We start from the raw sequence: 286,439 nt of genomic DNA, 5'->3' as shown, positions 1-286,439 counted from the left end.
AGTCTAACCCTAATGTAAAGACTGTCATTCGTTATCAGTTTCTCTTGCACCTACCTATGAGCTAAGTGTACTTCTATATCCTCCTCTTTTCTGAAGACGAATGCATTCCTGCACTCCGTTTTCCGCAGAAATCCACTGATGGTTGTTGATTTTGTAGTACATGTTCATGATCTTACCATTGAAACAGAGCGTGTCGGTCAAGAGGAAGATGGTTTAACAATATGGCAGGGTCTGGCTCATACAGTATGCTGCGTCATACCAGGCAGAGACTGGACAATTGCCTGTGTAAGTGCTTCATCAGCAGCGTCACACACAAGCCTGCTAATAAAGGCTGTCAGCGTTGTTCTCTGTAGTGCTACGTTTGCTGATAGGTTAATATAGTGTGGAAAAAAGAAAACGTCCCTGAAGGTACAACCCTATTGACCGTGGATGGCAGACAGTGTAGTGATATATGACAGTGTGAAGGTGCGGCCTGCTCTCCAGTCTCCATTTCCACATTATGCCCGATAAGGACATCTATCTAGGCTAAGTGCACTGACTCGAAACCTACACCCCTTTTCACTATTTGCACTTTCTTACCTTCCATCTACCTTTTCAACTGCTCTGTCATGGGCAGTTACTCCGTAGATGAATTTCCCGTTTTGCGAAACATACCCAAATGCCTCGTAATTTCATTGTGATACTTGATGATGATTTTTGTGTCGTTGATACCAAGGATGATCTAAGGCAGGGAGCACATATGATGCTACGTCACCTCAAATACCCCCCTATATGATACAATCCTATAATATGGTATTTGTATGTGATGTGTTTTTCTATGTGAATTACTTTTTTGTGATGTTCAGAGACGCTGGAAACTCAAAATAAAACGGATCTCCCAAGGAAATGGGCTTGTTGTGTGAGTATTTTTATTTTTTTTACATTTGTGAAAAAGTAGGGCCCAGAATGTAGTGACAGCGGCTGGATATGATGCAGTTTGTTTTGATTACATATTTATTGAATAATGGATCAATACCACACTGGTTCTCTATGGGAAGCCCTTAATCTGAATTGATTCTGTTCTATAGGCGCCAGCCCCCCAAAGGATTAAGTGGGAAGAAAAAAATCAATGAAAATGACAGAATGAAAAAAGGTCTCACCCTAATGCTAGACCATACTGAGCCACACAGAGTCCCTGTTGAATATTTGTAGCTCTTGTCAGTGCGGGGCATCGATAAGGAAAAGGAGAGTGTCGTCGCTCAACTGAATACCCTGAGCGACAACCCTATCTGTCGCCCTCGGTAACCAAACCTGTAAGAACGCACACCTGCCATCCTCTGCGCAGAGGTGTCACTGGTCCCATTCATCAAGCTCTGGTTTCACTGGGAAACTGGAAACCAGCGAGACCCAATGTTGACTGACACCTACAAGCAATGACATGCTGGACAAAAGGTGTCTGTCTACACATTGGCTCCACGCGGACCGGACTCTTCACCTGTTCATCCACCCGGCTCCTTGGACCCGGCTCTGTTGCTTGTCCACTTGTGGAGACAACTTGGTACCGCAGGCTGGTGAAGGAGCGTTGGCTGCAGATGGGCAGAGTCGATCAACACAGCTTAACTGGCCGTATTGACAAATTCATGAAATTTCTGTGTGGGTGTTAGAAGAGGCAAGATTTTGTGTTTGAAACAGAGCTCAAACTGACCAAAATACACCAAGAAAATCATAGGATGACAGCTATAACAGGTGGCTACCTTTATATTTCAAAAATGTATTGGCTGTGGATGTGGTGGAATTATAAGGCATCATGAGCGCATTATAAACACATTGTGAGTGCATGACCGCATGGTATAATAGACACAATGTGCAAAAAATGTAGGGGTTACAGTTAATGTATAGTTAATGACATGATATTCAATTGAATATAATTTTCTGATGTTTGTCTGCTGATTATATTGTAAGAAAACTTGATCTCTTTAAATTGTCAAGTTTCTAATCTGCTTGTAGTTAAACTACATTGCCACCAGAGGGCAGTAGCAGACAATGCTTACACAAGACATGACCTATAAATCTATGCAGAGAGGATCCAGTACAATCCTGTAAGCCCATGTGAGTCAGTGGCAATCAGAAGTATAATCCACCAGATGATCATCATAAACATCAGCTGACATGTCGTTGCCAGCTGGAAATAGGACAAATAAAGCTTTGCATTGTGACTGCTGTCCTCCCTGAACCCATGCACTCTTTATAGCTATATATATATAGGACCTCCTGATCCCATTACATCACCTCTAGATTTATAGATCAGCAAATGTGTATCTTATGGTGATAGACGATATACTGACAATGGCGTCATATCGCCCTCTCCAAGACGTGACCTAGGCCTTGACATTTCCCTCATCGCTTCAAGGATGGGTCTAGAAAATGGCAGCTGCATACTTCCAAGCCCTATCACTGTATAGACTAAACAGTGAAAGTCTGTTTGGGGAATATTCTTTAATGTTTGTTGGAGCATTTCAGGTCATTCTCATGCAGACTAGCCGGCCCCGTCCTCTAAAACCGCACGGAGATGTCGGGTTATCTCGCCTCTTGCAGCAACAGCAACAAATGAGGACAATGTCCGCTGAATAATTTATTGCTCTGTTCCTCTCTGTAATTGTAAGAGCACTGGGCGTCACGGGTTGATGTGTTCTTTGGAAGATACAACCCTGGCATCACAATGAGTCCAGACAGCTTTCAAAACTGTGCTACAACTTGACTGTACGGGAAGTAGTAGCTAGAAAATCAGTTCTGAATGTATGATGGGGAATTTATATATTTGCTAGATATGGGAGTCCGCAAGACTTAAAGTCACAATGAAATGGATTTTGAGAGCGTCTCACTTCCTTAATGTGATTGGATGTTGGGGCGGGACATAATGCGGAGGAGGGATCATTCAAAAGTGTAAACCAATGGGAGATCAGTTAGGGAGAGAAAGGCAATTTCATTTGATGGGAAGGGTGTAGAGGTGGGATTGCTTAAAAATCTGATAGTTTTATTGGTTGGTCGCCTCCTGGTACACAGTGATGTCACTACTAAAGATTTTCTGCTTTCCAGGAGGTAAAAGTATGAGATTTTGATATAAAAACACGACAAAATAATCATTTTTTTTGTGTATGATTTGATATTTAGAATGAGACGTTAAAGGGGCATTAAGCGACAGAGGACCTTTATCAACCTCTATTGGCAACCAGTAACAACATTTGCAACAACATGATAGAATGCCTCCTCTTACACAAGTCTGTGGCAGTGATAAGCAGCGGAGGCAGCTCTGATGGCACCGCGCCCGGCCTCCTCATTTCCATCACAGAGGAAGGGAGATGGCAGCTCACACGTGCGCACAGAAAGGGACGGCTTACATAATTTAATAGAGCGGCCTTCATCTAACGGCGGAGATGTTATCCTCCACTCCACTGCCAGAACAGATGAGCGTTACAGTAGAGCCTCTGGACCGCAGATGAAGTGCCGCCTCGCACCCAATTCAGATCCCATCCCCTGATACCGAGGCTATTTGCATGTCATGTAAAACGCCACGAGATTTCAGACACACCGCTGGAACATCTATCAATTTTGTTTTATTTCATATACATATAGAAAATGTTTGGCACGCTCGTCTATGACAGAGTACAGCATATATCTTTTTCATTTCGTCCGGGACATTTTCATGGCTCTTCTACTACTTACAGTGACTATTATACATTGATAAAAGGAAACCGAAAAGGCAATCTTGGCACTTCTTCACATTCGTCAGGAATCTCTTTGCTCCACGGCAAACCAAGACAAAGCAGGATCCAGGCAGGACTAGGAGTCAGTTTTGATATGTCGTTGGCACGATATGTCCGCCACACCGCTGTCTCCGATGTGTGTGTCGTCACCGCTCGTGCTTGGGCATAATGTCCCCTCTGTCCACCACCGCCACGCCGGGCCGGCTCAGCTCCTTGGGCGCCACGTCGGCGAAGAACTCGGCCACGACCGGACAGTGGTCCGACGCCACGCCGCCCCACGACCAGTTGTCCGGGATCCAGGGATTGGTGAGGCCCTCCCGCACTACCGTGCAGTGGCCTGTCGGAGGCAGGAGACACAAGGAGGTGGGTGGGGGAGTCAGCGGGGACATTTACAGACTGAGGTAAACATGCAACAAGTGAACCAGAGTATGAGCCTAGATCTAGAGAGAGCAGGGATGGATTGGTTTACACTGAAAATGCACATAGTCGGTGTCTACTAGATTGATTTATATTGGCTTTTTATGAAAGTTGGATATCTGCCAGTCAGTGTGGTCCACCTCTGATATGATGGATATGATGCAGTTTACTTGATTACATATTTATTTTACAATTAATCAATATTACACTGGTTGTCTAACCTGAACTGATTCTAATATGACCTTTTGATTGGATTCCACACAAGTATGTATGAAAATGTAGTAGCAGTCATAGAGCAGAGGTAGTAGTAGTATCCTTGGTTTCAATGGAGAGTTTTAGTGTCCCATGATGGTCTAAATGCTGTTTCAGAGGCTTTTCCACCCTGACAAGAATATAAGTTTGAGGGACACACTGCATACTTGTAGTTTTTAAACTTCTTTTGGCATGAAAATAGTCAAATTTAAAGCATTTCAACATTAGCACAATATATCGTCTATCAGCAGCCTCAATTCAAAAGTATCAGCCTTCAAAAACCTTCAAAATTACTACTACTGCACCAACCCCCCTCCCCCCCCCGAACAAACACCGACCTGAGTAGATCTTCTTGAGCGAGCGGCTGACCCAGATGTTATCCAGGCACTGGGTGCCCTGCGGCGAGCGGGTGCTGATGTTGGTGAACTGGCTGGACGGCACCAGGGCGCACAGCTTCTCCTTCCTCAGGACGTCCAGCTCCGAGCTCTGAGGCGACGAGCCGAACTCTCCCAGCACCACCAGCTCCTTCTCGCCTGCGGGCCGCAGAGGGGAAGGGGGAGAGATGAAGGGATGGATATAAACAAGAGGAAACTTTCCTCCTTCAATGAGGACAATCTGTCTCTCGCAAACACACTGTTGCAGTCCTGTGATTCAGCAGTTTCTATGGCAGAACGAGTTTTATTTACACAAGTTCAAACAAAGAAAGAGAGCATATTTGACTGTTGCACTGCTAGCAAAACCTGTTCCAACAACTTCAAACATGATATCATCCTCCAACCATAATTTTGAAATGCTGCCAAGCTGTATAGATGGTAATAAAACAACTCAACAACAAACCCTCTCTCCTTAAATATAAATGGTTTTATTGTATGAGAAGATGTCGGCCTTGATACTGGCTCGTTCCAGTCTTCCACACTGACCTTTGAGTGTTTCCTGGATGCCGGGGGAGAGGCGTTGGGACTTGGCCTCATCTGAGTTGTGGTTCTTGCCGTTGGACTCTCCTGGCTGAGCTGAGGCCCGCATGTGGATGTTCACCACCGTCAGCTCTGAGGACCCAATCTAGTGGAAAAACACCATTTGGTCAGTCTGGTCATACTGGCAATAATCATGATACCTCACAGCAACCGAACTAAACACACAGAGATATACACAGAGCTATCGGTTTGGGTTGACCAGTATCGGGATATTTTTGGATTGAATCTGCCAATAGCTGCTATTCTATAGCAATATTCATTATCTTTGAATTTGACAATTTTCATGCCAAAAAACCCCACAAATGTTCAGTGTTTCCCCCAGAATTTTATTCTTCAAGGAGGAAAAGCCTCTGAAATAGAATTTAGACCATCATGGGACACGAAAACCCTCCATTGAAACAACAACTAGAACATATTTATGCGTACTTTATGTGGAAAACTGATCAAAATGTTGCATTAGAATCAATTCAGGTTCAGGTCTTCCCATAGACAACCAGTGCAGTATTGATCAATTCTACAATAAAAAACAAACTGCATCATATCTATCATATGGACCAGACTGGACCAGATCCAATTTTGAATAAAAGGCCAATATCAATTTATCATGACTTACAGAGAAGTGAGCCAGGTAGGGTTGGGGGTAGGCGTGACTCCCGTTGCCATTGACAACAGGAGACTCCAGGACTGCAGCATCCTTCAGGTCGATACCAGACGAGCTGTCCCACAGAAAGCCGGAGTAGCTCGCTCCCTGGGAACAGAGGATCGTGGGAAATTGTGGGAGTCAGATTTTTTTTAAAAGCTGCCCTCCTTAAATGGCCCCGACGCAAACCCTAATAAATGGTTTACGACCATTTCTTGATATATATGTCACTTTATCGCATAACCACAAAAACAAAAGAGGCCTAGTTTCATACATAGAGATGTATTATAGATAAAAGTTCATCTAGCAACGACTTATTCCCAGTTATCAAATTCTATCGGTCTCTGCTCATTCTAAAAGGCTTTTTTGTAAATGCAAATACACAGTAAGATAAGAGCTTTAATGAGCCCGTGGGGAAATGGACTCACTCCAGCAGTAAATAGTGATAACACAGTGAGGAAAAACAGAATATAAGTAAGAATAGAGCAGATGGATTGTATTTAAACATAACGCAACTGAGAATGATGACGTTTCAACAACATACTAAGTAATGAAGAAATGTATGAATTAAAAGTTATATAATTATGAATTACAGCATTATGAGGGTGTGCAAAACAACAGCAGTAGAACACAGAGAAACAGAAAACTACATTCAATTCAACATTCAACAGCTGCCTCATATTCAACTAGGGATGAGACTATGCTTCTCTCACGATACGATTCAATACGCGATATGGGGTTCACGATTCAATACAACCACGATACGATGTCATAAATAAAAGTTCCATGACAACAAAGTCTGACTGTGCAGATTTATGTTTATTTCTGAGACACAGATCTTTCTAGTGATGGCATTGGCTCGCTAGAATGTAAACAACAATTTAAAAATGTCATTACAAAGTGACAATAATATAATTTGGATGGAGAGCTTGTGAAACTGTGATGGTCAAGCGTCTCATTTGTGATTACTACAGCAGAATAACATAGAGCTGATATTGCAATTCATTTTTCTGCCCCACGATACATATTGTCACACTTTTGTATTGCGATATATTGAATTTCAATATATCGTCCCATCCTTATATTTAACATAATCATTTTTTCATTCATTTTTACTATATCTGACGCTCGACTCTGACTGTAATTTAAATTTAAATAATCACCATGCATTCACAATGTGCTTATGACGCAGTATGGCGCATTATAATGCCTTGTGAGCACCACTCCGAGTAAAGTGCTGCCTGGTAATCCAATCAAAGCCAGACTCTGTTCTCCAGCAGGGCAAAATTATGGCCCCATTCCTGAGCATCCCGACAATACAGCAGGCTGATAAACTGCAGAGTCTGGTGGGATAAAAGGGGCATTGGAGGGGGGGGGGGTATTTTACGACCCCTCCTCATTATCTCAACCATCCATCTTCCGTGACCGAGAGCCGCGGCCGTGGAGACGCGCCGGACCCCGGCTCCGGGCTTATATCATAAAGGGTTCATCTGCTGGCTGCGTTTCCGCTGGGGGACGAACGGCTCTATCTGTCCCGAGGTCTCGCTGATGTTTGGGCAGACATTAGCGAGAAAGGCGGCAACCTCTTGAGGGCCGAATAAATCACCGAGGTTTTAGTTTTACTGGAGCCTCCGATGCCCTTGAAAAGCAAACAGTGTGGAGTGCATGGCCTCGCTCTATATTGATTCAAAAAAACTTGTTGGGGAAGATGGAGCTTAAAGGTTTTTTACGCTCAGTAGTAACAAGTAGGGTTCGACGGATATGGGTTTTTGAAAGCCGATACCGATATTTTAGGGCTGGACGATATGGTTGAAATCAATATCACGATAATCATAAGGATTTTTTTCGATATCGATATATATAACGATATGGCTCACATAAGCGAAATCAGGTTAAATAATCATATTAATGTTCATCATATTGAACCGAATGGTAATGGTTTGGTGTGATGTCAAACTAAACTGAAATTTTCACATAATATTCCTACCATACTTCTTCTTTTCTAAATAAAATTAGCTTGTTCTCATCAGTTCAGACTCAGAATTGTGTGTCTCGATATCCTATAATCACCATATCATCACAATATAACCCCACTGAAAGACAATAAACAATAATATTAAATTATCGTCCAGCCCTACGATATTTTTGGGTCGAAGTTGCCGATAGCTCATATTCAATATCTTTAAATGTGACCATTTTCATGAAAAATAAAAACAAATTCCCCTAGAACCCTAGAACTATTGTTGAATGTATTTCAATAATAATAAGAATCAATCAATACTACAATAAATATGTAATTAGGCAAACTAAACAAAGACAGAGCAGGTAGAGAGGGACATCATAGGCTGCCATACCTTGCTGAAGTGTCCTGTGGGTTTTTCAGACACAGCGCTCTTCCACAGCCCCCGAGGCCATTTCCACTTGCGTACGCTGGCCAGTGTGCCTTGGTTCAACTCCACACAGAACTGCAACACAACACAGAGGGAGAAATACTATCAGTCACAGTATATTGTAGTCATCAGCCTGTCAACACACACCAAGTCATGAAGACAAAATAAAAACAGCGCTATGCACAGAGAAGACATTTGTTGTTAGTTTGATTTGACACAGCAGAACGTAGTTTATTTTGGTAACAGACACTGAAATGCTGCTCATAAGGCATTATAAGCAGAATGTAGTTGTAGTTTCTCAGAGGCAGAAATAATCTCATTGGATGAATTAAACCTCAGTGGGCGGAGCCAAAGAACCAGTTTTTCTGGCTAAGCTAACGTTAGCCTGAAGCCCAGTGAAAAAGACAAGAGGTAAGAGAGGAGGAAGCTAATATCATGAAGCCTAGCACTCTGCTTCTGACTGGAAAAATGCAGTCTAGCCATAAAAAGTTATCTTGGTTTGCTAGCTAGCCTAGCTGACCTTCCAAATTTAAACTATCTTATAGCTATTTAGGTAAGCTAGTTAGCTAGCTGCTGACCTTCCAAGAATGCCATGGTCATAAATGAACAAAAAATATTTAAAATGTATATTTATATTTTGACCAGAGGCCCATCTTTGTGGTTCTGTGGCTACACCCACTGAGATTATTCCTGCCTCCAGAGCCGCTCTGCCTCAGAGAAATGTTTGTATACTAAAACCCACATATGCACATTATAACCACATTGTGAGTTGATAATTATTTGAATCAGAGCATGATATAATAAACACAATATTCAAAATATGTACAGGGTTGAATACTTAATGACATGATATTAAATTAAAAGTTATCTTCTGATGTTTGTCTGATGATTATATTGTAAGGAAGGTTTATCTCTGCTTCTAATGGCCTCTAACCTGCTTGTAATGCATCACAGCTCAGTTTAAACAGTGTCACCCTTTATTCTAACGCTCGAGGGCAGATCCAACAGTTTTTCAGGTTGTCTGCAAAAACATGTCTTACTCAGCAGTCGCTAAGAAACAACACAGAGTTCAATGAACTCAAGTGGTCCCATCTCATCTCATCTCGACGGAGGAAATGCGCTCAGAAAGAGGAAGCCTGTTCTGTCGACACCGCTGAGGGAGGACCGGGCCGGCGGTGGTGTAACGTGCCGCGGGGGGGGGGGGATAGCGCACGCTGGGCAGCTCGGTGTCAAAATGGAACGAATGGAAGCAACGGGAGCAATGTGGAAGGGGAAGAGCGGAGAGAGGAACGTGGACGCGGAGGCTCCCGATTCCCGCTCCGGCTGACCTGCCACTGGCTCTATATTTAACCACAGAGGAAGAGCCTCCCTGTGGGACGCCAGGAGAGCCAGAGGAACCCCACCTACATGCACACACACACGCACAGCCTCACTCAGAGTGGCCCATGGTGAAATCACACCAATTAACATTTTAAGTAATAACGGTGACTCAAACAAAATTAAAAAAATGAGGATTTCACAGATTATCACTTATTCTAACCTTAACCCGTAAATCCTAACTCCTTGTAGAAGTGAGGACCGGCAAAATGTCCCCACTTTGGAGGATTTCCATCTTCCTATCCTTGCGAGGACATTTGGTCCTCATAAGTATAGCAATACAAGAACACACACACACACCCATACAGCCTCACCAAGAGGGTCCCACAGTGAAATAACACCAATTACCATTGCAGCGAGGCTGAGAAATCCATCAGGTCACCTCACTGTCTCTACTGCATCTTCCTCAGGCTGCAGTGAGACGTATTGCACTACAACCACCGTGAAGCGCACTCTGCTTCCACCCGCCCACCACTGAGTAATAATAATAATAATAATAATAATAAGGCAATTTCAAACTGCCAGGAGGTTAGAAAACCCCAACAGGATTTACTTTCATCATAGTCCCCCTGGGGGCCACGGAGCCTGTACGGGATACGAGGATGAATTGCTCGCCGATAGTGCTTTGGCAAAACACAAAACGCCCTCATAATTCAACCTGCGGTGACCAAAATGCGAGCGCAGCAAGTCAAGGCCCTGGCAGGAGTCCCGGGGCCGGGGAGGAATCACCTGGCAAGAGACGGAGACTCCTACGAGCCGGTCTGGCTGCCCGGGTACTAGGACTAGGCCAGGTAGAGGAAATAACGCTCCAGTACATTTATTAAAAGAAGCACAGTCCCGTTTCTTCCACTGCCAAGGATTTAATTATCTAATTACTGTAATCAGTGTTAATCAATGGTGCAGACGGGGGCTGTAAAACCTGGTCGACATCAAGCATGTTCCAACACAGTCTGTGAGGATTTCTTTCTTCTCCGTTCCCTAATGTGTTTTACTCTCTTTTGTGGGAACACCTTGCTGAAAAACTGAAATTGGATTTTTGCACAGAAACGCAGCATGCTTCTCTTTAGAAAATGGAAAAAAACAAAAAACAAAAACCTATTGCACAATCCACAGTCATGTCTGCGGTTGATTATGGATTCACAGGCCGCCTCCTCCACTTTGAAGCCACTGGATGCAGCTTACCACAGCGCCTTCTGTTTTGTTACAGGAGATACCTTTTAGACTCACCATTGTGATTTATATTAAAAAAGAAAAAAAAATGGGTGGTCTTCTTCAACAAGGGGAAGGGAAATGGATTGTGTTATATTTATCTATAAAGGCTCCTGTACCTCACATCTCTACTGGCTTTTAAATCCAGATCACAGGACTGGTTTAGTTTAGTTCGCTAGTTGGTTTCTGGTGCTATGAACACTTTGAAATCAGAACTTCCTGCCACCCTCAATGATTTTATATCACATTTTTTTTAGGTTAGAGATTTTCTTTGTCATCATTATGGATGTTTTTTTTTGTTCTCAGGTCTCTCTTGACACAGAGATCTGGATCTCATGAGATGACCCGATTCAACAGAGGCTAGAAAAAATATCAGGTGGTACATGTGAGGCCTCTTTCAATTCCCCAGGTAAAAAAAACGGTCCCAGGATCCAGTGCCACCGTTCTGTGTGGCGTCTCCCCCCCCCCCACGTCAGGTCAAACCCCGCGGTGCCGTCTGAAACATGAGGACTCGGGATGCAAAGCGGTAAGGGTCAAGTTTTTCCGCTCCAAGAAATGTAGGCGGACACGACACTGAACAGACAGATTTTCAGAAGAGCACCAGATGATTGCCTCATGTTGCCAGCATCCACACGCACCGAAACGCTGTATATATTTCCAGCAAAGCATGGGAAAAAAAAAAAAATTAGAGGATTGGAAGCCGTTTTCCTTAAGGCAAAACTGTAGCAGATGACACAAGAAGAACAATTACAACAAGTTGTTGCACGCGTGTGTGTGAGAAGGGAAGAGGGATTGTGTGTGTGTGTGTGTGGGAGTGTGTGTGTGGGTGCGCGCGTTTGTACTCACTTCCGTGCAGAATGTTAAAGCAGGTTTTTTTTTTTTTTATGCGGTGGAGAGCTAGTCCATATCCCATGATGTGACCGTGTTACATTAATCGTTGGATCTGCGCAAAAGGCTTTCCGTTTCATAGCAACCGCCGCAAAAAAACATGGCCTTTTACAGTAGAATTAATCATCAGGCCACGCTCAACCACAAGACGACAGAGAGTTCCTTAGCTACAAAACAGAAGGAGGACAACAGTGACTAAACACACAAAAATGCCAAGTAAAGTCGCAATGAAATCTTCTCATGGACGTTTTATTACAATGATCTGGATGTTGCTAGACTAGAGATGAGACCTAAAAATACTGAAATTCTTCATTCAAATTGAAGTGATGAAAATCCACCTAAACTCAGTTAACCCACATTTCTATGCTGACATAAATGGGCATGATGTAATTCCATAGTATACATTGTAGAAAATAGTATCAGAGTGATGTAAATTGTATGGGGATAGGGTCTTTTGAGGTCAAAAAAAAAAAAATCTTAATGCTTTTCTTAAAATAACTGGTTGTTTTTATATTGGTGCTTGTTTGCCTTAAGCTGATCACTGACTGGTCATAGGTCACCCTCCTTTTTATTTACCACTACATTATTGATTCTATGGGTCTTTAGGGATTCCTCCGGGGAGCTATGTGGGGTAAGTATTACCACAGAGCCCAGCAGCAAAACACAACAACAGTCTAACTCCAGCACACACACTCTAAGTGATCAAACACAGAAAAATGTCAAGTCAAGTCAGGGCTGTGAATTCACTAAAGTCTCTGCATCTAAAATCAATTTGCAATCAAAACTTTCCAAATTCAAAATTTCTGGGGATGAAGTGGAGCAATGACTGATGACTGACAAGATATTATTTGGTCAATGTGATAAATTATTAGCTGTAGGTCACCAAACTATCAGATATGGCTTCCAAATAGACTTCTGGCAACTTTTGCTTGAGGTTTGCCCTCCATTATAATGATAAAAACCAAGATCACATTTAGATTTGATTAGATTAGATTGCACTTTATTGATCCCCTGGGGGAAATTCAGGTGCCACAGCAGTAGTTGGCGGAACAGTGCCAAGGAAGTCAAGTACAAAGGTAATCAAAAACAGGTAATAAAATAAAATAAAATAATACTCATAAGTAGTGCCGCACCTTGCCATACCCAGTTGACAGCCACGAGTCAAGTTATAGTGCAGAGAGCTTTTGTGGGGAAAAAATTACAATTAACAATGCCTTAGTGACAGGTGCGTAGGAAAATTAAAATTAAAAGAACAAAACTTCCCACACACTGTCTCATCATTTGTACTCACTTTATTCAAACAACAAATTTAATCCTGCTTCTGAAGTAAACGTAATGTCAACCTGCTCTCTTCATAGGCCACTTCACCCATATAAGTCCAGCATAGGTTAAACACCATGGTAAACATAAGCCATTCCGAGTTTCACATGAGGAGTCGGCCTCATCTGATCTTCTAATTTGACCTCATTTGACTCATGCCATGCATTTGACTCATGCCTCATTTGACTCATGCCAAGAGTATTCAGTTTTTCCCCAGAATTTTCCCCCCGGATATCTGACTTTTGATAAAAGGCCAATATCGGCTCAATATATCAGTCCAACCCTAGTTTAGACACCCACTTCTTCACATACACCCATGCCAACCCTAGGATCAAAGCACAAGACCAATCAAATCACTGGGAAAAAAATCGAAACTACCATAGACTACTAAAATATACATTATGGCAAGTTGTGTTGGGGCGAGTGGAGCGAAACATGTGACAGAAGACGAAAAGCGTTTCCCATCGGGTCTGCAGAAAGAGACATCGGAGGGAGAGGGAGATGAAAGGAGGGAGCGCGAAGGGCCGAGATGAGACAGAGCAGACGGTAAAACAGGCAGAAAATCTGTGTGGGAGGATGGCAGGAGCGATGTGGGCCACCACTTGTCCAAAAGTAACTCACCCTCCCACCACCTCCCTCCCTCCCTCTCCCTCTCTCTCTCACTTTCTCTCTGAGACACTGGTGCTGTTGACCTACTTCCCTTTCCAGGAGAGAACCAAGCTCCATTTCTCTGCCAAGGATCCATCTAGCAGCCAATATAGAAAATGACATTACATGTGTGCAAAAAAAACCTCTATGCGGGCTAAACAGGAACGCGTCATTTTGCATTAAGCCGCACGTCAATCTCCGACATTTTAGGTATCCATCCGCATGAGTGCGTTTGTGCCATCCACCTGCCTCTCTAGGCTGAGGAATACGCAGCAGGACAGTGAGGTGACCTGATTCTATGATGTCTTTTGTATGTATTAGTGGGCCATGTTTAGCTAGTTTGTTGCTACAGCTGCTGGTGTTAAGCTATCATATCCATGCAACAAAGGGTTTTCCCCCGGCCACCGTACTAACAGCCTGGTCGCACAAAATTTTGTGAAAAGAGCACGACGTCTAGTGAGAGAAATCCATTCTCCCACCAGGAAAGGATTACATCAGTGGTTCTCAACGTGGGGTCCGGGGACCACCAGGGGTCCTTGAGGGGGTTCCAGGGGATCCCCAGCAAATTGATGAATTGTTAAACTTCACCATTATTTCATTTACACAAGTTGACACAAGTTGACACAATTAGAGAATGTAGAAGAATGACTGTTTTGATCATAGTTTCTCTGTTATCTCTCTACCTGCAATACAGATAGTCATGGAATTCTAGACAAAATCATATCTGACAATAAAATGATCTTAGATTTGGGTCCGAGAGACAAAATCTCACCAAATGGGGGTCCGTGGCTCTAATGTGGACTAAATTAGCGGTCCTTAATATGAGAAAGGTTGAGAATCACTGGATTACATGAAGGAGACATGACTGGAAACAGGCAGTTTGACATTGAAATAGTGCAGTGGAGTGCAGAGGTCGGGGGTGCAGATAGGCAGATACATTTACCTTCAACTCCAACTGTCTACTGTGAGTGAAGTTTTCATTTTCAGTGAAAGTTTTTCTTATTTAACCATAACCAAAACCTTAACCTCAACCAAACTGTTTTAGTTGACTAACCTTAACCAAAGTTTTAGTTGAATAAACGTGACCCTAAACCAATTGTTTTACCTACCCGTTTACCTTAACCAAATTGTTTTAGCTGTTTTAGCTAACCTGAACCAAATCGTTTTAGCTTGTTTTTAACCTTTCCCTATCAGCACATGAATGCAACATGATAGTTATAGCTAAAAAACAAGATCGTCAAATGTAGGAAATCCCAGATACAGATCATCACCAAAATCTAGAATCCGTTGGTAACTTTTAGACCGGTGCTTCTTAATCCTGGTGCTGGAGTACCATAACCCTGCTGGTTTTCTATTTTACCTGGTAGTTAATTACATTCACCTGGTGTAATCAGGACTGAATGACTTGGGACACCGGGTGTATCAACTACCAGGTAAAATAGAAAACCAGCAGGGCTGTGGTACTCCAGCACCAGGATTGAGAAGCACTGTTTTAGACAAACGCGAAAATGTTGCATCCAGTTCCTGCTACTGTCATATAATCCCAACGTAACCTTCACATTATTTGTGTCCACAATACATCAGTTTGTGCTCTCTTCACAAAATGTGGTGAGACTGTGTTGGTACTGAACATAACACAGGAACAGAGGGGGTCTGGTGGACGAGATAGAAGCAGGCAGTGTGTTTGTATGTATCCCGATTCCCGACACCGCTGAAGAAGACACCCTCCACACATAGCAACAACTGTCATATTTATAGCAGTGAAAGCACAGGAGAGCGCTAACACAGTTCAAACCCAAATGTGAGCCTAGAAATAGAAGACATTTACACTTGGGAGAGAGGGAGAGAGAGAGTGCAACAACCGAGAGAGGAAAGCAGGGACATTTGCATAAGAGCAACAGATTAAATAAATGGGAAACATTGAGCTTTAGCTTTCTGAGTGCATTTCCTTGAGTGGTGAGTCATCTAATTTACAAGGCTGCAAATCAAAGCCCCTATCAGCACCGGCCAGTCCTCCCACTCAGCCAGACCAGTGGAAGGATCTGTCCCAGTCTAAGACCAGTAAAGTGGGGAGCTCAGACTTTACCTTGTCAAGCGCCTCCCGGTCCAGCAGGTCCTGGACTGCCAGTAACTTGATGCTGGGAGCAGAGAGAGAGATTTATTTTGACATTTTTATACACTAACAACACTGCTCATATTCATATATATATAGCACATATTTCATATTTGGCAATTCATATTTAAGGTAATAATCTGCAACATTTTAATATAAATAAATGTCTGTTTTGCTGCTGTATCACTGATTCCTATGACACAATAGTAATTCAACTGATACCCAGTTCCTATAAGCTTTTCTACTGTCCACAGCTCTTTCCTGGGAAAAATCCTCTGCTGCACAGGAAGTGATGCATTTTACGTTTCTGGTTTGTTTAGAATAAACAGAAGAAGAACTGGGTAGCTAGCATGAGCAGTGATAGCCACCATGGCTGAACAGACAAAGAAAAGAGAGCCACCTACAGAAACTTCATCAACAGCTTATATATTTTTCTTTTGTTTTTCCATGCTACATCCAATGCTACCAATTTCCCCACAGAGAATAATAAAGTTTCATCTTATATTACACAAGCCAAAACCAGGGTGGCATTACTAGGGTTATGCATTATTCTGTTACAACGTGTACAGTAATTATATACTGTCCTCTAGTCAAATGCACTGTTGACACAACAGATAAGAGAAAATAATGGGACTACCCAAACTGGATCCTCACCACAATAAACATCACATTTGCTCGGGGCAAATGCAAAATTTTTTCGAACCTGGCTACTACTGTGAGAAAATTTCACTGACTGTAAGCGGTGGACTTTGGACTGGTGTGCTATATTCCATGTGCCAACACATCATTACACAGCAGAAGAGAGGCCTTTACAGCCCAATAAACATTTATCTGTTTACTTTCAAATCGTTTTCCAGACCAACATTCAGCACAATAAAAAGCAATGAATTGCAAAGCAGCAGCCCGCCTCTCTCATGCTGCCTCCTGCTGCACAGATCAACTCTATCCCTCTGCCTTCATTTGGCTCCAGAAAGGAACTGCCTTGCAATACGATTTGCGAAACAAGTGCGTAAAAACATTCCTCAGTTGCTCATTTGGATTAACCATCTTCTAAAAATGGCCTCAGCACATGAGGCAAATCGCCTTTTGTAACAGAAAGGCAATCAAACAAGTTCCAAAAGTGCCACTAGTTAACACCCACAAGCTCTTCCAGAGAGAGGCTTAGTGCAAACCAGCCAGGAGAAAAACTGTCTCCTTGACTGAATACATGAGGCATTATGCATACACACACGCACACACACCCTACAGCCTCAGCCCAGTCTGCAGCAGGCCTACTGTATGCTAAACCATGATTCAGTGTGGTGCAACACAATGAAAGTAAGCCAGTGGCGCTGCAGTGACCTTGCTCACCTCTAACCTACTAATCCTAAATGAGAGAAAATCACATTGCATAACAGTTTTTTTTCTATTTGTGAAATGCTGCTGGTGCCGGGTGTTACACCAGCTTTGTTACTACAGAAGAGCTTTTCATCCAGACTGACACACATTCACACAGTCCGGTGCAGTTCCATGATGGTGAGGTGGCCGGTACCAGCATCATATGTATGCAATGTAATCAGGGAGCACTTGTGAAGGAGAGCGTGGAGGAGTCACCCAAGGACAACCTTGGCTGTGATGAGGCCGCTTAGAATCATAAGGTTCTGATTGACCGCTGCATTGATTCAGTTCTCCTGCATTCACGTCATACAGGAAAATACGGCAGTGACCTTTCTAATAGAAAATACTGTATCTCAGCTTTCAGATGGTAAATACTACAGAAAATACTGTTCACCTCAGCTTTGAGGTTGTACAGAACATGGACCCTGATTTCTGTGACTTCACCAACAAGGAAATACCTGTAGTCAATTGTAGGTAATTCATTTCAAATGAAAGCAACAAAAGATTTTGATCTTATACCAAGTCATTTTGTGATCAAACTACTTGCTGGATTTTTGGTTCCAGCGTCTTGATGGCTTCAAACAAGACCATGAACCCTTCCAAGTCATTGCTTGGAAAAAGTCATTCTGACAATCATTCCCATGTGACGTGATTGCAGCACTGAATCCGCTCAATGGCAAACCAATGAATGCTGATGAATGCTCGCGCAGCTTAGGGAAACATTTATTAGACCCTTGGCTGTCCACACATCTGCAGATCCCAGGGTACACAAGATCCATTTTCACCTCCAAGCCTCTCCAGCCTTCACCCAATAGTTCCGGCCTGCTGAAGAAGTATCAGCAGCTGCTTTAATTGAATCTAATTCCAGTCCCAGCGCACGGGGAAATGTGGATGTGTTAACTGTCAGGATTAAGACCTACTTTCTTAGAAGAGCAAGTGCCAAGCGTGGCTCTAGTAAGTTCCAAGTGCGCATTACACTGTGCAATGCTTACCGACCCTTCCTGTCACCATGCATTAGGGCGTCAGCTAAACGAAGGAAGAATCTGTGGACGTCAGTGCTTGCACCAGTGTGGTCAACTGACACTTGTTTGGAATTTTAGACCCGAAATATCTCCCCGTGACATTTCCGAGACCCAAATTCTGTACAAACCAGCGTCGTAAGATCGTCCAAATCACACAAGGAAATACCTAAACTCATTGGCCTTTCTAGTGTTAACTAAGGTACAGCGGGTACCTTAGCTTGGCTCATAAAAGAGGGTGAGAAGGGCATACAACGCAGATAAGAAAGCTCCAGACAAGACTAAGATAGGGTTAGATTATACAATCCACAGAATCCAGAGATAGTGGAGACTAAGCCTATGTCACAGTCATATCAGGGCCAGGGCAAACGGGCATAATTAGCTGAACGAAATCTTTACATAACAGTTCCGCAGAGGCCCTATTTACGAATGAACCGCCAGTATCAATAATCCCCATTTCAATTTTCCTACAAGTCCAGCTGTTTCTCCCGCCCCGCCCAGTTGCGTAACACCGAGAGCCGACGAGATCAGGAACGGCAACGTCGGCGTGTTCGTAATCAGCAGATCCTGTTTTCAGAACAAACAAGGGCTGCGGCCGGCAGAGACAACGCCCCTTTCCTCTCCCATAGGTGTGATCACTGCACAATGAAAGACACTGGCTGCATCACTCCTGTCCTCATCTTCCCCCATGACCTGAAGTGACCTGAGGATCAGACATGGCACATAGCAGAGAAACACTGATATTGTCCGGTCTGTGTGATATGATGGAAGTTCCTCCCTGACCACAGCTAGTGAATACGTTTTTATTATTATTATTTTATATCAGATGGCTGACAAGAGGAATCCTTCCGGTGTGGTGTGGGAGGATTGTACTCAACAGTCATTAAAACCTGCTTCACTCTGCCTTAAAGAGCTTAAAAGAATTTAATTAGTCTGGCTTTCAATGGAGAGTTTTAGAGTCCCACGATGGTCTAAATGCTGTTTCAGAGGCTTTTCCACCCTGACAAGAAGAAAAATCTGGGGGAAAACACTGCATGTTTGTCATTTTTTGAGAATTTGTTGGCATGAAAACGGTCAAATTTAAAGATAAACTATCTGTATCAACCTTCAAAAACCCATATGGATTCAACCCTTGCCACTGGTGCATAACAGGAAAAGTTGTTTACGGTTTCAAGCCTTCAGAATTTGACAGAGTGCACAGATTAACACACGTACACACGTACAAAGTCTAAAGTCAAAGTCATATAATAACGGTCACATAAGGACTCGGTGACATCTAGAGAGAGCAATGCTTCAGTGTCACCGTGACAACAGAAAGCCGTCCTTGATGTCAAGCGGACACTTTGTGATTGTGATTGTCTGGGCCGGTTATGTGCCGCCGCCGCCGCTGCAGACACAAACACAACACGATGAAGCGAAACAGACTCTCAGCATCGGTCGGATTAAAGGCAAATGCGAGGGCAGAGACGCGGTTGCGTAATCAGAAGTGGCGAGCGGAGAGATGACCTTGGATAGAAATAACGCCTCGGAGGATTTTCTGGCGCTGAATGAGAAAAAAAAAGCCTCGCCTTCCTCGTCTAAAGAGCACGCAGCGGGTCGAGGTGTGGACGGCGCTGACAGATGGAGTGCTGACAACATATCGCTGTTGTCATGTGAAAACCATGTAACTCCCAATTCTGGTGATTGTCATGCTTTAACTACAGTTGAGGGGTTTCATGGTTCCTTGGGTTATATACTGTTGCTGTCAGGTGAAATCCTTGTATCTCCAACATATCAGCTTTTCAACAGCCTTGTTTTCAGCTTGACCACCATGCATTTTGGAGTTTATCCAACGGGGTTTTGAAAGGGCCTTCATACACAAAGGCTCACAGAATTTTCTCAAGCCGCAAAGAACCTGTAATCCTTTGACTGAAATTAAAATATGAAAATCACCAAAACTGGAGGTTCAAAGTTTTTGCATGACTACAGCAATATGAAAGCATAAGCATAGATTTTGGGCGGACACAGCTATTTCACACAATTATTTCTGCCTCAAGTGCATATTACTGTGTTTTTATTCACTCTGCATTTTAGAAGCGCGGTTGAGCACATTTTGTCTTTGGTCACAAGCATTTGCAGTACAGTACAACCTTTGTAGTCCTTCTCTTAATGGTCTGAATCTCCTTTTAATGCCTTAACAGCAAGTTAGACCGCCACTTTTCATATTTTGATTAATGTTTGTCCTGTATTTCCCCTCACTCTCTCATACCTGCAGACCGTTCTCATTGAAATTTGTATCTTTTGTTTCAACCTTGCTGACGAAAATGGAGTTGCCTAGGGTTTGATCCAGAGTGTATCCCCCAAAACTGAAACGAAATCCTTTGAAATCCCCATTGGGTAGACTCAAAAATGCAGTTAAAAACAAGTGCGTTTTTCTCTGTTCCTGGAAAGCTGACATTCTGAAGATACAAGGCTTTTCAGAGGTTCAGCTGTACTGCAGTGGGAGGCGAAATAGCCTAAATCAGGTCTGTTTCAGTGGGGAAAACTGGGTTGAAAGTGCTGTATTGGCCCCAGTGACTCCTAGCTGGCAGGGCCTGCTGGGCAATGCCCCTAACTCACTGTCCACCACAATGAAATGCTGCGCCAATGGAAATTTCCACATGAGCACCCAACATCCTGCGTCAGCTCAGCACCGACCTCCCTAGCAGCACCCGTCCTCATGACCTCAGCACCCATCCTCCACCACCTCTCTCTCTCCCTCTCTCTAGATTCCTTTATTGAACCCGGCAGTCTCACTGACATCCAGATCTCTTCTTTTCCAAGACTCGAGAACAAAAAGACATTCACGAAGGAAATCCACAAACATCACAGAAAATGTGAGATTCCATTGCGTTAAAACCATGGAGAGGGAAAATAAATTCTAATTTCAAAGTGACTTGCAGTCTGTTCCATTTATAAGGTTCATAGTACCATAAAACTGTGTTGCCAAGTTCAGTATTTAAATCTAACCACGTCCTGTGATCTGGAGCCATAACTATTGGATCTGAAAGCCATGTCAAGGCTTGTAAATAAATATCATGGAATGTATTTCTCTTCTAGTCGTTGCAGACCAGCCAAACATTTGATAGAAAGTTTCTGCCCCACGATATGAATTGTCAATTTTGTATCGCGACATATTGAATTCCGATATATCGTCCCATCCCTACAAAGCACTGTGGCAAACTGCATCCAATCTCTCAGACAAAAGCACACCTTTGAGTTGACTAGGCTGCTGTACATGCCGCTCCTGTTCACCCAGGCCTTGGCGGAGGGTGTGTCTGAGGTTCAGTCGACACGGTTTTGTGTTTCTGACAGATCTGGCAGACTGTGCAGGGGTGTGATCGTGACCTTCCCTCCCTTCACTGGAAGGGATTTAAAAGGAGTGCGCAACGCTGCTGCCAACGCTCCCTTCCTGCCTCGCTCGTAATCCGGAGCCGCGGGCCGGGGAGGTCGGGTGCATAATCCCGACAGCTGCACTGGGCTTGTGTACACTGCAATCAACACGATACGGTGTTGTATCTGCAACCTCACGCATGCAAGTAAAGATGTGAACACTCTCTCTCACTTAGCCTGGGAGTGGCTGTGCCTGCAGGGAAAACTGTATTTTGTGGTAACAAAGTATTAAAGGTGCTATGTGTGGCATTTTTAATCAACGATGCGTCATTGACAAATTACGTGTGATATCTTGGTATAATTACTGAAAACAAATGAGACCATGATGGAGAGGATTGTTCGCCTCTGTCTCACACCAGTGGTATTGTTAGTGCTAGTGTTTCCCCAAATTTAGACATTTCCCATAAGCCCCGTTGCTTCCTGACCCTCCTCCCCCCTCCCTGGCATCTTTGTCTCTACTGAAGAAGAGCAACATGTTGGAAGTGTTTTTTTCCATCGGCCTTTCACTCCTTCCACCATCTGCCAGAACTCTGAAAGCTTTAACTCAGCACCCTCTTCCTGTTTTGTGCCATAAAGCAATCCAGACGATTTCCCGCCAAATCTGACCTGGTGACAACCAATGTAAAATGCAATGCTGAGGTGTGGTGTTGAGAGCTCTAAGCCAATCAGCTTCAAGCAGGGCTCTATCCAGACACCTGCAAATTTCCATTGGGTATTTGGTGACCAATAACAATGACGTCTGACCGAAGAGTTTATAAAAGCCAAATTCCCCAAAGAGGACATTGGTGGTGCTGCTGGCAAGTCTGGCACAAAAGAACTATAATGCAGCACGATAGCATAAAAATCGAATGCTGAAGCAGAGTTTCAACTCATCTACATTGTCTTATTCTGCAGCTCCAAAAAGAAGTTTGGAGAGATGTCAACTAAACCCACTGATCATCATGATTCGACGCCCTGCTGCTTTCTGCTGCTTGCATGTGGTCACGACACTTTCACTGTTTCATTTGTAAAGTGAGGAGAAATTTCAATCCCATATTGAAGCCCATTAGCTCTCAGTATCCATGGTCAGTAGTTTCTTACTAATAATAATAATGCCTTGAATTAACAGTGTTGTCAGTGGGAAATGTCTCGGAGTTTTTACCTGAACTAAACCTTAACAAATCTCTATCCATTACACCTTATCAAAAGCTTGATTCAAATAAATTAAACAACATAAATGAATGCAATCAACTAAGTGGGTGAAATCAATCTGAAACTTGCACAATAAGCTAAATTGAGCACACGCTCTAAAAACCTGTGCTCGAATTATGAAATTGTGCGCACAAAATAATGAAAACGAGGGTACGAATTTGCCAAAACGAGGAAACAATATACACTTGTGCACTCAAACGAATCAATACTCATTCACACACACTTTCTCTCTTGTGTGGTTTCAGCCGCTCGCAGCTCTCCGGAAAGTTAGGACGAGCTCCACAAACAGCAGAGGAGGATGGGATTAGACAGTAATGTGGTTAACAAGACAGCGACAACAGCAGCTGCGATCTGCGCGCCTGTCACTCAAAGACCAGGAATATCACCAGCAACTCATTATCATTTAATTGGCTTTATTGGCTGCAGCGCAAACACAGCGGGCCGTGTTATCATCTGGCAGCCAGCTCTGCTGACAACCTGGACCGAACGGAGCGGCTGAACACGAATGTCCATAAGAACCATAAGTATGTCCATAGTTCGCGCTGTTTAAATCATCAAGCATTACGTGGTTTTGTTGAGATCAGGTCCACAGCTTTGTAGTTATAGCTGCATTATGTGAATGTAAAGAACGATCTGATCTGTCAAATACACAACTCGCTTATCAATGAGGAAACGAAACCCACAGAAACCCCCGAGAGAGACGGCTCGCCGCATTCCGTGGGTGACGACGTCAATCACTCTGTCTGGTTTTCTCTCTTCCCTCTCCCACTCTGCGCTGTTCTGAGAAGCTGAGGCTGGTTCTCGGTAGGATCTGTCCCCTTTGTGTGTGGTTTCAGCCGGCCTTTCCCCTATCAGCCGCCTGTCAGCCGGGTCAGAGGTCAGCTGGAGACGCACAGCGCCACTGAAAACAAGCCCTCATGACATGACACTGGGACGAAAAACAAAAACACTCACCTCGAGTAACCTTGGGGCTTAAAGGGTTCAGTGTTTAGATTATGATGCCCACTGATATCCAGCACCATGATCCAAATCTCAAGCTCATTTTACTACTACAAACGTTTCAATGAGAAAAAACTGACTTAAGTTACACTAAGAAACTTCAATACCCAGAAATCCTGTAAGGTGACGTCAGTAAACTGCACACCTGCCTACATATCAGGCACAAGAATTCCATTTGGACAAATCGGATGAATCTGCAGTGTCTCAATTAATTGGGATGGGACACTCTTCTCTGTTGCAGCCCCACTTTGCGATTTAGACTGATACAACGGGTGTGTTTTCACATAAACATCTTGCTTAGTGCAGCTTTAAAGTTGCACACATCCGTAGTGCGAGGCACAGACGGCATTACGGGGCATGGGAACTTTGCAAAACCGAGGTTACGACAAGATCATTGCCAAACTCCATTCTCTGACAGCGGATAATTACCATGAACTGATGAGGGCATACAATTCGAGGTGATTGCAGCTACGGACAAACTGTACATAAGCAGATGGCGAGAGGAGCGGCTCCAGAAACAACCAAATGAGTCACTGTGTAAACTCTCAGGCAGAGAGAGCGGATCCCTGGAGTGCAGTCGACAGCGACGCAGCCATCCTCGGTCTGCGTTCCTCAACTTTACTCTCTGTCAGCTCAGATCTAGACCTTCACCTATATTAACCCTACTGCTGCGAGCCGGCGGGGGCTGTTTCACTTCCTCAGCCCGGTGAGGGGGGGGGGGGGGGCGACGTGGGAGGCAGACTAATGGCTGGCTGATTACCAATATCAGCAGGCCTGGGAGGCGCTTGGTGGCTGAGCTCAGTTTGCTGTGTAACCTTTGGTAAGCAGGAGTTCATTGAACTCCAGTAGCTCTCTGCCTGCGCCTGGAGGGATGCCAGCCCAGATTGTAAACTCAGCCTGGATCTTGTGATTGCTCACACGGCGGAGCTGAAGCCCTATGCAAACAGACCGTATCGCCCGCATAGCCTCTTCCTCCTCCTCATCCTCCTCCTCTTCCCAGCTTTTCCTCCACAACAGTGAACCTCCAATATCGCCATTAGGATTGTTACCTATGCTTGGGAACACAGGAAGTGGGAGGCATGACTGGAGGAAGTATTGGGGATTTACTGGGGAGGTTGTTGATTGGGAAGAGGGAAGCGGAGGGGCGGCAGAGACGGAGGAATCTGTGACCGTGCCAAAGGAGGTCCGACGCTGATTATCAAAACGCACCCTGTTAAAATGCTTTTTTTGTCATGATACTGTGGGGCTTAAGGCTTTCTATGAGTGCGCATTGGGTGTGGTGGTGCTTTATGCATAGCTCTATTAGACATGGATGGACCGAACCCTCTTGTATGAAGGGTTACTTACATCCACCAATATCACACCAAATCCATTAAAAATACTGCCAATTTAATGTGGCCTTGATTATCAGCACACTCACCTTGTAGAACATGACTTAAGACTTTTTACCAGTTGTTAAAATCTACTCTTCAATTCAGCATGCATCCAATACACCAAGCAGCACTTTTTTCAATAAAATATCAACTGGTTCAGGCTGCTTGTTACCACCCACGACAGTGTATTTTGGTGCAGAGAAAGTTACGGTAAAAACAGGTGAACCAGCTCTAAAAGTTGACATTATAATGAAATAAGCTCTGCTTGGTGTATTGGATGTATGCCGAATGGACGAGTGGATCCTAACAAGTCCTAAAAGGTCTAACGTTACATTCTAGGAGGTATGTTGGTTTTCTGATAAGCAAGAGAAACATCAAACTGACAGATTTCTGAATGGAGTTTGGCAGAACCGGCAGAACATTCTGTCCATACGAGAGAACAGAATGTATCGGGGCTAGGATGGATCATATGATGGCTCCACAGCATGGGATACTAATTTTACTGGCGGTGACAGTTGCAGACATAACACCATGCAGCAATGACCCCGCGCTCCCACCCCCACCCCCACCTCCAAGCCAACCCAGTGAATGTAACCTGGTGCCAAGGAACACTCTGGACATTCTCTACCTTGCATCATCCCAATCTTCCTCATATACATTCAATTGTGCAGTGATCCCTCAGTCTATAGTGTTGAAACTGTATCATTATTGCAAATACGCACAATCAAATTTGATCACAAATGGAAGCAGAACAAAGGCTCTTATTTCTCTAATTAGTCAATAAACCGGATGCTGAAAACACAGAGTTTATAAACACATGGCGAGCAGATTTTTTTTTTTATCCTCACAGTTTGTTGTAAAGCAAATGTGTAGAATCCCATTTAATTCATCTGATTATTCATTCACTGTGCAACCTGCCACTGAAAAGCTGCACTCACAGCTTATCTAAGTAGATTAACCTGGATTCACACAGGCCCATTTCTCCCCCTCCTATCTGCAGCAATGTTGGACACGGGGCAAAAGAACACAGTCACTTTTACTGGCTGGAACAAGGTCGTGATGCTCTGCTTTCATTCATTTTCTGTGCGAGCAAGACTGTTTTTTTTTTTTTAAACCACTCACACAATAATGGGAACTGGGATTGTGTCAGACTCAGCAAGGAGCTGTATTGACTTTAGGTTCAGATTAAAACAGGTTTGGCCTAGAAACCTGCTGGATTGATATTAGACTATTGCCTTTTGGAGCGCTTATATAAAAATGTACTTTGTGTTTTTTATGTAATTTGGATTTACAGTATATTTGGTTTTATATATTGTTTTATCTTGCTCTTTCTGTTGTGTGGTCTTGACTGTATTCTGACTTTATACAGTACATTGCAGCATGTTGTTGCTCTGCCATGATGCTGCTTTCTAGGTCAGGTCTCCCTTGATAAAGAGATTCTTAATCTCAGTGGCACTTAATGTGCTTCAATAAAGTAAAAATAAAATAAAGATAAATAGCTGTGTCATATTAAGGCCATGGCTTACTGGGCTTATGAACTGGGGTCAATTCACTGAACCCTATGGCAAAGTCCTTACATCTAATATCATTTGTCACCAAAACTTCCACACCTGCTTATTTCAACTACATTTCTGTGGACAAAGTGGATCAATGACTGATGACTGACAAGATATTTGGTCAGTGTGATAGATTATTAGACCAAATAGTTTTCAGCTTTGTTCTCCATCATAATGATAAAAACCCTTTCAAGCTCAAATCTGGCTACAGTACCTTGCCATACCCAAATGAAGCCCATGCTTCCATAATAATCAAATATAATAACAATCTGGTTGTGGATGAGTGGGTGATACTTACTCATTCTCCAGCAGGGTCATACACACCACCTCTTTGACCCCGGGGTTGTTGGCCTTGTCGCAGGAGCAGCCCTGCAGGCTCCAGGTAGCCAGCCGTACCACGGCCTTCCCGTCCCGCTGCCCGGGCGGGGGCTCCACGCTGGGCCGCACGGAGATGATCTGGGTCGGTCCTCCGGGCGGGAGGTCCAGGTCGTCGCTCCTGAGACTGAACGAGGTCGGGCTGGGGTGGGACTTAGTGGTGCAGGTCAGCCCTCCGTTGGTGTTGGTGGACGGCGCCCTGGAGCGCTCCACGAACACCTGGAAGCGGATCTTGTCCAGCAGCGAGCTGTTGATGTGGCTGACCCGCACCAGATCCTCGATGCTTTTGAACGGGCCGTGCTCCGCCCTGTAGGCCACGATGTTCTTGGCGATTTTCTCCGTGATGCCTCGGATGCTCATGAGCTGCGCCGGCGTGGCCGTGTTGATGTTCATCCCGGTGCACGACTGGTGATCCAGGTCTTTACGCAGCGAGGAAGGCGAGTGCTGGGACGAGCTGGTCCGGCTGGAGACGCATATTTCCAGTTTGATCACCTCCAGTTTCGTGGCCCCGATCCCGCTCACCAGCGCCAGGTCCTCCACCTTTTTAAACCCCCCGATGCAGTCCCGGTACTCCACGATATTCTGCGCGACGGTGCGGTTGACTCCCGGTAGAGTCATGAGTTCCTCCTCGGTGGCCGTGTTGATGTTCAGCCGCTCCTGGTTGACCAGGATGTGGCCGAAGTTGCACGCGGCGCTGAATTTGCGCTTGCTGCTGCTGAAGTCTGTCGGGTCTTTGGGGATGGAGCGGTGGCAGCCCAGACTCCCACCCATGGCTCCGGCGGGTCACCCGGGCTCGGATCAGTGTAGCGGACCGGAGCAGGCGGAGGGCCACGGCAGGGACACTACAACCCGGCTGGTGTGAAACATACCCACCGCGCAGACCGGAGACGTGGAGGTCATGCAGTTTTACGCGTACATGTATACAGATATCACACTCTTCTATGACAGGCTGATTTCATGGATAAAACGGAACGGAGACACACGCACTATAAACAGCAGTTTCCCCTCAGTCGTCGCTACATGCTGTACGGAGCCTCCACACCGGGCGGAGCGTTTCACCGACTGAGCAGCAGCAGCGTCTCCGTGCCTCTGAGTGCCAGGAGTAGGGCTGGATATTCAGGTTAAAATGTAAGCTTCGCCCCCCCAACAGGTCAGCCTCCAGCAGACTGAACACGCAGGAAAACAGCGGCGCTCTCACATCAATGAAAACCATCTGCTCTCGAGATGCGTCAAGTCAGACACATTCAGCCAGGAGAATACCGGAATGAACGCCAGTTGGTCTTCAAAATAAAAGTGTAAAATTTGTCGTTTGAAGCATACAGAATTTCAGCAATAACAATTCGGCATTTACCCCAGATCTCTTATTCATGGAAGTGTAGAAAATCCTCTGCCACAGCATTTTACATCATGGGACACTAAAACTCTCCATTGAAACCCATTGAAACCCATTGAAACCCATTGAAACAAAAATAACATTTGTTCATTGTGCGAAATCTGATCAAAATGTCACATTAGAATCAGTTCAGATTAAGGTTTTCCCATCGACAACCAGTGTAGTATTGATCAAATCTACAATAAATAAAATATGTAACCAATCAAACATCTCCATTCATGGTAATCATATCATGACTCATGTAAAGGAATTGCCAATCACAGAGGAGAAGCTTGCTTTCCGTGGCGATTTTGTTATATATTTTTATATGTTTCTTTACTTTATTTATTTGTTTATTTATTGCTATGTTGATTTTTTTATTCGCCAGCTTGCATGTTCTTTGATATTGTGTATGCTAATCCAATAAACATATTATTTAAAAATAAAATAGCATATATACACATAACATAATATTCTCACTTACTGCAATTTCTTCCTTAAAATATATAAATATATTCATTTTCATATTGGTACTTCGTATTATTCAAAAAACGTCCAGTTTGTCAGTGAGGATTTTGTTTTGAAAGCGTGACCGGAAGTTGTGCTATTTCACTCTGTCTCGCTTGACAGTGGTCTGGTTTCCCATCAGAGCAGGAGGCGTGGCTCCAGGCATGACAGCAAAATGATTTCTGTCACTGTGGAAGGAGAGCTGATTACATAAATGCAAACTTTGACACGCTATACCCAAATTTCAAACAAATTAAATTTACCTTCTGGAATGATCAATAAAGAATAATGATTCCTGGACTCCTTAAAATTATGTAGCACCAAAAGTCTGTCTACTGAAACCATGATAGCCTTTTTAATTATTCATGATCTGCCAAAATAATTGTTGTGATTTTTTTTCTATTACAGTTTGCTTATTTGTATTTGTAATGGCGTTTCTGATTGAATCTTTAGTTTTGTACTGAATAGCATTCTTTCAGAGTAGAACTGATGGATATAAACCAAGTTGTGACTTGTCTTTTCTCCAATAGTCCATACATTCTGCAGATGAAAAAATATACAGGTTATACTGGACCTGCATACAGTCAGAAGGGAATCCCCTCTGATGTGCTGTGGGCTGAGTTAGTGTGGAGCCCTTTCGAAGATTTTCTTCCAGCCACTTGAAAGCTGTAGCAGATAAAACCTAATCTCTTCCCCGCGCTCTGCCTGCTGAGAGGTGGCACTGTGGATTAAAGTCAGTGTTTCTGAGGGGACATTTTTGAAGGATTTTGCCTTTTGAAACTAGATTTTTTTTAAAAATTCAAATGTGAAATGAATAGAATAAACCTAACCAGTAGACTCAACCTGGGTAAAATACAAGACCCATGAGACATGCCCGAGGTGGTCAGAGCTTTACATAACGCGTTTCACTGTGTCCATGTAATCACCATTCTGGCTCCTTCAGCTCTAGTCCTGCCTGATTGAATTAGCATATGATTACAATTTTAGATAAGACAAACGCTGGTTTCATCCTTTGCCAACAAAGCCCGGGCTTATCCATTGATCTCCCGCTTTCTTTCTCCTGATTCCTCTGTTTAGGCGTTGAAAAAGTGTTTATTCATAGATTTGGGTGATTCTTTTGTAATAAACCCACTGGCCGCTACTGGGAAATCCAATCAGATACGGTAATTCCTTTTAATTTATTCTTTCCAAATGGAAATGAGCAACACAATCACAAAGGCATAGTCATTTACACAAGCACTATACCCACCCACTTTCCACAATTCATATTAATATCACTACATTTGGATGAATGAATATGTGCCACATTGTTGATATCAGTGGCTATGGTTCGTTTATATTATTCTCAATGGCTAGGCTACACCAGTGGTTCTCAATGTGGGGTTCAGGGAACACCAGGGAACTTTGGGGGGGTTCCAGGGGACTTTGAGAGAGTTTCAAGGGTCCTTGAGGAGGTTACAGTACCCCTCAAAGAGATTTCAGGGGTCCTTTAGGGGGTTTCAGGACTCATTGACGAGGTTTCAGGGGTCCATGAGGGTGTTCTGGGTGTTCCAGGGATCCATGGGGAGGTTTCAGGTGTCCTTGAGGGGGTTGTAGAGGTCTTTGAAGCGGTTCCAGGGGCCCTTGGACGAGTTTCAAGGGGTTTCCAGCAGACCTCAATGAGGTTTCAGGGGACCTTTAGGGGTTCCTGGGGTCCTTGAGGGGGTTTCAGGGTCCTTGAGGGAATCCCAGGTGTCTTTGAGGGGGTTCCAGGGACCCGTGAGAGAGTTCCAAGGGTTCTTGAAGGGGTTCCAGGAGTCCTCAATGAGAGTTCATGGGACCTTAAGGAAGTTTCAAGGGCTCCTTGAGGGGGTTCCAGTTGTCCGTGAGGGGGTTCCAGGAGTCCTCAATGAGGTTTCATGGGTTCTTGAAGGGCTTCCAGGAATCCTCAATGAGGTTTCATGGGACCTTAAGGAAGTTCCAGGGGTTCTTGAGGGGGTTCCAGGGGGTGGGATGCAGAAGTTTTATTATTATTATTTAATTATTTTGATCTTACCTCCCCAACTACTCCGAAGGGGAAAAGTGTCAACACAGAAAGGCAACTGAGTGCCAGGATCCACTGGCAGTAAAAAGAATAAGCCGCTGCTCACATCACACCTCTATTTACAGCCAGGGTGTCTCATGGCTCAAATACTGGACATTGCCACCTCTGTCTGAACTCAGCTCTTATGCAACAAGGATAAAGGAGAATGACCGGTGGAGGGGGGGGGGGGGGGGGTCAACAGGTACTGCTTAAGATCCAGACAAATAATCTTAGAGGCTGGATTCATAGTAGATAGCATCAACATCCCAGACAAGGGCAAATGGAAAAGAGGAATGACTGTGGAGTCTGATCTAAATCCAAATCAGCTAAGAGGATTTACATTTCACAGTGATATGAATCTGATGAACATGAACTGATGATCCAGGTTCTCTGCCCTTTAGTTGTTCTGTTCTCTGCCACTTTTCATATATTACTGACCCTGTGGTTTTTGGCAGCCAGACTTCTTGACCCCACTTGACCAGTAAAGTGAAGACTTGCGTTAGAGTATGGACCGAAGCCAGAGGTGTTGTGCAGTGACTGGTCAGGTGATTTGTATTCCTTAAAAATGTGTTTCTTGGCGGTGGGTCCTCCATTTGTCCTCGGCCTGTTTTGCTGCTCCACACGGAAATTATGGCGCGGGGAAATGTGCTTAATAAATGACAAGTAGACTAATATATCGCCTGGCAACTTCCTTGTAGAATCAATGGACTCTTGTGGTTTGAGATCACAAAAACATACGAGCGTGATCCGTGTTCATTAGGAGGAAACTAGCTAGGTGACTCTCAGTAGACTACTTTCGTTCTCTGTAATCCCACAAAATGTTTTTAAGACCGTTTGGAAATGGGAAACAATCCACAAAAAATTCAAATGATTTTGTAATTTTCTTCCCTGGTGTGAAATCGAGGCAAATGAACACATTTTTGGTTGGGACAATTTTTGGCACAACACCGGCATCCACATCTGCATCCCCTCCACGGGAACCAGCTATTTCACTCATACAGTCTCACCTCGCAGCCATTCGCTAATGAACACACAAGGAATTATGCAGCCACTCTGCCCACTCAGGCGATCGGATACACACACACACACACACACACAGCACCGCCTGGTCAAGTGATATAAAGGCATTTTTGGCCAACAGAAAGCCACTCTCCATGGTACAAACCACAGGTTGCCAAATGTTAATACAAACTAGACTGATATATGAGGCTGATATTGTCCTTTTATCTGGTGCAGTCAGTGTTGTCCACTTCCAATATGATGGATATGATGCAGTTTAATTGATTAAATATTTATTGTAGACTACACTGGCTGTCTATGGGAAGCTATTAACCTTATAATACAACATTATCCACACAAATGTGCATTGGTACCGGCCTTCAAAAAGCCGTAACAGTCAAACTCTATTAAAGACAGCGTTGAATTTTGCCCCTGACCCCCTTGTAGGCGCTCATGTCTAGGCTATAGCAGCTGATTAAGTGGCGTGTGACCCTTCTGTCTGAGAGTGTGAACACAAAGATTCACACCGAAAAGGGAAGCTATTGACGCCCACAGTGGCACATTTCCTTCACTCCTTGTCATTCTGCCCAGTGCCGGAGCCAACTCAGCCACCAGGTCACCGTCAGAGGAGCAGCTGAACAATGACGAACCGACTGGCTGTGGAAGGGGGAGATGCAGTATAGTGGAAGGAACAGGGAAGTGTGTGTGTGTGTGGGGGGGGGTTGTTTCGTAAGAACTGGGTCTGGCTGTGCGGGACCAGGCGTCGGAGGCCAAAGCAGCAACGCTTAGCAACCACTCCGCAATACAAAGAAAGAGCGGATCAGCACTTTTCACCACTCCGGAGTAAGAAAACCTGCTGCTAAATTGAGATATGCTGCCATCCTATATCCATTTGTGTACATATTAAGGGCAGTGGGTTTAGGGGCATTGGATTGTTTCCATTTTCCAGCTTCATATACTGTATGACTGTCTTGCCATGTAGGCTGACCCATAGGGTTTTAGTATACCTCTTTGTCATTGGCAGACGGTCTCTTCGCCTGGGTGACCCGGGGCTACCGTCGACCAATCAGCCGGCGGAGGGGCAGAGCCAAACCGGCCGTTAAGACTGGAGAGGCCGTGGCGTGATGCTGCAGCAGCTCTGGGTTTGTGTGCATCATATTCCACGCAGCAGCAGGGAGTCCAAAGGGCCCTGCTTTGTTTGAATAAGCCAGAGGCAATGAGAGAATTAGGGTTAGACCGATACATGGGGCTGATAATGTAGTTAAAAACTGACCTGGTTCATCTCTGATATATGATGGGTATGATCCTGTTTGATTGATTACATATTTATTTTAGAATTAATCGATACTGCACTGATTACCTATCACTGATTATCTATCAAATGCTGTTTCAGAGGCTTTTTCACACTGACAAGAATAAAATTTGGAGGAAAATACTGAATAGTTGTCATTTTTTGTCAAGAAAAGTTCAAGAAATTGAATATTAGCTATTGGCAGCTTTGATAAAAAAAAACACTGCTATTGGTATCTCTCTTTAAAAAACCCATATCTTGTTAATAACTTGCAGCTTCTCTATGGAATTATAACAGGACTTGCCCAGTGTGCTACATTAGTCTCTTACATAAACTGGCCCTACATCCATCATTTTAAAACTCATTTTTGGCAACTGGCAAATTTACAGTCACTGAATATCGGCAATATTTAAAAAAAATATATCAGTATCGGCATTCATTGGTCAAAGCCTGGAGAGAGTACAACCAACCTCCTCCCCTTTACTTCTCAAGAAAATGGTTAAAGGGAACAGCCTAATCATCAACTAAAACGTTCAATGTCATCAGTGCCAAATGGGCAGCTTTCATTTCAGGGACTCTCCAGCGTGTTCCTGATAAAGCCCTCTAATCTGAGTGCGTGTTGACAGAGGAACAGTGTGTAAAAGGTTGAAAAAGGAAGATCTGTTTTCAATAGGTGAAAGGCAAGAACACGTACTGCGCACACAGGCTGACAGTGAGTCTGTGGCTGTTTCTTGACTCAGCACTATTCAGGTTTTAAGTACATCAGGAGAAAACAGCCCAGTCAGGCTTAAAGTTCAGAGAGACAGTGATAAGCTCGATCAATTGCATGGAAAGGCCTTAAACGTGTCAACAGTGGGCAGTTTAGTGGTGCAGTGCTGCCCTCTGCTGGTAGTAAACATTATCAGAATGCAAATGCTTTCTGTTATAGTTGTTTTTGAATGTCTTAGCCTGCTCCAATTAAAGGATTTATAACTTTCAAACCCACAAGTGCCTGGATTTGGATTTTTTTTTATGCCACAAGAATATCTTTATGGTCCTATTTCCTCTCCTAATGTCTTCATGATTCAAATATTTCAGCAAAATCGTGTGTTTTATCCCATCACAATTTTATTATGTGACTTTGTACAATAAAAACAAAAAGACATTACAAAATACAGATGCAGTACGCGAACAGAGCTACATGTGATGCGAGGAAAGCCGGCTTTGGTAAAGCATGATCTCAGTTCCAGCTTTCCATCCCACCAACATCTAAACACAGGGTTTCCAAATCCTGCCCCTGGGACCCCACTGTATCTGCTGTTTATTTCTGTCACACAAAATCATTAAAAAAACAAACAAACACAAAGACTTCCTCAAAAGGAATCTATACGAGAATTTCAAATTAAAAAAAAAGTGTGCTCGTTCGTATGAACTATTGTGCGAGCATCTCTGGAGAGTTTCTTCTTATTACACTCGGCGTTGAGTGAAGTCGGGAATACATGGTCGGTTTCCAAGAGCAGGGGTGGGAAACGCTGGCTAAGATACTTGAAACGGAAATTAACACGATGTCTATAGCAGGGCCAATATATAGAAAAAAAGAAATGCACAAAAAGTAAGAAAGTGTTAAATGATTTGAAGTTAAACACTGCGGTCCGTGGCTATATAATTTAAATTACACGAGATGGAGGAGCGTAACATCTTGGGAGGGAGGGGAAAAAAAATGGGAACTGAACCGAAAGGTATATATATATAAAAAAAAAAAAAAAAAATGCCTGAGGTGAGCTTCAGCCTTATGCTGTCTGCCAATGTGCAGTAAGTGAAAGGCCTACTCCTTGGTTTGGTCATTTGGCGTTAAAAGAACAGAGCGCGCGGCATCCGACATTACCAAACTACCAGGAAGAAGAGAGTAAAGAACGACTGAACCTGTTTCCCCGTTTTCTGTGTGAATATGCTTGTTGCTTGTGAACGGTGACCCGCAAAATATGATTGTACAAACCGTCTCAATGTGTCCATGTTAGGAATCAATATGGAGATAATAGTTCTTTAAAGAGGGGGAAGGGAAAAAAGAGGGAACGGGAAGGGAGATCAAACGTAGTGGGAGTATTTTCCGGGGCGAGCCGCTCCGTGACGGCGAGTGTTAACGTCGATGCCGCCCCCTCCGGCTTTCACTTAATCACACAGTAATCTGGTCAAACGGCGGATGTTGTTGACAGACGGACTGACGATTCCAGGCTGGCAGGTTGGCAACTAGTACATTATAACACGGTGGCGGTCCTCCGAAACTATTAAAATATCTTCTTCTTTTTGTTCTTTTCCAAGGTCCTGTAAAAGAAGAAGAGCAGTCGATCAACATCCATCACATCTGCTGCCTTGTTGAAAACAGCAGCAATCTGCCTAACCTGAACGGCCTCGAGATGTCGCCGGAGTTCATTTGTATTTCCTTGCATCTCAATACTGGGAGGAATTCGTTACCACATACAGTAGCGTGTAGCAAGAACCAACTGGTCAAAAATGGGTTCTGATGATGAAACAAACCTAACAAATAGCCTTGTATGGTACAGCTTGTGGCTTTGTATGGTGCTGGGATTTCTGCCAAAACTCACTTTCAGGCCCATATTTTGTTTTGGAACAAAAACACCCACACCTAATGGAGTTTCAAGACACTCGTAACCTTCACCTACTGGCACTCACTTGCTCAGTGATGGCGGACGGTGCTATGAGCGAACCCTAACCTGACCGGTGTTGCAACACATTTCAGCTACGATAGCTAAAAAGCCTTGTTCTCAAACCAAAAAAATCAAATGACAAAGCAGAATTTTTTATTCCAGTATTTTGCACTGGAGCGATATCTCCGCTTCACTAGATGTTTCTGTTGGATCTCTGCTCTAATTAACTAGCTTACTCAACTGTGAGAATGTGACTTTATTATTTATGTCAATTACAGGCCACAGTAAACGGTGCCAGAGGAAAACTTGACCGGTATGTGGTCAAGTTTCCCTCCAAGGTTTTGAATGAGTCGTGTTCAGACTCAAGATGCAAGTAAATCGCAGCAACATCTTGAGGCCATTCAGGCTACAGTCTGGCTAAAACTGGATCGTTGCTTTCTTCAACAATAGTCCAAGAAAGCAGCTTTCTCTTATATAATACACTGAGGTGTTATTGGTTTACCTGGAGGCATCTAGCTTCTGCTGCTCCAGCAGCCTCTGCTGGGCCTCCCAGTTGGCCTTCTCCTCCTCATGTTGGCGACGCTTCTCCTCCAGCTCCCTGTGTTGGGCCTCCAGGTTCTTCTTCATCTGTTCGTGACGCCGCTGGAGCTGCAGGGACGAGGAAGCACAGTCAGAGGTTACCCATGTATGTACAAACACACACAAACAAATAAACATACGAAAACATACAACACACCCCGACTAGCTATGTGTCTTACATCAAACCTAAAAAGGATGCTCTGCCCAATCCATACAGACACACACACACACACACACACTAGGGTTCATTTGTTGACCGCACCTCAGCCTCAGAGTCTTTGAGTTTCTGGATCTTCTCCTTGACCTTCATCTCAAACACTTGTTCCATCTCCATCTCCATCTTCCTCATCTTAGCCACATGCTCCCTTCGTTCCTCCTCCATCTGGGCCAGAGGGCTCCTGGTGACACACCAACATGTTCATGTGAGAGAGAGTACATGGTGTCAGTAATGTGACATCCCAGGTCACACAAGAGCCCAGGGTGGACATTCCCTGCTAGCTTTAAGAAAAGATAGGTTTCCCTCCATTCAGAGGTGGGGCTGGATGTACAGTGGTAAGAAACAGAAAGAGCAGGACCAGGGAAGAGGAAAGATCAGGATGTGAAAGGCCCAGCAAACTACAGCAAGAGGGACACCACTGGCCTTCCTGCAATAGATGGCTTCCAGGTGACATAACCTAACACACCCTCTGGCGGCCATATTGGAGGTCCTCAGCTCTTGGGCAACAGTGACTGTGAGCATCCGATTGTGTTTCTAAATGTATAACTTGCCCGTCTCAGCAGAACTAAAGAGACATGGTTAATTTTTGTCCCGTTTTTCATTGTGAACTGAACATTTCACTGCTGATTAATCTGATTTTGTGTTTAGATAATGTTAGCTTGTTAGCTGTAAAGCTAACTGTAGTATCTGGTCAGCTAACCATCACTGTTGTTGTAAACACATCTGATTTGTGCACTAGCTAATGTATCTAGCAGAAGCTAGTGTTAGTAGTGGCTGTTAGATGCATCTTAACATGAACGTAAGCTGCTTTTCTAAATTAGCCTGCTGGCAAGTTGGCTAGGTTAATTGAGCTTTTGGAGTAGAGACTAGGGTTAGAGACCATTCACTTTTTCTTAGAATATTACTGAATGGATCTACACCCACAACAATCTTTTTCTAGGTACCTCTATTTTTCTAGCCTGGTTGTTGTATATTTAGACATTATTTGTGCACAGGCAATTCTCCAATGGACCTCCATGATGGTGCCAGATGTGGTTGTTAGAAGATTTGTGACGCAACTGCAAAGCCTCTATAGCCAAGCCAACTGTATGGTACTGATTGCCAATAAGCTTTAGAGAATGGCATTGATGGGAACTATTGGACACAGGGCATGCAAAAGCTTTTTCAAAGGACAGCATACAGTATAAGGTACGCAGTAAACTGATATTCTCTGACCAAACAGACCTACTAAATTTTAGATCATTTTACAATACCTCATTAAAAACAAATATATATATATATATAAATAATGGAGCTGCAGGTAATAATAACATAATCCTATGAGGCAGGGAAAGATGAAAAAGGTTGGAGAAAGGAACAAAAGCAGCACCTCTGGAGAGGTTACGAAGAACCGAAATGACACTTACATGCCTTCGGCTGTCTCAATTCTAAAAAACAAACAGAAACACATACACACTTAACATGCTGCCATAACCCCATGCATTAGATTAGAGCAACTGATTAGCTTGTGAGAGTTTGCTGGTGATTACTGACGGCTGTAGCCTGTGGATTAGGAGTGTGATGGCGAGGAGTCAGATGGTGCCTCGGTTAGTGCCGTCAGGGCGTCAGATTAGACAGGATTGATACTAGTGGCCAGTTAGTGGGGGTTAGCGGTGGCGGGTGTGTGGGCCAGAAAGGGATAGAAGGGTTAGGCCTGGTTTAGTGACAGCTTGCCATGTTTAATCTGAAGGTCCATGTGGGGCAGACTTTGACCTCTGAATTGCAGGGGTTCTTCCAGAGATGTTACCCAGCAGACAAACTGGTAACCCGTTTCGACCTTCCATTTACTATGAACAAACTATCAGTTGACTGTGTTAACTCTGGGCATTTCAGAAACATGACCACAACAATCCTGTGTACATTGTACTGAGGAACTCACTTGGTTAGCTGTCCTTTGTTCTTGTTGTTGTCTACGCCGTTGTAGGTGACAGCTGCAAGCTTCCTGCTACGATAGTTTTCGTAGTGAACGTTGTTGGTCACGTCCTTCAGGTCCTGCATGTGGGTTCTGGAAAATGACGTCTTGAGTTACATGTTTTGGCTTGTACTTTTCTAAATTATGAATTTGCATCCATTACAGTGTTCGGTTTTTGTAGGCTCTCCATCAGCAGAAACATCAGAAACTGGCCAATTGTACATTACATCTGCATCAAAACTACACAACCATATGGAGAAAACATTACGTAAACTGTAACATTGAATGGCCTATTTATCCATGACATCAGCTTAGTTACTATCAATCCATCTACAGTATTATTGGTGTGTTAGCCTGGTTGTTGTCTAGCTAGTTGGATAGCTAATAGCAAAAAACACAAACAAAAAAAAGTCTGTCATAAAGTTATTGAATAATGGGGATGGGCATTTTTAATTTAGTAAAATGTCAGCAAAGGGACAGTGCTTCTACTTGAGAGGGATGTTTTGATGCTCATTCCAGCCCTGCAGATCAATTGAAAAACTCTATAGAGAAGTAGCATTATTTTGCCACATTAGGCACAGATACTCAGTGCACTGGAGAGTATGTGTGTGTGTATGCATTTACCTGATGAGCATGTTCCGGAGGATTGTAAAATCGCAGTGCTCTCCATTCTCCACTGTGAAAGGAGGACAGAAACAGAGGAGTTTAGGTTTATTTCAAGACCTTTTCACTTTTCAAGGACCAGCAGATACCCTGGAACTGCACGACTGTGGAGGGCTGTAGTGCCAGAAAGCATCAGCAGGCGGCGTCAGATATTCCAGCCGCTCTCTGAGTCGCTCGTATAGCCTCACCACAGTCCCTTGAGGTTTCTGTGGACTGCTGTGGTGGAGTGACTCGCATAGCTCTTAAACGGCCTTGCCCTCACTCTCCCGCCCTCGCTCCATATTTATGCTGACATGGAGCCAAAAACATTTTTGGTATTCCAAAACTCACTCCTCATGGGCGGCAAAAGCTGGTGGCAAACCCAGTTGCATAGTAGCAGCACTACAATTCATCCAGTAGGTTGTGCAATGTTCAGCTCTTTACAGACGCACATACCTGAGGATAAAACATCCTATGAGTACATGATGTTTCACCCCCCTCAACAGGTGGCTTCTGATCTTGTAATTTGTATAATGGATAGAGACAGAGAAACTGAATCACATGAAGTAGCTGTTTAGACTAGAGATAGCCGTGATAACCACAGCTCTGGGTGCTGACTAGAAGGAAAGTGCTCCATTAGATCTAGGTTTAAGCTGGATATTCCTCACAGATATGGTACATCAGGTCCTACTTAGATCCTGGTGCAGTCTGCACTTCGTCTTTTAAAGTGTAGGATAACTCAATTCCACAGGAGGCAGTTTCTGAACGACGAGAGAAGGAGCTTAGAGCAGATATGTGTTACAGTAAATTCCTCTGAGCACAGTCACAGTTCACACTGGAGTCATCTTCATCAATGTCAGAAGAGTCAATTTTTGATGGCGTGTCTTGCAACGTTGCGACTGCAGTTTCCTGTCTCGCGCCTAAAAACATGACTCTCATATCCTGTGCTGAAGAAAATGTCTAGTATACTACTGTCTGCTCAAGTGTGTCACCGCCTTTTTTTCCTCATATCAACACAAGACTAAGATTCATTGCTTGTCATGTTTTCTTTATACTCTATTTGTGGCCTGACATTCTTTGGTCATGATGTCAGACGATAAGACATAGTGTAGCTGGCGGGAACACACACATAGTTTCAGCACAACAAGATAACAGCAGCATTTTAAATTTCAGCAGGCCACAAAGACACAGAATCTACTTTTTGTTTAGTTGGCTTGTACTCGATTCATATGCAATATAACCATTCCTCTGTTTCAATTAGGGTTGCAAAATTCCGGGAATTTTCAAAGTTGGAAACTTTCCATGGGAATTAACGGGAATTTATGGGAATCAACGGGAATTTATGGGAATAAACGGGAATAAACCAGGAATTTACGAAATTGAAGGTATGCTCTTAATAGGGAACTTAAATATAGTTGGGGAAAATATATTTTAGCATAATCCTGACTAAAACAACCAGATATCATGCAAGTACAGTTGAATATCTATGCTATTCCTCAATCACATGCACACATAGCACACTGCTTACTGCAGGGCTATTGAGACCATGCCCCCTACATGCACTGTGCATTCCTGTGCATTTTTGTTAATTTTTGAATGGGTTGGGTCGGGGGGATGAGTAATATTTAACTCAACATTCATGTTTTTGTTCTTCAATGAAAGAATTGATTGTTCAATAAAATATTAAACACTTGATAAAGTTCTACTTACAAATAAATCTGTTTTAATTGTATTATTTTGGACGGATGTCTGCTTATAACAAAACAAATATTTATGCTTGGATATGATACCTTTCCATTAAATTACCCTCAATTCCCAGTTAATTCCCATAAATTCCCATTAATTCCCATAAATTCCCATAAATTCCCATAATTCCCATGGAAAGTTTCCAATTTGGAATATTTCCAAAATTCCCCAGCTTAACTTCCCATGGAAATTTACCGGAAACTTTCCGGAAATTTACCGGAAATTTTCCACCCCTTTGCAACCCTAGTTTCAATTGAAATTAGATTGCATGGACTGGTAAGGGAAGAAAAAAAATAGTATCGCTAACGTGACACTCTTATTTGTGGGACCTGCTGCCTTTTACTCCTTTTTGGAAATCTTATATAGAATTCATGTTTTTCATGCTTGCCAGGAGGACAACCATCTCCATGTGCTCTTGAGACTGTAGTACTTTCATTAGGTCCTTGCTGAACTGTCATGTCTGAAATGTCTGTGGCAGTAACCTTTATAGGCCAGCTGATGCTCCTGCGGACACTCGTTTTCACTCCAGCTGCACTGGAAGATTGCTTTTTCCATTTCACTTTTCTCTACAATTCAAATTGCTTGTGAAAGCCTTTGGTTAGCTAGTAGAAGATTCAGTTCAAGGTCTCTGCTTTCCTAATAAGGCAAGTTGTGTCATTTTACAAGATTAGATTGTTTGATTTAGGTTTTGTATATTGTTTGTTGTAAATTTAGGCTATATTAGCAGTAACACTAGTTAAGCTGCAGTACTGAGCTATTATTGGTGATTTGTTGACTGTCTTGGCTATAGTTATCTAGTTTGTTTGTAGTAACCTAGACAGCTTGTTAGCCAAGATGCACACAGCTGGCAAGCATGGAACTGGTGCCAAGATATTTTTTTACTCACTCCTCATGATGATATCTACTGCTGAAGCATAATCTCTGTCTCGTCTAGTCTCCATAATATGTTAAAAAGACCCCGAGGGTGTGTTAGTAACAGTGCCATTCCAGACTGTGGCCGCTGGACTGACAGCAAAACAGGTAGACATGGATTGTGTTACTGCTTTACAATACCTCTAAACATAACCCCTGCTCAATAAAGCCATGGAAATGTGGAGAAGCAACACTCATTAAATAACACCCTCAGGCTTGTGTGTGTGTGAGAGAGATCCCACTTGGTCGATCAATTTACAGGCCCCGACCGGGATCTGTTGACCTCTGACCCCTCACCTTCAGCCACGCCCCAGGGGTACTGCCTCCCGCGCACTCGCTTTCCATTGACCTCGATAATGGTGTTACTACCGACCACGGCCAAGGGTAAACGATCCTGCAGAGGGGAGGGAGGGGACACAAGTGTTGCATAGCTGACCCACGGTGGCTAAAAATATACTCTAGGCTATGGGTGTACACTAACAAACACATTAACACAACACACCATAAATAAGAAGACACTGCATCTAAAAAGATACTGGACATAAATTCCTAAAGAGGGTTATAGTAGTAGTAGAGGTAGTAGTACTAATAATAATCACTGTTAGTATGGCACTCAAAACAAGTTTAAAAAGCACTTTAACGATTGAAAAAAAAAGCTAACATCAAAAGTAAATCAAGAGGACACCACAAGGATTAGAGGGAAAAAATAATAGTAAAAAACGATAGGATAAAGTCTATGAAAATAAGTTTAACAAGTGATTTCTGTGAATTTTGTTGTGGTACAAGTATGAAGAAATTGTATTTTTAAAGGGCCAAAAATTGAGTGAAGAGAGTACTTTAGGATTACAACAAATTGGCACTGCTTTTAAGGCACATATACTATGAAAGAATGCCAAGTGTAATGTAAATGCAGTGCATGATGGGACAAATAAAGCTCATGTGATAAAGTGCCCTAGATCTGCGTGAAGCACCAAAATGGGTCAATATCTGTGCGCAGGCTAGTTGGTTTGTCCTGTTCAACCACAGAGACAGTTTCACCTAAAGCTTTATGGAGGGATGTTTTAGGACTAAAAAGCACAAACCTTGATTTTCTTGACCAGCTTCATCTCCTCCTCATCGTCTGTCTCTGGGAACTCGTAGATTTTGATTTTGTGTTCCTGGATTTCTCTCATGATCTACATAGTGAGTGAGCGATGGGAGAGGAAACAGGGAAAGGCAGGGTGAAATAGAAAAGCGTGAGAGGAAATGCAATGAAGAGGCCATTTCGTTTCACCGGCCTGTTCTATCTGGGACAATCAGGTCCGTAAACATCAATAGTCACACTCAGTCAGTCAATGCACATAGGAGGAGGAATCTACCTGCTTATTCAGCATGCACACACAAATGCATGCACGCTGTCTCATTGCACATACACGGACATGTTCACAGCAACATGCAATATCTGAGAATCAATATAGTGTAGTTCATATACTAGATGGCACTAACTTTGGGTCCTAACATACAGCATTGTGAGTGAATGAACAGCAGAACAGCACGAAAAAGTAAATGGCAGACAGTAGTTTCAGTGAGGCTTCAACAGTGACAGTGAACTCAGTGAACTGAGTCGATCTGTCGATCGGTCACATTGTCTCTATTTCAGCCACAACTGCCTGAAAACTGTGGCTACTAGTGGAAAACTGGACTGGTACTTCCTTTATTTTGTTCATGCAGGGAGAGATGGACAATTAAGTGACAAATAAACTGGTCAAAGAGTTTTTTAAGGGCTTTTTAATGCTACCTGTGATTCAATTTAAGACCATTTTAACATCCAAAACAAAGAAGCAGACCTGGCAAAACCATCCTGTTTATGATAGAAGAGAAAGTTGTGAAACTATAAAACAGCAGTATAAGAAAAAGGACACCAGGAAATTAATTCCTAAGGGACATGAAGTCCAGTTGTGTGTGGTAAAGCAGATGGGATGCATATTGTACTATTAAACCTGTTCTGGATTAATGTAAGAGTGGACATGCAGTGAAACGAAACCTGTCATTGTACGGTGACCCTGTAATCAAATTAACTAACACTCCAACAATAACATTTGAACGAGTTATACAAGCCATTAAACAGAACATAACAAGAAATACAGACAGAGCCGACACACACCTGTTTCTTGAACTGTTGGCACTCCTCGGGAGTCATTGTGTCGGCTTTGGCGATGAGGGGGATAATGTTCACTTTTTCGTGTAACCGTTTCATGAACTCGATATCGAGGGGCTTCAGTCTGGAGAAGGACGCACAGAGAAAAGAGGTTTTGAGTTGCAGCAAATGTCCTCGGTTTAAGTGGGAGCTTGAGGGTCCAGGTTAAGCCGGTTGACTCGCAGCCCTGCCGCCTCTGTATGGCATGAGGTCAGTGCCAGGTTTCATGACTTGGCTGACCTGACTGGGAGCAACTGTTCAGAGTAAGTGGTATTTGAATGGGAAGGACTGTTGAAACTGCACATCTGGACGGCCAGACAGCACTGTAAATCTGAGCTGTTTGGATTCTGTATCCCTACAAATCCTCTCACGTAAATAACTGTCATTACAGTGTTTTGCTTGTTTCTGCTATTGTATGTGTGTGTTGCTGCTAGGGCATCTCAATAAGGCTCTATTTGGGCAGAGGGCCAGTATGTAGTCCAGTGTCCAGTCTAATCCAGTCTCTAAGCCAAGAATGATGCTCTGTCTGATCCATGCATACATACACACACACATATACAAAAGGGTTTCACTGATATGTATTTTTGAAGGCTGATATCAATATTTTAGGGGATTTTTTTTGGACCAATCATATCAGAGGTGGCCCACTCTGATATCTGATGTTTCATAAAAGGCCACTGTTGTCCTGATATATTGGTCTAACCCTAACACACACACACACACACACACACACACACACACAGCCCCGAGGCAGATGCTGATAATGAATGGATCCATATGGTGCCTTTCTTCTGCCATGAGAGTCAACAAGGCTGTGATCAGAAACCCACACTGGGTCACTCTGGGCCAACAGGCTCAACAGTGCTGGACTGTAAAACCACCTTTTGTTGTAGGCAACACAGAGCCGCCCAGTGTGTAAAAACAGCCAAGGCAGCTGTGTGTGTGTGTGTGTGTGTGTGAGTTTGTGTTTGCTGACCAGAGGCCAGAGCCAAGACACAGATGGGAGGAATGAGGTCTCCAGGTCAGTGAGCTCAGGACAGATTACACCAATGTTATTCCTGACTGGTAGCCTGGTAGGAGGCCACAGGCAGAGCCGGCTGGGCTTGTACAGCTTGACTCTTGGCCAGGGAGTGACGGAGCAGGCGAACGCCATGGAAACACATCAGCTGAAATGTCCTGCAGCTCTTTGGCTCATTACCTACTATGTGACAAATTCGGAGGGTTGGGCCGATCACTTCGTAGTTGGAATCGGATCCGTATCCGTATAGATGGTTTCATCCGAACGCTGCGTTTGTAAAATTCTCTGATATTCCCTGTCTACTCCTGAGAATTTATCAAATTCCTTGACTTTCCCTGTCTGGAATACACCTCTAGAAATTCTGTGATATTCCAGAAATTCCAAGACCAGTAGGATCAATAGGATACCTACCCATGTCCAGAGGGGGCGATGAAGTAGAGGCAGCAGTGCACTCTGTTGTCGGGCATCTGACGTCTGTTGACCCGGGACTCTGCGTTGAGGTAGTCCTCAAACTTACTGTCGATGTGATCGATGACGGGCTGCCAGCTAGGGATGACACATCATTACTCAATGTCAGGAACAGTGTTTCCACACAAAACATATAATACACAGTACAGTAATTCACATGAACCGGTGTCGGTAGGTTCAGCTCACCAGTTACTGTTGTCAACAGCATCACCAAACCCTGGGGTGTCAACAATGGTGAGCAGAAGCTGGACTCCCCCTTCCTTTACCAGAACCTTGGACTGCTCCACCTGCAACAACCAGGAATATAGAAGGAAATCAGTCAGGACATTTGCATGTATTTACCATATTACTGTACAATAGCGTTTTCCACAAGTGCAATTACTGACACCTTTCCAACAATTTTAATGTCAATTTTTGTTTAGAATACCAGCAATTCCCTCAAATCTAATCCCTGTATTGATGTTAGTGGCCTTGTAGCTGTACATCAGACCTACATACTGTATCACCACACTTTGGTGGCTCCAAATGACAGGTAACTGTTTGAAATTTAAGGACCTGAATACCCGGAAATCATGTAACATGATGTCAGTAAACTGCACACAGCACACTCTGGAGCGCTCGCTCACTGCTGCTTAGGAGGCATTTATTCTATTTCGCTCTTAAGTTCCGATTAGTCACTTCCTGTTCCCAGAGGTTTCCTGCCAGCAACCACACAGACACTAGAATTTCATTTGGGTGAATCTTCAGCGTCTCAGTGAGGATGAGACACACTTTTCTGCTGCAGCCCCACTTTGCAATTTAGACTGATAAAACAGTTTATTTTTTACATAATAATCTTGCCTAGTGCAGCTTAAAATAAAAAATGAAAGTAATGATTCTCTGCTCTACACTACTCATATTTATAATGGTGTGTGCTAAACACTATCAATAATGTGTGAAACTGCCCATCAATCAGATATAAAGTTGAACAATTTGTGCATTAAACCTCATGCATTGTTGTAGTTTGATGCAACTCAACACACTGTGCTTGATTAAGCAATAAGCCACTAAGGTTTCATCCATGATGTAGTTCACTGCCTACTGTATTCATCTATCCAATAACTACTGGAATCACTTCTTATATACACACTAATGCTCAATACCCAACCCCACAACTCAATTAAACTAGAAAGTAAACATACAGGTTTTGAGGTCAACAGTAAAATGCTCAATAATCCAAATGCTTATTTTGAAGGGAATTAAGATGTCAAGAATGCATGAAAAGACACCAAAATAGTGCCTGTTCATTAAAACCTTTTACCTGAGGGTAAAACCTGAATATGACCTATGACATATGACTTGATCCTCGCTGGTTACTTTTTCTCTTTAGCTGACTACCCAATATGCTTGTGTAAAAAACTGACTATATCAGAACTAGAACAGCTCTGCAAACCAATTAATCACAGCGGGCAAAAGCTAATTTGCAGCCACTGAGCATGCAATCCAAGATCTGAGCAGACCTTTGGCCACAAGATAGAAGAGAGAATGCTGCAGTAATGCAAGGATAAACCTAGTGAATAGAGCTGCCTCTGAACACATCAGGAAGGGCCAGAAGAGTTGGGCTTTAATCAGCATGGGGTCCAGGCAGCACTCGTGATCAGCAGATGAACTTCCCAACTGATTTAATCAGCAGATCTGTATCAGACCTTGCCTGCCATGCTCACATATCTGAGACTGAGACCATTTTGTATGCGTGTGTGTGAGAGTGAGTGATGAAAAACACTGCGTATGGTTGGCTAGGTCAAGCCAGGTCTGCTTAGCAGTTAGTACACAGACACTGACATTACAGCACTACCTCAATTATATTCTACCATGTAGTAACACTCTATTGCCTTTGGTTAGAGGCCAAGTGTAAACAGAAATTCTTCTTCAGTTGATGGCTTGAGATAAAAATGTAGAGTGCTGTGATTGGTTGTGTAGTAAGGTTGTATAACATTTTAAGAAAGCTGCTTGTTTCCCTGAGGAGTAGGCCACATATGAGCTTAACCTCAGCTAAACTGAGCTGTTACCTTACACTTAGGCAGCACCGCAGAATGTCCATGGTATGCTCGCTGGCTGGGGCTGGGCTGCACTCTCCACACACCACGCTCATATATCCTACACTGTCACACAGCAAGACCAGGCTCTCATAACACATCGCTACCCTCTGCAAAACTACTCGCACCGATTCAAATGCAAAAGTGAACCATAGAAAAAAGACTAACAGCGGGAGTTTGGTGGGGAGTGTCTCTTTGAAATCAGCCGGGAGAAGGACTGAGGGTTTGCTGGACTAAATGAGCCATTTCTGGCCAGATTCCTTGTTTGGGTGGTTGACACACAGCTGCTTAACCAGTGGAATCCATGCTTAACAAATGGAGGGCATGAGGCAGATTTAAATGGCAGTATGAGCAGTGCTACAGCGAGGCCAATGAAGCCACAGGCTCCATGAATTAGGAAAACTGTAAGCTGTTATTCACCTGCAGCCTCTACTGATGTCGGACCCAGAAAGGAGCTGCATTCTAAACTATTATCTAGAGAGGAAGGGTCAGGAGCTCTGGAGGGTGTTTTGAAAACACTGACGATATGCTGGAGTGTGTACTGACATGTACTTGAAGTACCAATTGCAGAAAAACAAAAAGGAGGCAGAGAGAGTGAGAATAAGTAGTGTTGAAAGTGTAAGGATGTAAAGCTATGGAAGAAACCTTATTCAATCAGTCAGTCCCCAGTGATGGAATGCATGCAGGGCTTTTATTGGCTAGCGTGACGATCTGTGTACCCTACCCCCACTCCCACCCTAACAACACCTGGCTGGTTAGCGCTGGTGGGCTGCAGGATTCCTCTGCTTTACTGTCTGTTGCTGCAGCATGGGATTCCCCAGCAAGGCCTTTATAGCAGCCCACGACCCCCATGACCTCAATCCACCACTTACTGGAATTCTTCAGAGTTACATCATGGCCTTGTTGTCTTTAAACTGACCTCTGAACTCTGAGACTGGCTACTGGTAGGTTGGGGTCAAGTTAAATTGATTTTTAATTTTTAAGACTTTTAATGACCTTTTTTAATGCCAAAGGTCTATACTGTGTGACTGGGCTGGTTTCTCATCAGGAAAAGACGAGACTGCCAAAAAACAGCAACATTTTTAACCTTTAACACTAAAATTAAGACATAAAATGCTATATTTGACAGTGTTCCAGACCTTTAAGGCTTTAGGTTTAGATAATTTAAGACATTACGACTTTTTCAAGACCTGCAGTCACCCTGCATCCAGACTGGTCATAGGTCTACAGGTCTCATGTCTTTAGGAAACTACCATTATCACAGTGCCATGTACAAGATTCACAAGGGTTTTCATCACCAGCAACCCACAAAAACACCTCTAAAATGCTGTGAAAGAGAGATGCTTTTGATGTTTGACACTAGACACAAGCAATGATGATGCAGGCTTGACAGGCTGAACAGATGAGAACATGTTGCAGTTCTGTACTAAACAAGTGTGTGAAACACTCCCTGTCTGGGATGAATTAGAGATGGTACTATAGTGTAAGTGTAAGCTGTAAACGGGTAGGACAGAGACCAGTGCTGCTGACTAGACAAAGTTGTGAAAAATCCTACAGCGTCTGTCTCTACTCCATAACAGGATGAGTCAAGCCACAGACATGCCTCTTAACGAAACAGGCCGACCACAGTCAGTGAGCTCATGGGAAGAGGAACAACACTAGACTCAGCCATGTCGCATAAGGGCTTTAACATAAGACCTCGGCACCACCGTCTACCAGTGTATGACTGTCTTTACCAATGTATGGTATTGATGCCACAATCAATTTTGCTATCTGTAATCTTGTAAGGCATAAAAGGGTATGAAGAAATGCTGGATTCCTACAGTACGATCTCACGTTTTTTAATAATGTATCAGGGGCAAAACAAACCACACACCATGTAGTCAGGACAAAATAGCGGCAATAGCAAAATCACATGATCTAACGTTTTCAGTTGCAAAAACACAGAACACTTCTGTTCAGTTTAAATCTTATGTTAACATGTTTATGCATTGCGCTCTGTATAGGCCAATATGAAAATTACATATTACGATTACCTTGGCCAAAACTATCTCAATATACAATATTATCTCGATAATTATTAATTAGTACTGCAATATGCTCAAATTACTGCAATTATAGTGTTTTACTGTCCCATCCCTAACTCTGTATACTCATGTTGCTGTCTGAAAAAGTCAGTAATCACAGTAGTCATGATAACAGAAATCGGGGCCGGTGTCATTACCATTAGTGAGGTATCGCTAAAACTACTATTCTAGAAGAACAGGTATTCAATAGAAAAACAGTTCCAATGAAACACAGCCCTGGTTGAGGGTGAGAGAGCAAATTATCTTTTATCCTTTTATCCTCTAAAATTCCATTGAAGTGGCAGTCTTGTACATAAAAAGTGAGGCATGTCTATGCAGTGGCAGCACAATTTATTTGGCTGAAACTCTGCTCAGCGCACCCGGCAGTCGTCTGGCTAATCACCAAGCCCCTGTCCTCGTATCCTCTCCACACTTACCTAGCCTTATTAACTACCAGCAACAGAGACATCTGCCCGGGCCTATCACCTCCAATAATTTAAACCCACTTTATCAGCCCGCCTGCTCATCCTGCTCTCCTCAGGCCTCCAAATGGATAGGACTGGGATTCATTACATTCAGCATTCCGCCGGGTTTCATCACATTGCTCTGGCATGACTTGGAAACTAAAGTGACCACAATTATTTGAAATGTAATTAGTCTGTGGTTCCTGGAGAGGGAGAGAGTGAGAGAAAAAGAGAAGAGCTCTCTGTTCTCCATCTTTATCGTCTCGTTCCCCTCTAGGATAAACAAGCAATACATACATTTCATTACAAGCATACATTTCAGCCCTGCAAATGCCCCACTGGGACTCTATGTTAACCAGCACAGTTTCTCATGAGGAGCCTCTAGGAATCCTCTGTAGTAAAAACATTCAGCGTGGGAGCCAACAGAAGCAGATAAACTTCAAAGTCTAATCCGCGCACACACACACACAGACACACGCACAGTCTAAATCTCATTTAAACTTTTAATAAGAGCTGAGGAGGTGTAATGGGCAGGTAAACACATTGGTAGTGGCACTGGGGTGAAGGCAGACAGAGCCCCTCACTGTGTTGCCAGGGATTACAGGGGATTTAGTGCAAAGTAGTAGATCACAGGGAACAGGTGAAGGGAAGCCCCTTTACATGCTGCTGATCTACTGTACAGCAGCCCAGACCTAACAGGTAAGTCGCCCATTAAATACAGACAGAAGGCAGAAGAGAGAGAGAAGCTGGACGGGTGTTTCTGTTGGAGCTGCTTCACACAGACAGTATCACCTTTCACACTTCAAAAAGGAGCTGGAAGACCAACTATGCAAGAGGCTCTTTGTGGAGGGAAGGAATTTTTTTTGCAGCCGTGAGCCCTGTCTGAAGGCAGCTCCTGCAACTGTGTCATTGCGATAAGGATAAAATATTTGAGAGTTCAGCGTCAGACATTCAGTGTCACTTCTGGTAACAATCTCTTTCTTGGCGCAGTGGACATTTCATAACACCTTTTAATAGCTTTGATGTTTACAAAATCCACAGCAAAAATGCCCCCTATTGATCAATTTTAAAATACTTTGGTAGACTTTTTTCTGTATCTGTACTCAACATATGTATAATGTTTTGGGACTATTGGGCACACGGTCAATGACTTATGCATAATTTTGCGATATCTGCGAAACCATGTAATGTATCAAAACACCAAATGCAATTTCGGTCCACGGATGGTTTCTGCAAAGTTTACAATTGGACCAAGGTGATGCCAAAATGTCAAAAATGTGTTGACAATATCTATCAGTCTATCAAGCCTATCATGTACCATCTCACAGGAAATTGCAAAAAAGCTGGAAAACAATAATAAACCAGCACAAAAAACGAAGAATCTTGCGGATTAACACTAATCATAACAACCTCAGCAAGCTCTCTTGTCCTCCACCAATACCAGTACAACAGATGAGGTGTTTTACTGTAAAAAAAAAAGACAACTAAACAGCCTGGTGCTGGAGTGAAGTCAGCCAGCCAAAAACCTGGTGCTCTATGCCTGAGCCACCTGCCTGCTGCCCTGGATAGGAATGCTAGCCAAATGACATGATCACCATTACAGCGCGTTTTTTTAAAACACAGAAGTTCCACTGCGGTTTCCATGGATTCTTACTTACTGGTTCACACCCTCTTGACTCATGATGACACATCTTACTGAGAAAGTTTACAGTGCGGGTAGGATTCAGGCCTAACCTGGACGTATGTGAAATCGTAATCAGTCATTGAACAGTCATGTGGGGCTGTTGTCATAAAATTCTGAGGAAGTATTCTGTCTGGGGGGAGGGGGCGCTTCTGGCAGAGCGACGCAGCAGAATGCCGATAAGCCAGCCTTGTTTTATCACTAGCTCAATCGGCACAGGAAGCTGTTTGTTGGGAGTTTTGTACAGCGCACGCGTCCGTCAGATCCTACACAACTCCCAGGCTGTTTACTACCGTCAGCGCCAGGCGTTGCCCGGCGGCTGCACTTTAAATGAGGTGTATGAGATCTGATGTCATCGAGAGGCAGAAAAATCAAACGTCAGGGCCTGTCAGCATTTGGCCGGGCTGGGGAACTCATTCAGGCAGCTGTAAGTCATGCAGGATCACATTTTCTTGCTATCTTTTAAAGGCGATGTTAGGCTCTCGGTCCAACCTGGGATCTCTGTATTAGGGTTTGCCATATATGGGTCTGATATTGGCTTTTTATTAAAAAATAGAATCTGCCAGTCAGAGTGGTCCATCTCTGGTATGATGGATATGATGCAGTTTGTTTGATTACATATTTATTGTAGAATTGATCAATACTTCACTGGTTGTCTATGGGAAGCCCTTAACCTGAACTGATTATAATGCAACATTTTGTTCAGATTGCATGCATGAATACGTAATTATCATCATCATCATCATCATCATCATGCGTTTCAATGGAGAGTTTTAGTATCCCATGGTCTAGATGCCGTTTCAGAGGCTTTTCCACCCTGACAAGAAAACAATTCTGGGGGAAATATTGAATAGCTGAAATTTTCTGGCATGAAAATGGTCAAATTTGCAGATATTGAATGTCACCACAGAATATTGGCAGCTTGAATCCAAAATATGTTTGTATCGGACTTAGAAAAAACCTATATTGGTCAAACCCTACTCTGTATTAATGATTAGCAAGAGAAGAGAAGTCCTCTCTCAACAAACAGAACCAGAGGCTATCTGAAATTGTCAAAACCTATACTAATCATTGCGATATTAAATGTCCTTGGCTCACATCAACCCCTGGCATACTCATCTCTGAGAAACACTGGCTCTTTGAGAAAAAGCAAGAAAGGAACCTGCCTCACCTAACTTGTTTTTCTGCAGATAGCCATAGTTTTTTCCATTGTTTACACTGCAGCCTTGTGGAGCAGAAAGAGTTATAAATATTGTGGTTACAGAGATGTTCATTGCCACTGAGCCATAGCCACTGGCCATCACAGCTACTCTAAACCCACTACTGTTAGCATTGGCACAGTCCTGCCTTGCTGCCAAATGGTTTACACAGACACACACACACACACACTTCAACTCCCTCACTCCAGTTGTATGCACACACACCCAACTTTCCTATTCAACGCATGACTGTAGACAGCTCCACATCAATCAATAAACACATGTACACACTAACAAACTCACGCTCTCATGTGATCATGAAAAACTCCAGTTATAGTTTCTCTCACTCACATGATCCACACTGAGATGAAGCTCCTCATGCTTGCGGCACAGCCTTATTCATTCACACAGGAGCAGAGAGAGCCCACACACATCCAGCCACCTACAGGATCAATCAATAATGTACCTAGCTTCTTCTTCCCATGTGATCCATTTGTGCTGCAGCTGAAACATCGATGTCATCGCACACCCACCTCTGCCTCATCCTCACTCTTTATCTGCCATCTGTTTTTCCTCTACAAGCCTTTTTTTTTTTTTTTACTTGTGCATTTCATCAACAAATCAATGTGACACTCCAGCCTACATAGGAGAGCTTTTGTGGGGGCTGGCAAGTCAGGATGGCCAAGCGTAGGTGGCCAGCCTGACTTCTTTCTCAGTCCAGCCCTCAGTCAGAACCAGTAGTGGAGAGTGTAGAGTCCAGCAAAATGATTTTTAAAAAGGCATTTTACTTTTTGTTATTCTATTTACTCAAGTGTTTTCCTATTAATTTTCCATAAAAATCATATCTGCTTCAGTAAGTGTCATCCACCTCTATGATGAATATGATGCAGATTGATTGATTACTTATTTATTGTAAAATTGATCAATACTAGACTGGTTGTCTATGGTAAGAATGTAACCTGAATTGATTCTAATGAGACATTTTGATCAGGTTCCACATAATTGAATATGTTTTATTATGAGGGGTGCACTGATCGATCACCCGCCAATCGTAATCAGCCAATAACCATTTTAAATTAGTCATCAGTGATCAGCCAATCACCGTTTCAACTGCCCGATCAAAAAAAAAAACCCAACTGCCAGATCAGAAAAGTGGTCAAGCGGCCAATTTGTGTCAGTCAGCATAACTTTCATATCGACGGCCTGTCGCCCATCTGGCACTGACAGCTCATTTCTGACCTTGTGTTCTGAATTTCACAGCCTGTGATTTACATTTAGAACCAGTTTGATATATTGGACAGAAGGCAGAGCCTATGCTGCTGCAATGACAAACTTTTCATTCGCTATGAGTGACAATAGGTGAGTAAGCACCTCAGTCATCAAGCACACAATAACATGTAATTACTATGTTTGGATAACACCTACATATAGGCATGGATAGGCCAGCTATGTCACACAGCCAGAAGAACAACCTGTTAAATACGGTGCTAGATTGGAATTTTACTATTCATGCACTTTGACATGATGTGTCATTGTTAGTGGAATATCTGAGAAAAATGCAGAATTTCAATTGCCGATCAGTTGGGTGATCACACTGAGAAAAAAAATCGGCAATTGTAATCGTAGTAGTTAGTAGTAGTAGTAGTAGTAGCATGGTCAAATTTAAAAATATCAAATATCTGCTATCTGCAGCTTCAAGCATTTGGTTGAACCCTACTATCACCAGCAAATCCACCACAAGCATACCGGTGATGTACCACTGGTTAGATCTTGCCTCTACATACAATTCGCTGATAATAAAATGGCAAGTCAAAAGGCAGGCAGTTATTAAGTGAGTATGAAAACATCAAACAGAAAGTAACAGTGAGCTCTTTTCAGGGCGGTATATTTCATAAACACAGTCATGCTCTTCCCCTCATCCCTCTGAGCCAGCAGAGCAGAGGTTCACCCTCAGGTCAGGTTTAATTAGTTACCCGTTAGCTGTAGCCTGACCAAGGTCTGCTACTGCTGCCAGGGGGGATTAACCGGTGAAGGATGAGCCCCGGACAAACTACAAGCAAGTTAACCGATAAGGTCTGATTTATGTCTCATGCTTTTTTTGACAATGAGTGAGAGCAGGTAGCCACAGTTCAGAGTTAAATCACTCTCAATTCTTTTACAAGTGAAAATTCAGCCTATTCCTATGATATTAGACAGTCCAGTATTTGGGAACATGAGCAACGCTCTCTCCCAAAGCTAGAAACCACATTCCTTTGCCAATGACAATCAATTAAAGACTTGGATGTTTGGTTGACTTTTTACATTAAAAAATGTGTGTCTCCATATGCCTGGGCTGTCAATGTGTCCACAAAGTGAGTTTCAAACTCACTGTCAACGGAGCAGCTAGAAATTGCCTTTTGATGAAATCATCAGGAGAGTTTTGGCTCTTTGGTTTCAGGTTTTAGAGACTTATTCAAGTTTGCAGATCAATGTGAAGTCGCCAACATCTCAGGAATACCTGAGTCTTTAGCTATATGAGCTATATCAGAGACAGTATTACATAGAGGACACAGGGCACTCTATCAGTTTTGAAAATCTGTAATGCTAAATATGGCGGCACCGATAACGACAAAGACATGCCATGAGCAAAACTGGCTAATCGACGCACCTTTGTATGCCTATCATAGAGAAAATCTGTCAATCATACTTTCGGGTTCATGCCGCATCAGAAATGTTATTTACAACAACTGAAATTGCAAGTGGGGGCCACAGCGCCCGTACAACTTTGACAATAACTTGAAATAATATTTTAATATGTCCGTGTACTGTACTGTACCTCTTAAAAGGACTTTGGCTATATCACCCCATATACAACAAATTGCAAGCAATATCATTCATTGTATTTGCAATTAGGGAAGAGAGCAACTTAATGCAGGGAAGTGCAACTACCAGACAAAATATACCACCAAAATATAATTACATTTCCTAATTTGAAATTTTATCACATCTTTGCCTTTGGCAAGCAAACTATTCTTTGTTAAAGCAGATGAACCAGTTTCATTGTCTAACACAAACACATGGGTGGCAACAGCTAGGAGGAGCAGCCTCACAAAACAAGATGTCACACAGTAACTATTTAGTTGATGGCTGTGATTCAGAGAGACACTGAACAACAAAAAAAAGGTCAGGGCACACCTGTGTTACAACAGCCTCAGGCACTGATAGTTAATCTGGCCAGTGTCACGACGAAGGTAAGTCATAGCGTTTAGCAAAGAGATAGGCCTACAACCTCAGGACAGCCAGACACAACAAATACTCTAGCAGATAAATCTTTGGCCTATTATGGGCTCAACGACAGGCAAAATACAAGGCGTATAGATTAGATTACTGACTCAAACCAACAGAAGGAGGAAATCACCCCCCCGCCCCACTCAGAGGGGCAGTGAATCGAGTGGTGAAACTACTACAGTGCGGTACAGAAAAAGAATATTACCTGTACAGTCTTTTTTATTCTGTGGGAGGGACCGGGGTATTCAGGGGAGTATAAGTCTGTCAGGAAGAGGGAGTTGATCAGAGTTGACTTCCCCAGTCCAGATTCCCCTGAAAGACAAAGAAAGAGAGAGAATGAGTGAGTGGGTTGGATTGAGAAATGCATTTCACGCCATACTTGTTTTCTAATCCCCTTTTTCATGCCAGACTGAGGCGCAACATGACACAATCTCCAGATGTTTATCGGATAGGTTTCCGACGCAGTCTCTTGCCGTTTAGCATTCTTTACATGTTCCAGATTCAATTTTTTTTTCAAGACAGGAAATCGCTCCCTTTAACCCCTTTTTTAACAGGCAAGCTTTAACACGAGACAGAGGGAGAGTCAGACGGGGTGGAAGATCTGCTCTCCCAAATTCTTTTCCTGTCTGCATTTCAGGAATCTAATCAGAGATGCATGGGAAGGGAAGGGAAGCTTTTCACTCTCAAATGAAGAAAAGCAGACATCAACAGTACATGTACTGTTTCTCTCTGTTTGCACTGTACAGCGCAAACAGAGAGGAAGATAGATTGGAAGACTGGTGCACATTCTATTGTGCTGTACGCCAAGGCCAATCATCAGAATTTAAATTTAATTATCTGCTACGACTTCAGACTTAGCAGAACAGATTGAATTTAGACTGAGGCAAAAGCTCTTCGAGGGTTTGAACTGTATCGTGTAAAGACATTAAAACTGTGACCAGAAACACTACAGCATTAAGAACATTTCATCATAGCATCATAATAATTATTATTGATAAAGCACTTTTCAAATCATAGCTACAAAGCACTTTACAAAAGGAGTATTGACAGCTTTTCATAGCAAAAGCAATTAAAGGAAGGTGAAAAAATAAAAGCCAAGAACATCAAAGTAAACCATAAAAGGGAGGTCAAACACAATTGATAGAACAATTATAGAATTACATAAAAGCAACTCTATAAAAGTGAGTTTTGAGAAGTGATTTAACAGCGATAACTATGTACCAGCCTAAACCTCAGGCTGCAATCTAGCTCATATGGGGTTAAAAGGTCTGTGATATAGCTTGGTGACAGACCCATTGCTGCCTTAACAGTGATCAATAAACTCTTAAAATCAGTTCTGAAAGTAACAGGTGACTAACATAAAGATGCTAAAAGCGGGCTGATATTAACTTTCCTTTTACATGAAACATTCCATTATAGATGACTCGACCTACAGCTCTACTTTTCATCGACAACCAGGAGGATATGAACAATCCCAGCTGGTTCCTTGTGCTGGGCAGCAGTAATCCAACATCCCCAACAGTGTGCCTAGTTAGATTGGGGTGAATGGAGGGCAATGAGGAGCTGCTGAACAAAAGGAGCAGTGTGAGAGAGGAGGCGGGCATACGCCGGCCTGGCACTGCAGCCAATGAGCCACTCCTGACCTTTACAAGTGGCCCTGGCCAACGTCGGCCCCGGCTGCCAGCAGCTCAGCAGCTCAGCCACTCAGCGCTCCGTGAATAGGGAGGGAGACGGAGAGAGATGAAGAAAACATCACACAAAAGGATCCTTCACTCAGCGCACTCTTTCAAAGTCATAAATATTTTCCAAGAGGGTAGAGCCACATTTATCTGGCAATCTCAACAGAAATGTTTCAGCGGTCATAACTGGTCTGTAATGAAAAATGGGAGCACCATCTAAATATTTCTCCATGGCTGAAAGGGAATGGAGATCTCTCATTCAGCGAAGGCTGATGGAGAATGGGGGGGGGGGGCCCGTGCAAACAGTGAGTGAAATACATGCGTCTTAAAAATGTCAGCTTGAATTAGGGAGGCTAGAAGCTGACAAGAACAGCAGGAGCAAATGGATGCAGTGACATCCAGGTCCAAATCTAGGAACCAGTGTGAGGAACGGGAAGACGTTGGAGCTCTGGGTACACAAGAACCCAGCTCATCCAACTGAGAGCTGTGGTGATGGTATTGGTAGAGTGAGTCAGGAAAATACAAGAGAGGATGCTGATCGTGGCCGGTCAGTTTGCTCATTTGCAAGATAGGAATCTGCCACACCAGTAAGCGATCATATAATGTAGTCTAAATTAGCTGTGGGGATTTGTGATGAGATGATAATTGGCCTTGAATGACAGGAGAACATTCACATTCATACTATTCTGCAAGTCATCCAACATATCAGGTTTGACCCTTTACCCACTATGTAACACTGGTTCCTAATATACAGCGTTGTGAGCGAGCGAACAGAAAAACCTCACAGAAAAGTAAATAGCATCCAATTGCTTCATTGACGCAGCAAACCGAGTCATTTGGGACTCAAAAGTCGGTCACCTGCAGTTGTACATACAGTATCTCGGTTCTGTTGATTATTCATCATTACACAATTAATTCATAAATCGGTCTTGGCCAGGAGTCCCAAAAGTAAGGATGTGTATGTTTTGGAAGCAGATCATGTTTAATTTTATAGCAAAACAGTATCACAAGAAATCATTATTTCCTAACGATCCAAGCACTGTGATCTCCAATTAACCTGTAGATTAGCTACTGGTAAAGTGGTTAGTAAGATAAGAATAAGATGATTTTTAGAGCATTAGATTTCGTTATTATAAAGAATGAAAGTTTATAAAATATCAAAGGTTTTTCTAATTATTTAAATACTCATTTTCAAGAAAAAAAATACCAAGGACAGCGCAAGAGAATGCCAAAAAACCCCCAACTAAAAGTCATTTTCCTGGGCGTTTACTTTGTTTGCAGTATATTAAGAACCAGTGTAACCGCTGTATGGGTCTATCACGTCATTCAACTCAAATACAGTAATGCTGCTGCATGCATTGGAGAAATCTATTGAATTGCATATAGGTAAATTTGAACAATGGACTGGATAGCCCATTGTTTCATACTGATGAAGGCTCCTTGACACTACATAGCTTCATTGAAATACACCTTTGGCAATTCTAAGTGGCATGCCCAGTTACTGTACAGGAGTAAATAATGAAGCCATTCGCGGTCATATAGCCGACCATACCAGTCCCAGCACCAGAGGAGGGCCACTCTTGCTGAGCCGGCCCGCCAAATCGAGGCCCGTTGGCTCGCTGGTCGGCTCACTCAGCGGCAGCACACTTCCTTTAAAGGAAATTTCCAGCAGCTGTGTAAACCGTGGGGGTTTATTCAAAGGAACTTCCCACTGCAAGCAAGAGGCTGGTGGAGGGGAAGCAGGAAAAGTTTGGCTTGCTAGAGGGAGACCGCCTCATGTTAATTCATTTGACAGTGCTTCGAATATACTGGCCGAAAAATATGCAGTTGAAATGAGAAGTGGTCTGTTCGTTTAAGTGGGGGGAATTCTGTATGTTCAATATTGTAGTCTGAAGGCGGTTATTTTCCCTCCACCGCTCTCTGTTATGAATGGGAGTTTCCCCTTCAAAAGGGGCAAACGACAGTAAAAGTTTAACAAGTCTAGAGCATGACAAAAGTGTTACATACATATCTGTTGGCAAACCCATCAATTTCCTTCAGAGGCGGCCTGTCAGAGCCAAATCCTTGACTTCTCCTAAAAGCCCTCTTGTTTATATGGGGGCATTCTTTCCAAAGGGGATACAACAGAGCACATTTAAATCTGAATCCACCAGGCCCAAACACAATGAGTTGTGGCTGCAGTGGCCAAGATCAAGGTCAGTTCCTGCCAATGTGTAAATCACTGCCAAATATTGACTTTGACCAACAAATGGCTATGGCCCACTTTCACTTGTCCACTAACAATAAAGCCTGGGAGACTTGCACCCCCCCCCCCCCTCAGCGGTACACTTTCAATCACAAACAGAAATACTTTAAATTACTTAAAATTTAGGGTTCTCATCATGGCCCTGACATAAAATTCCATTACTTTCTATTCGGAGCACTTCCATGACCAAAAATTTTTCTTCCATTCTGGTTTGTTACTGTTGGTTTTCTAAAGGGGGTGACAGTCTGGTTTCCACTCCAGTTAGGCTGAAATCCACCTTCTAATGTAATAAATGTGTGAAATGTGTTGGAAAATACATTCTGCTACATTCCTGTATAGTGGCCCATTCGTAAAATTCCCTAATATTCCCTCACTTCCCCAGAGAATTTATCAAATTCCCTGACTGTCCCTGTCTGGAATACACCTCTCTAAATTCCATGATATTCCAGAAATTCCATAACCAGTGGAACCCCTGTGTATGTGTTTTGAAACACCCTCACCACCTCTTAAACACCACACCATCTGATGCTTCATCTCCTCCAGCATGACAAACACTCGCCTTTGCCAATTACCCCGCTACTCTAATTACATGCTGCACACAAAATTGCCATATAACAGCTCTAACAGCCTCTTTCCTGAGAGTGCACAGAGGGAGGGGGGAACTCCAGGGCGTGACCACATGAATGCTGAATTCAGACAGAGGGGGGGGGGTTTGAATGCCATGGAGGTGGGCTCTCCCTCCTCCGGCCCTGGAGGCAGGTAGGCAGAGGAAGCTATGAGCCAAGGGGGCAGGAAGTGACATCACGCAGGCATTCAGGGCAACTTCCTGCCCAGGTACTTCTGGGCAAGACCTCTGCAGCGGAGAATGGAAGGGCGTTATGGGCGAGCCTCCCCCAACTCTGCTGTTCAGGCTCAGACTTTGGCAGCATGAATGGAATGACAGGAAACCTCCTCCTCCCTCCCCACAATCCAAAAGGCAGAAGTCACACACGCACGCAGTGGTAGTGTGGAGGCCCCTGCTTTCATTGCGGAATGGCAGAAATTGGTATTAAATATGGTTTCCCAGAGTCTTGCTTCACGTGCAAGTTATCCTACTCAACGAAAACCATCTCTAATGCATTTCGGCAGCCAGCTGCTAGCGCTTTCAGCCATGACGTTTCTGTGAAATTCAATATTGCTGGACACATGAACATGCACAGTATGGGTTATGGGTTCTACACGTACATGCATGACAGATGCAGATGTGTCCACATCTTTCAAGACTTCTACCAATGGAACATTTTCATACATACGTCAATGATTTAAATAATAAGCAAACCAAATGAAGGACGGTAAAACCTCTGTTTGTTTTCCTCGGATGAATGCCCCATTGTGCCTTTGCAGGAAAGAGAAAAAAGGATGTAAAAGGTGCTAAAAGAGAATTACTCACCCACAACCATCAGCGTAAACTCAAAGCCTCTCTTCACAGACTTTCTGTACACTTGGTTGGGAAGATTTGCAAAACCGACATAGCCCTCCAGGTTCTTCTGTTGCTGTGGACCAAAACCAAACATCGTTGATACTTTTCCCCAACGGCAACAAGGCAAAATAACTGAATACCAAGCAATGTGTATTTATTGTTGCAATAGGTACCACTGGCCACCAGTGAAAGTTGTGAAACTAGAATGAGCTGGATAAAAAAACAAAAGGAAATTCAAAAGCCAAAAGGAAATTCATCGTTAAGGGACATCATGTCCAACTGTGTTTGTAAACTAGATAGGATGCATATTGTACTACTAATCCTGTTCTGTATTAATCGAAGAATGAACATGTAGCGTAAAGAAACCTGTCATTACAAGGTGAGAAAATAAGATGTCTAATAACTGCATTTAAGATATTTTAATAGGCTTTAAATGTCTTAAATTCAGATAGTTTAAGACTTTTCCAGACTTAGTTTAAGACTTTTCCAGACTTTAAGGATAGCATGCACAATTTCCATCAATGGATAGGGTTTTAGTCCCCAGCTATGCAACAATATGCAAATGATTCAATTCTGACAAATGAATTTTTTTTTTTTACAGATATAAAAGAAATCGTGGATTCTAGCCTATATGCTGCACAGCCATATGAGCCAGTTATAGTGCAGCCTATGCGGCCCAGAGGCACAGCAGAGTGACGGAGGGTAGGCACAATACTCACAGCTGGTTTGGAGAGTGGGCAGGTTATCGTGGTGGCCAAAAGTGAAATGGAGAGACAGCGGTCAAAGCAGTCAAGGCAGGAACAAAACCATAGGAACAAACAGCAGAGAAAAGAATTAGTAACAAGACAGTATAAAATTGCAACGCCACAGGAATGCTACTTTACTTTATGGCAGCCTTGCTTCATTTTTGCAGACAAATTAATAATTTGACCAACATGCATGAAGACAGGAGTAATCTCTATCTAAAAGGGATTGCACCAAGACTCATTGAGACATCTGCATGAAGACATCTATAAAAGGATGAGGTATCCTTTTTCAAATAATGGAGGGCATAAAACACAGATGGACCATGAGTGTGGAGAACAGGTTTAAGGGCCATGTCTATTTTACAAGTCTCCAGTTGCCAGTTAACAGACTTGAAAGATCCAACAATATAAGTCCTTCCCTAAATATTATAGCAGCCATTATTGCGGAGTCAGCCAAGCAATGTAGATATGTTGAATTATTATTTTCTGCATGGACAGAAATTAGCTAGTTGACTTAGAATGGAATAACACCCCTAATCACAACGCAACTAATGTTAGCCTAAATCATAAGGAAGCCTGATTTAAAGAATACTTCAATGGTCATCATAGAAAGGTGGCTGTTAACACTACAGCTACATAACTACAATAACTATGGAGGAACAAAGTTGGGCCTATCTTTAACCAGTCATTTTTCACATGTGTTTATGGGAACTGTCACCAGTTAATCTGAGCGTTTAAGATGATGCATCCTCCACTCATCAGACTAGCCCCACTGTAATTACATACACACACACACACACACACACACACACACACACACACACACACATACACTTGAGACAGGCTACTGGCTATACTGGCTTACATCCCTAAGACCTCTCCCCGCGGCTTCCTGTGCTGCAGACAGCTGACAAACAGCAGACCACTGAAACATTCAGCTGAAAACGGCTGCAAAAACCTGTGATGAACTGTTAACAGGGGTGTGCTGTGTGTCAGTCATTCCTACTGTAAAATGATATACAAATGACACAAAGACACTGTACAAGTGACGGCAAGACATTTAAGTAAAACTTACGCCTACATTGCAGCAAAAATTATGTTTCTTCGCAACACAGTTTTCACAGATCCTATAAAATTCAGCCTAGGCCTGTGTTACATCTCTCAAAATTATTCTCCACTTGAACAATAAGAGTTAGAAAAGCGTCACCACCCTCAGTGCTGCTTTCTCCTGATGCTTTGTGGATAAGATGCTTGTCCCTAGGGGACGGGTGTCACGTACGCTGAGCTGGGTTGACACTTCTCAGCCAAATTGTAACCACACAAAAACAGACACAAACACACAAACAAAATGCTTCACAGACTATGTTGTTGCTCAACATGCTAAATTTGGTTCAGTTTGATAGCTGTGCAATATAAGGTGGAGTTCCATCTGCCAAGTTTTGGTTTGGCTGGAAGACAAGACGGCAAAAAGATATTTTACAACTTCCTGTCTTACTATTTGAGAAGCTTTTGAACAAAGGGAGTCAGTTGTTTTTAAGGTAACACTCTCTGAAATAGTTAGAATACCATTGTCAAGGCTGGAACAAACTTCCAGGGTTGAAGAGAAAGCCAACATCTGTGTTTTGCCTTCAACTTAACCTTCGACAGGGTGACAGTGACAAATGAAAATCATAGTTCTGCAGTCACAGACAGAAAATGCAGGTTGCACTTTGCTGTTCACTAAACTAAACGGAAAATATGTGGTGAGCTCGTCTGCTTCCGGGAAGCTGGGGTTAAAGGGAGGTTTGTCCAACTAGCCCCAAGGCAGGGCCCTGAGCCCCGAGTCTGAATGCAACAACAGAGAGGATGACGACGCTTTATGCCAAATGAAATGTCCGACCCCTCCCACGACCTTGGGAGGGCTCACACATTTCATGCATCATCCCAGACTGTTATTCTTCCAGACTTCTCTGTTGATATGACTAGGCTCCGTTCACACAGCACTCAAAGTCTCCAATTCTGATTTTTTTTTTACCTCACACGTGACATAGATCTGGTGTTTTCTAATCAAATTCAATTCTGATCCGAACCACATGGATATGTGCAACAACATCTGATCCTGAGGCATGAGACCTACATGTGACGTATTTGAATGCTAAAATTGGAATCTGTCAGCATTGCCATGACAATAAGTAAACCTTACATCATTCACCCAGTTGTCATCATTTTGGCACCACGACAACGTGGCTGAGCAGCATTAGCATGGAGGACAACAAGACGCAACAATGGAAAGCCGACTGGACTGGTATTTAGGGAGACGCCTAATTTCAGTCAAAACTTATTGGCACACAGAAACTGAAATGTGTTCAAACAGGTGAAGTGTAGAAACTAAAACAGATTTGACGTCTTTTGTTATTGTTACTCTTTGCGAGCATGAATTGGGCATGTAGACCTGCGGTGTGAATGTAGCCTTAGAGGCCTAGAATAGGCCATTGTCAAGCAATATGCACAAGACATAGCTACATAGACAAAGGATAATAATCTAACCCCCGTTTATACCTTTTGAAATGACTAGTCTCCCCCAAGGTTTTACTGTCCAGTCCCTGCTATGCTAACACCTGAACAAACTCAGAGCAGACTCAGCTGTGTCATCTCAGACTTCCCCCTGGTATTTGACTGCCATGCCAACTGACACGCTCTCTGTCTGTCTGGCCGAATGGCTGACCTGCCTATCTGTGCTATGTCATTGCACACTATGCAGCAGCATGCACAGTATCACTTGGCTCCAGTTGCAAAATACCACCAATGCTATTCCCATTACAGACTGATGTGTTTAATTACCCATTACGTCAATGCAAAGGTAAAAGAATGCAGCTTTATCTGTATTCTGGGTCTGTGTGAGCTTGTATACTTCCTCTCTTGATTTTGCTTCATATAAAGCATGTCTATCCTGAGTGATACAGGCAATTCAAACCAGAAATTACATTTTGTTATGGCAATGCCACTCCAAGGTGATTAAGTAGACTTAATCACTTGAGGTTAAGACTTAACCTGCCAGATTTTAACACCAAAATAGCTCCCTAGTCCCAAAATAACAAGATGTCAACTATACTCATAAACATCAATATACTTGTTCAGATGAACAATAAGAGAGGATAAACAATATAAAATGACACAAAATGTTAATCACAAATGTCAGTGCCTGTGTGTAATAAATGTAATAAATATGTCACACAGTCCATATTGCTGAGGTGAACATTCACACGTTTAGGACTATTGTAACTGGGATTATCACTTGCTGAGTGATTCTTCACCATACACAAACAGAATGTGGTGGAGGATAAACCCACCTAAACTCAGTTCAGACACCCTTTTATTTACAGAACAGAGATTACCCATGTTTTTAGCCTGATATAAATCCCCATGACAAAAAGGCATAATATAGTAATTACTATCACACTAATGTAATGTATATGAAGATATGGTATTTTTTTCTTTTTTTATATATATATATTGTGGTTGTTTCCCTTATGATGATCACCAACAGGAGGTCATAGTTCATCCACCTTTTTACCACATGCCATGACATGAATGCTCATGACATCAATAACGTTATCGATCCATGTGTGATTGCAAAAGAGAGAAGGATGTTTATATGGCTGTCGTTTTCATTGGAAAGGATCTACAAGCTACCAGTATCAACTTGGATGCAAAAGAATGCAAAAACAAAAATACGTTTGCTAGAAGTAGTATTGGCTAACCTGTCTGACTAGCTAGCAGGCTGGCGTGAACTTTGTAAAGTTAGCTACGTAAATAGTGCTGTCCCACTCTCAGCTAACTTTAATGACCAAAACCTGTACTAGCCCACAGGTAATCCTGTTTTCGCAGTCTACATGTAGTTTGTGTGCTGGATGTGATTATAACAGGGGATAGTTTACACATCTCTTTTAATAAGCGAGCTAACCCAGCTACTCGTTCCTGATGAAAAACACAGGAAATGCCAGGCTAACGTTAAAACTGATACATGCTTTTCTCTTGTACGGAGGCAACTTAAAGCAAAACTACACTACCAAATCTGGCCGTTTAGTACTACGTTGCTTATCAACAAACGTATACACCTCGTACAGCATAACGCACTCTTCAATTCGGCCTTCATCAAATACACCAAACAGCACTCACTGCAACAGAATTTAACTTTTAACAGGTTCAAAATACAACGGGGTGGGCGGTAGCGAGCAGCGTGAACCACTTCTAAAAGTGGGATTTTACTGAAATTGAGTATTGCTTTGTGGATCATCTACGCACCGAATTTACCAGAAGACCCTAACAATTCGTAAAAAAAAAAAAAAAAAAAAAGTAATGTTCTATGGGGTGTGTTTATTTGCAATGAAACATTAAACTGACAGATTTTTAAATGGAGTTTGGCGTGACAGTTCTCTGTACGAGTATCGGGGCTAGGCTAACGTTAACATTATTTTCGAGCGGGTTCTAACTTTATTTCCAAACGTTTAGCTGACGTAGGAAACTGTTAAACAAAACGAACCATTCAAAAAGTTAGAGAGGCGTCAAATAAGAACACAGCAAAAATATCAAAATAGTCAGGAAACTCACCCATTATGCTGCCGTTCCCGTCTGCTTCACTAACTAATCTTTCACCGTTCGACATTCCCTCTCACAAACTCGCTAACTCAGTATTGAACTCTGCAAAGTAGTAGTAGTCTAGTAAACTGCGCAAATTATTTCACGTAATGACAAAATTACACCGTGTGATTGACGCGAGTACGTCAGAGAAAAATGCGTACGGTCTCCTTGGAGAATACCAGCGGCAACACATCGCGAGATTTTGAAACCAGCTAAACTCAGGAACTCAACCACCTAAACTTAATGATGATACCAGCTAAACTCAACCAGCGAGTGTGTGATGAATGAGAGACTTTGCCAAATGACTGGAGACTTTGCCAAATGACTGGAGTTCTCTCATGATAACTGATGAAAGAATTAGTATGACACACGGACACACGGACACACACACACACACACACACACACACTGACACTGTGATTAGAGGTAGATCAATGCTCTTTTAATGCGCTGTATACTCTTTCTGTCTCTTGGGAATGGGACGGGCAATTGTGCCATCTAGAGGTTATTTGCATTAGATACAATGCACAATTCACATTTTTCAGGTTCTTCCGGAGGCTTGTGATTCCCACTCTGGGTGGAAAGAAAACCAGAATATCCCACTCAAGTAAAAGAGCAGCATGTCATTCTTTTCTGTACAGTATGCACATTGTTCTCTGTTGGAACCTGACTGTTTGCACTGTCAGTAATAAAAAAAAAGAAATATATACAGATCTAAAGAAAAAAACATGAACCATCCTCTGCAAGGCATGCAAGTAAAATCAATGTACAGAGCCCTTAACAGCCTTACTGAGTAGCATATTCATGACAGCCCCCGGCTCTGAAATGAAATGAAATGGAGTATGGCAGAGTGGAGAATGAAAATGTCGCTTCACATTGCGTGAGGCAGCTGATCTGCTTCATGCTGAACATTAGCCACCTGTGTCTCTGTGGTACTGGATGTTAATAGTATGAACAATTAATTAAGATGCTGTCTGACTCCATTACTGCGACGGGACTGACAAATGACGACAGACCTGGCTGACGCAGAAACTGTGGATTGAGGAGTAACTGCTCGGTGATTGCAGTTGACATAATTACACTGACAATCAACAGGAGTCTTGGGATCTATTTACATCCTCCAGCACAATGCGCTTTTTAATGCTGGGATGATTTCTCTGGCTTCATTTTGGTACTAGAGCACCATATAATTTAAAGATAAACTGTGTTAAACAGCCCAAAAACAACAAAACAAATTATTTGATTTGTTCAGTGCCTATAACAAGATTTTATTTTTGATAATAATAATAATAATACAGAAGGCTATGCATTTGTGGTTACATTATTAAGGTATTTGGATTGAAGATGCCCATAGCTAATACAGCTATTATTACTACTACTTCTACTACTACTACTACTAATAATAATAATAATAATATACTATATTCATGGGTACTTGTGTGTAATCAACATGTCTCATTAGAATCAGTTCAGGCCAAGTTTTTTCACATAGACAACCAGTGTAGTATTGATCAATTCTACAATAAATGTGTCATCAAACTGCATCATATCCATCCTATCAGAGATGGGTGATACTGACTGGCTGATAGCCTATCTGTTTTTTTTAACAAAAGACAATAGAAAATGTGGTTTGTTGTAGTGTCATTTCAGTGTTGCGTCTGTCTGTGTGACTGTGGAGTGAGGGCCCATGTCATGCTGCTTAGGCTTCATCAGCTAAGTTATGGCACGAAACATACACAAGATGTCAGTGTGGGTAATATAATAACAGCAAGTATGACCCTGTTGTTGATGTGAATGCATGACAAAACACTGACCTCAAGGTTGACTGTGTGGAATCTGAGTGATAAAGTGTCACAGGTCCTGGGACCATGTACTGCTCCTTGTTGAAGCGCCAGGAGATGCAATAGCATCACCGACATCATGAAGATCTGCACACAGCAGCTGGCTAGTTCTTAAACCATCTAAAATCTGAATGTTGTTTTCACAGATTACCATTCAAATCGAGGGAGCCGCGTTATCGCTCAGTCTTTAGCATCCACATGCAATTTTAATTCGAACGTAGGGGGAAGTAATTTGCTTTCAGATAGCTGGCATCTCCTTGGCCAGAGATGAAAGCATATGATGTGCCTGCCCAGTGTGCTTCAATACACTGGCAAACGACTCAAAATATGCAAATGCGTTATTTGATTTTTTTTCCCTGGTCTATTATTCGACAAAATGTTGTTCAAATTTTGGAGTTTTTGCCTGGAAACAAACAGTCGCTCGCCTCTGCTTTTGGTCAACACCGTCGGTCTCCGCTCGGCAGCAAACAATTGTCACATTGCCAATTCAGTGTGGGTTTGCTCAGTGGTGATTTTATGCACTGTATCTATTTACTGTCCCTTTGTGGCGCGGGCTTTGGGGAGCGGGTGGTGCGTGTGCGCTCATGCATGAGCTACATGGGCATGCAGTGTATGTATGTATGTATGTATGAGAGAGAGTAATGATTCCTGCTGGTAGAGGAACTGCCTGTCATCCTCAGCAGCAGCTCATTAGGAAGGATAAGAAAGTGGGTGTCCCCCCCCCCCCCGAGCGGGCTGGACGCCTGTAACACCCCCCAATCGTCCTCCCACTTTACAGAACATTTTAATATAAACAACCTCGAGAGACAGGCACAGGGACTTCATTTTCATTTCATTTTATTTTTTATGGGAGCCAAAGAGACTGCAGCCTGGTCTGGTAACAAGTGTCAGATGCCCTGCTTATTATGCTAAAAGAAATGGCTGTGAATGAAGTGTCCTTACTGTAGATCTTCGAGAGGCCTAATTTGAGCCCGCTGCTGTTTAAGTGATGGACACTGAAATCACGGACTTCAATTGGGTTATAATGGAAAGTGAAGATCAAGCAAAAATCACCAGGAAATACTTGGAAGATGTGCAAAAAGAAATTCCATCAGAGCAGCATTCAGGGCCAATGTTCCCTCTAAGCTGATAGCTTTGTGATTTATGGCTTATAATTTATCACATTGACTAAATAATACTTGTTAGTAATCAGTCATTGCTCCACTTAATGATGCAGAAGCATTGTATTAGATAAAGAGACTGTGGTACAGTGCGCATACACAGTCCTGTCTCTGGCAATCTGTCTAACTCAGTAAAGAAAGCCACTGAATCTAACTAAACCGTATTGTCATAATAGGCATAATTTGAGAAAAAGGCACCCAGTGCTGAAAAGTGTTTGGGAGATTGTCCCAGTGGGCAACCTCCCCATTAAGTGATGAGAACATATACACCAAAATCATGCATGTGTTCCCAGTAAATCATTGGCTCTGGTGCTCCATGCTAACACTTTAGCATACACTATGCTGAGTGGTAGTAAGCCACTAGCATTTAGTAATAGAAAGTTAGCAGTGGGTTTTATTATATGGTCTGTAAATGAATACATTTTAAAAATTGTCATTAACTTGATAGAGTTGTTGTAGCCAGGTTTATTTTTGGAACTATTTCAGGTGAACAACCACATATTCATCCGCTGTGCAGTGATTTTTAGCTGTGCACAGTCTCCCATCACCCACCACCTTCATTTCCTATGGAAACAGGTAAAGTAGTCCCTGCTAGTTCCAAACAGTACATTCTTTTTTAACCATATGTTGTGTTGATTTTACCAATCTCCCACACAAAGCTCCCAGATGTAGCTGCATATCATTTAAGATTACTTACCATTCAGCTTTAGAGTGACTACAAGTTCTCATTTTCTCTCTTGTGAGATAATGCTAGTCACCTACTATCACTCAACATAGCATTATGTGTTCTAATGAGCAATGTTATAGGCATTAGGAATGCATTAATAGTTCCTATATATGGGTATCCATATATTACACTGTAGATATGGTGGTTATAATATCACTGAGCAAGTACTTCTTTCTTGGATATGTTTTTCTTGACATGAAATTATTGCCATATTGTGTGTGAACTCTTTTTGCCGCATATGTAAATACAATTGTCACTGCAGCTTATATCTGGTTCCATATTCTGTTAGCCTTGCTCCCTTTGATGTTTCCCTGAGTTGGACACAAAAAAGCCTTGTTGTCATCATTTATTTCCATCTGAAAGTGTATTTCTGCTTCATCCTCCATCTGCCGCAAACCCAAACCAATGAGATGTGCTGCCATTACAGATGTGACTCAGTTCACATCAAAAGTTCCATGGAAAACATGGAAGCGTGGATCTCAGACATCTGGAGGTGTTGAACATGATTAAAAAAAAAACCAAAGGGTGTCCCTTGAATAACTACTGGCCCATTCCAGACTTCTTTAAAAAATAATTGAACACATCCATTATTTGTGGAGATTTATAGTCTCTTCTTCCTCTACTTTCACCTGGGGGCTGTTATACTGCAGTGTGGGAAGTCCAATTACTGAAAAGTGAAGATTTCTAGCCCTGAGGTAGGATATCACGCCTATATCTGCAGATGTTATTGTCACGACCACTCAGCAACGAATACCAAGCATTCAAGACTATCCGTGGCAACCATGCATCCATTAATGGTGTTTGTAATTTTATCCTAGCTGTATATTGAATTTTTAGCCCATTTACTTTTAGGTCTGGGTATGCTGTGGGAGTGATTCTAGGCCAGATACTGTAATTCAGCTTTGGGAGTGCAGTCCAGCACCTTGCAATGCAAAGCCTAGTTCGGACATGTTCTATTAGAAAGGTATGAAAATTAAGTTGGAAACATAGCAGTACTAGGCAGTAAGTCAATAGGCTCTATATATAATACTCTGATAACATCACATTACAAATTGTGCTCATATGGAGGGAAAATAGCTGAAGTCATTTGGCTTGGTCAGTGTTTCACCATTTTAATTAATTTGGGATTTTTATCCTGACATCTGGGCCCCAAACTCATTTTTTAAAGGTGCTACATGTATCATTTTAAACATCAATATATATTATTGTCAAATTAATTTGTAGACTTACTGTAAACAAATTACACCATGGTAGAGATGATTGATTGCCCCTAGCTCACATCAGTGGTATTGTTACTTCTATTGTTTCTCCAAATTATGACCACATTTCCCATAAACCTTGTTGCTTGCTGTCCCCCATCCCCTTTCCTGAAGAGGATAAACATGTTGGAAGTTATTTTTCCATCGGCCTTTCACTCCTTCCACCATCTGCCATTGACAGAAACTCTGAAAGCTTTTAGCTCTGTTTGCTCTGGAAGAACAGCAGCCTCTTCCTGTTTTGTGCCGTAAAGCAATCCAGCAGTTTTCCCGCCAAATCCGACCTGGTGGCACACAATGTAAAATGCAGAGTATAGGCTGCCAGTCTTCTCAGTAATGGTTGGTAATGGGCCTCATGATGTCAGATAAATTATCCAAAGTTAAATGGCAAACACACAAATATGCAACCCATCATAACACACACTGATGTCCATAGCTGTGGAGATATGTGTGTGTGTGTGTGTGGGTTTGGGGCGGGGGAGGGGGGGGGGGGTCAATTGAAATTACAAATTCTCTCCAACTGCACACTGTCACATCACACATCACTAATAATCTGCTGGTATCCATATTAGTTAAAAACAGAAAGATTAGGGCTTCTCCAGGATTCTATGGGCCGTTGGCCGCCCAGTATAATTAAGCCAGAAATAAACCTGAAGAAATGCCAGGGGTTTTGTGCACAGCTTACAAAGGGCTTATCAATGAGGTATGGGCCGTTGCCACCCAATTAAGACTATAAAGTAGCCTAAGCCATTACACATATCCAACTAATGCCAAAAAAAATCACAAAGCACATAGGGCTGATTAATTACAGGCCGGTGACCATGGCCTAGCAACAGAACAAACTGTTACCAAATTAACCAATTATTAATTAATCAATCATCAAGAGAGGAGATAGCTTAAAATCAGAAATGGTCAAAAACACATTGACTTAGCAAACCACACTAATGCCCCATCTGACTATACTGAACCAATAACAAATGAACACAATTTGCAAACAAATTACAGCCTCTGCCACAACGACCTAGACCTACAACAAACCATAGACTTTAAAAAAAGTAAAAAAAATAAAATAAAAACCCCCCCCAAAAAACATGAATGCAATTGATGCTGAAACCATATGGGCTCAGCCAACCACAGCCTTGTACCCAAGTTACACTCAAAGGACATAATGTATGCTGCACGGCGGCAGCTAATTTTTTTTTTTGTCTTACCGTATTTACAGAGGAGCGTTGGCTTTTTGCGAAGGTGTTATCCAGCCACTTCCATTTAGAAAAACGACTCAACTTGAAGAAGCGAGAAAACGTTTCTTTTCCAAACCGCAGCGCTGGAAAACGTTAAGCCAAGCTGCCACCAGCTCGTGCGCTAGCCCCCGGCAGCGGGTTAGCTTCTGCTCGCCCCTCTTCATGCTAGCTCCTCCGGTGCTTGCCCGGTCCCCATCAGATGCAGAGGTAAAAACACTGCTAATGACATTAATAATGACATTAATAATGCCTCTTACTTTGTCTTGGGTTGATGAAAAAATACGAAATTCTCTTTTGAAGCATTGTCTTTGCTTCGCGTGCTACTGAACACTTCAGTATGTGGATATGAGGTCCTCATATCCATATGTTGTTTTTTCTGACTATGTGAATGAAAATGTGCAAATTCGCCCGTTTTCCAATTGGAAATAGGTAAATCTCAAAATATCATTGTCCAGGTCACAAAAGCAAAGTTTGAAGGGAATAATAGCCATTTTCTATACTTTTTAGGCATAAGCAATTAGGAAATAACACTTACTACCCAGGAACAAAAATTGTGTTACATAGTGGAGTGAAGTTTACTTTTTTTAGTGCTAGCTCAGAGGGCCACAGTTTTTGAAACAGACCTCAACAGACCCACAGTCATGTCATATGTATATGTTGCAGACAATGAATAATAACTGAAGTTTACTTTTTCAGTGCTAGCTCAGAGGGCCAGGTCAGAGGGTTTTTGAAACAGACTGTTGAGACCCACTTGCACTTATGTCAATGGAAAAGATGTATCAAAATTTGAATTCTTTTAAGGGCTATTGTGATTTACTTTCAAATGTTTTTGCAGCTTTTTGAGATGTGACATTTATTCTGAACCAAGAATTCTTGGTTTTATGTACTGTATATGTTGATTATATTTATTGGTTACATATAATGTAATCAGACTTTGATTAAAAAACTCATTTTAATTATGTATCTATCTGTGTCTCTGTATTCCTGATGATACAGTGATAGAGAATGAGCTCATAGTGCTGCTGAGCACCATAAGCTGAGCTGAACATCTGCTCTCAGAACAGTAGTAATACTTGGGACACTTGTACTTTGTACCTATAGTGTAAGCTTCTTTGTTACTTTACCTGCAGGAATAAGAAAAAAATGTTGGATACACTGAATATTATTTGATCTATTCCACCACTGCCTGAATTCCAAATAATGTAGAGTTATGTGTTTTAGGTGCCTAAAATAGCCCCTTATTTTCTAGTGAGAAAAATTTTATGTTCATATAATAGTGATTTCTGTGCCATCACATGACATGACCACATGGAACATATTTTTATTATATTCACATCAAAATTCAGTTATTTCATGATTGTTTCTAAATAATAAGACACATTTGTTATTTTACTTATTATTTCGGCTATTTATTGTGAAAATGATGTCACCCCCACCAAAAAAGTAAGATTCAAACAGCAAATCACACATGAAAGCAAACAAAGTATGTCTCCATGTTGTCCTGTTTACACTTACAGGCATAGACTAAAAAGTACACTGTGTAGCTGATGACTAACACACTGAAAGTGAGACTCGGAGAAGCAGAGATGGAAATAGGAGTATTGTCCAGATGGTAACTGTCAGAACAACTGTCAAAACTTGGTTCTTCACAAAGGTTGCTTTTTTGCATTTTTTGTTAAATGTGAGAGAAATTGGCATCCCTCCCATGGCTCGCACTGTCGAAACCTGCAACTTTTACTGTGGAGAAATAACCCAAGCACAGTGGCTTCTGCTGGAAACTGGGATTTCTTTGAAGCCACCTACTCAAACCTACACAAGAGGGAGGCTGCAAGTTAGAGGTTCTGTGAGGTGGAAACAAATGAATAAACTTTCAAGATAATAGCATGAGGCACCCACTTACCACAAAGCGCAGACTAAACGAAGAAGCTTTTACTGGAAGTCAGCTTTAATTACTCCGTCAATGGATCAGTTGAAGTCTCTCCCACAGGGAAACACACACGCTTCGGAGGGGGTTTGGAAAAAAAATCCTGATTTTAAAGCATTGTTGCATCCAATTTCTCCCTTTAGTGCTTATCTGCCTTTATTAGATCTCATTTATTCTGCATTGGAAGCAGGAAATGTTTGATCAGGCCGCCGCTGAGCATTTCAACGAAGGAATGTCAAGGCTTTATTTTTAATGGGCTGCTGCTCACTTTTGTTATTGTGGCCACATACAAAGAGCAAGTATATGTTCAGTTCAATAAATGATTTTCCTTTTTATGAGTCATCTGTAGACTGTAGGCTATATACACCAGTTTTACCTCTGGAGGGTCAGAAAGTGAATCACCCTCAGACTGGCGTCAGCACTGGCTGCACTCGTACGTCACATCCCCCAACATTCATTCATTTTTACAGTAGCAGGAACATGGGAAATAATTTGGCTCCTTATTCGGCATTGCCACTGTGCATTTACTCCAAATGTCATGTTTTCCCTCGCACGGCGCGGCGAGTTAATACGAAGTCGAGCTAATTCTTTTCCCTTCTTTTTTTTTTTTTTTTTTCTAATGAGGTTTTCGCACGTCCCGGTTTATTTCGAGCCTCGGGGGAGTGGAGAAGACGAAACCGTTAAGAGAGCGAGAGAAACAAGTGAGCGTCGGCAGTCATCAGGTGCGAAAAAACGACTAAAAACAGCCATTCTCTTTCCAGGCGCTCCGTGCTCGGGTTCCTCCGGGTCAGCCCACATGCAGTACAGTGAGCTCTCATCCAGGAAACACAAGAGCAGTGACCTCATATGCGGGAGAAACCATGTGGTTGCTGTTCAAAACAAACTACAGTAGCAGCGGAGGTAAAAACAGAACCGCTGTGGGTGTTGCTGTAGCCTCGACTTCTCAGACTCAATACAAAGGTGTCCACAGGGCAAAAATCACCTAGATTTTACATAACACATAACACCGACACCATGAGACGTTGAGAGTCTCACTACAGGAATGCACCGTGAGATGTATGCCATACCTTTGGGACAGAAAGTAAAGTATTGGAATGCCGGGGAAGCACTTTTTTATTTGTGGGTCAGCGGATGAATTGGATTTGCTCCCACAAACAAATGCTTTATGGGGTTTCAATAGCAGTGAGAAATATAGCCTATACTTTATGAAATGTGCTTCTGTCTGATGTGCTTTTGCGGGATAAAAGCGTTGTCTGTGCATTTTGATCATGATGGCGTCCCTGCAAACCGTCTGACTGAAAGTGCATTGAGGCGAATGGTGGATGTGTGAGTTGTCAGCGTCTAGACCACCCACCAAGAGAAATGTGTTTATGTGAGAAAATTGGTTTTTGGGTTCTCCGTGTGCCGTGTGGCGTTCGTAAGGTCATCATCACTCAGATGATGTCCCAGCAAAAGTGCATATCCTTAATATATTCATTCATTTTAGTGGCTTTTCAAATCCGAGACAGTCAGGTCCATGTGAGAGGGAGGTTTTGGATCAAAAAGTTATATAGTGACTTTTTGAATTGACAAATAATATGTCAAATTCAAAGTAAAAGTATTCCCTGCCAGTATGAAACATGCATCATATTGGCAAAGGTAAACCTGGCTGCACACTGGCAAGGCCTAAGGAAAACAGTTTTGTTTTTTTTGTTATAAATTGTTTTTATTTCAAAAAGTAAACACAAAGTATCAGAGTATATTTTCCCCCACTAGGACCAAGGAAAACAGTTCTATGTTTTAGTGCACAACTTTAATATTTCATTAACTTGATATCATGCTGGTTATCATTATCATTTTCCTCACTCGCAGAAGCTCCCATGAAAAGTGGCACATTTCATGTGATATATTCTCAGAGAACTTCAGCTTTTTTTAATATACTTATAAAGAAAATTTGGTATTTTGTGCAATAATTGGATCAACATCCTATTCTCAGAGGACATTAGGTTTTTAATTTAGTTGTAAAGGAAAATGAGCTATTTCAAGCAATAATTGGACCCACAGCATGGTTTAACAAGACACAAAACTGGGGGGGGAATTAGTTTCCAAGAAGCAGCACCAAATTAAAAATACCGCTTTAATTAATAGTGCTTGTGCATTATGATAATTTAACAAATGGGACATGCATCTTGAGTTCATTCACAGTTTTCTGGGTTCTGTCCTGATTCACAATTGCTCATGAAGGCATTATTGTCAGAGCCGAGTGATTTGGCCGGGAGGTAATGATTCGTGTCAGAGGAAAAATGGCTTTCTTCATTACATCATCAACATAAAAAGATTTCCAGATGGTTTATATTGTCCCTCTCGTAAGACAGACTCGGCAGCGTGCCTCTGAGCTGTGCTGATTTTATTATTCTAGACACTGCAGAAAGGCAGAATGCAGCAGAGGCAATGAATTGATAATGGTCATGTCAAAACAATACTCTCGCGCACAATCTAGTCAGACAGAGTGAGCAGAAGCAGAGGCAGAAGCTGAAACCGCACAGTAAATATTAGAATCGGCCTTTCAATGTGACCATGAATCTGTCCAAAGCTATGAGACCCACTTGACTCTGTCCACTGAATCAAGGCTATCAGCGAAAATGTTTTACAATTCAGTCTGGGATTACATCCAGAAGCACAAATGTTTAAATTTGTTGGTCTATAATAATGACAAAATTGGGATTTTTACTGCTTTAGCCAATTACAGGCCCTATGTCCTCCCTATAGCCAACCAGAGTTTTTTGTAGATTGTCCCATTGGCCAATTTCCCCGTCAAGTGATGAGAACATAAGACACCAGAATCATCCAGGTGTCCCTGGTAAATCACTGGCTCTGGTGCTCCATGCTAACACACGTTCATGTCATGTCTGCCCCCTAGTGGTAATTACAATACGAAAACTACGATATCTCTCACTTTGCGTCACAAATTGCGGAAGTGTGTGAACACAAGCAACAAACATGGCAGCGAATCCACCGATGCTAGCAGTCCAAGGTAATAAAAATCTAAATTAGCAGTCATATTCACACTAATACCATCACCTCTGATTAAGAAAAGTGGAAATGTCTGCTGCAGTTCACTTATGACTGATTTTAAATTCATAACAAATAATTTTTTATGTGAACACGAGTTAAACACGTGAACACTTCCAAGTTGTACCTAAGAAATGTCGTCCTGTTATTTTGCTTCTTTCAATATGAGGTAAGCACGGCGTGTGACGCTTCCACTTCACACCCTAATTAGCTAGCTTACGGCTCCATCGTGAAAACGTGACTTCACTGTATATGTCAATTACAGGCTACCGTAGCACAAAGGGGACGCAATTCCCACTGATCACCAATAGAGGTCGATAAAGGTCATAGATGGTTTAATGCCCCTTTAAGATTGAAAAACAACACTGCATCGCTTTCGCGTCATGAATCCTCCAAATGATCATATGCCCCATACTCAGAAATGACTTTAAATAAGAACATAAATCAAAGACATCAGGTGTAAATCTTGAAGGTGGATATCTTACAATCCGTCTCAGTCTGTCAGTGGACAGCTGCATCCTGCCACAGTGCCACTCTGAGGAACCACAGTAACCAGAGGCCAGTTTGTGTCACCCGCCATGCCGATGGACGGAGGCCCCAAGGGACTGCTGGGTGACACCCAGCAGGGGTATTTAAGGATCCCGCTGACAGGAACTGCCACCACCTGACCAAGCCTCAGTGTCCACTCACCCCTTCACAACTGAATGGAACTGTAAACCTCAAAAGTCACAGGGAAATACAGTTATAGCAGTTACTACTACTGCTACTGCTGCTACTACTACTACTAAAATATATTCATGCATTCTTGTGTGGAATCTTATCAAAATGTCTCATTCAGGCTAATGTTTACAATGGTGCCATCTCTCAGCCGGCTAAAACAGAGTATGTCTGTAGTGTGTATGTGGTCACTATGCACTTCTCCACAAGTGCAAATGAATCATCACAAGAGTCATTCAACATGATTGTGAGGGACTGTACATCTTATAAAGTGATAGATTCAGCCATTTGATGTTGGTTTACATGGCCGTCAGGAGCTAGAAAGCGCCTTGTATTCAACATTAATCTCTTTGCTTTATTGTAACTAAATTCAATAATGAACCGGAGCAACCAGCTCATTAATCAAATGGACAGCAGCAACGCAGGGAGAGATTGCCATAGGCCTACAACTGAGAGACAAGAAAGATGTAGATGCATACTGCGAAATGATTTTCTCCTGTGGAGAATGAGAGTAGCATCAATGTGCTTGAAGGGAACAAGTATGTCATCCACCTGTTTACAAGGCTCAATTATGTTGCTGTTGGAGAATTGACGGCCACATATTACATTTTGTCCATATTAAAACCAATCCTAGTGCCCAGAGATCAAAGAACTGTAGGGAAAAGGATTTTTGCTTTGTTCATTTTTGTGGAATATTGTTTTTTAGCATGAAAACCTTCGTATGAGTTCATGAACTGTCAACCATGAACGTAAACTGTTGCGAGGATCACTCAGGTTCTTTTTTCTCATTTCATCAATTATTGCAGAAGGCAAAATGAAGCCAAACGAAGGTCCAGGATCTACCGGTGATATTCTCCATACTTTTTCATCATTCCTTCAGTTTGTTTATGATACGGGACATTCATTATCGAAACCACACGTCATCAGTCACCAAGCATGCCAATCATATTCCAACCTCATCCCAAACTTACGGTGGCCGAGACATGTCGAACGAACTGCATATCCAAAACGCTTTGCAAATTCAAAAAACACAAGCCCATTAACGGAAAACTCAGATGCAGAAGCCACAACACAAATGCAAAAGCCACAACATAACAACGGAAGTGAGCAACAACGGATGTTGACAATGAAATGGGCCGACTACTATTGCTGGCGGACTATTATTGCCTGCACATGTGGAAGAGGAAAGTTCTTGCCTGTTTGAGAGGTAAGTGAAATGTTGTTCGCTAACTATGATTACTATCGCTATGTGATTGTCACAAATGAGCAATGTTGTTCAATGTGCAGGCAATAATAGTCCGCGGGCAATAATAGTCGGCCCGTTTCATTGTCAACATCCGTTGTTGCTCACTTCCGTTGTTATGTTGTGGCTTTTGCATTTGTGTTGTGGCTTTTGCATTTGTGTTTTCCATTAATAATAATAATACATGTGTATGAATAGAGTTAAGCTGTCTAAGTAGTCCATTTTGTCTTAAAAACAGCTCTGCTGTCTAATAGTTGGACCATAAACACCTGTAGCCACAGACTAATGGTGACTGCTGTTTGAATAGATGCATCACTTCGATAACACACACACACAATGTTATGGTACCTGTGGTGTGGGGTGGGAATAATAAACTCTGTTGAATAATTTGAATTGTATCAAATCATTAATTAATGTGCTTTTACATGTAGATGTGAAAATGTAAGTTAATGGACCATTACAGATCCACAATACAATGCTAGAGAAGGTAGGATAGTTGGTTGTGTTGATCTTTTCTCCATTGTAAAGATTTATGTAGTTACCCTGTTTTCCAAGTAGACACATTACACTGTAAAAGAAAAAAATATATAACTAATAGAGAAAACGATGGTATTAAAAAACTGTTTTAATTGTGTTCAAAACTTAGGCCAATAGTTTGTCACTTAGCATTTTCCTTTGTTGGTGAAGGTGATTTAGTCTTTTACTGTATTCAAGAAAGCTCAACAGTGATGCCAAAGTCTGTAGAATTGCAGGAAATGCATTTTAAACTAGTAACATTTTCTGGGGGAGGGCCCCCAGACCCCCCAACCTTCAGGTGGCCCCCCCCAATGTTTTAGACACAATTACGCTACTTAACTGATGTCATCATCGTTCATTTAAGTTCCATTTCTGTCTTTCCTACTAGGCTTTCAAAGTCCGAGTTAAGGTTTCCAAGTAGACGCGCAGATGCCTGTGGGCCAGCAGAAACTGATAAGTGACTGTTCAGTCTTCTTCCCAAGTGAAATCTCACGTTACACAGCCTTGGCTTCGTATAAAATAGTGTTTTGAAGAGTAATTACAAAGATAGGAGAGCATATTCCGTTTCCCACTACGCGACAAAAGAAAATTAAAACACAGAGGAGAGAAATTTCTCTTGAGAGATGAATGCAAGGCGTTCTCTTGTCTTCGTTTTGTGCTTGGTTTCAGAGGAAATGAGCAGAGAAGTCAGTCTCAGTTTGTGTGGATGTGAGATTGGGAACACTGCGGGGACAATCTTCACCTAAAATGAATATGCGTGCTAGAGAAAGCAGACATCAAGGCAGTGTTTTTCTATTCTTTTCAAGAACAACGCGGCGCAGTTTCACGTCTCCGATTCCAAGGTCACCATTCATACCTTCCGACTGTCAAAACACCCGCAGATTGAATATCCCTTTGTTCAAATGATTCAGCTTTTGAATAATTTCATCACAGAGCGACTTTTAGTGCACCTCCAAGTTTAGAGCAGTCACTTTATGACAAGCAACAGTGAAGCATGGTTTTTTAATGTAATTGCAAATCCCCTGGACAGAGTTACCCCATATGAGAATGCTCTGTTTGACATGGAACACTTTCAGAGAAATAAACATCTGTTTTGCTACTATTTCTGAATGATATGACACAATATAGTGATTCAACCTATATCCAGTTCATGAAAGCTTTTACATTCGCTGTTCTAAGCACCCGGAGTCTGGTAGGACTTTCCTGGGAAAAATACTGTGGCACACAGTAAGTGATGCGTTCTACGTTTTTTGGTTTGTTTGGAATAATTCTGCGTTCAAGTGACGTTAGGTTGTACTTTTCTCCGAGTCAGGAATACGTCACAACTCGGCCATCCAAGTAGTTTGCATTCACATGTTTTATGGTTGGAAAATTGTAGAACGTTTCCTCAACTGTTTATTGCCAGTCTTCTGGGCTAACGTTAGCAATCGAGCTAGCGATAGCCTAGCCAGCAAGCAATCTTCGGCTATTTCAGGGGATTATGAATGTAAACACCACAGGAAATTGAATGCCGTAGCACTATAGTTATAGAATATCCACATCTTTTAAATTTGTACTTGTAATTTATTTTTGCCTTTGTTGTATGAAATTTCTTCCGTTCACGTACGACTCGGCTAATTCATGCTGCATCTACAATCCCGATTCCTCTGACTTGATCATCTGACATAATAAGGTGTTTTATGTGGCACTTCCGGAAATTCGTTCAAACTGTAAATCCGACACAATTTGAATGCAGGAAGAAGATGGGAGACACAATGAAATAAACAAGAATCTCGCAGATTACCACTACAGAAATGACAAAGGCACTCATGTATGGCAGCGCTGGTGTGTTGAGAACATCTTTGACAAGGGCCCTCTTGTCTTCACTTCAAATGCACTCATCTTCATTGAAATGCAGCATTGATTGGCTCCGTCACTATTCCCCACATGCTTTATTCATGGTGTGATACTTTGCATTTAGATATTTCTGTTAAATGCAAATGGGAAGGTTTGTATATGAATAAGAAATCTCATTACTCTAAACATTTTGTTTAGGGTGAAATTTCAAGGTGTCATACAAATGCTTTCTCTGAAAAAAGCTGCTCAGCTGTTCTGTGTTCCGCTGCCGGTTCAGGGAAACAGGATTTACCAAAGAGCAATTAAAAGATATGCCTGGCACAGTAAAAATGCAATAATCTAGGAATACAAGCAAATGCATTTTTTTCTTTTTTTATTGTGTTATATGAGTATGATTGATCCATCCAAGTGGCCTATTCAGCATATGCAATCCTAAATCTAGGGGAAAAGAAATACCATAAAACAATGCATACCTCCTTTATTTCCTTTACTGGATGCCATGCCTTTACAACATAATCATGTGAGTCAATCCTAATCTTTGAACATTTTCCTTCTTGACCGCAGACAGTCCCACTCGTCTAGAAAAAGACCGCCCTCACTGTGCATGGAAAACTGATATGGTACAGCAGTAAAATTCAGTTCTACAGTTCTTTACATCGACGTGGATGATTGGAATTTCGTGTGACTTGGAAAGGAAAACTAAAAAATGAGAAGTTCACTAAATAAACAGATTAATTCTAGACTGAGAAAGCAATGTTCTTGTGTCAAGACGAAACCCATGACAAGATCTGAGGTGGAGCAAAACTGAAAAAAAAAAAGAAAAGAGGTGAGAGAAGTATTCAGGCACTTAGAAATTCTCTCAGGTCCTTGGCTACACTGTGCTTCGTTACACTGTACATGCATTTTTATAGACTATTCTTGATCCCGTCATGAGAAGTATGAGGTCACCTCTACAAGACAAGGTTAAGGGCATTGTAGCACATTCAGTCACAACTAATTAAAGGGATTTCAAGTATTTCACACAACATCAACGTTCCTATTTACATGTGATTCTAGTTTGCTCTAGCTATGTATTCTCATTGCGTATCCCCTAACACATCATTTTAATAATCATTAATGTACAGATTCTTGGAGAGGAAATGTCAAACCATGAATTGAAAGGAAATCTCACAAAGTATCAGCAACACCCACATGTCACTAATTGTGTGCAGGATTTCTTGTGGTTATCATGTAAAGTAAGCCTAATATTTAAGAAATTAGAATTTAGGTGAAAATCTCATTTCATGTATCCCTATGTATATTGATCTTGCCTTTCATCTATGCTGGCTTTCTTGGGGTTCGGTGTTTTACTGAGCTCCAGTGGCTGCGATGGGAGGGAAACCATTTGAGAAAATGACAGCAGCAATTTTCTCTTCTCCCATTGCCTGGAACATTACTGTACCCAGTGTTGTTAAAGGGAAATGATGCATGCCTCTGCAGTCTGAATACCCAGCTTGAATAGGGGATGTTTGTGTTGATTTTTCATCGCTGAAATGATTATAGTCTACCGTCCCCATGTTGGAGAATCTGTCCTCCCTCCGACGGGCCGTCTGTGAAACTCACCTGATGTACTATAGGGTTTTCTTTTCAAGAAAGAATGAGAATCTTAGTAAGAATCAAATGTAATATGGTGTGTCTTGTGTGTTGGATAATTAGGAAGGCAATGGGTAACAGTAACAGCATTGACTCTAAAGGACTTGAGCAACCACAAAACACCTACAATAAGAGTCCACTGAAACTGACATTTAGCCAAGACTGTTGTGCTTACTTGTCTGATCAGTACAGATCTACAAAAACTGACTATGATTGACAATAGTCGACTAAAGACAACAAGAACATACACAGACTTCACAAACCGAAGGAAGAATTGTACTGTACAGTGCAGCCACAGCCTGTCCATAATTGTAAACTCTACATTCCGATACGTCCAATAAAGCGCTGTACATTCCATTTCGGGGCCCACAGTTATTCTAGAATTGTTTTTGACACACAGGCAAGAGGCACACTACTCACTCCCCAGAATCCATATCCCTTGAAGGGACACTTTAATATTCAGGATTTTACTCTTCTATAATCCTTTACCAAGCATTATGTTTTCTGCATTCATATTTGAAACCAATGGATGCCATTAGCCACAATGGGGAGTTTGCTTGCAGCTAGCAGTACCAAGTTTGTTAGTAATGTTAACAAGCATTTTTGGGCAACTTAATAAAGAGGAATAAAACTTTTTCCCACAATGTGATAAGCACTTGGTGAAGAAAAATAACAGACAGAAATTAAAGGTGCTACACATAGCATTTTAAACATCAATGTATCATTATCAAATTATTGTGATATTTTGGCATTGTCATGTCTGTTTCCTGCCTTCCACCCAATAAATGCTGGAATAGGCTCCAGCCCCCCTGTGACCCTCAACAGGAATAAGCAGGTATGGAAAATGAATTATTGAACCTCGATAATAATTACTGTAAACAAATGAGAGCATGGTAGTGACGACTGGCTTCTATCTCACACAAGTGGTATTGTTAGTGTTTGTGTTTCTCCAAATTAAGACTACATTTTCCAGAAACCCCGTTGCTTCGTGCTCCCCTCCCCCTCCCTAAAGAAGATAAACATGTTGGAAGTGATTTTTCCATCAGCCTTTCACTCCTTCCACCATCTGCCATTGAAGCTCTGAAAGATTTAGCACTGTTTGCTCTGGAAGAACAGCGCCCTCTTCCTGTTTTGTGCCATAAAGCAATCCAGCAGATTTCCCTCCAAATCCAACCCAGTATCACGCAATGTAAATTGCAGTGCAGAGGCCGGTAGAAGCTGCCAATCTCCTTGGCAATGGTCTCATTTGTTTATGGTAATTATGCTAATGTCTCAAAAATAATGATTTATTCATGTTTAAAAGAAACTACACGTAGCATCTTTATACAAAAAACGATATAATCCAAGATTGGTCCACAGACAAGCACATAGAGGTTTTTGTAAGCTTTGTGTATCTTATGAGCTTATTTTGTAGAGTTCAAGTATTTCGAAATAGTAAGAGCAAATGCAAGCATGCATTTAAAACATCCAACCCTGTAAACATGGATCGTAATGATTTTTGTAGTTAGGTCTATTTACTGCATGGGTATACTCTAGGTGAGGGCTAGTCTAGGTTGGGCCCACAAGCCAAATCTGGTGTTCCAAAAAAAGATTTTGGCCACCTACATTGTTACAAATGTTGAGAAAAATGGCTAATTACAAGGCAAAAAACAACATCAGGATATGCCAGAAAACCTAAGATGCCATTTTTGCATAATTAAAAAAAAAAAAAATCATTATCCCTTAGAACAAATTTTGGCCTGCAAATTTTGCTCAGTTGCTTGCCAGGACCAACTGTTAATTAATTAAAGGGGAAATAAGTAAGGTTTTTACTGTCCCATAGAACAAAATGCCCATAATATATCTGCAGGGGTTTGACAGGGTTTTGATCAATACCAGTGACTCAATGATTATTTGGCCAGGTGCTGAGATTCCTGCCTTCCAAAATTCACTTTCTGGTCTGTACGCCATTTTAGAACAAAAACTCCCCGCTTACTGGAATTTCAAGATTCTCCCAGATGCTATTGTGAAAATGTTGTCTGTATTGTGATTTTATTGTAGTATGTCAATTACAGGCCACTGTAGCTCAAGGCAAACAGAGGGGTGGGGGGTCTGTGGCAGAGATTGGTGTAGGAGACGAGTTCTGCCAATGTTGCAGTTCCTCCTTGTCCTATAGATCTTTCGCTATGTTTTGGAATTGCCTGTGTTGCGATATTGAAGTGAAATGGTCGGGAGAATAATTGCTCTATGGCATTCATGTCTGTCCTACAGCTGCCCCAGAACCCTGGAAAATCTGCAAATTACTTCAAGGCCTAGGCTATGGGGGAAACATCTCAACAACTCAAGGTACATCTTACAGCGGTGTGTACGATGCACACAGCAAAACGAGCGCTCTGCAAAATGGGGTCCAGGTTGTTATGCCTTACAAATTTTTTTTTACGGATTTCCCAGATTTTCATCTAAAAAAGCCATTACATCCTATCAAAATTTAAACCTGAGATTCAAATTTTCAAAACTTTGTAAGCATTTTTTGGTTGTGTAGAAAAGACAAAGTTTATATCTGACCAATACTGGCTGGGTGGCTTCCACTCTTAAGAATTCAAATTCCATTTTGAACAAACTCTGGTAAGGACATTGACAAATTTTCCAAAATAGAACAATTTCTCAGCAGCTTTGACCCTCACATCACCTTAAAGTTTTAATCAGTAAACACTAAAAATGTGGGTCCTACTACATGAATATTTTGGTGTTCATTTAGATTTGTGTGGAACACAGTCACGTTTACATTGCTGTCAGACAACAGTGCTTATGTCGTCAGCCTCGTCGGGTTTCTTGGGCTTGCTGGGGAGAGACTTGAGGTATTCCAGGTGGCGTCGGGCGTCCTCCTGGTTCTGACGGACATAATACACCACGTACGAAATGACCATGGCAAACCAGCCGAACATGGTCACCAGCATAGCGTAGTCAGTGGTCCGTTTGGCCAGGTTACAGAGGTCGGTGTCCACCGCCAAGAACGGTCGTCCCTCCTGGTCACGGAGCTCCGAGCTCCTGCACAGGACCCGGGCGGCGGCCTCGTGGTTGTGGGCCATCCCGCCGAGCGCCTGCTGGAGGGCGCAGTCACAGTGCCAGGGGTTATCGTCCACGATGACGCGGGCCTTGAGCCGAGCGAAGGCATCCTTGTGTACGCTAGTGATGCGGTTGTGGGAGAGGTCCAGCACCTGCAACGTGGCCTCCACGCCGCTGAAGGCACCTTCCCCCAGAGTCTCCACCGCGTTGTAAGAGAGGTTGAGCTCGCGCAGGAGCCTGAGGCCGTGGAAGGCGCGGTCCGGCACGGCGCCGATCTGGTTGTGGTCCAGCCTCAGGAGGACGGTGTCCACCGGGAGGCCGGGGGGGATCTCTTTGAGCCGCGACTGGCTGCAGGTGACGTTGAGGCCGTGGAGGTGCGGGTCGGCGCGTTGGCAGATGCAGCCCTTGGGACACATGCTGGCCGAGGGGAAGCACAGGGCCATGAGGACAAGGCTCTGGAGGAGCAGGCACATGGGGATGGAGCGCGACAACCACAAGTCCAGCAGAGTCATACTGACCGGCCGTCAGCAGCATCCCGCCTGGGGCCCCAACACCACCTCTGGTCCCTCACGCACATCTCATATTGGAGGCCAGTCCTTACCGTCGGGCCACTGGAAACACTGGAGTGTGACCAGATGTTACCATGCTGTATTCAGTCCTGAAACAAGATTAAAAGAAGAAAGTCAAGGTGATATACTAATATATTCAGCTGATATTGGCCTTTTATTAAAAATCAGATCTGGTCCAGTCAGTGTGGTCCACCTCTGATATGATGCAGTTTGTTTGATTACATATTTATTGTAGAATTAATCAATACTACACTGGTTTTCCATATGAAGCCCCTAACCTGAATCAATACGAATGAGACATTTTCATCAGATTCCACATAAGTATGTATGAATTTTTTAAGAGTATTAGTGTTATTACCCTGGGTTTTAATGGAGAGTTTTAGTGTCCCATGGTCTAAATGCTGTTTCAGAGGCTCTTCCACAATGCCAAGAGTGATATTCTAGGGAAAACACCGAGTACTTTTAACTTTTTCGCATAAAAATGGTTAAGTTAGTGAATATCGGCTATCAGCTGATTCAGTCCAGAAATACTGGTGCTAGTTAGGGCCAGGCGATAAGGTGGATATCAATATCACGATAAGGATTTTTCTCAATATTAATATATATAGGATGGTATGGGTCACATATGCAAAAAAATATAGATACAATTCCACTGAAAGACGATAAACGATAATGGAATTATTACCCAGGCCTAGTACTAGCATCAGCCTTCAAAAAGCCATATCAGTGAAACCCCACTACTATTGACATCACTGCATATGATAGCAGGCTAAATGGAAATAATCATACAGCCATCAGTGATACATCCAGATAAACAAGTGACAAGTGCTCTTGTGAAAGGTAAGAATGGGAAATAAGAGTGGGAAAGATAAGCCCATAATGTTTTTTTATCCATACCTGCAGATAGTATTTCCTAAGCAGCATTCGTGCACCTTTGCATGGTAAGTGGTTAACACGGGTGACTAATTCCACCTCACACTTATCTCTAACACATTCTATTGTCACAGTGTGTCACAAGTCTCAAAGCGGGAGATGGCAGCACCGCGACCCGGAGTGAGAATAGTCTTCATACCTTTATCCACGAAAAACAAGCATGGATTTGTTCAACTCCTTTTCTTTTATACTTGAAAGTAATCATTTGCAACTGATTGCTGCTGATTGATACAACACAATAGTGATTCAACCTATATCCAGCTCATGAACGCTTTTACATTTGCTGTTCTAAATTCCCGGTGTCTCGTAGCTCTTTACTGGGGAAAATCCTCCGGCGTTTTACGTTTCCAGTTTGTTTATAAATGAATAAATAGAAGAAGAACTGGGTAGTCAGCATGAGCAGCGATAGCCACCATGGCTGAACAGAAAAACAACAGAGTGCCACCTACAGAAACTCAAACTGCACCAACAGAAAATCCAAGGAAAAAGACATCACAGTAATGGACACATTTTTAACATTAATCTTGGTATGGCGTAAACAGAACATGTTCATGAGAGACCTTGAGGAGGAATGTAAAGTGAAAGGGGAATGCATCAGTCAGTCTGTGGTATGCGGGGCTCTTTAAGCCTGGGAACGGACAGGCCTTGAAAAGATGTCGTCTTCTCTCTTGAACAGATCTTGTATTTATCTTCCCCTGGCAGAGAAATGGCAATAACGTCGGCGCAAACACAGCAGGCCGCGCTGGTCTTAGATCCTGTGAGGAAGAGGAGAGGCGAGGGAGCATCTGTGTTTTCTGAAACCAGTTTCCCTACAGAGGACTGCTCCCAGACCCACATCATGCTGTTTATCCAGCTGCTGCTCTTGCCGCGAGAGGCAAAACCTGTTGTGCTTCGGAGACGAGTATTGTGCCGGATCCATTACAACCTGTACTATGTTTATGGGAGGTGTGCGCGCTACTGATATGTGGGTGGATGATTATCGTTCATTAAAACCATTTCTTTAATTGAATGACCTCTAGTGCTGCATTTGTTGAGGAAAGCCACAGTTGGATGTGAATGCCAAAAGCTGTAAGTGGAGATATAGGAGCTGCGTTCTGCATGTGATCTATAAAATGGAAAAATTCTGAGCTCTCAAATGGAATTTAAAAAGGTGTTTGGACCCATTAAAAGAAGAGGCATTGAAAAAGGCATGAATGTGCCACTGTGTGGAGTCTTTTATTTCTGTCGAATAATATTGGCTTTGAATAACTTCTGAGGATTTTGATATCAAGAAATTAATTCACATTCATGCACTGGCCTTTGAATTGATGACCAACAGAGGCTTTGCAGTTGCGTCACAAATCTATCAACAATTGCGGGGGCCGTCATAGAGGTTAATTGAATTATTGGCTGAATGCAAATAATGGCTAAATATACAACAACTAGACAAGAAAAAGAGACGCTTTGAAAAGATTATTGTGGTGTGGGTGCAGGTCAGTTCAGTAATGTTCTAAAGTGAGAGTGCAGGTAGATTTGTTTCCAAACTGAGGTCACTGTGACAGTTCACCTGAACAAACTGCTGGTTTCTGGCTTTCTTAGCTAATTAAGTAGCCAGCAGGCTAATTTCGCAAAACAACCGATGTTAAGACAATTTCCCATATGCACTTATACATGCTGAAAGTTATTTTTCAAAACCTTTTCCTTCCTGGAAAACAGTGTATTTTCGCTGATTATTTCATTGCATACCAATAAATACAAATTCCAACCAATAATATCACCGATTTCTGAACAATCCCCCTTGCACCGCTCCCATCATATAAAACATCCTTACTCTCCTTAATGAATACTGCCATCCCGTTTACAGCATCAGCCACTCCATCCCTCCCTGTGTTATGCCTCGCCCCAACATCTGTTTCAACTGAAAATACATCAAATTGAGGAAGGCAAGGTGCTCTTTAAAATGCTACTTCACTGTGACTTTAATGTGAGCAGACTGATTTCTAAGTGCAAAAAAACAGCCTGCAATCAGAATCTAGCTTTTATGCTTTCCCTGAAATGGGAGGAGCTCACAATCAAGAAATCATGCTTGGCCTGCTGGTAGAAAGCACTTGGCTGGCAGCTCTGTTTATTCAGCAGGATGGGTTATGAGGCAGGGCCGGGGGGGTACCACAACCTCCAAAATCGACAGTACCACAACCTCCAAAACCTACCAGTGGTGGAGATGGAGCTGGTTTACTGGTATTACAAGTGAGATTGTAAAAGGTCACATTACCTTGCCTGTCATTTATCACGGTATTCACACAGAAAACGGTTTGCTTCACTCCACTGCTAGTGAGAGAAGAGTGAGAGTTTACAGTCTGTCCATCGGCAAACATGCAAGACAAACAGGTTTGTGTGTCATTCTCTAGCTGCAATGTAGTTTCCATTAAACGTGATATCTCAGGTATCTCAGACACCACCGGTCCCATTTTGACAAAACACTTCAGCAAATTGACGCCGCTTTCATTAAAGAGCAAAACTCCTAACTCTGAAAGGAAACTGCGGTTGTAAAGGGAGACGATATTCCTGTTCATTCTTGGAAACCTTCCTTGGAAAGTTTTCCATTTTGAGAATTAAGGAAATTTGGGGAATTTTCAACTACAGCTGTCCAAACTCTCCCACTTGTTACCGGGGTAGATGTGTCAAACAAGTGCTGAGCAGCCTGACAATAGTCTCCCCGACTGCATCTTGTATTGAGCAGGTGGAGGGAGATGAGGCAGTCTTCTTCTCTGTCTTGAGTATTTTCACCAATTTACAGGATAAAGCCTTATTTGCATGGTACTAGTGTCATGTGGGGACCTCATATAATGAATGAATTCAGCCCCAACACATTTGCATGGGATAATTAAATTTGCTAAAATCACCGGTGCCCCACATAGAATTGTTTACGGTCAGGAATTGGTACAAATTGCAGACCTGGCGGATTCACATGGGATTAAAAACAGAGACAATCCCCACAATTAGTACAAATCACTGGACATCTGTAAAGGCCCAAAGCATAATAACCATAATAAATGATATTACCTTACAGGTTCAATATTTTATTACGTTATTGGATTTTTATTACATTATGGGCTTTAACAGTTATTATGTTATGGTCTATTATGATGTTTTGGGCCTTTACAGACGCCCCCAGGTGATATCAGTCCCATGTGAGTAGGGCTGAAGATCAGTGCCACACCGCCGTCATCTCTACCGCTCAAAAGCAGAGGAGGAGGCAGTTATCGATTTCATTCAGAAGCGTCACGGCTTTGGCATCCGACCAATTCATGCAGCTGCCTACATGTAGACCCAAAGTGTGCTGGCGAGGCACACGGCAACATAACAGCCTTTGCATACGGAACTGGCAAAGGACGGCATGCGGAGGGGCCGATGCCATATGGGACATTTTCCAACCACATCGCAGCAACAACCTGGTGGACGAGACTGTGCGGTTCTGAAGCTCTTTCTATCCTTCTGATCCCACCATCAGCAGCATCTGAGCCCAACCGCTCTCTTTTTACATCCATCACCAAGAAACCAAGGGGCACAACACACTCACGAACGCAAGGGTGGAGAAGTTGGCGGCAATTCACCCCAAACCTTAAAATGTTTGAGACATTGAAAGATAAATTCAACACAATGAAGTGACTCAGGAGATGTAACTCATCTGGAACTAGAACGAATGCTGGAAACTTGACTGTTTACCAGCCTGTAGGAGGAAGCTGGGCCCCTTTGTCTGAGAAATTACTCATCTAAAATGTGATTCTAGTGGTTTTTGTTAGAAAAGAAATAAATTCGGTGGACTGCTTTAAAACTGTATCATGTTTGTTGATTCTCCATAAAAAAAATAAAAAAAATCCAGAACAGTTTTATCCAGTAGTGTTTCATAGTGAAGCATGAGTATACAGTCCATGAAGAAAAATCCCAAATAAATCGACAGTATAAGTTTGCAAAGTTTCCATAGATTCAAAATTTACCTCAAAATTACCCCAAATTCCCAAAGTTGCCAGAACTTTACAACCCTGGTCCTAATACCAATTGAAACATCATTATTTATGCATCCAGCCACCCTTACAAAGTAGACCGATTGGTCTAATGAGGGCGCTATAATTAAACGTCAAAATTTTAAACTCAAATGTGACACTACAGGTCCGATTTTGACAAAACTTGGAGGGATGATGCATTTTGGCACCGTGATTTGGCATTTAAACAGCTATGCTGATTAGCCAGATGGGGACACTATAATTAAAAAGTAAAAACTTCAAACTTGGAAAGGCCATAACTGCTGCAACACAGCTATGATTAAAGGATTTTAAGCTCGTAGAAAAAAGGTTCACCAGTGTTTTGAATGTGTGAAATTAATTTGCATTCATAAATGCCTGTGTGAATGTGTATAAAAGATGTCATCAAACAAATTCAAACTACATACGAGAAAAGATTTGAAGTTGTGTATAACATTTTGTGAACAAGTGGATAAAATGTGCACACATCATTTCAATCCGAGCATATAAGAGATTCAGACAGAGAATTTCTGAATGTCTGAGTGCAGCCTTGTTTGTGGCTGCACAACTGCTCATGTGAGAAGGTGAAACAAGCACATGCAAAACTCAATTAGATTTGTGAGAAGGCTGAGAGTACGAGGTTTGACCCTCTTGTCATGGCATTCGATTACCCAATGGAGATTAGCAGTGCTTTTGATGCACTTTGTTACTGACTGGCCCAAAGGGTGCCTGCACCAGTTGTTGGGGGTGACATGTTCACTTGTTCTTTTTAAAAACAGCAGAAAATGCCAGCAGATGAGATTATTGGATAACTGCCTAATGTGGGCATTCCTTTAAACTGTGAATAACATGAATTAGGATTTTCAGGATTAGGAGTTTTATGATAAGAGTGCTTTAGAATGATTTAAAAATTACCCTAACAAAAAAGTCCTGGTTCTTAGACTATATGGAGCCATACCTCTCTTACAGAGATAAACGCTGAGCTGCATGAATAAATAATTGGTAATGAATGTAAAAGTGAACAGTGGCAGTTGGTGTCCAGTCTGACAAAGCCAAAGTCAATAGACATGATTCACAATTCCTCCATTTAGACAGATTTTGGCTTCATCAAAATACCTTCAGCAGACTCTTTTACCCAATTTGGTAGTCTGGTTAAGATGGTGATAACAAAATATTTCATGCCAATAATTGTTATGTTTGACCATTTTCCTGCCAAAACGTTACAAGGATTCAGTGTTTTCCCCCAGAATTGCATTATTGCCAGGGTGGAAAAACCACTGAAACTGCATTTAGACCATGGGACACTAAAACCATCTCCACTGAAATGCAGGATGTTAACATAATCGATCCATGCATTCTCGTATGGAATCTGTTCATAATGTTGCATTAAATATGCAATCAAAGAACTCCATCATATCAGAGGTGGACTGCCTTGTTTATCGGCAAACATACTTGCTAGCACTTATACTCAGAACGTCTCTGAACTCTACTGAATCGATAGGGCCCACTCTTCAATTCGGCATACATTCAATACACTAAGCAACACTAATTACCCTAAAATGTGAACTTTTAAAGTGGCTCACCTGTTATTCGTACAACGTTCTTCCACCACAATAGAACGCGAGGGGCGGTAACGAGCAGTGGGAACAAATTCTAAAAGTTGAGATTTTAATTAAATGTAGTGCTGGTGCGTGAATCATCTATATGCCGAATTTGTCAGAAGAATATATTGATTCAAACAAGGTCTTCTGTTATGTTCTATGAGGTATGTACACTTGCCAGCAAGCAAGGAAACATTAAACCGACTGATTTTGTAATGGAGATTGGCTACTCGGTCTCTCCATGAAATAGAGAACGGACCTTACCTCTTCTTAGTGCCCGTCAGGAGTGCAGCATTTTGGACTATATGTAATGTGGATATACGATATAGATAAGCATGTGAACAGAGCTTGTGAGCGGGATGGGCCCGGAGCCTGGGCCGCGGGGCTGCCCTCCTCGCCCTGCTGGATGCACCGTGGTTCCCTGGAGGGTGCAGCTGTTGCCCTCCGTGTGGAAAAACCTCACTGCCATTACAAAACTATTTAATAGCTGCATGTTTGACATCCATTTAAAGCGCCGCTATCATATGACTAACATGTCTTTGCAAACATAGCCTGTCGTTTCTATGATTTGGGCAAACAATTGTAGACAAGACTACAATTAGCTACCTAAATAAACGTAATCTAATCAGCATCTCCAGTCCAATAAATCTACCTGAACTGTTTTCCCGATACGTGCCGTTCTGCCGTTTTAAAGAACGTCACGCAAAACTCTATTCAATAACCTCGCATATTATTGTGGACTTCCTTGCAGACATTAGTACACTACTTATAAAATAGGACCCAATACAATTTCTGAATCGTTAGGAGCCACTCTTCAATTCGGCATACATGTAATACAACAAGCAACAATTGTTTCAATAGAATTTCAACTTTTGGAATTAGTTCGCAATGCTCGCTACCGCCCTCCACAGTGCATTTTGGTGGAAGGACGTTGTCGAAATCGCAGGCGAACTATTTATAAAAGTTGAAATTTTATGACAATAAAGGGCTGCTTTGTGGATTTGATTTATGCCGCATTGAAGAGTGGCTCATAATGACCCAGGTAAAATCTTGAGTCATATTGTACGGGTTGTGTAATTTTGCCGATAAGCAAAGCCACATTAAGTTGGCAGATTTTTGAACGGATTTGGGTTGACGTTCTCTCCGTGCAAGAGAACGGCACGTACCGTAGGCTATCGAGGCTACCTGGACTGCCGACACCAAATCAAGGCTTGTTGTAATTGTGAGGACAGACAGAATACAAAAAGCCAAATCCAAATAGCCTACAAAATCTATATAAAAAACTCATACCCAAAAGCCAGTACCCATCCAAATTAACCAATAAACAAAAGTCTCTTTGCGAAAACAGCTTGATAATTGGCAACAACAAAAAGGAGGAAAGCCAGCATAAAAATAACATGGTAGAGACGGTATGAGCAACAGCCTTGGGAGCAACAGGCGACACACGTTTCCTCACCTGCAGTAAGAAGAGTCATTTGCTGCTGAATTCAAGACGTTCACATCCTACACGAGCTCTCCAGACAGTGTTTGTGGGCAGCCTGGGTACTGTAGTATCCTCTCAGAGATGCAGAGAAGTCGCAGTGTGAATTCACATCTTTACCTTTCAATATAAAACACGAGACAGGAGTGACTGGGGAGGAAGGGAGGGGTTCTCAGTGTGAAGCTCCAAGGAATTAAACGCAATAGGACTTCCGGTCTTCACTTTCAAAATAAAACCCTTAAACACCTGTGTTGCTGCTGCTAACAAGATTGCACCCTGAGGAGGGCCTGTGTGTTCCACAACATATCGGTGGCTTTTGGATTTTCGATGCTATGAGTTAGCCATTACAATAAAGCCATTAAATAAAATAAACCCCCTTACATTTTCAACTGCACAATGATGGAGGGCGGTCCTATGATCAGCATTGCAATACTTTTGTTCTTAGGTCAAAAATGAAAATGACAAAGCAGTATCATTTTGCATTAATGTATTACCTCTTCACCTGACATTTCTGTTGGATGTCTCTTATTAGCTAGCTTTCACATCGGTGAAAATGTGACTTTTATATTTCTGTCCATTACAGGAGAGTTGTCGATGTTGCTGCAATTCCTTGGTTGCCGATAGAAGTCGATAACCTCATAGATTACTTAATGAAAACCTTTAAAATCCTTGATAAAGGTGTTGCTTCTACTTCAAAGAAGTGCAAATGAATGCATGTAATTTATATGCCTCCACTGATATGACCTCTGCTTGCCATAGGCTATCAAACTTCACAAGTTCTTAAAACACCAAACTTATCCCAGACAACTTGGAAGGGTGTCTGTTGTCTTGTGAAAGTAAATTTTAACCTGAATCAATGGCACAATTGTCCCTGAAGGCTATAGAATGGGAGCCTGAGTTCCTTGTATTCTTAGGCCTATGCAATGCCATATATGCAGGGCTGCCAAAACTACTCAAAGAAATTCTCAAACACCAAACTTGTACCAGACAACTTGGAAGGATGTCTGTCATCTTGTGAAAGCCCTTTTTTACCCATTTCAGTAGTACGATTATAGGTTTAAGGTTAGGGCTTTTATTTTGTAGGAGGAATCACCTAATTTGTGATATAACCCTGGCTAACTACAGCAGCTTGACACAGCAGTGATGTTCATCATGTAGACAGCAGATGAAATGACTTGAAAATTATCATGGGCAGACAGGCAGTAGGTTTTTACAAGGGTGTGTGTGTGTGTGTGTGTGTGTGTGTGTGTGTGTGTGTGTGTGTGTGTGTGACGTTCATTACCAACTGTCAAAAGGAATTTCAAAAGGACCATCCCTAGAACTGTACAAGCTGTGTTGTTATTTTTAATCCATTTATTTTTGTTTGTTTATTTTTGGATGTGCCCAGTGTCACAGTAGCATCTCTCAGTAATGCAGAAATGAATTAAAATAAAAAATCTGGTTATGGATTGTCATATCAGAAGGGTCTGGTTTGGTCTGATGGATGACATCATGCCACTCATTCACATTTTATACATTTGCATGATGTGGCAGAAACTGAAACACCAAGCATACAGCGCCTGTTCATTTCCACAGTCCAGACACAACCAGCTCATATAATATAAAGTGTCTACTTGTTTTTGACATCTGAGGCTTTTTTGCTATGGCTGACTGTCAAAACTGCATTTGCTCATGAAATTGTCACAGTCAGGAAAAGCCAAAGGGAACCAGGTCAAGGCACTCGCTACATTCCTACCCATCCAGGCCATGGCCATGCAGCTGGCAGCCAAACAGTCTACACACTCACTCACACCATATGGCCCGATATTGGCTTTTTATTGAAAATCAGATCTGGTCCCGTCAGTGTGGTTCACCTCTGATATGATGGATATGATGCAGCTTGATTGAAACATATTGTAGAATTGATCAATACTACACTGGTTTTCTATAGGAAGCCCTTAACCTGAATGGATTCCACACAAGTATGCAAGAATATGTTATTGCTATTACTATTATTATCATTGGGGATGGGGCAATATGCTTACCTCACAACATGATTCAATACAACCACGATAGGATGTGATAAATGACGATACGCAAGAGCAATCATCGTGAATGATCTTTTTTACATAGCTGGCATCCAGATCCTATTACAAGAAGATCCACACAGGATGAAACTGTGGATGTTTTTGTATCGCGATATATTGAATTTTGATATATTGTCCTATTCCTGATTATTATTATTATTGTTAGCAGTAGTAGTATAGTAGCAGTAATAGCATCTCAGGTTTCAATGGAGAGTTTTAGTGTCTTGTGATGCTCTAAATGCTGTTTCAGAGTTCACACTGAGTATCATCTTAAAACCACAATTTCAGCTGACCCTAAACCCTAACCCTAACCTGACCAGTTTACCTTTTGGTCCTCATGCACAATTTTACAGTTAACCCACTGACGCTGCGTGTCAGGGTTTGATAGGCCTGGTTTCTCTTTTAAAAAATCGACAACAGACCGGTTACGTTGATGCCCGGTATTTAAAATCCTTGGCAACTTTGGCGTCACGGGCAACCTCCTTCATTAGGACCGAAACGTCTCCCGCAGGTTCATTAGCACGCTGCGAGAGTTCCAGAGTCCCACAGCTATTCCAGACCTCCTTCAGAGAAGAGAGATGGATTTCAAGTTAACGCTCACAGGCACTGTAGGAATAAAAGACAGATCCATCTCACGTTAACGTATGGGAAATAACCTTGCGGTTCGCTTCCCCCCATCCTTAAAAGAGAAACAGTTTGTATACTAAGTGGTCAGTCCTCCTGCAAGCCAGTGGATAATTATCTGCTGTGTATGGATCCAGAGGAAGGAGAGGCCTTAATAGATGCTCAAAAGGGAAACGGGAGGCTTTTATCTACTCAATGCACGGCTCATTATTCCATTTACCGCGGCGTGGCGTGGAGCGCAGACAAGGCTTCCTCGTTCAAATGTCACGCGGTGACTCACAATGTTTTGATTTGCTATATTATAACGGATATTCCTACGATTATCTACAGATGGAGATGCGGAGTCCAAGAATCCGCGGCGTAATTGAACAAATTAATTCCTTATCGTCCCAGAACAGACTATTTATTCATAAGTCATTCATGATATCATTACTGCCTTTGAAGGGCTGGAGTTGAGAGAAAATCCCCCCCCCCCCCCCCCCCCCCTTGTTGTTTGAACATCAACATGACAATCCAATGGGCGTTATTGATCTGTAACGCTCCCAGGGAAAGGTCAGCCTCTCTGATGCAGCGGGTTAGTGGATGTTTGACACCATATTAGAAGGGGGAGGGATTTCTTCAGCTGGCTCTGATCGGAGACGGCCTGTCCATTCAGACGGACAGCAGGACATCCATTTATGGATTCACTCATTTACTTTGCTCATTCAGCTCGGAGAGGAGGCCAAATCCCATTCATAACAGATACTGTTAGTCCAGAAATGCAAGAGATTTTCTAAGTTTCTAAGACAAAATTCCCAAGTGTTCATCTCAAATCTGCACAGACAATAATCCTATATCATTACCATACAGGTTGACACAGAGCATACATCTTGGCATTTAAATTAGCGTGTGAAATGAAACGGTTACAAAGAGCACGGCCTCTGTCTGCCGGTGGAAGCCAAAGGCCAAAACATTAAAGCAGCAGTAAGGGATTTAATGAGAAAATGGGTGTGTTTTTTTGTCTGTATGTAAGCTGCACGGAGAACGCATCACTAAGACAGGACTTCCCAGCACCATGCAGGCCTCGCTGACACACACACACACACACACACACACACACAGCTAAAAAACTCGCCCTGCTCATAAGGGGCTAAAATAGGCCCTGCCTTCATGCAGCAATTAAATATGAAGAGGGCGCGATTATCCGACCATTTCGCTCCCCCGATCTTATCGCCTCTCCCCTCTGGGACGAGGCGCACATTCATCTTCGGCGTTAACTATCAAGCCATGAGGAACACCTTCTCTTTCATGTGCAGTTCATTAGCGCTCCGGAGGACCGAAATAGATCTCTGGAAAGCTAAAGATGACTTTTAAAAAGGGTTTTCAGTAAATCTATAATTAGAGGCGAACCACGGACAGTAATTGCCTAATATTGTACAGAAGAGCAGAGAAGTGGCATGAAATGAAAACAGAGCAGTGAAACTCAATTGTTGTTGTTTTTTTGTTTTTTTTTACCAAAGATAATGTATTCTTTTGAGTCGTTTGAACCACATCTTGTGCCTTGCAAGCCACGCAAATGACTGTACTCACTTCATCAAGGCGCTTCTATTGAGCTGCCAGTAAAACTTTTGTCTTTATCTGATTCTGTGCTCTCATCTCGGCGGATAATTATCACGTTTACATCAATTAGCCCATTAGTTCAAATGATGTGGAGCAAAAAAAAACGAAAAGATGGAAGACGGTTAAGGCATCGCTTTTCCCAGAATCCCTCAGCGTGCAGAGTCTGATGAGTCTGAGTCGCGGTGACGGCGGTGTGGATCCACTTGGCTGGGTCAAGACTGACATTTTTCGGCAGCGACCGAGGCAGGCCGCCCCCCCCCCCTGATATTTTGTGCAATAACCTCTGCATTGCCCGCGCTGACAGTTGCAGCTGTGGTCTTCCTTCTCTCTTCTCCCATACAGCATTAATAACACTTGACATGCTCACATGGGCACAGGCAACACACACACACAGATACACACACAGGCAGACAGGCAGGGCTGGGCCTGGAAAAGCCAGCAGACTGTTCAGAGTGGACACTGCACTGTTAAAAAAGCAAGAGGAAAGAGCTAGAGGAAAATAGTTAGTGCTTTTGAGAGCAACCAGCTCTATCAAGCACTGAAGTATATACTCCAGTGGATTAGCTGACATTTCAAATATTACACGAGGACAAACAGGTAACCTTTCATTTTCATTAGGGTTTGGCAGATATGTTTCTTTAAGGTCAGTACCTACACTGATATATCTTTTTAACTGAAGCTTAGGCGTTAATCAATATCTTTAACTTTGAATATTTTCTAGTAAAAAAACAAAACAAAACAAAAAAAATCACAGGTATTCAGTGTTTCTTGTCAGGGTGGAAAAGAAAAGCCTCTTAAACAGCATTTAGATCATGGGACACTGAAACTCTCCATTCAAGCCCAGGATAATAATGATAGTAACAATAAAACAGATTCATACATGCTTGTGTGGAATCTGATCAAAATGTCTCATTAGAAGTCAGGTTAGGGGCCTCCCATAGACAACCAGTGTAGTATTGATGAATTCTACAATCATATCCATCATATCAAAAGTGGGTGACACTAACTGGCTGATATTTTTAATCAAGTGCCAGTATCACTGGTCTAACCCTACTATTCATATTCTGAATTAACTGTTCAGTGGAAATTGCATTTTCTTCTCAAAGAGCTAATATATTCAAGCCAGTAAGTCATACAGTCAGTACTGTAATACCTATGACTATACTCTGTGACAGTGGTCTTCAATCCTGCTCCTCTGGGCCCAGAGTACTGCTGATGTTCTATCCTAGCAGCTAGTTCATTAGATCCACCTGGAGTCCCAGGTATAAATCAGCCCCTGATTAGATGGCTACAATGAAAAGACACAACAGATGTGAATCCCTCTTGTAAAATAAAATGTAAAATATAATGTAATGTAAATGTAATATAATAATATAATATGATATAATATGATGTAAAGTTATATGTGTTCCCCAGTTCCTCTGCCTGCTTACCCTGGAAATGGTGCTGAGCTCAGCAAACACACAGCCCTAACAGACCTGATCTAATCTACAACACAATATGTACAGAGGAAGGGATGTAAATGCAATGTGTATTATGGTTCATCCAGCTTGTGTGATGTGTTATTACTTCTTGTCTGCCATATCACCAAGGGTGGAAGTAGTGAATTACATTTCTTGTGAGTAGACTTTAGTAGTTTTTGAAGTCGGGCAATTTGCAGAATGCAGATTGGAATTTTAGTTCTGCAACCATTTCTCTGAGGCAGAGCTGCTCTGGAGGCAGAAATAATCTCATTGGTTGAGTTAAACCTCAGTGGGCGGAGCCAAAGAACCACAGTTTAGTAGAGTTAGCCAGTGACAAAGGCAAGAGATAAGAGAGGAGGAAGCTAATATTATGAAGCCTAGCGCTCTGCTGCTAACTGACAAAAAATGCAGTCTAGCCTTACTAAGTTATCTAGGTTAGCTAGTTAGCTAGCTGACCTTCCAAGTTCAAACTAGCCATACTTGCCTATAGCTATCTAGCTAAGCTAGCTAGCTAGCCTGCTGGCCTTCTAAGAACATGAATGCCATGGTCATGAATGAAAAAACTAATTCCCATTAAACATTTTATTTATATTATGAGTTCTTTCTATGCCATTCAAGTATTTTTTTGTTTTCTGTAACACAAGTTAGCGAAGTTGTGGTTCTTTGGCTCCGCCTATTGAGGTTCAAACCAACCAATCAGATTATTTCTGCCTCCAGAGCAGCTCTGCCTCCTAGAAATGTTTGTAGAATTTTGCTAAGTACATTTTGACTGAAGTATTGTACTTCTCTACATTGAACTGTATCTATTATAAGATACAAATCTTGCCAAGTTAATTAGATGTAGCCTAATATGAAATGCTCAATACTTGCAGTATTATTGGTTTTATTATTGCATAATAATCATTTTACTGACTCAGAAACTTTATTACTCTGTTTTGCTACTTTTTCCACCTCTGCATATTACACAAACCAACAGAATGAAAGAGCGCTGTGTGACAAGCCTTCCTTCCTTTCTTTTCTTCAATCTCCAAAGCAGCCCGTGATTGCTCTAAGTACAGGCAGAGGGAGAGAAAGTAATTGTTATTTTAACAACAAGTCTGCCAGGCTGAGAGAAAAGCAACAGATAAAGAAGGACGTCTTTCTTTTCTCTCCTTTGTGAAAACCTTGATTACATGTAAGCCTTACTGGCTGCAGACTAACTGCGCTTCATTAGCTATCCATGATTAACACTGTGTGTAGGCTGATACTGTGCACTATTATTTTGCTTAAGGGACGAGAAGTAAAGGTGTTTACAAAGCCATGTGTAGCGCTGGTGCAGGGACATGCAGCAGCCTGTACCAGCCACCTGAGAGAAGAGAAAATGAAAGGAAGAACAATGTTTCTGACTCATTTGTACGATAAGGAATGAAATATGTGAGTTTATTAAAAATGGGCCGTGGGCGGCTGCTTGTCCTGTTGCTGAAATGTAACTCTCTTGCCACCAGCTCTCAGAACAAGTGGATTTCCAGCGTCGGAATTACCATTCTGGCTTCGTAATGAACTGCTTTCTTCACCCAGGCATGGTTTTCTCATTTATGAATGACAATAATGCTGCCTCTATAGTGAATGATGGATTTTTCAGGTTTTTTTTTTTTTTTTGCAACATTTGCTTTCAACAAATGCAGTTTTTGAAATGATCATTATTTCAGTGGAATCCAATGTTTCATGTAAATCAAAGAGGGGGTTGAGGTCAGAATGGAGTCCTGATCTTTGCAGAATTCCTAAAATCCCCAAAGCGGTGCAATATCCCTCTGCAGGATTTGTTCACTTTGTCTTCACCCTGTCATAAAAAATCAGGTCTTGTTGAGTATGGCAGTTACACAATGTCAATGTTTATCAAGGACATGTGAAAGAGACAATGGACATAGTAGAGAAATCATGTTTTATGGGTGTATACAAACATCCGCAGTTTCATCTTGTGTGGATCTTCTTGTAATAGGATCTGGATGCCAGCTATGTAAAAAAGATCATTCACGATGATTGCTCTTGCTCTCTGAGCCGAGCATAAGTGAAACAAAATCCATCCAGGATTTACTAAAGGTCAGTGGAAGGAGAAGGAGACCAAGGTAATATACTTGAATGTACAAGTGGTGATAACAGTATTCATCCTGCTGCCATGAACTCCACTTTGAAACATGCTACAGTTCTATTACTCAAATACAAAAAAACCAAGCACTTGAATATTTAACCACTGATGTTTGTGATATAACTCTCCTCCATTGAATGTGACTCTTTTTTTTTTTCTAATTCTCATAAAAGACGCAATTTGGAATTTATTTAATTTTGTAGCATATTCACATTATGATCTTACAGTGTTTGAACTGTAGATGAAAAAATACGCTTCTTGAAACTCGGTTTCAAGACGCAGATACAGAATATTTATATAACATTGTCAGTATGGACAGCGTGGTAAAAGTATTTTTTAGAACTTTGAACTTTGAGATTTAAGGGGAAACTCAAGGGGTTAAAGCTCAGACATGTAATCTTCCGACTGAAAAAAAAAATCCTATCCAATAAATCACTGTTGACAGAGCCAGAGGCGCCCTACTCTAATTAAAGATTGGGCCTTTACATTAAAAAATCCTTACAGATTGGCTTCTAATCCAGTTCTCATCCATATTCTATTATTCACAAACTTGAATCGTGATCCCTTAAGATATGGCCTTCCTCCAGCATCGATAATAATGGGTACTATGATCAATGGCTGAAATTTTGTTATGGATTAATGGAAGTCGTGTTTGTGCAGTACAGTGGGGAGACCTTGGATGAGAAGCTGAAAGGCCTTGCAGTCTATTGAGCGTGAAAAAAGTGCCGGACTTTTCGGACTTTCTTTCCCCCGTGAATTTTTGATTTGATTTGATTTATTTGACATATTAAAAACAAATATATATAAAATGTCATACACTGCGACAAATACATATTCATTTAAAAAAAAATGTTGAGGATAACATAATAAAGTTAAAAGATAACTTATTTCCGTTGTGGTCCTCTTTCAAGGCGGACAAAGATAGCAAGACACAGATGACTAAGGTACCCTGTACCATACATACATACCGTACATATACTCCTACTTGCACTCGTACCTACATACCTACACCCATTTCTAAGTCATTCTTTCATTTTGGTCAAATAACCATTCCCCACATTCATGTTTAAATCTATGACAAGACTGACTGGAGACTCTACTGGAAGCCTATAAATCTAAAGCCTTAAATCTACATGGCACAATATCTGTGGCCCTGCCTCTGCTTGAATAGCCATGAGAGTTCCTAACGAGCATAAAATAATTCTTAAAATACCTTGGCCCATTACCTTGCAGGATCTTATGTGTTAGTCTCAATTTCAGCTGCCTTACTGGCTTTCTACCGTCAACTATTTTAATTCCTTAAATTCAGAAGGGCCAACGTGAGTCATGGGGCTAAAGTTCAATACCACCCTGACTAGTTTATTTTGAGCTGTTTGAAGTTTACCTGGTGGCTCACGTAGGCTGCCTGAATGTCCCGACCAGTGGTGGAAGAAGTACTCTGATCCTTTATTTAAGTAAAAGTACCAATACAGCAATGTAAAAATACTCCATTACAAGTAAAAGTCCTGCATGAAAAATCCTACTTAAGTAAAAGTACATAAGTATTAGCAGCAAAATGTAGTTAAAGTATTAAAGTAAAAGTAGTGGTTTGGTCCCTCTGACTGATATTTTATTATATATGACATCATTAGATTATTAATACTGAAGCATCAGTGTGTAAGCAGCATGTTACTGTTGGAGCTGCTGGAGGTGGAGCTAGTTTGAACTACTTTATATACAGTTGGCTAGTTTAGTCCAGTGGTTCCCAACCTAGGGGTCGGGCCCCTCCAAAGGGTCACCAGATAAATCTGAGGGGTCGTGAGATGATTAATGGGAGAGGAAAGAAGAAAAAACAAAGTTCTGATACACAAATCTGTTTTCAGTTTTTGGACTTTTTCTCTAATCTTTGATTTTTGCTGACATACTGGATCATTTGAACATTTATTGAAATGAAACCATGTGAGGTTTAGAGGGAAAAATCACTATATGGTGGAGCTGTTAATAACTCATAGACATCTGAAATGTGACCCCGACTACACACTGCTTTTTGTAAGACGTCAAAAGCCAAAAAGGTTGTAAACAACTGGTTTAATCTTTAACAATGTGTTGTATTTTAAAAGCTTGTTATATTATCCATTGTGTCAAATCTCCATCTGAAAAGTAACTAAAGCTGTCAAATAAATGTAGTGGAGTAGAAAGTACAATATTTCCCTCTGAAATGTAGTGGAGTGGAACTATAAAGTAGCATCAAATGGAAATACTCAAGTAAAGTACAAGTATCTCAAAATTGTACTTAAGTACAGTACTTGAGTAAATGTACTTAGTTACTTTCCACCACTGGTCCCGACGACAATGGCGCCATGCGGCAGATCCAGAGCCTTGTGTCTTGTGAATATCTATGCAAAAGGGCATTGTTATTCTCACGAGAACATCGGTAAACAGAAGAGGACAGGCCCCGCGCCTCATCTCGCCTCTACGTAGCAGACATATTCAGAGGAGGTGTGCATTTTCATACGAGCACAATGGATTCGACGGGAGGAAGAAGCAGATGGCGGCGGCCTCCGGAGCGGCTCTCCTCTCTCCCCCTCCGCACGCTGCAATCTGTCAGGCAAATTATCCGAGGAGAGGACGAGGGAGATGTTCTCCAGCAGATACCCCCGCCAACCAAAGGGCGTGCGATGCGAAAGCTATTAGTCGATGCGGGCTTTCCACGATCCGCGGAAGACAAGCTTATTTGGGTTAATTAGGCAGTGTTTACCGAGCTCCCCACTTCATAAGGAAAGTTAATTCCGCGGCTTGTCGATAGTGTTTTATCAGCGCTCCGTAATGACAAGACAAATGGCCAGCCGCGGAGTAAAGGATGAGACTGGAAGAATCTATGAAGGCGCCCGGTCCACCGCTGTGTGTTCCGGGGTGTAGGTGGTAATCTTTACCTCGCCCCTTACAACCCATTACATCTGACAACTGCCTGAGATGCCACGAAATCCATTTGCCACTGTCTGTTTTTGCCCAGTGCAAGCTGAATTGTTAAAGGTGCCGCATGTCTTTTAACATCAATAAATCATTACCTCATTCACTTTGAGACATTAGTAAACAAACGAGACCATCACCGAGAACACTGTCAGCCTCTACCAGTCTCTACAATGCATTTTACATTGTGTGCCACCGGGTCGGACTTGGCGGGAAATCTGCTGGATTGCTTTACGGCACAAAACAGGAAGTGGGCGCCGTTCTTCCAGAGCAAAACGGAGGCGGAGCTAAAGCTTTCAGAGTTTCAAAGGTAGATGGTGGAAGGAGTGAAAGGCCGATGGAAAAATCACTTCCAACATGTTTATCCTCTTCGGGGAGGGGGAGGGGGGACAGGAAGCAACGGGGCTTATGGGAAATGTAGTCTTAATTTAGAGAAACACTAGCGCTAACACTAGCACTGGTGTGAGATAGAGGCTACCAGTCGTCTCCACCATGGTCTCATTTGTTTGTAATTATACTAAGGCATCATAATTAATTTGACAATGATATACTGATGTTTAAACATGCCACACATCGCACCTTTAAATAACGTTGCCATCATACCATAAAGCAAGAAATCTCTGTCTGTCTGTGTGTCCTTCGCATATCTCGAGAACCGTTCGTCCGATCTACTTCACACTTGCCGAGTGTATTGCTGGGGACCCAAGGACGCGCGGTGTCGAGTTTGAAGTTGTTTGGATGAGCGGTTCTTGAGAAAGCTGCAAGCAGCAATACCGGAGGCCGAGCAGTCGGCCCGTTCCGAACAGGCATGTTTTGAACGGGCGCTGCACTAGTCGTGGAACGAATGTGGAAAAGCATCTTTTGACCTTGTCTCTGATTGCTTCAGCACATTATGAGAAGAGATTGGCTGCAGTGCTTGACTATAATTGTTGAAAGCAACATATTCGCTTTTGGAAGATCATTATGAGGACTGCACAGTACAACGCAGTACAATACTATACACTGGCATTTTTCTATCAGCTAATTGCACAAGGCATCATATAATGACTGTCATAATCATAATCACAAATATGATTACAGCCTCATAACATCTTACGTGAATGTGCTGTCCTTATGAGCGTAATGGGCAATATAAAGCTGTGTAATAGTATCCAGCAGATGTTCAGATGTGCTAAGAGACTGTGTTGGAAGGATTATTGTAAGCACATCTTGGAAAAGAATGAATGAAAAGTAATCGATTACTTATCACTCGTCCTGAGAGCCAAAAGTCATGTTACTCAGAAGCTGATTGCTTCTGCTTCCTTTCATTCATTAGGACTGAACGAGTATTTCACATTCATATGCCAGACATATGTAAATTGTCTTTGGTGCAGTATGTATTAGATACACATGGTTGACCTAAGCTCTGTCAAAACACACTGTTTCATGCAGATTTCAGTAGTGCTGTCTTTCAGAGGGACAAAATAGCTAATGGTGATGAAGTCAGAGAAAAAAAAAGACCCATTGATCCTCTAACCTTGATGATCAATGGAGTATCCAAGTTCAATTTTGAAGGAGTTTATTTATCATGAAGTGGGATTCCTTTCAAACAGGTAAGTGGTTTTCACTCACCATTCATTTGCACAAGCATAAAAAAATGCTCTTCATTGTCTCCACAACCAAAACACTAGTGCAAATGCTTTTTAGCTGGGCTGACCGGACACGTAATCCATGCGGAATGGGACAGGCCTTGTAAAAACCTGGAAATATCCCTCTGAGTAGTTTTCATGCCCACTCAATCCCTGAGGGCTGCAGGACCGGCAAGAGTGCAGCTTTCACTGGCTTTTCATTTTTTTTCCAAATTTTAATGAATATAAATTCATATTAATACATTTTATGAACTCGCATGTTCCTATTTTTGAAGTCGTCCAGGATGCGATCGCAATTTCAGAGAAAACAGTTCATCAGATGACAAACTTGGAGAAAAGGTTCCATAAGAAAAGACGGTGATTAAAGCACTATGGTCAGTTGGTTATTACTCAACTCTGCGAAGAGATCATAAACATCACTGGTTGTTGAAGAGCCTTGTTAATAATACAAGCATCAATCAATTACCACTGCTCTGCTCCTATACTGGCAATTCATTCAAAACTGAACTGAACTGAGCTGACTATTCTGGTTTGAGTTTGTATGTGACACATAAAGAGGAGGATTAGGGACACGTGAAAAATTTATTTGAGTTCTGAGATTAATCTCAGAAATCTGAGATTAAAATCAGAATTCTAAGAATGATGTCAGAATCTCAGAATTTTGAGTTTAATCTCAGAATTCTGACTTTATTGATTTAAATTCAGAATTCTGCTTTTAATCTCAGAATTCTGACTTCTGATCTATTATGAAAAATAGATTTGAGTTCTGAGATTATTCTCAGAATTCTGAGAATAAAGGCAGAATTCTGAGAATAATCTCAGAACTCCAATCTATTTTTCACATGTGGCCCTTAATCCTCTTCCGTAGACACATAAGATAAATGAAAACAATATCTCAATCATGGGCCACAGTCTGAAGCTGAAAAAGGAGCTTGACCTGCATCTGTGTTCAACTTTAAGGACAATCTGCAGCAGCACAACTGTGGCATGCATGGCAGCTCGTACCGTCCTTGACCCCCCTGCAGTCCCGCTATGTGGCTGAGTCAATAAACTACAGCGCCTCCTCACATAACTCTGGAAGTATTTCGCTTTGGTGAAAATTTTAGGTCCGACCGCTTACAATCTCTGTCCTTTGAAGAATGCGGCCTACCAGTGCATCACATTTCAGCATGACGTCAATGTCTGCCATGCACTGCCAGGGTTAGTACATATGGGGTAGGTAGTCTCTGGCTCTTCTACATACTAGGGTTTGTACAGTATGGGTTTTTGAAGACGTCCAGTTAGCGATACCAGTAATTTTGGACGGAAGCTGCAGATATTCAATATCTTTAAATTTGTGACCTTTTTCATGCTGAAAATATTACAAGGATTCAGTGTTTCCTGCAGATTTGTATTCTTGTCAGGGTGGAAAACCCTCTGAAACAGCATTTAGACCATCATGGGACACTAAAACTCTCCATTGAAACTCATGCTACAGGTGGTTTAGCAGTTATTTAAGGCAAGGTCACTCACCCTACCAAATCAATAAGGGTATCTACTGGGGGCACCCTGGTGGTCTGTGGCATCCCTGGCTATTTTGACCTATCTAATAAAGGCTAAAAGGGCCCATATTGGCCCCGTACATCAGTCTAACCCTACTACACACCATAGGAATGAAGGCCATCCAATAGAGGCCACAGAAAAAAAAGAGGAGGTCTAATTTTAGAACCTGGCGATAAGCTGTGCTCCCTGGTGATATCAAAGGGAATACATGCTGACTCTGTTGCCATGGTGATCGTAATTCAGCTTGGATGTCTCCTAATTGGAGGGCAGGGATGTAAAAAAAAGAAAAAAAAGAAGAGGGAATAACATGAATCAAAGTCATCATCATTACTAGGAATCAAAAGCGAAGGCAGTGATAGGTAGCGGGGTGTGGTGGGTCAAGCCATCGCCATCCGCTTTTGAGTCACAATGCTGCTGCCAACATTCATCCTCAGACATCACACGTGCTTTAACACCTTTTCCTACTATGTGTGTAAGCTGTTTTCCATACAGGTGGGGAATCCCTCTGTTTATAATTCCCCGAATCAAAAAAACACACATACAACAAGGTAGACGATCTTGTGTCGGACGGAGAGCGATGCCGAAGTCCTTAGGCCAAAAAATGTCCACCGCGAAGATACCGGGCTTTCCTTTCTAACCAGACCAAAAAAAAAAAAAAAAAAAAAAAGCTTCTGGACTCTCATTTATCCTTGTCAGATTATTTCAAATTAAAAAATGAATGAATAATTGATTTATTCATTAGCTGAATGTGACATCCAGAAGAGTTAATAAAACGTAATCTCTAAAAATGGCCTTGAGAGAAAGACATTCCCCAGTGCCGCAATTCATCATCCGGGCCTCACTTTGCATCTGCTATTAAATTCAAGTCGGGACGGTGCAACTATTCATCAATTGAAATAAAGAGCAAGAGGTCTGCGCTTGCCATACACACGAAACAAATGTTCCAATTTTGTAATGGAAATCCTTCAACTTCAGCTGTTTGGTGACATTTTGAATTGACATAAGGCATCATATGTGTATTGTGACTCCATGATAATTAGAATTAGAGCATGATGTATGAAACACAACGCGCAAAAGAAGTAGGAGGTTGAATACTTTATGGAGCAACTGTATAGTTAATGAAATTATATTAAATTGAATGTAATTTTGTGATGTTTGCCCAATGATTATATTGGGAAAAAAAAGTGTATCTATGCTTTTAATGGGATTATAATCCACATCAGAGTGCACTTTAAGTATTGTTGTTCACAGCCTCGAAAGGTCTGCATGGGCCAATGTAAACACACATATAGTTGGAAGCATCAGCATCTGCAGGGAACACAAAAAGGATTTAAGAGTCTCCAAACTGCCCCTCCATGTCCCCACATAGTAGCCACACGTCTCCCCCAGAGAGCCACGCAATAACTCAGTGTCTCTTCCCCCAGAAAGAGCGGCACAGTAATTGTTGCTCATACTTTGACGGAGGGCAACAGTTGGTAATCTGTCCTTTTCCCTCGGGGGTGGGTTGTTTATCCCCGTTTCTCTCATTTCAGCCCTGAGATAATGGCATTTTGTCCCCAATTATCCCTCTCTCTCACTCAGCCCGGCGCTCTGCTGATGCCGTGTTGTTTTCTCAGCTAGAGAGCCCCGCTGCAGTCAAGGGCCAAACGAGGCCAAAGCAACAGAAAAACAAACAGGTTGAGAGGCCTTGGTTTGCCATCCAGATCACAAAAGGCGCTACTGTTAAGTCTCCATTAAGATGTTATGGAAGTCAGCTGTCGATGCCCAGCACTTATTTCTTCTTTGCAAAGGAATTTCCTAAGCATTTGGAGCCTGGGTCCCTCCCTGGAGAAAAATACTTCTGTTGGATATAGGAAGTTAACAGCATGTGATTTATGGTTATCTGCTTATTACAGTGATTCATATCATCCTCTTCCTTCTTCCTCTCTCTATTCACTTTCCTTCCTCTAAAAAGCCGTCTCTCACTCCTTGGCACGTATTCTATTTCTTCTCCCAGCACTTCGCTCTTATATGACCGCTCTGTGGTAGAAGGAATATTAGAAGCCCTGACCTTTGACCTTCATCGTTGCTTGTAATTATTGGTTGAAGCTTATTCTGCTGTTGCACTCATTGTAAGTCACTTTGGATGAGAGTGTCAGCTAAATGGCTAATGTAATGGAAATGTACAAGAGGACAACGTGCAGGACTCGCTGTGAGCCAGCGCCACCTGCTGTTGTCAAGTACCACACACACACACACACACACACACGTTTTATATACACAAGCTTAATGTAATGATGACAAAAAAATAAATAACCAGTGTTTCACATTGGTTAGAGCAGTGATGGTTGAGCAAGAGTAACCCTTTAAATTACAGGCCATTATTTACATAGTAATGACTGTAAATAACTAAGTAAGTAAGTAATATCCAAGTAAAATAGATGTAATAACTTATTATAGCATTACAATGACTGGTAACTACTGAGTAATACACAAGTAGACTTAGTATGGAGTACGTTTGAAACCTATGTGAATATTGCACATCGTCAGTACTGGTTTGTCTTTTCTAAAATATTAATAGAATATATAATGTATTACTTTATGTATTCTACATTAAAGGCAAATGAAAACCTAATGAAATGTTTCTGCACAGCTGTCGTCACTTTCTGTAATGAACGGAAGATAAATCAATGCAGACAGTGTGTTTCTTCCTTTTTGAACTAGTTTATCATTCGCCTGCAGCTCCTTTCTAAGTTTTCAAAAGTGTGGTAGTGGCACTTATCTAATACAATCAGATAAGTGCTGAATAAATGCTGAATAAAAGCACCATTTTAACTTATATATTACTCAGTAATTACCAGTCATTCTAATGCTAGAACTAGTTATTACATCTATTTTCCTTCAACATTAGTTATTTCCGTTCATTACTGTATAATTAACGGCCTGTAATTTAAAGGGTTATCCCAACATTAAAATGATCATTTTGAACATATTATGACAATGTAACTTTACAAAGGTATAGGGACTGTGTGTCAAATATATATCTATTTTCCTCTGATACTCAGTATCTTTAAATCTGACAATTTTCATGCCAGAAAACACTAATCACATTAGAATCAATTCAGGTTAAAGTCTTCCCATAGACAACCAGTGTAGTATTGATCAATTCTACAATAAATATGTAATCAAACAAACTGCATCATATCCATCATATCAGAGGTGGACAACACTGACTGGACCAGATCTGATTTCGTATAAAAAGTCAGTATCGGCCCCATATATCAGTCTTTTCAAGCGGTTTCATCAGACGCTGGCAAGACACAGCGAGGCGTTGGTGCCTCCAAATCCAAACGAGTTAGTGAGGGCCACCCGTCGGCCCCGAGTCTGCCAGGGCTGGGCCGCGCAGGGAACGTAATTCAGGTCGAACTCGGGATCGGTGCGGTCCAGGTTGAGGGTGGGGGGCAGGACTCCGTGGTAGCAGGCCAGGGCGGTGAAGGCCGCCTCCAGGGCTCCCGCCGCCCCCAGCAGGTGGCCCGTGGCTCCCTTGGTGGAGGAGACGGCCAGGCTGCGGGCGTGCTGGCCGAACAGCCTCTTGACGGCCGCGTTTTCCGCCGCGTCGCCCAAAGGCGTGGAGGTGGCGTGGGCGTTCACGTACGTCACGTCTGCCGGAGACACGCCGGCGTCTCTGAGCGCCGCCGCCATGCACCTGTGGAGACAGTGGTGAGACACAACAATGTGGAAAAAATGATAGGAAAGATCGGATTCAAACATGCATCTTGCGGTGATAACGTGTGAATTAGGGTTAGACTGATATATGGGGCTGATATTGGCCTTTTATTAAAAATCAGATATCAGTCAGTCAGTGTGGCTCACCTCTGATATGATGCAGTTTGATTGACTACATGTATATTGTAGAATTGATCAATACTTCACTGGTTCTTTATGGGAAGAACATTAACCTGAATTGTTTCTAATGAGACATTTTGATCAGATTCCACACATGGATGCATAAATACATCATCATTATTATGATCCTGGGTTTCAATGGAGAGTTTTAGTGCCCCGTGATGTTCTAAATGCTGAATACTTGTAACTTTTTTGGCATGAAAATGGTCATATTGGATCAAAAAAGACAGTTATTGGCCTTCAAAGCCCTAGAGTGAGTAACCTGAATGCTCCATCTCCATCAGCAGTGGGTGCAGTGATGTGGCTGGCGTCCCCCGAGAGTCCGTAGCCCAGAACCTCTGCGTAGATCCTGGCTCCCCGCCTCACCGCGTGCTCCATCTCCTCCAGCAGCACCACCGCCGCTCCCTCCCCCATCACAAAGCCCTCTCTCTCTGGGTGAAAGGGTCTGGATGCCAGCTCGGGGTCGTCGTTCCACTTGGTGGCCAGGGCCCGCGCCCTGGCGAAGCCGGCTATCGACAGAGGCCCCACGCAGGACTCTGTTCCCCCTGCAACCATGGCGACCGCATCACCGTGGGCAATGAACCTGGCGGCGTCGCCTAGGGCGTGGGCCCCCGTGGTGCAGGCTGTGGACACGGCGTGGTTGGGACCCTTCAGCTTGTGCTTTATGCTGATGTGCCCGGCGGCCATGTTGACGAGGATACGAGGCACGAAGAACGGACTGACTTTGTTGTAGCCCTTGTTTTGGAAGGCAGCAGCGGTGCGAGCGATCTCGTCCAGTGACACCATGCCCATGCCTACGGCCACACCTGTAGTGAGCTGCTCCTCTGGGGTTTTGGGGTACCACCCAGAGTCCTCCAGGGCCAGCTGAGCAGCTCCCAGGGCCATCACCGTGGCTGGTGACATGCTGCTGATCTCCCCACGAGAGGCGAACCTCTCCTCCTTAAACTGACCCTCCTCATCCCCTCTGGGCACCACTGCCGCCACCTTACAGGGAACAGTCTTGTATTCTTCAGAGTCCAGAGCAATAATCCCACTTTGGCCCCTGATCAGACGGTCCCAGGGCAGAGCAGTGCCTGTGCCCAGGGGACACACAAGACCTATGCCAGTTATCACTACCCTCCTCCCAGGCTGTCCAGAGCTGTGGTGTCTGGAGTCCTGGTTTGGACAAACACAAGCACTCTTCTTAAGAAGCGCTCTGATGTTCTGGCGTCTCAGCAGGAGTTTAGTCCAGCGTGATAATGATAAAGAGGACATGCTGACGCCTCTGTCAAGTTTGAGCTAGCTAGCTTGTAGCTGTAGCCACTTCTCTCCTCTCAATGACGAAGGGATACGTTTACAAGGCAACACTGAAAAATATTCCACATAAAACTGACTTTGAGTTTGTAACTTACCCAAGAGAATAACTACTATAGAATTAGCTGTCAACGGTGAACGTACTCAATTCACACAAGCAGAAACTATTTCACATGCATCCCAACCCAACCACTGGCCACTGCTAAGAGTATCTAACGTTAGGTAGTATTTGTGAACGCCTGTTTTGTTTTAACTTCTTAAGCAACCTAAAGTAAATTGAGCTGCTACCACAACAAGAAAACAGACAGTAATTGAATGGTTTACGAAGCCAGATTTTTAGTAAAACACAATTACACAGCGACAATATTTTTGAGAGCTACAAACAATTATTCAGGCTTTATTGGGTCATCTATATGCCGGACCCACAGCTTAGTTAGTAGCCAGTAGCTTTAGCTAACCGTACTCAGCATCAAAACGTGAAAGGACTATTGAGTTTGTGTTAGAAAAACCATGGCTGCATCGCCGGGGGTCTCAACATTGTGTGAGAATTCAAATGAAGTCTTCTTAGACGTCGCCAAGCTGTTACTTACATACGCCGACAACATTTTAAGGTAATGTTACAGTACTGAACGCAGCAGCGGTGAGTCAGTTGAGATGTTGAGCAATGCAATGCAATGTTGAGACTACATTAAATACAAAGACAGTAGTAACTTATTTACAGTCAGTTACTTTAGCTCCGATGCTCCGTGCTGTTCTTTCTTGAGTGCAGAGAACGTCATGCCAAACTCAATTCAATAGTCTGGCAATTTAATGTGGCCTTGCCAATGAGTACACACATACCCGGAAGATCCTGATCTAAAATCAACCTTGAGGGTGTTCTGGTAAATTCGGCATACAAGTGTTCCACTAAGCGACACCTTAAAACTGGGAATTGGTTCACACCGCTTGCTACCGCCGAACTGTCACAGGACACATGTATGGGTCAAAAAGAAACTATAAAAGCCCGCACAGTCCGGTGACAGGGCTAGCTACCGCCCTCCACGGCGTGTATTGGTGGAAAAAGATTGTGGGAAGAGGCGAACCAATTCTAAAACTTGAAACGTTAATGAAGTAAGTGCTGCTTAATGTATAGCGTGTCCGCCGAATTGAAGAGTGGCTTCTAACGATTCATAAACGGTCTTAAGTCATGTCCTATCTGGTATGCACGTTTGCCGAGAGCGAGGCAGATTGTTCAATGCGGTTTCGCTTTAGGTCTGTGCGAGACGAGACAGAACGGCGCATACCGGGGATAGCTGTAGTTTAAGGACAGTCGTTGCCATCATCAGTTCCTCTTACTTTAAGAATGTATCACGCGGCCTCATATGATGTTCTATCTCAACAGGTATCCAAATGAGGAAAAGTACAGATCTATCCGTATAGGAAATCCTACATTCTCCACCAAACTGCTGCCCATCAAAGGTGCAGTGGAATGCCTCTTCGAGATGGGGTTTGAGGAGGTACTGTAGCTACACTTTACATCTCACATGAGACAGAAAGTAGTGTGTTCACATCCAGAGTGATTTAATTTCAGTTCCAGGGTAAAGAAGAAGTCCATATCAAAAGGGAATGCGCATCCTCATAATGCTGCAGTTCATAGTTTTACTTCATATGTTGTTTATACATTGGAATTGTCAGTTTGTTATGTTTATATACCCCTATTTGCTATTTTCTTATTTATGTTCCGCCTTTCTTTTACTACATCATGTTTTTCCAATAATTGTGATACCTTGGTATAAGTACCATTAAACAAATGAGACCATGGTTGAGAGATTGGTAGTGGAATTAACTCATGTCCAGGGTCTCATCTCAGTGGTATTGTTAGTGCCATAAACCATCTGCCCGCTTCCTGCTTTGTGCCGTAAAGCAATCCAGCAGATTTCCCGCCAAATCCGACCCGGTGGCACACAGTGTAAAATACAGCGAAGAGGTCGGTAGAGGCTGCCGATCTTCTCAGTGACGGTCTCATTTGTTTACAAAGTCATCAATGCAACATCAATGCACCTCTTCTCAGGCGGAAACCCACCTGGTGTTCCCCAAGTCCGCATCAGTGGAGCAGCTGAAGCTCGTCAGGGAATCCATCGCAGCAGAGCGGGACCAGAGGCTCCATGGAGGGCCGCTCGTCCAGCCTCCTCAGACAGCCACAGCCACCGCCACCGCCACCGCCACCGCCACCGCCTCAGCTTCAGCACAGGAAAGCCCTGCTACCTCCAGCCAGCCAGCGACACCAGCTCCACCACCAGCCTCATCCTTGGTAAAGCTGTTATCACTGATTTGGATGGGAGAGACTGTGTATTAACCAGTATTTTATTATTCACCCTACAGTGAGGTCATAGTTTAACCACCTTCTTATTTACCACTACATCACTGCATAATATCTGCATCTATCTGCCATTTTACATGCAGATCTAGTGTATTGTTGCGCTGCCACTTCTCTTTATTTCTCTTGGCTCTCTTATATTAAAGTTTGGATGATTTCCCCTTGTGTCTGTCAGGAACACAGCATGAGCTTCTTTGTGACGCTCCAGTCCAACTTCCAGCACGTGATGCTGTATGAAAACCCCGAGCTGCAGCAGAAGGCCAGGCTCCACATCCCTCACCAGGACCTGTCCTCTGCTGCCGAACACAAGCTACAGCAGGCCAAGGAGGCTGACCCAGGTACAGCCACATTCCACCATTCATTCATAAGGATCAAGTAAAATATCTTCATTGCATTAGTTGCATTGTTCTCTGGAGCAGTGTCTCAGTGGAGTTAACTCATGTCCAGGGTATTCATGGTCTGAAGCGGTGGCATGATTTTGCTTTGCTGTTTTTAGAAAGCAAACTTGGAAAGGACGACTTCCTGGTGCTGGAGCTGCTCCGCTGGTTCAAACAGGACTTCTTCTCCTGGGTGAACAGTCTGCCCTGCAGCCGCTGCGGAGGCAAGACCCAGAACGCCGGCTCTGTGAGCCCCACCACCGACGACCTCCGCTGGGGAGCCCAGCGAGTGGAGAACCACTACTGTCAGACCTGCAAGCTCTCCACCAGATTCCCAAGGTGTGTGCGTGTGTGCACTTCTGTCCTTATGAGAACCAGTCTGCGTTTTAGACTGTCAGAGTGAAGACATTTTTGCCGGTCCTTAGGATTTTAGGATGAGGATTTGGGGTTAAGATTAGAATTAAGTTTCGGTTTAGGTTAGGGTTGAGGTTAGCCATGGAACGAATGTAGTCAATGGAAGGTCCTCCAATGGAAGTATAGTAAGTAGAGATGGGACGACATATCGAAATTCAATGTATCGCAATACAAAGATGTGACGATACGTATCATGGGGCAGAAAAATTAATTGCGATATTAGCTCCATTACCTAAATTATATTATTTTCACTTTGTAATGACTGTTTAAATTGTTGTCGTTTATATTCTAGCAAGCCAATGCAATTGCTAGAAATGTTTGTGGCTCAGAATAAACATAAATCTGCACAGTCAGACTTTGTTGTCTTTGAGCTTATATTATTACATCGTATCGTGGTTGTATTGAATCGCGTATCGAATCCTTTCGTGAGATAAGCATATCGTCTCATCCCTAATAATAAGACAAACATATGTGTGCACATGCTTACGACAAGTTTGAATATGGATACCACATAGAGAGTTGAGGCAAAGTGGGGTAAAAACACACTAGTGATATACACTTCTTTTCCCTGCTTCTACATTCCCTTCCAGCAATGCATTTTTAAATCGCTGATGAAAAACACCTGAACATCTATTTTGTATTTTTGTTAGCCTGTCAGAGTGTTAGCTAGCCTAGGTTTACTTTTTTAATTTGGCTCTCGTCGCTGTCAACAAACTCTACAAACAGTCTGGTACCTGGGGAAAAAGAGATTACTCCCTCAACAATGGATATGAGGAGTGCTATTTTGTGTTCATGTGTTGTTTCCATTCTCTCTTCAGGTACAACAACCCAGAGAAACTGCTGGAAACCAGGAGGGGGCGCTGTGGGGAGTGGGCCAACTGTTTCACCCTGTGCTGCCGAGCCCTCGGCCTCGACGCCAGGTACATCTGGGACAGCACAGGTACGGACACGCAAGACATTCATTGCTAATTTGGTTGCCTGTGCTGAATAAATAGGAAAAGCAGTATCTTATCATCAAAACCTCATTTGGACAAATTCAGAGCATGTTGTCTTATCTTAAAAGTATCTAGGGTTAGACCTATATATTATTTTGCTGCTACATTGGACTGATATCGGCCTTTTTATTAAAAATAAAATATCAGTTCGTCAATGTCATCCAGCTCTGATATGGCTCAGATATCTGATCCTCCCTGACCACAGCTAGTGAATATGATTATTATGATGATGATGATTATTGTTATTATGTCAGATGTCTGACCAGAGAAATCTTTCCAGTGTGGTGTGGCAGGGTTTTCCTGCCTGCTAAGCCACCTAAAACAATTTCATTAGTCTGGGTTTCAATAGAGTTTTAGTGTCCCATGATGGTATTGATACTGTTTTAGAGGCTGATAAGATTAAAAGTTTGGGGGAAAACACTTTAATATTTGTAATTATTTTAAATTTTGGCATGAAAATGGTGAAATTTGAAGATATTGACTAGTGGCACAAGATATCAGCTGTTGACAGCTTCAATCCAAACATATCAGTATCGGCCTTCAAACATCCATATGGATCATATTCAGTCTAACCTCAACAGTATCATCTAGTGTATGAAGAGTGCATCAAAGGCTGTGTGAAAGTGGAATCCTGCTCTCTGTTCCAGACCACGTGTGGACGGAGGTTTACTCGGTCTCCCAGCGCCGCTGGCTACACTGTGACTCGTGTGAGAATGCCTGTGATAAGCCTCTGCTGTACGAGGTTGGCTGGGGGAAGAAACTGGCCTATGTTCTGGCTTTCTCCAAGGACCAGGTGAGGGAAGGGCACACTGCTGCCCTGCATTAGGTGGATAAGTACAGATTTCACCAGAGAATGTTGTGCAGCGGTTAAACAGTTAAGATGTTGTCCCTCATGAATGTTGTGCAACAATTCAAATACATTTTGTAGGGCCATTGACATTGATGGATAGTTTTTTTTCTCTTTGGCATTTGGGGCGGGTGTGGGAGATATGACTGGTTATTAACATTTTTAAGACAGCGGTGAGACTTCCCCAAGTATTCATCAAAATCCCTATCAGTGGTGTCTGGTGTCACATGCATCTGCCGATTTGATCATGAGGGACAATCAAAATTTAGATAGATAATAGATATGTATTCACAAAAAACAGCTGTAAGCTAGTAAGCACTCAGTCTGTTTAGGCATGAGTTTCCTTCCAGGGTCAGACAGACAGACGGTGCGCTACAGCTCAAACCCTGCTTGTGTTTCCACGCCGCAGGTGGTGGATGTGACCTGGAGGTATTCCTGCAAACATCCGGACGTCCTGACGAGACGCACCACAGTCCAAGAGGCCTGGCTGCTGCGCACCATCAACAGGCTCAATGCCGCGGTACGTCTTAGCCTTTTCACCCCCCACCCCCCACCCCGCAAATAAGAGCAGTGTGTGTGGTGAGGATGATGTAAACATGCTCTCCTCTGACTCTTGCCGCGCTGAAGAGGCAGCAGTCGCTGAGCCCGGACAGGAAGAAGGAGCTGACGGAGAGGCTGCTCGTCGAGCTGGTGGAGTTCATTTCCCCCAAGAAGCCGAAAGCAGGGGAGCTGGGCGGACGCAACTCTGGATCCCTGGCTTGGAGGCGAGCGAGGGGGGAGACGGGGGGCGCTGACGCAGGGACGTCCCCACAGGTACAGAATACCACCTATGGAGCTACGGTGGAGCTTCCTTCTCTCTGTTGCATGGCTTTACTATTATACTCCATTGGATCCTTTTTTTTAGCTGTGGCTACACATGCTACGTTTTCTACCACCAATATAGAAATTACACAAGAGCATTCAAATCCATTTATGTTATGTTTTGCTGTGCTGTGCATCAGCTCTAGGCATTATGCATAAGGCTGGTACTGATATTTTTCTATTTTGTGCCAATATTCAAAATCTTAAAATTGGACCATTTTCATGCGGAAAAAATTCCAAATATTCAGTGTTTTCCCCCATAATGATATTCTTGTCAGGGTGGAAAAGCCTGTGAAACAATATTTAGACCATCATGGGACACTAAAACTCTCCATTGAAAGGCATAATTATGATGATGGCAATAAAACCTATTCATGCTTGGAATCCGATCAAAATGTTGCATCAGAATCAATTCAGGTTCTGTTTTTCCCATAGACAACCAGTGTAGTGTTGATCAATTCTACCGTATATATGTGATCAATCAAACTGCATCATATCCATCATGTCAGAGGTGACAGTAACATATCTGGTTTTTAATAAAGAAGCCCAGTATCGGTCTACTGAAGGAGCATGTATCTTTTTTCTGTTTTGTTCCCAGGTTGCAGGTTACGTGTTCATTCCTACTGAGAAGGAGAAGAGCGAGCGGTTACTCCATGTGCGGTACAGCGCCAGCAAGGACCAGTACTGTCGGGTGTCCAACTGCTGCGAGGCCGTCCAGGGCTGGGACCAGTGTGTGTGGAGCAAGGACTCCGTCTTCAGGAAGGTGGAGAACGACTGGCACATGGTTCGTTTACTACATCCCATATTATTCAATTTTCATGATGAAGGAGGTCGTGTTTTCGCTCCTGTCTCCTTGTCTTCCTGTTAGTATTACATTAGTAATTGTAATAATATAGCTCTGAATTACTTATAAAGTAAATAAGAAATAAAGTAAATGAAATAGACGTGGATTTGTCGCAAAAAAATAACATGGATTGGAATTGCGCTATTTTCATTGGACTGTTTTGACAACTATGAAATTATCATAAAAAGGAAAACTTGATTAAACCAACCCAATATATGATACAAAGTTGATATAAAATGAAAGAGTAACCCCTCAATTTTGCCATTCATTTAAATTGGGTTAGGCTGATTTTTCTTTTTTATTGATGTTTTAATGCATTCAGCCAGTCTCCCCTATAAGGCTCTGAAACAAACATGCTGAAAATATTAAGAAAATGCGTGTACCTCAGTCTGATACGATGCAGTGCAGGTGTCTTCGTCTTCCTCGGCAGCGCTAACATACGCTGCAACTGTGTCGACAGCTGGCTGCTGACATGCCATGTCAACAGGAAGTGATGACAGAGGGAAGTGCCTCGCAGAGCTGTTGCAGTTTATAGCCCCGTGTCGCCTCAGGTCCCCCGCCTGTCACTGGCCCTTCGTGACGCTTCACTAACACTGCTGACCGACTGTCACTCAAAACCAAGGGGGAGAGTTTAGGGGCCGTAATGGGACGGGGGGTGAGGGTGCGTTCCAGACGTGACCGAATGTCTGACTTCCTGGTAGTCCAATTTTTGAAACTGCAGTAACTTTAAATGTGATCTCAAATTGTATTCATTAAACATCGATACAAATAGAGGGAAATTTGAATTCTTATATTTAGGCATGGGACAATATGCTTACCTCACGATATGATTTGATATGCAATATGGGCTTCACGATTCGATACAATACAACCATGATACATACAATTCAAAGACGACAAAGTATAACAGAATTATGTTTATTTCTGAGCCACACATCTTCTTAGCATTGGCTTGCTAGAATGTAAACAACAATTTAAAAATGTCATTACAAAGTGACAATAATATAATTTGGATGGAGAGCTTGATGGTCAAGCGTCTCATTTGTGATTACTACAGCAGAATAAAATGGAGCTAATATCAGGATGAATTTTTCTGCCCCATGATGGGTATCGTCACATTTTTGTATTGCGATATATTGAATTTCGATATATTGTCCCATCCCTACTTATAATAGAATATATTAATATTCTCTTTATAGTCAAAATTAGTCAGTAATTACAAAGTAGTCAAAGACACTGTACCAAAATACAGCTTTAATCCCAACTATAAGCAAACTAAGCATGATGAAGTGTATTTGTTGGTGTGTTCAGGTGTACATAGCTCGGACAGAAGGCTCCTCTTCAGGAAGAATCAGCTGGAAGTTTGACTTTGCTCCAGCGGGAATGAAGATGAAGGCCGTCTCTGTCATGGCCCAGAGCCAGACCTTTCAGTCTGGGACAGTCTGCTGGCGCTTGCGGTCGGGCCAGAAAACGACAGAGTTCCCTGGAGGTACGATTACGTAACAGTGTGAGAGATTGTGATCAAAATACTACTGTGTAAATGTGAACAACGCTATAACATTCTTCGACTGTCAGGAGAAGCTATGGAATTGCATAACGTTATTACTTATGCTAAGATTAGATTAAACTTTAATGATCCCTGCGGCGCATTGGGCTGTTGCAGCAGCAAAATAGTAGGAAAAGAATACAGAAAAGAAAATATAATATTAATAAGAATATAGCAAATGGGGGTGTATTAAACACAACTGATAGTTCCAACATGTGTAAAATATGTTTTATGTAGAAATTGTATGAATGATGCAAAATGCAGTAGAACAGAGACAAAAAAGGGATTATTAGAATATTGCTTGATTGCTGACTCATTCTTATAAATGACAAATTCCTAATTAGAAAATATTTCAAAATGGACAACCATTATTTGTACGTTGTGTGATTCTCTCCCCTATTCGAACCCTCAGATGGGAGGATGCAGCCGTTCCCGAGTCTTTCCGGCTCCTCGGAGTTCGTCATCGAGGCAGAACTCGGCAGCGGGGACGGCGAGTCGTCATGGCAACACTCTCAGCTGTTCAGGCAGAGTTTGAAGGAGACGGAGGAATCCTCGTTTGAAATCCTCGTCGACCTAGAAGATGCTTGACGGTTGTTTTAGTCATCAAGAGTAGGCCGGGTAATTCTCTCTCACCGTCGAGTGCTCTGAAGGTCAGGGCTAATTGGGCGGACGATCGCTTCGGCTCTGCGTTTGGTGTATGATAAAGAACTCAGTGCAATAATTAAGTTTGTTTCAGTTCTTCTGGAATTGTAATTACCAGTGGTAAATGATGCATGGCCTAATGGTAGGTGAATGCAGATCTGTATTTTGTACCCGAGACGTTGTTGTCTGTGTTCTCATACATTTTCCAAAACTTTGATTTGACTAGGGGCCAAATGATCTGAAAGCACAATGTATGAGACATGCAATATAAATGATATCTGTAAAGAGTGTAACCTACATAAAGCCATAGAGTTCTTGTGAGAGCGTCCATATTTGTGAAGCATGAAGACGTTTTATTTTCCACACAGGGAACCAGGGCTGATACCCAGGCCAGCTCAGATTGTAGCTGCCCTCTTGTTACTAATGAGGTGAGGAAAACTGTATTTAACTGTATTAACTGTTATTTAATACAGCACTACGGTATAGCAGTTGCCACACCTTGCCATACCCAGTTGACACTCATGTGTTTAATTATAAATAGATGAAATTAATGTTGGTGTGATGGAAAGGTTGAATGTTAATAAAGATGTGGTATAATAAACATATTTTTCTGCAGTTGTTTTGTGGTTGATAACAATTTAAACCCATGGCCACATAATGCAGCACATTATACAGTGTCTGTCTCTGTTGAGTCTTCTGTGGATCACTGCCAGCACCTAGCGGTTACAAACTGTAAGTACACCACAGGTTGACTTTTTTTTTCTATTGGTCGAAGTACCGGTGCCTTTCAAAGCAAGCACTTGATTGGCTGACTTCTCTGTGACGCTTCGCCGTTTATCTTGCAGATGGCGGAGCCGGACGGAGGTTGCAGCTAGCAAATATACGTTTTATTTCTAAATGAAAAGTATTTAAGTGTAGCAGCGTTTTCGGAGCATTTCAGTTAAACATTATTTGAATTTGTTTTTTTATTACACATGAAACTACCAAACTATTTAATATTGGCGTTTTGTACAGTATTTATATTTTAGCAAGTAGCCCGGTTAGCATCTTTGTTGGAAGTTTAGGCCTAGTGTGCCACCGCTTGTCGATTTTAACAATAGCCGCGATACACTCCCCTTCACTGTGGTTGTTTTCATACCTTTGGAGGATTATCTCAGACTCGAGCTGGATAAAAAATATGGGAAGTAAACGCGTATTAATGGCTTAGAGCGACTGAAACGATTCTTGTGTTGATGGACTTTTAATTTAACCGGGTTTGAAGACATTTTTGCGAGCTGCATCACGAAAATTTAGGATCACAAAGGAAGAAAGATGTCCAACGGCGCAGCAGGGAGCGGGGGTCTGACTTGGGTGGTAAGTTAGTTTGCAATACAAGTACAATTTTGGTAGCTATGGCGTGGCTAACTCAACTCGAGTGTTTTTATATTCAATGTGAATGTTCAACGTAGCCCCGTGCACCGGGTACTTGAGCTTTAAATCTCCAAACTAGTCTAACGTTAGCCTAAGTGGCTATTTGCCTAACGTTATCCATGCTTAGCCTGTGTTAAAGACCACGGCCAGCTCCAGTCTCCATCTCAATTCAGGCCGGGTTAGAAAGGCCAGTCACTGTTATGTCGTGCTACAGTAGACCAGGCCCAGGTACACTCCACTCTTTAATACAGATACAACTTCACGCCAAACTTTATTTAAAAACCTGGCAATTTAAAGTTGTCGTGCTCATCGATAAACGTTCATACTAGGTAGAACATGACTTGAGACCTTTTTGAATCATTAGGATCCACTCTCAAATTCTGCATACATCCAAACGAACACGCAGCTCTTGAAAAAAATGAAATTACAACTTTTAGAATTGGTTTCCTGCTATCCCCACTCTTTTCTCCCACTAAAATGCACCATGTGTGGATTTGTGGACGGTTGTGAGCAGTGGGAACCAACTAAAAAACTTGATATTTTGTTGAAACAGGGTGCTGCTTAGTGAATCACCTGGAAGCCAAATTTACCAGTGGATTCTAACTTTTCATATAAAGTGTTAGAATCATGTTATACGGGGTGTGTAGGATTTGCAGAAGGCAAGGGGGGATTAATTACTAGTTTTCCGAATGGAGTTTGGCGTGACGTTCTCTTTATAGAAGAGAGAATATCGGCTAGTCGAGTCCTTTTCAAAGTGGAACAGATGGTTCCCCCTGATTTGGGTTTGAGTTAAAGTGCATGATACTCGCAGCAGGGCTTTGAATAACAGTTTATGCCATATATACTAACTATTAACTACACATTCCCTTACTGTTTGTCTGTTTACCCTGGTGGCACACATACTCACAGTATGCTCTATTTTACACTCAAGACGAATAGAGGCTCTTGGGGAATTGGAAACAGATTGGGAATAGATATGCTGTACAACACTAAGAAGTCATTTATCTTGCCCAAAAATTATCATGACTTGAAATGGAGAGACATTACATTTAAAGCTCACTTCAATGTTTTTGATACAAGCACAACCCCCGACCACCCCAGCCTTCCTGTTATAATGGCTGTGGTTTGCCTCTGTTAAATATCACAGAGTAACCTCTCTTTGTCACCCAAATGACCCAAGTCATAGAGAGGAGAGGGGCGTTTTCCCTTTTTGGTGGTGAGCACTGATAATCAGCTGTCAACGCAGCACAATCATTTTATCGCAAGGCTGGGGTTTTTAACAAAGTTATGCGCATGTGTCTAATAACAGACCCTCTTTGAAAAAAACAATGCCGCCAAAAAGGAGGAAGCAAACGGCAGGGGCGAAAGCAGGATGGAAGGGTCCAAGAAAGAGAAGGACAGCTCCAAGAAGATGTCGGTGGAGCGAGTCTACCAGAAGAAGACCCAGCTAGAGCACATCCTACTCCGTCCAGACACGTACATCGGCTCTGTGGAGCCCGTCACTCAGGTGAGTCCAGAGGAGACTCCCACCCGATATCGAGGTTCCACCTTGATCACAAAAAAAGTTGGTAAAATCTCCCCCATAATTCTTAATTTAAAGGCAGTAATGCATCCCAGAGTTTCCCCTGCCAAAGAATTTCATCAGTCTGGGTTTCAGTGGAGAATTTCAGTGACCCATGGTGGTGTAAATGCTGACCATATCAGCATAACCCTTGCTGATATTGCAGTGGTTGAAAGTTAATGATCTGGATGTTACATCAAATATTCACACATACACACCAATATTCACATGTCTCCGCACATGTGAATATTGTAATGAATAGTTTCTGCTTGCTCATTTACACACTCTTTCGGCCTTCCTGTAATGACTGCAACATTTTTATGGCCACCGCCGCCATCAAAGTTGTCCATCCATGGAGGTAAATCTCTTATTATTCTTCCCTTTTTTTCCCAGCAAATGTGGGTTTTTGACGAAGACGTAGGAATGAATCTGAGGGAAATCACCTATGTTCCTGGATTATACAAAATCTTCGATGAAATTCTCGGTGAGTGGATCCACGCTGTTGGTTTGGCTTCGACACCGTGATGCGCACAGTTGACATAATTATTCTTGTCAGTTGAGCCTGTCCATCTATAACTAGGCGATTCAAGGCTTATTATTATTATTCAAATGTTACTGTCATTTAGTGAATGAGAGTCTGCTGGTTGGTGCTGCTCAGTAGCAGTGATATAGGACTGCACTCTGAAGATTAGTTTCCCTCTATGAGCTTGTCCTTGTGTGCACTGTTTGCAGCCTGAATAGAGACATTTGTGTGAATTGAAAATCTGTCTGACAAATCATTCCAGTGGATGTGGCTGCCCTTGGTGAAAGCTGCACTAGGAAAGAGTTTTATGTGAAAACGCACTCGTCTCATCAGCGTAAACCACAAAGTGGGGCTGCAGCAGAGAAGAGTGTCCCATACCCGCTAATCGAGATGCCATAGTTTAACTCTATTTGTCCACTTGAAAGTGAAATTCAAAACTTTATCCTAAACAAGAAAAAATTTGGAGTGACGTGCAAAACTTGTGTCCATGTGATTAATCATGTGGAAATTATATTCTGATTTTATTATGTACAATAATTGTGAATATATGAGAATTGTGAATTGTTTTCACCTGGCGACTTCATCTGTAGTATCCTTTGGTATAAAGCATCGCAGACAGGCCTGGTCGTGTTGTGTTCAGTTTAGAGACATCACCTTGATTGATTTGTGGGTTTTGAAGTTCACACAGTCTCCCCTCTGCCATTTGGAGCCATCAAGTTGTCTAGTGTAGCTTTTGTTTTGCTGGAAAAGAGCAAGCAAGCTTGACTGTCCCTGGCTAAATACAGGTCTGTTATCTCTTCCATGTTTGCCTCAATAACTTAGTAAAATGTGATAGTTATCCTCTGTATCCAGATCCAATAACTGTCTATGATACTCCTGTTAATAAGGTACCACAGTGTAATTAGGTTCAAACTGATGCTGTTGAACACTGTGCTCACCACAAGGGATTGTTGTTGGTAATTGCTTTCCTCTCTTTGCACTTGGTTGATTTATCTATTTATAGCAGTAATTCAGTAATGACCCCAGTTTCCTCTCTCTTGCTGTGTCCATATAGTTACACAACAGGCACAGTCCTAGAGCGTATATTTTGAGGCAGAATCATACACTCTCAGCAAGAAAGCAAAAAATGTCAACAGCTGAAAGTAAACAGGCCTGTGTGAAGTCTGACTTCAGTGTTCCTGCTACACTAGAGCAGTCTAGAGAGAAACCATAGAGAAAGGTTTCTGTTTAACAAAAAGAAGTGATTGTATAGGTCATATTCATAATTTAGGACTCTATCCTAAATTGATTGCAGCACTTTGTTTATCTTGGACAACCTTTTTGACACAGGCAACTCTTCTGAAAATCTACAATAAGACTATGAATCTGCTACTTTTGTGTATGATGTTTTATTTTGACACGTTTCTCTCCTACAGTCAACGCAGCAGACAACAAACAAAGGGACAAGAATATGTCTGCCATTAAGGTCACCATTGATCCGTGAGTACAATGCTTCATAAAATGTATACTAATTATTGAAGGGTTTTATTCCAGCCGTGTTTGGTAAGATGTTTTCATCTGATTTTAATGGTTCCAAGGTATGGATCATTACATCCTCAAAAACTGTTTTATAAGTTAAGGTCTTTGTGTCTGAGTACACATCATATTTTTCCAAATGATATCTCATTTTGGATTGAAATGCTTCCCCCCTCTGTGCTGGGAGGGGGAGATGTAGATATATGATTTCAATATTAATGAGATTGGATGTAGAATCTCAGGCAGGAAAACTCGGCCTGACTATATTCAGCTCTGTGTTTTCTTCATGCTCTGGTTGGTGGTAGTGCTTGGTGAATATATGGTAGATGGAAGAGGTTTGAGTCAGTGGGAAGCCAGGAGCAGACAGCCTGGTCATCTAGAGGTGATGGATCTGGGTGAAGCTGTAATGAGTCTGCACCGGGATGCACTGAGCTCTCATTTTATATGCGGTTCACCTACAGCCTGGCAAACCGCATCCGCATCTGACTGCTTAAACAGCACCGTGTCCTTCAGCCAGGCCGCTCTCCACTCTTATCGTCCTCCGCTATATAAATGATACCATTACGTCTGCTTCACTTAGGGCCCTGCTGCTAAATGTGGTTTTATATAGACGTTAATGCTCCTCTCCGGTGCCCTCTTCGCTTGTTTGTGGGGGCACTTGCTTGGCAGCGTTGTATCTTTATTTTCAGTCACCACAAACCAAGGGGATATGACAAACAATTCCATCTTTCTTTACTCACATCTTTGATGGCTTATTTAAAGAACGGATTTGTCCATGTAAACAACATGAATTTATTTTATTACCTTTACATTGGTAAAGTCTTAATTTTTACTGTTTACAGGCGATAAGTGTTTTATTGTTGTACAGGGACTCACTTTGCCCACTAGCAACTACTAGTGGCTGAAAACTCTGTTGGTCATCCTTAACTGTTGGAAGGTCCAGGACCTGGCAAGATGAGTAAATTAAAGAATTTCCTTTAGCCTTTATGAAGAGGGAGGAGTAAGAGGGAAAACGCGCTACAGGGGCAGGCGGCAGGGTTGCCTAGGGATTAGAGAGACTGTCCCATCACCAGAAAGCCCCAGATTCAGATGTGGGGAACAGCAGCCAATGTTATATCCATCCATTGTATGTCTTGTCAAAGTGTTCTTCAGCACGACACCGAACCTTTCCTGCTCACTCGCTGCAAGTCGCTCTGGACAAAAGCTAAATGACAAAATTGTCATTGCGAGGGCGTACAGTCATCCTCCATGTGTTTTTAGATCATCACTGAATCAAATCTAAACATCTGTTTCTGTTAGACTGCCGTAATGTCAACCGTGCTGACTCATATTTACATATTTGGCTTCTGTCGCTGTCATCACACAACATTCATAACTCTGTAATACTAATTGGTGTACTGGTGGTTAGTGTTTGAATGATGTGTTTTTGAAGGCTGATGCTGATATTTTTGGATTGAAGCTGCTGATTTTTGTGCCGATGTTCAATATCTTTAAATGGTACCATTGGTATATCAATGTATTTAGACCGTGGTGAAACCAATGGTGATGATAATAACATTTTTATTATTACTCATATGGAATCCGATCAAAGTGTTGCTTTAGAGTAAATTCAGGTTAAGTTTATTAAACAATAAATATGTCATCAAACAAAGAATGCTTCATATCCATCATATCAGAGGTTGACGACACTGACTGACCAGTACCCATTTTTTAATTAAAGGCCAGGTTTTTGTATCTGTCAAGAACGTATTGAGGCAATGTATTCGGTATGGGGCTGATATGTCGTCAGATGACAAGAGAGAACGGAGGGCCGTCCGTCTTTCTACGCAGTGTTTGTCTGTATTTGTTTGTACGTCAAAACCTGAAACCTTTTTTCGGACCACAGTATATCTAATTATCCGTTAACTGTTCGCTAACCTATCAGATATGGCGAAGGTGGAGCTTGCCTTTTCTCTTGATTTTCAAAATTGGAGAGCAACTAATTTCACAGATTCCCGGAGTTGTATGACAGTGGCCTACTAATTTGTAAATACAGAAACAGAACTACTATGGCCTGGAATGATATTGGTGCAGATAAACTTCTAGATTGGTTGTATGGAAACACGATGTTCAAATTGTTACTCCTGATATTGTCCCATCCCTACTGTCTATCAGACTCTCAGTGTGCAGGTTCTATTCAGAGATAAATGGAGACAAATAGCCTCTGTAATTCATCCACTGCCCTCTATTCTGTCTCCACCAGTGAGTCCAACACCATCTCTGTCTGGAACAACGGCAAAGGAATCCCTGTGGTGGAGCACAAGGATGAGAAGATGTACGTCCCAGCTCTCATCTTCGGCCACCTTCTCACCTCCAGCAACTACGATGACGATGAAAAAAAGGTCACAGGTAAGAGGAACCATGTTAATGTGTTTTCACAGTCAGTTCTGATAGCTGAATTTTAAGCCCTGCAATTATTTCTTTTTGTTGTTTGGCACCAGGTGGAAGGAATGGGTACGGTGCTAAACTCTGCAATATCTTCAGTACCAAGTTCACAGTGGAAACCGCCTGCAAGGAGTACAGACATAGTTTCAAACAGGTGAGGATGCCTCTCTTGTTAATGGTGCTACAGGATAGCATTTTTTAAAGCAACATTTCATTGTCAAATTAATTGTGATACCTTGGTATAATGACTGTAAACAAATGAGACAATGGTCAAGATGATTGGTAGCCTCTATCTAGAACAGTGGGATTGTTAGTGCTAGTGTTGATCAAAATTAAGACCATGTCTCCTATATGCCCCGTTGCTTGCTGTCGCAAAGAGGATGTTTTCTCCTTCGGCTTAAGGTTTTCTCTCTGCCCTTTCTGAAGAGGATAAACATGTCGGAAGTGATTTTTCCATTGGTCATTCACTCCTTCCTTCACCTGCCAGTGCCAGAAACTCTGAAAGCTTTTTCTCCTTTTGTGCTGGAAGAAAAACACCCTCTTCCTGTTTTGTGCTGCAAAGCAATTTTCCTTTGTTCCCGAAAGCAATATAGCAAAATTCCCGTCAAATGATTTGGATAGGATTTGGATTGGCTCGTAGAGGCTTCCAATCTTCTCTGTGATGGTGTTGTTTGTTTACAGTAGTCATACTAATGTTTCAAAATGAATGGCTTATCGATGTTAAAATTCTACATGTAGCACCTTTCCAATTTTAATGACATCTTTAGAATTGCAATCAAATAGTTGCTGTTTTATAGGGTGTGTGTGACATATGATCATATTTGAGGTAAGTTTGTGTTAATTACACCATTTGCGGTGTCTGTTCAGTCTTTGGTATGGTTGCATCCTTGTGGGGTTTATGAGTTTTTCTAATTGTCACAGGGTGTTTTGTCATATCACGATTGTTTGGGACATGGACTAATTCCACCTGATACAGCTAGGGTGTTATGATTTTGTTAAACTTCTGTAAAACACATGTTTGTGGCTATCAAGCACCTAGGAAATATTGTATTCAATTCAATGGCAAAATAATCTTAAAAAAATTGACCAAAAACGCACTCAACCCTCAGTTGGATTTTTCAGTTATTTATGTGGGTGCTGAATCCTCAAAAAATGTGTAACGAAATACTCCAAGCCAACACCCCACATTATAAGGTTTTCAGCGACAGCAGCCATTCATTTATGTCACTCATACGGTACACTTTCTGCCCTCAGACCTGGCAAAACAACATGTCCAAGACTGCTGAGCCCAAGATCAAGTTTTTCGACGGGGACGATTTCACCTGTGTGACGTTCCAGCCAGACCTGGCCAAGTTCAACATGGAGAAACTGGACAAGGATATTGTAGCGCTACTCACCCGCAGAGCATATGATATAGCCGGCTCCTGCAAGGGCATTAAAGTCATGCTCAATGGGAAGAAATTACCTGTAAGTCTCTATGCCCATACCTTAATTCAAATGTTTTTCTCTGTTGTACTGTACTAGCTCTGCTATTTGTATTAGCGTTTGACCAGTATTTGATTTTGAGGGCCAATATGATATTTTATATGTAATGTTATTCAATATCTTTAAATTTGACAATTTTCATGCCATGAGTGGAAAAGCCTGAAAATCTGAAACATTATTTAGACCATCATGGAACACTAAAACTCTATTGAAAATCAGACTAATGAAATTCTATTAGGTTGGTTAGCAGTTTCTTAAGGCAGAGTGAGGCAGGTTTTATAGACTGACACCCCTGAAGCTGTTGAGTAGAATTCTCCTACACCACACTGGGATGATTTCTCTGGTCATACATCTGATAAAATAATAATAATAATAATAATAATAACAATGGCCTAGTTTTCCACAGAAATTGATGTGGCCCATCAATCATGACTGGCCTGACAGCAACTGTGATTTCTGATTTAAAATGATAGTACGCACTTGATTATTACTCACTTCACCTTACTTGGTCTCTCCTTTCTGCCACTAAAGGTGACTGGGTTTCGCAGCTACGTGGATCTGTATGTGAAGGACAAACTGGACGAGACGGGCGTGGCCCTGAAGGTGGTGAACGAGTCTGTGAATGAGCGGTGGGAGGTCTGCCTCACCATGAGCGAGAAGGGCTTCCAGCAGATCAGCTTTGTAAACAGCATCGCCACCACCAAGGTATCCAAACAGAGTCTGAACGTCAGCGGCAACAGTCGATATGAGAGGTGCACCAATAGTATCTGAAGAATGTTGATCCATCTCCCACGTACTGGGAAACAAAGCTGTCTCGATATCCATACTGTTTTTGCCTTTATTTCAGAGTTCGCAGTTGAGAAAGACAGTAAAGAGTGGGAGAGAGAGAGGGGTGACGATGATGATGTTCTCTCTGTTTTTGAGGGTCCATTAGTAAACTGTGCTCGACCAATTAAAAAAGAAAAGAGAAGTTATTGTCTATCATCTCGCCTGTTATGTAGCCTAATTTCTATTCATTTATCATTGTAATTACATTTTTGATTGAGGATTGTTATACAATGGTCAGAGCATAACTAGATCAAATTACTAAATAAGCGCAATTGATGCACTTGTCTCTCAATAACTGTAAATTGAGTAGTACTTTGGTTGGTACTTTACTAATTGGTATCAGCTGATCTATCTCATAAAGTACTTGGTATTCTGAAAAATTGGTATCGATGCATCTCTAGTCTAGTCTTTACTTAGTCAGGAACATGGATGGGGACTTCTAACACTGAGGGTGTGTTCATTTCAGGGTGGCAGACACATTGACTATGTGGTGGACCAGATAGTGTCCAAACTCATTGAGGTGGTGAAGAAGAAGAACAAGGCAGGAGTCTCAGTCAAACCCTTCCAGGTAACGTGGCAAATGACCTGTGCAACATTTCAAGCTTGTCTGGTTACTGTGGTAGTTGTATTGCAGATTGTGTGTCGCAGGTTGAATCACCTTCCTCTCATTTCTCCTTCAGGTGAAGAACCACATCTGGGTGTTTGTGAATGCGCTGATTGAGAATCCCACCTTTGACTCCCAGACCAAGGAGAACATGACTCTCCAGACCAAGAGCTTCGGGTCCAAGTGCCTTTTCTCCGAGAAGTTCATCAGGGCGGTAAGGACGTTTCATGTTGTCTGTAATCTGTTTTCGTTTCATTTCTTCTCGTGTCAAGTAAAACAATTAAGCATCTATCATCAAGAGTTTATCTCTTCTATCACCCACAGGCGACCAATTGCGGGATCGTTGAGAGTATACTCAACTGGGTGAAGTTCAAGGCTCAGACTCAGCTGAATAAAAAGTGCTCATCTGTGAAGCACAGCAAGATCAAAGGAATCCCCAAGCTAGATGACGCCAACGATGCTGGTGCGGTAACAATGTGCTTATTTATTAATAAGTAAGGCTTGTGGATATATGCAGTGTTGTCCCTTAAACTAAATCATAAATGTTGATGTTGATGCGAGGCGGGTTTTATGGAACATTTTATTAGTTATTTATTAATTTGTAAATTTAGTAACACTTGAAATGGTGCTCATAGGGAATTACAAGAAATCATCTGTTGTGTGTCCATCCTTGTTTCTTTATGTGGAGCACTTTGTGGCTGTAACGTCCTGAAAGATGCTATGCAAATAACTTACTTACAATGTAAGCACATTGTGAGTGCGTGATAATTATAATCAGTGCATGATATAATAAACACCACAGGGAAGAATGTAGGGGGTTGAATACTTTGTGGGGCAACTGTATAGCTAATGATATACGTTTGATGATAATATTGTAAGGCTTTATCTGTGCTTCTACTGGGTCATGACCGCCTTGTAATGCATCACAGTGCACTTTTAAGTAAAGCTTTACCGCAGTGGTTTTACACAGCCACTCTGTAAACTGATCCATTGGCTCAGAGCAATAACTCTGAGCTGACTTGAAGACTAACACACTATACATCTATACACACTGATAACATTTGTCTTTAACTTGTGTGTGTCCTAGGTGGCAAACACTCCTCTGAATGCACTCTCATCCTCACTGAGGGAGACTCGGCCAAGTCTCTGGCTGTCTCCGGGCTGGGGGTCATAGGACGAGATCGCTATGGAGTGTTTCCACTAAGAGGCAAGATCCTAAATGTACGAGAGGCAACGCACAAGCAGGTATGTCATCGGATGTTAGTCAACTTACTAGAGTGTCTTCCCAAGTCAGTCAAGGTGGTAGAGGCTAACTAACCTAAATTCCTAAATAAATAATACGCTCACTTAGTATTTTCTATCTGCCATCTAACATTCCCCTTTTTGTCAACAGATCATGGAGAACGCTGAGATTAACAACATCATCAAAATCGTTGGCCTCCAATATAAGAAGAGCTACGAAGACCCAGAGTCACTGAGGTCCCTGCGCTATGGCAAGATCATGATCATGACAGATCAGGTGACCTACAGCTTCATAACTTTGTTTTCATTTACTGCTATTTGGCCAGGTGAAGTGATGACGTTTTTTGCATTCTGGTCTTCTCCCAGGATCAAGATGGCTCCCATATCAAAGGTCTGCTGATCAACTTCTTCCACCACAACTGGCCGTCTCTGCTGAAACATACATTCCTAGAGGAGTTTATCACGCCCATTGTCAAAGTAAGGCAGACAAATACACACACACACACACACACACACACACACACACACACACACACATTTACCTACCAATACACCAGATTTCATATATCAAAGACATTGATTTCCATTGTTGCATGGACCGCTATATCACCAAAATGCCCAAAGTAGGCTTGTACTTGTTTTGATTGTGCAGTCACTAATAAGGATGTTCATGAATAGGCCAGCTGTAACAGTGTTTCGCTGCACAAAATCTGTGGCGTGATAATTTGAGTTTCAAAACACACAATCTTGGTTAATCTGGACCTCACTAGTGCTGATTTTGTATCTGTAGGCGAGCAAGAACAAGCAGGAGCTGGCCTTCTACAGCATTCCAGAGTTTGACGAGTGGAAGAAACATACAGAGAACTACAAAACCTGGCATATAAAGTACTACAAAGGTTTGTTAATCAGATATATTCAACCATCCAAACTCAAAAGAGAGCTTGTGCCGCTGTTGTTGGAAAAATATTTGTTTCAACAAATAGTTTTAAATTTGTGTTCTAGGTTTGGGTACAAGTACAAGCAAAGAAGCAAAGGAGTACTTTGCTGACATGGAACGGCACCGGATCATGTTCAGATACAGCGGTGCAGAAGACGATGCTGCCATCACTCTGGTGAGTTTGAAACTAGTTCTGTACTGTTGTCTGATGGCAGGGTACCTGAAGAATTAGATTGACAAATTGTGTGCTCTAGGACTGATTTCATGTCCAGCACAAAATATCTAAAAACTTTTGGAAAAGGCCTGGAAATGTATGTCAACATTTTTTTCACATGATTGTTAAACATAGCTGCTTGTAGATTTAGGTAGATCAGTGGCAGCAATCAAATAATCCAAATTTACTCAGGGACAAACGCAGCCAAGCAAAAACCTGGGACATTAAAATCAGCATTTCAGATTGAAATAAGCATGCTAACATCGCGACACTGACAACTGATGTTAATGGAAACATTGACATCAACACTGACATCAATTTGATTTTCCAATTATGTAAGATGGTCTGTTGTAACTAGGGTGAGGCTGATATTGGTGTTTTATTAAAAATCGGATTTATTGTATAATTGGTCAATATTACACTGGTTGTCTGTGGGAAACCCTTAACATGAATTGATTCTAATGCAAGTTTTTGATTGGATTCCATACAAGTATGCATGATTATTTTTTCTAATTATCTATGGTTTCAGTGGAGAGTTTTTGTCTTTATTGGCCTTCAAAAACTCCCATCAGTCAAATCCTAGTTTTAACATAACCCAGTTGGATGTCCTAAGTATATTAGAGCCCAAATGAGTAAGTAGAGGTTGAGCTGCAGTGTCTTTTTTGTTGTGCTCCAGGCCTTCAGTAAGAAGAAGACAGACGACAGGAAGGAGTGGCTGACTAACTTCATGGAGGACAGACGCCAGAGGAGGATGCATGGCCTGCCAGAGGTTTGTGGCTTTGCTGAGAGAGAGAAAATCTGCGAGTGTGAGGCAATGATGAGAAGAAGAAAGTAAAGATGTTTGTGTGAAGATGTTTTGGTTTTGATGTGTGTTGCTCCCACTATGGGAATTCTTTGGAATGAACATCACAAACTCTGTTCAATTGAGCATCGCATTCTTTGATTAGCTGGTATTTGATGATTTGTGGTGCTCCCCAGATATCTGCTTGAAATGGAAATGACGGACTAAAAGACCAGTCAGCCTAGATTTGTTGACATTTTGTAAATGTCTCTGCTGTTTGTTGCTGATTTCAAATGCAAGCTGTTCTCCCATGCTGAAACTGATCAGAGTCCGCCCTGATAAAACATTATACCATTTTTTTTTTTTTCTAAACTTGATTTTTCATCCTCCAGCAATACCTGTACGGGACCCAAGCAAGGCACCTCTCCTACAACGACTTCATCAACAAAGAGCTGATCCTCTTTTCCAACTCCGACAATGAGAGATCCATTCCATCCTTGGTCGACGGTTCGTACACCAATTCCCTGGACGCCTCTCTGTGAACTGTTTGTTCTGCTGTTTTGAAGTCTGAATTAGAAAATAGAGGCTGTGAACTTTTGTTGGTATTTGTTGAGCTCTCACTAAAGTCCTCTTTCTGAGCCTGAGATGTAAGGCTGAATGTTACAAGCATCTCACAATACCCTTCCATTTTAATACTATGGGATACAATATGATACTTCACACAGTATCCAATTATATATGGTATATATAACTGAACTTTGCGCTGATACAAATCATACAGTGTTTCTTTTAGTGTTGTGCTATATAATGTGCATTATTGATCTGGATTAGGGGACAAAACAAACAATTTTAATATTTCCATTCCTCTTTATTCAGCAAATTGAAGGTATAGAATGCAGGCTTCTGTGCTGTAGTGAATTGAGATAACTTGTAGTGTGTGTGTCTGTGTAAATTGTTCATATTACCACAGAATTTTAATACTGAAAGGCAAAACTCAAATATAATGTTACTTTTATGGAGTTCCTGTCGCTCCTTTGTATCAGAAAATGCACCCAATCAGCTGACAACAGGGGTTACAAGTATCAGTATCAGGACTTGCAGAATCAGTTCTAACAAAAAAAATGCTGATGTGTAGGGGTATTGATTGTTTTCATTCAGCCCTTCTGACATGTGGTCCCTTCTGATGTTGTGTGTTCTTCCAGGCCTGAAGCCAGGCCAGAGGAAGGTGCTGTTCACCTGCATGAAGAGGAACGACAAGAGGGAGGTGAAAGTGGCTCAGCTGGCTGGTTCAGTGGCAGAGATGTCTGCCTACCATCATGGAGAGGTACAGCGATATGCATCACAGCTTTCCATATCCAACTCCTTCCTTGTGCAGCCTTCCAGACATGTGACAGTGTGTTGAGAGCCATCATAACAATGGGGAACATAAGTAGTTAGCAGGCAAGCTAGGTAGATTTGTATCCAATTCTGCCAAAATAAAAAATCCTGAAGCTAGTTTCACATTTGCTATTGATTTGTGTTTCTGTTTTGTTGGCTTTGTGACAGGTGGTTTATTGACTACAGTATTAATTATGCAATAAACCAAGAAAGGCTGTGATTTAGAGCTATTTTTCAGGACAGCTAGCAGGTGTTGAATGCAAATGTGTTCAATTTCTTAATCAATACTCATAAAATGTTATTCTTCTGGTAATTCAGTCTTCGAGCAGATGCTAAATAATGTGTTTAAGCAACACATAAAGTAGTGGTATGAGTGGTGTTTTTGGGTTAGTGCATTAAGATTTGAATTAATTGTTATGCAGTTAAAGGTGTGTGTTTATTGGCTATTTTGACTCAGCCAATCAGAACTGAGGAGTGGAAGTAGCAGTTTTATAAGCCTTTTTAATGATGGCAAGCTCCCAACCTAGCTAGCTGGCCTGTAGAGGTATAGCACAGATTTTGCATTCTACTTGCCACTAACCAAAACATTGCATTGCTTAAAGTGGTAAAGTTGTTCAAATTGCCTGTGTTTGTTTTGTCCAACTAGCAAGCCCTCATGATGACCATCGTGAACTTGGCCCAGAACTTTGTGGGCAGTAACAATGTGAACATCCTGCAGCCGCTGGGTCAGTTCGGTACTCGAATCAATGGAGGCAAGGATGCTGCCAGCCCTCGTTACATCTTCACCATGCTCAGGTAAGGCAATGATGGAAAAATAGTTTGATTCTTCTGTTTACGTCTGGTCTACATAGGCCATAGAAAAAGATGTACTAGTATTTGCTTAGTCGACTTGCAGTAATTTGGCTGTTGGGAAGGCCTCCACCAGTTTTGGGCAGAATGCTCCTCCCTTTCTACTTTCTGTGTGGCTCTTTTCATCCCCATCTGTCCTCAACTTAGCATTCTGCAAAGCACATATGGCTTAAAAAAAACTTTCTTGGTCTTCACTTATCCCCATCCCCAACAGGGATGGCAAAACTGAGTTAAAATTATCTTTAAATCATGGCACATGTCTATAAAAACTGTCAGAATTCACATTAAAAGAATGCAAAACGTATACAATGAGCAAAAAACTCAAATCACATAGGAATTGTCCTTAAAGCACCGCTTCGGACAAGTAACCATAATGGGTTCTGCCAGACCTTTCCCCTGCGCTGATACAGCACTGGTGAGACGGGTCTAGCCAAGCGAGACCAGTATTTGCTTGATGCAGTTATTGGTAGTGGGGTAGGTTTGTGTTGTTTAACTATGTAGCGGTTAAAATAGGGTTTGAACGATAGGGTTTTTTGAAGGCCGATACCAATGTTTTTGGATTGGAACTTCCATTTGCATTCCAGTTGCAGTCGTTTATGCCAATATTCAGTGTTTTTAAATGTGACGGCCTCAATGCCAATTGTTTGTTTTTTTTAATGACAAATTTGTGTGTTTGCCTGAAAATATTATTTTTGTCAGGGTAGAAAAGTCTCTGGAACGGCATGGGACACTAATACTCCATTGAAACCCAGGATGATATGAATAAGAATAACATAATCATGCATACTGTGGAATCTGATCAAATATGTTGCACGAGAATCTATTCAGGTTAGGGCTTCCTGTAGACAACCAGAAAATGACATGTTCTTGCCAATTTTTGTAATAAAAGGCCAATATTGGCAAACCATTATACCGGCCTAACTTGAATTAAAGTGTTGGTAATGAAAAGCCTTGTACTCTTCTTTTCTCATTCCCCCAGTCCGCTGGCCAAGTTGCTATTCCCAGCGGTGGATTCCAACCTGCTCAAGTTCCTGTATGATGATAACCAGAAGGTGGAGCCTGAGTGGTACATACCCATCATTCCTATGGTGCTGGTGAACGGTGCTGAGGGCATTGGGACGGGCTGGGCCTGTAAAATCCCCAACTATGACCCCCGAGAGATTGTCAACAATATCAACCGATTGCTCAACCACCAGGACCCCCTGCCCATGGTAAAGATTCATGAGGACTTTCAGAACTTGAAAAAAACCCACTTCCTTTTGTAATCTAGGTCTTGTTGACTTGATTAAACATCTCAGTGAAACTTGGGGATCAGTAGATGGTGATGATGAAAGTACAAGTTGCAGAGAACTGGGAATGGACTTCTGGTGACTTCTGGTGTGTTGCTTGCAGTGTGGATGTGGGGTTAAGCAATTTCCTCTTTTTTTTCTCCCTCTGCAATTCCTTCGCTAAACAGCTTCCCAGCTACAAAAGCTTCAAAGGAGTGATCCACGAACTAGGTCAAAACCAGTACCTGGTCAGTGGAGAGGTCTTGGTCATAGACAAGAACACCATTGAGATCACTGAGCTGCCAGTTCGCACATGGACACAGGTACTGGCTGCACACTCCCAGCTCCTTTTTTTTTAATCTAGTTGATAATGGATTATATTGGCATGTTTTAAGATAAGATTTAGATTTTGCTGGGCGGCACGGTGGCTCAGTGGTTCGCACTGTTGCCTCACAGCAAAGAGGTCCTGGGTCCAAATCTTGGTCCTGGTCCTTTCTGTGTGGAGTTTGCATGTTCTCCCCGTGTTTGCGCTCTCGGTGCTTGTATACCATCTTATTATCGGGGATAACTGTGGTCTTTCCCTCTTGCGTCTAGGCCTATAAGGAGTCGGTGCTGGAGCCCATGCTGCAGGGCACAGACAAAACGCCGGCTCTCATCAACGACTATAAGGAATACCACACCGATTCCACCGTCAAGTTTGTGGTTCGCATGTCTGAGGAAAAACTAGCGCAGGCCGAGGCAGCTGGACTCCACAAAGTCTTCAAGCTGCAGTCCAGCCTTACATGCAACTCCATGGTAAAATACTTGTAACACATGGAAAGTGTTTTGTTGTCCCCCATTGTGAAATTAGAATGGATTGGCCTCCCACCATTTGGCCCGGAGGAATGCATCATTCGTGGTGGACGAAATGTTTACTGTTGCCTTGGTTCTGTGTGTAGTTGTCTGATTATTAAACCATTACTTATACATTCACCTTTTTTATTAGGTGTTGTTTGACCACATGGGTTGTCTGAAGAGGTATGATTCAGTCCAAGACATTCTCAAGGAGTTCTTTGAGCTCCGGTTGCACTACTACAAACTGAGGAAGGATTGGTTGCTGGGCAGCCTGGGAGCCGAGGCGTCCAAACTGTCCAACCAGGCCCGCTTCGTCCTGGAGAAGATCGAAGGAAAGATCACGATTGGTAAGAATACTGAAGAGACTTAAGCATCGCCTTAAGTATCAACTTCTTATGTAGCAGTGAGTAGATGGATACGTTGCATTAATTGGTGACTACACCTAACCTTTGTACAGAGAACAAGTCCAAGCGAGAACTGATCCGGATGCTGGTCCAGAAAGGCTTCGAGTCAGACCCAGTGGCCGCCTGGGCAAAGGCCCAGGAAAAGGTACAGACATTCGTCATTTAGATTGACATTTATACACAAATAGAGTGGGGCCACAATTACTTGGTATAATAGAGTTTGACCGATATTTTTGGAATTAAGAGCTGATATTTTGTGCTTAGTCAATATCTTTGAATTTTTTTTGTGCATAAAATTGGGCAAATTAAAAGAATAAAATAAATTCAAAGAATTAAAAGTATTCAGTGTTTCCCACAGAATTTTGTCCATGGCAGGGTGGAAAAGCCTCTGAGACAGTATTTAGACCATCATGGGACACTAAAACTCTCCACTGAAAACCAGGATGACAATAATAGTAATGATGACTAAACACATCTCATCATACTTGTTCTATCCATAGATAACCAGATTAATATTGACAAATTTTATAATAAATATTTAATCAATCAAACTGCATCATATCTTATTTGGTGGTGGACGACACCGACTGGCCCATAATAATTTTTTGTAAATGGCCAATATTCGCATGATCTATCTGTCTAACCCTAGTACAGTTCCATCAGCTCTATGACCATGTGGCCCAGAGTATTGTTTCCTGACAGTGATGTAACGGCTCTTGATGAGGATGAGTTTCCGTGCTGTGATTGGATGATTTCATCGTGTTTCTTTGTCTGACAGGCTCAGGATGAAGAAGACCGCGATGCCAACGACAGCGACAGCTCGATAGATTCCGGCTCCTCATCGGGGCCCAACTTCAACTACATCCTCAACATGCCTCTGTGGTGCCTGACCAAGGAGAAGGTGGATGAGCTGCTTAAACAGAGGGACCACAAGGTACTGTATACTCACCAGCTTTGTCATTGTTTTAGACGCAAATTCAGATTTTATAGTGCAAGAAGATTCGCATTTGACCGGCATTCATTAACAAAGTGAATGTGTGTTGATGTGCAGAGAGGAGAGCTAAACGATCTTCAGCGGAAATCCTCTGAGGACCTGTGGAAGGAAGACCTGGCAGTCTTCATTGAGGAGCTGGATGTAAGTGCTCATGGGAAACCAGTTCATCCTTAGTCTTTCATTGCTGTATCAGTACTTCACACTCGCTTAACTAGGGATGCTTTGGTCTGTAAGAAGTCATCTTGCTCTAAAGGTTTCCATTAGGGTTCGACTGATGCATGTTTTTGATGGCTGATAGCGAAATTTGTGTTTTGAAGCTGCCACTAGCTGGTATTGGTTAGCAGCTCCATTCTTTAAAGATTATTTTGATTTATGCCATTGCTGCTTTATTGGACAGTACAGTAGAGAGTTACGGGAAAGGGGGAAGAGAGAGGGGGATGAGACAAAGGTCCCAGGGCCGATTCGAATCCAGGAGGTCTCGGTTACATGTTACACGCCTTAGCCACCAGGACGCCCGTGACTCCACCTGTGCAATGGTAGGGTAAACTTGCCAATTTAGCACATCAGAATCAATCTTCTCGTTGCGGGGTGAAGTGTAGGGTATGAAAAAGAACTGTTTAGGTACAGCCTGAGTAGGCTAAGTAATTTGATCCAATACAAATTAACCCGAGTGACAAGCAGCTGCAGCAAAGAGACACGGAGGAGTAGTGCAGAACTGGTGGTACCTGTGTGGCAAGTGTTCATGCATGCCTACGGAGAGTCCCTACGCTGCGATGATTTTTATCTGGGCTGGATTTTTATTAAACGAGGTGGCAGAGGGAGCAAGGCTGTGTGCGGTGGAGCACCAAAGCTGTGAACCACACACAGACCCAGGTTTGCTGTCAACATACTTTGTAATACCTGAAGTTTAGCGGTCAAGACAGTTTCTTCCCACTGAACCAAGAGGACAAACATCAGCCGACTGATGGTACGTTTTCACGGGGGCGTCACTGGTCGCGATGGAACACGCTGCTCGCTTGATGGGTGTGTCACTGAGATAAAGTAGGTGGTGTCCCAATAATAGAAACTTTGGAGGGACAGTATTTGTGTATAAAATACAGGATGGTTTGCATAGACTAGTTACTTTCATCTGCCATGGATCGAAAGTCACAACACTGCTCTACAAATTTCGAAAGAAGTCTTCATTCAAGCCTTAGACATGCTTCCCCAAAGTATATTAGAAATTGTACTTCTTTCAAATATATGAAATTAAGTTTTAATAATTTTGGATGTTGCCAGAAAAGCAAGTTTTGGCTCATTTATGTATCTTAACTTCCATGCGTAACTATGCAGAACATCTGTTAATGTAGTGCTGCAGACCTACAACGGTTTTACTTCAGATTTGGGTGAATGACGTGGTTACTGAGACTCGGGTCACAGTTGGTAAGTCGCTGTAACCATCACTTTCATCCTGATCTGAAAGGTAAACTGGTTTTAGGTCTGTTGTACTACGCTAAAAGATGTCAAACAGACTGGCAAGGGCACAATATCTATCAATTTGCAAACAACATACCGGAATGTCCTTCAATATTCAACTGTATTGTAATCCTGGTAACTACCCTCTATCAGTGTTGACATGTCACGTTATTTAAGACATTTGAAAACACAAAAATGTGAGAGCAGTTACTTCACTAGCTTTTATTCACATTCAAAAATAAAGAAATTAAAAACTTAAGTGTATAGCTGAAAGTGTCACTGTGTTTGCATTGAGTGCCTTCATTTAATTGCAAACTTGACCAGTGCATGCCGGAACAATGTTATTTGGGGACCATGCTGGCTTATTTACCCAATGTTTTCACTGCTTGCACCACTCTCATTTCTTTTCCAGGAGAGCTGGAAGCAACAACAATTTTTATGAAAAATAAATTAACTTAAGAAACCTTTCAAATGTCATGGAACAATAAAGATTCAGACATGCTGTCAAGCTTTGGGGATAGGCCGCTTGGCTCACAAGGTCCCCAGCTATAGATATTCAAATTGCAAGGGGTAGCAGACATAGGACAGAACCACTTTGATTGTGAATTACAGGTCAGGGTCCCTAGCCATAGAAATTCAAATACAGTGAACAGTAAGGGGTTGCATACAGTCAGGCTAAAAGGAATCTCATTGAATAGATTTGTTAGGTGAGTACATGGGGGAATGTGGAAAGAGCAATCACATCTCCAGATGAACTTCCCCAGCATAGAGATTCAAATTGAGTGTCTGGGTAAGCAGACATGCGACTATCTGTAACTGAACAGATTCATGCTAGCTGATACGTGGCAGTGTGGGTCAACCCCTACTTGCAGATTCAAACTGAGTGAAATATAGAGCATAGTAGGGATGCAACAATATCACTTTTTCATATCACTATAATCTTCCTGTTTTGTGTACGATAACCGCGGTAACTGTGTTTTTTTTTTTTATTAAATAAGAAATTCTATATTGGCCTAAACATTCAAAGATTTAAAGAAAAGAGATGCACTATAGGTGTTGAAATGCTTCAATGGAGCATTTTAGGTTCTTGTCTCATTAAACATCAGAAGGCAAACAAAACATTTTTATATTTATATTCATAATTCATCGTGATATATTCAAGTCCTCACAGTTGCTTGAAGTTTGATACTTCATATCAAAAATGTTTTATTGAAGTTGGCTGTCTACAAACAGCTGGTCAGTACATTCAAATCACTTTTCTTTGTAACAGTAAAATGTCTAAAAGGTAAGTCCCATGCGACTCAGTCATGTTTCCTTAAAACGAACTCTTGTCATAACAGCGAGCTTCCTCATAGAGCGGTGAAGCAATATAGCTTGGTGTTCCTCTTTTGTTATAAACAAACATGTTGGCAACATCAGAATTTGATCTGTACTGCACTAACTGACAAGTTTTGGTCGAAACATAAGCGTGTTAAAGAGTAACTACATACTAAAACACTTTTTGAGTTGTAAACTGGTATTTACGCCAGTCATATTGTCAACATTTGAGCCCAAATGTGCCAGTGGCATATGTATTTCACTAAACCTGGCTCATTACACCCTCTAGTGGTTAAAATGAGCAGCCGCTGTTCAGTTGGAGATGCAGCTGTGTTCAAGGACAAATGTCCTTTGGTAAAAAAAAAAATGTTACCACCCCAGCCTATCAGGGCGAACACTCCTCCCCTGCTCTTCACACCCGCTGTCATGCATTTTTAAAAATTGCGCAGTAGACTAAGAGAAGCTCAAACTGGGTGCAGAATTACTGTAACATTGTGGAGTCAGTTTAGAGTGATGAGGAGACAGGATCTGCCCGCTGCAGCTCTCTGAGGGAACACTTGTTGCTTGAATGCATAAGTGTTTTCTTGCCACACTAGAGAGGAGCGGCATCTCTGTGCTGTGCATTTTCCACCCAGCAAGAGGGTCGGACCTGGAACTGACCAGTGGAGAAGAGAGATGCAGTCTAGTTTCAGCCTTGAGCCTGGATAAGTCGCATCTTCCTTCTCTTTGTTCTGGTTAGCTGAGGTCAACATGTGCTGCAGTGAGTCAGACGAGCCTTTCTTCTCCCCTCTTGCTGTAGTAGGGCTGCTGCCCTCACTTTCCTTCTCACCATCACAGCCACAGTAACTAACCTTGATGGGTCGGGAGGAGCACTGTAGTGCAGCCTGAGTGCTTTCTGTTCACATGCTTGAACAATGCCCTCCACATTCTCAGAGACTTCCTTTGAATCTGGGATCAATGAAGCATGAACTGTCAAGGGCTGTTCTCACCTCAGGATCAGTATATCTGGTTAAGAGATCATCTTTTATGGCCTGTTTAATCCATTTAGCCACAGCTTTGTCACCTTCTTGAGTACTGGATTCAGTGATGAGACTGTCACACACTTTTCAGCTGTCAGGGCATCAGTAAAGGCTAGCAGTGGCTTCATGACCTGTAAATATATTAACTAAACGTACATACAGACAGTACTCAGTGTTAAAGTTATTAACTAATGTACTCCTGTATTTTGTTTGTCAGAATGTAGAAGCCCAGGAGCGTGACGACCAGAGTGCAGGAAGGGCCACCAAACTGGTGAAGGGTAAGGTGGGCAAACCCAAGGCAAAGAAGCTGCACCTCGAGGAGACCTTGCCCTCGCCGTTTGGCCGCAGGGTGGAGCCACCGACTCTGCCCATGAAAGCCGACGCCACCAAGAAACTGACCAAAAAGAAGAAGGTAGTAACTCTTGTTTCTCCTTTTTTTTTTTTTATCTCAGAAAACTAAACTATAATTACCATCTTTTTTGGAGATGAATCCATACAAAATGATAATAAATCACAAGGCGTGTTTTGCTCTCAGGGTGACTCGGACGTGGCAGTGAAGCTGGAGCTCGATGAGGACGGTTTGGGTGGGGAGGGAGGAGCAGTGGAAAACTCTCCGGTCAAACCCAAGACTCCACGTGTGAAGAAAGAGAAGAAAGAGCCCGGTCAGTACTGCCTTCCTAAGCCGAAACCTTGAGTTGTCTCTTCTAGCATGACGAGAGCATTTGCTTTAGTGTTTCACTTAGAGTCTCACTGATGCGTCAATAGCTGGGTTTCCATCCAGCTGTTTTTATCTGAGCTATTGCATTGAATTAGAAAGACCAAATGCAAAGTTTTTTATGATTGTTGGGTGTGGTGTGATGTGGTATGTGATAAGTAGTGATGGAAATGCATTTGTTGTATATAAATTACGTATCGGCACGATCAGCCTGATGAATGGTTCAGTCTCATCAGTCACGACCTTCTAGAAACGCCATAGTGCTGTTTCTCCCGTTTATAAGACTCTGTCTGTGGTTATATGACTATTTGTTGGTGTATTAGAATAAGTGTATATAGTAAGTGTATTTCTTTGTTTTCATCTTCGGACAGTCTGAAATATGGCTGACGTTAATTGATGCCAAAGAACTTCCTCAATGCTAATTCTTGAAAAACTCTTCCATTTTTCTTCTATGGAAGTTTTTTCCAGCATAGTTCTGTGTTTAGTAAGCCTATAGATTCATGTCAACCAAGCCGATGGAAAGGCACATAATTTATATTTTTTGCAACATTTCAAAAGTTTGCTGAAAATTCAATTGACAGTTGGATGGAAACCTAGCTAATAACTGTATGATGTGCAGTGAGAAAATCCATTACTGAGCAACCAGGAGCTCCTCAGCCCTTGCATACTGAGATACTCGGCACGGCATGGCAGTGAGGATAAAGAAAAAGGCTGATAATGTGTTGATTTCGGTTGCAGGGGCTCCTCGAGTGAGAAAAACCCCCGTACCCAAAGTTCCCTCTGCTAAGAAGGTGAAGAAGCGAAACCCCTGGTCCGAGGAAGACTCCAAATCAGATGACGACATGGAGGAGAGCAAACCCGTCATCCCCAGAGAGACCAAGTCTCAGAGGGCATCAGGTAGGGCTGGGACATATCGACAAAATATCACAATATCTTCACAATTTACAATATGCGTCATGATCCCCGTTCTTTTGGGTTTTGATTCATTTTTATTTGGGAAATGGAAAACCACATAATAAAAAGAAGCAATTCCTGTATATTTGATAGTACAAGAAAGTGTTACTTAAAACACTTTTTTCCATTGTAGTGTTGATGGAGGACCAAATAACAACAACTTGACATACAACACTAAGCACAAAAAACACACTCAACAAATCATATGATATCCATGGCACTGGCTAAATTGTCTTCATACCGCCCATGTCTTGTCTTTGTTCCAAACTAATGTTCTTACTTCCTTTTTAAACAGCTGTGATAGGACAGCTTTTGATTTGCATGGTGAGGCTGTTCAAGCAAAAAGAGCTTCCAGCCGCAGAGTTTGTTTCCTCTGGAGACGATTAAACAAGTTTGCTGAATTTACCCCCGGTCCAACCAATCTTATCTTTGCACATTTTATGAATCCTGGCACTTTGAGCACTGTCGGATTCAGCAAATCCAAACCAGGTCCACATAACTGAAGTGGAAGCTTTTTTTAATATAACTTCCACTGTCACGCCTTCATGCTAAACTAATCTTATGGCACTTCTGCATGTTACTTAAGTTTCCAAACCGTGAAAAAAAGAGAAAGGTAAAGAAAAAAGAGAGTGTGAGGCATGGGTTAATAGGACATTTACACAGTGAATTCAGACGGCTATGGTGAAAGTTATGAATGGAAATTAAACATGGATTGTTGACTATTAGGATATGTCACAATCTCCCTGTGAAGACAAATCGTGACCAAATTTTACCCGATGACGATGTAAGATCATCATATCGGCCATCCCTAGCATTATGTAGCTGGTTACAATGTGACTGGTAGATTGAGCTCCCTGTCCTCCTGCCTCCTGGGGGTGAATATAACGTCTGAACTCCCTCTACATTTTCTGAGTCTGATTAGCTGCCGTTGCCTAGATGAGTCTGAGGTTGCAGTCTGATGCAACCCATCCGCAATAGGAATGATTATTCTCCAGGGCATAGAAATCCAAAGCGGGAAAAAAAAAAAAAAAGATTTGACAGAGACAAACTTAAAATAAACTGTGCGCTCCTGTCTTGTCTTTCAGCCTCCAAGCCCAAATACACGTTTGATTTCTCCGAGGAGGAGGACGACGAAGAGGAGAACGGCGACGACGACGTGGCTTCCTCTCCGATGAGGTCCTACAAGGACGACTTCGCCGCCTCAGAGACCAAGGACCGCTACAATGACCACGACGACGACGACGACGAAGACGAGGAGGAGGAGGACGCCTATCCTCCTCCCAAAAAGACGACCACGTAAGACTTAAAGTCCAGGAAGTCACTGGAACACGTGGAGGATTTTTAAGCTGTATGTCGAACGGTGAATACTTTATTGCTCATCTTCCTGTTCTTTCTCTTAAGGTCCGCACCAGCAGCTAAAAAGAAAGAGTCGGCCAGCATCTTCTCCTCCAAGTCGGCCTTCTCTGAAAAAAGCAATGACAGTGGTGAGTTAGGGAAGCTGGGTCGTTGCAGCAACAAAATAATAGGATTTACAAAGACAAATATGATAAGAATAGAGCAAATGCAGGCTATTAATCATAACACAACTGACAATTTCAAGATGCAAAGAACATTAAGTAGAAATGTGTGAATGAAAAGTATGAAGTAATGAGTTACATCATGATGAATGTGTGCAAAACAACAGTAGAACACAGTGAGACATATAGATATGTTAGAAATGTACATGATATTTACATTAGCAGAAGATCATACAAATGTACAGAAAGTGTCACCTCATCAAATACATTCAGTTTCCAGCTGTAGATGACGTGTGCAGAACCTGCAGATTTTACTAGCGGTTCACCTTGTCAGAACCCTCCAGATGGAGGAACCATATGTGTAGAGAAAAGTGACAGCCTGATGGCGGCGGGTTAACAGTGGGCCGACTTTGTCTTGCAGACGGGTCCAAGTCTGACAGCGACGACGACAACGGCCCGGTCTTCTCCTCTTACTCCAGCAGCTCTGCATTCGACAAACCATCGCCAGCAAAGAAAGGTAACGCCTCGCCACCTCCACCAGAGGGAGCTCTAATGCAACTTAACAGCAAACACCACAGTGACACCATGGACAATGTGACTGTCCATGGTGTCAGTGTCTGATGTTTGATGATTATATTGTTAGAAACGTTTATTTGTTTCCAGTGGGCTTACAATCTGTTTGTAATGCAACACAATTCACTTAAGTGTTACTGTGACAATATTCTTGTTATGCACATGTGTAAGCAGTTTTTTAATAGGTTGGTTCTTCTTTGTGTACTGTAACAGCCAAGAAGCCCTCCGATGCAGCTCCCAAACCTAAGAAACCACCAGCACCCAAAGCAAAGAAACCAGACAAGTCCATCTGGGACTCCGACTCGGATACCGGGTCCAAGAAGCCGGCACCAGCTCTTAAAGGTACTGCCAGCTCTTACGGATGTGGAATTTGTTTCCCTGTCAGGTGCTTGTGATGGTAAACTGTGTTTTTGGTGACCTTTTATGTTTTGGTGAACTTTGTGCAGGTAAAGGCAGGGGGAGGAAGAGGAAGCCGTCCGGCTCTGAGGAAGAAGACTACAGTCCAATGAAGAAGCCAGGAAAACCTGCCAGCAGAGTGAGTTTGCTTTTGTTTTTTTACATGCGGTGTAGCTGTGGTCGTGCTTCTATTAACGCATGAGCATCAGTGAGTGGGAAAGAGGTAGAACAGGGTGGGTGAAGGTCCTTAACAAGTCTTGAAATGAAGGCCTTAAATACTGATGATTGCAGCGTTTAAGGAAAGCTGGACTCACCATTAGATCTTTTCCTCTCTCATCACTTTGGTTTCCTTTGGTATAAAGCATCACAGATCGGACGGGTTGGTAAACATGAGCTTGATGTGTGTGCAGTTTACTGATGTCACCTGACAGGGTTTCTGGGTATTGAAGTCCTCAAAGTCCCTAGCAGTTACCTCTCACTGCCATTTGGGGCCGCCAACGCACAAAATGACCTAATGCGGCTTAAATGCAGTAATGTGAATAGTAATGACCAAGTGGTTTCTTCTCTCCTTGTGTAGAAGTCGAAGAAGGCCCCATCCGACGACGACGACGATGTGGACAGCAACAGCCTGAGCATGATGGACAATCCGTCCCGCGACCGGCCGGGCCGGGCAAAGAAGGAGGTGAAGTACTTCGCCGAGTCGGACAACGAGGAAGACGACGACGACATGTTCGATTAAAGCTACCGGTCACGTTCAGACACACTCCGCTTGTATGGAAATTTTCTCCCCTTCTGTGTTCCCACAGACTTTTGTACATTCCCCCGTTTCATTTTATTTTCTTTAATGGTGACGTTCAATGATTTTTAATGTGTAGGTGTTTTACACTTTTTATTATACATATACAGGTTTTTTTTTATTCTCATTAAAATGTTATGTATTTGTCCGAAGCGGCTTTTAGAAGTTTAGAATGCCGTGCTTTAGCACATTTTAATTGTTAAAGAACTATGTACCTTTTTGAACATGAAGTTGAAAGTAAACAATGAAATGTAAATGTTTTGGCTGCCCCGGGACTCTTTCATGACTGAACTGAGACAGTGATTTCCACACTGCTAGTGCAACAATACTGTTACAGTGATGTAGTGGTGATCATCATAAGAAAAAAAAATCCTCATCCTCAATCTTCATACATTTAGATCAATTTGATACTTGTAGCGGCTAAGCCTAAACTTAAAGCCACTGAGGCATAGACAGGCTAATAATTGACGCGCTCGCCGTAACATGGCTTAGTAGTGTCTAGTGAAATAACAGAGTCCAACTTCTGCTTCTTGCTTTTGATGGGATTTTTATTGCTCACCCCAATGGTCTTCAACGTATTAAAGGCAAGAATCCATAACCAGTGTGTGCATAAATCTCCACACAGCCAAACATTTCACCAATACAACAAAGAGCGTTCACACGGCATGGCGTGGCGGTCAAAAAACTATTTGTGCTCCTCCGTCCAGCAACACCTGTCACCTGAGTAAAGGTTCCTACCTATATAGTAAGTGACCCAAAGCACAACGGTGACACCTTCTGGACCAATTTGGTGTCCTGCATACACTTAACTCTGGAAATGGCTCCTACAATACTATTTACTATGATTTATACTATAAATTTAAACCATCAAGAGTCATTTACGCCTTAAAAATGAGGTAAACCTTTCCTCAAATAAAACCTCAGGACACGTCAATCTGAAAACAACGTATGCACACAATAGTATTTTAAAATAAATATATTTTATTACTTTGCCAGGACAGTTCATGGTAAAGTTAAACAGTATATGAACATAAAAAGCATTGTTAATGTACAAACAAAGACGATATTTAAAATGGAGAGCGAAAAACAGATCGAAGCTCAAACCTTGGAGCGCCTGTCAGGTCGTCTTCACCCTACAGGCTGGTAGTGGGTGTGGGGGGGAACCATAACTGCCCCCCCCACACACACACACCCCAACCCTCATGTCCAGTAAGACGAGATCATCATGTCCCGTATTAAACACGACAACTATACAACACTGCATGTGATTGGTGGTGAGGTTCTCTGACACTGATAGAGAGGGGGGGGGGGGGAAAGGCGACTGTGGGAAAAATGTGTGATGTCATACCAACAACACCTTCAGGACAGACGCGACAACAGAGCTACTGTTAATGACTGATATTGAGGTTCACAGTTCACTTGTTCTCTGGCTCCTAGTTAAGCTGTTTCATCTAGGGTTAGACCGATATATGGGGCCGATATTGGCCTTTGATATGCTCCAGTCAGTGTTGTCCATCTATGATATGATGCTGTTTTATTGTGGCCCTGACAAGAATACAATTCCATTAGTAGTTGTCATTTTTGGACATCCTGGAATGCATTGAACATCATAAATTGAGATTAGGGTGGAATTTTCCTTTAAAGATACTGAATATCGGCTATCGGGAGCTTAAATCCAAAAAAATATCAGTATTGGCCTTCAAAACCCCATATCGGTCGAACCCTAGTTCATCAGTTAATCCGTTATCGTAACCAAATAGCTGTCAATTGATTGGGTTTGATTGATTGACGACAGCTGATTGGCTTCCTGGCTAGAGAAAGAGAGAGAGAGAGAGAGAGAGAGAGAGAGAGGGGGAAGCAGCTCTGTTGTTTGACATGAAACATATCGACGATATCGGGCGCTGAGGTGATGCGGTCGTCCGTTTCTCCCACCGCCGACCGCCGGCCTTCTCATTGTCCTAAATGGTGTGTGTGTGTGTGTGTGTGGAGGAGGAGGGGGTCGTGACCTGGTGAGAGTCACACCTCCCGCTTCCAGATCACCACACCGGGACGCGAGTGGATGTTCCCAAGGACAAAATAACAAGAGCGGTTTTTTTTTTCTTTTTTTTTTTCTTTTTCCCCACAGAGCTGCCAATTGGAATGCAAAGCACACACCATTTATATAACATCTCCGCAGTGAGCTAGATAGTAGAGTATTACAGTTACGTCGGTACAACATTCAACGGAAAGAAACGAGAGTAATTCAGCATTGCGAGTTGTTTTTTCCTAAAGGAATAGATAAAGAGTCCCTGCTGTGTCCGGTGCTCGACCGGACGCTTTAGGGGCGGGATGTGGACATTCTTCGGCTGTGAAGGTTTTTCCAGCTTAAAAAAAACGAAAAAAAGAAAGAAAAAGAAACACCAAGATGCCTCCCTTCGTCTCTCACCAGGAGAGCAAGACACAGAGAGAACTGAGAGAGCATGTCCTCTGTTACAGTGAGATAGAAGAAGTTAAGTATTTCCTTAACACTGCATATCATTCCAATAGAACTCCATGACATTATTCACATTCAAACATGTTTTCAAAAAAAAAAAAAAAAAATTAAACAACAGCTCTGTTTTCCCTTATGATATGTATTTCCAGGCAGGGTTGAGATGCTGATGGGGGGGATGTTGTCGCGTCCTGCGGAGACCCAGAATCCTTCGCTTCCCTTGTGGCTGCGTCAGACTAATGACAGTTAGTCCTCATATTGTTCAGTCTCAGTGCTGCACCTGCTTTTCAAGGGGGGAGGGGGGGGGTCAACATTTTTAAGTGCTACAGTCAGTATTTCCCATGTGCTATCGTAAGCGTAAGAGTAACCGCTTGATATCGGTGTGAATGGGCTTTGTCGTCCAGCCACGAGAGATGCGAGGCCAAGGTAATGAGCGAGCGAAGGGATCTAGGTCCTAACAAGAGGATATCCGGAGTAATGGAGTTCACTTTCTTCCTATCGTTCGGTATCTTCCGCGACCTCGGCTGCGGAGAAAAGCAGCTTTCTAAGATTATCTTTTAATATCCGCAGGACCGCCGCGTCCCAATGTAAGACACACGGCCCGCTTCCCCCCCCCCAACCGATGAGATTAAGAGCTCAATTGGATCTACTGTCCAAAGAGAGGCTTCTTTACTCGACTGCGCTCTTCTCCGGAGAGGAGGGGGGGTGGGGGGGTCAAAGGTCATCTGGAAATCTCCTTTAGCATCACTGTAACGTCGGAGCGGATTCCGCGGATCACCCCGCCCTGTGTGCTTTCTACATTAAAAGTGTACAATCTTCCGGTTCGGTCATCGAAATGCGTTTTTTTGTTGTTGAAGAATTGCAATGCCCCCGTGTGTTTCAAACAAGACACTTGCGTAGGGGAACTGGAGCGGGGGGGGAGGAGAGGGGAGAGGGGGGGGCTCTGCTCATAAGGCCATAACAGAACCCATGTGCGTTTTTGTTTGGAACCCGGTCGCTAGTACATGCTGTGAGCCGCGGACACGCCTTCGTCAGATTGAGCCACCGGTGAAACGTCCGAGGCCAGTGATCAGATAGGAGGCTCTTTCTCTTTTTTTTCTCTTTCCTGCTTTAAACATAAAGTGCAGCTAGGAACACAGAGGTCAAGAGGTCAAGGGAGATTTACTGAAAATAAAAATGGACGGATGTAGGTACATGATAGATAGAAGACAGTGTCCAGTTTCTAGATAGTGCCTATTTTCGTCTGACAACAAAGCGATTCGACGGGTGTTGTGCCAAAATCTGCATTCCCTAAAAGATGTGTTACCCTCTCGTTTTGTCCTTGGTGTGTGTTGTGGTGTTTTGCGGCGGCAGAAGAAAACTGTCGTAGGGGAAATTTGCTTAATAAGTGGACAAGTAGACCAACGTATTGTCTTACAACTTCCTTGTAGGATCAATGGATGTGTGGTTTGAGATGATACGCGTTATCTCCGTTTATTGCGGGATAACTAGGTAGGGTATTTTCAGTAGGCTAGTTTCATTCTTTGAAAAGACCTTGGGGTGAAACTGAGGTGAAGGGGAAGCGCATATTTTAGGGGGGAACAAGTTTTGGCATAACACCGGCTTGTTGACCAGAGGATGACACTGGCGGTTTAAGTTGAGACTTGTTCAACAAAACGGGTTCGGAGGAGCTACCAAACCACTGAAAATAACTGGGAAAAAAAGAAAAAAGAAAAAAAGTGTCCTATGTGATCACAGCCTGATGCAGAATACTCACTGGCATCTGACGAGAACAATCTAATTTCGCCGATTTGTTCTGATAGTACGGTTAAGTCGATTTACCGCGGAGCTATCCATCAAAGCGAGTTGATTTCATAGACTTGCTTTTGCTAAATCGAATCTCTCCCGGTTTCCGGCTTCTTCGCGGTTCATCCCGAGGCCGCGTTCGATCCGACCGGGGGGGTGGGGGGGGCCCGCATCGAAGGCTTCTGCTGTGGACGCTTCCCTCCTTTGAGGAAACGGACCGAGGAGACTCGGCTGTCGGTGCGGAGGGAAGCTTTGCATTCTGGCGGCGCGGATGTACACTCATTCATGTAGAGACATGAACATAAGAGTTATAAAAGACCAAAAAAAAAAAACAACAGCTTTTAAATATAGGAACAAATATAAAATATTAGACTTCCATAATGTCTATATGCAATAACATTCTAGATAACTGTTTTTTAAGGACTTACAAGTAGCCCCCGCTTTCGACCTTGATGTATCGCCTCAAAGATAATATTTAAGACAATGAAAAAAGCACCACAAAATTCATCATAGAAACAGAGATCTAACCATACAATGGTATGTACAATGTATGCCAACAATACGAGAGATGTAGAGAGAGATGTAGACAGAGAGAGAGAGCGAGAGAGAGAGAGAAAGAGAGAGAGAGAGAAGAGTAAAACCACTTATCAAACTCCCGTCATGCAGGTTAAGAATTTACACAGGAGACCTGAGGAGTATGATCTGTGTGTTCAGGCGGTTGTGAGGGCCACGCCCTTTTAGCGTCCCAGTCCCCGTCCCAGAGACACCACACCGAATAAGAGCTCAATTCAGAATTATACACAAAGCACTGGTCCTTTGAGGCCTCCGTGTCGTCGTTTTCTTTTCAAGGGGGAGGGGGGGAGGGGGAATCTAGGGGGAAAAACAGGTAATAACAAGCGAAGGGGGGCGGCGGGAAGAGGAGGGGGGGTCCACACCTTGCCTGGCTGTCCGTTTTCTTTTTCTTTTTTTTTTTTGTGCAAAGGAATGTCAGAGAGAGAGAGAGTCTCGGGGAGCTCCCTGCGGGGGGCCCCTAGGGCTCGACGCTGGGCGGCGTGGCCCTGGCCCCCTCGGTGTCCGAGGACTCGGGGGACTCCGGGGGGGCGGCGTCCTCCTTGGGGCTGCCCTTGCTGCTGGGGCTGGCCTCGCCCTCGCCCTCGCCCTCCCCCTCGCCTTCCCCCTCGGCCGAGGCGTTGCTGCTGCTGCTCTGGCCGTCCTGGCCCTCCGAGTTCTCCAGCATCTCCTGGATGAGCGGCGGCATGGAGCCCGGGATCTCCATCTTCAGAGAGATGACTCGCTCGGCTCCTGCAAGGCGAGGCCGAGGGGAGAAAAACATCAGGGAGCCGGTCTCTCACTAACATTTAGACAGATATGGGTTTATGAAGGCCGATACCGACACTGATGTTTTTGGATCGAACCTCCATCATATCAGAGGTGGACCACACTGACTGGCTGATATCTGATTTTACACTAGACTAGACTGCAGAAGTGTCAGTCATATCTACATATGACACATACAGTATACATGTTCCATACCTTGGTTATCTACATCTATAAATTCAGTATATTTGACCAGGTGAATGGTTTTTCACAACGCACATCTAGACATCTGTATGTATGTATGGCCTTCTGCAGCCTGTTAATATAAATACAGCATCCTGTATCAGAGGTGGAGACTCGAGTCACATGACTTGGACTCGAGTCACAGTTTTAATTGCTTGAGACTTGATGCATGAAGAGAAGACTTGAGACTTGACTTGACTTGGGTTCTGCTGACTTGGTACTTGACTTTGACTTCTGCTTTGATGACTTGAAAAGGTTTCTAAAGTGACAAAAGATCTTGGCCCGGATCTACTAAAAGTTTGCGCCAGTGCAAATGGCATTGCGGGTGCTAAAACCTTGTTCTCTGCACAGCGCATTTTGCATCTGAAATCATGGGTTGATCTGGGTTTGCCTTTTTTTGCGGTTTGATATAATTGCATATGCATTTGTGGGTGTTCCAAGGGTGAAGCGCAAAATTAAGGGAGGGTTTTATGGAAATTGGCAGAGGACATGATTTATCAAGAGGCGGAGGCCGTTAACACCTGTTGATTGCGCACCTAGGAAAAGCATGTCTTATCATTTTGTGCACAGAATGGCTCCAATGAGACTGGCTCTGGAACCGGCTCTAAGATCAAGGTGACACAGTCATCTACACATCATAACATGTAGACATTAGATCGCATCCCTATTATAATTCCAATCAGGTTTAAACGGGTATGCTGATCTAAAAATACACCATTTATGCTTCATTGGCAGAGTAGCAGAATGCGCACTCAATATGCAGACTATTACCTAAATATACAAAAAGGAAAACACGCTCGCACACCCTTCTCTGGATTTGCTGACACTTATTATGAGCCAATATCTGAGCGGCATAGCCCTGATGTAAACAATGCAGTGAAAACATGTTTGCATAATAACCTCTGTGGAGAGGTGTGTGTGTGGCTTCATACCTTCACCAGGTCTCCACCTGCCACCTGTGTCTCAGTCAGGCTCCTGCTACTCCTCCAAGGAAGTTAAGGCTCCTCTTTGGCTTTATTTATGGTCAGCATTTTAGCTCACTTCCTCATATCATACCAGCACTTTTACTTCCGCTAAATCGTGCTTGTGGTGCCCAACTGCATTCACTTTATATGTCATATCGTTCCAGAGTGACTTTTTTACACTTCCAGCTCCACTGGAGAGAAATTTGCGCTTCTTTTGTCCATCATTACATTGGCGCAAATAGGCTATTGTGCGCATTGTTTGGCCTTATATTTGCGCAATTCTAATTAATTATCTGTGCCTCCGCTCATTTGCATGCGCTACTTTAGTAAATACCATGTGCTGGCGGTACCAATTTCACCCGCAATTGCTTTTGTGCTGCACCTGGAATTACGACATGTTAGTAGATCCAGGCCCTTGTGTTTGTGTAAATGACTCAGATTGAAAGTGATGAGATTTGTTCCAGCAGACGACTGAATTTAAATTCTGTTTTCTGAATTTGTATGGAATAATTGAATTTATTGATGTTGAAACTGATTATAGAAATCAAACTCATGATGCTCTTACCAAGTTTTTATCCTATTAAAACCATATTGCATTGAAAAGTCCTAGATATTTAGTTTTCTTTAAGATATTAAATTGATACTGGACTCTTGATTTGTTCTGACTTGACTTGCTGTTCTACATTTAGACTTGAGACTTGACATAAATAACATGGACTTGACTTGGTAATCTACGTGTAGACTTGGGACTTGACTTGAGACTTGTGCCTCAAGACTTGAGACTGACTTGGGACTCGAGCAAAGTTGACTTGGTCACACCTCTGTCCTGTATATATGCTGTAAATGTTTTATCATTTATATACTGCATGTGTTTTTGCGTATATTTTCATTTCTCATATATATATATATATATATATATTTCAGTCATTTTTCTTTGTGCTAACATGTTATACTTCTGTTATTTGTCACACCATGCATATTCGCTGTAAATTCATATATATTCATCCTTTTCATTTGTGTATTTCTCATGCTATAGTGTAATTGTCTGTTGTGTTTGACACCACCTCATTTGCTCTATTCTTATTTACATCCTATTATTCTTTGTTGTATCCTACTTTTTGCTGCTGCAACCACCCAATTTCATCAATCTTCATCTACTCTAATCCAGTCGAATCTACTCCAAGATAATCTAATCTAATCTAATCTAATCTGATCTGATCTGATCTGATCTGATCTGATCCAGTCTCCCACCTTTAGCGCTGATGCTGCGCAGGTCGGTGATCTTCATGAGGGTTTTGGGGAACATGTGGGGTTTGCTGGGCCGACGCTTCCTCACATAGATCTTAAGAGCCTCCAGCAGCGGCTCCTGGAGCTGGTCCACCTTGGAGGGCTCCTCCAGGTCCTGACGGTCTGACACACACACACACACACATACACACAATAAGTAAGACTTAAGACAATTTTCAAGACAATGCACCGATTTCCACGGCAAATATTAATTGGTTCTAATTGCTTCATTTTTAAAGCCATCAATGTCATACTTGGTAGGCTGTTACTAAGTCATAATGTTGATGCTTGTGCCAAGTTTGGTATTGATAACCCATTCCGAGCTGAATTGGCAATATATTAAATACTCCATACCCTAATTTGCATATTTACAAATTAATATTTGAGGCATTTTTTGACTGATTGCTTAGCTTTTCACAAACTTGAAAAAAAGTTCAGGCATGTCCAAGGAGCAAATATGGCAATTTGCGCATCAATCTGACTTACAGTTCATGAGTTTTTCTAAGGTATTTAAAAAAAATAGGCGGAGCTTATGGGTCCAAAGATGTTTACCAACAGCAGATACTCACATGTACCAAGTGCCATGTTAATCAGCCAAACGGTGTGGCAATTATGAGGGTTTAACTTTGAGACCGTATTGTCGCTAAGTAGCGAAGAAAAATGTTACTGATGAAGCATTGGGCAAAATACAGAAAAAAATATTATAATAGGAATTCTAGCAGTAATAATAGGTTCCCTAGGAAACCTAATACTTCCATGTTTTGGTTCTATCTGATGCAGACAGGCTCTGGGCTAATACATGTATCGCTGAAGGAGTGTGAAGCCTAGTTTGATTAAGAAGGAAGAGTTTATTTCATTATTTCCACTCATCGCTGTCGAGGAGAGATTACAGACACCGGCACAATCGAATAATTAAGCTGAAAACAAATTAGAATTTTTTTTGGGCAGTGTTCAGTTCCGATAACTACAGGGTGTCCAAAAAGTCTGGAACGATATATATATATGGAATATGGAAAAAACTACATGTCAGGGTGTCTGGCCTCCTAATAGAGATATGGTCTATTATATAAGTCTATTCCCAATTATTTCAAGGCTCAGCAAGACTGTCTATAAAAACCTCATGTTCTAACTCCCATTCTTTAACATGCAGTACTACATCAGGCCATAAGGTGGCAGTGTGTGCATTGAAATCAGCAGCTCATGCTGCTGGACTTTGAGCCCCCCAGTCAAGTGTGAGATTACTGAGGCAATCAGAGGCGCCGTGCGCTTTCGATGGATTATGCAAGAGCCTGTAATATTTGCTAAGGCTCTGGGGTTATAATATATATATACTGTTTGAATTGAAACCCAGCACTGATGCACCAGTGATACGCTGTCTAGAACCCTGACAATGAAAATGATGGGTAGGGAGAAAGTGGAAAGTGACAACGAGACTTTGAAGCTGGGTAACTTAGGTGGGTGTACGTTGAAACTTATTCTGTGTGTGTGTGTGTGTGTGTGTGTGTGTGTGTGAGAGAGAGAGAGAGAGAGAGCTGTGTGTTAATGTCTGTGTAACCTGACATGGGGGAGTTACTCATGCCTCAGGTATCTTGGTGGAAAACAACCAGAGCAGACTCATTTCCTATGGGAGGGAAGTTCAAACATTCCACTCAGCTCACTGACATTGAGACATACATCATCTCTCTCTCTCTCTCTCTCTCTCTCTCTCTCTCTCTCTCTGTCTCTCTCTCTCTCACACGCTCCCTCCCATGTTTGGCAGTCAGAATAGTGCTGCCTCACTGATAGCGACCTGTGGGTGACCTGGTTTCAGACTCCTGTGGAGGCTGACTTACTTTCATCCCAAACCGGGCTGCAGCTCGACTCAATATTTAACAGGAGGAATCAATACCGGCTGACTATGTTGAATGGAAAGCAGTTGACTGTGATTCAGTATGGATCGGATTAGTTTATCCGTTCCACTGGATGTGGAATTATTCCACGACTACAGTGCCAAGTCGATTCATATTGTTTTGAATCAGAATTCATGCTAAATGTAATAAATAATCCGAATGCAACAAGCATGCGATTAAAAGTATCTGTCTTATTGAGTAAGGGGCCGATATAGGTTTTTAAAGCTGATACTGATATTTTTTGGATTGAAGTTGCTGATAGACGATATTTTGTGCCAATATTTTGTGTTGATATTAAATAAAAAGATTATGACTACTACTACTAATAATAATAATAATAACATATGCTTACTTAATTTTTTGAAATCCCGTCAAAATGTCTCATTAGAATCAATTCAGGTTAAGTTCTTCCCATAGAAAAACAGTGTAGTATTGATCAATTCTACCATAAATATGTAATCAATCAAACTGCATCATATCCATCATATCAGAGGTGAACCACACTGCCTGACTGATCGCCAATGTTTCATGAAGGGCCAGTATCGGCCCCATATATCAGCAAACCGCTATATCAGCCTAATCCTACGCTGAAGTGTCCTTTACCTCCTTTGTGAGGCGTATTCCTCGTCTTGTCCCTTGTCCCCGTTGACCCCTCCCTCCCTCCCTCCCCTCCCCCCTCCGAATGCCCACCAGCCTGCCCGGGTTGCCCACCTCCGGAGATGAGACAGATGGCGCTGAGGAGGCCTGTCTCGGTGTCGTCCATCTCGATGGGCAGCAGCTGGTTGGCAAAGGTGAACACCAAGTCGGTGAGCGGGCCGAAGCCGGCGTTGTGCATCTGCGTCCGGTTGAGGGTCAGCGTCCGAGAAGGTCATGGTGTCCTGGTCGGGGGTGTACCGCGTACAGATGCGCAGGATCTGACGGGGGGGGAGGGGGAGGGAAGGGCAAAGACGGTCAGCGGGGACTTGGCGGAGAGGAAACTTTTAAGTGACACACAAGTAGGGACAGACGGATAGAGGTTCTGAAGGCCGCCACTGATGTTGCTGTTCAATATCTTTAAATTTGACCATTTTCTTGCTGAAAAATTACAACTATTCAGATTTCCCCCTAGAATTGTATTCTTGTCCGGGTGGAAAAGCCTCTGAAACAGCATTTAGACCATCATGTGACACTAAAACTCTCCACTGAAAGCCAGACTAATGAAATTCTTCCAGGTGGGTTAGCAGCACCTTCAGGCATTTCATTGCAGATTTTACAGACTGACACTCCTGCAGCTGTAAAATACCTTGTTCATATCTGCCTTTATTTACAAAAAAGATTATTCAAGAATTAAATGAAGAAATAAAAACGTGCAAAGGAAAAGAAATGGCACTGTAGGTTTTACAGCCTGCCCTCCCCTGAAGCTGTAGAGTCAAATCTTCCCATACTACACTGGAATGATTTTCCTGCTGTTCGCTAGCTGTGGTCAGGGAGGAACCTCCATCATATCAGAGGTGGATGATATTGACTAACTGATATCTGATTTTTAATAAATAGAATGAGACTGTGTGCCAAAAGTCTGAATCAAGTCTAACAAGTTTCAGATCCCACAAAGAGAAGCAGAGAGAACGAGCAACACCAAAACAACGACCTTCCACACACTGAAAGAGAATAACCTTTGGGTCTCCCTGCTGTATTGTGTGTGTGGGTGTGTGTGTGTGTGTGTGTGTGTGTGTGCGCGCACGCCTAATAAAGCGAATAGGCTGGTGGATGTGAAGCCTATAGTAGCCTTTGAAGCTATTTGAGTGGGCTGGCTCTGACAGTGAGTGGCAGGCGTGTCTGCAACATGAAACAGAATAAAACATGGCTACTGGTGGTGACTCGCACCGGCTGGCCAGGCCTGTGCTTACACACAAACACACACACACACACACACACACACACGCTGTTTGATCTCGCCTCCGACGCTCCCTCACCCAGCCCCTCTGCACAATATCTACGCCCTTCACTGTAGAAGTGTGCTGGTGAGCGGATGGTGATCGCTGAGCGGGAGCCAGAAAGTCATCACAGCCGGCCTTCAACTCCTCACCTCTGTGTCCCTGGGAGTTCAGCGTACAGCTTTGTCACATTTGACAAACACTACTTAGTCAACACAAACAAATCCATCTCTGTGTACGGCAGTGTCATTGAACATAGCCACACACACACACAAACTAAAAAACATCTCATACTGTTTGCACTGCCACCTAGGCCCGCTTTTCACCTGGCATCAATGATTTTGATACTCATTCATGAGTATCCTGACAATCTGTTATTACTATCTCAGCTGCCTGGTGCCTCTTTGATTTGTATTTTTTCCTTGTTGGATCAAATGAAAATTTTCATGTAAAAAAAATCTAAATATCCAGTGTTTCCCCACAGAATTTTACTCTTGTCAGGGTGGAAAAGCCTCTGAAACAGCATTTTGACTAAAACTCTCCAATATTACTATTACTGCTGCTGCTGTTACTGCTATTGCTAATACTACTACTGCTACTAGTACCACTACTACTAGTACTACTGATACTGCTACTCAAGCAAGATAAATACTAGTTTAGAAATGAATGAAGTCACACATGACTCGAGACAAGCCTTGCCTCTCCTCACTTTCTCTTCCTTCCTTCCTCTCCTCTTCCCTTGCATCTGTCCCTCTGAGCAATGACTGCTAATCCAATCACTGCCCCCACCTCTACGACTCCACAAAAGCCAAGCATGGATGAGAGAGAGAGAGAGAGAGAGAGAGAGAGAGAGGAGGAAGAGAGACAGCCGTTTGCCTTTTTCCATCTCATTACGGAGGCTACATTAGTACAGTACATCGCTCCACTTAACAACTCCTAAATAACAAACAAACACCCAGCCGCCGGCGGTCGGCTGACAATGCAGACATTTCCGCATCTGCACTCCATAAAGAACGCGCGGCATCATTAACAAACGCAGAGCAGCTGACTGCGGAATATTAAAAAAAACAGATGACCGTCCCAAAAAAGATTAGAGACTGAAAAATGTCCCAGTGTGTGTAATCTAATCTCCGCCACAGACAGCTATTCTACATAAAGAATTGAATCGACTGGGACGATCAATTAATCTGATTTCCCGGACTCCCATTGGCCGGCTGAGTAGGTCATCCAATAAGGTCTGAGGGGTGGACTAATGGGAGCTGGACTTGAGGTTAAACCCACCAAACCCCTTGAGATCTGAGGGTATTGACTGACCACAGAGTCTAAACCGATTTAACAGACCCTTACACACCGAAGAGCAACAATAAAATTGTGGAAAAAAATACTAATAATATAGATAACTGCCAATCCAGTAAAGAGGTACGTCTTTATATGTTGTTTTTTCCCCCATTAGTTTTCATTCCAGTGCTGTGAACAATGGTTCTTAGAAATTTTTTGAGTTTGGGGGAATTTGGGGGAGTTTAGACGGAAGAAGCATATTATTCCTGGAGTAACTGGAATCCAGTTCTGTGGAAACTGGTACAATGACTAACCTGCATGAATAGGCAACAGACTCACATGGGAATGGTACAGTTGTGCAAATACTGTCAAAATATATCAAGGCCTTAAACCAGTGATTCTCAACCTTTTTCATATCAAGGACCCCTAATTTAGTACACATTAGGGCCATAAACCCCAATTTGATGAAATGTTGTCTCTCGGACCCAAAACTGAGAATACTTTTATTGTTAGATATGATTTTGGAACTTGGAACTTGGAACTTCTGCAACTATGATCAAAATAGTCATTCCTCTACATTCTCTAATTGTGTTAACTTCTTTTAAATGAAATAATGGTGAAGTTTAACAATTCATCAATTTGCTGGGGACCCCCTGGAACCCCCTCAAGGACCCCTGGTGGTCCCCAGACCCCACGTTGAGAACCATTGCCTTAAACTACCAATGTTTAGCCTTACATTCAGTCAGTGTTACTCATTTTACTAGTGATTGCCTATTTGTGTTTTGCAAGCTTTATTAATTTAGCGTTTAAAGATGCCAAATCATAGAATTTTTTCCCCCCATCATATTGTAGTTAAGAAATAAAAATGACAGAATAGAATACAATTCAATAAAGTGTGTGTATGTCTTTGTGTCTGTGTGAGGTCGAGTATGGGAGGCAAGAAGGTGAATCTATCACAATGACAAGCTTTCAAGTGGATTTTCATTGCATTGCGTGATGTGAGCAGAGTGCCTCACTTGGTGGGAATCTGGAGTCACAGCTGTGTTTCTGTAGTAATTACTTCATCACCAAGCACACCGGCATTTTCACCAGCGAGTAGCCAACCAGGACTCAGTTAGCTTAACTGCTTATAGCGCATTACCCAATTAGTTTGTTAGCAGCCAACTAGCAAGCTGGCTATCTCTTTTTTGAATTCCTAGCTAATTAGCTAATGCTAGCTAGCTAGCTAACATTTAGCTCACTGCATGCACAGCAAAACTAGCCTGCCCTTTACTGTCTCGTCAGCTATAGTGTCCTTCATTAGTTAGCTTACATTAACTTACTTGGGTGTCTCTACAATATTAATGAGGTCCAAACCAGATAATTTTGCTGTCTTCACTTTATTTCTTACATTTCTCTTTCTAGAAACTAGCTAGCTAGATAACTCAGTCCTGGTCGAGTCACCAACTCGCTGGGGAAAATGCCAGTGCGCTTGGTAATAAAGTACTAACTGCAGAAATGCTCTGATTGGCTGAAGAAGTTGTTGGCTCCAGCATGTCAAAAAATGTTGCACTGAGGCCACCAGCAACTTGACAAAATCAAGATACACCACCGCCCAGAACGTCAAACTACCATCAAAATAGCATCTGCTAAGGATTGGCATGAAAGCGGCCACTTTGACAAAGCCAGGACTAATTTTAATCCTTGACATCAAATCTGCTCCTACAAAATACATGCGCCAACACATACCAGAATATCCAGGCAAGCAGCTTTCAGGAGCGTGATCTGGTCAGCGATGGTCAGCCCCGTGAAGCCAGGCACTCGTTTGGCAAATTCCACGATCTTGATAATGCACTTAGTGGCCAGCTCGCTGAACTTGTCCCACAGGCCCAGGTCCAGCCTCACACGGTGGTCTGCACTCGAGTTCTGCAACACACACACACACACACACACAAACACACACACACACAAACACACACACAGAAACACACCCAGAGTAAAGCGTCAGGCGAAAAGGCAGGCACTTTCGTCACTGCACAGTGAGCGCTGCTAATGATCTCCTCAGCCAGCGCGCTCTCCTCCACTCGGCTCTATATGTGTCACACTTATATAAATAGGCTCCATAAGGACCTGAGCTCTCAAAAACAGTGCCAGGATTGTTGTTGTGAATAAGCTGAGCCGAGCCGGTCGGCCTGGGCTGCGGTAATGAGCGTAAGAGTGTCAGTGGGATGTTCTGCCGATGATGGGATGCAGTAATGGAGCTGTGACAGGTAGCACAGAGCACTTTGAAGCCAGAGGTGCCATTAATAGAGCTATACGGTCCAGAACCTACACAAACACTAGAGGGGACCAGAGACGGGTGGGAGCAAGGGAGCGATAAAGACACAGAAGGACATCACAATGTGCAGAAAAGGCAAAGCTACTGCAAGTCATCAGGGAGAGAGGAAAGAGAGGGAAAATGACAGATGAAAGGAGGAAAAGTTAAGTATACGAGAGCAGTGAGGCATTGTGGGAGGAAGAAGGGAAGTCAAAGTCATGGTTAGACTGATATATCAGTTTGCTGATATGTGGGGCTTTTATAAAAAAAATCAAGCCAATCAGTGTCGTTCACCTCTGATCTCTCATATATTGACAGCTGCATCATCTCTTAACTACTAATGTCCTCTGTTATTTTTTTAGCCGTCCATCATCAGCAGGTTAACCCTAACCCAATATCAAGAACCAAGCATGTTGTTATATCAGCTTAACTTGTTTGTAAATTGTAAAATGTATTCATCCTCCTCATGTGCTCATTGAACCTGACCAGCAGACCCATAGTGTTAATCCTCCTGGAATCAACAGTCTCCCACTAAGTCCTACCATGTACTCAAAAGTGTTAATGAGTTTTTATTATTTCAGTCCATATACTTGGTAGAAAACAAAACTTGCTATAAATTACAAATCTTAGCCACGACTGAATGGCCCTCTTGATAATGCAAAGAAATTTTTGAAATTTCATTGGCCAATCCCCCACTCCTCACCCTACTGATCAACCTAACTAGCTGACCCAGCCCAACATTATGTCAAATCTGGCCATGATCAAGCCTCTCTTGCAGCACAGCTAACTAATGTTAGCAAACTGTTACTTGCCAGCCACTGATTCATCTAGATGTTCATTAAAATTGAACGGCATAAGCTAATGAAATCTATGTCAATATTGCCTGTTGCATGTACAATGCAAGAGAAAAAAGAAGAAATAAAGAATGAAAGAGAATGAAAGACATGCTCTTTCTAAGAAGTTATCCACTGGGTTATGAAACCAATCAGAGACTCAGAGTCCTACATAATAAAATTCCAAAGGGTAGACTCAGTTCAGATGCCGTTTTATTCCAAAGTATGAAAAATGCAAACAGTAATTATAGTAATGAGAAGAAAAAAAAACATATAGCAGCTACTACTGAAAGATAATATGAAAACGATTTCATGTACCCTTGTTGCAATTAGATTGCATAGCTTCACTTCATGATTGAAGGAAAAAAAAATGTCTTTTCCTATTAGCCTACTATTTCTGTAACAGTACAGGGTTAAAGACAACTGGTAATCGTTAATGATATTACCAATAGCACAGTAAAGAAAATGGAGCAATAATAATTAATAATAATTATGTCAAATCCAACATACAGTATGTACTGTTTATCTATAGACTTTCCAGCCCCACCCCATGTGAGCGCTACAGGTGCCCCTTTTGTCATTTGAGCCCATGCCCCTGAAGAAGACTCTGCACGGCCCTGCTCAACCCTATTCAAAAATCTGCATTGTTGATTTCTCTCCTATCGCATGTTTGTAGCTGTAACTATGTAAATATGAATATCTGTATTTATATCTAAATGTTGTACTGTGTCTCCTGTGAATTTATATGATGTGATGCATGTTAGTATTTTTCCATTATCCTCCTTCAGTCAGTAATCTGTTTTGTGAATATTGATGCAGATATTCTGCTGTTTCAGTATGCAAATCACGTGTTGTCCTAATACGCTATTTAAAGGGATTTATGGGTTGTTTTGAACACGCCTGATGAAGACCGTCTCGGCTGAATTGTTGTTTGTAACTAAGGCTTTTAATGGGAATATTTTTGAAGATTTTATGCCCCCAAAATTCCAAGTATTCAGTGTTTCCCCCAGAAATGTATTCTTGTAGGATGGAAAAGCCTCTGAAACAGCATTTAGACCATCATGAGACACTAAAACTCTCCATTTAAACCCAGACTACCGAAATTCTTTTAGGGTTAGCGGCACTTTAAAGTAGGGTGAGCCACCTCAGCGGTATTCAATATTTAATAAAAGGCCAATATCGGCCAGATATATCGACAAACTGATATATCTGTAACAAAAAAATGTTTTAGGGTGGTGCAAGAATGCTGAGCAGAGCTACTTTAAGCTTGAAAACAAAAGAAGCAGCCAGGAGAAGAAGAAGAGGCAAAAGGAGAGGGAGAGGGCCATCAGAGTAAGAGATAGCGTGATAGAGAGAGAGATAGAGGCAGATAAAGAGAGAGAGAGAGGGAGAGAGGGAGAATGAGCACCAGTTGGGGAATTGGTTCGATGTAACAGGGGAATGTGTGGGCCATGGTGCGCTCGCTGATACCGGGGATGGAGCATCTGATGATAATTTGTTTGTTTTCCGATGGTTTACATGGAATGGCCCATCTGTTCTGGATGAGTGGGCCTCCCCATGCAGCAAGGACACGACACACACACACACACACTCGCAGAGGAGATGTTGCACACCAACACTACAACAGCTCTACACGCTGAAAAAGGAGGGTTTTTTTGGTCAGGGGAGTGAATCCGCGGGTCCTTAGAAAAGCCAAGCCGTGATCAACTGTGTTTTCAATCTTTCTAATTGAAATATCTCTGCTTTCAAAATGTGCCTCCAGGTCTTTTGCTAAACCCACTCTCTGTTCAAACCAGTGTTGTAAGAAGGAAATAGTGGTTATAATGATATTTACCCACTTTAGTTGACAGCTTGTTGGCCTTCTCTTAGCCCCACCTCCACCCCAAAATCCATTGGCCCCTCTAGTGTTAAATTATCTCAGTTCATGACCCTAAGAAGTATTAAAATGTCTTAAATTCAGTTATTAGAGGTATATTTTCACCATGCAGTGTCAGGTTTCTTCTTTCTTAGATTAATACAGAACAGGGTTAGTAGTACAATCTGCATCCAGTTGGACTTTGTGTCCCTTAACAATGAATTACCTGGTATTCTTTTTCTAATTCTGCCCATTTATAGTATCACAACTTTTATTAGCTATGTTGAGTCAGAAACAATTTTTAAATTGGTTTTAAATTAAATTCCAGGTAGCACTAAAGTCTTAAATGTGGCTTTCTGAAACCTGCAGATAGCCTATATATAGAACCACAATGACCTTTGATTTGTTAAACTAATAAAACTGGTGAATCACAAGAAAGACCCCGGTGTACTTCTTAAACTAGGCTTTTGATCCTGCTGATTTGGGCATTTCATTTATTCTTAAAGGGTTCTTACAGCACCACAGAGGTTATATGCAGGGATGAAGTTGAGTTGAGTCTTAACTTGGTTTATCCACCTTTTTATTTGTCGTTTCAGGCTAAATGAATCTCTCTCAGATACATTCATAGTAAACATCATAGTAAGTAGAATCAAATTGAAGCTAGTTATATAAAGATATGGTGTTTTTAAGGGAAAAAGCATAAATTAATACTATTAATTATTAATTTTTGTTTGCTATGGTACAAGCCATTTTCTGGTCCTACACAGAACCCTTTTTGTTAAGAGTGTACGCACTATCATTCCCAAGCCTCAGGAGAGTGGAAAACAAAGCCTTTGTGCAACTGTAATTGACTGTTCCTGTAGCCTTTGTTTTTTTGTTTTTTTTTTCTTTTTTTTCAGATCATAAATACAACTGCAAAGACACAGACTGCATCGTGTCTCCTGCTCTCCAAACAAACTCCTTCGACATGGTACTCAGCATAAACACTCCTGTAATGAATTCAGTGGCATGAAGCGACGCATCTTTCTTCAAACAAACACAGACGGATCAGTGTGGGCCGAGAGAGACTTTCTTTATATTTTTTTTATGGCGAGAGATTTCGCAATACACTATCCCCTGCATGGGTTTTTGAAGCCAGAAACTAATGATATTTTTGGATTGAAGTTGCCGATAGCTGATATCTTGTCCCGATATTCAATATCTTTAAAGGTCCCATATTCTCCACTTTCCAGTGTTTTATGTTGTGTCTTGAGGTCCATTCAAAGCTGTGTGTGTGGTGTCATGTACCAAAAAACACTCTCAATCCGTTTTTACACGTTCATTTACCAGCATCTCTCTGAGCCTTACCAAGAACAGGCTGTTTCTGTCGCCATGTCTTTAAGGCTCATTAATATTCACGACCCCTCTGTTCTGATTGGCTAACCGCTTCAAGAGTGAATCGTGAGACACCGCGGCCAGGCGGCTACAGGTAGGGAAAACTCTCCGGTAATAAACAATGACAACCGCTCAACCGCTTTGAAAAAAACACTTTGTTAGTCTATTATTTGTTACAAAAATGATAATGAGCGAACCTTTGTGACGCCATAAAGTTACGTAAGTCCAAACGGCTCGTTTAGAGGCTCGCTTTTCTAATATGGATTGTGTGGATTTAGTTGGCGACCGTGCGTTTTGATACTTTCACCATGTTTAGATAGACCATCCAACTCCTTTATAATCAAAGAGGCAAGGGGAATCCTGTTTTACATGATATGGGAACTTTTAATTAGATCATTTTCATGCCAAAAGTATTCAGTGTCTCCTCCAGAATTGTATTCTTGTCAGGGTGGAAAAGTCTCTGAAATGGCATTTAGACCATCATGGGACACTAAAACTCTCCACTCTCCATTCTTTTAGGAAAAAACAAAGAGGAACCTCCATCATATCACAGTTGTATGACATGATATCAAATCTTTACTAAAAGCCCAGTATCGGCCCGATACATCAGCAAACTTCTACATCAATCTAACCCTAAACCCGTGTGAGAGCGCTCCCTCCAGCCCCCCGGGACAGCTCGCTGAACTGAGTGTGAGACGGACAGGCCGGGCCCTCCGCTTCGCAGCGCATCAATCCCCTCCGGGGTTGTTACTGTTCGGCAGTTAGCGCCGGGGTTGCTGGACACTGTCAGGAGGAAACAATCTATTGTCTGGCCACCCGAGAGGGGGAGACGTAGGGAGACGGAGAGGGAGAGAGAGAGAGAGAGAGAGAGAGATCATTAAATATGATCCGGGGTTAAGTGAGAGGCACATTAGGGCCGCGCTTAAATCACAGACAACGAGCCGCAGTCGACACTACGGCACTACGGACGCACATTCCGCTGATTGACGTCCGTTTTGATGGCGAGGAGGAGGAGGCGGCGGCGGTGCGTGTGTGTGTGTGTGTGTGTGTGTTTGCACATATGTTGGGGTGGGGTGAGTGCGCGGCTGATATTAAAGCCACTTGTCTTGTTCTTCCCTCTGGGCGGAGAGAGAAAGGCAAAGACGTGGCAGAAGCGGAGGGAGAAGACGGGGGGGGGGGGGAGTCGGGAGAGGAGGGTGAGATAATTCGCAGTTTGACCGTCCCCCCCCTCCCACACACACACACACACACACACACCCCGCAATCTCAGTCAATTACGCCGGTCCCGTAATTCAATAAAGCGAAACAAGGAAGTTGCCGGGGAATTCTAATTCCATTTAGGAACATTTATCCAAACAAATTAGACAAGGCGCAACGTTAGAAAATAAGCTACCAGTGTAGAAATGAGCAGTACATCAGTGTGTGTGTGTGTGTGTGTGTGTGTGTACAGATGCATAGGAAGGAGCGACACCGGCCGGCACCTGTGACGAATGGCGGCGGCGGAGCGCGGCTGTAACGCGGCTAATATCTCGGGGCGGCGCCGTACAGCCGGCCTCCTTGAGCCGAGGGCCGCCGAGCCGCCGGTGTTTTATTTTGTCTTTCGCTAAAGTGCCGCCGTCGTTTTTCATCACCATCACTGTCAATGAGGCGTTATTCATTGCGGAGCTAAGCCCTCTCGCTCACCCGGGCCTATCTCCGCTAACCCGCCAATGAACTCCTAAATCACCGCAGACTAGGATTTGAATATTTCACCGCATAATTGGAGCTTTAACCTAATCTAGGGGCGCGGGAGGCTCCTCTTCTGTTCCTGACGAGGAGGGCTCAAAAGGCGCATCAGGATCCAATCGCCTGTAATAATGAGGAACTTCTCACAGTCTGTGAGCAAGCATAATTACCACTGATCCAGATTAAGGCTTTATCTGAGGCCCGACTGCCACTCCGACAAACAGCAAAAACAGTGGCTTATATCATAACCGGGGACCAATATTTTTGTTATTGTGTTAGACTATTTTCAGCTGCGGGTTGCGGTTCAATAGTAAATGTTTATTTTGTCAAATCTAGCGGGAGAGGGAGCGGGAGGAGGGAGCGGGGAGGGGGGGAGGAGGGCGGGGCGGGGGAAGGGTTACAGTGATTGGGCGCTTTGTGTCGGGACTGAAAGGGAAAAAATAGCGAGTTCTGGGGGGAAACTGAGATGGGAGCTTACATTTAAATGATAGCAGCAAAGTGGATCGCTGGTTAATGGCAGCGCAGCGCTCCAATTTGTTCCGTTTTAGCATCGCTTACCCATCTCCGCTCCGCCGTTTTCTGAGTGACTGAACGATTTCCATCATCCCAACAAGAGAGATAATATTCCATATTACGGCTGCTCAGTGGGTTTTTTTTTTTTTGTGTTTTTTTTTTTTACTGTAAGCAGCATTTAACATGATTGACAGGTGTCATGAGATTTCCCAATCCGCCACACAAGTGGAGGGTAGCCTGGTGCGCGCGTGTGTGTGTGTGTGTGTGTGTGTGTGTGCCAAATCATTACCCATACACCCCCCCCCCACCCCACCACTCCCTCCGCTCTCAAACACTCCCGACAGAAGAGTGTTTGTGGAGCGCAGGTGTCAATCACGGCTCGCTCCCGCCGACTGTAATCTATATGTAAGTCAGCTTAAAAACAAACACATTAGACACTGCCGGCTCCCTGCGCAACGCCGCGGCGGCTGGCGTGTCAATCAAAGCGCCGCCATCTCAACCTGCTATCAAGCCCCGTCAGCCGTCCCGCAGCTCTCTCACGTAAACCGTCTCGCCTGTCAAAGCGTCACGGAACTCGCCGCGAACCGGGCTTTTACCGGCATCGGCGTGTCAATCTGCAAGTATCTGGCTGCTGGGATTTTGCCTCCGGAGGCTCCTCTCCGTGTTTTTCGCGACCTCCGACTTTCGCGCCGAGACGTGACGAGGAGGGGAGAGGCCCGCTTCAGCACGGGGTCGAGCTTTTAAGGGGACGTGCAGAGGCGAGCGGCTGATGCGTCCAACCGGTGTCAAGCGGCTTCAGCGGCTCCGTCTCCGGTCCGAGGCTCTGAGCCGGGCTAACGGCATCGGGCCCCCGCGCGGATTAGCAGCCACCGACTGACTGGCCTTTAACGGCTTGTTAGTTTAGCATAGGGCCCGCTGGGGGTGGGGTTGGGGTGGCTTGGGAGCGCTCGAGCTTCCGGCTCAACCTTGACTGAGAGACGACAGGGGGGAATAAAGCCCTCAGTGACGGGCGCTCACGATGCTAAGCTCGGCTCCCGTCGCACATCGCCGCCGCCGCTTCTGATTTACGCCGCGGAAGCAGATAACGACGCACGTCGGATTAGCCGCATTTATTCCACTTTTCAAAGATGTCAAAAAAAAATCGGGGAGGGAGGCGCGCGCTCCCTTCACAAGACTGATGGGCAGCTGCCTCCAGCTCGGAGACGTTTCCCTGATGAGGGTTTTGATGTCGGCGGCGGCGGCGGCGGCGTCTTCCGTTTCTGACACCTCCTTTTAATTTCACCTCGCTCTGTCGCAACGTGTAAAAAAAAAAAAAAAACTGGGGTAAACAACATCCTGGATGCTCCTCACCAGAGAGAGCTGGTATGATCATGTGACGCGTGCTTTTCTATTGTCTTTCCATCACACTTAATGTCCAATCAATATCTATGGAGAGAAGAAGAAGAACTGTCGGCGGGGCTTGGCCTGGACAGCCAGCGATGGACATCTGAGCGCTCCAGCTGCATTAGAGGGGGATTTAGAGTACAGTACACGACATTGATTATCGCTGTGGACTCGGCGCTCACAGCTAGCCTGTAAGACCGGATCAAACGAGCACGCCGCGCCGTCGGCAGCGCGGGGGCCACCGAGCCGAAGCGACGACGTGGCTCCTCTATGTTTATGAGACAAAAAGACTCGCGTAGGACGGCGGACTCACCGTGGTGTATTTGCCAAGCTGGCAGAGGGAGGGGAAGGTCTCCTGATGGGCCTTGCGGATCTTTTCGATGATGGCCTCCAGCTCAGCTGTCAGCTCATAGCTCTCTGCCAGCTCCGGCTTTGGGCTCTCCTTTTTCTTCTTATTCCGGTCATTTCGAACAGCTGAAGGAGGAAAAAAACGGGAGGATTAGGATTACTGTCAACAATGACGCCGATTTCAAACGGACGGATTCGTCATCACGGGACATGCTGGTGTCGCTTGACTGAAGTACAATAAAAGGCAACTTAGGAAGGACAACAGAACCTGGTTGCTAGTACGCGTCCTTCCGGTTTATCTTCTAGAGGTGCAGCAGCGTCTCTAACGGAACACTCTAGAGAGCAGTTGGCAGACTAATTAGATATGAGGAGAGAAAGTAAAATGTTCGAGCTATTGTCTGACCGGCTTAGCGCCATGTGCAGAGTCTCAAAAGGGAGAAAAACAAATGTATTGAGTGATTAGGCCTGCCATTATTTCTATCTCTCGCTTCATACAAGAGGGCTTTAGAGCTATCGGTCTTCCCAAAAACCCTCAGGACCCTCCACCGATCCAGCCACGTTAAATCTTTTAAAGTCCGGGCCCGGTCTTAACACCTTGTACCACGTCTATCTGCAGAATCTACGATACATCTGGAAATCCTTGCTCCATTTGACAGCGTCGATATGAGAAAACATTTGTTTTATATATGCGTCTCACAGGCTGTTTTTGACTGAGCTGAGAGTTTGCGTGATCAATTTCTCCTCTCAAGGCTATTTCGGCGCTGAGTCTGAGCATCAGGACCTGAATTTATTTGGGTCTTTTTTTTAAAATATGGGTCTTCTGAATGCCGGGAGAATATGGAAAGTTGAGGCGTAAACTTTAAGTAATAATCTGTGATGTTTTCATAAATAAATGACAGTTTTGCTACGTTCTATCACTGATTGCTATAGCAACAGAGCGCTGCCTACAGAACCTCAAACTGCATCAACAGAAAATCCAAGCTCCGCCCACACTGTTTGATTGACAGGTGATCTCTGGGAAGTGCAGTGCAGAAACACCACAGCAATGAGCGCTGAGTGCTAAAGATGTAGCCTCCACACTGACATCCAGGTGTCTCCTTTCTATTGAGGAGCAGAACACCACAGAAGAAGGAATGAAGGACAGGCACACATAACCACCAAGGTCTAGCGGCTCTTTATTCCCTCTCTTTGTGCCACAAGGTCTCCATCTCCGGTGAATAATCACATCTCAGCACAAGGTGCGCTCTCTCAATAAGATCATTATTTCTTTAGCATTACTAGTTAAATATGGGACGTTGAAGGCCAGTACCAATATTTCAGTTTACTTTTAAATTTGACTGTTTACATGCCAAAACATTCCAAAAAATTACAAGTATTCAGTGTTTCTGCTTGATTTTTGTTTTCTTGTCTGGGTGGAAAAGCCTCTGAAACAGCATTTAGATCATGGGACACTAAAACTCTCTGTTGAAACCCAGGATAATACTGATACTACTAACACTGCTGCTGCTTCTACTACTACTACTACTTTAAAAATATTGGCCCAATATATCGGTCTAACCCTATTGAAATACACCAAATTGCACAGACATTAGCTGTTCCATATTTGACTGCGAATAACGAGCTACATACAGTCATAAATCCCAAATAAAGAGGTGCATAAGCCCTCAGGAGGGAGGTGCAGAGCAGGCCCAGCAGCTAAAACAAAGCCCAGGTTGTTGTTGTGTTTGTTGTGCGCCCGGAGAGACCCGCGCCCGCCGAGTCCTCCGCTTCATTAGGCGCCAGAAGAGCAGATCTTTGAAGTCTGTCGCGGCGGGGGTTCCGAACAGAGCCGACCAGGTTGATTACTCAATACGCAGCGTGATCATCCCCGCATCACGGGTCTCTGATCAGCTGCAGCCTCCCTCCCCCCCCTCCCCCCCCTCCCTCTTATACGATAATAAGGACCCGGAGCTGGAGAGAAAGAGCCGGGCCCATTGTTGCCGCCGGGACACCCAAGGGACCTTCATTGGCTGACAACACAACCGTCACATCCTCTGCCCTAGTTTACAATAAAAAAAAAAACCCTTTCATATTCACGCACCAAAAGCCAGGGTTGGAAACCTTTAAAGAAGATCTAGAAATAGAGGAAAAATATATATATATTTATGAGGGATTTGTAAACACTGGCCTACTTAAAGAATAGAGAAGCATGTCGGAGCTGATGAAACCGCGCCTCGGCTCTCGTTGCAACGCGGCGATCGCGTTGTGAGAGGTAGTCTATCAAAGCCGAGTGCCGCTGTTTGCAGAGGGGCTGAATGGAAACTCAGCAGCAAGTGCATTGATGCACCAACCCTGACACACAGAGGGGGCCTGGGAAACAGATAGGAGGCTAACATGCTCAGTCCTCGGCTAATCATGTGGAAAAAGGTTAGATCCAAGGCATTTCAAACGTTGTCCTAACTGTAAATGAAAAACTGCCACAAAGTTAAAAACCGCCACACATCTTCATCGCTTTGGTTTTTGCCCCTCCTTTAAGTAGGGCCGGGCGAAAATTCAGTATTATAGTTTATCGTCTTTCAGTGGAATCATATTGTAATGATATGGTGATTTGGGGATTTTGTGACACACAGTTCTGCTGTCTAAAGTGATGATAACAAGGACATTTTATTGAAAAACTGACAAAATGAAGTATGAAACATTTTAAAACTAAAAATTTCAGTTTCTAACATTTGTATTCGGTTCGATGGGATGAACATTTATTTGATTAACAGGATTTTGCATACATGAGACATATCGTGATATATATTGATATTGAAAAAAATTGTTATGATGTGATATTGATCTCAACCATATGACCCAGCCCTGACTTTAAGACAAGATCAAACCCCCAAAACAGAGTTTGCTGTGCAGTTCTAATTCATACAGGTCTAATTCATAATTCTAAATAAATACAATAATAATTCATTCATATGATTTCCATTAGTTCTGCTCATCTTCTTTTGGATAATGTATGGTCATGCATCATGGCCATGCATGGTGCTCCGGTGGCTGGAACCAGTCAGGACTTGCAAACCTCTCCTAGGAAACAGCCATGGGCGGCTGCTGCATGGTTAGAGTCTGACTCAGGCTCTGCTGTCATACATCTTTCTCCTTGATTTTCCACTCATTTTCACCCTGCTGCCTGATAACTGCTGACTATTTTTAGCTTTATATAAAATATATTCTCTAAACTGGGCCCCTTCCCAACACACACACACTTATTGTGTATTTTGTTAATGCGCTGGTCTTTTTATGCTTGGAATGTTAAGATGATATGTTACATTATTTATTTGATTTTATACGCTCAATGTCTTTTAATCCCCATTGGGTTCTCAGTGCGGTTCCCTGGTTAATAGTTTATAATATAGGTCTACTTAGTTTTCTTCTTGTAATATGAATAGGCCAAAACTGTCAGAACTTTAGACAGAGTGGCATGAGGTCATTCTGCTTTTTAAAGCTTGTGTCTATTTTGGTAACCCACATCACTACTTTATTTGGAATGCACAATATGATCAAAAAGCATATGTGATGTGATACATAACCCACCAGTTAAAAGACTCTGATTAACTATAATTAAGAATTGGTCTGAAATACTGGAGATTAACAGAAGTAACAACATCACAAGGGCACAAGGTAAATAAAAAAAAGGGAAGAAAATAACAATAAAAAGAATTTAACAAGGGCACAAATTTTGAAATAGGTGAGAAACGTGAGGAAAAACAGTGTTTGACATGTATGAAGGCCAGAGTGTAATATGCTGTGATGTATATGATATGATGTTTGGCAAAACTATTTGAAATACAAACTGACATATCTGAGGCCTTTCTGAGGTACTTTTTGCTCTCATCCTATTATCACAACTTACATTTCGTCAGTTATTCTTATTGGAACAGCCAATCTAAATAATATGTCAATACATCCCATTTGCACTTTCCAATTTCCTGGCTGAACATAATAGGCACAAAGCCTGTAGCACTACTGTAGCAGTATGAACCAGGGAGTCTGAATGCATGTTTAATTTTTCTGCATTGCTGTTAATATGACATATAGGACAAATCCTCTCTCCACGTCCCCGCGCTCCGGCTACTCGCATTAAACCTCCACATCCAGCCGTCTCCACAAATCCCGATGAATGAAGGGTCAAGAGGGTTATCTGTGTCAGAGAATTAGACTGGATGTTTTGGTCTGTGCTGCCCTTATGCTGATTAGTTGCTGTTGAAGGGCAGCGGGCGTGTGCTGACATTAATCACTCCATATAGTATTTTGACCTAGATTGCTGACCTGTATGTGCATCGCATGTGAGTAATTGTCTCTGAACGGATGTGTAGGGAGACCTTCCACCACATCAGCTGCTGTACAGTCAGTAAAGGTGATGGAGTTAATTAATATCTTCACTAGGATAGAATGGGATGCAGTTGTTGACAAGTGAAAGACAGAAGAAAAAAATCAAACAGAGAGAAAAAAGCATTTCTGAGCATTGCTTGAACGCTAGGAAAGTTTTCGGAGTGTTGCGAACAATTTTAATGGGATTCCATGCTGCATGCCTGGCAACAATAATCTGAAAAGATGTAAAAATGAAAGCGGTGAAAGGAGAAATGAATTGATCCTTGACTGGTGTGTCACAAGGGTTTACAATGTCAGTGTGGGGGCAGTGGGAGGGGTCTGAATGACAGAGGACAGAGCCTTTGGCCTCGCTCTATCTGCTGTTTGATAAAGAAAAGCTGTCAGGACTGAAGGCAGCAGCAGCAGATAAAGCAGAGGGTAAACTAGTGATTGATAAAGAAGAGAAAAGAGAAACAAAACATTTACAGATGCAGGTGTGTTTTCTGCTTTGGACTATAGGCTTTGACTGATATATCAGTTTGCCAATATATGAGGCCGATACTGGCCTTTTATTAAAAATCAGATCTGGTCCAGTCAGTGTGGTTCACCTCTGATATGATGGATATGATGCAGATTGATTGATTACATATTTATTGTAGAATTGATCAATACTACACTGTTTGTCAATGGGAAGCCCTTAACCTGAATTGATTCTAATGTAACATTTTGATTAGATTCCACACAAGTATGCATAAATATGTTTTATTGTTTATTATCCTGGGTTTCGATGGAGAGTTTTAGTGTCCCATGGTCTAAATGCGGTTTCAGAAGCTTTCCAAGCATGAAGCATGAAAATGGTCAAATCTGAAGATACTGGATACCTGCACACAATATTGAGTATCGGTGGCTTAAATAGAAAATATCGGTTTTGGCCTTCAAAAACCAATGTGGGTCAAACCCCGCTTAGGATTAAATAAAGAGTAGAATTAAAAGTGGAAACGCTGGAGAAAACTTTGGCATCTAAGGCTCCGTTCACACCACAGGCCTTCATGCTCAATTCTGAATTGCTGCTCATATCTGATTGTTTTTGGAAGACTGTTCATATCTGCTGTAGGATATGAACTGTAATGAACAGCAATGTTGAAAAGACACGTGTGCATAGAGTAACAATAACTGTCTTTGTTTCAACACAGTTCAGTTACAGTGTGTGCCAACAGTTTTGACTGAATTGAGGCGTCTCCTAAGTACCAATCAAGTAGCTCTTTGTCTTTTTTTTCCATTGTTGTGTCTTGTTGTCCTCCATGCTAATGCTGGCTCAGCAAAGCTGCCATGGTGCTTAAATTATAGCAACTCAGTCTCAGGTGAATGATGTAAGATTTACTTATTGTCATGGCAACGGTGACAAATTATAATCTGAGCATGCAAGTCAAATACAAGTCACATGTAGGTCACCTGCCACAGGATCAGATTTTGTACCACAATTGAAAACAATGTGATTCCATGCACACTTGATTAGAAAACATCAGATCTGTGTCACATGTGAGGGGAAAACATCTGAATTGGGCCACTTTCGCCTGCAGTGTGAACAGAGCCTAAAAGAGAAACCTCTGGCTTCACTGTGAGAGAGCAGCCATGGTGGAGGAGTCCGGGCTAAGCCAGGCAGCGTGTGATCCTCTCACTATAGACACACACACACACACACAAACACCGCTCCACGGTAAGGGGGGGGATGGAGCGCATAATGGTATAGAAGGGGGATGGTCCGCAATCTGTTCGTGCGTATGTGTGTGTGTGTGTGTCATTTGTCACAGCGCGGTGACAAACTGTGTCTGGCGAAGGGGGTTGCGGTCTTTCCGGAGGCCGGCAAGCCAGGAGATGTGATTTAGGAAGAGAGGGACGTGGCGACTGTCCCCCCCCCCCCCCCTCCACCCCTACTCCCACCCCCCCAGGGCAATCAATTACCCCTGCACTCCAAGCAAATTACTGCTAGCATGAGCAGATACATCCAAATGATGCATCGGACAAGAGGCCATGAAAATAGATGGGTTTTTAATACCCGTGAAAGGGGCGGAGGGAATCCATCCAGAGCAGGGACTCTATCTCATCATAATGTAGTGGCTGAGATAACTACTCCCGACTTCCAAATGAAATATATCCACACATGTATCTGTTCTGTTCTCCGAGCCGGTGGGCGTCCATGAGCAGCGTTCCACCATGTCAAAATTCCATGACTTATCCAGAACTAACTCCGAGCGCTTTCCAGGATCTAAATAAATGCCGTTCCCTCCCGGTTTGTTCATGTTGTTTTGCTAAAGGGCTGAACAGTCTGGTGTCTACTCCAGTTGGGCTGAAAACCACCAGCAAACGGAAAGGACGCGTGAAATAAATTGGAAAATACCTTCCTGCTCTATTCCTGGAAAGTGACCCATCTGTAAAATTCCCCGACTTCCCCAGAGAATTTATCAAATTCCCAGACTTTCCCTGTCTGGAATACACCTCTCTAAATTCCATGATATTCCAGAAATTCCACCCCTATTTCTGACAAAATAGCGCCAAACATCGCTGTTTAGTGGCCGGCTTGGAAGTCCCGGATGTCTGAATTTCCCAATCAGGACTTGAATGCAGCATAATTGCTACAGCTAAAAAAAAAAAGAAAAAAGAAAATCGTCTAATGGCAGAAATCCCAGATCTGAATCACCACCAAAATCGAATCAACTGATTCGTGGGCCAAGGACTATCTGTCCACCAAATTCTACCCAAATCCATTCATAACTTTTTGAGATATCTTGCTAACAAGAAGACAAGCCGACTTCCTTGTCAACAGAATCCTCCCATATGTGTTCCTGGGACTAAATCTTATCAAATGTTGGCCTGTGGTCTAATGTGGCACAATCCATGACACGAAAACATTTGAGAACCCTTGCACTAAAACATCCGATTTCAACGTAAAACTCACAGCTGAAAATCCGAGCTGGGGCCAGTGCATTCCCTGCATGACAGAGGTTCACCCAGCCGGGTCCTCAGGCCTCGGGGGAGCGATGTGGAGAGCTGCTGAAGTGCTCTCCAGAGCGCCGAGCCCGGGGATGAAGGGTCATTGAGCGGGGGGGATCAGAAGCGCCCTTTAACAACCGCTCTTCACAGCCTGACGCCTGCTGTCACACGCCCGTCCCACGGCTCTCCGCGACACTCGCCGACTCCTCATTTAGCCAATGAGCAATGTCCCACCCTCTCTCTTTTGTCCTCCTCTTTATTTCTCTTTCCACGGCTGCCTCTGGCCCCCGCCGGTACAGGCTGCCAATCGCTTTTTTTTTTTTTTTTTTTTTTTCCCCTGTCCTCGCTCCGCTGCGTTAGTCGGGATGTCGCGCGGGCGGACGGCGGCCGTTTTTCGGAGGAGCCGCCGGCCGGGCCATCTGTGTGCCCGCCGGCGGGTCTCGGCGAGCAAACAGATGCGGCGGTAAATAAACGCCATCTATCTGGAGCCGCGTGGCGCAGCCCGGGCCGCGTTCCACGGCACTTAACGCGGCAGCGCCTAACGCTATCCAGGTGGGTGTCGAGGAACGCCGATCATTCTCCGCCGGCGCCAGAGCGGCGAGTTTAGCGTAATGGGTCCTGGTGGGGAGGGGGGGAGGGGGGGGTTGTCAGATGGGACACCTGCATTGTGAAAATATGACCTTGCAGCAGGGGGGGGAACGACGGCGGTACACACTCGCAACCAGAGTGGGAAGCTTCCCAACCAGAGCAAAATGGGCCGGAGGTAATCACTGTGGACAGGGATGTCTGCTGTGGTCTGCAGGGGTGCATGTGTGTGTGTGTGTGTGTGTGTGTGTGTGTTGGGACCAAACATGTATCTGGTCAAATTCTGTGTGTGTGTGCTTTAGGGCAAAGGGGGGTCATGAAAGGGGCATGAAAATGGTCAGATTTAATATATTTAATATCGGCTATCTGAAGCCTCAATACAAAAAAACTCAGCATTGGTATCGGCCTTCAAAAACCCATATCGGTCCAACTCTTTGCTTTGCTCCATATGATTCTCATGACTTCACTTACTGGCCGAGGTCCATGGAACAGGACAACACACACACACACACACAGAGTCAGCTAAACCGTCCCTAAACAGACCTCCTCCTCTGCGGTTTCACCAGCTTCATTTTGGATCATATCAGTACTCATGAGGTTATGAGCCTCATGATCGCTTACCACTGAAAAGATACAGAGAGATAACTTGTGTAACGGCGCATTCAAGCACACACCTGCTGGTGCAGCACACACACACACACACACACAAAACAATCCGTCCTTTGTGTTCCACTCTAAGTAGCAGCTCAGTTATCTCCAAGGCACATGATAGCACGAGTCTCCCCATGCGTCCAGAAGCAGACCTTCCCTCTATCTTCTGACTCTCACACTGCGGCCTGCTTCCATAATGACGTAACGACCACAACAACATATACACAGCCTCTCTACGCATGCTGTAACCAGGTCTTGAAATGAACACCTGTCAATCAGCCGTCCACTGTCAACTCTACCTGCTGCTTTGGCAGGTTAGGATTTCTGAAGTGGTCAGTGACCGCTACAAACATTTAATGAGCAACGGCAAGCAGGTCGTGACTGGCTGGTGTTTGACTAAGAAAACAACACACTATAATGTGAAGCCAAGATGGATCTATGCTGTGGAGAAGACTAAAATAAGTTCTTTTGTTGCTGAAATGAGCAACCTTGGCCTATATAAAACTGTTGATTGGAGGAATACAGGTAAAGCACTGATAAATACAATGCATTGTTATACCAGGGTTGCCAACTCTCACACAGTTGATGTGAGACACACTTTCGGGCTTCGTACTCGTGCTCTCAAGCCCCCAAACAAATGTCACGCCACAGTTTAAAAGGTCATTTAAAATAGAGCAAGAGTCTGAGCAAAGAGCACATCCAGTAGCAGGCAATATGTTTCCCCTACATGATGAGATCCGATTAGCTGATAGACAACAAGGACAGACTGTCTCATTCTCCCACAGCACTGCTGTTAATTTCTGTGCACATGGCACTCTCTGAAAATTCAGTCCATGTTCCCAATACCTTGATTAGAGGTATAACCTCCAAGAACGCATTTCAGATAGATTTCCATGCACAGGCCTGGAATTAAGTAATTTTTAGGGCAAGGCCACTTTGGCCTTTGATAAATACAAATTTATTGGGGCATCGCGGCCAAAATGTAGGGCACCACAGCCAAAACCAATGGTTATTAAAATCCTTTTTTCAGTCCTTTTTCCTCAACAAAATAAATATCCTAATAGAAAAATTAAGTGCTGCAGTGTGATACAGCACTTATGTAAGATGGCTCAGACTGCAAAGTTAGTTACATGTCCAGTAACACACAATAACGTAAGTGTAACCCAGGTTATTTTCTGTAGCTACAAATTACAGATGTCCCCTAAACGCCTCACATGCATCGGTATTTACCGATGTTCCCTAAATGTCTCATATGCAGGTTACTGCTACTGATAGCGTTTTTGCTGCTCTCAACCCGGTTCATTTTGCTATATTCTTCATTACAGCGGCTAATTACCCGCTGTACATTTGAACTTACACTAGTTCTGCTCAAGCACTCACATGTAGTTTTAAATTAACACAACTTTCTTTTAAGGGCACAACGGTCAGTTCAAAACAGGGCATGCCAAACTGGCCGTGTGGATAGTTAATTTTAGAAGGGGCATTACGGCCACACTCCGGGGCATCCACGGCACTGGCTGTTTGGCCGTGCTATAATTCCTGCCCTGCATGCACAATGTCTCTTTCAGACTTAACAGCCAATAATCAGTTGCTTGGGAATTCTTAGACTAAATAAACAATGATTTGGGGTGTAGACATGCACCTGACAGCCCTTGACATGATAATCTCACTCCAGCCAGCCCAGTTGGCAACCCATTCTCTCTAATAACTTATTAGTAAAGATGATGAAATGCATGCAGTTACAGTCTCTGCAATCCTTTGATCATTTTTGAGGAAAAACTACTACTACTGAAAATTCTGAGTGACTGGTAACTCTGTAAATCCACTAGCCACAGAGCCAAAATTTGAATTTCAAGCTCTAACCACCACTACAATACGTTTCAGGTGACGTAAGAGTAACACAGCCTCTGGTGGCCATATTGAAGGTCTTCAGCGGCAACAACAGCTGAGAACAGCTAGTTGTTTTTCTAAACGTACAACTTGGCTTCCAACATAATTAAATACACACGGTTAATTTCTGCACTGTGTTAACTGATAATTTTGTCAATACATCTGATTGATTTTGTGTTCAATGTCAGCTTGTTAGCTATTGTTAGCTAACCATCACTGTACTGTAATCGATCAAGGAAGCTAGCATTAGAAGTGGCTAGTAGTTGTATGTTAATATCAGTGTCTTTGCTAAATGAGCCTGCTGGCTAGTTAGCTAGCTAACTGTTTCAAGGTTAACTGAGCTGTTTTGGAGTGTTTTGAGTGTTTTGGAGTAGAGACTAGAGCTAAAGACAAGACAGTTTACTGTGTCACAGTGACCTACATTTGGAAAAAAATCCACCTTATCAGACTATTCACTTTTACTTAGAACATTGCTGAATTGACCTACCCCCATGTCATATCAGTCATTTTCAAGTATCTGTGTTTTTCTAGCCCAGCTGTTACATAGTTAGACATCTGCGCACAGCCAGTAGGCCCTTTTCACATCGTCATGGTAGCAGCTAAGCCGGTGCATTGCAACTTCCTGTGGCAAGTTTCTTTTTGCGATTTACTGACAAATCAATCCAACCAAAGCAACAAAATTGTAATGGTTACTAGCACTAGATACATAATGTAACAAATGAAAAATTTTGGGCAGTTTGTGGAGCGATTTAGTGGAGGCCATAGCAGGCTACAGGAAGTTGTAATGCACCGGTTTCTCAATGCAGAAGCATTGAAATGCAGAAGCATTGAGAAACAGAATGTGAAAAGGGTCTATTCTTCAATTAACTTCTGTGATGGCGTCAGCTGGTTGCTAGGAGATTTGTGACGCAACTGCAAAGCCTCTATAGCCTCTACAGAGAGAGAGAGAGCAAGGTCCACTTGCATGGACTTTCTGCAGTTGATCGTTGGAGCAGGAAGTTAAAGACACAACCTCATCACCTCCACCCGTGAATACAGGAAAGTGAATTGTCCCTTGTCTCATTGTCTCATCAGGGGCCCATTGGGGGGGACGGGGGTCGGGATGGGGGGGTTAGCCCAAGGATATCAAGACATCATCTTCTCCATGACTCCACTGGTGAGGTGTAAAACAGCATAGGGAAAAGGAATGGTCCTCCCCCCCTCTGGGGCTAATGGAGCATGAAGTGGACCTGAGCCATAAGTGCTGATGCAATCAAAGGACGCCAATAACCTGTGAAATGCAAACTGTTCCTATGGATAACAATGGAGCAGAGGGAACATGAGCACCTTGACAGCACCAAGACACTCTCTTAAGTGTATGGTGTCTGGTATCATGGGGATAAATAACATATTGTGGGTGGGAGATTTGATTGTTCTATGTCCTTTCATTCGTTTGTTCATTCATCTGTTTGTCACAAGTGATATCTCAGATGCTACTGGATGGATTTTTGACAAAAATTGGGGGCATTTTTGTGTCTCAAAAGGTGGTATATCTTACACCCAAACAAGCAATTTAAGAAAGAAATAAACTGATGCAGAGGTTCTTCATTTTTTCAGGGGAACCATATCATACTTTCGCAAAACAAACAGTTTTGATCTTCGAGCAAAGTGTCAAACCTTGTGTGCCACTGTATGGTAGAAATCAAATTGAGCAAGGACAGAGTTTACAGGATTCAATGTCATCTAATGGGTGTATATTCTGATTCATCTATGCCCACATCAATATCAACAAGAGGACAGACTGCAAAAAATATCCATCTTAAGTCACTGAGTCTTCAGACTTACAATCTAATTGTTCTTTAACTGAAAAAATCTAATAATGGTGTAAGATAAATTAAGCTGTTTCCAATGCAGTTTCAAATTGTTTCAAGAACGCTCTTGAATCAAGTGCATCTTGAAATGATGCAGATCATCTATTTATATCAGGATAATGTCACTTTGTTCATGAAAATTCTTGAAACAAATTGATTTGTACTGGAAACAAGTGGAACTATCTAACCCCCATTGGCAGTTTTTCCCATTTGTTTAAAGAAAAACAAGATTAACATTCAATATTAGATTAATGGCTTGTTAGAATGGCCATTTTCTGCAGTGCATAAATTGTACAGTTGCAAGAGGGTTGGGTTTTAAGCTAGAAAGCAGTGGTCCCTTTCCATTGAAACTGCCAATAGCTGACAATTTGACCATTTTCATGCCAAAACAATTGCAGCATTTAGACCATCATGGGACACTAAATCTCTCCTTTGAAAGCCAGGATAATATTTAATGAAAGGCCAGAATCAGCAAACCCATACATCAGTGTAACTCTAATCAGTGTGTCGGGATTTAAACTCACACTCTTTGGACATTCCCACTGAGAAGCACTTCTGCAGGCGGCAGTACTGACAGCGGTTCCTCGTCACCTTGTTGATAATGCAGTTCTTGTCCCGGTGACACGTGTACACCATGTTCTTCTGGATGCTTCGGCGGAAAAAACCCTGAGGAGAAAGAGACAGAGACAGAAGGGGGGGGGGGAGGGTTGGATCATGAAAAGAGAAACAGAAGAGAATGGAAGACACATTTTAGTCTTCTGCTGAACATTGTACAGCACCCTCGCGCCGACCTAAGTTTGCCCACAGTCTTCTGCAGCTGACTATTTTGCACAGCTACACTGAAATTCTCCTGCCACTGGATATCATAATGTCATGACATTCAGTATAACAATGTCCTATAGTGGTAGTTTTGTCTTTTCATTGCCACGAGGGCTGAAAGACAGAGAGAGAGCCACTAAGTCCCTATTGGGAACACAGTGGAGTCTTCAAATGCTAGATTTTAGCTCAGAAACAGGGTTAGAAGTGGGTACAGGAGCGCTACAGTCAGTGAAGAACCTAAGGGTATCAAACAGTGAAGCTGCTGCTGCAGTATGGAGAATAACTGAAGGCTTTGGTTCCACAGAGGATGGGGAATACCAGGTCTGTATTTGACAAGGTGACATTGAGCCTTATACAGCTTCTGTGGAACACCAAAGCCACTTGATTCTATTGATCTGTTTTCATTCAAAAGAATCATTTCATTCTAATTCAGCGCTACAGTACTGAAGGATCATAATTGGGCTCATTCAATGTTTTATTGTTAGCAGAGCCACTTAACTAACTGTAATAAGAGCAGTGCACATGTCTAGAGAGGTAGCTACACATTCACACTTTGAGACTTCTTAACAGTGGAAGAACTCTTGAGTTAAGGGAAGGGTAGATCTCTTAACTTTTACATTTTAGGCATTAAGCTGACACTGTTATGCAGATTCACAATGAGTGCAGTAGAATAAGCTACAATTCCTAGATCACTACAATTTACAAGCAACCAAAAACGAGGAGGGCAAAGGTCAGGGTGGCTTGAAATTTCATCACTACTTCAATACCTTTGTGTGTATTGTATCCACAGTACTGAAACCAGAAATGACCCCTTTGAAAGACTAAAGCCCACTTCATCTTGAACCTCATCTGGCGATGGCGATGTGACACTGGCCTGCCTGCATGAGGGAGACAATGAATCCTCCTTGAAAGCCTTCGTACGGAGAAACAGAGGCGTTTGTGACAAGCGCTGGCCACATTCGTATCTGAGCAGAGTGACTGAACCCGGAGAAGCATTTGCGGGATGGAGTAGGAAGCGAGAGTCTTCACAGATTTTTTCTTCTTCTTCTTGATATTAATTTGCTGTTGCTCTGGGGTCTTTTGCAATGATCGTCCATCATCCGGGCCCCTTTGCACATGTTTGCAAGCGTTTGCCTCTGTGCCTGAGGAGCTTCATTCAGAGCGAGGGGGGTTTAAAATTCCATTTACCATAGCCGCCTGTGACTGATGGGACCTTGCCTTTTCATTAGCGGAGCAGGATGCATGATGGGTAACAGATTAGATCACAGAACTGAAACGGCTGACTCTGTAGCCCATCTCGCCTCGGCCTCGAGCATCCGTCAACCGCCGGACCGCCCCCCTCGGTAGCGCGGGTGCTAGCCGAAGCGGCCAATCGCGTCTCAGCCTTTGACGGCACGTGACCGGTCCGAGGTCACCTCCCCTCGCTTGGTATTATTCATTTTCTTAATAGAGGCCTTTATCCTGGCTGATGTAAGCCGAGTGAGTTCTTAGACATTACCTCTGAGGTCTGATGGATGACCGTGGAACTGGCCCGCTCCGCCATCAGCCGCCATATAAGTGTGTTCAGGTTGGGTGCAGAACTCAAGGCTACCGTGGTACTTACGCCATTCAAACCTGAGAGCATGCCTGAGGTCAGCTAGCCTTGGAAATCTGTATGTGTGGGTGCTGTATAGTGTGTGTGCGCGGTAGGAGGAGGGTGGAGGTGCTACAGTATGTGTTGTGCATTTATTGCATACTGTTTCTCCAGGTGAATTTACATTTTGTGAGCTTCAGCTATTTGTGAAAGGTTTGTTGAGAATTCAAGGCTCCCCATTTTAACTTTCCTCACTTGCATTATAGATACATAAGCATTTATTTATCCAGCTCCATGCTCTTTTCCAGCACCGTCCTGCTTCACATTCATACAGTTCCGCATATTCACACTGGGAGCTGCCCAGTACAACCACGGTCTTCTACTGCTGGTCACTGAGCAGCTCTACTGGAGCAGCTGGAGGGTCAAGTGTCTTGCTAAAGGTCATCTTGACATCAGTTGTTGAGGGAGGGAACAGTGTTGCTCATTCATTTTCCCCACCCACCTTGTTCCTTCCTTGGAATTCCTTCCTTATCCCTTCCTAGGAATAAAGCTGGGTGGGGAAGGTTTCAGCTCACCCTCTTATGTGCATGTGTGTGTGTGTGTGTGTGTGTGTGTGTGTATGTGTGTAGAAAGGGCTGTTTGTGTAACACTGTGCATCTCCAGTCGTTTGTCAGCGGCAGCAGCGAACAGATGCCGCGACTCGGAGAGCTTCATCTCTACGAGCCTCCAGGGAAACGCCATCACTGTCTGAGATGACACCGCGACACACACACAATCATCGCATCTGCTCCTCTTCCCTTTTCTCTCCTCCTCCATCGCTTCCTTTTGGTCATCCCCGGCGCACCTCTTTTCCCCTTTGTTCGTCCTCTCTGTCTTCCTTAAATCCCCCTCTTTCTCTCTCTTCATCTCTTCATTTTCTCTCGGTCGCCACAGGACAGAAGTGTTGACCTGAGACTGTAGACGGCTGTGATATTTTCCCAGCGCTTGTCCTGCGGGTTTACTCATTTGAAGCTTATAAATGTGCAACCAAAGGACACCCTTGAGCTGAGTGTTGTACAAAGGTGTTTACCTAGGCTCAGTGCAGCGGGGGAGCTGCTGGGCTAAATAAATGATAGGATCATAGGTTTTAGCTGTGGGGACATGCTGCGAATGAATCTGGAATCACGCCTCGTACCCATGGCATGCAGCGGAGGGTAAACCACGCTAAACTCTACTTAGCCACCTTTTTGTTTGGGGGATGGAGTGGGGTTCAACTGATACTGAAATGTTTGGATTGAAGCTGCAGATGGCTGATATTTTGTGCTGAATTTCAATATCTTTACAGCTGAAAATTTTCATGCTAAGAAAATCCCCAAAATTACAAGGATTCCCTACAAATTTCCTCTTAATTTTGACTCTTGGTAAGATGCAAAAGCCTCTGAAAAACGATAATAATTGATAATAATCAACAAAACTTCCAATCAAAAAATCCAATCAAAATTAGAATCAATTCAGGTTAAGGACTTCCCACTGTAGTATTGATCAATTCTATGATAAAAATGTAACCAAACACACTGCGTTAGGGCTGAAAGATGTTGAATTTAATTGCGATTATTTGACAGAATATTGCAGTTGCGATTTAAACTGCGATTCATATCATCACAAGTTTTTCTTGTCATCCATTTTTTAGAACTTTAAAATTGTTTAAAGTAAAGGACGCCTCTCTCTCTTCCATCCTGTGCGATTTGGAAATAGTTCATATTGCGATTTTTATATGCATCATATCAGAGGTGGACGACACTGACTGATTTTTAATAAATGTCCAATATCGGCAAACTGATATATCAGACAAAACTTGGAGATTACCGAACTTTTTAGGCTGATTTAAAAATTTATGACCGAAATTCAGAGTATACGTCATAGTAAGTAGTCAAACTGATGCAAGTTACATGAGGATAGAGTTTTTTTAAAGCATAGATTCATACTTTTGTGAGAAAAAAATTTGTATTTTTTTCAGTATTTCAGGCTGTTTGAATTACGATCGCCGACTAGCGGCCGTACTTCATCCACCTTTTTTATTTACCACTGCGTCCCTGCTCTGGCTCCGACTCTCTCCTCTCTATACCATGCCGCGCCGTAGATAAGGCCATGTTGAGATGTAATGTAGGGGCATCAGGGGACATCGGCCCAGCCACCTGGGAGACGGGGCCACTTCCCCCCGGACTGATAAACTGCACCTTAACTGAGATCATTATCCACCATCTTGTTATCTTAATGGGCCGGGGATAGGGTGTCACAGCGGCGGCCCCGGCATCTTAGGCCTTCTCATTTACAGATTAAAAAACGAAAGTGCCGCCCATTAATTATTTAGCCACAATCCAACCCCTTGTCCACCCGGCCTCCTCCTCTTTCTCATTCCCCCCTCTCTCTCTCTCTCTTTCTCTCCCTCTCTCTGTTTCTGTTTCTGCCATCGGCTGGTCGTCCGGCTCGCTCGCCCCGGCTCTCTCGACCCCGCCGCGCCGTTTTGTGTTGCCCGGGCATTCACTGCGGCCGAGGGGGAGAGGCAGCGCGGCGGATTAGCTTTCGCTCTTAATCGTGTCGACATCTTATCGCCGCCGTGGAAAGTGGAGAGGACACTGGAGACCCTGGGGGGTTCCAGAAAAATGAGGAGAAGTGGAGTGGAGAGTAGGAGGGGGTGGGGAGGGAGGGAGGGGGAGGGGGAGGGGTTGATATTTATCCAGTCCAGGCTATTACTTACACCTGCAGTTCACTGGAGAGACAGGACAGAGATCAGGGACAGGGAGGGAGGGAGGGAGGGGGGGGAGAGGCAGGTGGGACGAGCGAGTATGGGCGAAAGGACAAGTAGGGGAGAGAGAGAGGGAGGAAAAAGACGAAGAGGAAAGGAGGCGGTTGAGGGAGGTGTGTAGCTTCAAGAAGTGGGGCAGCAGCTTGTAGCTGTTGTCATGTGAAAACCTCGAATCTTTGGTGATTTCTATGTTATAAATTAGGGATGGGACGATATGATTCTCTCACAATACGATTCTATACGCGATATGGAGTTCATGATTCAGTACAACCATGATAGTAAATAAAAAATAAAATAAAATAAATAAAAGTTCAATGACAACAAAGTACAACTGAACAGAATTCTGTTTATTTCTGAGCCACAAATCTTTCTAGCGATGGCATTGGCTTGCTAGAATGTAAACAACAATTTCAGAATGTCATTACAAAGTGACAATAATATAATCTGGATGGAGAGCTTGTGAAATTGTGATGGTCGAGCGTCTCATTTGTGATTACTACAGCTGAATAACATGGAGCTAATATCAAGATTCATTTTTCTGCTCCACGATACGCATCGTCACATTTTTGTATCGCGATATATTGAATTTCGATATATCGTGCCATCCCTACTAAAAATACACTATTAACATTTTGAAAATCCACCCATCAGCAATACATGAGACCCCCTTGGTTTGGACAGTATGAGCCTATGTGGTTGGACAAATCTTATCAGTGCACGGGAAGTGTTTTACGTATTAGGGAAACAAGGAAGAGAATTATGCCACGACCTGCGGATAAAAAGACTTAGATCATTGGAAAGTCCCTGAGCAAAAACGGACAATAAAATTATTTCTTCTTAAATTTTGATTGCGAGAAATCTTTCCTAGCAGTGTGAATATTGGCTGTAGCTACATCAGTTCAATTACCATTTTGATAGCTGTTGCTTTAGAAGGGGAAGGATGGGTGGAAACTGGAGGCAGAAAAACACTGAACAGGTGTCTCCAAACTTACTGAGCACAGCTTTAACTTCAACTCGAGTATCACACGCTCATCTATGTGTTGAGAAACTTTTACGACCCTTATGACAGTGGTTCTCAACATGGGGTCCGGGGACCACCAGGGGTCCTTGAGGGGGTTCCAGGGGGTCCCCAGCAAACTGATGAATTGTTAACCTTCAGCTATATTTCATTTACAAGAAGTTAACACAATTAGAGAATGTAGAAGAATAATCAAAGTTTTGATCGTAGTTTCACTGTTACCTCTCTACCTACAATCATCTAAAAGTGGGAGTATTTGTTGTGTTTGTTGTGTTCTATTATCTTTCTATTTTACTCGATTTGATTCTTTTAATGCAATATATGAATTTTATCTTTTTCACTTTGTCTCAATGCTTTTAATGTTTTATGTAAAGCACTTTGAATTGCCTTGTTGCTGAAATATGCTATATAAATAAACTTGCCTTGCCTTGCCTTACAATACAGTTAGTTGTGGAATTCTGAACAAAATCATATCTATCAATAAAAATATTCTCAGATTTGGGCCCGAGAGACAAAATCTCATCAAATGGAGGTCTGTGGCTCTAATGTGGACTAAATTATGAACAAGGTTGAGAATCACTGGCTTATAAAACCCTTTCAAAGCCCATCGGATAAACTCCAAAAAATGCAACAGTGGTCAAGCTAAAAACAAGACTCTTTTTCTTCGCTCCTGAAAAATTGACAATGTTTTTGATATTGCAGTCTACACACTTTCTGAAGCGGACACATCGGGGACCGGGTATCCGTGCAATCTGAATTCATGGAAGGTAAAAAACAAGGCTGCTTTTCTCAGTTCCTGAAAAGTTGACATTTTGGAGCTACAAGGGTTTTCACCGGGACAGCGGCATCGATGTTGTGGCTCACCTGGTGTAACCGGGGTTGGGCGCCATTGAAAATGCAGAATAACAGGACAAGAAAGGAACTGTGCCCACACAAAGGCCCGCTTTGTTACCGCGGGCGAACGTGAAACCTCAACAGATAAGGCACAAACAGGGACGGACCCACAGAGCCACAGTCAACAGCTACAAGACGGATAATAAGAGCCAACTCTCCTACAGACCCCCACTCTTCTCCTCTGTTTTTCCCCTCCCCTTTTTTTCCCGTCCCTCTACACCGACACCCCCACCACCACCACCACCACCACCCTCCGCCCCCCCCCCCCCCCAAAACAAGCAGCAGAGAAACCCAATCAGTGCTTATCTGTCCATCCGAGCACCTGAAGTGCACAGATGGACCGAGAGAGGCTGAAAGGCGAATGAGGGCAAAAGTAGAAGGGGAGAGGGCAGGGGGGGAAAAAAAGAGGGAGAGAACAAGAGGAGGAAGAAAAAAGGAGAGATAGCGAGTCAGAGAGGCCTTCAAGAGGGAGCGGTGTGACTCACCCAACCTGCTCTGAATAGCTGCAGAGACAGAAAAACACAGAGGGAGAGAGAGAGAGAGAGAGAGAGAGAGAGAGCGAGCGAGAGGCATAAAGAGACGACGGAGGAGAGAATGAGGAGGTTTCGGATCACCCAGCCGTCCACAAACGCCCCACTGTGGCCCCTATTCTTCGGGGGGGTTTTTTTTTGCCGCTCGCCATTCAGCGCTCGTCTTTCGGCCCCCGGACCCGGCGGGGGGGGCCCCCGGGGCGATCGGCGGCCACCGTCGGCTCCCTCCCTGTCCGATAGAGAGTCTGCCGTTCCGCTCGCGCACACACACACACACATCAACACACACACACACACCACAGCCTCGGATCTGCTGCTGAGCGGCCCCAATCCCAAGTCTGACTGTGCAGAAGTGTGTTTACTTCTGAGCCGCAAATCTTTCTAGCGATGGCATTGGCTCGCTAGAATGTAAACAACAACTGACAGCGGTCAATGTCGTCCCTCGCCAATATGACGGAGGTGAGGACAGGATTTTACTCAACAGCTTCAGAGGTGTCAGTCTGTAAAAGTGTCAGGAGTGTCAGTCTGTAAAACCTGCAGTGAAACCTGCCTCACCCTGCCTTAAGAAACTGCTGACCTACCTAGAAGAATTGTATTAGTCTGGCTTTCAATTGGAGAGTTTTTGTGTCACATGATGGTCTAAATGCTGTTTCAGAGGCTTTTCCATCCTGACAAGAAATCAATTAGAGTATATTAGAGTTTCAAGACCATCAAATTGCAGTATAGCCTGTGCAGCAAATTCCAAGTGTTTTGTAGCCAAATGATTGCATTATGAGTCTTTATTTACCCCATTATCTCCTATTGTATATTTAGTTGACTGACACTTCCTTGTTAGTGAAAGCAGGGAAGGGTGGCGCCCCCCCCACAGTGCTCTGTCTGGAGGCTCTGCTGCCCCCAACACCATCTCCTCTGTCTGTCTGTCTCTCTCTCTCTGATATTATTATCAGTGTTAGATTCCTGTATCTCAATCTAACCCTCAAGACAACTCCCTTATCTGTTATGACCCTGAACACACGATCAGTGACTTCAGTGCAAGAGGCCAAACACACTCCTCTAGCTTCGCAGGCATGCTGGGTGTGTGTGTGTGTGTGTGTTTGTGTGCATGTGAGAGAGAGACAGAGAGAGAGATGAAGAGAGAGGATTGTATAGACATAGACCAGACTGGACAGAAAAGGACACAGGGCGAGAGAGTGTGTATCACATTATCTAAGTGTGTGCATTTAACGTGTCTGCAATTGTTTGCTTTACTATCATTACAACTCACACAACTGAATTAAACACAGCAGCAACAGAGTCTGCCTCCGATCCCCAATCCCTCTCATTCCTTCTCATGCACTGGGAGGAAAAAACACGGAGTGGACAGTGACATCAAGCTGGAAACCAGAGTTTGGGCAAGCTATGTAAATAGTATTGTTCAGACACTAAAATTGCCAAAAAAAAAAGTTATAAATAATCATAAATTGCTGCATATTCCATTGTGAACATGCAAAAAAATGTCCATTCCAAGTTTTATTGTTTTAAAAGAGGAGATTCTGTACTTCAGTTTGAAATCATATCCTCTTAAAGACCTGAATTAAAAAAAAGTCTCTTCACTGTGTCATAAATTAACACAATCATGCCAAGCTTACACAGAGCATGAATAATGTGTTTTATACAAATATTTGTTTCTTCCAGATTTATTCAATATTATTTGGATTTGGAATAGTATGCCTATAGTCATAGAGAAAACATATCCGACTGAAAAGAACTTTTTATTTGCCAAAAAAGGTTTTGACGGTCCCAAAATGCTAACTGGCTAACGAAGGCTAACGGTAATTTCTAGGCTGTTAGCATTTTGTGACCTTCGATTAAATCGCTTTTTTATAGCGGTGCAGTCGTCTGACAACAGAAACACAAAGATATGTCAAAGATAACACCTGTATTGTGTTAGACGCTATGCTGAAACACAAACTAAGAGATCACAGACAGAGTTAGAGGTGCCAGAAAGTCGTCTTTTTATTGATTTAAGATGGAGCTGTGGGGGATAGCTAACTAGTTAACCAACCAACTAGCTAACTCACTGTGGTTTTGGTCATCGTACAAACTGCAATGGAGTTTTGACTGACATGGGGGTGAGTAGATAATGTCAGGATTTTCATTTTGTTCCTTCAAGGGTAGATATGGAGTAGGATTTGGGTTTGGGGTTAAGGTTAGCATTAGCATTCAGATTAGTTCAAGGTAAGGGTTAAGGTTGTAAGGTATGTAGCAGTGAGCGTTAAAGTTAGGGTTAGGGAATGAATGCAGTCAATGAAGGTCCTCATACGTATAGTAGTAGTAGTAGCAGTAGTATGTGTGTGTGTGAGAGTGTGTGTGTGTGTGTAATGTCATCTTACTGACAGAAGGCGTCTGTTCTTCGTCCCCCTCGCTAACAACACTGCAGCAGTCAAAAACTCTCGTCTGACTGCATTCTTTTGGTGGGAACAAATACAGTGCAGGCATCTGATGACTTCTGTCATCACTCTGTTATGACAAATCTAAAGGAGGTCTACAAATGCAAAATCTGGTCTGGAAAAAAAGGTATACATGCATGTCTGAACTGTACCGTAAAGCACGTTTTGGATAATGTACGGTATTTTAAATCAGGGTTACGATAGATATTTTCACATTAAAGCTGCTGATAGCTGATATTTTGTGCATCTTAAAATAAGACAAATTGCAAAAAATCCCTATAATTACAACAATTCAGTGTTTCCCCCAGAACTGTATTCTTGTCAGGGTGGAAAAACCTCTCAAACAGCATTTAGACCATCATGGGACACTAAAACTCTCCACTGACATCTCCTTAAAGCAGGGTGAGGCAGGTTTCACCGCAGCTTTTACCGACTGACACCACTGAATATGTTTAGGTAAAACGAAGAACCTCCATCATATCTGAGGTGGACGACACCGGCGGGCCGATATACCCGCCCAACCCTATTTGAAGCCCCTCTTCGCGATCACAAACCCGCCCACTGTAAACCCAAGGGGGCCGCGATTACAGCTAGCACGCATGCTTCAGCAGATGAGTTCCAAACTCCCCTGATGGCAAACAGTAGAAAAGGATTCATCCGCCTCTCGCATCAAAAGCAAATCACTTCCCGCTGCAATATGTGAAAGGACACTTCACATCCTCGTTTCCTCACTTCAAACGTCCTGAACAACCTTAGCTGTGTCCAAACATAGACACACTCCCGGAAATAGACACCCCCCCCCCACCACCACCACCACCACACACACACACACATAGACTGAATCAACAGTTTTTCGACTGGCCCGTCAATGATCAGTGAAAAAGACATTAAACGGCGTCACCGGTTGATTCCACCAAAGGGAAGAGGGAAGAGGAGACGGATGCGGCGGCGTAACAATCGTATCCATTTCCCGTCACACCTCTGCGCGCGGCGAGCGGCGCTGACCCCTCTCCATTTGATTCCTCTCTCTCTATTAGCGCGCGGGCTTCTTTCATGTCGTACAAACGTTGACAAATCGCATTATGGACCGCGCGCTCGCACCGGGGGTGGGGGTGGGGGGTGGGTGGGAGCCGTATAGATCGCTGTGACAGGCAGAACAGAGGCAAAGAAAAAGGCCCCGGCAGATCCGTGTGCGCGCGCTCTCTCGCTCTCTTCTCTTCTCTCGCTATCTTCAGCAGTAAACTGTCACAACTGAGCCGGCCTCTTCATCATCGCCCCTACATTACCGCCGGACAGCGGGGAGTAAATAAAGCTATTAAAGCCACATGGGGGTGGGGGGGGGAACTTATGTGATCTGAGGCTGGGGGAATGGGACGCCGCTGGGCCAAGCAGGTGACCGGGGGAACTCAGATCTTTGTTCATGTGCATGTAGTGGTGAATAAAAAGTTGGTGATCATCCTAAGGCAAGCAACCACCTCAGGAAACACCAATCAATTACATTTTCAGAAAATATTCGTCTTTCCTGGGACTAAGCAAGTGATGTGTTTTTCCCGTTTGTCTGGAATGAATAGAAGGACAACTGGGTAGTTCATCAACAGAAAATCTGGACACACTGTTTGATTGACAGGTGATCTCTGGGAAGTGCAGTGCAGAAACACCACAGCAATGAGCGCTTAGTACTAAAGATGGAGGCAAGATTCTACAAAAAACACCCTATCCTCATGTAACTTACATCCATTTGATACCACTAAGTATAATGTATACTGTGATTTTTTTGTCATAAAGATTAATGTCAGCCTAAAAAGGTAGATAAAGTCCATTCTGTAAATTTAAAAGGTGGGCAAGCTGAAGTTTAGATGCATGTAGGTATGTGATAGACAGAGAGAGTAAAGGCAGGTGTGGGGGGGTGTTCAAAAAGGGGAGTGGCTTTTCCACAGGCCGCAAACACAATGCGAGCGTTTTGAATTGCGTTTTATTCAAAGAGGTTGCGGTCTCCCGCTTGTCAAACCAGTTCTATCAAACTAATCCCACTGTGTCAGCGCCTCAGGACCGAACAAGTAAAAAGGAGGGGGAGGAGGAGGAGGAGGAGGAGGAGGAGGGGGGAGGAGGAGGGTTTTGTCTTCGTGCCACAAGCCTGTCAGCGGTGACGACATGCTTATGGATTCAGTCTTTCTTTCCGGACAATGTAGTGGCATTTAGGGCTTATGCAAAAGAGCGCGAAGAGATCATTTTCCAAAACATATATCCAAAAAGACATTCAACATTTTTAAAATATAGAGCAGTGGTTCTCAATATGGGGTCCGGGGACCACCAGCAAATTGATCAATTGTTTAACTTCACTATTATGAATGTAGAATAATGACTATTTTGATCATAGCTTCACTGTTATCTCTCTACCTACAATACAGATACAGTCATGGAATTCTGGACAAAATCATATCTGACAATAAAAGTATTCTCAGATTTGGGTCCGAGAGTCAAAATCTAATCAAATGGGGGTCCGTGGCTCTAATGTGGACTAAATTAGGGGTCCTTGATATGAAAAAGGTTGACAATCACTAATATAGAGGATGAAGTCTTATCAGTGTTATTTTGTCAAGCAAGGAATTCAGCTACCTTCTATCCTGTTAAAAATACCAAATGTCATTTTCAACCCTAACCCTTACTCATTTTTGTCAATTTTTCAAATTTTCGTTTTGTAAAGGAACCCTCCTGAAAATCTAAAAAATACATTGTTTAACATCGACTGGGCCCGACTGACCCGCTGCAGCCGAGTGCCTCTTCTCTTCTAAAATGCCCTTCCAGGATCAATCGGGATCATTTTCGCTTTATCAGACGAGAACTAAAGCGGAACATCACAGTTCTGCTTCTCCTTCATAACAAGCCTCTCAGCCCGGTGCTGCTGATGAGCGTTTTGATCAGTGTCATCATAAAAAAAACGGGTTTCAAAAGAATGTAAGAGCTCTTTACAAGCGTCAGAGGCGGTAATAAATATAATAAATTTGTCCTTGCGCGTTTGTACAAGAAAACATCTTTGAAAGGATCCCGCCGCACCGGAGACGTTGTGTGAAGTCTTCATCGGTCTTTGAGGAAGGAAGGACGCTGTAAAAGACGTCGAATGAACGGGAGACACTGGGCCGCCTTGACTTTGGAGGATTTCTTGACTTTGGTTCAACACAGATGAAACTGTCATCCGTTGCATATGCATGTGCTTATGGACGGCCATATGTCATATTGTCATATTACCAATTCAAATCAGTTCTGTCCACGTATCAAATCCGCTCCGACTGGGTAACAGAAACGACCAGGAGTTCCGCTAAGAATCAAACACTGCTAAAAGCGCACCCGTCGCCTTTCAAAGCTTTTTGATCTGTTGCTTTTTCGTGCTTTGTATCCGCGCAAAGACGCCACTCCATAATATAACAGAAAAAAATATTGTCTACTGCCTGTATGCAAATGACTCTACCACAGGGAAGTGACTTTCCAAGGAATTGGGAGTGTGTTTGCATTGGATACATCTTGACTACTTTGATTTATATGTGATAAATGTAGTGAAAATGCTCATTAGAACAAGTAAGTAGTAGAACTCATAAAGTATTCATTGAATTAAAAGTTATAGATGAAACTGAAATAACCAGTGATTTGATTTATAATCTAATTACATTTGTTATTGCGTGCCTCAGTAAGGAAATGTAAAAATAGCTGCACACACATTAATAAAATGACATGTTGTATGTTTTCATTAATTACTGATATTGTCTGATAGCTGTACTTGTCATGTTAACCTGGTACACTAATTAACTTGTTTTCAGAGGAACTCTAATTTTGTTGATTTTCATATTTTAGCTTCAATTGAAGGATCACACCATTCCTCTGTGGGTTGAGAACATTTCTATAAATCTTCAAATTGTCAACCAACAGCGATGATAATATTCTATAGTATTAAAAAACATGAACTCTCTCTGAGCAACCAGATCTGGGACTGGGCATCTGTGCAATGTGATTTTATGGATTTGCTTGTGTGTGAGCGTGCACGTGCACATCTATGCGAACGTGCATGTGCGAGTGTTTACGTTTTCGAATGAGCGCTTAACACAGCCGTCCACACACCCTTCAAAAATAACACACACACACGCGCTCTCTCTCTCTTTGAGTCTATTTGTGGGTGTAATTGGCACATTCACTGGGCAGTAAAAGGCTCTTCTTGCTGGCTAAAAGCCTACAGCTGTAGAGCATGCTTGGTTGCATCTATACAATAGAAGGGGCTTGCCCCTCACACCGTAGACAACAATGCCTTCGCCATGGAGACAGAAATACAACACAGGAAAAAACTATAATCCGCCGCTTAATCCTCCTGAGTCAGGATGTCAGAAAAATCAAGGCTATTCTACCATGAATTGAACTATTTTTACATCAGCACTCTGCGGACTGAGAGGATATATGGAATTAAATTGTGCCATGTTGCCCATGTTCTCCGAATCACTCAGATAGTGATTTAATTTCGTTCGTCCCCCGCATCTGTCATTAAGGCAGCACAATCTGCACTCATGATGTTTAGTCCCATAGCCATGTAATAAAACGATGTGATGATGATTCTTCACTTCTCTCTCAGTGTGTGTATGTGTGTGTGTGAGTGTGTGTGGAGCTGCCATGTGTACATACAACGCAATTTTGATATGTTGTCTGAATTTCTGAACGTACTATTTTCCGTACATTATATGTAAAGTCCGTCTATGTATTTAAAGTGCGACTCCTTTAAAACCGAGGCCACAGTAGGGAGGTCAGAGGTCACGACAGGCCTTTAAAATGAGGCTTATATTGGCGCATAGCGAGCCTGGGAGTCCGTGGAGAACTTAGTTTGACCCAAACCCCAGTGAGTGAGCTGATCACCACCTCCCTCTGGGCCAAAAAAAAACTCCAAAGGATTCCTGGCATACCATCGCTTCAATTACAGAGCCGGGGAGTAGCGAGGATCGCCGATCAGCTCAAACCCGCAGACCGGAGTCTAGCTGTGAGAAAACTCGGGAGGGAATTATACGTCTGGGGGATGTAGAATTCCCGGGAAACAAAAGGTGGTTAATAGTCACAAAATCCGGGGAGGATGTGCTTCGGAGAAGAGGGTGGATTTCAAAAGGCCGCGAGGAAGGGAGATTTTGTCTTTTGAACGCAACAATCTGGTTCTTTCAGGATGGTACAATGTGTGACGTGTGGTTGAATTAGGCCGTCTTCAAAACTCTAGTCTGTTTGCTTTGGTCTGAATCGGGGGGAAGAGTTGTTGCTTTGTGGCATTTTTACACAATGGTTCAATTGCATTTCACATGGCAAAGATTTCAAGAAAACCACAATTTATCAACAAAAGACACGTAGGAGCAGGCATTTCCTTCACTTCCAGGGTAAAACCTTAACCCCACAATTCGCGGCGTGTTGAATCCTTAACATGCAGATCACAGTCTTAGTCCGGACGAAGCTCCGGGGCTGGTTTGGAAACGCACCGAGACACATTCCTCTCGACAAGGCCTCGGTCCCCTCGGTTTGGACTGCTGTGTTCTCGTACGGCCAAATGAACCCGACTAAGGGGGGAAAAACCGCTCCGGGGTTCAATAATAACCGCTCTAAACGATCTAAGGAGTGAAAACAGCCTTTGTCTCGGTGTCAGAGAGGAAACGCTGCGGTGTCACTTTGTCCGGCTAGGTACAAGAGGCTTACCTTGCAGCCCTCGCAGGCACTGACACCATAGTGGTATCCGGAGGACTTGTCCTGGCAGACGAAGCAGGGCTTGTAGACTCTGGGAGGGGGCAGCGGGGACGGCGGGCTGGGGACGAGCTCCTCAGAACTGGTGCTCTGCGTTTCAATGGCTGCAGGGAATGCAGACGAGAATCAGAAGATGAGGAGGCAACTGATGCATTTCTGAAAATCCACCTAGGATTTTACCATTAAATCATTACCATATTCATTTTGAGAGATTAGTATCATTACTGTAAACAAACGGAACCATCACCTAGAAGATTGTCAGTTTCTACCTGCCTCTATAATGCATTTTACATTGTTTCTCCACCGGGGTCGGATTTGGCGGGAAATCTGATGGATTGGTTTACGGCACAAAACAGGAAGAGGTTCTGTTCTTCCAGAGCAAACAGAGCTAAAAGCTTTCAAAGTTTCAAAGGCAGATGGTGGAAGGAGTGAAAGGCCGATGGAAAAATCTCTTCGGGGAGGGGGAGGGGGGACAGGAAGCAACGGGGCTTATGGGAAATGTAGTCTTTGGAGAAACACTAGCACTTACAACACCACTGGTGTGAGATAGAGGCTACCAATTGTCTCAACCACGGTCTCATTTGTTTACAGTAATTACACCAAGGTATAACAATTAATTTGACAATGATATACGAGGTTTAAAAATGCTACACATAACACCTTTACGTGAAAATGCACTCAACTTTCAATATACCCACAGGCCCGACCATTACCCGCATGCACACAACCCATCTGCATAGAAAATGGCGAGCAGCCTTTCCAGCATCTCCTGTGATTAGATTACATTCTTCCGTACTTCATCAGAGTAAACTCAATTACTGATGGTAAGGGACAAGCTCTTATAATCACTGGACCCTCGTCCTCGCACGGAATTCCCTGGCGGTTTAATCTAATCTTCCGGGTTAGATTCACCCTGTATGACATTTTGCGCGTGCAGAATTTGCCGTACTGCATTCGGCAAATTCAAGGGGAGGCTTAAGAAGTCCACAGCACACACGAGGATAAATGCTATCTCTCCGGAATGGGATGAGGAAGTAAGATGACCAGCAAGGTTAATTAGAATGCGATGATTTATGAGTCTATTCTGTGTCTGAATAGCATTTTCGGGCGGCAAGGAGAAATCTCTGTGACTGGTTACGCAACGATGACAGCATCGACTCGCTAAAACTTCTGCGTAATGTTTAAGTAGACATGGGGACATACACACAGAGCTGGCATGTCACTGGAGGACTCTATAAAGCTGACATAATGGTGCTGTATTAGGATTTAGAGAAAGTTCGCTGGTCTGAATATCAAGTGGTCTGCTCCCGGTCTCCGTTTCAGAGTAAACAAATTTAGGGAGGGGAATTCAGCCGTGTTCGTTTCTCCTTTCTCCAAGCTAACTATTTCCCGTCAGTGCAACCTGGTTTCATTGATGAGGACAGACAGCCATTTGTTTCCATTTAAGGCGGGTCAATCATCATCTCATTGCTCCAAATACGCAAAATGGTTTCCTTCTGTGCCGAGCAGTAAACAGGCAGAAGCAGCTTGCGCATAAAGCAGGTGTATGGCATGCCAACAGTGTGGCACGATCTTATAGGGGAGGATGGGGTCAAATGAGACACTTTTTAAATGTTTACTTACTTCAAACAATAATTGCTACGTATACTTCAGGTTGTTGGGCAGTCATGGACATTAGAATATATTCTGTAGCTAATAGAGTTTTAGAAGTATGAGACATTAAAAAAAGATGGTCTTTTGGTTCAACTTGCCCCAGGACTTGTAGCACATTTTACCCAATAACCATCATACTGACAGCTGCTTCACACAGCTAATGAGGCCCACATTTATGCTACGATCATGACTCACCTCAGCCTTAAAATAATATATAATAATAAAGCCTCAAACGTAACTACTGTACTTCCATTTCGATACAAGAAATCATATCTTCACCATGATTAAATCATCAAACGGCAAAAATCTATCTGTTCGACCTGGCTCTTCCCCCATGTGCTCTCCTCCATCGCAGATTCCGGGAAATAAATGATTCTTCCTAAATCTGCGATCACATGACCTCATTTTGTGAATCGTTGCCTAGATACCAAGGGGCTGGCTCATCTTACCCACGGGGCTCAACTTACCCCTGCCTCCCCTACCCATGCGAGCACGACGGGGAAACCGCGCAATAACATCATGGGGGGGGATTTCACGAGAGACAAGGTGTTTCACGCACCGCGACGATGAGGATGTACGACTAGTGGGCCGCAAAAAACAATGTATATTACCCTTCCCCAGGTGGCGCGGCACACTTTAATACACATCGAGAGAAAAAAATACTTTTTGCCGCCGATATGCCTTCGGAGCATTCGTGACGGCTGGATAGTCGCACATTGCGGAGAGGCAGCGCCAACATTTCGGCCCCGCTGCCTATTCGAAACTCATGGCTGCGTCCGGGAGGCAGCGTGACCACCTGCAGACAGATGGGACGCATAAACGTGGATGCATTACACTCCTTAGCGTGTTTGTGTGTGTGTGTGTGTGTGTGTGGGGGCGGGGGAGGGGGGGCTCGATGTGTACCTGCGTGCGGCGTATAGGCCCTATCAGGTGCGAGGGAGCCTTTTTCCCCATTTTCTGCGTGATTAAACCTTGAGTCGACGTTCCCCCCCCTTCATGTTAACATACACAGCGGCGGGCCGTTAAGAGGAATAAAGGCCAGTGACAGACAAGAGCGGCGGCGAGTCTCGCTTAAGAGCAGGCCGGGGGGGGGGGGGGGGGAAATGTCTGGTTCGCTCTGGCTGCTGAACCCGTAGCCTCTGGCTGAACCTGCTGGCGGGGTCACACAGGAAAGCACACACACACACACTCCCCGCTGGAGGCTGCAGTCTGAATGAGGGGAAAGACCAGAGAAAACAGGCCTCCTGATTGGCCCGGTCCGGCGGGACTGAGCTCGCTGACACCGGGGTGAGACCGATATAGAGGGCCGATACTGGACTTTTGTGAAAATCCTCCACCTCTGATATGAAGGATATGATGCAGTTTGATTGATTACATATTACATTTTTGTAGAACTGATAAATGCTACACTGGTTGTCAATGGGAAGCCCTAATTTTGATCTGATTCTACACATGAAAGTACGCTTGAAAATGTTTTTTGTTATTTCTGTTTCAGTGTTTTAAGTCAAAATGCTTTTTTCCGCCCGGAGAAGAATTAAATTCTGGGTGAAACACTGAATACTTGCAATTTTCTGGCTTGAAAATGGTCAAACTATATAACTATATATTATATAAAATGGTCAAACTACACAGGTGCTGTTTCAGGCAGGCAGGAGAGCTGCTGTATAATCTGTTGCCGATACAGAGCTACAGCACCAAATTATCCGTTCTCTGTGCGTCCTTATATCCAGTTACCCCAGTCTGAAAATCAGTGACATGTAAAACTCCTCTTCCTCTGCCCACATGGTCTGCAGGACACACAGATGGCAAAGGACCTGAAGCGAAATCTGTTTTGCTGCGCACAGGCAATTTAACACAATGATATCACAACGGCGTCAGAAATTAGGACAAAGCTGCTTCTTTTGCTTCGAATCTTTCGAAGGACAGGTGAATTCAAAGGCGGACTGAATTCCACTCATTCCAATTTAAATGAGAATTAATTGAATTTCAATCGATTGAATCCATGAATGATAAATTAAATTGACTGAATTAGATTCGCTCCGCAATTTATCCAATCAACAAATTAAATCAATCAGCCAATTCAACTAAATCTAACAATCAAGTTAAGCCAGTCACATAAATCAATTGAAATCAAACCTGACGAGTTATTACAGCTGAACAGAAAAAAGGAGCAATGAGAGAAAAGATAAAGAAAGACAAAAACAGAGTAAGAGGGGAAAAAGAGAGAGAGAGGGAGAGAGAGAGAGAGAGGCATTTCCTGAAGACCCTCGGGGTATTTATGTATTTGGTTTGCGTTACGAAAAAAACAAAAAGCTCTGGCGGTTTGGGTGTGGAGCGGCGGGGCATAGCATGGGAGGATTATGGGAGAATATTACTCCCAGTCGGTGCGTCCAGTCCCCTCCTCCCCCTCCTCCTCCTCCCCCTCCTCCTCCTCCTCCTCCTCCCGCACTCAGCTGACGCTCCATCCAGTCTGGAAGTGTTTTTCCTCCAGGTTCTCTGCAGGAGCGTGGAGCGGCATAGCTCGCATGCGCCCGGGGCCCCGAGTCAAAGGAAACGGTCAAGGTTCACCCAAAGTGCACCAAATTAGAACCAGCTTCGCGGGCCGCTCTCTCGCGCACACGTTTTATTGAGGAGGATATTTATAAGCTCTTTAAACACTCCAAAGGGAAGGAATAACAACGAGGTACAGTCGTTTGACTCGATGTCTGGCGTAGGAGCGGGAGAAAGAGACGGGTGGGAAGGGCCCGGCGGTCTGTTTCTCATCAGAAGTCTTTCACCGAATATCATTTGCTACTAAAACTTCCAAAACCCGCTGATTTATCAATTCAATATCTGGTGACAAGGTGGAGGGACGAGTGATGAAACAAAATTTGGGCTCGGCCTGTCATGTCGTCGACCTCTGATATGACGGAGGTTCCTCCCTGACCAGATACAGAAAAACAAAAACCTGAAAAAAAAAAAAAAAAAAAGTCTGAAAAACCAGACATGACATTTGATCTTCTTACTGTTAACCCTAAAAGAACTTCTTCAGTCCGGGTTTCAGTGGAGAGTTTTAGTGTTCCCATGATGGTCTAACTGCCGTTTCAGAGGCTTTTTCCACCCTGACAAGAATACAATTCTGGGGGAAACGGTGAATATTGAATTATTGGCATAAAATAATAGAAAATATTGGTGTTGGTATCGGCCTGCCAGAAACCCCTCTCAGTCGAATTTCAGGAGAATTTCACAGGGAAAAATTTCATGTCAACAACTGGCCCGCTACAGACAAATCAGGGGAATTCAAAGCGATGGTTTGCGTGCTACAGTGGAGGAAGGCTGTTTGGGTTTGGTTTAGAGGTTCCCGAGCGGCCATGTGACTGTGACCGACGCCCACCCCCGTCCCCTCGACCGCCCCCCTCCCCCCCCACCCTCGGCGACCCCGGGTGACGAGGTCAAACGGGGGAGACGGTGACGCGGCGTAGGAACAGGTGCGAGCCGCTTCAAAGCCTCCATAAAAACCCCGACCGGGAAACTAAGACGGCCGTAAAAAGCGGAGAGAGAGACGAGGAAGGAGGGAAGCGAGAGTGTGGGGGGGGGGGGGGGAAGGGAAGGAAAAGTGGGAAAGGATGGGGATGGGGATGGGGATGGGGATGGGGATGGGGATGGGGGGGGTTCTTCTTGCAGCAGGGGGGAGAGAGAAACGCGATAGGTTTTCTTTTTAATCCGTAGGAATTCGCGAACCTTAGAAGCGCAGAGCAGGGTATGATTTTATTCTCCCCTGCCAGCACTTTCAGATGTAATTCGATTCCGATGTCGAGTCCGTTAGGAAACCGTCAGGACTACAAAGTACCGAGAGTCTGGGAGCCGTGGGACGGGCGCGCCGTCAACACGAGCCGGGGAGGGAAAAAAAATCCAACGCCGAAGATGAGAATGCTTCAGCTGAGGGACGCAGAACTGTATCTCAATAGTCATGAGTCATTTTTCAGGGACGGAACCATTGGAGAATCATATTAAATAGTCTGCTAATACGCTGTACAAACTCATTTCAAATAGCAGGACGGACATAATGACACTTACCTAACCCGATACGTTATGACTGTTGACTATGATTATGGCTGACCTGTTTCCTGTGACCCGTACTATTCATACCACACCATGCACTCCACAGATCAGAGAGACCTGATGAAGGCTGTTACCGGTTAAAATGTTGTCTTTTAATGAATAAATGGGATTTTGGAGCATAGTGTGCAGGTCCTATGCTTCATTTTTGCACTTAAAACGATGCACCTGAGTTCTACAATTTCTCTTACTGCAATATAAATGCACAGAAGGGTTTGTGTGATATGGGTTGATAAAGGCCGATAGTGGATTTTCCCGCCAATGTGTCAGTATCTATAAATTTGACCTATTTCATGCTGTGGAAAAGCCTCTGCAACAGCATTTAGACCATCATGGGACACTAAAACTCTCCACTGAAACCCAGACTAATGAAATTCTTTTTGGGTTAATAGGTGACCCACCTCACCGATTCAACAGAGGGGAAACTCTGGGATACATTACCTCTGAATGACGAATTAATTCACAAAACAGCATTAGTCAACAATTAAATGAATGAGTCAAATCAGGTCACATCAGGTTTCCCAGACTGTTCCCCCATCAGATCAGAGACGGACGAGACGCTGACCGTCTCCCCCCCGCCGCCCCCCCCCGCTAGCTCAAAGCCGGAACCCCTAAGACTCCCCTAATCATCTCCATTAAGCGCGGGCCCGGCATCACACGGCTCCCCTTTCATTTCCAGTGTTGTACATCGCTTTTATTTCCCCCCGTCCTGCTTTCATTTCAAAATTAGCTGGGTGTGCAAGCTGTGCTAATGGCCTTTCATGTCCATATCAGAGGCGCTTAAGCCTTGAAGACAAAAAAAAGGCCCCAATTATCCCATAACAGACACCGCCTGCACATATCACGCCGCAGAATCAAGCGCTATCTTTTTTTTTAAGTCACAACACAATCACCTTTCCGCTTATTTGTTTCACAGTTTTTAGATGTTTCTGGAGAGAGAAACTGAAGGCACTTGCTGTACGTCGCTTTTAATATTGTATCAATTTGTCTCCTCAGATGGCATAATCACATGGTGTGGGCGGCATGGACAGCAATTCCTCAGCTGCAAAGCCCATTTTATCTCTACAAAAGGAGGTCCTTGATCATTCTTAATTAACACCTAAACCAGAAGAGGAAGTGCGTTAACGGGCCGCTCATTGTCAATGCGGCTAATTAACACCCCGGAGACTTCCATTATCCTGAATAAATAAGTGAATAAACCAACATTTCTATGACCCTGGGAGAGGCTTTTCAAATCAAAGGCGAAGTTAAACAGTGCCTTATTCAAACAGGGAAAGGGCAGGGGAGTCTGGTGTGACAGCGCAAAAGGCCAACATGCAGCTTTATGGCTGCAGTATGAATAACTCGGAGTAAAATTAAAAAGGAAAATCAACAATATCTTATTCCGATCCATTGAGCGGCTGATGAATCCTGTCTTATAAGGCCAATTTGAGCATATGTGTTAAAGGGCACTGATTTCCTAATTGCACCGCAAATCAAAGGCACCTTGGTGTGCTAATTGTGTAATTTGACGGGTCGCTTCAATGCTGAAGATTACCGCATTACCTTTGGTTGGTTAACCAATGTACATGAAACACTTTGTTCAATGCCCTGAGAAGATGTGGGCTTTCTTCGCCAATGCACCGCGTGGCATTTTTAATTGAATCCTACAATAACTGGAATATGGTCATAATGGGGATTTGATCAAAGCGGCAGCGCAGTGTTCAGGATGTCAGGATCTGTATTTACAATGAGCGAGAGCGTCATAGTATTTGAAAAACTCCATCTAATTTCAGAATGAAATGGGTACGGACAAGGAATACAGTCAATAAAGAAATGGCATAAACACTTTTTCATAGAAATTTGAACTGTACTGAACTGTACTGAGTACTGACTGAGTGCTTTTTTTATAGTGAAAATATTAAATTTTTCAATAAAGTGCACTCCATCGGTACACCATGTAAATGAAAAACAAAAATGAGGTTGCAAAATGTAATCTTAATATAGCTTGGTACTAATAATAATCTACATACAGTATGTTTCGCCTGTAAGCGCCTGTCATAATAATTATAAGTTATAAATGATTGGTGTAGGATATATATTATAAGTTATATATGATATTATAAGTTAGAAATGGTTGCTACTGCAGGACTTTTTGTTGTTCTAATGTCTCTAAATATAAAAGCTGATCTGACAGGCTAATGACGGATGCTTCAGAAAGGTAAAAAGGTTCCAGGTGAACGGCAGCTACAGCTTTTCCACTCCCCCCCCCCCCCCTCCTCCGCTGATAAGAGCCACTTGACAGACAGAGTGCCCTTGAGCAAATACTTCCTGGGAAACGGGAGCCGGAGCCCGCTCATTATGGGATCAGAGTAAATCATGGAGCGGCGGGGGCCACATGGGGCAAAACAAACACTCCACCTCTGACACCGAGCCTGCCTCCACGCACAGGATCTGCATAAGCTCTTCACATTTACACCCATTTAGGTGACACTTGCCTCCAAGTGGTGCTCATAAGGCATCATAAGCACTTCATAAGCACAGTGTCAGTGCATGATGATTATTATGATCAGAGCATATACAGTAAATGTAGGGGGGTGAATACTTTATGGGGCAACTGTAGAGTTAATGGCATGATATTAAATTGAGGTATTGAAGTGTATTTTAAGGAATTACTATCAAATTATAATCCCATTATAAGCAGAGATACACTTTTCTTACAATATCATCATTAGACAAACATCAGAAAATTACATTCAATTTAATCATCATTAACCATACAGTTGCTTCATAAAGTAGCCTATTCAACTTTCTACTTTTTTTTCCTTCTTCTTTTTTTGGCACATTGTGAAAATTCTCTCTCATGAGCAGGACTTCAAGTGTAATTTTTGGATGTTTGTCTAAGATTAGATCATTTATCTCTGCTTCTAATGGAATTATAATCTGATGGTAATATAAATCACAATGCACTTGACGGATAAGTTATGGATGCAGTGCTTAAAATCCTTCAAAGAATGTAGTCAGTGGCCCTTTATGAAGCCAATTAGTCTTGCAGGGGGAAAAAAAAAAACACAACAGGAGAACTCGGAGCAGTCGATCTAATAGCCTTGGCGCTGGGCGATTCAAGACGCAGAGGGGTTTGACATGTTCCGACTGCAGCCCGCTAACCTTGTTGAAAAGTCCGCCGGTCATTTATCTAAATCAGTGTCAGAGCGCGCTGGCCGCGGCTCGTCAGGCCGCCCCTGCTGTCATGTGCGGCCGGGGAGGAGGTGTGCGAACGCCGCCCCGTGTTGTTTACCCTCCCGCATTCCTCCAGCCCTGCGGCCGGGGAAAGGGACCCAACAGGGCTCCGGACCGGGTCTCATCTGATCTCAAACTTGATCTGAGCCGCGACGAGCCCATATATCAGCGGGTCGGGGCTGTTTCCACATGCTGGAGATTTATGACCCCGCACAGTAGGAATGAAATATGACTTTTGGAGGAACATTTTTTTTTTTTTTTTTTTTGGGAAAAGTCAGGGAGAGTTTCACAAGGCTTTCATGCTGAGGCTGTAGTGGGAAGAGCAGGAGGTTTTGAACTTATAGCACTTTACCTGAAGTGCGTTGTGATGCGTTACCAGCAGATTACACCACTATTAGAGGCAGAGATACACTTTTCTTACAGTATACTCACCAGAAAATTACATTACATTTAATATCATGTCATTAACTATGCAGTTGCCCTATAAAGCATTCAACCCTCTGAACATTTTGCATATTGCTCTGATTATAATAATTACAATGCACTCACAATGTGCTTATAAAGCGCTTATGATGCCTTATGAGCACCATTACAAGTGTCTAACAGGCCAATTACCTGCCTTTACTCTGCTTATTACACATTATACTGATCCAATGAGCCAAAGCACAACTTGTCACTTTTCCTCAGTTTCACTTCTGAGCATGCAACACTATCACACACCCGGGGCCCCAATAGTGGAAACTTGTAGGTGGATGGAGACGCGGACACGGACCTGCGCTGGCCCGACCTGGAGGGTGTGGGGGGTGAGGGGTGGGGGCACTGAACTCATCATTCAGACACACACACACACACAGACACAGACACACACACGGGTTTTTTTTTTAAATGCAATGAGAAGCGGGGGACCTACAGTGTGCGCTCCGGCGGTGCTGCCAGTCCCTGTGCGCCAGTCCGCTGATGCAGGCTTTCAGCGCCTTCTCCTGCAGCATGCAGGAGGACGGGCTGGACGTGTAGAAATCCAGCATCTGTCCCGGACTCACGGCCAGCACGTCCATACAGTCAAACATTGTGTTGGTTGTTTTTTTTTTTATTCTCCCTCTCGCGACGCTTCAACTATAGACTCTGTCCTCTTGCGTTATGGATCAAAATCGCCGACATAAGCGCACACAACTCCATCAAACTCCGCTGCTTTCCCCCCCCCCTTCCCTCCTCCTCCTCCTCCTCCTTCTTCTCCTCCTCTTCTTCTTCTTCTTCTTCTTCTTCTCCTTCTTCTTGGCACGGCAGATCTCACTCTTCTGCTTCCCCTTCTTCTTCTTCTCCGTCCCGCACCGGAATCATGAATTATGTCGGGACAAAACTGCTCGCAGCTTCGTCTAAGCGGTCGCTTGCCATTTTTTCGCACCGTGTCCACTTAATGCGCTGGTATTTGTGCGCGAGCGGGATTCCTCCATAATATCCCCCGACGTGTTTTTTTTTTTTTTCCAAAGAAATCGTTTCGCCCCGTCCGGTTACCGACAGCAGAGAGAGCAGTCCTCGGGTAGTAGAGCCCGCCTGAATTGGAGTATCTTTCTTTCTAATATCTAAAAAAAAAAAAAATAACACGGACGGCGTTTAAAACCACATGTTCCCCTCCTCGATGACGAATGGGTTATCCTTCCTCCGCGCAGCTCATTTCCAACTAGTTTTGCCACAGAGAATGAAAGATTGAATTCCCTAATATATGCGAGTGAACTTTGTATGAACCCTTCCGAGGCTGCTGACCTTCAAATGACCCAGGCAGGCTGACATCACTGCAGCTCCGCAGCGCGGAACAAGGCGGAGGCAAGAAACGCAGGAGAGGAGGAGGAAAAAAAGAAAAGGAAAAAAAAAGAAAGAATAAAGATCAGTTTTAATTTTTTTTTCTTCTCCTCCCTGGAAAGAACATAATACACGACGGTTCGCCAAAATTTGAAGCATGTTTTTTTTTTTCTTCTGTGCTGTTCGTGTGGAGAAGTGTTACAGCTCCAACTGCCTGCTCTCTGCAGGGTGTTGCTTTTTACGCACGGTGAAATCCCAATGTAGGAGCATGTATCATACCTACAAAAATATAATATGGTCATATACAACACAGAGTCTGACATGCGTTTACAAATACCAGTTCATTTATTTTTTGTTATAATGGTAAGACTAAACCCTAATTAAACTATGGCAAAGTCCCCAAACTTGCAGGCAGGAACAGAATACATTTCTAGGGATAAAGTGGAACAATGACTGATAACTGACAGTATGTTATTGTTTGGTCAGTGTAATAAATTATTATACCAAACTGTCAGCTTAGAGGGAACATTAGTCCTGATGTCCCCCTGATGTGGAGTTTTTTAGATATGATTTCCAAATTTGTGCTTTATGTTTGCCTTCCATTATAATGACTAAAGCTACAAGATCACATTTGGACTCACTTCTGCTCAGACATGGAGAGTGCAGCACCATGCCATACCCAACTGACACTTGATGCACCTTTTTATTTGTGAAATAGGGTTTATGCACCTTTCAAGTTCATGCAAATCAAAACTTCTCTGAACATGTAACTATATATATATTTTTTTATTACAGTGATGGTAGTTCTCTTTTTGGTGATCACAGATGTTTAGGTTACCCACCTTTTTACATACCACTACATCATAACCACATTGTAATCATTATAATGATACTATAAACACAATGTGCAAAGAAATGTAGGGAGATTGAATACTTTATGAAGCAACTAATGACATTAAACCAAATGTAATCTTCTGATGTTTGTCTGATGATTATAAGAAAAGTTTATCTATGCTTCTAATGGGATTTGGGTTTGTAACGATTCCCAATGCATTTCAACTGAAATGTTTGTTTGCCTTATATGTAAATTAATAGCATATACAGTACTGTGCAAAAGTCTTAGGCACCCTAGATTTTTAGATGTTTGTTTTCTGCATTAGTGTGTCAGTAGACTGCTGTTTATTGTAAATTTCTGATATTCAGAAACTTTTCATTTCATTAGTTTTGAAAGCATCTTCGCTTTATGGATTTCTTTGACATATGCCTAAGACTTTTGATTGTTAAAATGTTTGTAAATATGGGATGAAACCTGAAAAAATGAATAAACGCGTGAGTTTTAATGCTGAAATGAGATCGTTTTACAAGGCATAATCCCAGTTGATAAATGGAACAACGCTCTACTGAGGTTTTAAATCCAGGAGCTGCAGTGCGTCTTGTGGATCAGACCACAGAGGAATCTAACGACAAATACAAGTTGAGTCAGTTGTACAACACTGCAGCTGATAAGGCAGCCAGCCTGTAACTTTGGCCTACATCTGACTATTGACTCCATAATGACAGTATGATGCAAACACGTGGCATGGGCTGCAGAAGACAAGAAACCTTCAATATTGTGAAACATTTTGTTTTTCTTTAAAAAAATAAATAAATAAATAAATAAAGCCAGTATTGCATGTCCCTTACAAAAAAAATCCCATGTGAAAAACCACGCGATTCCACTGCACATGTGCTTTTTGGACACATGTTGGTTTTCATATGTGAGCATGTGGAATTTTACCTGTGAATTGTCTCTTCGCATGTAAAATTCAGTTTTCAAATGTGAAATATTGTAATATGTAATGGCAGGTAAACATGTGAAAAAAATGTAAACATGTCAAAAAAAAAAAACTCTTAACCTACGAACTAAAATTTTCACATCTGAGTGCATGAGAAAAAACTGTTCACATGTGAAAACCTACTTCAAAAAGCACATGTGCTTTGATTTCACATGTGGGTTTTCATCTGTTTTTGTTTTTTTGTTTAGTTCTGGTACACACCAACGGAAAGAACAAAGTATAATTTCCTAGCTCCTTTCACTGACCTCTACTTCCATCTGTTACTTAGTATTCACTTCAACTTTTCATGTATCTCTAACCTTGCCAACACTGGGACTCCATCCCAAACTCCTCATAGTTGAAGCCCACATGGTAACTGCTGTGAACTGCTGCTGAAGCTGCATTCTCAAGCATGCTGCCTCAGTGTTCATGTCTCTTAAAAACAAACTGTGGTCACTCCTACATTTTTATTCAAGATATCTTTATATGGAGGCAACTGAAAAATGAATTCTTAGCAGCTTCAGTTGCGGATGCTGCAGAAAAAAATGGTAATGTGTGAGGAACCTTCATATTTGATGGTGTTGTTGACATTGCATGCCGATCTACAATGACATAAGCTGCTAATGACTTGTTATTTATAACTCCAAACTCAGTGAACTCGCCATTATAATCCACTACTTTAAGTAAAGTCAAGTTAAGGTTGTTTGGAGTTTATTTTGAGCTCTTAGAGACAAATCTTAATGCCTGTGACCAAATACTGTATATCAGCATTGTGTGTGCGTACAAAAAAAACACATTTTACTATGTTTAACTGAAGTTTTAAGGTCATAATAAATTGTATAATGTCAATATTACTATGCATGTTCCCATTTTTGTTCACACACGACTCCTTAAATGTAAATGTATGCAAAGTCAATTCCCGGAGTTTATACTGTAAACATGTTCCATGGATTTAAGTGCAAATTCAGTTCTAGAGAAAAGAAAAAAAAAACTGCTGTAAAGTCAGCGTTGTGAGTATGAAGAAAATCCAAAGTGACCTGCAGTTCATGCAACCCTCCTCCACCTTCTCTCACTCTCACTCTCTCTCTCTCTTACTTTCTCTACTTTCTTTTTTGTAAACACATTTTATTGTAAAAGATTACAAAATAGCCTTTCTCTACTTTCTTTCTCCTACTTCCACTCTAAACTGGAGCTTTATGAAGTTAAGCCATTATACTAACATTTCATTCAACTGTACCAATGGGGTTTCAATGGAGAGTTTTAGTGTGCCATGATGGTCTAAACACAGTTTCAGAGGCTTTTCCACCCTGACAATAAAATTATGGAGGAAAACACTGAATCCTTGACATTTAAAAAAAAACAACATTTTGGCATGAAAATGCTCAAATTGAAATATACAGAATTTTAACACAAAATAACAGCAGCTTCAATCCAAAAATATCGGTGTCGCCCTTCAAAAACCCAAACACATCGAACCACACCTTCCTTTGGATTTAGTAACACATCAGACAGTCAGAGCCAAACACCACGCTGCTTTTTGAGCTGATATGTTTTAAACAAGAAGGAAGGAAGAAGATAATTTCCTGGTTGGCAGAGTTGCTCGGGGAGCAATTTATCATGCTACTGCTGAGTTATATATTTCCATTAATGTTTGAGGGAGGAGGTGCATCTTGTTAGTGTACACCGACTATGTGATCACTAATAAATAGGACACGCTTTCCTATAATTGTAGAGATCCAGCGAAGGGTGCAGAGAACAACACTGTTTAATGCAATATGTATCCAAGCGCAGAAAAGGATTCCTTTATACAGCTTCTTCTCTTTTATGTGCGCACATGATACCCAGCAGGGACTTCGGCGCTGATTACATGTTGTTGCATGTTTGTCACTTAGATATGAGGACTCCAAGTGAACCGCGGAAAGGGGAAAGTGGGGGTGGGGGGCTTCCATGAAACAGATACAGAGTAGGGTCAGACTGATATATCCGGCTGATGTTGGCCTTTTATTAAAAATCTGATATTGGGCAGTTATGTCATCCACCTCTGATATGATAGAGGTTAAGTATTCTCACCCATCCAAAAAGAATTTCATCGGTCTGGGTTTCAATGGAGAGTTTTAGTGTCCCATGATGGTCTACATGCTGTTTCAGAGGCTTTTCCATCCTGACAACACTGGATACTCTTCATGTTTTTGGAATTTTTGGCATGAAAATGGCCAAATTTAAAAATGAATACCAGCACAAACTATGAGCTATTGACAGCTTCAGTGTAAAAATCTCAGTACCAGCTTTCAAAAACCCATATTGATCAAACCCTACTCTAAATTTACACTGCATTAAGAGAAGCTGTCCCTCTAATGTAAATAACAATAATGTAGTGGGCTAGGTAAGTCATTATTGGATGTTTTTTTTGCATGAAAATGGTCAAAGTTAAAGACAAATATCACCACAAAACATTGGGTATCAGCAGCTGCAACCCAAAAATATCAGTATCAGCCTTTAAAAACCCATTCTGGTCAAACCCTAACGCAGAAAATAGTAAACTAGAGGTAGAATTAGAGCTAACATTAGCCACACTTGTCGACGTCCCTGAAACCACACACACACACACACACACACACACACACACACACACACACACTTGTGTTGAGTGTGTTTGATGGAGTAAAGGAGGCGGTTTGAGAGGGCGAGCTGGCCTCGGCACTGGAGAGGAGACTGATCCCCATGGAGCTCATGAATATTGCAGGGAGCCTACAGCAGAGCTGAAAAAGGAACCCCTGGACCCCCCCCCGACACACACCACCTGACCCCCCGCAGTTCACCCGGTGTAACAGTAACCCCTCAAACACACACACACACACACACACAAACCAGCCGGCGCAGGTAATGAATACACCTGAAAATCCACCTGTAATTAGAAGGTGATAATGAACCCATCCATCAAGATAAGCCGCTTTTTGGCATCAGTGCTCCGCAGCCCGTGGCCCGCCGCTGCCAAAGCTCACCAGGCTGTGACAATACACAGTATAGCTGATCATTTAATAAGGCTGGATAAAGCTTGACAGGTTCTAGAACGACGCACATGCAGCGGCTGCTATGTTGTCCCCCCCCCCTCCCCCTGTATATTTTAGGGGCCGGGGGAAGCTTAAAAAAAACCGCTTCGACGCGGCAGATAACTGCACAATCTGCGGCTTCAGGTGCCCCTTTTATTCCCCATCTCTTTTTCATGAGCAAACTTTTCATGGCATATTTATGAGGTGGGGGGGGGGGGGGGGTGGGCGCTGAATTTGGTGCCCGCCCGCTCGTCTGCGGGTCAAACCGCGTTCACGCCGCTATATTTAGTTACACTTGCACTTAGCCTATTGGTAATTTAATTGAAGCCGCGTGGCAAAAGCAGATATATTTTCCACCGGGGGGTTTTTGCGTATCGTGCCAAAAAAAAAAAAAAGCGCGCGTCGGAATTATGGCTTTGTGTAGCAACGCGATACGCCGAGCGAAACTGAAGATTAGGATTAATTTCTGTACTCGTCATTAGCATAAATTCTTCACATTTAAAACTGTTTGAGAGATTTTATGGATTTAAATACCTTCCCATTTCAGTCTTTTTTTTAATCTTAGTAAACAAAATGAAATGTACAGATATAAATTATATAAGCTTCTACACAGCAGCGTATGGAATTTACACTTAATGGAGAGGTGTGAGCAGGCGGAGGATCATCTGCTTGTTGCTTCCACTTTGTATCTAACAGTATTTAAGTGTTTTTGCATCTTTCCCAGTATGAAAGCGGAACCAGCGCTCATCACTGGATCATATGAATCCGCCAACAAAAAGTCACCCTGTCATAGTCAAATGAACATTCCCTCACAATGGATGAAGCGCTTTGCTTTGAGAGTGCAAACGCGATATTAACCTCCAATACTGTAGAGGAAAATATACAAGAAAGAGAGGGCTTTTCATAAAGTATTATGCATTATTCTCGGCTCGCTGCCTCATTCAAAAGAGGCCCTTCTTCCTCAGACTTGAAGAAGGTGCGAAAAAAAAAAAACTGTGAGGTAGAATAAGGGAGAGCGTCTGGGGTTGAAGAGGCACACAAACACGACGCTTTATTCTGGAAATCACAAACCAAACAAACCCAAAAGGCTGAAAGAAAAAAAACAATTTATCATCCCTTCAGTACATTTCTTTTCTCCACACAATATACTGTATAGCTTTTACAATAGGAGTACACATCCCACAGACTCCAGCCTGCTCTAAAGACACTTTGTGAGATGAGCATGATGTCAATGTAAATAAAGTGAGAGACCTGCGTTTTCCCACCAGGAACGGAATACATGAAGGAGACACGACTGGAAACAGGCAGTAGGGAACAGCCAGATACATTTACCTTCAACTGCAACGACCCGGGTTCAATTCCCAACTGTTTTTATTTATTAAAGTTTTATTAAAGTTTTTCTTATTTAACCAAGACCAAAACCTTAACTTAACCTTAACCAAACTGTTTTAGTTGCCTTACCTTAAAACCCCTATATGTTGTTTATTTACCTCAATATATCATTTTTCAAATGAATTTTGATAGCATAGTAGAAAAATTAGACCATCACCTGAAAATTGGCTAATTCTTTGTGTTGCTTTCTATGTGTTTTTACTCTGTGTTCCCAGGTATGATTTCCCGCAAACTGTGCAGGATTGATTTACGGCACAAAGGAGGAACCTCAACCAAAACTAATATAAACAAACACAAAACAAACAAATACAGAAGAACAGATGCTGTTAAGTTCCACATCACCCAGCTAGCAGTGCAGCATTAACTGTTGCTGTAGCTGAAGTGACTGCAGTCCTGGAATAACCAGGATAACCACATCATTAACCCAATGTATTGTCAAGAAGAAGAGATCCACATCCACTTGCTCTCTCTCTCTCACACACACACACATACACTGACACACACACATACACAGAGGTGAAACTGCGACCAGCATCATCACACAACTGTAAGTTGATAGAAGATGGTGCCAAAAGGTCAGTGTGTTCCTTTATTTGTTCACCATGAATAAACAAAGAATTTTAGTTAGAATGGCGTGGTTTGGATCCAGTTTATGATTTTACTATAGGTGTTACTTTTTACCCCAAGTGTTGTTACAACTAAGCCAGGATGTGGGGTGGAATGTAACATCTCTCTCCCTGTCTTTGAGACAGAATAACTTTTTAATAATAATTTTCTGTGTACCATGGAGATGGTGAAACTGCTCAGTTTTGTAACAGATGTAAAAACTTTACACCAGCTTCTGAAAAATCTATCTCAAATGAGCAAGGAGATATGGACAGAAATGCAAAAAGTGTTACAATCATCCCCGGTCTCCCCTATATTATTTGTTTATGCCAACTTGGAACTCACTTAACCCTAACCTGCTGGTCTGTACTGTCCTGATGCTGAAGTGTGTTGGATTGCACTGGGCTGAACGCTGACCTCTATAAGATGCACATAAAATATGTTCTAAAGAGTGTCAATTACACTACATGGAGGAATGTCATCTTCACAGTGTTCGTGTCAATGATTCAATGAGACTGTGTTGTAAACTCTCCACAGATTGTGTCTGCCTGGTTTAGTCACTGATAACAAAATAGGAAGCCATTTCCAGCCCTGCTATTCGCCAGTTCCCTGTGACCCCCTGACCCTGTTGGGAGCTCTCTGGGTCCCCTTCCTTCTCACTCAGCAAAGGACCTCAAGACAATAATACAATTCAACAATAATAAAGCACACAGACTCAGCGCCCTCAATATCACTCTGATCTCTTATGGACAGCTATTTCCCCCCCCAAACTACGATATGGTTTTGAAATGGTGCAAACTGTGATTGAGCAAAGTGCTCAGCATGCACATAAAAGGCAGCCTTATATAGTATGAATATGAACCAGTAAGACAGGGAACCTTACAGATCTTTGTGGTGGTGCTCATAAGGCATCATAAGCATTATTATAAGCACACTGTGGGTGCATGATCATTATTAGAATCAGAGCATGAGATACTAAACAAAACAATTAGGAGGTTGAATACTTTATCAGGCATTAAATCCAATATGACAAGTCAAAAAAGACAGAGGGAGCACGTCCATGGTGTGTGTCCTGATAAGTAAGTGAGTATTGGATCAAGTAATTTTTCTCCCAGTGTGCTCCTTCCTCATTTTTGAGTTTCATGTTTTTGGCTCAGTACACATAAAGCACACTCCTTTCCCTCACACAGTCCTTTATGGGGCAACTGTATAGTTAATGACACGATATTGAACTGAATTTCATTTTCTGAGGTTTGATGCTTCTAAGAAAATCCCCGCTTAATGTTGGAAATAGTTCATAATCCAGGTTCAGGGAAATAGCGAATGTCTTATGAAAGCGCAGACAGATAGATCAATTCACTTATGAATATGTTTTACAAAAGCAGAGGACATCCATTCAGTGCACTGAAAATTGTTCATTGAAATGAGATACAATGCAGCTACATGAGACCACAGCAATGGTGGGAGGAACGTGAATGTAAAAGAACTACAGGTCAAGGAACGGGATCCGGCCCCATGAATCACTCCGTGTTGTTTACACTTGTAATTACTTGTTAGCCACGTGACCATTTGAATTGCATGATTTATGGCCGTGGTGCGGCTATCTTTCCAGCTGCTTTCTTGAATTAATGTTAATCTAATTTCAATCCTCAGCCATTCTCACCCGGTCAAACCACTGCCAGTTCCATGAATCACGAAATTCAAATGCAAATGTTCTCGTTAATGAGCAAATACAACAAAAAAAATGAGCAATTCATGAGGCTGTATCCAGGACAAGGAGGCCTGGCTGAGGATAGTAAAATTCAAATAGATGGAGAGAAGTAGGACAGTTATGCATTATTAAACTGTGCAGTCCTATAGAAACACAGGAAGTGTTTACTCCATCTGAAAGTTTTAAAAGATATTCAAAAGCATATTTATGACCGCACAAATCACCAAGACGGACTTGCTTGTAGATTGTGTCTCAATTCAACATCGAACGAGACGTTTTCTTTTATACCTTTACACACCAGGACGGGCTGACTGAGCAAATGGTGTTCTTGTCTGCAACACCCTGCCATACACCCTCATACACATTACATTACGCTTCATACATCATTCGTACATCTAGGGGTACAGCCTCAGTATTTTGTGGCTGGCCACTGAGCAGCTAGCAGTTAAGTGTCTTGCTCAAGGGACTTTTGCTACATTTTGAGGACAAGGGGCAATTCTCATTCCCTTATCTTATATATGAAACTAAAACAACAAATCACAACAGCTTTCTTAGTAAAGAGGTAAAAGGTGCTTAGCTCTCAAAAACACAATAGTAGGGCATGGGGTTTTGACAGCTGACAATGGAGCCAATACTAATATTTTGAATAAAGCTTCTGATAGCCAATATTTATCTTTAAAAACATTTCAAGTATTCAGTATTTCCCCCAGAATAGAAAGGAGGGGCTGCCTCACTCTACGTGTTTGTAGGCGAACAGATACGGCGCCTAGCTAGGTGTGAAGAATCAACTGTTGCTGTAGTTGAAGTCACTACAGTCCTGAAATAATCAGGATAACCACATCATTAACCCAATGTATTGTCACGAAGAGTAGTTCCACTCTACTCTAGTGTGCTAGGTTAGCTGTCTTTCAGTCTCATAGCAGCCCGTTAGCCAAAATGTTTCGTTAGCATTGACCAAACTCCACATTTGTAAGTCAAAACTACTTTGCTAGCTCAATATAGTTGGAACTAAAATATTAAGCAGCAAAAATATCTTTGTTTATATTTTTGGTTCCCCCAGAATTTTGTTTTTCTCTGTGAAGTTTGTAACATACACAGAGTTAGCTAGCACAGCCTTCATGTCATGCCTTCTCCAAAACAACTTTAGTGGACTGGGAACTGGTTACAGAAAGAGACTACAAACTTCACTATCTGATTAGACAATGACAAAACCTTCATTTTTGGGTGAACTATTCCTTTAAGACCACATTTCCCAAAAACCTAACGTGTGCTACATGTTGCTCCATATCCATCCTCCCCCTTCCTGTTTCTTTTGAAGAGCAAGAAGAAGGATAAGAGCTGATAGCAGCCAATATGCATTCTGAGCAGGTAAGCTAATGTGAAGTTGAAACTATACAGTAACAACAGTTGAACTGGAATAAAGTTGTGTCTTACTTGTAAAGTAAAAGTTCCTATCCTTCCTGCCAAATCCAAAATGGTGGCAATGTAAAATGCAGTGCAGAGACTAGTAGAGGCTGCTAATCCCCTGCGCTACGATCTTGTTTGTTTACCGTAATTATACTAATGTCTAAAATTAATGTAGTAATGATTTAATGATGTTAAAATAAAAGACTAATATCAACCCCATATATGGGTTTGCAGATACCCTCCACAGCAGCACTGTAGTTGACGAGCAATCTGGGAAACAGAAGCCAACTAACTTCATGAAATGATGTATTTGGCTGGCCTGTGGAAGACATGAGACTAGGATCAGCAGAAGTAATAAACTGCCTCTGCCCCTCAACTGCACGGCTAGAAATTGAACCATGCTAAGTAGAAGTCATGAGCACAAGCCTCCCATGGTCATGACAGAGCATTTCAAGCCAAGTGCACATTATTGTCTGCTCTGTACAAGACAATAGCTAATAAACATTGACTGTGCAGGTTGATCTTGATTGGTTAAGGACGTGTAGCGTTGGCCAGAGGTATGGAGGGGAGCCCCATTACAAACTAGAAGGCAATAAAGTGAGCTCATTTACTGTTAACAGCCTAAGTACCTTCAGCAATGGGTCCCCTGCTGGAAATTTGGGTCGATGGAGATGCAGTAATTACACTTCAGTCTAAGTGTCTTAATGTGACTGCCTCCATTGTTTACTTTTCTGTCTCCTGCAAAACATTGTGTGACGGATCATTTTCATTTCCAATCATATCCGCAGTGTGCGCGCGGGCGTTTGTGTGCGTTTGCGACCACATGTACGTGCATGAGCGTGAACGCATGTGTTTGTGTATTTGTCTCCATATCGTGCCACAGACAACGCAACATAATGTTATCATTAGTCTATCCCCGACATCCTCTCATTCTCCTCTCAAACGCAATTCGTTTGCAATTCGTTAAAGTGGTAATCTGCTAGAGACTCTTTTTTTTGTTGTTTTTGTTTTTTAATTTTGTCTCCATCTTTGGTACTAAACACTCATTGCTGTGTTTTTTTTTTTTTTCTCTCCATCTTTGGTGCTAAGCGCTCATTGCTGTGGTGTTTCTGCACCGCACTTCCCAGAGATCACCTGTCAATCAAACAGTGTGGGGGCGGAGCTTGGATTTTCTGTTGATGCAGTTTGAGTTTCTGTAGGTGGCGCTCTGTTCTTTGTCTGTTCAGCCATGGTGGCTATCGCTGCTCATGCTAACTACCCAGTTCTTCTTCTAGTTATTCTGAACAAACTGGAAAGTAAAATGCATCACTTCATCATTTTTACCAGCAAAGACCTACCAGACTCCCGGTGTTTAGGACAGCAAATGGAAAAGCTTTCATGAACTGGATATAGGTTGGATCACTATTGTATTATAGCAATCAGTGATAGAGCGTAGCAAAATGGACATTTATTGGGACTAAAAAAATTGGCTACCCCAGCTTTAATTAAACTGTGAGACAAAAGCAAAGAAATGACGCTACGATAACAATGATTATTTGGCAGCAGAGTCAACTTCCTCCTCAGCTCTCCCCGCTAATCATCACCTCGGCCCTCGCCTCCTTAACCCACCTGTAGTCTTCCCCCAGTCCTGGCCGTGATGAACTGCGTTTCAGAGGGAAAGAGCCCGGCGTTTGCAGGGAGGGAGCTGCCCATCAGTCAGGCGGGGGCTTCTCCGTGGCTCGGGGAGGGATTACCGGGCATTCAGGCGGCTTCGCGCGGTGAGCCTCGGCCCGTCTGATCAGAGAGGCGCTCGGCTATCTCCCCACCTCACCCCCGGGGCCGGTGATTTCACAGGGATTAGCGCACAAAGTCGCCTAATCTCTCCCTCCGCACTCATTCTATTGATGGCCATCTCAGACACGCACGCACACACACACACACACACACACACACACACTCTCACAGACATACTCTCACACGGACAACGAAACACGGCAACGACACAAGATACACAGCAGGCAATCGCGCACTGGGTAACACTTTATTTGAAGTGGTGCTCATAAGATTTCATAAGCGCATTATAAGCACATTGTCATTATTAACATTATACTCAGAGCATGATGTAATAAACAAAATGTGCAGAAAATTAGGAGGTTGGATACTTTATAAGACAACTGTATACTTAATGATTGAATGTCATTTTCAGATGTTTGTCTGATGATTATATTGCAAGAAAAGTTAATTTACGCTTCTGTTGGCCTGCTTGTAATGCATCACAATGCACTTAAAAGTAAAGTTACCAGTACATATTATACCTGTTGGTTGGTTTGTGTACAAGTCTTATAAATTAAGAGATAAACTCACTGTAAAGCAGCAGTCAAACAGCAAGGCATATGCCTAAAAAATCTAAATACTGATGTTTACCAATGTTTTGTGTACACGCCATTGTATGTTTGGGAAAAGAAAACAGTTACACTGGCCGTAAGAAAGCGGGGAAGACTCCTAATTGCTGAATTTATGAACAGCGGCAGTGTTCATTTTTTTAAACCCCCTCTTTGAAAACAGTAAATAACTTTTGCCCCCCCATTAAGTGTTGGGAATACTTCAGCCTGGTACCAAATGGCAGAACACAGACGCCTAATTCAATCAGAAAGCCCTAGGGCGGCCTAGCATGGCTAACTACATCACGGTTAAGCATCTTGATTTTGTCAGAATTATAGAAAATGACAAGTGAACTCAACATGAACCAGAGAGTCGGGGTGGAATCCTCGTATTGGCATTTCTTAATCTAAGCAGGCCGGTGCCAGAAAATCAATACTTTTCAGCCGCGCTCTTCTTCTGCTGTTTTCTCCCCGTGAGCCTCACCATCCCCAAGAAAAATACAAGACTCCCAAACATTCATACAGCAAGACAGTAACAAGCACAGATTCTGTACAGTCCTATGGCATATTCCTATTCCTCACTGTATACAGACAATTATTTGTCAGTTTATTGAAGTTTATTTGAATGATTTCAGCTCTCTCGCTTGACCAGCTTCATTCACCTCCTCTAAGTTTGCATACTTGGCTAGCTAGTTAGCAATTGAACTGTTAGCAAACACAGCTTATAGCATGTTAAATGCTTATGCAGAAGCAATGCTTATACAACAAAGTGATTTAATATTACATACTAGGATATGTCTTATCTTCATAAAAAGATTTAGCTATATATACAAAAGTCTTAGGCATATGTCAAAGAAATCCATAAAGCGAAGATGCTTTCGAAACTAATGAAATGAAAAGTTTCTGAATATCAAAAATTTACAATAAACAGCAGTCTACTGACACACTAATGCAGAAAACAAATAAACAACTAAGGCTTCTAAGAAATTTATATAAAAAATCTAGGGTGCCTAAGACTTTTGCACAGTACTGTATATACAGTATATATATCATCACACCGCTATATGGCAGCAGTCCATGCAAACTAACAGAAATGTACATTCTCATCTAAATTAATTTGCATTTGAGAGGGGAATTGTGGGAGGTGTGTGAAAAATCACAGCTAAGATGTCAAACTTCAAAGTAAAATTCAACTTTTACTTCCCTTTACTAATACGATGCAATATCAAAAGACATGATCATGTAAAAAGTTTTGATACAGTTTGAAAGTGCACAGCTATAGAGGAGTGATGTAGTTTGATAGAGTACAGCTGTAGAGGAGTGAAATGTCTCACTCTTGACTGCTGACATGCATTTGGCTCAGGGAAAAAAAGAGGAGTATAAAGATGACTACAAGAGGAGATGACAGTAACAGAGATTGAGACTTCCATGTTTGGCATGCATGTGAGCCAGCGATAGCCAACATGTGCCACGGAGGCCCAGGAGTCTGCAGGTTTTCAATCCAAAACAAACACTACTGCAGCTCAGTCCAGTTCCTCCTCTCTGGCTGAAGGTGTGAGAACCACTGAGCTGCTGTAGTGTTTGGTTGGAAGGAAAACCTGCACTCCTGGCCTACTACTGACTATGCTGTATACTATAGCCTTATATCAGCCTAAAAAGATGATTAACTACTCTACAAATAAAAAGGTGGGGGGGGGCACTGAGTATCCCTGCATCCCTGGTGTTTGCCCTCTGTGGCACATGGTTTCCCATCCCCAGATGTAAACAAGACGACGGCGTGGAGAGAATAAATGTTGGCGGCGAAAAAGAAGTGGAGGGGAAAAGGAAAAACTCGGAGGGACTCCTTTCAGCGCAAACAAACTTACTTTTCATCAGGTGCTATTACACGTCCCATTCACATTATTGGATTGAGTCCATGCAGCATAACCAAGGTGCTGACAGGGGCTGATTACCCCAATAAGTCCTGCGGCCCTAGAGGAGGGGGTCACCCAGAGGACAGGAATGCAGAAGGGCCTTCCTGAGGGCCAACAGTGACCCGGACCACAGGATGGGAGAGTCAACCCCCCCCCCGCCCCCCGTCCCACCTCTCCCTCTCCTCCTCTTGCTCTCATCCCCTTTTCCAAAAATCCTCCTTCCCTCCAGTTCTCCCCCTCCTCTCCTCGCTCTTCCCACTCTATTCCCTGTTATTTTCTGCTTGTCTCCCTCACCCGATACAGTCTACATTTACATTTACACTGTAGGTTATCAAACATTTTCATGTCACAGACCCCTAGATACACCCACATGAGGCTACATACCTCCATTTGATAAGATTTTGCCCCAGGAGCCCAAAAGGGGAAGATCTGTATTGTGTAGAACTGTCTACACTGTACATGGGCAGATAATAGTGGTGAGAGGGAAACCTATGATTACAATAGTCATTCTTATACATTTTGTAATTGGATAATTTGTAGGGAATTAAATTCTAACAAAATTAAACTATTCATTATTTTACTTGGGACCCCCTCAAGGACAGCTGGGTGTCCCAAGACCCTTTTCCAGAGTGACTCCAGTGACTTCAGTTTCTAGATTACCAAAACCACAGAGTGCAAAGGTTACAATATTCCTGTGACCATGGGGCGATCATGTAAGAGCAAAGAAAATAAATAAAAATAGAATATTTCATATCCCATCAATGCTTTAATTCAACATTTCCTAAACAAAGTACTAAAGCTACTCCCTGCTACTCCTTTTCTCTTCACTGTTTCCCATCAAGTCAAGAAACAAGCAAAAGCTGGCAATTTCAACTCGTGACTTCTGCGGGTTAAACAGACGGCCCGGTAGATTCACTGCTAGTGGTTTCTCATTCATGAGCTGGTTCAGGGCAGTGGGTCAAGTCTTTGTCCGAGGCATCCAAAGAGGAGTCGTATGGGGGGAGGGAAAGAGGGAGAAAGAGAGAGACTTACTATCTCCTAGCTATAAACTAGCTAACCCTAGCTCTTGATTAAAAGGCACAATAAGGTTTCCTCCTCTGAAAGATGGAGCAAATTGGCCTGCACTGCATATAAAGAGTTCAGACCCATGCAAAATCAACTTCAATCAATATTCAATCAATATAACATTCCATGGCATTCAATTCAGTTTCCCTCGTCTGTCATTACTCATACAGATCGTTTAATGCCTTATTTTAACTGCTGGTTGAACTAGTCGAGTACAATGCTGTTGCGAGCTAAACCATCAATCTGTCATTGAGCCGTTTGTTATTCGTCCGTCTTTTGTCTCGGCTGTTTTCTCGGCTCCATACATCCAGCGGTTGTTAATCAGTAGCTGGAGCCGTACGGCGTGCTGCTGCTGCTGCTGCTGTGCAGAGCCCAGGAGTATGTGGCTTAGCGCTTTTCAAAGCCTGCCTCCCTGCATCGGCACAAATAGACACAGCTAACCCGGCTCCCTCTATGTGAGAACAGCCTCCACACATAAACAGCCTTTTGTTCATCCTCTCAACCAAAAAAAAAAAAAAGCTCCACAGTCTGCTGGCCTTCCCCCAAGACAAACTCACTCGATTAGAGGGATCTGTTCATGGGCTGCGCATGGAACCTGCAGCCAAGCAGCAAATGGAGAGATTGAAGAAAGCAGCCTCTATGCGATGGCCCTCCAGCCCTGATAATGCTATCTCTTTCAGCCTACCTTTATACCAAGACGCACTTTATCCAATAGCCGCATGCTTGCTGTGCACACTCAGCCTAATGAAATTGATGAGCTAGGAGCTAAATTGTGACCAGGGGCTAAATATAGCGCTGTGCCTATACAAAGGGCCTGACCGAGGCGCGCACACACCGCAAACACAGCCGCTCAGTGTGTACGCCGCGGCGTGACGGATCACAGCAGAGACAGCGGGGCTCACAGCGTCTGTGGGAACTGGCCACTTTCACACGTCTGAACGCAAGCTGGCCATACGATCTCTATATGACTGATGGACTAGCTCGGGATTCCACAAGCGGCAGCATGGGCGGTTTTTTTTTTTCCATTTCAGAGTGTATTTTAGAGTGTGAGTGCAGATTTGACAGAAATGTTGTGGAGTATCTGTAGCCCATTTAGCAGCGTAATGCGCTCTGGCTCTCTGTGAATGAGAGCGAACATCCCTCCAACTTATCTCTGAGTGCAGACTTGGACTCGCCGCTCAGTCCCACATATAATTGCAGGTTCATACGCACAACTCGCAGACACACATTAAATAGCTTCTTTGTGGGGAGCTTAAGAATACCACTCATTTCCCGCCCCCTTTTTTCCATTTCTGAGTCGAGATCAAATGGAGGGAAACACAGTGTGAAAACTGGACTTCGCCGTTCATTTTTTTTTCTTTTTTCACTGCGACTACCATGTTCTATTCGCTTTGCCACTTAAGAGTCTTATAAAAACCCTAGGTGCAGAAACAGGATATACTTCCTCTGATCATTTTTTTAAATCTCAAGCCCCTGGACCATATTTCAAAGTGTCTGCATCCTCTGCCGGGCACAAACCTGGGCAAAGGAAAGCTTCCTCTAGATGAGAATCAAATTTAGCACTGGAAAGTTCACGTTGGCCTGCGTTTGACTCCTGGATCTCTAGCTCCGCCCCGCTCTCTCCCTGCCCCCACATCCCTTCCCGTGATGAAATCTCCTCCTCACGGTTTGGCTCGGAGCCCCCTCCTCCACTCCCTTTACCACCCACCGCCTCCAAAAAAGAAGCGATCTTTGAAGCGAGCCGCATCTCCGCCGGCCCGGCCGAACAATGAGATGCTCTCCGGCTGCTTTGTGCTCCGGGCCTCTCAATGCAAACAGTGCTCTGAGAACTGCTTTTTCATTGTCTCATCTTCAAGGGGTAATAAATTAGAGCCAGGACAGCCAGACAAGCTGCTACAGGGCGAGAATAAGAATGCCGCTGTTAAAAAGGCTGGCTTTCAATCAAAGTCCATTCAAAGAATAGTTGGGGTTTTGTATGGACGCATGTTGTGCCTATTAATGAACGTACAAAAGGAGCCATTTTCTTGATTTATGGGCAGCTACCATGGAGAATCCGCTGTGACCACAGGCAGTGGAGGCTATACATTAAGATGTGCGTTTGGGTATTTACCTCTGACTGACACGCAGGGACAAATGACACGACGCTGGTGTCACTTTAACAGGAATATTGCAGGGTTTGTTGACAAAGAAGTCGATTTGGTCTACAAAGGAGAAACCGAAAAGGAGTTCGGATTCAGTGCCAGCAACAATCTCGTCCCTGTTATCAAGCAGATTCTCATGCTTTCGGAGGCACAAACGCAGCACAGAAAAGCCCTCGGTCTGCCCAGAAGTGGAAGGCACGTAAATGGTATCACTAAACTACAGTAAGCTCTGTAATCAACACAGCTTAGACGACAAGTTGCTTATTACTGTGGAGAGCAAATTCCGTAAGATGCATCTCCAAAGCCTTCCCAGTTAAGTTTTGCACCTCGCACATTTTTTTTTAAGCCTCTCCTCACATCATCTCTTCAAACTGCCCGTGTTATCGTTCATGTATCCACAGCGGTTTTTTCGGCTTGCCAGGGGAAGAGACGAGGGTTGAAGTCTCTTGACAACTCCTGAGTGGAGTGGATTGATGGCCGGCCCTAAGTAAAGCCTCTCATTAAACAGCTCCAGATGTGTGCCAGATGTTGTTGTGTCTCTCCTAAAAAAAAAAAAACATAAAAAACCTCCGCCATAAAACCCGCGGCCGATGCGATCGGCGTTCGGGGGCAGCCACGCGGGCAACTTCCCAAAAACACAGCCAAATCGCGGATCATGTATTATACATGGTCGGTCTACGGAATGGAATGTGCGGCCGCGTGTACGCATAAGATTTTCCAAAGCGCTGGATGGGGTGGGAGGGTGGGGAGCGGGGGGGGGGTGTCGAGGAGACTCCTGGCAATGTGAACTATGGTTGAACTGTAGGAGGGAGTGCACTCAAAGGTTGAGAACAGTGGGGGTAAAAAAAATCCCCAGCCCCGCTTTCGATCAGTCATACGCCCCGACAATGGTCTATTTTTCACACATTCCTCTATGCATTGACGATGACCAAGAGTCTTTCTCTTTCTTCTTCTGCGCAACCCTTTTCTCATCACAGCCACCCCCTCGGATGAATGAAGACGAAGACGCCTTTCACAGACGGCAGATGCGAGGCATATTGTATTCGGTAAAGGCTTGGAACCTGTTAAAATAGCAGCGTTATTAAACCTTAGGGTATAGCGTCAGATCGAGAACGCGCTCTCCTCGGTAGCGGGGCGGCTGGCATGTTACTCCCATTCATTTGCCAGCCACTTGAGTGCACATTGATTTTCAATCCAGAGGGTTAGCACATGGTGTAATGAGAGAAGTCTGCATTATTCATACTTTGCCAGGGCTAGAAACCGCATGTGACCTAAATACCCCGCGATGGATTCTAAAATAACAACAGGGAAACACTGACAGACAGTCAGGCAGACGCTCGCTTGAGATGAGCCAGAAAGACAAAGGAAGGGGTAGAAAAAAAGAGGAGTGGATAAGTCTGGAAAATAAAGAATATATGTGTCAGTGTGTGTATGTGTGGGTTTGTAAGTATGATAGCGAACTGACAGCCGGAATATCAGATCAGTAACTGTGCAGACACCTTGAATCAGTCTGTTATTAGAGCTGCACAGGGAATGCATTAAAGCGAATGGTGTATATATGTCCTTGTATTCATATTGCTGTGTGAGTGCATGTCTGTGTGTGTGTGTGTGTGTGTGTGTGTGTGTGGCGTCTCCAAGGCCTGACTGACTGTAGTATGTGCTGCACAGATGGGTTCCATTACAAGGAAATTTCAAGTAAGCTTCCTCTTGGTGTAATTGGATTATGAATTCTGTCTGACACCGGTCTCTCGGCTCATGAGTCACGCTTTAAGTGCCTCCTTCAAGGTGCAATGTGGAGCATTTTCAAACATCATATATCATTGTCAAATTCATTGTGATACCTTGGTTTAATTACTGTAATCAAATGAGAGCATGGTCAAGACGATTGGCAGCCTCCATCTCACACCAACAGTATTGTTAGTGCTAGCATGTCTCAAAATTAAAACCACATTCCCCATAAACCTTGTTTCGTCCTATCGCCAAGAGGAAGTCTCTACTTGTCCCATATGTTTTCTCTTTGGCTTTAATGAAGAGGATAAACATGTTGGAAGCGATTTTTCCATCGTCCTTTCACTCCTTCCACCGTCTGCCATTGCTAGAAAGAAGAACAGCGCCCTCTTCCTGTTTTGTGCCATAAAGCAATTCCACTGATTTCCCGCCAAATCTGACAAACAGTGCAAAATGCAGTGTAGAGGCCGCTAGAGGCTGACAATCTTCTCGCCGATGGTCTCGTTTGTTTATGGTAATTATACTAATGTGTCAAAATGAATGTGGTAATGACGCTTCACGTAGCACTCTTAAACAATACACCGTTCAGCCTCATACAAAGCACTGCATATGACCAAGAAGAGCATTGCCTCTTACAACAGCAGAGTCGAAGGATTGAGTCAGACAGCAATGGTCCAAAGGCTAATGCACAGTGAGATAACAGGTCTGTGCTCAGATCTAAATCAGATCGCACAAGAAAACACTGTGACTAACTCTAACCTGTTATTATCCATGAACGGTTGAGCTTTGGAGTTGTGACAGACCACAACAATTTGAAAGGCTTTTAACATCAAGGGAACAGATAATGCACAAAAATTGCCTCTTTTGTGAGCGATTGCATAATCACAATTTCACAATATAATCACTGAAAAAAAACTGTGTAAAGCTTGGAAAAATGGGCGAAAAATTTCAACACAAACATAAGTACTAGTACATACTAACACTACATACTAATGCAGGACGTTTCTAGATGGTTTCTAGTTATCAGTGTCTCAATCAATTAAATCTTTCACGGTGCCTTGCGTGCACAGACGCTACCTGAAGCGGTTATTATCAGTGATGTAGTGGTAAATAAAAGGAGGGTAAACTGTGACCTCCTGGTTGACGGGACACACCCTCCGCTCGAAGCCCTGCGGTGCCGTGTGAGGGAACATTTCCTGGGCGAGGAGAAGGAATGTTTCCGCAAGCCGCTCCATAACAGAACGGAACGCGTTGACGCTCCCCTTGTCAGATGAAAGCTTTGATAAGCCTCGGTGGGGTCATGAACAGGTAAGACTCTGACAGGTTGGAAGTGCAGGTACCCGCCCCGCCCCCCCCCCCCCCCCCTCCCCCAGGCCAGACGGGACAAGAGCAAGGGGAGGGGAAATGACAGATGGGTAGAGGCTGTTAGGGTATGAACGACAGGATCCATTAACCGGCTCGCTGACATGCTTGTGTGATGCGATTTTTTTTTTTTTGTGTTAGAGTCTAATAATGATGCCTGTGCTAGGGTTAGACCCATATTTTGTGTCAGCATTGACCTTTAATGAGAAATCTGATGTGGGCCAGTCAGTGTCAAACCTCTTTTGCTCCAGTCTCAGCTAGGATTATATCCAATATATGAGGCTGATATCGGCCTGTTATTAAAAATCAGATCTGGTCCAGCCTCTGATATAATGGATATGATGCAGTTTCATTGATTACATATTTGTTGTAAAATTGGTCAATACTACAATGGTTGTCTATGGGAAGAACTTAGTCTGAATCGATTCTAATGAAACGTTTTGATAGGATTCCACACAAGTATGAATGAATATATTTTTTTATTAGTAGTAGTAGTAGTAACCTGGATTTCAATGGAGAGTTTTAAACACTGTTTCAGAGGCTTTTCCACCCTGACAAGAATACAGTTCTGGAGAAAACACTGAATATTTTTTGGGCAAAATAGTCAAATTTAAAGCTGTTACATATTGACACATAATATTGACTATCAGCCTTCAGAAAGCCGTATGAGTCGAACCCTAATGTCGATAGTGGTTGCAAGGGAATAAATGTGAAATTCCAAATTTATGTGTGAGCTCGATTGTTTATTTTCCTTTGTCTCTCTCGCTCCCTTTTTTTCTCATACACATGTGCACACACACACACACACACACACACACACACACACACACACACACACACACACACACACACACTCCAGTACCTCACTGATGTTGACTGGGCCACTGGAGTTCCCAAGAGGTATCTGATGTTTGCAGAAAAGTTGGGTTTTCTTTGCAAACCCCCCCAGCGAAAGTTGGGAGAAGGCGGGCGAGGGGGGTGGGGGGCGGGCTGGTGGGACAACCTGACCGCAGACCGAACAGCAGCGAGCGACTCTCCGTCTCTCCCCGGGGACGGTGCGACAGGCTGCGTCGTTTGTGTACATTCGAGTCGTACCCGCGACAGTGCTCATTACCTTACGACTCGTTTCATCTGGATTTCCTTGATGTCCGGAGTTCAGACGCGTTCAGACGTACCTGTATCAGACAGGCTCGTAATTTATTTCTTTGCCTCTGACGCTGTAAATAAAACAGTCTCCGCTTCGGTCCGCTTCGCAGACCAAAGGAAGATCAAGGAGAAAGACTGCATCTATTCTCTTTTTCATGTACTTTCTTTTCGTTTTTCTTATGATCGACGCTGCCTATTTCATGTCTAAACTTTGTCTTGCCCTGGTCATTTTTTAATGTATTGGCATATTTTTTTTATCTTGCTCCCAACTTGACTTAGTCCAGTGGCATATTTAATACAAAATTATGTAGCTACTATTTTTGGAACTCGTAATAGGAAGTAGCAATCATTTGGCCCTTTGATTTAAGTCGGTGGTATAACTAAATGATTAATCAAACTTGTGCAATAGATCAGAGAGCCTGGTCTGTGGCATATTTATCTCCATTAAGCAAATTGCAGAGAAAATGAGCAGTTGGACTTTAATGCAGAGTGTTGTCCACACCGAGGCTGGAGCACTGTGTACATACTATATAATTGGCTTCATTTTCATCACAAATTGTAGACACACACTCATATTGATCTCTAGTGGAGTTTCAATGAGTTTTCAAGGCTTTTCAGTCTAAAAGCTCTTGCTGCCATGGAGGACGAGAGAGAGAGAGAGAGAGAGGGAGAGGGAGAGGGAGAGAGAGAGAGGGGATACTGGAGCCTTTCCAGTGGGACAGTTTGACTTGGAAATTCGACATTTCATTTGTCTTCCGCTCGATTTCTCATTAGATTTGTGGAAGGTGCAATTTATCAACAGCAATAAAAAAACTCATCTCGACAGAAACAACCAATATTGAAATTGCATGATTCTCTTATGTTGTGTCTATTTGCACTACAGAGTTCAGCAGCACAGAACCCAGCACACACCTGAGCTCTTCCGCCTCTCAGAGCGTCCTCGCTGGGGTAGCTGAGCGAAGAATCCCCCCAGGGTGAACCTGCCTGGTGGTTTTCATGTCGGAGCAGATTTTTAGATGGTGGTTGGGGGGAGGGGGGGAGGGATAAATGTGCAGAGAAGAAGGTTGGAAACAGCAGAGCACAGGCTTAGGCAACACAAGCCAGAGAGGCTGTCAAAATATTGCTACAGCAGTGGGAAAAGCACTAGGGGCCAGTTACGGTGTGAAAAGAACACCGGGACCCATGCGGCTATATCTGGATTATCCACTGTTGTCTGGGATGCTTATCGCCGTGTTCTGTCTGATTAACTTCATCTCCCGGCAACAAAGCCAACTCCCTCATTTTCTTTGCTGTGCAGCTGGGTACCATTCAGAACGAATGGAGGTAATCCTGAATGAGCCGCTCCAATTCAGTCATTATTCAGACGTTTCTGAGAGGCACTTAAGCATTCAAAAGGAGTGATCAGAAGATTTTGACTGCAGAACAAATGAGAATATGACTGTTTACACGTTAAGAACTACACAACTTGGCGATCTCAACCGAACTGAGTAGACATGGTTAATTTCTCTGCTGTTTTTGATTGGGAACTGATAATTTCACCAGTGATACGTTGATTTTGTGTTTGGGCAACTATCACTGCCTTGTTGTAAACACATCTGATTTGCACACTAGTTAACATATCTAGTAGACACTAGTATTAGTAGTAGCTAGTTGTTCTTAACATTAAACCCAGTTGCTAAATTAGTTAGCCAGCTAACAACGCCAAAAACCAGCAGTTTGTTCATGTTAACTGAACTGACTCTTCTTGGACTAGACAAAAGAGTTTATATGACCAAAATGTGGAAACAAATGACCTTTTCAGACTTTTATTACTGAATTGACCTACAGCCAAACCACAACAATCTTTTTCAGGTATCTCTTTTTCTAGGTTTAGACATTTAGATATGATTTGCGTATAGCTAATTCTCTCCACTGGACCTCCGTGATGACACCAAGGAAATTTGCAACTGCAAAGCCTCTACACATCATTCCAAAGGACAATCATCATATGATTGTAATGGGTGCAGGGTCAGCTACATGCAATGCCCCTGGAGCAGGTAGGGGTTAAGTATCTTGCTCAAGCACAGGGGATCGAACTTCAGCCCTCCAGTTGGGGGAAGGCCTGACTAATCACTAGGCCATCCTGCCACCACTAATACTGTATATTTGAAAGGTTGCATAAAGCACTGGAGACCAGCAGGTAAAGCCAGTGTTAGGGGAGGGTTGCAGCAGTACTCACCAGCAGGCGACGGTGTGCTGCCGCTGCTGGACGGCTGTTGGATCTGCAGCCTCTGTGGCGACGGAGGCGGCGGCAGCGGTAGCGAGCTGATGACCGACGGGAAGAGGAAAGGATACACCCCGGGGGCGTAGCGCCTCATCTGGACCAGCGGAGGACTGCTGCGGGTCTGGGCCCGGCTGGCCGTCTTCATCACACCGACGGGCGAAGGGTGCCGGCAGGAGCACTGAGCGAGGTGAGGCGTGGGGAGGCTGGGAGGCCATCGGGCGACCCCCTGGCTGCAGTTACTGTGTCTGGGCCAGGCTCGGCGCCACGCGATCCTCCTCGGCCCTCCAGAAACACATGGTGATGGAGTTTGGTGTCACTTAGTCCGACTCACAGCTCTATCCCACTAAGACTCTGCAACACATAGACAAGTAACAGAGTCAGTTACATCTCTGTAGCTCTTTTAACAGTAGATGATGAATGAAGTGATTTGATCGAGGGTCACAAAATGCTAACTAGCTAACCAAGGCTAATGGTAATTTATGTGCTGTTAGCATTTTGTGGTTATGGCAAGTTGTGGGAAGCCTGTGGGAAGTGTGTCCAAATATGATCTTGTAGTTCTTAGCATCATGATAGAGAGCAAAGATTCTACATCATGTAGGCCGATCATTTGAATATTTTTTTCTTTCCAGACACTGAAAGATCATAATTTTGTGACGATGCTAACGGACACTAGCTTTATAGTTCCTAGACAATGTAGCCACTACACAATGTCCCTCCTTGTACAGAAATATTCATCAAAGAGAAGTTCTTCAGCAAATAAGGATATAAAAACGTTGCTATTTTTCTTTTAATCAACAGTCTCCTTCAAGCACTTTGCGATTGATTAGTTGTAGACACACTCAAACATAAAATGCAAACAAGTTCAGTGATTTAGAGCAATGCATAAATAAGAATATGCAAAAACAACTGCTAGACCGTGCTGGCTCAAGCAAAGACAGACTGTACTTGTTGATAGTGGGAAAAAAAAGCCTTCAAGCATTCCGCTCTGCACAGTAACACTAATTCAAAAACCTCTGGTTCAGTGGGACTGAGACTGATCATTCCCAAGGTTTCCGGGATTGCACAAGACCTTCTCAGTACAGAATTTGTCCTCATAAATCAGCAGTGGTTGCAAGCCCAGAGCCCCTTTTGCCCCAGGCGTCCGCCGCGGCTCTCCCCACGCCAAGGTCGCCGCTGCCTGGCTTGGGGTGAGGAGGAAAATGAGTGGGGAGGAGCTGAGGTGGGATCAGCCCCCACTGCTAAATCCTGTTTAACAGAGTTATAAACTGCAACGGTATAATGGTGGTCATAACGTTCTAATCTGCAGTCGGGGGGCCATTAAAGTGATATGTAACCACACTTTGTAATTAACGACCTCCACGTAGCATCTTGCCGCTGTACTGCCTGCCATTGAGAAAGAAAGAGAGAGAGAGGGAAAGGGAGGAGGCGAAGAGGTGAGAGTTCTGGCAGGAATGGAGAGAGGGACAGGGAGATGGTATTAAAATGCAGTTTGTATCTGGATCTGATTAAGGAAAAACACATGTTAATGCAAGGTGTAAATGCTCACAGCATGCAGTGCAATGGGAATGAGATCTGCCAGACCACCTCCGGAGGTGATCAGATCTCAGCCAGTCAGCCAAGTGGCAATGCAATCCATACTCTACCAAGTTCTATCAAAGTGGATAGAAATGCCATCGCCACATGTAGAAACATCACCGCCACTAGTAGAAACCTTAATGCTACAGGTAAAAATGTTGCCACCACTAGTAAAAACATGAACGCCATGGGTAGAAACCTTGTTGCTACGGGTAAAAAATGCTGTCACCGCTGGTAGAAACGCCATTGCCATGGGTAGAAACCTTGATGCTACAGGTAACAACATTGTCACCACTGGTACAACATCATCGTCATGGGTAGAAACCTTGTTGGTATGGGTAAAAACCTTGTCACCACTGGTACAACATCATCGTCATGGGTAGAAACCTTGTTGGTATGGGTAAAAACGTTGTCACCACTGGTAGAAACGTCATTGTCATGGGTAGAAACCTTGTTGCTACAGGTAACAATGTCGTCACCACTGGTACAACATCATCGTCATGGGTAAAAACCTTTTTGGTACGGGTAAAAACCTTGTCACCGCTGGTAGAAACGTCATCGTCATGGGTAGAAACCTTAATGCTATGGCTAAAAACGTTGTCACCGCTGGTAGAAACGTCATCGTCATGGGTAGAAACCTTAATGCTATGGCTAAAAACGTTGTCACCGCTGGTAGAAACGTCATCGCCATGGGTAGAAACGTTGTTGGTACGGGTAAAAACGTCATCGCTGTGGGTAGAAACTCTGTTACAGTGGGTAGAAACATCATCACTGCAGGCAGAAACATCATCATGGCAGGTAGAAATCCCGTCACCATGGGTAGAAACGTCATGACCGCAGGTAGAAATGGCATCACTGTTGTTTCTGTTGCCTCCAGCTAGAGAGTCATGGACGATGTGCCCTTCCTCGGCAAAGGAAAGGTAGCCTAAGTCCCAGCTGTACAGTAACACCTGCAATTTGTAGCCACCTCCTTAACTGATGGATCTGATGCAGTTTGTTTAATTACATATTGTAGAATTGATCAATCCCACACGGGTTGTCTATGAGTAGTAATTGACTCTAATAAGACATTTTGATCAGATTCCACGCGTATACATGTATGCATAAGTATGCATGAATATGTTCTACTTCTTCTTGTTCTTCTTCTTGCTCTTTTCCTTGTTCCTCTTTTTCTTATTATTATCCTGGGAGAGTTTTAGTGTCCCATTGAAAAAAATGGGACTGCAAAATTCTTTTATCATTTATGGCTTGAAACTGTTCAAATTTAAAGATGTTAAATGATATTAAAATGACATTACAAAATAACACAAAATATTAGCTATCTGTAGCTTCAATCCAAAAACACTGGTATCGGCCTTCAAAAACCCATATCGGTCTTAGCCGAGTCAAATGCATAAAATCCTTACCAACACCCGGCATACTGAAAGAGAGAGAGATAAAGATCCCCTCTAGAGAGAGAGAGAGAGAGAGAGATACTGTACTGCACACACTGAAAGAGGAGTGATGAAAACATGCCCCCTCAGTCGATTTGGGTGATAACATCAATATTACTACACACGCTCTGTTCTTGCTGCTGCTTCACATGCGAAAAGGAGAGCCAATCCGGGGCGTTGGACAGAAGAATGTAGGATATGTAGTTGTTGGGGGGGGGGGGGGGGGGGGGGGGGAATGGGGGCTAAGAGGTACACTCCTTCATTCTCCGGGCCTGGGGGAGTTGTCGGGCGGCTGTCGCTGACACTCTCAATAACAGGTTGGAGCCCCGGCATCAGAAGCTATGGGAGATAAGAGATGCTGTGGCTTCCAGCGGGAGGAGAGCTGCCGCTTATCAGGGCTGCCGGCTTCAGCAGGCGCCCCCCCCCCCACCCCGCTCCCCTCTCTCCCCCGGGGTTCCCTGCCTCTCGTACAGTCACTAACAGTTTAATCAAGAGCAAGGGGAGGGTAGGGGGAGGTGGGGTACACGCTCACACACTGACACACACACACACACACACGCACACATATACTCCGAGTTCTAGCCGTTGTGCTCATTGGATGCTTACTTGAACCTGTCTCGAATCCTGCTTTCCAGCAAACAAAAAAAAAAGGTGCTATACAACTGTCAGTGTGGAAGACAGGATGAGTACATTATAATTATTAGAATCAGAGGATGATATAATGAACACAATATGGAAAAATAATGTAGGGCTTTGAAAACGTTATGGGACAACTCTTTAGTTAAAGACATGCTATTGAATGAATGTAGTTTGTCTGATGATTATATTGTAAGAAAAGTGAATCTCTGCTTCTAATGGGCTTTTAATGCAAGTGTAGTGTTACCCTATGTTGTGAACATCTGGATCAGGTTGACTGGACATACAGCTCTGGAAAAAATTGAGACCACTGCAAAATTATCAGTTTCCCTGGTTTTACTATTTATAGGTACGTGTTTGAGTAAAATTAACATTTTTGTTTTATTCTATAAACTACTAAGCATGTCAGCATGGAGAGAAACACACAGATTGGTGGTGGTATTGGTGATGGTACTCACTATCGATAAAAACATAATAAAGACTAAAATGTGAATGTAAAAATGTAAGAGGCCAGGAAAGGAAAAGCACTCAGAGCAAAGTCCTCCTTGTAGGTCTTGTACCTCTACTTTCACAGTGTAGTCATGGCAATGCCACGCACTTTCAATAAATACATCGCCTTTCATAAAGCCTTAGAGCGTACTGTACCATGGCAATGTAAGTGAAATTATCTCTAATTATTGTAGGAAATGGTGAGTGCCATTTGCAGAGAGATGCGGATTCACTTAGCGATAGGTCAATGGGCTGTTTGTACAGAGCTCCTGGTTTGTTTATCAAAGCTTGGAGTATTACAGCTTCAGTGCAATCAGTTATTCACCTGAAATGACAGAAATCATCAAAGTCTGGTTGGCAATGCTTTTAAGGTTCAGAACCACTAATGTGCTTCCAGATTTAGACTTAATAACAATACATTATACTGTAATAACAATACACGTTGATGGAAAGCATGGTGCAGTTTAAATTATGTGACATCTTAGAGAGAATAAAGATGGAAGGAGAGTAGTGGAAGTAGGCGATGTACAGAGGAGGAATGTGAATCTTGGAATCTTGGAAAAGTGATTCCTCCGGGAATACTACTGGAGATAAAGAAAAACTTTACCGGGAGAGATCTCCACACACTCAATGTTATTCATACAGTAGTTATTTTGTCTTCCACAGATAACATCCTTGGTCTTTAGAACTTCTAAACCATCTGCTTTAAGAAAAAGAAAAACTTTTTTCAATGTAGTGGGGGCACAATAGGAAATTCAATGCGAGAATAATTCATGAGGCTTAATTTAGAAATGTAGCTCCTGCTGCTGTGGCGGATAGAAACCTGATCACGACGACGCGGCGACCGAGCACAAGCCGTATAAAAATAGAAGACATTACAAACAACAAGTTAGCGCGTGTCGGAATGACAGTTTGATGGAAGCGCTCACATGCCTAATGTGATATTGCAATCCACACAGTGAGGGAGTGATCAAACATCTTTTGCTCCAGCCTCAGCTTGGCTAGGGCTTTCTATACAGCAGTGGCTGCCAGAAACCGATATATATGGGGCCGATATTGGCCTTTCATTAAAGATCTGATCTGGTCCAGTCAGTGTGGTCCACCTCTGATATGAAGCATATGATGCATTTTGATTGATTACATATTTATTGTAGAATTGATCAATACTACATTGGTTGTCTATGGGAAGACCTTAACCTGAATTGATTCTAATGAGGCACTTTGATTGGACTGCATATTCAAATCCATGTATATATACATGGATTTTATCTTTAAGCTTGTAGCATACATGACCAGGAACATGAATACAGACAGTGGCTAAGGCACCTAGTAGAATGTGAATGCAACATATTGGGTTCAAAATCGGCCTGGAAGCTTTGTTGCTTGTTACATCCCCTCTTTCCCATCTTTTCTGTCTCTTTTCACTGTGTCTCATAAAGCAGAAATGCCATCAAAATAATGTCTATGACTCTCGAATACCCTCATTATACATGATTTCAATGGCACATTGTCATGTAATTGTATTTAATTGTATCTTCGCATGTGCTTGCGAAACAGAACACACAATTGTCACAATCTCCTTGATCTTCTTGATCTTCTTGTTATTCTTCTTCTTCTTTTTCTTATTATTATAGCATTTAGAGCTGTTTCAGAGGCTTTTTCCACCCTGACGAGAATACAATTTTGGGGGAAAAGATTTTTGCCATGAAAATGGTCAAAATTTAAAGATGCGAATATATGACCAAAATATCATCTATCAAGCAGCTTCATCCATAAATATCATTATCTGCCTTCAAAATGCCATAGCGGTTGAAGCCTAGTAAAAACTGCTCCTTTCCCATCCATCCATCCATCCAGCCAGTCTTTCACTCTTTCTCTCTCTCTCTCTCTCTCTCTCTTCTACTTCTTGCCCTTTTTCTCTGTCTCCTTCTTCTTCCTCTATGTCTCTTCCCTCTTCGTTTCCCTCTGATAGATGGAGCGTCCCCCTGACGCCGACCCCTGGCATCTGGATCACAGCCATAATGACCGGGCCGCGCGGCGCTAACATGCCTCAGAGAAAGGTCAATAGACCTGAATGGCATTACAGGTATCGACAGGGTCATCCATCAGAGGCCGGCGGGGCCCCGACGGCGGCGTGACAACAATTGATTGTAGATCAATCACACCGGGATCAATTACAAAATCATTTCTGCATCATTTTCAGATGTGGAGAAATCAAAGGGAGCTGGGTTCGTACCCTTAAGGGACAAGATATATGACAGGCTCTCACCTAATCAGACAATCCGCACAAACACATTACCTTCATTATTCATACAGAAGGCATGGAGTGTTTTTTTTTCCTTCCACGATGTGCATTATTCATTATCGTACATGAAGGAGGCAACTTTTTCAGCTTGGTAGACATGTCTGGGGTGATGGGTGTTTCATGTTGAGCACTGAGCGGCTCCAACCGGGAGTCTTGGGACCCTTTGTCAGTATCATGTGTCATGAAGCTGCTACAGTACAACGCATTTTATTAATTCACATGCACCCGCGGTCACACACAGTTACAGACCCAGACATGTACAAGCTCACAGACGCATGCATGCACTGCAGAAAATGCCCGTGATGACAACTCATATAATTTCCTATTTGGTCTTAAAGTAATAATCTGTAATACATGTCTGTTTTGCTATGCTCTGATATAATAATGATTCAACCGATATCCAGTTCATGAAAGCTTTTAATAATAATCTACATCACTGCACTATTATCAATTGAATGAAAATTCTTGAAACATTAAAAACAAGTGAAATAATGTATTATTTTGTGCTGTAAAGCAATCTGCTTTTGTGCCATAAAGCAATCCAGCAGATTTCCTGCCAAATTCGACCCAGTGAATCACAACATTAAATGCAGTGTAGAGGCTGACAATCTTCTCAGCAATGGTCTCATTTATTTACCGTATTTATACTAATGTCTCAAATTAATGTGGTAATAATTTATTGATGTTAAAATGCTACAATTTACAATTTCCCATTTGGCAGATGCTTTTATCCAAAGCAACGTACATATGAGATTTTAATACAACACAAGCAAGGATCTATTCAGGAGAGAACAACGAGAGTAAGTGCCATAAAGCTAAGTTCTGGTCCAACAGGACATAGGTGCTATGAGGCAGTGCTACGAGGCAGATCATTTTTTTTTTTTTTTTTATAGATTACACTGTCCATCAGGTGAGAAGGTGTTCACTAAAGAACTGGGTCTTTAGCCTTTTCTTAAAGATTGAGAGGGACTCTGCAGATCGAATGGAGTTTGGTAACTCGCTCCACCACCGAGGAACCACAGAAGAAGAGTCTGGCTAGAGACTTGGGGCCTTGTTGTGGTGGCAGCACCAGGCGCCGCTCCTTGGCAGAGCATAGTGGGCTACACATAGCACCTTTAAGAAAAATAAGATTTTTTACCCAATACTAAGATGGATATTCCTTGCAGTGGGAGCACATATGCACCAATGCATCCAAACACACACACAAACGCACACAAGTACAAATTCCCAGTTACGTGCACAGGCTCAGAAGAGTGTCCAAACTGAGGCTGCTCCTCTGGGTGTTATTATTATCTGCACACAGTGACTCTCCACTGAGAAGATGGCTGAAAGCTCCTCCTAATCATGCTAAGTGTGACTAACCAACCCTAGCGACCGTCTCCTCGGGACACACGCACGCTGACGTATGGCTGTGATGATAACTTCTGAAGGATATATACCGCTACAAGCAGCGATTTACTGCTCAGTCACATGGTGGGATGTGTGGAGCAATTTGCCGGGAACGGGCACTGGAGCGCAGGTACGGTGGTCCTGCATAGCGCAAAGGCTACAGCATGGCACTAACACTGCCAGGGTTACGCTTTCCATTCCCAGAGGGGCCAGCCAGACTGAAAATGTAACCATGTAACCATCCATACTAAAAAGGCAACACTGCACTGTGAGGCATTACAAGCAGATTAGAAGCCCAGACAAACTTTTACTAAAATGCAATCATCAGACAAACATCAGAAAATTACATTCATTTCAATATAATGTCATTAAAGGTGCTCACACCAGTGTTAGTGCTAGTGTTAGATTAAGACCACATTTCCCATAAACCCCATTGCTTTCTGCCCCCAAGAGGAAGTTGCACAGAGACAGCATTATATTGAGGAGACAAGGCACCTTTGTATGCATATCATAAAGAAAATCCGTCGATCATACTTTAAGGTTCATGCAGCTGCAGAACTGTTATTTACGACAACTTTGACAATAATTTGAAATAATATTTCAATAACATGATATTCCCAGATGTTACCGGCAGCTGCCTACTGTGGACTGCATGCATAACATGACTGTTTACTGTTCATACCGTGACAAGTGTTTGGGACTGCCGTTAACCAGACTTATCTTGAATGTCGTAATCTTACTGTTTAGTCAAGCAGTGGACGGCGCTGCTGTACAAGCATCGGTAGGACAACAGTGTCCCTAGGAACTAATTTTAACACTAACACACTTGTATACGATTCATCAGTGTTCCTAAGTATGAGATGTAAATGTTTCTCAGAACTTTAGATATAGACAACTTCCCATTCAAAGACATAAGAGTCTTTTTTTGCAAGTCACAAATGAAGATGGGATGGCGCCCGAGTGAACCAAGGATTTGTTCTGTGTTTTCTCTTTGGCTTTACTGAAGAGGATAAACATGTTGGAAGTGATTTTTCCATCTGCCTTTCACTCCTTCCACCATCTGCCATTGCCAGAAACTCAGAAGCTTTAGCTCTATTTGTGCAGAAGGAACAGCAGCCTCTTCCTGCTTATGCCATGAAGCAATATGTTTTTGTGCCGTAAAGCAATGCAGCAGATTTCCCTCCAAATCCAACCCAGTGCCACACAATGTTAAATGCAGTGCAGAGGCTGGTAGAGGCTGCCAATCTTCTCAATGGTCTCGTTTGTTTATGGTAAGTATACTGATTTCTGAAAATGAATGTGGTAATGTTTAATTTATGTTAAAATGCTAGTTGCACCTTTAACCAGACAGTTGCCCCATAAAGTTATCAACCCCCTAAATTGGTTGCAGACTGTGTTTATTATACCATGCTCTGATTAATTATCATGCACTCACAATATGCTTATAATGTGATTATGATGCCTTATAATGCTTTATGAGGCATAGGTTATACTTAGACCACATACATGAACGCATACTGGATAAAGTCCAGTTGATCCGACATGCTGTCAGACGCACACAGTAGGCGTGTTGGTACAATATATGTAGCGCGGCACATGATGAACTAACTTTAAATATGAAGAAAGAAGAGCTTGGGCCAATCTCAAACTGCCTCAGTGGGACTAATGTGGATTATAGCTTTAAGCAATCCCCTTCCATACAGCCTGTCAGCCTTATCGCCACTCCGCTTTGACACAAAACGGCAGCAGTATTCAAAAAATGCAGATACGCTAACTGCTTATCGTGACATATGTTTTCCGGCTTTAGCTCAAATGAAAACACGCTTAATGTAGTGCGTGATTTTATCATCGGCCACAACGCGGCTGGAAAAATATCCTTTTTTTCTTCATGGGCTAGCAGCTGACAGACAAACAGTGCTTCCATCAGGACGCTGACGTCTAATATGCTGAGCATTATGTCTCTCTTTTCGCCAAGGCCAAAGGACAGGGTCATTACATAATAGTGTAATTAGTGGGGTTTGGTATAAAAACAGGCCCAGGAAAGCACAGTGCCTGATAAGGGGATAAGACGGCAATAAAGAAGGGACATTGCAGGCGCAGCATGTTAACACCAGCATTGGAGGGAGGGGGGGGGGATAAGCCCCCTTTTAGATTTGAAGAGCAACACTCAAAGACAAGCTATCACATTTACAACATCCTCCCCTGTTTTCATAAACTCGCAGCCACCCCGAGCTGTCCGTCCTCTCGCTGAGCTTGGAGCCGAGCCAGGCACAATATTGTTTCATTTCTCACCGAGGCTCCAGAGGAAAGAGCTCTTTTCTCCGCCCGCCCGCCCGCCCGCCTCTCGCTCGCACACTCACAGATCTACAATCGGCAAAACTCGTCTCTTTATCTCGGGGCCCGGCGCGCAGCGCAAAACGTATTTCGGGTGAGCGTTGGGCCTCGGCGCGCCTGTGTTCCGTCATTGGCGAGTGCGCGCCGAAGTGAGGAGAGCCGCGTACGTTCGCACCCCGAGGCAGTCAACCGGCTCAGCTCATCACCTTGTTTGCACAAGCGGCGCTGCCAACAGTCGCCAGGCTCTGTCTTTTGTTTCCTGTTCCCCCCTCAGCATCCTGTTGTCTGCTTTGCATGGAATAGCCTTGTCCTCAATAGCGTTGTTGTCCTGATTAAGCGCTATCCTTCCAATTAGCTCTGCCTACTTATGAGCTCCGGCGAAACTTTCTCAAGTCTGAGAAAGCGTTTAGGTAACACTTTACGTGAAGTGCATGGTGATGCATTACAAGCAGATTACAGACCCATTAGAGGCTGAGACAAACTTTTCTTAGAATACAATCATCAGACAAACAACAGAAGACTACATTCCATTTAATATCATGCCATTAGCTATTATAGTCCATAAAGTATTCAAGCCCCTAAATTTTATTTTGGGGCTTTTATTATGTCATGCTCTGTTTAGAATAATGATCATGCACTCACAATGCACTTATGATGCCTTGTAAAGTCTTGTGAAAGAAAGAAAGAAAGAAAAAAAATACCTCACTGTTTCTAGGCTCTCAATGGCTCCTGCTATGCTGCCTATACTTTCTATGTCATTCACGCCATGAATACAGAGATTAAATTCTCAATTCAAAACTACAGATATTCTGGTAGTTCACAGTGTTACTGGACTACTGCACTACTACTCCCTCCTAGTCTTTACTGCCAAGAGCCTCTCCTCTGTAATAATGAAACTCCCATGCCTACACACTCAATCCAAAGCCTCAGACACCATACTTGATGCTTCCTGTAGGCATTTGGCCCAATAATGGTGAAATAAATGGACTGGATGGAAGACTAAGATATCGTTCACTTCGCTCCGAAAAAAAAAAGACAGGGGGCTTTATCTAATGCTGCATTGATGCATATGGCAAAGGCGGTACATACGAGTTTCCTACTAGAAAATACCATTAACTCCAGCTTTCAGATGGTAAATACTACTAGAAAATACTGTTCACCTCAGCTTTCAGATGGTAAAAATGAATTGAGAACTCGGGTTTGGCGACGGACCTTGAGTTCTCGAACATCGTGAATTCTGACGTCACCAACAAGGACGTACCCGTAGTCAAACGCCATGGCAGGATACAACTACTTGCTGGATTTTTGGGTTTGTGGTTGACACTGTTATGTTTGGTTTGCCGTAAAACATGAACTCAAATGTATCACTCGCCGAGTAAATGTGTGTTAAGTGTGAAAAAGCTCATCGGGAGCAGAGTGGACAGAAGACTTCACGTTCAAGCACTTCCAAGTCATTCCGACGGCTACTGCCAAAGGTCGTGACCGCAGGATTGTTCCCAGGATTGAGCACCATAGAGATGCGTGGTGTCTGGGCCAGTTGGGCTCAGCAGCAAACAGTCAAACCAACATTGGACCAACAGCACTGAGGTTCTGCTTGTGTATTGTACCTAACCTCCTAAAGCATTCCAGACAGTCCTTGACCAGTTCAGAAAAGAATCCACTTTCATTTTTTTGTCTCGTTCCATGCTGGTAAGCTCTCTATTTAGAAATGAAAGAGCTCAATAATGCGCAGACAAAGCACAATGAATTTTATGGGGTTTTTTGTGTGTTCAGAATGAAATCAAACGGTGACAATGCCGCTGTGTTTCCTAGGATACAAGCGGTTCCTTAGGTCATTGTGATTGCAGGGGAACATAACGTACATTGGAGTGTATCCTTGAAGAGAAGTGGATAATGGAGTCAGAAGCTGCGTAATAAACTTGGTCATAATGAAAGTAGATTGAAAGAACACTGACAAAGCGAGGTCAGCGGAGAAAACATGTCTAAAGCTCAAATGCAATTTAAGAGCAGATGTTCCATTAGTTTACCCTAACAGCATAGGGTTGGGTTCTGGGAAGTGCTGACGGTCATGTTGGTATGAACAAAATGGCAGCCTGCGCACTCTATTTCTGTTGAATGACTATCAGAAACTTTTTTTTTTTTGCCAAAGCAGTATACAAAATGTCAGTTTTCAAAAACCAACAGTTTCTTTACTGAAACCGTTGCTGAGATTGAAAATGTTCTATACAACAATATTGCATCATCAATATCTATAATAATGATTATTTATTTGGTTTAGAAGCATGAACTATGCAATAGTAGGCCTGCACAATCACTAATATCACTAATAATGTATGACAGTTCTAAAATTGAGAACATGGTGATAGTACAGTGATTCTTAATGTTGTGATTGACTGGATATTGCATTTCAGAAGTGCAGTATGTAATGAAAAAAGTAAAAGGATAAAGTAACATTACAAAATAATAGCTTTTAATGACAAAATGCCAAAATCAGGTTAACTTCTGGGTAAAAAAAAGCCATGAAACAAGATGAAATTTACCATTTTGATCAATTCAATGTCCAATTCAAAGCCTTTCAAACTTTCAAGCACTCTTTCAGTGACGTTTTCTCCCATTTTCAAATGATACAAAAGCCACAATCTGACATCATAGTAGCAGTAATAGTGACAATAATATTAAATAACTGTGAAAAATCGTAGTAGTTCTCATTCTTTCCATCTCTCTCTCTCACTCACACACACAAGCACACACACACACACACACACACACACAAACACTGCCTTGTTTATGACATGTCTAAGTTGACTGTCCTCATGGATTATTCCTCTGCATGATTTCTGTCTCCGCCAGTGTGCCAGGCTCTTTTGTTTGCTCCTGACTCAGACACACAGTTGGTTGACAGCAACTGGGTTTCCATCCAAGTATTTTTTATGTAAATTATCAGGGACTGAATTAGAAAAGGTGAACGGAAACTGCAAATTTCAGTTCCTCCAAATTGCAAAAAAAGTTTTTACACTCCCTTGAGGCCGATAAAAGAAATGATGTGATAAACTGGAATGGAAACACATCTGTTGAATAAATAATGACATAGGGTCTAGCATGATCAGTCTGATGATCTTATTGCACAACAGCTAATAAGTGGCTTTGGACATTGTGAAATTTTACACAACCTTCCAGAAATGTTATACTCATGTGTAAGTCCCGCATTGTAATTGTATGAACATTAGTTGGTGCATTAGAATATTGCCAAGTGCATTTCCTTTTGTCTTTGGGCTGCATGAAATATGCATGAAAAGATTCTTCCCATTTTTTCACATGGATGTGTGTTTTTTCTGACACTCAGCAAGCTGATTTATTCTCTTCAACCCGGCTGATGGAAACGCATCTAATTCTCATTTTATTTTTTGTGACATAATGATGCTCATTATGGAGCAAATCAAATCACTAGGCACCAGGAAAATAAGTGGAGAAGCAAAGCAAACTATGTTGCATTCATTGTCACTCAAAGCAGCGGGAAAAATCAATTTTTTTGTTGTTTTATAATAAACAACCTACCATGCAGTATCTACAATTTTAACTAGAGCATCGTACAAGTAGCATCACACTGCATGGATGAATCAAGACAAAAATGACATTATTAGGGCAACTGCAACCTCTGCTGCACCTATTGACCACGTTTAGATGCACAATGTGATTCTACAGTGTGATTCTAATGCAATTAAGACAATAATGTGAGTAAAGCAGGAGCCATGTAACACCGTACTCTGATAAGGTAGTTAGTAGAGGAAGCATAATCGTAGTGACACCGTTGCTGTCGGGCAAAAACCTTTTAAAATAGTTGAAATAGTTTCATAAAAATCCTTCAATTAACGTGAAAACATGAAAATCACCAAAATTGGTGTTACAAGGTTTTCACACAATACACCAATTTTACTGGCATTAATAGAGGCTGGTCAGAGCATGTATACATCCCAATCACATTTCTTTACACTAATCTATGACCTCTATCAACCTCTATAGCAGGGGGTTCCCCAAATTTTTGAGTAGCCAGCCAGATGGGAAAAGTAGCCGGCTAAGGGATGTTTGCGATGGCAAGATACATTTTTCCGGTGATGCATTTTTACCTAATTAATAAACAAACCTTAAATATGTTTATGAAAGCATGACTTACAATAACATAAATAAACATTTTTATTACAGGACCAATGCTCAATTGAAAAATGTTTTTTAATTGTGAATGTTTAATGTACTTTCTTCAGTCAGTGCAGAAGAAATAAGTAGTCTAAAACAAAAATATTATTACAAATAGTAATAAATATAATACCAAATGCATATTGTAGTCTTCTCAGAGCAAGACTGGATCTCTCTCCTGAGTACTACTGCACTCACAGAACTAAGATCCAATAATTATGGAAACATAAATCAGTTTAAACAATGATTTTACATGGTCATGTTAATGAAGCCCCTAAAATGATCTCCTCAGCTAAGGCCTTGTATTTAGCGTTATACAGTAGTTTCAGCTGTAACGCTTCAGTTGAGTCGCGTTGCGCAGAGGCTCAGCAGAGATCGCTATTATTTTGAAACATCTAAAAAAAACTCACAACTCTCCTTGCAATTTCACACACAGTTCAGTTCTTAAGGAGAGTGATAACCACATTCTATAACCAAACTCACTACCTGAAAAAGTCAGGTAGTGATACTGAATTTGAGAGCGGATTCGGTTAGTCCGAGTAGTGTGAACCAGAACGGGACTGGACAACTGTTTGTTACGTGACGTTAAGGCGCAACACTCGTTATGTTATGTAACATTATCATGCTTAATTTGAAAGAGACTCAATTTTTCTATCCAGTCTGTTTCTTCAACATTGCAGTTGTTCCAGTTCTGCGGCTTTCGGCCCAAATGTTGCGGTTAAAAGTATCAAGTTCTTGCAATGGAAAAAGAGAATATGACGCTGCTGTCAGTGGCGGTTTGTAAAGATCTGATGGATAAACTGACGCCTCTGGTTACTGGTGTTACTGGTGTCAAACTGAAAATACAGGTGATGGTAGCCGCCATATTGGTCTGAAGTAAACATTACTATGGTTACAGACATTATTTCCAGCCATCGTGAGATCGGAGGAGTGGAGTGACTCCTGATACCCGTACAGACAGTCTGAGTCTAGTCATTTTACTTCAGTCTGCTCCAGTTTGTACCAGACAGGCGCAGTCACTCTCATTCAAAAATTCTGTTGTCACTACCAAATTCTGGTAGTGTGAACATTTAGTGACATTCAGTTATAAAAGCAGCCAGCCAGACAGAGGTGAGTAGACGGCTAAATAGCCGGCAGCCGGCGCTTGGGGAACCCCCTGCTCTATAGGACCAGTAGGAATTGCAACAACATTGACGGAACTTGTTTCCTAGTAAGCTGGCTAATTAGAGCAGAGATCCAACAGACCGGTCTAGTGAAGAGGTGATATATCACCATGCTAAATGCTAGAGTAGTAATACTGTTTTGGCATTTGCTTTTTGGCTTGAGGATGAGGCGTTTTGGCCTTCGTAGCTGAAATGTGCAGCACTGTCCTCCATCACTGAGCAGTTGAAAATGCCAGTAGCTGGGGGTGGGGGGATTGGGAATGTCTTGGAATTCCAATGGTTTTTGGTTGCAAAACAGAGTGCGGCTATGTTAGTAGCTGCATTATTTTGCTTTGCTTGTCCTCCACTGCTACTGTACATCCACCTGAGGCTGCAGGAGAGGAGACGCTCTCTGGGGAAGCGGCTGGAGGGCCAGAGGCTGCAGCTCCACTCAAACATTATAACAGCGGGATGAGAGCCACTGTTGGAATGACAGCAAATCCCCTCCTGATGATTCCACTTCTCAAAAGGAGAGGGAAAGTAGGAAATGGAAAACCTAATCCGGACTCGGGGCATAGCATCGCCACCGGAGTAATGCTGTTACTTTTCCCACAAGAGCAGTGTAACAAATTCAATTTCAGTGATAATATTACATTTAATGTTTAAATGTAATATATTAATATATTGTTATATATTAAAAGTAATATATCAAAGGAGTGTAAGTCATTACTGCTCACAGGCAGTAATAAGTAATAACATTACTTTTGAGTAATAAGTAATATATTTCTGTTTCTGATTATGAAATCCAACACTACTGGCTTTTTATGTTCGCTTCACTGGACTGATTACATTTTCTCATCCTCAAATTGACTGACTGATCTCGATACCAAGACTGACAGGACGGCTAAAGACTAAGTTTAAATGTATTTTTCAAGCTGTAAATGCTTAGCTAACGCTTTCATTTTCTTGTAAACGTTTGGAAAAAGGCGATATTTTGAGTTATGGAGGAATGCTAAAGCGGCAAAAAGATTGTTTTTCATCAGTGGAGCCTTACCTTTCAAAAATCGATGCCGATGTCTGTGACTGATACGCTCAAACAAAAACAGCATCTTAACTTTAATCAGCAGTCAGTGCCGCTTTCCCCCAAAAAACAAGATAAATCACCCCAATAGTTGGATATGAGGCTCAGAACAAAAACAACAGTGTGTCTTGTCAAGTATGAGCTAAGAGCCGCATTTAAAGTGACAATGAAACGGCATTTTGAGTACATCTTAATGTGATGTATTTCCTGTTAAAACAGGATGTTGGGGTGGGAGGGGGAGGGATCATTCAAAAGTGTAAACCAATGGGATATCAGTTAAAGAGAGAACGGCAGTTTCATTTGCCGGCAGAGGTGGGATCGCTCAAAAATCTGTGATGGGTTGATTGGTTGGAACTGTTATGTACATCTCTTGGTACACGATGATGTCACCACTAAAGATTTTCTGTTTTCCAGGATGTAAAAATAATTCGATTTTGATATCAAAATACAACATTTTTGTCATTAATTTTTGGCATAAATATGTGCATGGTATGATAGAATGAGCTACAAAGGTGAAAAAGTCATTCTTCACTTCAGTGCGACTTTAAGAGAGGCCAAAGTGGGCAAATCTTGTGATACTCAACAACATATTTAAGCTGAAAATAACAAGTTCGTCTTGTGATGTTCCCTCAGTTGTTTGAGGGTATTTGCAGAACGAGACCTCAGACGAGCACATCCAAGACAAGAAAAGACCAAATTCAATCTCATAACCAAGAGTACACTCAATTACTGTAGAGCTACTTCATTTAATGAAATTGAAATGACTTTTTTTTTTGCGATAGTGTAATGGCTGAATTTACGTCAAAGACTTTAAGATTACTGTTCGTCAAAGTCACAAAGTAATGACATTAGCCTGGTGGTTTTGTGTTGTGAAGGTACTAATCTCGTGCTTGCCGCTCAGCGCATCAGTCAAGCAAAATTCTAAAAAACCTCCAAACATTTTGCATGAGTACATGAACGCATTCTGTCCTCAAATGTAGGATTACGCAGATTTCATGCATATAAAAGTAAAATGGGGTGCAGACGGAAGAACTCATTAGAATACTTGTCATTTTATGATAATTCCGTACTTTTTTTTTTTTTTTTTTTTTACACGTGGAATTTGCTGTTGACTAATTTTTCTGTGCTTCAGTTATGCTCGATTTCAGTCAATTTCTGCAAATCCCTTCATTCTGTCAGCGAATGAGCGGCGCCGGCTCAGAACGACACGTCAACAGGTGATCGTCTTTGGCCGCCGACGTCAACCCGAACAAACAAACGCCACAGTGTAACGGATTAGATATGCAGCGGAAAAGTGGGCCAAGTGGGGGGCGGGGTGGGTGGTGTAGAGCGTGCGGTGTGTGTTTGAGTGTCGGATCAAGACGCCGCGATGGCGCTATACGCACGGCATAAAAAAAAAAAAAAAAAAAAAAAAAAAAAAACCTTTGAAGGTGTCAGAGCATGGACAAATTAGAGACGACGACAACGGCGTTCCGTCCGATTCCATTAGGAGACAAAAGGGAACATTAAGCGATGCAGATTAACATCTCGCACCGAGGAGTAATAGCTATGATCAAAGATGGCGAGATGAGGCTTTTGGAAACATCTCCACTTAAACTGCGGTTCCTGCGAAAGCTGGGGGTCGTACAGCTGTCACGGCTCTCTCTCTCTCTCTCTCACTCCGCCGCTGCTTCCCCTTCTTTTATGTACCCCCCCCCCCTCCCCCTCCCCCTCCCCCTCCCCTCCCCTCCCCTTTTCGATCCTCCGATGCCAGAAGCACACAATGCATGCTGGAGCCCTGAGGAATAGCGCATCAGCTCATTGCCAAAGCAGAAAAAAAAAAACCAGAAAAAAAGAGGCAGTGGGAAGGAGATTAACATATAACGCAGAGGAGAGGAAAAGAGCTCGATTCATCAAACACACAGAGTTTACCATGCGCTAAAGAGATAGACAAGTGCACTGTACAAAGCAAGGGAGCGCGCCACATATACAGTATCAATACCAGCATACAGTGTAAATAAAGCGGAATAAATCTGGAGGAAGAGTGTAAATTTGAAGCGCTGAAATGTAAATCTATACGTCTCGCTGCTGTTTCTGTAAATGCCCAAGATTGGCTTAAATGGTCTTCTGAGCTTGGGTCTAATTTATTGCCGTTATCACCCGTTACTGTTCTCCCTCCTACATTTCTTCTCCTCATAACAAAGCCAATAGATGTGGGAGAAGCCAAGGCACTACATGTGCTTAATGCTTCATTCATATCAGTACTGCTCTAAGAGTCCGTTGTGTGTTTCCATAGGCGACACCAAGCATCCAAGCCTTTGCTATTAGTCTCTTTTGCACCCTCAGAAAATAGTCACTATTTAATACACTGGATATACTTTATTGGTCATTCATATCAGTAGTGGTTTTAATGTCTGTTGTGTGTTTCCATAGGCAACACCAAGCATTCAAGCCCTTCCTATTAGTCTCTTTTGCAGCATTAGAAGATAGATCATTGTAGACAGTGAAATTATCAGTGTTAATTTAGCTCTAAGGGTGTAAAAATCAACACTATGCCAGTGTTTCTTCCATCAGAGTTGATTTAACACTTTTAGATAGTTCTGAACAGCCAGCTCAGAGCCAGATCAGCTCTATGAGCGGGCAGATAACCCTCCAATCAACACTTTTCAACTCAAAACGATCGCCACTGAAAGACTGACGCTTATTAACACTGGAAAATTAGCTGAAACTAGCTCTATAGTGGCCAGCGGGTCCGCGGCGGATGTTGCAGTGTTGGTGAAAATAATGCTGCATCGGAAGAGGATGCACAGAGCGGCATAATGGATCATCATTCTCATTTTCGTCCGCGAAGCGAGCGCGTGCGGCTCTGCCGGTTGAGCCCAGTGACTCATAATCCATGTCGTCTTTCATTTTGCAGGGAGAGCAGTTGGCGTATTGCGATATGGAAATAAGAGGAGCTGATCAAAGCTCTCCTCCCCTGGATGAGCTCCTCATCTGTCTCTCCAAGGACTCCCGGCCTGCCAAGCGCTGCAGCTCCTAATACAGACGTTTCAGCACTCATGCCCAACCACCCGCCGTCATTAAAATTTCATACTGACACGCGGCATACAGATTCTCGCTAGCCCTACAGGCTCGGCTGTATCCACCTGACTGCCTCGCGTGCTCTTCCCTTTCCCCTCCTCGCTCCAGTCCGCTGATTGGACTGGTTTGAGGTCTGAGGAGAGATACCTATCAGTGGATGACAGGAGTTTATTAGGGCAGGAGTGAGAGGGAGAGTGACGGCGGCGGTGAAGCAGCAGCAATAGTGGAGGTTACAATTTAGATATTTAACAGCTGCTGTCGGCTCGTCTCGTGCCGGGGAGATTCAGAGAGCGTAGAAAGTGAGAGGAGGCGGCAAGGAGAATGTCAAGGTGGAAGGTGGATGTACGGTATTTCAGCGGCAGAAGCGACAATGTGTCCGAGAAACCTTTAAATGACTGAGTGAATAGGAAGGAAACGACACTTGACATACTTCAGATGCTTAAAGGTGTGTAGCGTTTTAACATCAATAAATTGTTACCACCTTCATTCTGAGACATCAGTACAATTTCTGTAAACAAACGACACCATCACTGAGAAGATTGGCAGCCTCTTCGCTGCATTTTACATTGTGGCCTACCCGGTCGGATTTGGCGGGAAATCTGATGGATTACTTTTTTCCAGTTCCACTTCATTCCAGAACCAAAGACCTAAGAACCAAAGACCCAAAGAACCAAAGACCCAAAGACCCAAAGACCCAAAGAACCAAAGAACCAAAGAACCAAAGACCCAAAGACCCAAAGAACTACAGACCCAAAGAGGCAAAGATCGTCTTTGCAACAGAAAGTAACAGGGTTTATGGGAAATGTGGTCTTAATTTTGAGAAGTATAAAATGCAACATGGAGCACCTTTAAGATACTTCATGCCCATCAGGTTCATTGTTTGAATCGACAATGATCAATGCGTGACGATCTGAGAGATTGGTTGTCAGTCATCATATAAGCACTTAGCACAGGACAAATACCTGAAAAGATAAATAATCAATCAATCAGTGGATATTGTAGCACTACTTTCGCTTGCATCTGTCTTCTATCTCAGTAACTAGATGCTGTATCGCTCAAACGCAGTGGGAGATTCAATAGGATAGATAACAAAATCACAGGTTTCATACAGCAAGACAAGATCCTTTTTACGTTTTCGCAAAGCAATCTCTCTTCAAAGCAAAGCCCTTTGCGGCTCTGGTGACCTCTCATGCGGCGAGATGTCACCGAACCATTGAAAGCCCTCGCCATCCACTGTCACACTTGATCCTACCTTTTCACAAATATTCCTCTGCAACTAAAATCCATGATAGTCTTTTCAACCGTTCTGCGATTGATGCATTCAGAGAAGGGGGGGGGGCGGGGGGGCGGCTTTGATCAACATTATCTCCATGCAAATTCACACCCCGGGGGTAGAGACACGTGGCACCTCACTGCTCTGTGCCCTTGCTGATTGTATTTGGGGGACACTGGGATGAAAACGCATCAAGAAACCCAGAGAAGCGCTCCATCTTCCTCTCCGCCGTCACCCAGGCATGGCGGAATGAGCGCCGAGACGCCTCCGGTCCTATTGTCATTCAGCCGCCGTGTCGGGACAGAGGGGAGAGGAAATGAGGCAGGAGCGTCAAGGCTAAATTTGTGTCATCTGCCAAAACTCTGTTCTACCACGATACACCCCGTTTATCCAACTTGACTGGAGACAATTGATTTTGCCCATTTTCACAGTAACCAGCAGGAGGTTGGAGGCAATGAAGGGACATGAGAAAAAGGAATGTTAAATAAAGAAAGCATTGTCTCCCCTTTTTCTCGCCTGCTTCATACTTCATACTGTAGATTTGATCCGGCTCGGTTCTGCGCAGGAGACGCACAAGAAATCAACCTGACGTGTAAAAAGGTAGCTGTGTCAGTCGTGTGGGAACGGGTGGCGAATTTAGTGGAGGATGAATGTCAAAACCGCTACAGGATGATACCTCACTTACAAGACAATGCCTCAGAATATACTTCAGTGACAGAGAGTAAAATGTTAAATATTTACCGTGCCCAATAATGGCAAACATGCCCATGAAGAAGAAGATCTAATTTGCTATCTTACTGCAGCATCACTGACGTAAAGGTTCAAAAACTGTTCACCAAATGCTGATGTGATGGCAGCTATCTGCAGTGGATAGCAATGCAGCAACAAACACACACACAGTCCTGAAAGTCTTGCACTTCTTCCTTACGTTTCAAAAATGCTGACTGTTTTTATCGAGCTATAAAATGTCAAGAAAGAAAACTCATGAAAGGCCAGTGAGTTTGTTGAAATATCATCAATAGTATAGCATAGCAGTACCATTTAACATAATGTGGATCGGACTGGGCACCTGATACTCATTATGGGGTGTGTCAAGGCTCTGGAGAAATCAATAGGCATAAATTGGTCTTAGAGGAAAAATGCTGAACATAACTCAAGATAAAATAAGATGTTAGTGCTATACTGGACTGGCAGGTTAGAATATTGTTGATGCCTCTGTATATACAGTACTTCCCATTAATCAGAGGCAGACTTGTTTTTGCTGCCCAGTTTAATTTAGGCTTGCCATTTAAAAATAGGGACTAACACTGATGGTGCCGTATTGTGCAATCCTTCATTAAAAAGCAATAGCAAGAGTAATCTGTTAATGATTTCCCCTCCTGTTAATGGATGTTCTTTGTCTACCAAGGTCTTTCTGGAATAACATCCAAACAATGCCAGTCATTGTCTGACTGGGTGGAGGCGGACAATTGTGTATGTGACGTTGATGTTTTTAAAGAGCTTCAGGGACCACATGACTGATTTGTGGGGTCAAAATGGAAAGGAAAACAAAAAACAAAGATGTGAACTTCCTACGCCAAAACCAAAACCAAGTGCTACGAAGTCATGGGACCCTGGAGACCTTGAACACTGGCTCTGTGTTTTCAGGTTGCTCTTCTCCAGTCCAAAAACATTTTAATGCTGTTAATACATGCTCAGCTTTCAACAAGCTTTGAGTCTCTGTATCCTGAGAGACGGATAGGAAGAGAGAGACAAAGACTGATGAAATACCAATGCTAATTGATTGGTTTGAGATAATTTAGTGATGTAGCCTAGACAATCACCTCAACTTCTAGGGTTTATTCTTTGTGCCTAATGTTATTTTTTAGTGTTTTACTTAATCTGCATGGTCATGCAATGGACAGAGGAGTACTGTAATATTGCAGTAAGGCCCAATCCTCTGCACTCATTAAAGCTGCACTGGGCAACATCGCACTTTGGCGGCTCCAAGTGGCAGTGGGAGGTAACTGCTTGAATTTTTGAAAGTTTGAAGGACTTCATTACCCGGAAATCATGTAACGTGATGTCAGTCAGTATACTAAATGTTAGTGTGAAGTGAAGAGGTTCAGCCATCATTGGTGAGTCCATCTTTCTCTGGACGAAGCGCTCGCTTGCTACTGTATAGAAGAAAATTTTTAATTTCGCTCTTTCGATTTCCCACCAATGACCCTACTGACACTAGAATTTAATTTCTGGAAATAGGGTGAATCTATAAAGTTTCAATTAGTAGAGCCACACTTTGTGATTGGAGACTGATAAGATAGGTGTATATTTACATAAAGATCTTGCCTAGTGCAGATTTGATTTTGTTTGCTTGTAATTTTTGCCAGTCTAGGAACTGAAGCTTGTTCTACTGATGCACTCATAGTACATTGCTCTGGGTGAGAGCATCAGCTAAATGGCGAAACATATAAATGTAAATGTAATAATTTGTCCAGACATTGAGGATGTCTAGCATACAAACTGTAGGTACCAGAGTTTGGTCGTGAGATGAAGACTACCAGACTCAAGTCGGGGGAAGATCCAGCTCTGGAAGGCGGGATAATCAGCCTCCAATCCATCCCCTCTTTGATAGAGCCCTGGAGCTCTGGGGCCTTGATCCACCCCTAAAGCACTCATTAAAACCCCGGCACAGAGTCCAGACAGGCCACGGCACATCATGTCCCTCTGAAACCTGAGCCACAGTACAGGAGAGCCAGCTGCCGGTGGGAAACTAGCAGAGATTAGGACTTTTCAGCAGAGGTTTGTGATATTGAATGACCTTAAACCTAGCTAGAGCAAACCCATTGAATTTTTGGTACCTTGACCAATAGATTTTGAGCGTTCACGGATGTTGTGAACCTTCAATACTTCTTTGAATGCTTTATCAGGTAGCATCTCAATGATTTATCAAAGCAGCTTTTGCCTCTTTCCAGTAATTTACTGTACATTTGGTGGTTTAGCAGTATAGCACGTATGCCATGTGCTCATGACATTGTCAGTTTCAGTCTGACTCTTGGCTGTCTCTTTCTGTGATTCACTATAACATAGAGCAGAATCATTATTAGAAAGCAGTCCAATTACAGTAGAAGTCTGGTGGAATGAGCTGCCACACAATATGTTACCATTTGCGCATAAGATACCATTCATGGCTGCAGAAAACCAGTAAATGAACCAAATGAGCCACATGAAATGTCTCTGATTGAGTACATATCTTATCAATCTAAATGATTTTCTAGCAGGCAGTGGAGTTTCATTGGCCCCAACTGTGGAAGGCATCTCTGTTTCCAAGCTCTCCTTTAGTGCAGCAGCTGCAGAGCTTAGATCCCTCTAGAATATTATGAAACTGACCTAATTTCCCGAGCTCGCTGCAGGCAGCGATATGGCTCCTTTGTACTTTTCATTTTAGCCTAAATAATTGATTCAACCCTCCTTTGCCTGTAATCTTTTCCATAAAATACCAGCTTGTGATAGACTCATAGCTTTCACCATTATAAATTAAAATGGATAAATATGTAATAGCTGTTGTCTCAATCCAATCGCAAACTCATGAGACACGCAGCTCAATTTCATCCCGGCAAAAATATTCTTTTTCATAACTCACTTTTTCGGTCATATTTAAGAGGCGCCTCTCCTCTTCCTATCTTGGAATAAATAAGGAAGTTATATGCGCACACTCAAATAAGTTTCCATTTCTATTTTGAAAGATTAACTATTTTTTTGAGAAGTGTGGCACACCAAATCAAAAATACAGCATGGTTTGTAAAGACTACTTAATTGGCATACCCCCACACACACACAAATACACACACATTTTCATACGCCGAGAAGACATGCGTGTATGATTGTACATAATGCAACTGTTGGCTGGGCCGGCTGCAAACACGCCGGCCCAAAACACACTTCCCAGTCATTTCCCCCCATATAAAGCCCCCAATACAAACATTTTCCAGTGCTGATATACACAACGCCTTGGGACTTTTACATATTCTGTTTGACACCTCCAGTCAAGTGCTCCCCAGCAGCCCAGGGTCTGATAAAACATTCAGAGCAGGATCCTGGCGCCCAGTGCTGCAGCTGGTCCTGTGATAAGGGCCTTCTCTCTCTAATTAAAGCCAAGTAAGCCCCGCTGCAGCTGCCTGCAGTGAGAAACCCACAGAAACTGCTGGGGATGGCTGTTTGAGGAAGCCTCTGAAATATTAAGACGCTGCTGACAAACCGAGGCTCAGGTGAGCGTCTGCTGTCAGCCTCTCAGCTTCTCTTCCATCACGGCACATTGAGACGGCTTACTGGTGGAGGGAGGCTGGAGTGTACACAATAGGGTTCGACCGATGTGGGGTTTTGAAGGCCGATACTCATATTTTTGGAAAAGCCTCTGAAACAGCATTTAGATCATGGGACACTAAAACTCTCCATTGAAACACAGGATAATAATAATAATAACAAAATATATTCATGCATACTTATGTGCAATCTGATCAAAATGTAGAATTCAGGTTCAGGTCTTCTCATAGACAACCAGTGTAATATTGATAAATTCTACAATAAATATCTAATCAATCAAACTGCATCACATCCATTCTATCAGAGGCACTCACTGACCAACATTAAATTTTAGTAAATCAGTTTAATAAATGCCAATATTGGCCCCATATATAAGCCTAACCCTTATATACAGTAGATGCTGCTCAGGTACATTGGTTAAGACACACACACTGGTTTCTATTACAATCTCTCTTGTGCACGCACACGATTGTTATTAACACAGGTTTCATTGATCTGATGCCAGAATTACCATTACAGTATACAATTTATATTGTAATAGAGTATAATCCTCTGTGTACTGAACCATCGCTTTGTGCATAGTACATAATGATTTTTTTCTTGTCTTTTATTTTTGCCTTTCTTTCCTTTTAAAGGGGCATCTATTATACTATCATGACTATTCTTATAGTGATATCAGTTATAATGATGTCCAATCAGTCATGCATTGTATTCTCTATGCACAATTTCACAATGGCGCCTCAGATGTACAATACTATGTATTCAGATATAACTATAATGACTCGTGCAACAACTGCAGATTGTATTCTATGACATTGTTTAGCTAATATTTAATAATCTCCTTAGAACAGATTGGCACACATATAAATGGTAGTAAGATATCCTTGCTCAGAGGCACTTCAGTATTGAGCATTGTACAGTGCGTCAAACAAGCAACACTTCAACTATCAGGCCTTTCTGAAAACACTAGTGAATAAACGTCAATATTCTATTTCACCCTGTGGGCAAAACATTGTGCAGAGATGTTCAAAGTGAAATTCATCCACAACAAAAGGAGAGAAAAAAACACTTGTTAACAATGATAACTGACCTCAGAAGCTCACAAAGACAGAATAATTGGGTCTCATATTCTGTAATGAGATTCCTCATTCGATCAGAGCTAGACAAATGGACTGTGGAACTATTGACATATAATGAATAACCTTCCATTGCATGAGGGGAGGGAAAGCAATGGGACCCATAATGCCGGGGCCATTTTCCACAGTTATTCTATTTTCAGAGTAATCATGCCATTAACAATTCATTACCTTTTCATGAAATCAGAACGTCAGCGTGCTGAGAGCGGCTAATATTCCTCGTAGCGCATATTTATATACAAAATGTACAACTCATTTGGGGTATGGCTGTATGGCCTAATCCACCGCTCCGGCGGCTGAAGTCATTAACTGGGCCGCTGATGACGGCATTAGTCATTAGAGTCAGATTTAAGGTGTCAGGGAGTCAAAACATTAGCTAACTGATGTAGGCGAGTATGGACAGAGGAGATCTATCATCCGACACCCCTCTGATGGGCTGTGGGTGGGTGTGGCGGCATGGGAGAGACGGTGGTGTTTGTTCAGATTTAGAATATGTGTGTGCAAGTGTGTGTGTGAGAGACAGAAAGAGAGAGAGAGAACGTCCAAAATACTAACGTCATCTGGCAGAGTAAAAGCCAAGACAGGCAGGAGGTCTGCGGGTGCAAATTACAAAACCCTTGGTAAACATTCACAGAAAGCATCTGATTACATGCTGCATGTTGTGCACTTGGAGTAAACCAGCAAAAAATATTCTGTCTTTCTACCAGAAATTCACTCTTGTCAGGATGGAAGAGCCTCTGAAATGGCATTTAGAGCATGGCACACTAAAACTGTCCATTGAAACCCAGGATACTGATGATAATACTAACATGAATATTAATAATAAGGGTCAAGGGCTTCCTATAGGCAGAAAATGTACTATTGTACTACTGTACTATCAATTATAGAAAAAATATGTATTCAAACACACTGCATCATATTGGAGGTGGACGATTTTCATGTATGCCAGGAGGACAAACATCTCCATGTGCTCGTGTGTCTAAGAGTCTGTAGTATTTTCATTAGGTCCTTGTTGAACTGCCATGTTTGAAAAGCTTGTGGTAGTAATCTTTATAATGCTCCTCCACAGTTTGATTTTTTCACTTTTCTCTACTATACAAATTGCTTGTGAAAACCCTTGGTTAGCTAGTAGAAGATTCAGTTCAAGTTCCCTGCTTTCCTGATAAGGTATGTCGTGTCATTTTACAAGATTAGATTGTTTGATTTCGGTTTTGAATATTGTCTGCTGGACTTCTTTGTTGTAAGTGGGCTGAATCCTTTGTTGAGGATGTACTGTGAGTGTAGCCGGCCTTGCTAAGTGTATGCTAGCAGTAACTTTGGCTGTGCCGGGGCCATTTTCCACAGTTATTCTATATTCAAGTATTCTATACTTGAAGCAGTGAGCAATTAGTAGTGATTTAATTTTATTTGCTAAGAACCTCACAGTTGGCAAGCGTGTAGCTAGTGCTAGCTAGTTTTCACTTGTTGAAGTGGAAATCCAATCAAACAGTGTGGGCGGAGCGTGGATTTTCTGTTGATGCAGTTTGAGTTTGTTTTTTTCATGCTAACTACCCAGCTCTTCTTCTGCCAATATTGGCCCAGTGTAAATCGGCAAGCTGATATATCGGTCTAAACCTAGTTGAAATTAGAAGGGAGAGCGCAGACCTCTGCCAAGGTTCGTGATATTATTGCTTGTTCTTGAGTCGGATCCGGCTCCACTCCAAAATTTAATGGGTTCTTCCTTGGCCCATGCTACACCCTTCCAGTTTCATGAAAATCGGGCTAGTAGTTTTTCCATAATCCTGCTAACAGACAAACAAAAAGACAAACAAACAAATGTTTCGGGTTTCACCGAAAACAACCTCCTTGGCGGAGGTAATCATCCCTAGTGGAGACTCAGCAAAGTTGAATGGGTTATTAAAATATGGGATGCATGCTCCAGGGTGTTTCCTAGTGTTTTTGTCTTTTTACCCAAACAAACTACTGTCACCGCCATTTTAACTGAGACTTCTACATACAACCCAAAGATAATTCAATGGAAAGTCTGGTGCGAATATTTGGACAGAGCTTCGTGAGATCTCAGAATCACAAGCAGTATTCATGAATGCCTTTGTTTTTAGTGTTTTTTCTTTTTTTTTTTTTTACCATTGTGTCCTCGATGTGTCAAGTGAGAAAATCTGCCCGGGCGAGGACGCTCATAAATGCAGCGAATACATTTCTAAGAAACACCTCAGAGGGATTGGAGGAAAGAAATCCCAGTTGTGGAACAGCAGGATATTTCTGTGAACTTCTATTTACCTCACATGTTGAACTTCATCTCACTTATTTACTTTTTTTTTCTCTTCTTCTACTGTGCGACATATATCTAACACACGCTCTCATTTATCCATCTGGAAGGCTGGAATTACAGTTTCTCCAGTTAAATATGGCATTTACAGTATTTCTCATTTTGGCATGGTGATATTAATGCACCCATAAAAAGTGCAACACATTTTTATCTCTCTCTGTCACACTCACACGCACACACACACAGAGACACACAATATCCTCTCACTTTTTCTTCCTGCTTCCATTAATCTCTCTTTCCCTCTCCTCTCTCTATCTTTCCCCCTGCTCCCTCGGTCATTGTCTCCCTCTTCCTCTCTCTATGTCTCTCGCTCTTTCTCTCTCTCTGTTGACCTGCGTTTCACTCCTGTGCAAGGCCCGTATTAACAGTAACTGAATCTATACCGTCTTTGAAACTCTATTCACCGTGGCCAGAAATGAGGCTAGTTAAATGCCTTCTCAAAACATGCTTTAATCTAGCTGGAATGTTCGGAGATTGCTTCCATATGTGGCGAAGCGCAGATCAAAGTTTTTTCCTCGTTCTTTCTGGCCCAAATGAATTGAGGGACTGGAGTTGGTGGGTGTTCCCTAGGTTGCAGTGATGAACCTCAGTCCAGCTTTATCTCAGACGGTACTCGTCTTTTACAAAGATTGTCACGGTACGCATAACACCGAGAAATTCAGGACCACAGAATGAGGCAGTTGATGTAGGGATGGAATGGAACTGATGCCTTAACATGGACATTGATACCAAAAACTGGCATCATAGTGATATGTTTGGTTGTAGCTTTCAGTCTTTCATCCCTTTGTTATTGATGTCTGCCGTGATAATGGTCTCTCTAGTGGACTGACTGCAGGCTTAAACCGCCAAGTGAACTCCAGTTCTTGGTCTCAGCTCATTGAGTAAATCTGGGCCGCACCTTGCTGTTGTCTTCTCATTTCCTTCTCATCACATATAACTTATTAAACGCACAGTATGTAATTTCTGCCGCTAGGGGTCTCTCAATCTAAACAATAACAAAAGACGTAGTTTGATGATGTCATGAAGTAGCGTGGGATCATGGGTGGGGTTTTTTTTTGTGAGCAATAAAAACAATAGAATGGAAAAAACAAGAGTGGCTAGAGCGGCTAGCTAGCTAGTTGGCCGACTTCCTTCCTCACTCTCTGACGTATCATCTGGTGTTTCCCGTGTTTCCCCGGAAGTTAGGGGGTGAAGGGGATATGACGCCATTGACAGGAAGTTAGGGGGTAAAGGGGATATGACGCCATGACAGGAAGTTAGGGGGTGAAGGGGATATGACGCCATGACAGGAAGTTAGGGGGTGAAGGGGATATGACGCCATGACAGGAAGTTAGGGGGTGAAGGGGATATGACGCCATGACAGGAAGTTAGGGGGTGAAGGGGATATGACGCCATTGACAGGCGACCAAATGAAACGCACCGTTACCTTGAATAAAATTACAGATTTCTCTGGGTTTGAACATTGTTGGAAACATTTGGGATAATGTAAGGACACAACTCAAAGAAATATATAACATAGGTCTAGTCGTTTTTAGATATATTTATGTGGAAATGTTACATATTATACCTTTAAGTTATTAATCAAGCCACACATGCTCCGGACATGTAGATTCACATGAGCTCACATACTCTGCTGCAAAAGATGGAAGTGACACGCAGCTTTTGTGAGTATGTTTTTAAAGTCATGTTTGAAGTTTGACTTAAGGTTTTGTACTTGCTACTTTGCTACATTTTAAATTGCATTAGAAAGTACAAAATTTGTAGGCTCTCCATAAGCATTGCATGAGAAACTAGCCATAATAAATTACATCCGTTTCAAATGGGCTCAAGCACAATGATGAAGTGTTAACCATTATATTAACTTAGTTAACATTAACCAAAAAGCCTCCATCCAGTATTATTGGTTTGTGTTTGCCTGGTAGTTGTCTAGCTAGTTTTGTTAGTTAGCTAGTTTCCTAGCCTTGTTAGCATGGGAACCTAGTAGCTAATAGCAAAAGAACCATCAGTGTAGTAACGTTATTGAATAATATTCTCAGTTTTTTAATGTTTAATGTTTCTGTTGGTGACGGATGCGGGGGCGGATGCAAAAATTTCATCCAATGAAATTTTGATAACCGTTGCGATTATTCCCTCCACCCCCCACTATTTTTTTCTAGCCTGCAGCTCAGTTCAGCTAGCAACATGGATGAAGGAGTGTTTTTGGCTGTGCTTCACCTAAAACTCTTTTCCCAGAGGGGGAACACAACTGAGTGTAGACTGCTGTCCGCCCACTTCCTCCATATCTCATTAATATTTAAATAAGCCCCTCCTGCTGACGCTACCCGCCCTAACTTTCTGTTTCATTCAGAAATACATCAATACACAGAAGCAAATCACGCTCTCCATGCCACTTATGTGCTTAAACTGAGAACATTTGAAAGGCAAGTAGATACTAATTTCAGCTAACAGTACTCTGACTTCAGTATATTTTGGTATACTTTTCTACTGCATGCCAAAAAGACACAGGCTTATAAACTATTGCACTTTATAATGAAATCTTGCAAATCAAACTTTTGGAACAAAAAAAAGAAAGATGTTATAAGATGCTAATTAAAGATGCTATAATAATCTGTTATTCATTTACATACCAAATGAAAGAATTGACAGTGAAAATCCATGGATGACATTTAGAATGAAATATGTGGAATTTATCAATTACAGACCTATAATTGCTTGGCGAGAGCAATCCCTCCTCCCCCTATTGATTTGGTTTGACAGGTTCCCTCATATTGACAAATCCAGGCAGGCCGAGCAGTGTTCCAGCCACCTCCGGGGTGTCATCCATCTCCCGCCCGGAGTCTCTGAGCAAACCCAACGCCTTAATGCTCATTTAAATGGGACACAAATCATCATCCGAGACAAATGGCCTAATCAGACGTAGTGTAACCTCAGCAGCACCGGGGGTTTCTGAAACAGCGTGAAACCGGAGCTGGAACATCACAGAGCATCTCTTACATGAGAAATAATCCAGCAACTTTTAGAAAACACGATCTATCCATCTGTGTTTGCCCGCCTTTTTAGGCTGATATAGATCTTACTGATGCACATTCATATAATTCATAGTAAGTAGCATCAAACTGATGTTAGTTTAATGATAAATCTTTTAAAGAAAAAAAAGCATAAATTAATGCTTTTCTGAAAATCTAATTTTGTTTATCTCGTTTTCCTCATGATGATCACCAATTAAAGATCATAGTTTACCCTGCTTTTTATTTACCACTACACCACTGGACATCATTGCCTACTAGAGCAGTGTATCTCAAAGAGCGACAGGAACACTTCTGAGGATTTGTGGGTGTGGCTAGCCGAGCTGCTAAATCACAGCAGCACTACAGAGCTGCGCTGCTTTCTCAATTAGCCAGGCCGTATACACAGCCACTCCAGGGGCCATAAAAGACAACTGCCCCTGGAAGAGCAGTAGAATGTGCTACCCCAGTCAGATCGGAGCTGTCTGTTCTTCTAAACACACTTTGCTATTGCTTCAATTTGATCGCCGGTGCCATAAAAATGAATGAGTGAAGGAAATAATCCACAGTTAGGTTCCAAACCCAGCTGCGGCAGTTGTCCTAAGGGTCAATATTTCAGACTGGATAAGACTTCCAATTGGTTTTAAGGCGCCGAACGACACACAAAGTCTTCCCCCGAGGACACATCACCGCAGCCGCTGTCATTGGTTTAAACAGTAAATAGAGCATGCTACCTCTAATGCAGTGTTCTCTAGGTGATTTGGATATTGCACCGCTCTTTCATCAGACATTATGAAGGCTTGGAGGAGAGGTAATCATTCCACTCATTACTCACAGTTTTGATGATCTGTGGGGGGAATGCTTAAGGTACGCGACCAGATGTGGGCCCCGTCCTGAGGCGAGGCCCCTGAAATCATCAAGTGACAGGTTCATTGGCTTGACCGCCAGGTGGGACCTCGGCGCTGCAACCTTCTGTCCCTTCTCCTAGGCATGCTCTCCTAGTAAAAAAGCAGCTGTGTAAACACGTAGGGATGAATATCTCATTTTAAAACCGCAGGCGGCCCGGGCCAGAGGAGGAGCCCGGCGGCGAAACACTGAGAGGCCATATACAAAAAAAAAAGGCTGGACGATTGTAAAACCGCAGCCCTTTTACATGGTTTGGCATGTTGGAGAGTGTGGCTTTCACTTCCTGCCTGCAAAAACGGCACAAGGAAACAGTGTCTGTGTACTAGGGTTTGACCGATATAGACTTTTAAATAATGATATCGATATTTATTGATTGAAGCTGCCGATTACACATCTTCAATAACTTTAAATTTCACCATTTTCATTGCGAAAAAAAGTCTAAAAAATAACAAGTATTCAGCATTTCCTTCTCATCATTTCAATCCTTTGAAAAAGCGTTTAGACCATGGGACACTAAAACTCTCCACTGAACCCCAGGATAATAATATTACTACTAATCAATTCAGGTTAAGGGCTTCCCACAGACAACCAGTGCAGTATTAATCAATTCTGCAATAAATAGTAAGGCCTAATCAAACAAACTGTGTCATATCCAACATATCACAGGTGGACCACACTGACTGGCAAACTTAAAAAAAAAAAAAAAAAAAAAAATTATTGGCCCTAATATAACCCTAGTTTATGCAATATGTGCATGTGCAACAGACCCAAATCAGAGGACAGTCCAGACACTATCAAAGCCCAAACCCTCGACTGTCCATCTGTGTATTTTCTGTCCATTCCAGCATTTTTCTCCCCCACTTAATGTAAACGTCCTTTCAGCGACACGAAAGGCCTGATGTTTATTAGATTGAGCTGCTGAACACCAACTGTCACTGGTCTTCAGCATGACCTTCTCTCGGGGGTCACCGTCAGGTTACATCCATCAATCTCCTGTTTATTTGACAGCAGCGGCAGCCTCTCAGTCCCTTCAGCTTCAACAATAACAAACAGGAAGGCGTGGCATTATAGAAGAATAGAAGTGGGAAAAATAGAGGATCTGGTTCAATAGACCTACCGTGTCCTACATACACAAGCATGTAGCCTATAGCTTTCAATAGAAATGAACTGAATGAAATGAAATGGAGGTGCTCTGTGTATCATTTTAACATCAATAAATTCACATGAATAAGACGTCAGTATAATTAACATAAACAAGACCATCGCTGAGAAAAAAAAGCAGCTTCAACATTTCATTTTAAATTGTGTGTCATCAGGTCGGAAATCTGCTGGATCGCTTTACGGCACAAAACAGGAAGAGGGCACTGTTCTTCCAGAGCAAACAGAGCTAAAAGCTTTCAGAGTTTCTGTCAATGGCAGATGGTGGAAGGAGTGAAAGACAGATGGAAAAAATCACTTCCAGCATCCTCTTTGAGGGGGATGGGGGAGGGGGGGCCATGGGGTTTATGGGGAATGTGGTCTTAATTTTGAGAAATAATAGCACTAACAATAGCATTGGTGTGAGATAGAGGCTACCAATCTCTAAAAATTGTCTAATTTTTTTTAAAGATAACTATACCCAGGCACCACCATTAATTTGACAATGATATATTGATGGCTAAAAATGCTACACATAGCAAGTGCTGTGAAATACCAGCATCCTGGTTTTGCCCGTGTGAAGACAGATGTCTAGAAAGCGGGGACTGAATGTGGAGAATCAAACAAAGTGCAGAGCAAAGCATCCTGGGTAAAGAGCCCCAGAGCACACCGGCTATGACAAATGCAGCTTTGGTGGATACAAATTGAATTATTCAGACTCAGAGGCTTTGGGCTGGATGTGAAAAAGATCATTGGTTTGTGTTCTCATGTCCATCCTTCATGCTGTGGGACAATGACAACACCAAAGGCGAAAGGGAGGTCACAATCCATCATCCGGTGCGGCGCGCAATTAATCAGCGTTTTTGTTTGTGCGCGTGTGTGTCTGTGTGTGTGTGTGTGTGTGTGAGTATAAGAGAAAGCGATGGAGTGATGGGGCCGCGAAAGGGAGTTTTATTTCAATCCTGAGTTGATCAATGTACCACATCAAATTTATCTGACTCAGTATGAGTAGTGAAAATTGAAGGAACAGCGGCAAGGTCAAAAGAGCTTACTTACCTACAGTACACACTACTGTATATGCCACACACACACACACACACACACCACTGGAGCCAAACTAGTATGGTACTGTACATACAATATACACACATAAACCAAGACCATATGTGATCCTGGCCTCTTTTTATTCTCACTCATATTGCACAGAAACCACCACACAACACATATACATCTGTAAAGTGATGTATTATATTATCATGATGTCTATATGCATATACTTTCTGCACACATATGTATGGCCTTCTGTATACTATTAATGCGAATATGACGCACATTTTGCTCTGTAAATCCATGTATCTGTTTTCTTGATAAATCCATATCCTTCACAATGTGCATTCTACTGCTGTTATTCACCCTCATAATGCTATAATCCATACTTTTTCTCATTCATACATTCTACTTAATGTGGTCTAGTGTTGAAACTGACAGTTGTGGATGTTTATATACCCCCGCACTTGCTCTATTCTTACTTATATTCTTTTTTCTTTGCTGTATCCTATTACTATTTGTTGCTACAGCGACCCAATTTCCTCACAGGGATCAATAAAGTTTAAATCTAATCTCATCAAATCGTATCTTATCCTATCCGGGACAGCGACCAAGTGTCTGCTGGGGAAAAAATATATAGACGGCGAGTGTGTCTGTTGTCCAAAGCTCCTATCTACACAGCAGATCATTGTGCCTTTGGTGCACATGAGTAACAGATCTCTCCAGGGCCAAACATGAGAGCCACCATTTGTATTCTGTCAGCGGCCCAGTCAGTGCAGTGATACAGTCAGTGACTCGTTTTTTTCTTTTTCTCAACGCCTCTGCGGAGTCCATCTCTCCAAAGCGGTGGAAATCAAACCCCCGTTTTAAAGGCTTCTTATATCCCCGGCATCATTTGCTAGATTGGTTCGGCATTGTGAAGTCCGAAAGCTTCGGTATGGATTTTTGCCTCTGAGAAGTCGGTGCCGTTTCTCTGAGATCAAAGCGGCTCAGGCCAGATGATCTGTGCAGTGTTTAAGACAGCTCCGAGGGCCCGCGGACGTGACTGGACTGCCTTAGACCGGGTCAGAGGCCTCAGCAGAGGTGATGGATTCCATCAGCCCAGAGGTGATATGGATAAAATGTGAATAAATGGGTGCCATGTTGACTACTGAACTGAACAGAGGGGAAGGAGCTTTGAAAAGTGGTTAGGGTGACCACATTTTCAAACCCCAAAACCGGGACCCTTAAGTGTACCGCACGTTCATGCACGCGCACATGTATGCGCTTATGCACGCACCATAGGCGTTTTCATCAGGATGGGGGACAATTATTTCAGCGCACCTTTCAACACCATGGACAGCGCCTCAGCAAAGAAAAATTATGTTTTGTCTCCAAAAACCCACCAAAACATAGTTTATGGGGTGCATTGTTTATGTTTTTTGATTGGGTTAGGTAATAATGAGCGGGACAGAACATGATAAACGTTTATGTAAGCACTGAAAACAAGTATAATACTATTATTATTTTAATTGTGGTGAAAACCGGGACAATTTGGTAGTGAATGTTGAAAACAGGGACATTTTAATGTTTTACAGATATTTGTACACCCATCTTGAAACTGGGACAATCCCGGACAAACCGTCCCGGGACGTCTGGTCACCGTAGTCAAAGTGAAAAGGCCACGAAGAGGTTACTGGGGCATACCTGGGACATGATAGCTATGTTAACATGCATAGAGACTTTCACTCTTAACTTAGTTTTGGGTCAATGCACCTTACAACTGGGTTAGAGTAGGTGAAATTCAACTGCACATCAGGCACTTCCGGGTTCTTTTTGCCCGCTAACTTGAAACCAGCTCAAGTCTACACTTCAGATCTTCCCAGTGTTTCACACTTTATCGCAAGTAGATACTTATTTTTCTCACACATTGTAGCTAAGAGGAACTTAGCTACGTTAGCCATGTCTGCTTCAGCCATTCTATTGGTGTTAGCTACGTTAGCTATGACTCACATTAGCTACCATGCAAAATGAAAACAACTTAATAAGAATTGTTAAAGTTCAGTCAGCTATATGTATTAGCTGTGCCATTCAGTTAACATGGTAGCTAACGTGAGTCGTACTAGCTAACGTTACTATGGCATGGAATGGAAACGTGTTACTGCTACTACTACTTTTTTGGTTCGCACAGCATTATGGGAACATTTTGATTACTATAGGGATCATCATGTCTTTTCCCAGTATTAAAAGTAAGCTACTGTTGCTAAGTCAAAGAGAAAGGGGGAATATTCTGTTAACTGGTTTGTTCATGGCAACACAGGGACACCCAGCTGCAGGGTATCAAAGTTTCATATAAACAGATTGAATAAGAACTTAACCAGAATGTGTCAAGTTCAGTTGTTTATTGGGGTTTAGTGTTGGATAATTGTCAATATTAAAAGCATGACCATATGTATATTGCGTACCATTGCTGTCAGGTGAAAACCTTGTATCTCCAAAATGTCAGCTTTTCAGGAACTCAGAAAAACAGCCTTGTTTTTAGCTTGACCACCATGCATTTTCTTCTTCTCAACCCATAGAGAAGCATGTAATCCTTCATCAGACATTAAAACATGCAAATCTACAAAATTGGAGGTTTCCAGATGACAACAGCAATATGCAGCTAGATAAACAATGTACTCCAAATTGCCAGGCTATAATTTGAATAGTATTATTATCGTCTACAACTATTATCAGTGATTATTTCCAGATGAGTACAGCTATGTTATATGTTTATTCATGTCTTTTCCATTCAACTATGCTTCTGGGTAATCAAACAAGTAACCATCTGTTTTAATAAAAGTATCAGTATGATGATGACCATGTTTTTCTTTACAGTAGCTGCATTAGATTCAGTTCTTGTAATCAGATTACTGCAATTCCACCATATGTAATTTGTCACCCTCCACTTAGATACATCATTAACTCTCTCTGGTATATTGCTGCAAGCCTTGTCACTGTTTGTAAAGTGATACAGCTATCTCAATCATGGGCTCTTTGCTGTTAAAACTTCTCAATGATATGGGAAGAGCACACCGCTTTCTCCAGTTATTACAAACACAAATATCAAGTCTGGAATTTTCATCAAATTCTCCTCAAGGTTATGGCGCACCATGTTGTCGCACTGTGGAAACAGGAAATCTACATGAGGTGATCTGATGGAATAACTGAGCAGTGCCAGACTCGATACAATCAGGCATGAGAGGAAACAGACTACTCCTCTCCTCCTCATTCAACTCATTCTAAAAATGAGCAAGAATGTCAGGAATCTTCCCCTGGGCCAGAAATACAGATTTCCAGCAACTAGACTGACCTAATTAACATTCCAGTCTTCCCTATTATTCTCAACCCAATATCTAACAATATTTCATTCAGGCAAATTTGGTAACACTTTATTTGAAGTGATGCTCATGAGGCATCATAAGCGCATGGTGAGTGTCTGATAATCAGAGCAGTTATATGGCTAAAAAAACATGATCATCAAGGCTAATGGGCAAAATTCCAGATCCGGTCACCACAAAAATCTAATTAATTGTTCCTTGATCCAAGATCTATCTGTCCACTAGATTTCATGGAAATCCATTCATAAGTTTTTGAGATATCCTGCTGACAGACAGATTTAAGGGGTTGAAAGATTTATTTAGAAACTGCTAATGGCATGATATCCTATTTGTCTGATGACTATATAATGAGAAAAGTTTATCTATCCTTCTTATGGGCTTATAATCTGATTGTAATGCATCACAGTGCACTTACTCAGGGTAACCAAGAGCTACCAAAACTACAGTAGATTATGCCAGAAGCAAATCCTGCAGTTTCTAATTTCTAAACAAAACATTGTGGTAACTCATTGTGGTAACGAACATTGGAAAATTACATTCAATTTAAGGCCATGCCACTAACTATACAGTTGCCCCATAAAGTATTTGACCCTCTACGTGTTTTGCTCTGATTTTAATAACTATCATGCGCTCACAATGTGCTTATAATGCAGTTATGATGCCTTATAATGCCTCATGAGCAGTAAAATGTTATGGTAGAGCTAGTTTTTGGTTTTTGAGCACTTGAACTGATGACAGTTCATTCAGTTAACTGCCGCTGCAGCCGGGCTGGTCTGTGTCAGCATGTCAGAGAGGATACTTGACGCTACACAGACCCTGCGTGCTGACCGGGGCGTGGCCAAGCCAGCTATGTCCAACAGGAAGAGAGAGGGAAGGCGAGCAGGAAGGAGGACAGGGTGGAGCGAGCGAGTCGTGTCCCCGCTTTGAACCCGCCTCCACTTCTGCAAACTTCCCCAAAAATAACCTCTGGAATGCTGCGCGCGGGGGCATAAACAAACGTGGCGCGCTTGACTGACAGTTAAATACCAGGGTGATGCTTGTTGATACAGCGCGCCGCTCCCTCTGCTCGTCCTCACTGAGGAGGATTTTCAGGAACACATTGAATGGCTCTGGCTCCGCGAGCTCAGGATCTGAAGAGGATTTTCTCACTGCAACACTCCAAACCCCCCCCCCCCTCGTCCCCTCTTTATCATTGTCGTCTTTGAGGAGCTGAGGGAGGGGAGGGGAGGGGAGGGGAGGGGGGAGGGCCGGCGAGGTGCCAGGGATGCCCCTCGCCAGACGCAGCGGATGGGTACAAACGCTTGGCACAGCGCGGCGACGGATATGCCAACAGCCGCTCTGGCATCCATCTACTCTGAAGGTTCAGTGAGAGGTGAATCATCAGTCACCACCAGTAAACACCAAAAATACATCACATACAGTACACACTGCCGCGAGGTAGAGCTGCAAATATCCCCATCTGGAAATGAAACGCCTGAAAACTGTTATGTTACAAGTATTTATTTAAATGGGTAGACTTGAGCATTGAAGCTGCTGCTACCAATATTTTATGCCGACATTCAATATCTTTAAATTTGACCAATCTTCATGCCCAAAAAAGGGTTCAGGGTTTTTTAATTAATTCTTGCCAACATGGAAAATCCACTGAAACGGCATCTAGACTATGTGATACTAAAAGTCTCCATTGAAACCCATACAGATGAAATAGTTTTAGGTGGGTTAGCAGTTCCTTAATAAAGGGATACTTTGAGAGATTGTCCCATAACCATTGGTCAGCTTAGCCATTAAATGATGAGAACAGACACCGAAATAATCCATGTGTCCCCGGTGGATCATTGGCTCCATGTTAACACTTTAGCAAATGTTCAGTGACAGTAGGCATTTGGCATTATCGCAATAGTGACAAAATTAGAACTTGTAGCAGCTCTAAAGATAAATGGTAACTAATTTTATATAATATGTGGCTAAGTCTGGCAGTTTTGTATAAAATGTTAAAATATATTATTAAATATTGTTTTGCTACCAGTGACTACTTTCTCACAAGATTTAAGTGTGACTTCTTTTGTTTCCATAGTGAAGGTGGTGGACAATGGGAGACTGTGTGCAGCTAAAAATCACTGCACAGCAGATGAATACGTGATCGCTCACCCACGATAGATCCACAAATAAACCTGGCTACATCAGCTGTATTAAGTTAATGATGTTTAATTTTTAAAATATATTAATGAACAGGCCATATAATAAAATCCACTAACAAATAACCACTATCTTTTATTATTAAAAGTTCAGTCTTCATATTAATGCTAATGCAATTAAGTTAATGGCCTACTATCACTCAACATAGTGTATACTAAAGTGTTGGTATAGAGCACTGGAGCCAAAAATCTACCAGGGACACATGGATGATTTTTGTGTCTATGTTCTCATCATTGCAGGTTTTCCAGACTGTCGGTGCTGCTGGGTAAAATGCTCAACCTCCATATCGGCCCGATATATCGGCAAACTTATATATTGGTCTAACCCTCTGTACAAATTAACCAACATCTGAGGATAACAGGTGAAGTATGTTGTATGAAATGAAAACAGTCATGACCAGATATTCAAACACTGATCGATCTACCTTGAGATCTTTGATGTCTTAGATACTGAAGCTGCGAGGGGCAACGCTTTCTCTCAGAATCAGCACTGACTACCATGCAGGTCGGAGATGTGAGAGTAAAACGAAGAGAAGCTCAAGCTGTGACAGGTCGACTCAGACCTGCCATAATTAGTAACTCAACTCTTGACTCAGTGGAAGCAGCTATTCCACAAAAAAAGAAAAAGACCATGAGAACCAAGCGTGAGTGGGATGAGCCTGTTCATCCGTTGTTAACTACACTTATTCAAGCTTGGTTCATTAAGGCCGCCTACTTTCTGCATAAGAAAAGAAAGCAAACTCTTGCTGCCGAGCGGGGAGTGTGTTTGAACACTATTTTTCCGATGTGGGTGCTTTAATTACCGTCAGAAAAGCCCAGAATAGAAAGACCTAAACTCATTTGAGAAGCGAAGAATTAGGAAGAATGAGGGAGAAGCAGCAGAGGGAGGGAGGGAGGAAGAGAGGCAGGGTGAGAAAGGAGGCAAAGGAGAGGGGGAAAGGGGAGAAGGAGAAATAGAGTTGAGGGAAAGAAATGGAGGGGTTTATCTCTGCACTCATTCTAGTCAGTTCTCACCACTAGAACTACCGCATTGCAGCCCTACTGCTGTACAGGCCATGAGTTTCACACCTCAACCATCATGTCAGTTAGAAATCCTCATCACAGATAGACAGCAACTTGAACATCACTGTATGGAAAGATAACTCTCACTCACCTCCTCTGTACTTCTACTTTTGGGGAGATTGGCCTATTGGTCAACCAAAATCATCTGTGTCCCTAGTAGATCGTTGGCTCTGGTGCTCCATGCTAAAACTTTAGCATACACTGTATTGCATGATACTAGGCTCCATGTTAACACTTTAGCATACACTGAGAGCGTATCTATGTTCCCAGGGTCCTATGTTCCCAGGGTCCTATGTTCCCAGGGTCCTATGTTCTCCAGATTTATATGGCACATAATGGGAACATGACAAAGGGTCCTATGTTCCCAGAGTCCTATGTTCCCCAGTTCTACATATGCGCTCTCCCAGGGTCCTATGTTCCCAGGGTCCTATGTTTAACCCTAACCCTAAACCCTAACCCTAACTAACCATATTAAGCAAATACAGAGCTGGGGAACATCTTTTTCAGGTTCCCATTATGTGCTATATAGAGCTGGGGAACATAGGACCCTGGTAAATAGGACCCTGGGAGAGCACATGTAGAACTGGGGAACATAGGACCCTGGTAACATAGGACCCTGGGAGAGCACATATGTAGAACTGAGGAACATAGGACCTTGGGAACATAGGACCCTGGGGACATAGGATCCTGGGAACACAGGACCCTTTGTCATGTTCCCATTATGTGCCATATAAATCTGGGGAACATAGGATCCTGGGAACATACGAATGACTCCCATACACTATGTTGAGTGATAGTAGGCTCCATTATCTCAATAGTGAGAAAATGAGAACTTGTAGCAGCTCTAAAGCTAAATGGTAACTAATTTTAAATGGTAAGTGGCTAAATCTGGTAGATTTGTGTGTCATATAAAACATGATACAAAAGTAATACTCTTCTGATCATAGGAAGTGAAGGTGGTGGATGATTGGAGTACAGTTGTACAGCTAAAATTCACTGCACAGCAGATGAATACGTGGTTGCTCTCCTGAAATAGTTCCAAAAATAAACATGGCTACATCAACTCTATTGATTTGTTTGTTTTTTATTATAAATCTAGAGGCCTTTTAAAACAAAAGCAAAAAAAAGACTCACAACTTTTTATTACTAAAAGAACAGCCTTCTTATGTTTGCTAGTTGCACTGAATCATTTTGCTAGTCGCACACAATGACTCAACATAGTGTATGCTAAAGTGTTAGCATGGAGCTGCAGAGCTGCTACCAGGGACAGGGACACATGGATGATTTTTTAACAGGGAAGCTGGCCAACAAGACAATATCACAAAAGCTTAATATGCTTTAATGATGTTGATTTGAGGAAGGAACTGACTGGTATGTTTCATACATTGCTTGGCATTCGGTGTGGTGCCATCAAAGGTCACATCTCACGATCTGCTCCGAATTACTGCGATTAATTGAAGATTACAAACATCTGTACACTTCCGAGAACATCTCCCCCTTTAATTTTCTTTTTCCAGACCTTTCTCCTGATTCTGGCACAGTGCTAAACTGAACTGGAAATAAGTGCGGAGACTAGAGAGGTCAGATTACAGACAAGGAGGATGAACAAAGTCAGTGAGACAGTCAATACAGACTGATCTCTCAAGGTATCCTGTAACGAAAATCCTACAGCTTTAGCCAATGCGCTAACCTACACACAAACTTTGGATTATTACGTTTTTGTGCTGGCTAAACCTTTAGAATAAAAAGTAATAATTTGAACATCGTTCTGTCATTACTGTGTCTGGGAATATCTGTTGTAGTGTTTGTTTTATTCCACTCAGAGCACCAGAGGGGTGGGGTTGGTTTACTACATGAGTGCAGCAAAGTTCAGACTATTGTAACATTAATTCAGTGTTTTGACAACTAATCTGACACTTGACACTGGGGTTAGACAGATATATTGGTTTGTAGATATTGGCCTTTTGTTAAAAATCATATAATGCAGTTTGTTGGATTACATATTTATTGTAGAATTGATCAATACTGCATTGGTTGCCTGTGGGAAGACATTAACCTGAATTAATTCTAATGCAACATTGAAGCTATGCCCAAAATATCCGTGTTAATATCGGCTTTCAAAAGCCCACATCGGTCTAACCCTCTTTGACATGATCTGAATCGCGGTGAATCCCACTCATGCAGAGGTGCGCGAGGAAGTGTAAAACAAACACTAAGATGTGTCTGCAAAACGCTATTTGACCTGTCAGACAGGGCTGCACGGGGCGAGCCGGGAGTTGGGAAGAGGACGACTGGTTTACCACAGCGGCGAGCCTGCGACACACACATTGTTGAGCCTGATGATGCCAGAGTATTAGGTAACCGAGAGGATTATTCAGATGAGAATGGGAGTCATTTGCATTGCAAATAGCAGCAGTATTTAAAGCAGAATAACATGCCCTTCAAATAACTTCTGCTGCGGAGATCCCCCCCTCCCTCCCTCCCTGTTAAAATAGTTATAAGGCGGGAAGCGCGGCACATGAAAGGAGTCAGCCGCTCCACACTGAACATCACCATCACACTGAATTATCGTTGACTCTGCCTCTCCCCTCAGATACAGCAAAACGTGTCATAATCATTTCATGGATAGTTTTGTAAGGGATGAGAGCGCGAGTTGAATGTGTGATTAATTCATTAAAATCGCTCGGCGTTCCTCCCGCAGGTTAGATGGCTCGAAGAATCAATAAGCCCTCGAGATGAACTGGTCGGTGTTCACATACTGGCATGGGGATGCACAGTGACGCAGTGTGCCAGTGTGTTGTGTGTGTGTGTGTGTGTGTGTGTGTGTGTGCGTGTGTGTGTGGGTGGTTGTACAGTACAGCATCTGTGCCGCCGTGGAATGTCGGAGATTTGGAGGGAATGAGATTTGAGCGCCGTCTTTTTAATGACGTGAAAAATGAAGCCAAAAGATGTAAGAGCCGAGAAAACACTGTGAACGTTATATTTGAGGACGGCGTGCGTTACTAATCCTGCATTTCATACTACAACTGAACGACTACAACTGCATTTTTTGCATGTACCAAAGTTTACACCCATAAGACCAGTCTATTCGTCTTATTGATCAGACGTGCAAAATTAAGTCTACGCCTCAGATAATCTCTGGACACTGCTGTATTCATAGCCATGGATATCCTGTTAACAACTTATGAGGAAAGATACATTCCAAAATATGGAATTCAGGAAAATAAGAACAAAGTCCCCCCCCGCCCACCTCCACCCCACCCCCACCCCACCCCACCCATTCTCCCTCCATTGTCAAAAGTGACAGCTCCTTATCTAGCTAATGAAGCAGAGCAAACACCCTGATGCAATTTTTACATAAGGTTCACGGTAACAAATCAGTATGCCAGTTAAGTTCAGTCTTCCACTGAACAAGATATCTTTCATTCATTATTGATGTTGTGTGAGAGGAGCTTTCCCCTGAAGGCACACTAGGATTCCCATAGCCAGGCTCGGCATCAAAGGATTCTCTATAATCTTGTCTTCTCTTTTTCTCACCCCTCCACTCCCTGACTATCCACATTACATGGTCCATCTTACTCATTTACTGGTTTCCCTTGCCATACTTGTTTAATTATGCTATCACTTGTAGTGGATAATACGATAGCGGGATGAACAGTGCAACGATATCCTTATTAGGAGCTAAATTTACATGCACAAAGGCACTGATTGTCTATGGATGGAATATGTAAAGCCTAGATTGTTTTATCTCTACATTACATTACTAATGTACTGTACACATTAGTGTACTGTGTAGCTCAACGGGTACAGCAAGGCACTAACAGTGCCAGGGTTAGGGGTTCCATTCACTTGAGCAAGGCACTAACACTGCCATGGTTAGGGGTTCCATTCCCTAAAGCAAGGCACTAGCACTGCCAGGTTTAGGGGTTCAATTCCCTAGAGCAAGGTATTAACACTGCCATGGTTAGGGGTTCAATTCCCTAGAGCAAGGCACTAACACTGCCAGGGTTAGGGGTTCAATTCCCTAGAGCAAGGCACTAACACTGCCAGGGTTAGGGGTTCAATTCCCTAGAGCAAGGCACTAACACTGCCAGGGTTAGGAGTTCAATTCCCTAGAGTAAGGCACTAACACTGCCAGGGTTAGGGGTTCAATTCCCTAGAGCAAGGCACTAACACTGCCAGGGTTAGGGGTTCAATTCCCTAGAGCAAGGCACTAACACTGCCAGGGTTAGGGGTTCAATTCCCTAGAGCAAGGCACTAACACTGCCAGGGTTAGGGGTTCCATTCCATAAAGCAAGGCACTAGCACTCCCAGGTTTAGGGGTTCAATTCCCTAGAGCAAGGTATTAACACTGCCATGGTTAGGGGTTCAATTCCCTAGAGCAAGGCACTAACACTGCCAGGGTTAGGGGTTCAATTCCCTAGAGCAAGGCACTAACACTGCCAGGGTTAGGGGTTCAATTCCCTAGAGCAAGGCACTAACACTGCCAGGGTTAGGGGTTCAATTCCCTAGAGCAAGGCACTAACACTGCCAGGGTTAGGGGTTCAATTCCCTAGAGCAAGGCACTAATACTGCCAGGGTTGGGGGCTCAATTCCTATTGGGGACCCATTGCACTCAATATACTGTAAGGTGCAATGGATACAAACATCCACCAAATGGCATTATCTCACATAACATATAAGTAATGTGCCACTTGTGAAAATTCAGAATAAGGAGAATGCTTAGAACAACAGGAAGGAGGTAATGGAAATACTTCAGATGCACAACTGTAAAAAAAAAAAAAAATACAGCACAGTCAACTTAACACTCTACAATTTGGCTTCCGATTTAGTCATCATCATAAGCGACTGTAATCAATCTCCTCTACATAATATTTGGCTTCCTGACACCTCTCCGCCTCCCCTTCACCTCTAAATGTGTGCAGGGGAACGAGTTGAGCACTCCGCGGCATTTATTAACCGCCGAGTCGAGGCTCTCGGCGGGTCGGGCACGAGCCGTCAGCCCTGCCTGCCCGGGAGCTGCCAGACATTTAGCCTTGGTGCAGATCCTTGGAGCTCAGGCAGGCACTAATATAGATGTGACAAGGAGAGGGAAAAGAAAAAAAAAACATGCTAGAGCAGTCAGGGAGAGGATATGGTAGACTATGTACACTAGGGTTAGGTGTATTGGTTTGCTGATATATTGGGCCGATATTGGACTTGTTAGATATTGAATATTGGCCTGTCATGTCGTCCATCTCCGATATGATGGAGGTTCCTCCCTGACCTGCAAAGCCTGCGATAAAATTTGATTTTCTCTGCACATTTTATTCATTCATTCAATGGTTCACAATGTTTTTTGTGAATTCATTCTTCATTTACAGGCAGTATTGTATCGCAGAGAGACTAACCCTAACCACTGAATAGGTGGGGTGGGTGCCTTAAAGAACTTCTGCCTTAAAGAACTGTTAACCATAGGAGATTTTCATTAGACTGGATTTCAATGGAGAGTTTTAGTGTCCCATGATGGTCTAAATGCGGGTTCAGAGGCTTTTCCACCTTGACAAGAATAAAATTCCATGGGGAAACACTGAATATGTGTAATTTTTTGGCATGAAAATAGTCACATTGAATGCACACTGTATCTAAAATATCAGTATCAGCCTTCAGAAATCAGTATCAGCCTAACCATAATGCACAGTTTAGAATTCAACACTTTGCCGACCATCACCATTCAGCCATCTGGATGTATGTATTCTCTTTGACAGTGCAGTGAAGGAAACTCTGCTGCTGTAATAAGGTTGAAGCACCTTTTTTTTTTTTTTTTAAAGAGGCATGAGTTTCATCCTCAGAAGACTTAAAGGGGATGAGACAAAGAATCAACAGCAAGGTCTTTGAAACTCTGAGCTGAACATCACACACTGGAGTTGAGTTGCCCTTCAGAATGTCATACAGCGCAATGATAGATCTCTTTTTATCCCTGATAGCATTTTGCCACCTACTGACTGTTAGCGGTAATCACATGACAAATCACATTTTTACATGCGCCTTCCACATTGGGAGGGTACAGTACAGTAAATTATCCATCATGAAAATCACATTTTGATGTTAGCTGAAAATTAACGCATTAAATGTATGGACCCAATGCTTTTCTGTACACTAAATGGTTTGCATGCTGAAAAAAATCCTGCAAAAGAAAATGAGGAGCACATTTGAATAATGTCTGATAAAATGAAAATGTATGGAATAATTAAAAAGCTTTGATTTGGGCACAAGGCTCGACATGAAAGCGCTGGAGAAGAAACACTTGAATCGCTGATGGAATTAACAACATTATTAATGTAGGCTTACTTCAGGCTATTGCATCTCCGAGGTTCATCCTTTGATATCTCCCAAAGTCATTAATATTGCATAGTGTAGCTGAAGTCTTAATCACCAGATTCACCAGTGTATAATGCACTACTTGTTTCCAGGGGAGGGTTTTTTTTTTCTCTCCTCACAGAAATAAGTTGAAGACAATATCAGACCAACAATCATCTCCTCCACTAAAGTGCAAATTGCAATTCCCACTGACAGCATGTCATTCTGTCAT

At 42.8% G+C, this 286,439-nt stretch overlaps 7 protein-coding genes across 11 annotated transcripts; 2 read left to right on the top strand and 5 right to left on the bottom strand.

Moving 5' to 3' along the window:
- Positions 1-3,596: 3,596 nt before the first annotated feature.
- On the bottom strand, positions 3,597-28,423 carry eepd1 (endonuclease/exonuclease/phosphatase family domain containing 1). Its single transcript, XM_071538203.1, has 7 exons — positions 27,196-28,423; positions 15,945-15,996; positions 8,381-8,491; positions 6,000-6,134; positions 5,333-5,471; positions 4,751-4,945; positions 3,597-4,080 (listed from the first exon to the last, which is right to left on the bottom strand). The coding sequence occupies exons 1-7, from the start codon at positions 28,041-28,043 to the stop codon at positions 3,890-3,892; spliced, it is 1,671 nt and encodes a 556-aa protein (XP_071394304.1). The 5' UTR covers positions 28,044-28,423; the 3' UTR covers positions 3,597-3,889.
- A 6,171-nt stretch (positions 28,424-34,594) lies between these two features.
- Positions 34,595-67,433, bottom strand: LOC139660891 (septin-7). Of its 3 annotated transcripts, XM_071539347.1 has the most exons (14): positions 67,329-67,433; positions 63,685-63,686; positions 61,963-62,065; positions 56,815-56,921; positions 46,044-46,144; positions 45,801-45,935; positions 44,339-44,456; positions 43,278-43,370; positions 42,493-42,589; positions 39,520-39,571; positions 38,863-38,988; positions 36,990-37,125; positions 36,651-36,796; positions 34,595-35,804 (listed from the first exon to the last, which is right to left on the bottom strand). In XM_071539347.1, exons 1-14 carry the CDS (start codon positions 67,381-67,383, stop codon positions 35,768-35,770), a joined length of 1,308 nt encoding a protein of 435 aa, XP_071395448.1. In that variant the 5' UTR covers positions 67,384-67,433; the 3' UTR covers positions 34,595-35,767. The 3 variants fall into 3 exon arrangements, with proteins under 3 accessions (XP_071395448.1, XP_071395293.1, XP_071395376.1); XM_071539192.1 differs by lacking the exons at positions 63,685-63,686; positions 67,329-67,433 and adding an exon at positions 38,351-38,371 and having other exon boundaries at positions 61,963-62,086; XM_071539275.1 differs by lacking the exons at positions 63,685-63,686; positions 67,329-67,433 and having other exon boundaries at positions 61,963-62,086.
- Positions 67,434-83,277: 15,844 nt separating this feature from the next.
- On the bottom strand, positions 83,278-96,252 carry lrrc3b (leucine rich repeat containing 3B). The gene is made up of 2 exons (XM_071537930.1): positions 96,108-96,252; positions 83,278-88,205 (listed from the first exon to the last, which is right to left on the bottom strand). Exon 2 carries the CDS (start codon positions 88,057-88,059, stop codon positions 87,274-87,276), a length of 786 nt encoding a protein of 261 aa, XP_071394031.1. The 5' UTR covers positions 88,060-88,205; positions 96,108-96,252; the 3' UTR covers positions 83,278-87,273.
- Positions 96,253-112,522: 16,270 nt separating this feature from the next.
- Positions 112,523-115,270, bottom strand: oxsm (3-oxoacyl-ACP synthase, mitochondrial). Its single transcript, XM_071538734.1, has 2 exons — positions 114,275-115,270; positions 112,523-113,812 (listed from the first exon to the last, which is right to left on the bottom strand). The coding sequence occupies exons 1-2, from the start codon at positions 115,264-115,266 to the stop codon at positions 113,410-113,412; spliced, it is 1,395 nt and encodes a 464-aa protein (XP_071394835.1). The 5' UTR covers positions 115,267-115,270; the 3' UTR covers positions 112,523-113,409.
- A 457-nt stretch (positions 115,271-115,727) lies between these two features.
- Positions 115,728-124,774, top strand: ngly1 (N-glycanase 1). Its single transcript, XM_071538092.1, has 12 exons — positions 115,728-115,916; positions 116,687-116,801; positions 117,356-117,595; positions 117,837-117,999; positions 118,158-118,377; positions 119,271-119,392; positions 120,095-120,240; positions 120,704-120,814; positions 120,922-121,107; positions 121,754-121,939; positions 123,311-123,488; positions 123,958-124,774. The coding sequence occupies exons 1-12, from the start codon at positions 115,816-115,818 to the stop codon at positions 124,131-124,133; spliced, it is 1,944 nt and encodes a 647-aa protein (XP_071394193.1). The 5' UTR covers positions 115,728-115,815; the 3' UTR covers positions 124,134-124,774.
- A 266-nt stretch (positions 124,775-125,040) lies between these two features.
- Positions 125,041-152,734, top strand: top2b (DNA topoisomerase II beta). Of its 3 annotated transcripts, XM_071537369.1 has the most exons (37): positions 125,041-125,540; positions 126,907-127,104; positions 127,552-127,642; positions 129,097-129,160; positions 131,439-131,584; positions 131,677-131,774; positions 132,875-133,087; positions 133,637-133,810; positions 134,400-134,501; positions 134,614-134,751; positions 134,862-135,000; positions 135,625-135,782; positions 135,931-136,056; positions 136,146-136,256; positions 136,570-136,675; positions 136,782-136,891; positions 137,607-137,699; positions 138,104-138,218; positions 138,914-139,035; positions 139,735-139,883; positions 140,917-141,148; positions 141,394-141,528; positions 141,800-142,000; positions 142,191-142,386; positions 142,497-142,588; positions 143,222-143,377; positions 143,495-143,578; positions 147,446-147,640; positions 147,764-147,890; positions 148,682-148,840; positions 149,983-150,193; positions 150,299-150,381; positions 150,836-150,931; positions 151,201-151,329; positions 151,428-151,517; positions 151,587-151,606; positions 151,961-152,734. In XM_071537369.1, exons 1-37 carry the CDS (start codon positions 125,499-125,501, stop codon positions 152,120-152,122), a joined length of 4,863 nt encoding a protein of 1,620 aa, XP_071393470.1. In that variant the 5' UTR covers positions 125,041-125,498; the 3' UTR covers positions 152,123-152,734. The 3 variants fall into 3 exon arrangements, with proteins under 3 accessions (XP_071393470.1, XP_071393403.1, XP_071393331.1); XM_071537302.1 differs by lacking the exon at positions 151,587-151,606 and having other exon boundaries at positions 126,940-127,104; positions 151,434-151,522; XM_071537230.1 differs by lacking the exon at positions 151,587-151,606 and having other exon boundaries at positions 151,434-151,522.
- A 4,730-nt stretch (positions 152,735-157,464) lies between these two features.
- LOC139659922 (retinoic acid receptor beta-like) lies at positions 157,465-238,630 on the bottom strand. The gene is given in 9 exon segments (XM_071537981.1): positions 157,465-157,736; positions 160,211-160,369; positions 162,847-162,992; positions 162,994-163,049; positions 167,055-167,231; positions 175,619-175,779; positions 188,486-188,627; positions 203,716-203,864; positions 238,441-238,630. Coding segments are annotated over 9 exon segments (1,452 nt in total).
- Positions 238,631-286,439: the final 47,809 nt, after the last annotated feature.

The sequence above is a fragment of the Centroberyx affinis genome, unplaced genomic scaffold (assembly GCF_046629955.1).
Source record: "Centroberyx affinis isolate AG114_WGS23_722 - 3 ecotype Tasmania unplaced genomic scaffold, CSIRO-AGI_Caff_v1 ptg000018l_1, whole genome shotgun sequence".
Classification (NCBI taxonomy): Eukaryota; Metazoa; Chordata; class Actinopteri; order Beryciformes; family Berycidae; genus Centroberyx; species Centroberyx affinis.
Note: the sequence above shows the minus strand (reverse complement) of the source record. Positions and strands in the feature narration are given on the sequence as shown.

Bases quoted from the DNA above. Each gene is read 5' to 3' on its own strand.
- eepd1 (XM_071538203.1), bottom strand. From the start codon at position 28,043: ATGGGTGGGAGTCTGGGCTGCCACCGCTCCATCCCCAAAGACCCGACA. The intron at 8,492-15,944 runs GTAAAGTCTGAG...GTTGTGTTGCAG, and splicing joins ACCGGGAGGCGCTTGACAAG to TTCTGTGTGGAGTTGAACCA. The intron at 5,472-5,999 runs GTAAGTCATGAT...TTTTTCCACTAG, and splicing joins CCTACCTGGCTCACTTCTCT to ATTGGGTCCTCAGAGCTGAC.
- LOC139660891 (XM_071539347.1), bottom strand. From the start codon at position 67,383: ATGTCGAACGGTGAAAGATTAGTTAGTGAAGCAGACGGGAACGGCAGC. The intron at 43,371-44,338 runs GTGTGTGTCGGC...CTCACTATGTAG, and splicing joins GCCAACAGTTCAAGAAACAG to ATCATGAGAGAAATCCAGGA. The intron at 36,797-36,989 runs GTGCGGTCAACA...TCGTCCCTGCAG, and splicing joins TCAAAGACTCTGAGGCTGAG to CTCCAGCGGCGTCACGAACA.
- lrrc3b (XM_071537930.1), bottom strand. From the start codon at position 88,059: ATGACTCTGCTGGACTTGTGGTTGTCGCGCTCCATCCCCATGTGCCTG.
- oxsm (XM_071538734.1), bottom strand. From the start codon at position 115,266: ATGTCCTCTTTATCATTATCACGCTGGACTAAACTCCTGCTGAGACGC. The intron at 113,813-114,274 runs GTTACTCACTCT...CTGTCTCCACAG, and splicing joins GATGGAGATGGAGCATTCAG to GTGCATGGCGGCGGCGCTCA.
- ngly1 (XM_071538092.1), top strand. From the start codon at position 115,816: ATGGCTGCATCGCCGGGGGTCTCAACATTGTGTGAGAATTCAAATGAA. The intron at 118,378-119,270 runs GTGTGTGCGTGT...TTCTCTCTTCAG, and splicing joins CTCTCCACCAGATTCCCAAG to GTACAACAACCCAGAGAAAC. The intron at 123,489-123,957 runs GTACGATTACGT...TCGAACCCTCAG, and splicing joins AACGACAGAGTTCCCTGGAG to ATGGGAGGATGCAGCCGTTC.
- top2b (XM_071537369.1), top strand. From the start codon at position 125,499: ATGTCCAACGGCGCAGCAGGGAGCGGGGGTCTGACTTGGGTG. The intron at 143,378-143,494 runs GTACTGTATACT...GTTGATGTGCAG, and splicing joins TTAAACAGAGGGACCACAAG to AGAGGAGAGCTAAACGATCT. The intron at 150,194-150,298 runs GTAAGACTTAAA...CTTTCTCTTAAG, and splicing joins CCTCCCAAAAAGACGACCAC to GTCCGCACCAGCAGCTAAAA.